We start from the raw sequence: 288,358 nt of genomic DNA on the forward strand, positions 1-288,358 counted from the left end.
CCAGGGAAGGATAAGAAAGAAGAGGAAGTTAAGGATTAAATAGAGACTAAATAGTAGATAATGTCCTCAAAAAAATCCAATAAATTGGTAGAGGTGTGATTTGGGGTAATGGGAGTAAGAGTGTGGCATATCAAGATATTAATGTTAGTATTTAATGTGCTGGAGATAGAGGTGTCCAGTGTTCTTAAATTAATTACATTCCAATTATATTTTGCAGAGGCTTTACCAAGCCCCGTTTACTAAAATTCAAAGACTTTGGTGTTCTTGATGGGGACCTTAAAAAACTTTATTCTTTACTATACAGTAGTTTAAAAAGAATAAATATATATGTAGTGATAAAAATAATGTCCTAGATGTACTTGAAAAACTAAAGTAAACAACAGTTAATACAGTATACTCCCTTGGGTGAAAAATAGTAGTGATATATGCTTATGTATTCATAAACTCACTCTGGAAAGATACAGAAAAATTGGTTATGTGTTGCCTCACTGGAAGGAATCTGGGGGATTAGAAGTCTGAGGAGAGAGAGAGAGAGAATAATTTTATTCCTTGCTCTGAAATTTACATTGTATGATACATAAATAACCACTCTAGCTTTTTTAAAAAAAATAGAGTTCACATAGTATAAAGTTTTAAAAAAGTATTTTTAAATTTATTGGGTTGACATGGTTTGCCAAACTATACATTTTTCAAGTGTACAATTCAATATAACACCATCTACCTTTTATCCATCCTTTTACTTCTAAACTATCTGTGTCTTCATATTTAAAGTAAGTTTCTTGTAGACAGGAAATAGTTGGGTGTTTCTTCCTTCACCAGTCTTTCAACATGGATTTTAAGTATTTAGCCATTGATGTTTAATATTATTGATATTTTTTCATTTAAATCTACCATCTTGATATTTATATTGTCTCAGTTTTTTCTTCTCCTTTTCCTTTTTCTGCCTTCTTTTGGACTAATTGGGCATATATATATATATATATATATATATATATATATATATATATATATTATTGTCTTATCTCCTCTTTGGATTATTAACTATAAGCCTTTGTTTCATAATATTTTATGTTTGCTTCAGGGTTTACATGTGATAAATACCGTGAACTGTGTATTTATGTATAGTTAATCCTCACCTGATAACGAGTATAAATATCCCTGTTTTACAGATGAAGAAAAAAATGTTTTGCTGAAATTATAAATTAATGTCTCAAAGTCAGAATTCAAACCCAGGTTTGAATTCTAAAACATACTTTGCAATATTAGGGAAATACTGGAATAACTTTTCAAACTTTAATATACTTAGAAGGCCATAAAAAGGACACATAGGCTAAAACTGAATTATTCTTACATTTTAAATTATTGAATATATATGTGGATATTGTAAAGGGATATAAGGCCTAAACATAACAAACTGCCAGAAATAAAGCAACAAATATAGTACAGTGGTACCTTGAGATACGAGCAGACCAACAAACAATTTTTTTAAGATACAAGCTGCGACTCGGTCTGTATTTTTGTTCGAGATCCGAGAGAAATTCCAAGATACAAGTCGTGATTCGGGAAGCTGCTGCTAGTTGGTGTGTTGGCGCACGGGTCCCGTATTGGCAGCACAACACCAGCATCTTGTTCTTTCTCATGTGTTAACTGCAGAATCAAGTTGAATCTCGTGTACTGTACTCATTCTTACATCATTTTTGCATTTTTTATTAACTTTTTTTGTGTGCTATCATGGGGCCAAAGAAAGTGAGTGTAAAGGACAGTGGTGAGAAGAAGAAGAGAATGATATCGATAGAAATAAAGCAAGAAATAATAGAAAAACATGAGCGTGGTGTACAAGTGATTGAACTGGCAAGGCTGTATGACCACAATACATCTACAATTTGTACCATCCTTAAACAAAATGATGCCTTCAAAAGTGCAAAATAGTGAAAGTAACTATAATTCAATTGAGAACAAATATACAAATATATGTGAAGAAATGGAGAAGCTTCTGCTGGTGTGGGTGAAAAGAAAGAGCTGGCAGGAGATAAAGTGATGGAGGCTGTAATATGCGAAAAGGCACATATTATTTATGGTGACTTGAAGAAGAAAGAACCACCAACCTCAAAAGAGGCAGCAGAAGATATATTTAAGGCCAGTCATGGCAGGTTTGAAAATTTCAAGAAGAGATCTGGCATCCACTCGGTGGTGAGGCATGGTGAAGCTGTGAGTGCTGACGTTAAAGCAGCTGAGGAGTACATCGCACGGTTTGCTGCGCTTATTGCAAAGAAAGGTACATCCCCCAACAAGTGTTCAACTGTAATGAAACAGGGTTGTTTTGGAAAAAAATGCTCTGGAGGACTTTCATCACCATCGAGGAGAAGAAGCTGCCAGGCCATAAACCCATGAAGGACCTTCTGACCCTTGCATTGTGTACAAATGCTAGTGGTGACTGTAAAGTAAAGACACTGCTAATGTATCATTCCGAAAATCCTCGAGCCTTTAAGACCCACAAGATTCTTAAAGAAAAATTGCAGGTTATGTGGCGTGCTAATGCTAGGGCATGGGTTACGTGGCAGTTTTTCATTAAATGCGTAAATCTCATCTTTAGTCCTGCGGTAAAGAGATATCTTCAAGAAAATAAACTCCCGATGTAAGCATTACTAATCCTTGATAATGCCCCAGCCCACCCACCTGGTCTTGATGATGACATTCTCAATGAGTTCAAATTCGTGAAAGTCCTCTACCTCCCACCAAATATGAATTTGATCTTGCAATCTATGGATCAGCAGGTCATTTCCAACTTTAAAAAGCTTTACACAAAGCACTTGTTCCGTCGCTGCTTTGAGGTGACTGAGAATACAATTCTAACCCTTCAAGAGTTTTGGAAAGATCACTACAACATAGTGATATGTTTACACATTATTGACTTGGCATGGCAAGAGGTTACAAGAAGAACCTTGAACTCAGCATAGAAAAAGTTATGGCCTGATGTTGTTGCAGACAGGGACTTCGAAGGATTCGAACCAGAAACCGAGGCTGAGGTAAAAGCATTGGAGGAGATTGTGTCCCTCAGAAAGTCGATGGGTCTGGAGGTAGATGAGTGTGATGTAAACAAGCTCGTTGCGGAACATGAGAAGGAACTCTCAATTGAGGAGTTGAAGGAGCTACAGATGCAACATACAGAGCTTCTGCAAGAGTTTAGCAGTGAGGAGGAGGTAGAGTCAGAGGAAGTGATTTCTACAAGTGAAACTAAAGACATGCTGGCAATGTGGGAGAAGCTTTCAAGTTTCATTGAAAAGAAACACCCAGAAAAAGTTTCAACAGGTCGTGCTTCAACACTTTTAATGACACTTGTTTGTCACATTTCCCTAACATTTTAAAAGGCAGGCAAAAGCAAACCTCTTTGGATAGATTTTTATTCAAAAGTCCTACAAGTGAAAGTGCCAGAAGTGCAGCCAAAAAGGCAAAAACGGGTGATGATTAAATAAAAAATATGTAATATTAAGCTTAGGTTAAGTTTAAAGTTAAGATAGTACATTTTTTTACAATTAAGGTTTTGTGATTTCATTTTAAGTAAAGAAAGTGCAGTTTTAGTTTTGTTTAAAGTAAAGAAAATGCAGTTTTAGTTTACATTTAGTGTTAAGAAAGTGCAGTTTTAGTTTACATGTCTACAGTGCCTGCATCTCTTCCTCCCTCCCTCCCTCCTCCTCCGCTGTTCTCCTCCATTAGCCACACTCATCTGTCTCCAAGGTAAGAATACAGTGCTAAATCACACATTTTTCGTTTATTTCATATATTTTGTGATGCATTGGTAAAGTATGCATGTGTGTTTCTTAATTAAAAACGTCTTTTTTTCATAATGTAGGGTGGTTTGGGGATGTTTCACGGGGCTGGAATGGCTTAAATCTATTTCAATTATTTTAAATGAGAGAAATTTGTTTGATATACGAGTTGACTGACTTACAAGCTCAGTTACAGACCGAATTAAACTCGTATCTCAAGGTACCACTGTACTGTTATCTTTGTCTGAAAAGGATCATAGCAATACAGAACAATGAAGAAATTAGCTATCCGCATAAGTAAAACCTTACATTTATGGCAAAAAAAATTATTTTTTATAGAATTTATTGAGATAGCATTAGTTAATAAAATTATACAGGTTTCAAGTGTATACTTCTATAATACATCATCTGTATATTGTATTGTGTGTTCACCACCCCAAGTCAAGTCTCCTTCCATCACCATCTCTCCCCCCTCTATCCTCTTCTACCTCCTCCAACCTCCCCTACCCTCTTGTATACCCCATTCTATTATCTCTGTCTATGAGTTTATTTTTCTTTGCTTAATCTTTTCACTTTTTCACCCAGTCCCTCAACCCCCATTCCCTCTGACATAAAATATATTGCCAATAATATTAGTGTATAATATAAATGTCCTTTAAGATATTTATAACTTACTAGTGCCTGATTGAAATCAATGCAGCATTTGAAAATATAAGTGCCACTAAAGTTAGTTTTGGATGATTTAGCTCCCCTATAATCTCTAATACTCCCCTAAAATAAACTCATAAGTTAAATAAGAGTGTGCTTAATATACAAATGCAATTTTAGCGCAAATACTCTTGCCTCCACTTTTAACTATATGGCCATTCCTAAAATACCTTTGATATGAAAATTCTAGACCTCCCATTGGGAAAAAAGAATGAAAAGAAAAGGATGGCTCAACAACGGGTATAGATTTACTAGTCTCTTCCAAATATATAAAAAAATACTCTTTTTGAGAGAAAATTAATAGAATGATACCATTAATCAGATAAAATCTGAATCCATCCTTACCAATAACTGTTTTATTAATTAAGATATTAATTGCATATACTAAATTTAATCAATTTTAAATATATTATTTGATGAATTTTGGAAATTGCATATGACTGTAGAACCATTGCTACTATCAAGATGTAGAACAGTTTCTTCACTTTTAAAAGTTTCCTCAAGGACTTCTGCCCTGATGACTTCTCCTCACCCCTGACCCCCAGAAATATGATCTGCTTTCGATCACTGGTAGCTATGCCTTTTCTAGAATTTCATTTAAATGGAACCACACGAAATGTAATATTTTGTGTTTGATTTCTTTCATTTAGCATGAAATTCATTCATGTTGCTGTGTGTATTTCTGAGCAGTATGCCATGTTATGAATTATACCATAATTTTTTATCCATTCACCAGTTAAGGAGATTTGTGTTGCTTTATGTTTTTAGTTATTATAATTAATGTTGCTATTACTATGAGCCTTCACATACATATATTTTTGCATGGAGCTTTGTATTTATTTATCTGATGTAAAAACTTAGGAGTGGCATTGCTGGGTCCTATGGTAAAGTATGCTTAACTTTATAAAGTACTTACAAGGAGAATGTATCATTTTTGTGTTCCTATTAGCAATGTTTGAGAGTTTTAGTTGCTCCATATCCTTGTCAACACTTAGTATTATCAGTGTTTGTAACATTAGCTATTCTAGTGGGTGTGTATCAGTATCTCATTGTGGTTTTATCAAGCAGTGTTTCAATAAAGAAATTGTATTTTTAGTTTGTTTTTCTCCTGTAGGCAAAAGATTATTTGACATATATACATTCTGGTTTATTAATGAGTCTTCTATGATGTTATGCAGCTTGCATCGATTCCCTTCAGTCAGATCTATACTAGATTAATGGTAAAGTTTGTGTGTGTTTTGTTGGGGTTTTTTTTAGAATCAGTAGAACTAAAGACTAGCTTCTATACTTTCCTGTACCTTCATCAGAGTATTGCCTACCTAAGACCTAGTCTAGAACAATGAGGTATCCTGCCTCCATTCTTCCTTCCTTATATTCTACTACTCACCCATTCTTCCAACTATCAATTGCTCTAATTACAGGGATATGCATTAATTTTGGAAAATTAAAATAATAAATAAAGGTATATATACAAAAGACAAAATCTGCCTGACCAGGCAGTGGCACAGTGCATAGAGCATCAGTCTGGGATGCTGAGGACCCAGGTTCGAAACCCCAAGGTTGCCAGCTTGAATGTGGGCTAATTCACTTGAGTGAGGGCTCACCAGCTTGAGTGCAAGGTTGCTGGCTTGAGCATGGGATCATAAACATGATTCCATGGTTGCTGGCTTGAGCCCAAGGTCATTGGCTTGATCAAGGGGTCACTGTCTCAGCTGGAGTTCCCCAGGTCAAGGCACATATGAGAAAGCAATCAATGAGCAACTAAAGTGCCACAAAGAAGAACTGATGCTTCTCATCTCTCCCCCTTTCTCTCTGTCTATCCCTGTCTGTCCTCTCTCACGAAAGAAAGAAAGAAAGAATTCCCACTGAAAAAAAACATTCAATTTTACCACCCAAAGCCTATACCATCAAAATGTTGATAATTTTTTCAGACATCTCTTCATAGTCTATATAAAATAACAATAGACTATGCTATTATAATGGACTATTTAGTTCTTACAATCCCTATGCATGATTGAACACATTTTAACCCCATTTTATAGATAATAAAATTAAAGAAAAGAAAATTTCAGTAAATTCTCTGAAATTACAAAGTTTAGTAAGTAGCAGTGCTGCCACTGAAATTGAGGGAGACTGACTCCAGAGTGCAAGTATTTAACTGTAATTGGTATTATCTTTCTCATATATATATTTATATGTATGTTCTTTGTATTTTAATATGAGCATATTTCATCTCATAGTTATATTTACATGCTAAAAACTATGCCATCCTCTATACTGTTTGCATAATCTTTTACTACATGTGTGTACAGTGATACATTTACTGTCAGGATATACCATGGTTCATTTATTTAACCAATTCTTACTTATTGATATTTAGCTTGTTTTTGTTTTTCAATATTACAAATAATACTACAAGGGACATTCTAGTATGTACATCTCTGTATTAATGTCCAGTAAGTTTTTAGAGATGTGAATGCTTAGTCAGAGTGTATGCACATTAAAGGTTTAATGTGTAGACCAAAATTACCCTCCAGAAAAGTTGTACCTACTTCAGCAACTGAGCGTGAGATTGTTTCTTTCCACCTGTTTTTTTGCCAACGTTGGTCTCTATACTCACCAATTTTTAGTTTGTTAAAATCTCTTTTGACCTGAGAATTAAAAAATAATATCAGAGTTATTTTATTTATTTATTAATGGGGCTAATTATTTGCTCTATTTAAATATAGAAGTAATGCACATATAGTCATCTAAAATAGTAAAGAAGTATATTAATGAAAAGAAGTTCCATCTCCTATTATTCTCATCAAAATGATCATTGTAATAGTTTAGTATATAACTTTGGAGGACTTTTAAGATGTACTTACTTATTTAACCATACATATGTTAATTTTTATTTTTATTTTTTGTATTTTTCTGAAGCTGGAAACGGGGAGGCAGTCAGACAGACACCCGCATGCGCCCGACCGGGATCCACCCAGCACACCCACCAGCCCGTGATGCTCTGCCCATCCCAGGCGTCGCTCTGTCCCGACCAGAGCCACTCTAGCGCCTGGGGCAGAGGCCAAGGAGCCATCCCCAGTGCCCCCCGGCCATCTTTTGCTCCAATGGAGCCTCGGCTGCAGGAGGGGAAGAGAGAGACAGAGAGGAAGGAGAGGGGGAGGGGTGGAGAAGCAGATGGGCGCCTCTCCTGTGTGCCCTGGCCGGGAATCAACCCGAGACTTCCGCACACCAGGCCGATGCTCTACCACTGAGCCAACCAGCCAGGGCGCATACCTATGTTTAATTTTTTTGAAACAAATGGAAACATCTTATACAGCTTGCAATTGGCTTTTTACATTTAAAAATGTCTTAAAGAATTTTTCTTTTTTTTTTTAGTTGTTACACACTGTTTCATTGTACAGTTACCATAATAGATTTAACCAGTTTCTGTTGATAAAATTTAGGTTAATTGCACATATTTTCCTCATTAAATACATATAAATTATTTTCTATATGCCAGGACTGTTCTAAATAACACAACATCTCTGTCCTGATGATATTCACATTTTGCAAATAATGCTGACGTGAACATGCTTGTACATTTTTGCAAATACATGAGTGGAAAATATTTCTCTAGGAAAAGGTATAAGTACTTACAATTTTGATAAGTAAATATATAACAAGCCATCAATACATATTAGTTGAGTAAAGAAAGAAAGCTGGCTCTCTAAAATCAAATTATAAAATTAAAAATAAGCAGAAATGTTTTATATATGGAATATACAGTAATTACAATTTTAAAAAATAGTTTCCAACATCAAAAAAAGAATGAACTAAAATGAAGATTTTTGTCATTTCTCAGAAAATCAGAAGATTTGGTAACATTTGATGCACATGTACACAGGGCAGCTAGAGCCAAGTATTGAGTGAGTAGTGGTTTGCCATTCCAAGTCACTTCTGTCAGTTTGTTACTTGCCTCACTCCTGTAACTTTGAATTTGCTGTTCTCCATGATGGAGCAAAGAAAATACACCTAAAAGAGACAGGATGAATCTCAAGCATTCAATGTTTAATGATGAACTCAAGTGATATGTTAATTAACATATTAACAATGTGCATCTTTCAGAAAAAGAGGAAGCTTGGAAGATTGGAAGCATAGGACAAGAAGATTCAGGAGTTAAAATATGGCAATGTCCTTCTCAAGATATCTTGGGTATAGGATATTTTAGCTAAAATAACAATCTGGACATTTCAGTGGCAGATATAGTACAATGGTTAAGAGCATCATAGACTTTAGAACTAGACTGCCTGGGTTTGAATTCTGGTTCTGCCACTTTCTAGCTCTGGAACTTTGGACAGAGCTATAGACTGAATTTTTATGTCACCCTGAAATTCATCTGTTGAAGCTCTACTCCATAATATGATGGTATTTGGAGGTGGGACTTTTGAGAGGTAATTAGGTCATGAGATTGTACCCTTGTGAATGAAATTAGTACTCTTATAAAAAGAGACTTTCTCTATAATATGAGGATAAAGCAATGTGTCCACCTGCAAACCAGGAAAGCTCTCACTGCAACCTGACCATGCTGGTTTCTGAACTTGGACTTCCTGGCCCCCAGAGCTGTAAGAAATCAATATGCCTGTGGTTTAAGCTACCCAAACTATTGCATTTTGTTAAAGCAGCCCAAACTAAGATAGTTAGATTATTTAATTTACTGTGTTCATTGCCCTCATCTACAAATGGGAATAACAATGTATCCTACTTCATAGATTTGTTGCAATGTTTAAATGAGCCACTATACATAAAACACTTCTAAAGTGCCTGGCCCAAATAAACTGCTGTTATTATTAATATAGGTGCATCAGAAACTCATATCTTGATGCCCTTAAATTTATGTTCCAAATAATTCCCGAATTCCCTAATTCCTTTTTCCTAAATCCTAACCAGGCTACCTTCTGATGGTTTCCTGTGTGACCTGACTTCAGTGACATGGCTGACTTGAGATGTAAACCCTTTCAACAACTCTGAAGAGTAGACAAACACCTGTGTCATTTTTATTTGATTATCTGAGTCTTTATCAATCAGTACATCATTGAAATGTGCTGTGGAGAAAAAAGAATTCAGAGCTCTCAACTTTTTATTATCAGCAACAGTGTCTGGCTATGGAGAGTTTCCCTTAAGTAAACTGGCAAGGGGTTGAGGTTTGTTTGTTTGTTTGCTTGTTTTTTGAGGCTGATTTTCAATTCACCTATTTTGTTGGCTCTACAAACTAATTCATACATCATTTATATGTATCAGTTTGAAATCTCAGGAAGTGAGCTCACAAACACCTTTGAAGTCTTGGGCAATCACTTCAACACCATATAAAAGGAATTACTTTATACTCTACTTATTGACATTGACTAGGCTATAATCACCTTTATACTATCTGTGCAGAACACTAAACATATAGGTGTCTTAGAACACTAAGTCAAGTTGTTTTTTTATTATTATTTTTGTTTTTAAATTTAGGCAAATTACTCAAGGGCAAATGAATATTGCTAGGTAAAGATAAGTTTTCCCTATTAACTTATGAATCTTCTTAAAAACACTTTGCCAGGATTTACTATGTTAAGGATTAGTATATTTGTTTGAAAGTAAATGAAACAGCCTGACCAGGCAGGGGTACAGTGAATAGAGCATTGGCCTGGGATGCTGAAGACCCAGGTTCCAATCCCAAGGTCCCCGACTTGAGCACAGGCTTATCTAGCTTAAGAGCAAGGTCACTGGCTTGAGCGCAGGATCATAAACATGACCCCACGGTCACTGGTTTGAGCCCAAAGATCACTGGCTTGAAGGCCAAGGTCACCAGCTTGAGTCCAAGGTTGCTGGATTGAGCAAGGGGTCACTTACTCTGCTGGACTCCCTGCCCCAGTCAAGGCACATATGAGAAAGTAGTCAATGAACAGCTAAGATGCCACAATGAAGAATTGATGCTTCTTATCTCTCTCCCTTCCAGCCTGTCTGTCCCCCTCTCTCTCTTGCTACAAAAAAAGAAAAAGAAAATTAAATAATTCCTTTACAAATACAGTACTGTTTATACCTGAGACTTTCATGAATACAGATTGAGTCTCCTTCAAATACTGTCATGTTGAACGAACTCTTCATTTGACATTTCTTACTCCAAGAGTGCACAATTTTAAACAAATAGTGCAAACATTCTCCTAATTATGTTATTTTGTGAATCATTCTGTCTTGATAGGGCCAGAAATGAGGTGACCCACGCAGATCCCCTTTCAAGCATACCTGTGGTAGGGCGCACAGCCAACTGACAGCTTCCAACTGCCACAATTTTGGACCCCCTGTGGAGTTAATGGCAGGCCATGCTTCCCCTGGGCTGTTCCCAGTCTCTGAATACAGTAGGGGCCCTAACTCAGCCTTTCCTGTGAGCACTAATTCAGCCCACCAGGAACTCTATGGGCACAGAATCCCATCGAGCAGAGCATTCAAAAGCAAATCTACTTTATAGAGAAGGTAGTATGGGCATGGGTCCGTGTTCCCAGGACCTGTCATATTATATATATACCATACTACTGACATGAAGCTGGCCTCACACACAGAGTACTGGAAAGGCTTACTGAGGTAAGAGCTAATTTGGCAGCTTGGAGAAAATAATTCGCAATGATGCTACACCATTCCTCTGGGTATAGTACAGGAACTGAATCAGAGACCTCTATATGGCACTGTGTCTAAGACGAAGGCTACATGGATCTGAGACCCAAGGGATGACAGTAAGAGTAGCCTCGTTTATAGTCACTGCCTATAACCCACTGGGGAACTCTGTGCTTCACCTACTATGATATGAGCTGAGCAGAGTTAGAGATCCTAGTCTTCAAAGGTTTTTTCTTTTGTTGTGGGCCACAGCAATCATCCATTAAACTACAAGCTATCTGGTAGTAGGGCACTTTTAACTCTTTGCATCCAGGGGCCAGCAAGCAGGGATAATGGACTCTGATTAGCAGGATGAGATGGGGCTGCTTTTTCATGGTAGAGGCAAGAAGGAAACCACGTGGAACCTAGGTAATCTACATGGGTACCTGTTAGTACAATATTTCCTTGCCCAATGGCAACTGTGAATGGAAACATGCAGAAACCCCAGAGTAAGAAGGGTATGATGGTCAAAGTCTAAGACCCCTTAGGAATGAATGTTTAGGCGATATGACCAGGTGAGTCAACAAGATCTGCGGAGGCCATAGCTGAGAGAGAGGGGACTATGGACTGCATAGTAGAGGACAGAATAAGTACCACAATAACCCCAAACAGACTGCAATGATGGGGACTATAGCTTGTCTCATTAATCTCCCCTTTCTAAGTTCACTCTTAGCAAGAGGGGTCCATAGAACTCATGAAGGAGCATTATTATGAACTGATCAATAGTTTCCAGCTGAAGCACTTTGGGATCCACTGCTGAGTTTGCACCAGGCCAGGCTTTTCCTGCACTGTCCCCAGACAATGACTGAGCACAGGACAAGTACTAGAACTCAGCTGTGCCTGTCCAATTTTGGATTCCTCTAATAACCCCAGCTCAGGACTCCCTGTTGGTCTCGTTGAGACCCTCAGAATTACACTGCAGCCTACAGATCTTTCCACTCGCTCTTCCTTTCTGGTCTGCTTTCCCAGATTCCAGTGTGAATTCTGATCTGAGTCTCCCATCCACTGAGGAGTGGGATTCCTCTCCCTTTATCCTTTAAAGTCATTTTCTCTAATCAATTTCTTGCACATCTAACCCTTTCTTGGGGTTTGCTTCTCCGAGGACTATAACCAACACAGTGTTGTTTTTCAATCTCAGCAAAACAAAATGACTCCCATACCCACATAAAGCAATTAGAATGGCCTAACAAAGATCCTCAATGGAAAAAGTTAGAATATAACCTAACCCTTAGTTTATCATAGTACTCATAGGGGTCAAGAATTGCTCTGATTTTATTCAGTCATCTAGTTTTAAAACTCCTTCCCAAATAAGTATGAATCTAAGAATAACTCTGGTGGCTGGGTTAAGACCAATTTGCTATATGCTAATTTCAGAACTGCAAGTACATCTATTAAGCTGGAATAGATTGAACCCATCACTTGTACTTTAACCCTGATGGTCCATTCAAGCACAGAGACTTTATTTGGTAACTCTGAGAGGAAGACATTAATAATGAGAGGAAATAGAAGCATTTTTAAGAAGACACAACACACTTTGTAATGTTACATTAGGCAACCAGAAAAATTCATTGAGTGACAAAATTCAAATAGAAAGCTTCAAAAAGGGGAGGAGAGATGGTGAGAAAATAATCGTTTCTGGGTGGGAGAGGGACTGGAGAAGAGCTGCTTAATAAAAAGGATGAGTCAGAGGGAGCAACACCATTAAGCCAAATACTGATGCCCTTGGAGAACAGTCTCAGCATGATTCCTAACATACAATTTAACTCTAGGATAAACACATGGTAGTATATTCATTTACTGAGAAAGTCTTAAAATAAAGCTTATAAAGCCTAGCTACCAGAGGGGGAAAAAAACACATCATAATCCTAGAGATGTTGTTTTAAGAAGAGAATCTTAGCATTTTCTCTCCTTATCCACTCTTGGCGAGTGGCAAGAAAAAGAGGAGGTTTTGGGGGTGTTCTAAATCTATTCATTGTAATCATGCACCATGTTAATTATTTCTAATGCATACAATCTCCTGAGAAATGATGGCTAACATAGTCAGAGTAAGCTTCGTCACATTGAAAAATCTCATTTTGGTTTTCTATGACCTTGAAAAACCTGGCAGCATCCCATCCATCCAATCTATCTTTCTCTCTCTTCAATACACCCTCACCACTTATCAGATTGGTCTTACTTCTGTGTAGGGGAGGAAAAATTCTCCTCTACCCTCTGAGGGTATCTAACTGGATGTAGGAATTAAACTGACATTAGACAGATTAACAAGCCAAAGCATGTAAATTTTATTAAAATTTCTTACACAAACATGGGAGCCTTCACAAGAGAATCAAGATCTCCTCCTCAAAAAAAAAAATATTAATGGTAGAACCTAAATGCTTGTATAGTAGGTTGAACAAAGAGAAGCAGTTGTGGAAAAGTAACTAAATTATGTGGAAAGGCTAAGAGTTATTTTAACAACTTCTGCCTGAACAGATTTCTTTCTGCCTCAATTCCCAGATTCTCTGTTTCTGGTGATAAGAACATCTTCTTTCTTCCAGGGAGAAGGAGGGCACCTTTTACATGGAAATTTTGTCTCCTGCTTTCAGGAACAAAAAGAAGGGTCAGAATGTTCTTCTTGTATCTGCTGTTTATCAAGTGACTGTAAGTTAAAATAATCAATATGCCAAAGCAGCAGGTTTTGAGGGGACATGCTGTGAATTCCTTCACATGTCTGTTGTCTTTATTTGTAAGGCCCACCTGTTTCTCCTATTCATTTCTTCCAACCTTTCAAATTTGATCCTTATTCTAGCATTTACCCTGGGGATTCACCTCTTGGGGAATCTAGCTATATGTATTACATCCTTGTTACTTTAAAAATATGCCCTTTTGCATTATAAATTTTTATTAAATATACATCTTATCTCCTCAACTACACTGCAAATTCCTTAAATACTTGACTCATTTGGTAAATATCAACCATAGCAGAATTTTAAAACTGCATCATTTTAGATGCTGAAACTGGTATGCAGACCGTCAGTCACTGCTCTAGTCACCCCATAACAAGAGTACTGGAGTTAATGAGAACATTATATAGTAGTATAATAAAATGGAATGCTTCCAATATACTAGGCTTAATTCTAGGTTCCTTATATATATATATTAATTTAATTCATGATACTTGCACCATCCTTTATAGATTTCTTTTTCTAAAGTCCCCTAATCCATTCTATTGGCTTTACTTTCAAAATAGAGCTGGAATCCTCCCACTTCTCACCAAATTCACTAATAAGATTTTGGTTCCAAGCCTCATCATTTGTCTCCTGTATTGTTGCCTCCTAATAGTTGTATTTTCAAGACAGGGCAATATAACTCTTTCAGTTTTAAGTCATATACCTCTGTTCAAACACCTCTGAAATGGCCACTCACTTCACTCAAAGTAGAAGATGGAGTCCTTTGTGGCCTCTAAGACCCTCTCTGGTCTTCCTGCTGTCTCCATTCCTGGAACCTCATCGCCCACTACTCTTGGCCTTGCTCACTCTGTGCTCCAGCCACACTGACTGGCCTTGTTCTTTCACAAAAACATAACGCATTGTGGGGTTCAGAATACATCACCCCCAGATACGCTCTGCGGTATGCAGATCATTTTGAGCTAAAGGCAACTGATGTCTTGTGGATTCAATAAAAGTTTCCTCCCAGTCCCCTTTACCTCCCAGAAAAATTTGAATTAAAGACCTTGCCCAAAAATGAGATTATCAGAGAGAACCCTTTTTGAACTATTTTATATGGCAAAGCTAACTACTAATTACTTAATGTTTGCTGTCCTAATTGCCCTAAAATGACTCTCTGAAGCCCCAAGGTGCCTTACCTCATCCTTAGCTCAGAATCTTTATTATATGCGGCTTAAGTGTCTGTTTGTCGCCAATAGCTTATTGGTTGCTTGCATAACTGTACTAGCCAATGGGATGAAGTTGCCACGGCTGAACGCGAATTGAGCGGGTCAGGGGGAAGGTGAACATTTGTTTGCATTGGCAATCATCTGCTTTTGAAACAATTTAAGGCTGAATGCAAATTGAGCATGTCAGGGGGAAGGTGAACATTTGTTTGCATTGGCAATCATCTGTTTTACATAAAACTACGTCTTAACGTAATTTCTTTTAAGAATGCCTCCTAGAAAATACAGCACTGAAGAGGAGAGAAAAGGAGCTAAAGCTGCACAAAAATGACTTTCTCAACAAAAAGAAACCACTGAGCAGAGAAAGACAAGGCTTGCTTCAGTCGCAGAGCAAATGCATCTTTCAATTGAGACGTAGACAATTTCCTGTAAAACTTGCCTTTGCTATGACCATCAATAAGTCTCAGGGCCGAATGCTTAAGCATGTTGGCATTTTTTTTACCTGAGCCTGCATTTGGACACGGTCAACTTTATGTTGCCTGTTCAAGAGTTCGTGAAAGAACGGACATAAAATTAAAAATAATTGATGGTCCTCTGCAAGGCGAGCTTAAAAATGATGGAAAGATCTACACAAGAAATGTTGTGTACAAAGAGATCTTTGACATGTGAATTAACATTTTATTATTTAAATCACCTTTATTTATTGAGCTAGCAGTGGCTCTTAAGAAATGTACCACCAGTGGTTTCCTTCATTGCACTCTACTTTAAGCAATTAAGCAAGTAGAAGGGGGAAACCCCGTGGGGCACTAAGCAAAGGGGCATCCTCGCCGCCTGCCCTGGGTAATTCAGTTTGAATTAGCAGACACCTTTGCACAAATCATTTTAATTACAATTTATAATATCTAGAACAATGGTCATTTTGTATGACCGCCGGGCTTTCTAGTGCTATATATACCTCAGTTTTCTTTGTCTCTGAACCTTTCATGGATGTGGGTCTCCAACTCTCTTATGGATATGGTGTTCCCATATGTAGGAATATAATTAAATTTATTTTCTTTTCTTAATATCTCACATAGATTTAATTACTAAACCCTAAAAAAAAATGGTCAGGGGTAAAGGAAAGTTTCTTCCTCTCCCACAGCACCTAGAGTCTTTGCTCTAGTTATTTTCTTCTATGTAGAGCACATGTCCACATTTACAAAGCTAATTCTGGTCCTTTAAGTTGGTCCAACTGTCACCTTATTAGTAAGTCCTACTTTGGTGTTCTATTTAATTCTTCAACTTGCCTTTCCTTCTTTTTCCTGATTCCTCACAGTCTCTCTCTTTTGTTAAATAGCTCTTGTTAAATAGCTCATACAACTTTTTAACATAATATATGTGGGGCAGCCGTGTTAGGCTTGCTGGCGGTTCTGCAAGCATGTTGCTTGATTCGAGTGTGAGCAGGTGGCAGAGGCACGGGTGCATAGTCTATACAAGGCGATAGGTGCTTGGCTGGGCAATGGGTCTCCCAGATTGCTCCCTGCCAGCTCGGAGTGCGGCTTTCCTTGCTCCCTTACCCTTACTGCAGATAGCAGATTTTCCTGTTTATTTGCTCACCTCTTTGTGAGCCTCCAATAAACGGGTATGGCCCAACACTTTCTGACTCCACAGCTACCATCTGCCCAAATCCACTGTGAACATGCCTGGCCTTGGCCAATAGCTGTATATTGTCTGCTCTCCCCACTTCCATATAAACTTCGTGAGGGGAGTGATCCTTGTTTTCTTCACGGATGTATCACAAGAGCCTAAAAACAGTGGCTGGAACATGAAAGGCACTGAGTATTTAGTAAAAGAATTTAGAAGCTAGATTTTTTTTTTGCAAGGCCGCTGCACTTTGGTGGTGGGCTTTAAATAGCTTCTCGACTTCCACATTACACCACAGGGAGTGAAAAATCACAGGGAGCCCCGAGGTCAAGGGGCTACCCTCAGATTTAGGTTTGTAAGACAAAGGAGAAAATAAGCTAAAAAACTTAAAGAGTGCACTTAGTTTTTTGCAGGGAGGGGAGGGGTGGTGGATGAGGAAGTAAGGGCAATCTTCCTTTCCCTTTGCTCATCTACAAGTGCTTCAACTCGCAGGATAAGTGACTGCACATCCTCATACCTAAACAAATCCAACGCCAGGGTGACTGGGCTCTGCCCTTTTCCTTCCACCTTCAGTGCCCTCACTTAGGTGGTCAGGCCGTGCCTAAACACCATATTTTCTGAGCGGAGATGTCGCTGCCACAGGGACAAGGCGCCAAGGTGCCATATCTACCCCTCGACCCCCACCCCCACCCGGGCTCAGCCAGGCGTGCCGCAGTGAGAAGTGGCGGGGGTGGGGGTGGGGGGCGCATAGCCCGTCCACAGACAGGCAGGGGGACGAACACCAGGCCGAGGCCCCGCGGCGCGTCAACGAGGTCGCGGCTGCGATGATGTCACTCGTCCACCGCACGCACGCGCACTGCGCCCAGCATGAGGGTCGCTGCTCTGATCAGGTAACGTGGCACCGGTGCCACCTTCTTCCTCTGCTGCCAACTGCAGTCCTTGTCTATTGATGAGAGGGAAGTGCCACTGCCGCTGCTCCGTCGCTGGCGGCGAAAAGAGGCCTGTGCAGGAGCCGCCTGTCGGGGTTTAGGGGCCCCTCCCGGCCAGAGGAAGGGGCGGAGCCTTCCGGCTCTGGCCCCGTGACTCCAAGATCGGGCTTGCGCCCCTCCTCTCCGCGGTCGCTGCTCCTCTAGTCTCCTGGCCCCCAAACTTGGATTCACATTGGATTCACCTGGGGAACTTTTAAGAACTCTTGATACTCACCGCCAGAGCGCTGGTTTAATTAGCTTGAGGCGGCCCGGAATCTGATTCTTAAGTCAGTGAAGTTTTGACAGCCACTGCCAAACTGTATTCCGTGCTATCTTCGTCCTATGTAGTTCCTTCAGCCTTTCCGTCTGGTACTCTGGGTCCTATCTTCCACCCTAGGTGGTATATATCCCCCGACCCTTCCTAGAGACGTCCACCTCTCCCTCACTTGTCCCCCTGTACCCCCACCCCCCGGCTGTGTCTGGATTGCTGATGGATATACACTGCTCACAAAAATTAGGGGATCAGGGAATATGCACATATTTTAGTACTTTGAGCCTTTTGTATAGTGCATTTTCACCAATGAAATAGTTGGTTTTGCATCTCATTTGCATAATTGAACTTTCTTTGACTTGTCCTTTGCTCTTCTGATGTTCTTTAATAAAAAAAAAATCAAATGCTTCTTTTTTTTTATTGCTTCATATTCATTTTGAAATATCCCCTAACTTTTTTGAGCAGTATATTTCCTTGGTGCTCGAGGACAGAGGTGGAACTGTACCAGTTTTATCCTAGATCTGGTTGCTGTTGTTTCAGACACATATTAGTTGCTTTTAAAGTGACCTATGGTAGCACTTCATATTCCAAAAGGAGTTTGAAATTTATGGTATCCCATCATATTTAGGTGTCTTAAGTCATGTAACAACCAAAGACAGGCCAGTTAAAATGTTTCCATACTCAGTCTGTAAACTGAAGCAAAAGGAAACACAATAACAAAGTTTGAAAGGGAATTTAAGGTATTCCAATTTTGTTTGGTGAGATTTGCATCTCTAGAGTGTCTGCACTGCATTGCAGCCATGCCATTTTTTTTTTTTCTAAACCCATTGACAATTTCATGTTCTTGTTCAGTAAGCTAGATAGTTACTACTGACCTATTAATAATATTAAGGTCTTGACATAACACTAACCCCTTCTGGAAACACTAGAATATTCCAGTTTCTTTTATTTCAGTGCCATTTCTAGGAGACTGTAATGTCACAATGTATTGTTATTCAGTAACTTTCTTCTGTAAAGTGACTAATTAAGCTTTGATTATTGTGGTCTCCATTTGGTCAGATAAGTATAAAAAGTAGCCCAGGAAATGAACAGTTCACATCCATATGCAGTTTGCTAAAAGTTTAACTGTTAAAAACACACCAACTAAAGACTCAGAAGTCTGGGGGCTCTGGGAGGGAAGGTGAGAAGATCAGTGCTGGACAGCTGTGTTAGGTAGGCTTGCTAGGGGTTTACCAGCTACAAGCACATAGCTTGATTAGTGCGTGCATGAGCACCTGGCAGAGGCACGTGTGCATAGCCTATATAAGGCTATGGGTGCTTGTGCTTGAGAGAGATGGGGGATTGTGGATGGTGGCTTGCCTGCCCGCCACTGTGAGGGGCTATTCTTGTTCGTTTGCTTGAGAGGTGGTTTCCCCTGCCTGTGTGCTTGTTTACCATTGTGAGATTTTATTAAATGAAATGGCCCAACCCTTTCTGACTCCTCAGTTTTTCTACCGTCTGCCCAAATCCAATGTGAACCTGCCTGGCCTTGGCCACCGGCATTACAATCAGTGTAATAATAACCCATTGCACTAAATATTCTATAATATTTATACAACATTACAGCAAACTACAATAAAAAAGCAAATTACAAAAGCCATTGATGGAAATTTGTTGCTAAACTCTAAGATCTGTATAAATGTTGGGAGACATACTGTAGGTATGAATACATAACTATATGTATATGAATATAAATACATATATAGTACCTATATGTGCATTTATGTGCACCTTTGCATGAATATATCTAGAGTTAAATACAGTCAATCTACTGTATTTTTTTTTTTTTTTCATTTTTCTGAAGCTGGAAACGGGGAGAGACAGTCAGACAGACTCCCGCATGCGCCCGACCGGGATCCACCCGGCACGCCCACCAGGGGCTACACTCTGCCCACCAGGGGGCGATGCTCTGCCCATCCTGGGCGTCGACATGTTGCGACCAGAGCCACTCTAGCGCCTGAGGCAAAGGCCACAGAGCCATCCCCAGTGCCCGGGCCATCTTTGCTCCAATGGAGCCTTGGCTACGGGAGGGGAAGAGAGAGACAGAGAGGAAAGCGCGGCGGAGGGGTGGAGAAGCAAATAGGCGCTTCTCCTGTGTGCCCTGGCCGGGAATCGAACCCGGGTCCTCCGCACGCTAGGCCGACGCTCTACCGCTGAGCCAACCGGCCAGGGCTAATCTACTGTATTTTCAATATATTGTGTGTGTGTGTGTGTGTGTACTAAAATGAGAGCTGGGATAGGTGTGTTTTAGGGAATAAGTGAAACCAAGATCATTATATATCTCTTGACCATAAAGAACATTATTTTCCTAATAAAAAAGATTGAATCATTGAATTTTATGGTTGAGTGACACCTTGAGGATTGGCAAGGCTATTTATTCTTCAATTTTATAATAAAGTATATAAACACAAACACGCTGAGTAATTTAACTTAGTATTCAGAGTTGTAAACTAAAATTCTGAAATGTTGAACTTCTCTTTTTTCTAACATACTTTGTGACATTTCAGGACATAAGATGCTTTGTATTCCCAAACTTATTTGACCTTGAAAATCATTGTTCTTAGAGTACTTGTTTTGGGACAACAAATTTTGGGAACTACTACTTTAAAACCATATTTGAAAACTTAGAATTTTAAAATAAATTAGAAGGCTAAGTTCTCATTACAGATGTATAACCTTTAATCGTTAATATTGTAAGGAGTTAGAATTGTGCAAGTATACCCTTTAATCTTAATTATTCTATATATTCTAAAGAATTAGGTCGTTTTGTCCTATGGCAGTGGTCGGCAAACTTAGTCAATAGAGCCAAATATCAACAGTACAATGATTAAAATTTTTTTTGAGAGCCAAATTTTTAAAACTATATACAGGTATTGATAAGCTTACGACCTGTGCAACTTACGATCATTCGACTTTAGGACCACAATCATTAGCCACGACTGCTCTGCGTCTGGCAGTGCAAGCGTTGCTCAGCTGGGAGTACGAGAGTGCTGGCCAATAAAATGTTTTGTACATGTTTATATATTTTGATATATTTTGCAATTGGGAAAATGTTTCCTATGGTATTTTTTACACCTGTATTTTGTATTTTTGTATGCACCAGTATTTTGTAATTTTGTATGTTTTGCAAATATTAAACCAGTTGTACTGGTAATGCAGTGTTTTACTTAAACCTGACGAATGTAAAAATAAAAAACAAAATGGTGTAGAGATGATACAAATGGCTCAAAATGAACAAAGAAAATTATGATATATAACAATAATGAAAGAAAATTATGATAAAATATGACTTAAAGATTTTTATAACATCATTTCACAGTACTGTACATATAGCCTACTCAACTTACGACCAAATCATGTTACGACCTGTCTGTCGGCACCAATCGTGGTTGTAAGTCGAGCACTAGCTGTAGATAGGTTCATTGTTATTATAACCTGCATGCCCGCACGTGGTATTTTGTGGAAGAGCCACACTCAAGGGGCCAAAGAGCTGTATGTGGCTCGCGAGCCGCACTTTGCCAACCACTGTCCTATGGACATACAGCAGTGAAGTTCAATAGGGGAAGTTGTGGAAGATGGATATATGAGAATATTAGAATCTGAGGAAGGGGAAATGATGTTTAACTTCACTTTGTCCTTTACAATCTCTCCCTTGAGAGTTCTGGAATGACAGTTGTTACTGATCAGAATGTGGTAGAGGCAGACAAATGTTGGGAACTAAAAAGGCAAAAGGCCAGCTTGTAGAATAAAAAGTCTCTTAGTTCCTTAGGCTATGATTAGGTCTAAACATTGCTTGAGGGTACATTTGCAGATCTATGGCAAAGACTAGAATAAAGGGAAACAAGAGAGCAAAAAAAGGGAAGAGAGGCAAAAGTAAAGGAAGAATGGTGTAGCGAGAAACTAGAGCATGAGACCCAAACAGCACAGAATTTGTCATTCAACCTTGTTAGAGTTGAAGTAACACTTGTCTTGACTAAGTGTTTTGCCTATACCTTAGGTTTGGTACCAGAATTAGAAGTTCTCTTTGCCTGACCTGTGGTGGCACAGTGGATAAAGCCTCGACCTGGAATGCTGAGGTCACTGGTTCAAAACCCTGGGCTTGCCTGGTCAAGGCACATAGGGGAGTTGATGCTTCCTGCTCCTCTCTCTCTCTCTCTCTCTCTCTCTCTCCTCTCTAAAATCAATCAATCAATAAATAAATAAGAAGTTCTCTTTAATCTGTTACTTAGATTTGTGCTCAAGCCTTATCATGTGATGGCTGGAAGCTGTAGTACTTATAGTACTGATGTTTAACTTTATTGGTGACACTCAGAGTTTGGCTTTCTACATCTGAAAAAATTGAACTCACCAAGTGTGTCATACTTTATCATTAGGTTGGATCTCAGATTTTTAATTTGATCTTTTAATTGTTGATGGAGGCCACTTGTTAGATTTCTTACTGTGGAACAGGTGTTTTTCTACTTTTTTCATAGCGAATTTCATCTAAAGAGTATATATAATAAGTTTCTAGCTCGAATATAAACTTAAATAATTTTATTTGCAAAGTACTTTGTATATTAAGTAAAGCTACTCTCACAAACCAAAGTTATATTTTGTTTAGAATGGTCTTTGGTATAATGGATATAATTTCTTAAGAGCTTGTGAGCAGCTACCTTAGAAATTCATATTTGCTCAGTTTGCTTAAGGCTATGGTAACTGTTTGTGCCTTGCATTCTAAATGTAAAGTAGTCCCTGAAATATCATGAGAAGCTGAATAAATCATGGGTTCTGTTTTGATAGCTAATGATTCTGTGTTGAATAATAGTAATCTGATATGTATCTCTGTTTTTTAGTGGTGGGAAGGACAGCTGTTACAATATGATGCAGTGTGTTGCTGCTGGGCATCAGATTGTTGCTTTAGCAAATCTAAGACCAGCTAAAAACCAAGGTAAGTGTATTCCTCTATTGCAAAGTCTCTCAATCAGTGGTTTTCAATCTTTTTGCATTAAGGGACCAATAACCTAGTTGGCCAGGAACGGAAACACTCACAAATAAAGTTTTATCTTACTGTGTATAATAGTATAATACAGTACAAGCTGGTGCTTGATTTTCAAACTCCACATGTATGATGCATTGACTACTACATACGTTTGTCCAAGTGCTTTTTATTAATTGCACATGATTTGTAAATGATCTGCACGGTGCAAAAGGTTGTCTGAAGGAGCCTACAAATTCCAAGGTTATCTAAGACAACCTCAGTAGTATTTTGATCAATGATACAGGAAAGTAGCAGTCACCTTGAACATAAGCACATTCAACTAAGCTCATTTGGTCTATAATATTTATACAACATCAGGATGGTTAACTCTTGTGGACTGGCACAAAATTTCTGCCTGACTGGTGGTTAAAATCCTGGCTCTAAATGACTGAAATTTCATTATTGTATTTTATTGTATACAATATTTAAAAACATAAAAGGAACTAATATATCTTTATCATGCTAAATTCAATGCTAAGTGTTTTCAATTACATACTCTTTCATCCTCACAAGAACTCCTAGAGAGTTCATGCAGCAGTGGTACTGAAGCTCAGAATTTTATAAATTTGTCCAAGATAAAAGAGCTAGAACAAACTTGCAGACCTGAGACTTGAACTCTCTTACTTCAGAATGCACTACTATTCCACCACAACACATTTCTGAGTGTTGCAGGGACTACACAGGTAAACAAGGTAGAGCCTCTAGGAGTTTGGGGCATATTATATCAATATAAGTAAGACATATATTGATAAATGATACTGCATGGATTTTATTACTAAAAGGATCTAGTTTAGCCATCTTAGATGTAAGCTAAATGTGTGAGACTTGATAGAAGTATAAATTAATATATTTTCACTTTTCACTTTTTTGGGGGGGAACAAAGACATCCATAACTAATCCACAGATCTCATTTTAGTGGCTTTTTTCAGATTATTCACCAATGAAATTTCCCCAGTTACAACATTTTTTTTCTTCTGTGTTCATGTTTGTCTAAATTTCCTGTTTTAATAAGTATACCATTTATATTGCATTAATGTTCTACTCTAATGACTACATCTTAACTAACTACATCTGCAATGATCATATATCCAACTAAGGTCACATTTTGAGGTACTGGATGTTACGACTTCAAAATAAGAATTTGGGAGTGTTACTTTCAACTCTCAACAATATCTTTTGTTAATTGAGATGTAATTGACATATTGTCTTAGTTTTTGGTATACAGCATAATGATTTAGCATATGTATGTATTGTGAAATGACAACCACAAGTTTAGTTAACATCCATCACCACACATAGTTACAATTTTTTTTCCAACTAGAACTATAAAAAATTTTTATACTCTTATTATATGCATGTAACTATAGATGTATGTTATTGTTTCTGGCATGAAGTAGGCATTCAGTAAATATAGTTTAATCTGAAGCTAGCTCTAAATCAATTAGTCTTCCTTCCCTCCCTCCCTGCCTCCCTCCCTCCCTTCCTCCCTTCTTCCCTTCCTCCCTTCCTCCCATCCTCTCTTCCTCCCTTTCTTCCTTCTTCAAGCTGCCAGTCTATTGAATTTTTGTTTTTATATCATTTTACAGTTGTTTTATATTTATGTTGTCTTTGCTTTTTATCCCCAAATAGATTGCCTGTGAGTTTCTTGAGAGGAGAGGTTATCTTTTCTGTGTTTTTAAAAATTTTTCCTCAGCACTTGGGACAGCTCTGTGCTTTTGGTATGCATTCACTCAGTTTATTGGTAGACAGATGAATAATGACATAACTAGGATTAGCCCTAGGATAGCCAGCAGTTATTTGTCAGATGTCTGAATTTTCTGTCCCAAGTACTGCTGACAGTGAAGTGGGAAGATGGAGATTAAAGATATTTTATAGGAGTAAATAGAACAGGTTTTATAGAGGGTTGGGGTATGCATACACTCTAGAATTTTGTACTGGGGTTCTGATGATGAATAATGATAGCTTTTTTAGAAGCTATCAATTTGTTTTGAAAATAATCTTTTATTTCTGTACTTTAAATAATAAAAAGAAACTCTGACTAAGGGTGAGTGGAAACCATACTTAAACTTCTATATTATAAAAAAAGAAGCAGATTTTTTTTTTCAGTCTGCACTGTTATGAAAGAAAAGAGACTTTTTTAGTCCTTGTGGTCAGTCAGGCAAGTGGGTTTTTTTAAACTGTCTATCTATGAGAGATTTGGGCATTAAAAAAAGTAGATATTTATATAACATAATACATACTCTGTGTAATCATAATTTCCCTCCCTGGAGTTTCTATCTAGTCTTCAGCTTTTCTATGTGAATTGTTATAGTTTACCTTGCCCTGAATCACTATTGTATAATCATCTGTGTTAATGGTTTGCAGGCAGGGTGGGTAAGATGACAAGCAAATTATATCTTTATACTTAACAATGGAATGGAGACATTTATTTAGAATATTGTTAGTGAGGGAAAAAATCCAATAGTAAATGGAATTGGAATATTATGAAGTAAAAGTTGGAAACAGCAACTAAAACTGTAATAATTGTAGCAGAAGAGAATAGATAGCGCGGTAGGTTAGGAGACAGTGGGTTTAGCTAATCTTTATTTAAAGTCAGCAGGAAGTTGGTGATTATTGAACAATTCGTTGATTGACTTCTGTTTTCACCCAAACATGTTGCTAAAGGAACTTTAATGAGGAATGACTGGTAGAGGTAACTCAGTGTAAAGTTGGTTAGAATGAATTCATGGTACTGCATTTTAAATAGGTTGCCTGGAAAGGAATTCATCTCCATCAGTGATGTTGTCATAAAATTCTTAAACCATCTCTTTAAACTTGTAGAAGAAACTTTTATGGCATGTTAATTGAGGTGCTTCAGGCAGCAGTGGAGCCTTTTGGTTTTATTTGATCTCATACCATTGTTACTATTTAGCTTCCATTAATAAAAGTTACAGTTTGGTTACGATGTAAATGGATCCTTAAAGGAAAATAGTCTTATAAATTTTTGTAGTAAGTAAAATGTTTTAATTATTGCGCTAACATTAGGAAATTTCTTGCTAAGCAGCTCAAATTTCTTTAGATATATTTACAGTATTAGATGGTATTGATATTTTTTAAAACTAATACATTTAAAGATTCAGTCTAAGTTTGAGATGAGGTTAGGCTGAAAAATTTTTAGATAACTTTGGCTCTCTCTACTAACTACTAGTGGGACTGGGGGCCGATGGATTTATAATGATATGAGTAGAAAGCCAGTCTGCTGTGTGGGTACAGAAGAAGATTGGTGAGCCAAACTGGGATGGCATTTGGTTGACGGTTTTCATTATTGGAGGGCCCCTTCCTCACAATATCATTTTTATGCCTTTTGATAGGATGCTTTCACATTCACTGGAAAGCCTGGACCTGCTTGGCATGCACACATACAAACACATATACATATGTATATGATAAACAAATCGTTTTGTATTCTTCTGTTTTTTAACTTAATGTGTTGTGAACATCTTCCATGTCATTAAGTATTATTCTACATACCATTTCCTAGATATCTTGTTTGGAATACAAGTACCACATGGAATGGATGTGTTCTGGAATAGATAAATTTGAGAGATAGTTCATACCTTGTCCCTTTTGTGGAGCAATTTAAACACAGTAGACTAGGAAGAATTGCAGCAAACATACCTATTTAATATGGTTTAACTCCATTTTTTTAAAATCTTGTTTGACCATGGAATCCTTTTTTTTTATCACTACCTTTTAATATCTTACGGTTTTTCTATTCCACACAATGTACTTTAGAAAATGCTCTTCAGATTATATTAATGATAATCCCTGGCCATATAGCTCGGTTGGTTAGCATTGTCCTGATACACAAAGGTTGCAGGTACGATCCCGAATGAGGGCTCATACAGGAACAGATCAATATTCCCATCTCTCTTTCTCCTTTCATCTCCGAAGTCAGTAAATAATTTTTTAAAATTATGCTAATGGCTACATGGTATTTAATGAATATACAAGAATTTCTTTTCATATAATCTTCGTGTTTATGCAAGATTCTTTTTTCAGAAAAGTAGAATTACGAGATCACAAAGTCTATTCCATTATAATCTAAGTTCATTTGTATCACCAAAGACTGCGATGTGACTCATCTGTTCTGAATATTTTACCTATATTGATGTTTGTGGAATCCATGGGAAATAGCGATTATGTTACTAATTAGCTTATGTTTCTGTACACGTTTATAACTTTTAAAAACATTGAATTTATATGTTTAAAAGTTTTGTTAAAGTGCTGAATATAAAATGTAGCAAGAACGTCTAAATTTGCCCCTTAGAAATATTTGTCACTTATTAACTAAGTAGGTATTTAATTAAGAAAGATTTTCTGCTACAACTCGATGACTTTGTGACTTACCATGAATTGATTTACAAAACATCTATGTAATAAAATCTATAATTGAATAATTAAAGTGTTTGGATAGATTTCTTTTTGAACATTCATCATATATAGTTTTAAAAATATATGTATAATTGTATTTATAATTAGCATTAAAGATGACTAGAGCTGATGGGAAATTGCTGTAGCTAAAGATAAATGTGCAGCTTCTTTTATTTCACTTCATGAATGCAGAGAGAGAGTGTAGTAGGCTTTTAAGTTTTATGTTAACTGTTCTCTAAGCAGTAAAACATAGATGGACATTCAAATCCACTTATTTTTTTTACCCTGTTTTACTGATTATTTCCACTTTAATTGTTACAGGGGAGTCAGATGAACTGGATAGCTACATGTATCAGACAGTGGGCCACCATGCCATTGATTTGTATGCAGAAGCAATGGCTCTTCCGCTCTACCGCCGTACCATAAGAGGAAGGAGTTTGGAGACAGGACGCTTGTATACCAAATGTGAAGGTGATGAGGTTGAAGATCTCTATGAGCTTTTGGAACTTGTTAAGGTATGCGGAGTGACCCACTATATTTACTGAATTTAATGTGTAATTTAGAAAATTACATTGACTTACTTAGTAATAAATAATTTGTAACTACTAGGAGCCCAATTAGTTTGTGAAAGGATATTTTATCTTTTTGAATAGAAAAGTGTTACTCTGCCTTTTTATTAAATAGTATTTTAAAATAAAACTTTCAATATAGTTTGTCAGCCAAGATTGTCCAATGATATTTACCTAAGTATTTTTTATTTTAGGATTTTGAAACTGACGAACTTTCAATCATTTTTTTTTAAGTAACTACATACTTTTTGAATACACTGTGCTTGTTAGATAGTTCTGGGAATTGGGGAATGGGGCAATGAACAGATCAGACAAAGTCTTTTTCTGCTGAAACTTACTTTCCGGGGGAAGGAGACAGACAATAAACTAACTAAATAAATAAATACCATGCGTGGGGGTGAAGAGCACTGTGAAGAGGAATGAAGCAGAGCGAGGTGACAGGAGTGATGGGACGGAGTGGTCAAGCAGGCCTTTCTGATAGGGTGAAGTGTAACTAGATCTAAAGAGAGGAAGCAGCTGAGCCTTGTTAAATCTAGTGGAAGAGGTATGAATTAGATACTTAAGGGCCTGCACATAAGAGTTTGGCAGCTGTTTTATATTCATTGTTAACTTCTCTAGGCAGACAATCTAAGACAGTGGTCCCCAACCCCCGGGCCACAGACCGGTACCAGTCCGTGGGCCATTTGGTACTGGTCCGCAGAGAAAGAATAAGTAACTTACATTATTTTCGTTTTATTTATATTTAAGTCTGAATGATGTTTTATTTTTTTTAAATGACCAGATTCTCTCTGTTACATCCGTCTAAGACTCACTCTTGATGCTTGTCTCGGTCACGTGATACATTTATCCATCCCACCCTAAAGGCCAGTCCATGAAAATGTTTTGTGACATTAAACCAGTCCGTGGCCCAATAAAGGTTGGGGACCACTGATCTAAGAGAGAAGGTGGGGCCCATTTATCTAGTGGTACTCTACTAAGGAAGTGTTAATTATTGGAGGTTATCTTTTCATTCTTTTGAGAGCCAAATATTTGAATACAGTTCAGTATTCTTCTTAAATATGAGTTTTATCCAGTCACATATAGTCAATTCAGAGAAGCATATCAAATGAAATGGAGAATAAAATGAGTATTTCCTGGATGACTTAACTTTTTAATTTTTCTTACAAAGGAAAAATAAGAAGATTTCTGTCTCTTCTTGTACCAAGGGACATTCCATTTCATTTTCTCAATCTCCAGAGAAGTTCACCTTTTCAGAAGTTAGTCATGAACCCGTGTCATGTAAATTTGCCAGTCACCTAATAACTACTTCACTGCTATACTTTAAACTTGATACTGGTCAAAGCTTAATATCAAGTAAGAATCTTGATTAAAAATATATATAAAGTATTTAAATTTCTTTAAAGTTTGCTTGACTGAAGTATTTATTTTGTATGTCACAACATTTTCATTTTTATTTATTCTTTAAAAAAATAAATTGATATGGGAAACTCTTAAAAAAATTCCATTATTTACTGCTTAGTTCTGGATAGCAAAAGAAGTAGATACTTTTCAGAGGAAATCACAGGGACCTGATTTCTTCCTCTTGGGAAGATACATGCTAATAAAACTATTTTGATTTTCAAATAAGGAAAAAAGCACACGAGTTCTACTATTAATAGTCTTCTCTCCATACAGGTAGCTAAGATCTTGACAGTGTTCACTTTGAGGTATGAAATACTGAATGCATATTTTACATTTTTAAAATGTCTTTCTCACCATATAAAGAAATTCAGGATTAAGTTAGCATAAACCAGTACTACAAAATGGTGGGACTCACGTGAGAAGTAATTGGATTGCTTAAAAATCTCTGAAAACTGGTAACTTTGGAGAAGCTCTGTGACAATAACAGCCTTCTAAGAAAGGGAAACATAATAAATTACTAATCAATTTAATTAAAAATGGTCAAATCAGTAGTAATTAAGAAGAAATTTCTCATTCAATCCATGCTGTCCTTAGAGAAATGCATTCTTTGCTATTTTCCTTTAAAACAGTCAGTTATGACATACATTAATGCCAATGTCAAATCCTGACAACTTCTGCTTTGGAAGTTTGTAGATGATAATTATAACTGTAGTTGAAAGAGGTGTTATCAAGTTGTCTGGGACAAAATAGTTTCTCTTTTTTTCCTGTATAGAAATATTAATTTTACTTTGGGATATTATAAGGACACAAATATCATAAGCATATTGTTTTTATCCAAGCGATTTTATAACCAGGCTATAATAGTTAAATCCATTTATGAAACACTGGTGCAGAGTCCAATAGAGGTCTTACATATTCTAAGGAGTAATTGAATAATGATGGAAAAATATGAATCTAGAAGACATAATTCTTCAAGTTAGTCTTTACTTGTTAGAAAATTATGGGAATTGCTTTTTTTTAATCCTTTGAATATTAATGGAGCACCTAAAGCATTATATTCATTTTAATTTTAAACATTTATTTATAACATTTTATTTCTGTGGATTTCACATATAAGTCAGTCTTTTGTTTTTGTAGCTCTTTTCTCTCCCAAATATTAGAGCTAGTTTTTGAGTCGAAGATGTTCCTTTTTGTAAAGAGTTTAATTGACCAATTACCAAAAGGAAGTAGGAAAGATTTGACAGAATTTAGAGTTAATAATTTCCTAACTTTTGTAGAAGGCATGAAAACTATTTGAAGTATAATAAGCCTTTATATCTCATTGATTAAGTGATCATAGTATATATATCCCAAGCTTTCTGTAAAATACCTGGTTTTCATATAGCTATTCTTTTATTCTTTATAATTTGTTTAATATTAAAAAGTCACTTCATTTCTCATATGGAATAATTTGGCTTACAGTGGGTCCTCGGATTATAACACAGTTCCATTCCTATAACAGTGATGTAACCCAAATTTTGGTGTAAGTCGAAACATACCCTAGCCTAAGTCACGTACCTATCTTAACACAGTTGTAAAATCATAATCTAGAACATAAAAACAACTAAGCCACAGAAAAAGGAAAAGGACATAAATGTATTGTACTGTATACTGTACCATAGTAACAGAAAAAATGACAAAAAATAACTGTAAAAGAATTTCTTACCTTTATTCCTGTGGTTGACTTGCACACAGGAAGGGGCATTGCAAGGTGGGAGAGAGGGAGCTATTGGGAGGAGGAAGCTGCAGAGGCAGGAGAACCTGCAGAAGGTGCTGGAGATACTGGGTCAGCTGAATCAGGATTGTCTAAGGAACATGCAGGAGATTCTGGACATGATTCTACCTGTACTGCAGGTGTTTCATCTCGAGACACAGCTGATGTAGAGGGTACAGGATCTGTTGCAGGGCTTTCTACCTTCTTAAAGGATTGTCCCAGGCTAGTCTGGAAGGTTGATGACTTCTCTTCCAAAACCTGCCTGTAGCATTGCAAGGCATCCATAACAGCTCTGTAGACCTTACTGAATCTGTCATTGCTGGGGTCCTCAGCCTGAAATTTTGCCAACCCATCCTCCACCATAGAAAACCCTTCTGCCAAACCCTTGGTAGTAAATCTCTCAGGTTCTGGTGTTTCTATCTCTTCCTCTTTTATCAGCTGCTTCTCCAGCTGAATGAAGTCCTCAGCGGACAGCTCCTCTCCATGTGCTGTCTTCTTGGTGATAGAGGTCCTGTTAGGCGTATGTTTCCAAAAAAGGCCTGTCTCGTCAATATTAAACAGTTGTTTAGCACAATCGTCCCCTTCTTTAATTAGTTGTTCACCGCTCACAAGTTAACTCATGTTTGCACTTGCATTAGCTATTTTAATTTTTGAAACTCAGGGTAATACAGGATTATTGTATTTGTGACTCTTCACCCTGAGGGTGGAAGTTTGACAAACAGCGCACCGTTCTATAATTCTATATTCTCATGCGGACTCCTTTTCTTCCCATTCCTTCAGGAGTGGGTACACAACAAAAACATGTTGTGTACCATCACATGTAGGTGATTACTATACAGTATACCACACCAAAAAAGAATTATTAAAATATATAATATGTATAAAATATAATATGTAGCAGATAACGTACAAAGTTTCATTTAAATTCATTATGTATAAATAAAGTATACTGAAGTTTATTTAGATTGTTTCACTTTCATACTCAATTACAAAAAAATAGCCAGTGACATGAGATAACTTCTGCGTAAAATTGCCATCAGCAATGTGTTAATTCAGGCAACCTATCAGGAAATTTGCTTGCTGCTTTCTCATCCCCACTAGCAACTTCACCCTGCACCTTAAGGTTATGCAGTTGCCCCGAGCTTTGAAACACATGAGCCAAGCCCTACTAGCCACAAACTCATCACTCCCTTCCCCCTTTTCACTTTTTATTGCCTCTAACAATCATTTAGCCTTGTCCTAAATCAACATTAGACTAACTGGTATATTCCGCTGATGCTGGCTTCCAGCCACAAAACTAGCAATCTTTCCATTTCAATCATTATGTCACTTCGCTGTTTAGTAATCACAATTGATTTCATGGGGGCTGATCCGTTTACATGCTCTGAGATATAGTCTATATCCTTGATAAATTGTTGCTACAGTACAGTGGCTAAGGCCTGGCACATGTTTGATGTTTGATCTCCTTATGCTGTCTAATTTCACTTCCATTTTGATGGCTTTCCTCTTCTTTGAAGCACTGCTATCTGAAGACTCTGAATTTTGTTTAGGAGTCATAGGGCCAAAACATCGCTAAGAAAAGCAACACAAATGAAACACTTGTAATTAAACAGTCCAAAATGGCATTGGTAAGCGTACTGGGGGACGCCAACTCCCTCATGCATATGCCACATTACTGTGTATTCTTTTGCTGCACGCAGTCAAACTAGTTCATCCACGTAGTTCGTAAGTATAACGCTAATGGTGTAAGCCAAAACACTCATGTCTCAATTTTTTAAAGTTTTGATGGGAGTGAGCATCGTAAACTTGAAACGTCGAATGTAGAGACTATTGTAACCCGAGGACACCCTGTAGAGATAACCTGTGTTACTTCCTGAAAATATAGTAATTTTCAAATTCTTATGTGTTTTTTTTAAGTCATATTAACAATGTAGTAGTTACTGAATGATACCTGTAAACATTTTATCTCTTTAGATAATATATTTAAGGATCAATATGTTCTTTCTTTCTCCACTGGTTTGGAGCCACTTCTTACCAGATCTGTGATCTTCCTTGGTTTAGTCTCTTATTTAAATGGTGTTCATCTGTAGGAAACTTCCTTAGAGAGGTACTTTCAAATCCATACATTTTGAAATGTTTCTATTCTGTCCTCATATTTAATACATTGGTTGAATTTAAAATTTTAGATTGAAAGTTATTCTTCCTCAAATTATTGAAGGCATTATTTCATGGTACTCTAGCATTTTGTTGATGAGAAATTTGCTCCTGATATGATTTTCTTCCTTTTTAGCTGACTCGTTTTTTCTCTCTGTTGATTTCTATGATTGTGTCTCGTGCTTGGTCTACTGAAATGTCAAGGCATTGGGCATTGAAGGTTGCTTCCCCTGCATCCCTTCTTCATCTAATGATTGAGTAGCAGCATATCCCTGTCCTCTTTTCCTTACTGTCAGTTCAAGGATGGCATTAATTCCTAGTGACAGCCAGTTATAACGTGGTATTCTCCTGGCCATAGTTAGTAGATCAGGGATGGTTTTGTTAGCCTACATTGTACCAAATAGAATGAAGCCTAAGATAATGGATAGATGGTTGGTAGAAGACAAAGAAGTGTTGATGTGGGTCCTATAACTGTATGGCCATTTTTTTCTCTTTGAGGGAAAAATACCTTTTGTGTCAAATATGACAAAAATGACAGAGCCAGTAGAATTGCAGTGTGAGGATGGCTCAGGGAAATGTTCCATTATTTGTTTGATAATTTGTTCCCCCTTGACTTTCTCTATCCTTTTTTCTGGTACTCTCACTGATCAAATGTTAGACTGCCTAGAGTGGAAACTTCATGTTTCTTGTCTTTTCTCAGATTTTACTTTAGCAATCATTTTTTTTTTTTCATTTTTCCGAAGCTGGAAACGGGGAGGCAGTCAGACAGATGACAGACTCCCGCATGTGCCCGACCGGGATTCACCCAGCATGCCCACCAGGGGGCGATGCTCTGCCCTTCTGGGTGTCACTCTGTTGCATCCAGAGCCATTCTAGTGCCTGAGGCAGAGGCCACAGAGCCATCCTCAGCACCCGGGCCATCTTTGCTCCAATGGAGCCTCGGCTGCGGGAGGGGAGGAGAGAGACAGAGAGGAAGGAGAGAGGGAGGGGTGGAGAAGCAGATGGGCACTTCTCCTGTGTGCCCTGTTCGGGAATCGAACCCAGAACTCCTGCACGCCAGGCCGACGCTCTACCACTGAGCCAAATGGCCAGGGCCAGCAATCATATTTTTAATAGCCAAGATCTTGACTTGTTTATAGATTGTTCCTTTTTAAAATAACAACCTGTTTTTACTTCTATTGTATAACATACAGATTAGAGATTTTAAACATTATCTTTCATTCCTTGAAATATTAATGTTTTCTTTGTGGTCTTTTTTTAATATTTTTGTTCTCTTTCATATGGTAAAATTTCTTAGTGTCTGACTCTAAACACTTTTGACTTTAGAATTTTTCCAGGCTCGTAGCTCATATTTCTTTTTTTTTTTGTTTTTTGTTTTTTGTTTTGTTTTTTTTTGTTTTTTTTCTTTCATTTTTCTGAAGCTGGAAACAGGGAGAGACAGTCAGACAGACTCCCGCATGCGCCCGACCGGGATCCACCCGGCACGCCCACTAGGGGCGACGCTCTGCCCACCAGGGGGCGATGCTCTGCCCATCCTGGGCGTCGCCATGTTGCGACCAGAGCCACTCTAGCGCCTGGGGCAGAGGCCACAGAGCCATCCCCAGCGCCCGGGCCATCTTTGCTCCAATGGAGCCTTGGCTGCGGGAGGGGACGAGAGAGACAGAGAGGAAAGCGCGGCGGAGGGGTGGAGAAGCAAATGGGCGCTTCTCCTGTGTGCCCTGGCCGGGAATCGAACCCGGGTCCTCCGCACGCTAGGCCGACGCTCTACCGCTGAGCCAACCGGCCAGGGCCAGCTCATATTTCTTATGCTTGGAGTTTAGGATAATGTGGCCTAGTTTGGTTCCTTTTTTAGCTTTTTTCTATTCCATGCAGACAGTAAGTTATAGCTTCCGCTATTGATTTATCAGTCATCATTCGTTCTTTATCTGCTTTCTGACTCAAGAAGTTAATTACAATTCTTTTTTCTTTTTGTAATTGTATCTCTCCTGTTCTCTTTTTTAAAAAATTTTTTTAGGTTATATCGTTGTTTACATTTAATGGAACCTCTTAATCCAGAAATCTGTGTTAATTTAATTATAATATAATTAATGTAATAATGTTTTTCCTTAAATTGAATATTCAATTTCAATTTCAGTCTTCTGGTTCTGATCTTTGGTACTTTTCTTCTTTCACATTCGTTCTCTCATTTGGTATCTTGGTCTTGAATTACTTGATGGACACTTGTGATTGGAATACAACAATAAATAACTGCCCTTTTAAATGGGTTATTTACTATTGATAGAAAAGTCTGTAAATAAATGACTGACTTTTTGAAGCATTTTAATTTAATATGTTTAGTAAACATCAATTGCCACTTTATATCCATTATCATTCTTTTGATTACTGGGAACAAAAAGTCATATTCAAGCTTGTTTAAATAAAATGAGAATTTCTTGACAATAACCTAAATAAGTTGACTTCATGCTGACTAGATATAGGACACAAATGATATAGTCACAGCTTCCCACCTTATCACTTCCCTATTTCTAATTCTTGCCTCTACTTTCTATTAATATTTATTTTCTTATCAGTCAGGACTCCTGTAATGCGAAGATGGCTCCCAGTTTCATTCTCGTAGGAAAAGCTCCCATCTTCTTGAATAGCTCAAAGGAAAATCTAGTTATGTTTCATTGTCACCCAGTGTCCTGACTTCTATCATCCATGAGCCCAGTCATTGTTGGGAGATGATTTCATTTGCCTCGGCAGGTCTAGATCATATATTATTCTTGGAGCAAGAGGTAGAGGCTCTTGGTTCTGGGTAAACAACAAAACCCACTGTGGGAGGGGTGAATCTGCAAATTATAAAGTAGGCTATCGCTGGAAGAAGGGTGAACTGTGGCAGGGCAGCAAAGGCAATAATTTTCCTGAAAATAAATGGATTCCAACTACTTACAAACTAGGGAACCTCATAGAGGGTTTTTCTTCCAGTATTTCCTTCCTCCCCTCCTTTCTTCCTCACCTCCTTCTCTCCTCCCCTTCTTTCATCTTTTCCTTCTTTTTTTCTTCTCTTCTGTCTTACTCCTTTTCAAAAATAGTTGACCACTGGGGCCACAACAGTTAGCTTATACTCTGGGACCTGTAGGTTCAGTTGCTTATGATTTCTTCACCTTAATATTATATAGGCATGATAAACTTAACAAGTTCAAAATGTATTTATAATTTTTTTTTGCACAAACTTGCTTCATTTCCTGTCTTTCCTTCTTAATTAAAAACATCGTCATGTATTCCATCACCTAAGTCTAACTGGGCCTCACAACTAGATTTCCACTTTTTATCAGTCCCCTGCCACACCATCAGAAATCTTTAGGACATGTTGATATTATTTCTGTGACTTCTGAAATCTGACCCTTTCACTTTATTTTCACTGTTACAGGTTTTTCATCTGTGCTGTTCAGGAGTGTCCTAACTAGTCAACTTGCCCTCAGTATTGCCCTGTGCTCTGTCTAGCCTTTCTACCACATTGTTATCTGCTGATTTGCACACAAATTTAAATAGCCCACTGTTAAGATAAAGTCCAAACACATTAGCCTGACCCAAGACTCTTTAAGAAGAGATCCTTGCAACTCTACCTACCTTTCTGATCCTACTGTTCCTGTATAAGCTTCTAGGTTTAAGTTATACTGAGCTATTCTGTTTCTAGGAGGTTCCTTTTTTTAATTTTAATTTTTAGTAAGGGGGGGAGGCAGAGACAGACTCCTGCATGTGCCCCGACTGGGATCCATCCAGAAAGCCCACTAGGGGCAATGATCTCTCCTTCTGGGGCCCTTGCTCCATTGCAACTGGAGCCATTTTTCTAGCACCTGAGGCAGAGGCCATGGAACCATCCTCAGTGCCCGGGGCCAACTTGCTCCAATTAAGCCATGGCTGCAGAAGGGGAGGAGAAGAGAGAGATAGAAAGAGAAAAGTGAGAGGGGGAGGGGTGGAGAAGCAGATGGGCGCATATCCTGTGTGCCCTAGCTGGGAATTGAACCCGGACATCCACACACCAGGCAGATGCTCTACCACTGAGCCAACTGGCCATAGCCTCTAGGAGATTGCTTTTTATATCTGTGCATTTGCCTGTGATTTTCTTTATAGTTATCTTTTTGTTTTCCTAGAAAACCTCTTCTTCTGTAATACCCTTCTATGAAACCAGCTCTAATTTAGCATCTCCTATCTTTTCCATGTCAGCTTGTCTATACTTCCATTGTACCTTGCAGGCCATTGCTATGATTGTTTATATGGTTGTATTTTGCTAAATTGCAAGACCCTCATAGACATGCTCAGTGCTCTATTTTTCTGTCACTATAGTCCAGCAGTGTTCCTGGCATATGGCCAGCTTCTAAAGGATTGTTGAACAAATTAGTCCAAAATTTAACAAATTATTTTTTATGTAATAATTTATCTAGTGCAGAGGAACCATAACATTCTTACAAAATATGATGTAAAACTATTGGTAAATTTATTCTATTTTTGTTTTTCCATTTACAAGTTTAAGTGGAATGGGCATTGTAGTGAAACTTTTCAAAATAAGGTATCCAATTAGACTTGGCAGTGTAACCACTCAGTGTACCAAGAATAATTTCCAGCTTCAGAATATTTTATAAAAGTGCTGAGCATATAGTTTTTCAAATCAGTTTTGGTATCTGCATGTTAGAAAACCTGCTTATTGTGGTGAAAAATTACTTTGTTGATTTTTTTTTTCACCTTGGATCTTGGAGGGAGTACATAGATCGTGGGTGGCTTGAGGCAAATCCAAAGGATTTGGAGTGGGAGGAACATATAAGGTGGCCTTAAGATTTGCAGAGAGGACCCAAATATAGTGCTAATTAAACAGGCACATAGCCCTGTACAGATTGCTCCTTGCTCCTCAGCATTGCACAGCTTGCCTCAAGCCCTGTCAGTTCCCAAGATTTTGGACACTAAACCTGGTCCCTTGGCACAAGAAATGCTCTGCTAGTATTGATTCTGGGAGATCTAAACAGGAAGAGTTGGAATTAGCACAGAGCATTGTCATTTTGACTCCCAGGTGTGGCTTTATTGAGGATGTGCCATCTCTGGCCCTTACAGATGATAAACCCAAGTGTGCATGAAAAAATACATGAAAGATCTGTCTGAAAAAATGTTGGATCATACTTGTCATTTATTACAGTTTTCAAACTTATCCTAAGTCTAGAGTCTTTATCAATACATTTTCCCCTAAAGTCTAAAAAATGTGACTCCCTCATTCTAGTCAAACTATCATTCTGTCTCCTCAACCTTGACCTTTTTTCACTTGGTATCAATGAGTGTGATTTTATATTACACATGCACATATATACTCTTTCTTTTTATCTTTTGCATGATTCAGTACCTCTAAATTCAACAACTGACTTATTTTTATGTCCTTGTATTCCTTTCTTCTATGAACTATAGATTTTTTTCTATCTTATTATCTACTCTATATATTTTAAAATGTGTTCCGTATGTTTGAATTGTCTTTCAAATTTCTTTCTATATGCATTTCAGTCTTTCATGTCCTATTGACATTTTTTCTTTTTCCCAGACTATGCTATGTATTTTTTCTAAGGGAGAAGAGAGGAGATAGAGAGACAGACTCCACATGCACCCAGACCAGGATCCACCCTGAAAACCCTGTCTGGGGTTGATGCTCGAATCAACCAAGCTATTTTTAGTGCTTAAGGCTATAAGGCTAATGCACTCGGACCAATTGAGCTATCCTTAGCACCTGAGGCCAATGCTCAAACCAATTGAAACACTAGCAAGAGAGGAAGAGAGAGAGAAGGAGGGGGAGAGAGAGAAGCAGAGAGTTGCTTCTCTTGTGTGCCCTGACCAGGGATTGAACCAAGATGTCCATACACTGAGCTGATGCTCTACCCATGGAGCCAACCAGTCAGGGCTGCTACTATGTATTTTTTTAAGAAATGTTTATTGGTATCTTCTTCTGTAGTTGTCTAAGATGCTAGATGTATGTTTCTGTCCTACTTTTCCTTCATTTCTAGATCTATAGTTTACCTTGTCTTTGTTATATTCTCTATTAAATGACATTATCAAGAACACATTATCAAGATAGTTAAGTATGAATTATTTTTCCTTTATTATTGTCCTTACATATTTTTGTTGTGCAAGACTATTGGCCACATAGCAATAGGCTAGATCTTGATCTTTTTACATTGACTTTCCCTTTTAAATTTGGAACATCTTCATTGTATAAATTTGATGTGCCTAAATCATAAAATAACTATAAAAAAGTGATAACAATAAATATTTAGAGTGGTTTTTTTAATTGGTAAGAGATGATTCAGTAGGGGCTTGTTCTGTGACATGATGATGTGAGAAAGCATTAAGTGAATCAAAAGGATACGTTACTTGACATTGACTTGTTAACTTCAATGTATACTGCTACCATTTAGAGACTTTTCTTATGTCTTTTATTCTGCAAATATTAATTGGATGTTTATAATATACCGGAACTGCAGAATAAAAAGATTGCTCTGCCTTCACATACCCTGAGGAAATAAGATGCATACACAAAGAAACTAACACAGGTAGAGTTGCCATTAGAATATACAATTGAGGTGTTATGGGATTCAGAGGAGAAAAAATTCTGCCATGTTAGGGGATTAGGAGAGGCCTTATGGGGGAAGTTACATTTGATATCCTTGAAGGTTGTTTGGATTTTGATGATGGCAGGTATGGGAGAATAGCCACAAGAATTTTGCAGATTAAGGGCACAGGTTAGTCAGCATTATGAAAGCAGGAAATCATGTGATATGTTAAGGAAATAGAGTGGTTCAATTTGGCTAAAGCTCAGAGTTTAAGGAGAAGTGGGAAGTAAGTCTGGAAAGGTTGATTAAAGCCAAAAAAAGTGCCTTACATTTTAGTCAAAGGACTGTTAGGGTAGTGGAGAACTCGTAAGGAAGTGTTATCCAAATTTAGTTTAATAGGTCCCAACCTTTTTAATGAAAGAAACTAGAATAAAATAGAAAATATCAAAATGCATTTTACATAGTGAGTTTATTATTTTGTATAAGTCTGTATGTGTGTGTATATGTATGTTATGTATATGTTAGGTTCTGTTACATGTTTTTCTTACTATTAAATTGTTATGGTCAAGTAAATTTGAATGTCATCACGTTGAATGATTTTGCAAAAGGAATTATATAAAATGGTAACACTGAAGGGAACTTAAAATCATTAGGTTGAACCATTACATTGTAAGAAATGGGTTAGGAAAGTGGAACTCTGGAAATGAGGAATTCAAATTGAAAATTGAGATACTAGGCTAGCTGAAAGATTCTGAGGCCTTGGAACTAGAGGAGTAGCAGTGGGAAAGGTGGAAAAGGGACATTAAAGGGTGGATTGATAGGCCTTGATAGTGGTATTGAAATAAAAAGTGACAGGGAGTCTATATAGGACACCTCATAAACTGACAGTTCCATGGCTAATTTATTCAGCTTTCACTGGGCAATGTTGAATCAGAGTGAATTATGATAGCTATATATTACAAATACAGGGTGGGGCAAAAGTTGGTTTATAGTTGTGAGTATACAAAAGTTTATTCTTTGTATATTTTTTTTTTCTGAAGCTGGAAATGGGGAGAGACAGTCAGACAGACTTCCGCATGCGCCCGACCGGGATCCACCTGGCACGCCCACCAGGGGCGACGCTCTGCCCACCAGGGGGCAATGCTCTGCCCCTCCGGGGCGTCACTCTGCCGTGACCAGAGCCACTCTAGCGCCTGGGGCAGAGGCCAAGGAGCCATCCCCAGCACCCGGGCCATCTTTGCTCCAATGGAGCCTTGGCTGCGGGAGGGGAAGAGAGAGACAGAGAGGAAGGGGCGGGTGGAGAAGCAAATGGGCACTTCTATGTGCCCTGGTCCCCTGCACACCAGGCCAACGCTCTACCGCTGAGCCAACTGGCCAGGGCCAAAAGTTTATTCTTGTATTATTATTTATTAATTACTGTGTTATATTCTGTATAAACAACTGTAAACCTACTTTTGCCCCCTTCTGTCCTGTGATTCTAAATTTTATAGCACTCTTTGTCATCTCCTTAATTGGCACTGAATGGTATAGATGTTTTATATCATTCTGTGTTCATTCAGTCAGGATTACCTCTTTTCCTTTTTTGTTTTAAGATTTTATTTATTGATTTTTTTAATGAGAGGAGGGAGAAAGGGGGTTGTGGAGGAGCAGGAAGCATCGACTTATGGTAGTTTCTTCCCGTATGTGCCTTGACCGGGCAGGCCCAGGGTCTCAAACTGGCGACTCAGCATTCATTCCAAGTTGAATGCTTTACCCACTGTGCCACAACAGGTCAGGCAAGATTAACTCTTAATAAATGTTAGTCTCAATGAGTCTTTTAATTTAACATTTAACATTTTCTTTATAGAGTTATATGTAATACACATCAACTAGAATATTTTATCCTATTTCTTCACTAAATAAAATACCTAGGAAGCAAATGTATGGTATTAGTGCTTTTAACATGTAGGTGGGATTTTAATTATTATAGTAATTACATTGAAAAGTTATTTACTGGTAATCAAGCAAAATATAAAGTTGTTTTAGCTTTATTGAGATATAATTGACATAGTATATAAGTTTAAGTTTATACACTTATATATTGCAAAATGATTATCACCATAGCATTAGTTAACACCTCCATTCTGCCAATTAATTATCATTTCTTTTTTATGGTGAGAACATTTAAGATCTGCTCTGTTAGTCACCATGCTGTACATGAGATCCCCAGAATTCATTAGTCTTAAAACTGAAAGTTTGTACCCTTTGATCATACCTTCTCATTTCCTCTGTGCCAGGCCACTCACCCACCACTCTACTGTGTTTCTCTGACTTTGGCTTATACAGATTCCACATATATGTGATACAATACAGTATTTGACTTTCTTTGTCCGACTTTATTTAATATAATGCCTTATTTTTATTTATGTTATTGTGTAAACAGCAGGATTTCTTCTTTCTCATGGCTTAATAATAATATTCAATGATCTATACTGCATATTCTTTATCTATTCATCTGTTTATGGATTAGGTTGTTTCTATATCTTGGTTAATATGGATAATGCTGCAACTATCTCTTCAAGATTCTGTTTTCATTTCCTTTGAATATATACTCAGAAATGAGATTACTGGGTCATATGTTAGTTCTATTTTTATTTTTTGAAGAATCTCCATACTTCTTTCCATGAACACTATACATTCCCATCAACAGTGCACAAGTGTTCCCTTTTCTCCACATCTTCACCAACATTTGGTATCTATTGTCTTTCTGAGAAAGTTATTCTAACAGGTGTGAGGTGATATCTTACTGTGGTTTTTATATATTTTCATTTCCCTGTTGATTAGTGATGTTGAGCTCCTTTTCACAGAACTGTTGATCTTTTGCATGTCTTCTCTGGAATAATGACTAGTCAGTTCCTCTGCCCATTTTTTAATTGAAGTGTTTGTTTGCTGTTAAATTGTATGAGTTCTTTTTTTATTTTTATTTTTATTTTTTTTGAGAGGAGGGGAGACAGAGAGACCGACTCTCGCATGCGCCCAGACTGGGATCCACCGGGCAAGCCCTCTCTAGGCCATGCTTGGCCTACTGTTGCTGGTTGCTGGGCAACTGAGCTATTTTTAGTGCCTGAGACAGAGGCTCTTGGGAGACATTGGGGAAGAGGAAGATTTGCTTGAACCAATGAAACCATGACTGCGTGAGGGGAAGAGGGGGGGGAAGGATGAAGAAGCAGATGGTCGCTTCTCCTGTGTACCCTGGCAAGGCATTAAACCCAGAACATCCATATGCCAGGCGATGCTCTACCACTGAGCCTACTGGCCAGGGCCGAGTACTTTTTAGATATTAACCCCTTGTCAGATACGTGATTTGCAGATATTATTTTATCCCACTTGTTTAGTTACCTTTTCATTTTGTTTATGGTGCTCTTTGCTCTCCAGAAGCTGTTTAGTTTGATGTACTCCCACTTATTTACAAAGTATAGTCTTAATAAGTTCTGTAGGCTCTAGGACACCATGTCAGATTAAACCTGGCTTCAGAACTATGAATTAATTGATGGCTTGTGTTCTTCTTAGGGTCTTTCTCCAGTCTCTCATTCTCTGTAATTTACCTTGTGAACTCCTGCCAGGGAAGTAGTCACATTTGTCTCCATGAATGTTTGTTGCTCACTATTGATCCATTAGGTGCTCTGTAGTATGACTTTTAACTTACTTTTCCTCTTTTCCCACCCAGTTTCTCCCTACATGGAATCTGTGTTCCACTCTAAACTGGGCTGTTATTCTCCCACATAGTCTCTGTCTCTCCTGCTTCGTGCTACATTTTAGTGAAAGACAACCTTTCTCTCTAGTTCCTTCTCCTCCTTCTTCTTTCTTCTTTTTTCCCCTCCCTCCCTCCTTCCCTCCCTTTCTCCCTTCTTTCTTTCCTTCTTTCTTCTTCCTCGTCCTCCTCCTCCTCCTCCTCTTTCTCCTCTTCCTCCTCTTCCTCTTTCTTCTTACTTTTTTGTTGTTGTTATGAGAAAGTCAGGGAGAGAGGGACAGGAACATCAATCTGCTCCTCTATGTGCCCCTGACTGAGGAATTGAACTGGTAACCTCTGTGTTCTGGGACAACTCCAGCCAGGGCTTTTAAAAAAATTTTTTTTTAGACAATTAATTTTAATAGGGTGACACTGGTCAACTAAAGTACATAGATTTAGAGAAAACATCTCTAGATCATTTTGACATTTGATATTGTATACCAATCACCCAAAGTCAAATCATCTTCAGTCACCTTTTATTTGGTTTTCTTTATGCCCCTCCCCTCACCCCACCCCCCACCCCCAGGTAACCGCTGCACTCTTATCTATGTCCTTGAGTCAATTTTGTGTCCCATCTATGTAAGGCATCTTACAGTTCTTAGTTTTTCTGATTTACTTATTTCACTCAGTATAATGTTATCAAGGTCCATCCATGTTGTCATAAATGATCCTATGTCATCATTTCTTCTGGCTGAGTAGTATTCCATAGTAATTATGTACCACATCTTCTTTATCCAATCATCTATTGAAGAACTTTTTGGTTGTTTCCCTATCTTGGCCACCGTAAACAATGCTGTGATGAACAGGGGGATGCATGTGTCTTTAAGTACCACTGTTTTTGAGTTTTGGGGATATATACCCAGTAGAGGGATTGCTGTGTCATATGGTAGTTCTATTCTTAATTTTTTGAGGAACCACCATACTTTCTTCCATAATGGTTGTACTAATTTACATTCCTACCAACAGTGGATGAGGGTTCCTTTTCCTCCACAGCCTCTCCAACACTTGTTATTACCTGTCTTGTTGATAAAAGCTAATCTAACAGGTGTGAGGTGGTATCTCATTGTAGTTTTTGTTGTTATTGTTTTGTGGGTTTTTTTGTTTTTTTTAAACAGACAGAGAGAGAGTCAAAGAGAAGGATAGATAGGGACAGACAGACAGAATGGAGAGAGATGAGAAGGATCAATCATTAGTTCTTTGTTACAGCAATTTAGTTGTTCATTGATTGCTTTCTCATATGTTCCTTGACCATGGGGCTATAGCAGACCAAGTGACTCCTTGCTCAAGCCAGCCTGCTTGGGCTCAAGCTGGTGAGCCTTGCTCAAACTAGATGAGCCCGCGCTCAAACTGGCAACCTCGGGGTCTCGAACCTGGGTCGTCTGCATCCCAGTCTCACGCTCTATCCATTGTGCCACTGCCTGGTCAGGCTCATTGTAGTTTTCATTTGCATTTCTCTAATAGCTATGAAGATGAGCAATTTTCATATATCTATTGGCCATTTCTATTTCTTCTTGAGAGAAGTGTCTGTTCATGTCCTCTTCCCATTTCTTTATTGGATTGTTTGCATGTTGAGATTTGTTAGTTCTTTGTATATTTTGGATATTAGGCCCTTATCTGAGCTGTTGTTTGAAAATATCTCCCATTTAGTTGGCTGGCTGTTTTGTTGTCAGTCTCTTTTGCTGTGCAGAAGCTTCTTAGGCTGCTGTAGTTCCATATATTTATCTTTGACTTTGCTTCCCTTGCCTTTGGAGTCAAATTCTTAAAATGTTCTCTACAGCCAAGGTCCATGAGTTTAGTACCTATGTTTTCTTCTATGTAATTTATTGTTTCAGATCTTATATTTAGGTCTTTGATCCATTTTGAGTTAGTTTTTGTACAAGCTGACAAACTGTAGTCATTTCATTATTTTGCATGTGGCTTTCCAATTTTCCCAGCACTAGTTATTGAAGAGGCTTTCTTTTCTCCATTGTATGTTTTTGGATCTTTTATCAAAGATGATTTGACCATATACATGTGGTTTTATTTGTGGGCTCTCTATTCTGTTCCATTGGCCTGTGTGTCTATTTTTCTGCCAATACCATGCTGTTTTTATTATTGTGGCTCTGTAGTATAATTTGAAGTCAGGTATTGTAATGCCCCCTGCTTTGTTGGGTTTTTTTTTTCCTTAATATTACTTTGGCTATTCAGGGTTTTTTATGATTCCATATAAACCTAATGATTTTTTGTTCCATTCTCTTAAGAAATGACTGGAATTTTGATGGGAATTGCATTAAATTTGTATATTGCTTTGGGTAATATGGCCATTTTAGCTATATTTATTCTTCCTATCCAAGAACAAGGAATATTTTTTTTCATTTCTTTGTGTCTTTTTTGATTTCCTTTAATAATCCTTTGTAGTTTTCATAATATAGGTCCTTTACATTTTTTGTTATGTTTATTCCTAGATATTTTTTTTGTTGTAACCATAAGAGAGATTATTTTTTGAGTTCATTTTCTGAAGTTTCATTATTGGCATACAAGAAAGTAATAGACTTCTTTATATTAATTTTGTACCCTGCCACCTTACTGTATTTGTTTATCATTTCTAATAGCCTTTCTGTGGAGTCTTTGGGGTTTTCTATATACAGGTAATGATATCATCTGCAAAAAGTGAAACCTTTACTTCTTCTTTCTCAATATGAATGCCTTTTATTTCTTTCTCTTGTCTGATTGCTCTGGCTAGAACTTCCAACACTATGTTAAATAGCGGAGAGAGTGGGCAGCCTTGTCTTGTTCCTGATTTTAGAGGAAAACTTTTCAGTTTTTTGCCATTTAATATAATATTAGCTGATGGTTTGTCATAAATGGCCATTATTATTTTGAGATATTTTCCTTCTATTCCCATTTTGTTGAGTGTCTTAAACATAAAATGATGTATTTTATCGAATGCCTTTTTTGCATCTGTTGATAGTATCATATAGTTTTTATTCTTTGTTTTGTTGATATGGTGTATTACATTAATTATTTTACATATGTTGAACCATCCTTGTGAATCTGGGATAAATCCCACTTGATCATGGTGAATTATTTTTTTAATGTGTTGTATTCAATTTGCTAAATTTTGTTTAGGATTTTTGCATCTGTATTTATTAGAAATGTTGGTTTGTACAATAGTTTTCTTTTTTTGTGTTGTCCTTGCCAGATTTTGGTATGAGGGTTCTGTTGGCCTCATAAAATGTGTTTGAAAATATTGCTGCTTCTTTAATTTTTTTGGAAGACTTTGAGAAGGATAGGAACCAAATCTTTAAATGTTTGATAGAATTCACTAGTATAGCCATCTGGCCCTGGACATTTATTTTTTGGGAGGTTTTTGATAGTTGTTTCTATTTCTTCCCTACTAATGGGTCTGTTTAGGTTTTCTACTTCATAGTTAAGTCTAGGAAGATTGTATTGTTCTAGGAATTTATCCATTTCTTCTAAATTGTTAAATGTGGTGGCATATAGTGTGGTGTTCATAGTATTGTACAATAATCCTTTGTATATTTATGATATCTGTGGTGATTTCTCCTCTTTCATTTTGGATTTTGTTTATATGAGTCCTTTTTCTTTTTTCCTTAGTGAGTCTTGCTAAGGGTTTGTCAATTTTGTTGATCTTCTCAAAGAACGTGCTCCTTGTTTTATTGATTTTTTTCTATAGTTTTCCTCTCCTCTATTTCATTTATCTCTGCTCTAATTTTTATTATACCCTTTCTTCTGCTGGTTTTGGTTTGCCTTTGTTTTTGTTTTTCTTGTTCCTTAAGATTTGATGTTAAGTTGTTTACTGGGCCTCTCTCTTTGTTCATACAAGTCTGTAATGATATGAACTTCTCTCTTGTTACTGCTTTTGCTTCATCCCAGAGATTCTGATAAGTCGTGTTGTAATTTTCATTTGTCTGTATATATCTTTTGATCTCTTTTATTTCTTCTTTGACCCCGTCATTTTTTAGAAGTATGTTGTTTAATTTCCACATTTTTATGGGTTTGTTTCTTTTTTGAAGTTGAATCCTAGTTTCAAAGCTTTATGGTCAGAGAATATGCTTGGTATAATTTCAGTCTTTCTGAATTTGTTGATGTTATTTTTGTGGCCCAGCATATGGTCAATTCTTGAGAATTTTCCATGTACACTGGAGAAAAATATATACTCTGATGTTTTGGGATGAAATGTCCTGTAGATGTCTATCATATCCAGTTGTTATAGTGTTTCATTTAAGGCCAATATTTCTTTATTGATTTTCTGTTTGGATGAGTGATCTAGAGCCGTCAGTGGTATACTGAGGTCTCCAAATATGATCACATATTTAGATCAATTAGTAGATGTCTTATATACTTTGGTGCTCCTTGGTTTGATGCATATATATTAAGAAGTGTTATGTCTTCTTGATTCAATGACCCCTTTATCATTATAAAATTACCATCTTTGTCTCTGATTACCTTTGTTGTCTTGTCAGCATTGTTAGATATAAGTATGGCTACACCTGCTTTTCTTTGGATATTATTTGCTTGGAGAATCATTTTCCAACCTTTCACTTTGAATCTGTTTTTATTCTTGCAGTTTAGATGTGTTTCTTGAAGGTAGCATACAGTTGGATTTTCTCTTTTGATCTACTCTGCTTCTCAGTGCCTTTTTATTGGTGAGTCCAATCCATTTACATTTAATGTAATTATTGGCACTTGAGGGTTTCCTCTTGCCATTTTATATATTGCTTTATGATAGCTCTGTTTCTTTTTTGACTTTTCTCTTTTGTTTTACTGCCATTTGTTTTTGTTTGGTTGTATTCTATACTTCTTTCTTCTGTTTCTTCTTTTTTTAAGCTATGTGTTTCAGTAGTGGTATTTTCAGCGGTGGTTACCATTAGGTAATTAAAAGAATATATATCATATTTATTTCAGTCCATTATTTCAAGAGTGCTTCTGTACTACATCCTCCTTTGCTACTGCTAATCTTTGTCCTCTCTCCTGTTATGTGTTTGTTGTCACAGATTAGTCTTGTTTTTATTGTGATCTTGTTGGAGCTTTTACTTGTGATACTGTTTTGTTTTGTTCTTTTTATCTGGTTAGATAACCCCCTTTAGTATTTCCTGAAGTAAGGGTTTTCTGGTGATAAATTCCATTATCTTCTCTATATCTGTGAATGTTTTTATTTCCCCTTCATATATGAAGGATAGCTTTGATGGATATAGTATTCTTGGCTGGAAGTTTCTCTCTTTCAGTACTGTAAATATTGGGGTCCACTCTCTTCTGGATTATAGGGTTTCTGCTGAGAAATCTGATGATAGCCTAATGGGCCTTCCTTTATATGTTGTATTATTCTTTTCCCTGGATGCCTTGAGGATTTTTCTTTGTCTTTGATTTGTGATAATTTCATTATGTTGTGCCTTGGAGTATGTCAGTTTAGGTTAAGGTAACTCGGTGTTCTGTTTGATTCTTGGATTCGAGGCTCTAATCTTTCCACAGACTTGGGAAGTTCTCATAGATTGTTTGAATATGTTCTCCACTCCTTTTTCTCTCTCTTCTCTTTTTGATAAACCCATTATTCTTATATTGCTCTTTCTGATGGGTCAGACAATTTTTGTAGGGTTTTCTCATTTTTTTTTAAATTTCTGAGTCTCTCTCCTCTTCTCTCTGTAGTATCTCTAGTTGCCTGTCTTCTGTGTCACTAATTCTCTCCTCTATCTGGCCTGTTCTATTAGCTAAGCTTGTTACCTCATTTTTCAGTTCATGTATTGAGTTTTTCATCTCTGTTTGGTTTCTTTTTATAGTTTCAATTTCCTTGGTGAAGTACTCTTTGTTCATTACATTGTTTTTTGAGCTAACTTCAATTTTGAATTCTCTGTCATTTAATTTCAAGGTTTCCACGTAATTGATTTTTTTTTTTTTTTGTATTTTTTCTGAAGCTGGAAACGGGGAGAGATAGTCAGACAGACTCCCGCATGTGCCCGACCGGGATCCACCTGGCACGCCTACCAGGGGTGACACTCTGCCCACCAGGGGGTGATGCTCTGCCCCTCCGGGGCATCGCTCTGCTGCGGCCAGAGCCACTCTAGCGCCTGGGGCAAAGGCCAAGGAGCCATCCCCAGTGCCCGGGCCATCTTTGCTCCAATGGAGCCTTGGCTGCGGGAGGGGAAGAGAGAGACAGAGAGGAAGGAGTGGGGGGTGGAGAAGCAGATGAGCGCTTCTCCTGTGTGCCCTGGCCGGGAATATAACCCAGGTCCCCCGCACGCCAGGCTGACGCTCTACCGCTGAGCCAACCATCCAGGGCAATTGATATTTTTTCTAGAGCTTTTTCATCACCTATCTGAGCTACATCTCTGTCTTTTGTATCCATGATATTTGATTTCTTTTTCCCTAATGGCATTTGAGAGTGGTATTGATAATAACACTGATAAGAGATAATTTTAAAAACATGAAAACATACAGTGAAAAATGAAAATTTTATAATAAGTGGAACAAAAACTACAGAGAATAAGGAGCAGGAACTGAGGAAAAATGAAAAAAAGGAAAAAATGAAGTAAAAATCAAGTAAAATGCCACAAAGAAATATATGAGTCCAAAATTTAATAATTTGATTATAAATGATGTTTGGATGAGAGGGGAAAAAATAGAAAGAAAGAAAGAAAGAAAGAAGAGAAAGAAGAGAAAAAATGAAAAAGAAAGAGTGAGAGAAAAAGAACAAAACAAACAAAAAAGAAGTAAAGGTTTCTGAAATGAAACCCTCACAAAAAATAGGAATGAAAAATGTAACAATTATGAATAATGAAGTTCAAAAGGAAAAAAAAAGGTGGGAAGAAAATGGAAAGAAGAAAAAATGACAAAAAGTGTTAAAAAACCAATTTTTTCCTGGTTTTGAGAGGTAACTTCTTTTTTTTCGGCTGGTGGCACTTACATGTTTTACCTCTGTGTGGCTCTGTGTGTCTGCTGGTGTGTCGCTGTGGTAATGACGTAGGCTTTGCCTCAGTCCAGTCGTTAGGCGGGGCTTATCAGGGCTATAAGGCTCTAACAATAGCAGTCTCAGTCCTCCAGGTGCCTCTCGCCACCACCATCCCACCGGAGTTAGCAGCCTTTGGACTTAACTGTGAGATTCACCTCAGCTACTGTTTGCAGAGAAGGGGAGCTATGCCTAGTCAGATCCGTCCTTTAGTACTGCTCAAAGCACAGTTCTGGGCAAGGCAGTGGCAATGAGAGCCACCAGCAAGAGCAGGCAGGGCTGGGGGCAGATCGCAGATCAAGCGCCTTCCTGCTACACTATTCTATGGGCGGGCGGGCAGATATAGCACACCTCAGTGCACTATGAGTCTGATCTCCACGTGCTTCTCTCACCCGTGCTGGTTGGTAGCCTCGGTAGGCCACATCTGTGTTCAGCTCCCAGACTCCAGCAATGCACACAGATGCTTGCAATGGCTGGCTCGGGCGCCCAGTGCCTGTGATTTCAGGCGGAGCCGGGAATACAGAGACGCTTGCATGCACTCAGCGCGGGCAGTCTCAGGCTAAGGATTTTGTCCTGTGCACGTGCCCAGCGCCAGTTATTGTGAAACCAGGAATGCTCAAAGATGCTTGCATCGGACCACGCAGGTGCCTAGCTTTGATTATCTTGAGCTAAGCAATCAGACCTGTGCGCACGCCTGGTGCCGGTGATACTAGCTGGAGCTGCTCGCACAGCACCACCAGAGATCATGGAGCCAGGAATGCACAGACAGTCCCACTGGCCCACGCTAGTACCTTGTGCTGTTAACTCTTGGTGGAGTCAGTTGCCCATGCGGGCACCCAGCCTCCCTGATCTCAGGCAGAGCTGGTGTGTTCTTTCTTTTGTTTGAGCACCTATCCTAACTCAGCTCCTTCCTTTCTATCTCAGTCTCTCCACTTTGCCTAGCTCCAAACAAAAGTGCCCCTTCCTCAGATCAGTGATGAAGTTAAATACCCCATTCTCCGTCTTATTTCCTTCTGAGTGAATTTTATTTTCAGCCACCTTTTCACCCAATCATGCCTTTGTCTAGTGGTGTATATTTCAGGTGCTCCTGAGATTTTTTTTCTCTGTGTTTAGTTGTTGAATTTGTTGAACTTTCAAGGGGAGAGATTGGGAGTATTCCTCATGCCGCCATTTCTCTCCTCATTCTTTTTTATTTTTTATTTTTGGAAGGGAGAGAGAGTGGAGGAGGAAGGGAAGCATTCATTTGTTGTGTCACTCAGTCATGCATTTATTGGTTGCTTTCCTTGTGTGCCCTGGCTGGGGATCAAACCCGCAACATTGTTATTTAGGGAGGACACTCCTAACTGACTGAGCTAACTGGCCAGGGACACTCCAGTTTGTTCTTTTACTTGGCATCTCCTTTTTGATATCTTCTTTGGTTTGCCCCCACTAAGTATAGTGTCTTCCTCTCTGGAACCTTCATAAGACATTTTATATCTTACAGTACTTAATTTGTCTTTACATACAGGACTACTTACTGGTTGTTGTTTTTATTTTTATTTTATATTGTGTGTGTGTGTGTGTATGTGTTTTAATGTTAGAAGTACCTTGAGGGGCAGGGATTGAATTTCATTCCCTTTTGGACTCCATACAACTCTTAGACTCTGAAGACATTGTATATGGTACTGCACTCCTATGGAATTGTTATCCATCTGTAAAATGCAGATATAGCTTTCTTGTTGTTTTGCTTATTTGTTGTGAGAATAAATGAGAAAACATGAGACCCTCTTTAGGTTTCTAGAAATACAGCTGCTGTATAAATTAGTTTTTCTTTTTTTCTTTGCTTGCCCATTTCATGGCAGTCTCAGGTCTCCTTTCTTCTTTAGTCCCTTGCTTCCAAAATAATCCAGTCAAGCTGAATAAAGTCATTTTTTGCAATTGCATACAAAGTTCCATTAGTATACTATTATTAAATAGTAACTGCAAGTTGGCATTGAGATGACTGTAATTCCTCTTGACTTTATTAGTATGTTAATGCAGAGAAGAAAAAGAATGATAATCGTTCAAATTGTGAAAGAGGTTTTAATGGGGGCAAATTTACACTGTATTATATACTGGATTGAATTTATTCTTCGGCATTTGTTGCCTATAATTTTGGGCTGTCCCGAGTCTCTTGTATGCTCTTTTAGTCAGTGATTCAGCATTCCAAGAAACATGAGGAATTACTTTTATCTAGTTTCCTACATGAGTAAACTGAGGCATGGGTTATTTCAAAAGCAGATAAAGAAATGAATTAAAAAATGGCAGAGTTCTTATTAGCAGATGTTTTCTTTCTATTAAAAATTATTTTTGACATGTTCTTTTAGGATTTAACTTATAATTAAAACAGCATATTTTCCATTAACTCATTTGTAAAAAGCCTCAAGCAAGGACTTCTATTGGAAGTTACATGAACTGAGTTTAGAGAATTTAGAATTTTGACAGTATATAAAAAACTAAGAGATTTAAAAAGTGGCTCTTTGACTGTCTAAAGGTAGTAGAATAATCTGCCTATCATGCTCACTCCTGTATGTAAGAACAGTTAGCTCTCAATGCCAGCAGATTATACCACACTTACCCATAGAATCTACAGTGCTGGGCCTGTGGGCACGTGATGTACTCACTTGCACACAGTGAGTGCTTAGAGAGCTGTTGTTACACTCACTGAACAAAGTTCAGCTTATCTAACCTTGATAAATTCTGCTGATATTGACCCTTAGAGATTTCTGTAAAAATAAGTTGACAAATGAGAAGCAGCAGCAACTATCTGTTAGACATTTATTATTTCTCTTGTGCAGAAATTTTTGCTACCTACCATAGGATTGGTTCTACAACAAGTGGAATGGTCTGTGGTCTAGTCTAAGACTGGTTCTCTTGTGGATTCTTTTCTACATATTAATTTTGCAGGGAGGTGAAGAGGAGAAGGCGAATCATCATTATTTGATAAATAACCCATGGTCTTCCCTTATAAACCTTTCACAATTTAGCTCCTTTAATAATATTTATTGGTTTTATAGTTATTTTTTGACTTCCTTAACCTTCACCTACTGATTTGAGTGGTCATAAAACCTGGACTCAATCACAGAAAGCTAATAAGAATCAGTGTAGTAGACTTTAATGCAGGATAATATGATACTTTAAGACAGTATTTCTTAATCTAGAGAGGAAAGGTGTTTTGAACTCTAAAATTTTATTCAAAAATTTTTTCTGGGGAGAGGTTCAATTTTTTATCATAATCTCAGTGGTCTGGTCTCTTAAGTAAGAACTATTATTTTACCTATCATTGCAGAAACCTTTGTAGCCTGGGGTATTCATGATTGCTCAAGCCAGGAATCAGTTGTCTTCTGAACCTATAATGCATACCCTGCTATGCACTGTGAGGTCAGAGGTGTTTCTGGTGTTGCTGGTGTTTCTAAAGGGTGAAGGAGAAGAGTAGCATGGAGGTAGCCCCTGAGTGCAGCTGGGATGCCATGCCCCTCTCAAAAAGGACATGAAGTTCTCAAAGATAATATAGCGCAAAGTAGCATCTTAAACTCACTTCTAAATTCACTTAAGAAGTGATGGGGACCAAAGAAAAAATAAGCTTGGACTCCTCTTTATGTATTCCGGCTGGTTCTTAATAGGCCTTCAGATTTTATGTTGAAGGAGAGAAGGATCGGGATGCAATAGAGATTGTTCCTGATTTTCTTAAGTGTAACTTTTTTTTTAAATTTCTTTTGCATTTAGTTACTCTTTTGGGTAGTTATTACATTATGCCTTGCTTTACACAATTATTTGTATAAAATATATCTCTCTTGTTAGTTTATAACCTTTAGAAAGCATGGACTATGTGTTTTCAACTTCGGATACTTTGTAGTGGCTATCATGGTGCCTTGTTCATATGAGGTGCTCAAAGTTTTTTTGTTTTATATTGTGTTAGGGAAGCTGTTGAGAATTTTCATCGTATCACACATTTAACTTTTTGATGATCCCAGGGTGAAATTTCAGGTCTTTGTCTTTGTAATGTTTTCCTTACTATAAATATTGGATAGTCTTTTTGTTGTTGTTCTTTGTTTTCAGTTTGTTTGGGGTTTTTTTGGTTCTTTGTATTTTTTTGGTGTGGACACTGTAAACCACGCAACTTACTATATTTGGTTTCTTCTTTATATTGATTGATAGCAAGGCAAGAGCCCTGTGAACTTTTCAAATATTTTTGTCTATTATAATAATAATTGCTATTGTTTATGTAGTACTACTTTTATATGCTCTATACAGTGTATTCTACAATAATTTGTCCTATATCAACTCAGTTTATTATTCCTATTTTGCAGATAAATAAGCTGAGATATAGAGAAGATAAGTAACTTGTCCAAGGTTGCACAGCTAGAAAGTGATAGAACAGGTACTTTTTTTGTTTGTTTGTTTTTATAGAGAGAGAGAGATAGAGAGAGGGATAGACAGGGACAAACAGGAAAGGAGAAAGAAGAGAAGCATCAACTCCTAGTTACAGCACCTTAGTTGTTCATTGACTGCTTTCTCATATGTGCCTTGACCTGGGGACTCTGGCCAAGCCAGTCACCCCTTGCTCAAGCCAGTGACCTTGGGCTCAAGGCAGCAACCGTGGGGTCATGCCTATGTTCTTGCACTCAAGCTGGTAAGCCTGCGCTCAAGCCGGCAACCTGGGTCCTCAGCATCCCAGGTGGTCTCTCTACCCACTGCACCACTGCCTGGTCAGGCAGAGCATGTACTTTTAATTACTACACTCTGCTACCTCCCAGCATTACATTTATGTTAATTCATACAGATATTACATATATATACATATATACACCAATAAGACATATGTGACTTAACAATGAGACAGAGGGGCAGGCATGTGTTTTGATAAGGAGACTGGGGTTATTAAGATGAAAGTGATGTATCTGTGTTTGATCTCATTTGAAAGCTCTCAGAATAATTTTAGATCATTGTTGCTCAAAGTGTGGTCTAGGGGCTGGTGTTGGTCCATGAAGTGTTTGTTATTGGTTCAAGGTCAGCTATTTATAGAAATTGAAACAAAGCTTTGAGAATCTTTTATACTTACTTGAGAATAATTTTATATTATGTGTTGAATCTAATAAAAATGTGGCCTTGCATTTTATATCTTTTAAAATTTTTTAATTTTTGTTAATTCATTTTAATTGTATTTTACATAGTTACAGTCTACAAAGGTTTAGAATTTTTTAAATATGGTTCTTAACATAGTTTGAGATGCACTGTTCTCAGTAACAGCTTTTCAAGTTTTGAAGCATTGTTTGTCTAAAAAAGAAAAGACATTATTTGCAGCTTGCAATTGTATTCTAATTTATACCTGTTTCTGAAGGTGAATTACAAATTACTATAGTATATTTAGTTACTTTGTCAGTTTCTTCTGTGAGAAGCAGTTATAAATTGAATGGATTTTTTGGGGTGGGGGATATTTTTAAATTTTTCTCATATACTCGGTAATTTTCTCCAGAATACTTGATCAAAGAGAGTAGTGTGAGGAACTTGTCAATCATCCATAATTACAGTCTCTTTCCTTGACATATAAAAATAGTTAATAAAGCATCTTGATTTTTTGTTTATTTAAATTTTTCCCTGGAATAATATAAAAGCAAAAAAGACAACAGCAGCAACAAAACATTGCTGGTGATACCAGCTTAGTGTAATAGAATTTCCTATTTAGGAAAGCAAAGGTAGCTTCAGTGAGATAATATTTATATTTGCAACACCAGTTCAGTTTTTAATTTTTCTTTTTTGGGTAGGTTGAGACATCCCTTCTGTAATATAATTGTTGTAAAATAGTTTCATGCAAAGTTACCCACCTTAATAGGGCCTTTCAATATCCATACAATCACTATCTCCTCTTTAAAATAATCAGGACATCATTTGATAAGTAATCCCTAGCAAATTTTTAGATGTTTAAAAGCTGGCTTCCAAATAAAGAAATGGGATAAGGATATGAACAGGTATTTCAAAGAAAAAGAAATCCATACAGCCAAAACAATTGCACTTAGCACTTTGGTAGGATCTAGAGATGCTATTGGTACAAGAAAAAATGGATACCCTCATATGCTGCCAGCAGCCCTGTAAACTGGTTCAGCCATTCTGAGGGGAATTTCACAGAACTCATCAGATACAAAAAATGCACTGTCTCTTTACCAAGCCGTTCCATTTTTGGGGAATATATTCTAAAGAAAAAACTAAAGATGTGCAACTCAGTTTAGAAATGATTGGCAAATTATGGTGTATCTAAACAATGGCATACTATGCTGCATCAAAAATAAAATTGCAGAAATATATCTGTATTTATTATTAAGAGAAGGAAATAAATTACCAAAACTCTACATTTTTGTAAGTGTATTTGTACAAATATATGTGTAGAAAATGTCTGAAGAATATATATATTAAATCTGTATGTGGAAATTATTGTGTATAACTTTTGCACATTTGAATGTTTACATTATTTTTCTTATAGCAAACATGCATTGCTTTTGAAACCTCTTTGTTGAATATTTGAACTCCATTTTGAAATGCACAGAATGGTATAGGAGGAAAGGAAACCTGATAATCAACAGGATGTCGCCATTCCCAAGGTCCTTTTCTGAAGGTTCACCAGGAGCCTGTTTTTCTTTCAGAGCTGGTTCTTGAAAGCTGTGTTTGAGTTTTTCTTCTCCTTTTTTTCCTGTGACAAATGCCTATCATTTTCTAAACAAGAAAGCCAATGTCCCAGTTAGGTGTGTGGAGTTCTTTTCATTCACTTGCAGCCCTGTTGTGTTAATACTGAATAAGCAGAGACAGCCTGACTGGTGGTGAAAGATGGTAAGCCAGCCTCAGGGCTTTTCTGGTCAGCCCCAAACCTCTGATTGCCACGTTTTCCTAATTTCCCATTTCCAGGGCATCACTAGCATGACCTTGCTTGCTGAATATGATGCTCTGACTCTCCAAGATTTTCACATGCATTTGGAAATGGGCGGTTGGACGATTGTTTACAGGACTCCAAATGAACTGTGCACTCACAGCAAGTTTGATAAACACACATTTCCTCCTTTTATCAGTGAGATGGCAGAATGTGAAGTATGAGTTTCCAGTTTTACTCATTCCCCTCAACCCTTTTCCTGTTTAAAAAGTTCGACATACTAATTGGATTCTGATCTGTCCCTGTTTTCTATTCTGCTTACTGGTATTTGACGGCTTATTTCAATACTTACCTAGGCAAGGTTTGGCAATCCTTCAAAAATAAACTTTCCATGTATTCAACTTAAAGGAGATTCATCCCAAGGAATGTAATGTGAGCACTAATTAACAGTAATGACTGTTAATCACTTTGCTTTTTATACTCCTTTAGGAGTACTGCTATTATCCAATGTAGTTAAGTAAAATGCTTATATATGAATCAACAATGCTGAATCCTTTTAGCAGCTATTGCTCACAATCAAGCTTTGCATAAATTAGAGTTAACTAAAATTGATTTTAATATGCTATGTTTCTTTTTATAATAGCAAACTAAAATATCAAGTTAAATATCCTGAATATTAAAAGGACATTACTTGATTTTGGGAGTTGGTTTTTTTTCTTTTTTGGACAGTCATCCTTATGGTAGATGAAAAGCAGTATTGCAAATACAATTTCTCCCAGTTCCAGACATATTCTCTTAGATTTCTTTGAAATTACATGTGACACTTCATACTCACAGCAGTGCTTCGATTCTATTGCAAGCATTTTATCAGCTCAGTGAAAAGCAATAGGCTTATGTTTAATTTTTCTGAATTTGTGCCTTTCCTTACTAAAGGATTTTACAGTTTCTTTAAATTACATAGCCCATTTATATAAACTTGGCTCATAAGATTGTGCATTCAGTGTTCATTAAAAAGGGTTGTTTTGTTATATTTAGTGTATTATTAGACTATTATAAAAGCTTTCTGTTTATTTACATGCATTCAACATACCTACAGACTGCCTTGCCTTGGGAGGAGGCTAAGCAAAACTCATAAATTAATAATTTAAGGGACTGACACTCGAGTAGCATTTTGGTTACGTTAATAAGTGAAGCCTTAGCATCAGTGCTAGCCACTTTAACAGTGCTTTACTTTTGACTTTTATTGGCTGAAAATAACTTGTTAAACTGGGGCCTTTGTAATAAAATGGAATCTACATACCATCTGAAGTCCCTTCCCCTGTTTTTGATTTATGAGTAGGTTGATATATTATTGAAGATTTTTTTAAAAACACTTTTACAGTTCTGCACTTTGATTTCAGAGGTGTTAATCTCTCCGGAAGTCTGGGAGTGGCAATGAGTTGTATACAGTTTTCCTAGGAAATTTGGGATTCCTTATTAGAGGCGTTAGGTTTCTGATGGCACCTGTATTAAAATTGATTTACCTAACTTGTGATGTGGTGCTCGTATTTCATGAGTATTAATAGACTATCCTGCTTTCTCATTTTACATATTATCTCTAGTTGCCATGATGTTGTAATTTTTATGGTTAAGATTAGTGTTTCTACAGAGGTACAGCAATTCAGAACATTATTTTTAAATTATCAAAATAGAATAATTTAATTTCCCTTTTACTTTTGTATTATTTGTAATGTCAATAACAAAATTTTCTGAATAATAAGTGGAAAAGTTTAATGGTAGCTGTCTAATAGGAAACATATTTTATATACTAGTCTTACATAATATATTGCAAGCATATTAATTTTTAAAAATCTTAGTCACAGTGCTTAATTGAATTGTTTGAAAAAATTTTAACAGGAATTCTGTGAAAAAATGGAAATATTTGGAAGCTTAATGAAATGCACTCCATATGTAATTATAAGATTCGTGAGTGTTGTTGTATGCATCTTACTTATTTCATATCCCAGTACTATTGCACAACAGCACAAATGCATGCTTATAAGGGAAAACTCGCTTTTTCTATTTTGCTTTGAGTTTTTACGTGTAATAAAATTACATTTAAAAATGGTGAGGATTTCAGTTTGATCCTTTTTTTGTTTTGTTTTTCTGTAGTGTGTTTACTTTCATGTGGGAGTGATTGATCTGTAGCTGTCATTTTACCCAAACAGGGGACAAATGGAATTGGCCTTTTAGACAAAAGTATGCAAACAGACTGCATTCTTTCTGTTGATAGAATTATGGAAGGACTGCATGAGGTGCCACATTTATTTTGCTATTGATTGTGAAGAGGATTCTGCACTGGGGTGCTGTTTCCATTGGATAAGGAGGTGCAATGATTAGTTACCTTTCTCATGAAAGCACTACAAAGGGAAATATAAAATGTGTGCAGTGCAGTGTTCTCAATTTGACAGTTGTTTTTGTTAAGTTTTTTTTTTGTCCCATTGAAGTCCAGCCTATTTTAGAAAAACATACATTTCGGGTTTTTTCCTTATATTAGGCTTAGTAGATTTCCATGCATTTGACCCTTTAAAGAAATTGCACATTACAGTTTTTCTAGGCTTCTATTGTAAAGCTTCAAAGCTGATGCAACAGTGCCCTCTATAGTCTTTTAGTGAATAGGAGGTGATTGTAGAGGATTTGGAATATTCAGGTAAGAAGCAGAATATTTAAATTTAATTTTTGCTCAGACAAGAGCCTCCTTTTTCTTAACTAGACATTCTTGTTTTTCACTAGAGGCTGTATTTTAAACAAAGGGAACAAAAGACCATTCTGAGTTTTCATGTAGAATTATTAGCTACCTCTTGTTACCCAGTGGTAAATCTCAAGTTTTATCAGGCATTCATCAGAGTAATTTGAGATAGAAGGAACCTTACAAGCTGTACTGTCTCTTCATGAAATATCTTTTTGAAGTTGAATTCCAATAGTGGTATTTAAAAAAAAAATTAGTTCCTTTGTACCCGTTTCTTCTATTTAATTAGAGCCTGAGTAGGCTGTCTAACTTTTAGTTGTTCCTGAATTGTGTAAACCAGGATTTACACTTGACATTATTTAAATTTAAACCAAAGGAGTTACACAATGACTAGAGTATTTATCACTCATTAGGATTGATTTAAATTTTAGATTTTCCTTCCTCCCTTTTTTTGGATACCTATTTGATTGTATATGTTGGTAGCTAAATTTTTCATTATAAACACAACTTTGTATGAAGTTATTAGATGATACACTCATGCATCATATTTAGCTATGTTTAGAAAAGGATAATTTCATGAGCTAAGTTTACTTTGCTTCTAAAAGTGTTTTAGTAAAATGAGTATGAGCCCAAATTCTAGCTTCTTCATGTATTCTCTTTGTAATATTACAAACATTTTTTACATTCTGAGCCTGCTTTCTCATCTGCAAAATGCAAGCTAAAAATAGCCCATCTTTTGAGGTTTTTGTGAGGAATTACACATATATTAATTATGCAAGTCATTAATTTGTGCTTAAATGGCAACTTTATTCCAAAAATCACAGTGTCAAGGTAAATGGTGTTGTTTTCTATGGAAAGTTTTAATATATAAACCTAGAACACATTCAATGCATTTTAGATTTAAAAAGAATTCCTGTGTCATAGCTTTTGATGATGTCTGTGAATCTGAGAGCTGGCATGGCATTCCGTGGTGATGTGGACTGACAAAGTGAGATGTGCATTAACTTTCAACACCCTGTAGACCTCATTTCCAAACTTCTTAAACAGCCATTTATAAACTTAACTTTAGTAGATATTTACCCGCAAACTAATATTTGGCAACATGTGAAACTGATAATAAATCAAACATACACAAAAGAAGTCTTTTGTTATTATTTATTTTTCTTTTGTGTATCTGGGAACACTTAGAATACTTTTCATTTATCAGTGTTCTTAATAGTAATTTAAAGCTCTTAATTCATATTTGCAAGGTAAGTGGCTTTTGCTTTCTCCACTCAGCTGCAAAACACTGATGACTGAAAATAGATCAGGCCCTGGCCAGTTGGCTTAGTGTAGAGCATCCGCCTGGCATATGGAAGTCCCAGGTTTGATCCCTGGTCAGGGCACAAAGGAGAAGCAATCATCTGCTTCTCTCCCTCTTTTCTCCCTTTTCCCTTCCCACAGCCCGTGGCTCAGTTGGTTCGAGCATTGGCCCTGGTGCTGAGAATAGCTGGGTTGATTCGAGCACTGGCCATAGACAGGGGTTTCTGGGTAGATCCGTCGGAGTACATGCGAGAGTCTGTCTGTCTCACTAGCTCCCCTCATCTCACTAAACATATAAGTAAATAAATAAATAAATATCAAAGTGGAACTTTTCTGGCAAAAGTGGAGGTAGGGGCCTAATGTTCCTCTCCTTCAAAGGAACATAGTTTAAAAACCTATGGACAAGTAGACACACACACACACACACTCCTTTTGTGCAAAGGCTTTGTTCTACTTTGGTTTAGATTCAAAGCACCTAATGCTATACTGGCACATACATATCAATTAATATGTCCTGAAATTAATGTTTTTTTAACATCAGTCTTTTTGATACATAAGATTTGAGATATCATGTGTATTAAAATGTACTGTTAATGTGACAATGTACTATTACAATAATTATTTCTCTGTGAACCACTTAAAACAAGCACACTTCCAGTGTAATTCATCAATTTGTTCTTTAAAAGTCCACCAGATTGTTGTAACTACAAATAATAATGAGGATTAAGTAAAAAAAATTTCAGAACTTGTCCTCAAGATGATTTAATTTAGCCCCTTGAGTAGTGAGGTTTTTATTAACCCTTTGAGTGAGGACATACATGGACATTTACTCAAAGGGTTAAAGCCATCATATTATATAATAATGGATTTAGCTCAAGTTTCAGATATTTGAAATGACCTGAGGATAAAGTGCACAGAGGACTTCTGAATTGAAAATTTCCACATTCAGTAAAGCACTGTTTCTTGCAAAGTTCTTGTTTGTGCTTCATATTGATTTTGAATAACCTTCAATTTAATATCATAATAAAGCACATACTGGTTTAAGTGTCTTGCTTGGATTAAAATTGAGAACTGCGAAAGTATTTTTTTTATCATTATAAAGAAGGAACCAATGGTATAAGCTGATAGAACGAAAATGAACCAGCTCTTAGTAAACCAAATGTGGTAGTTCTTTATAAAATAATGACCGCATGCAGTAAGAAACATATTTAAAATTAAATTGTGGTTTATAAGACTGACAAGATGCTGTCTCCCCCTAAAAAAAATGAATAAGGTATTTTTTCTTTGCAATGGAAGTACCAAATTAAGAATCTGCTTAATTAAAATAATGATAAATGTAGATTACATTACTGAAGACAGTGAAATACAGCTGCTCTGTCTAGTGAGAGCCTGCATAATTTACCAGGACTGTTCGAAGAAGCAATGGGGCAGCCACTGCAGACTGTCAGAGGAAATGTCCTGTTTATTCCACATACATTTCTTTTTTTAATTAAAATGTCAATGATAATTTTACTGCAGTCCTCAAAAAAAAAATTCTTCTTTAACTTTCTTTAAGGTAGTAGAAGATGGATCATCGCTGCTGCTGAATGCCACATATTAAACCTGAGAGAAAAAATAGCATATTTTAATTTTTTATTGTTTTTTATTATTATTATGAGTTGATATTGAAGTGTGTGATATATAATTTTAATGTGAGTTTTACATGAAAGAAATGTGGCAAAATCTTTGAATATACATTTTATTGAAAAACCTTTTGGAGTCACAATATTTGGGTAGAGCCATAGGTAGTATTATTTCCTACAAATGAAGATGTAGGTTTGTATACTATGGAATTCTCAAGGTGGGGCAGACAGCTCTGCGTGTATCAGGATTAGCTGGGTGGTACTTCCTCCCAACTCCATCACTGAGCTGTGATGAGCAATAATAGTTGCCTGTGTCAGTGACTAGAGACCAAAAAGAGGTTGAGAAACCTTTTTTTCCTGAGTATTTTCCTCTTTTATTTTAATGATGAACGGTGATAGCTTCATAATAACATATATTTAAGAAAGCCAGTTTTGTTTATCAAGAATTGTTGGACTGACCAGGCAGTGGCGCAGTGGATAGTGTGTTGAACTGGGATGCAGAGGACCCAGGTTCGAGACCCTGAGGTCGCCAGTTTGAGCACGAGCTCATCTGGCTTGAGCAAAAAGCTCACCAGTTGGGACCCAAGATTGCTGGCTCGAGCAAGGAGTTACTCAGTCTGCTGAAGGCCCGCAGTCAAGGCACATATGAGAAAGCAATCAATGAACAACTAAGGTGTCGCAACGAAAAACTAGGAATTGATGCTTCTCGTCTCTCTCCGTTTCTGTCTGTCTGTCCCTGTCTATCCCTCTCTCTGACTCTCTCTCTGTCCCTTTAAAAAAAAAAAAAAAAAAAAAAAAGAATTTTTGGTGGGTTTTTTGGTTGTTTCTTTGTTTTGCCTCCTAAAGATAAGCGGGGACTCTAAATTCAGACTTGTCTGTTTTCTAGGTTCTATCACATGAGAGCTGTGTAACCTTGGTTAACTTCTTCTCTACATGTGAGCTTTCACATTTGTAAATTGGGGATAGTGGTGGTACCTACATCTTAGGGTTGTCTTGAGCATTTAATGGCATAAGCCATGTAAGATAGATAATAAAGGAAGCCTCGATAAAAGTTAATTATATTATTATTATTATTATTAGTCACTAGGTATAACATTTCTTTTTTTGTTGGAGCAATAGAGCATTGTTCATACATAACTAACTTATTAAGGTTATTGTTATCTGTCATGGTGTACTCTGTTGATCTAGTTCTAGAGAAATTAACCATGTCCTTCTGTGTCAAGGTATATAGTAGATAGAAATTATATTGCCTTTATTTTGTCTTCAGCTGTCTTTTTCTCAGTAGTGCTTTTTGTATTAGTTTCTTTGGCATTGGTGAATATAATGTCAAAGTTTGTGTATTTCAATGTCTGTTTTGAACTTTGCCCTAGCTTGATACCAGAATTAATTGAATATTTTTCAGAGTTTAAGTTTTCTAAATGGTCTTTTAAATACACACTTACTAAAAACTTCTTAACTATGAAAGCTTTATAGGCAGAAAATGCACACATCATTAAGAATTTGAAAAGTTTATATGAGAAAGCAATATGAGGAGAAACTTCTTCAGATGATTTTACTCTATATATTTTTGGAATTTCAATAAAATGATGACTGCAAGAGACACAAAGATAAAGAATCACATACTGTATAACCATTATTCATGAAGTTTACACATGAGATGTGAGTTGCAGAATGTTAACCTTTTTTTCCCCCTTGTAATTTGTTTCAGGCTTTTTTCTGGTTGCTAGAGATGTAAATAACTAAGGCACAATGCCTGTCTCAAGCATTTTGAGGTTAAAGGGAGAAAATTACAGCTGTATAGTCATCAAAAGAATTTGTGATGAATTCTTTACTCTTTTAAAAATATTTTATTTTTTTAAGTGTACCTCTTTGTTCTATGTCTTGTTCTATTTATCCTTCCTTATCTGACCATTGTCACTGAGTTTCTCCTAAGAATCCTGAGGTTTTTAAGGGTGTGTATTATTTTTTCTGTGCCTATTTGGGAATTACACTTATACTTCTTGATTTAGCTAATAATTTTGATTAATACTTTAAAATAATTTATCAGTTATTCTTAACCAATTTAGTCTTAGAGTTTCTAGGTTCCTTCCCTGTCCTGGTCCTCTTCAATAAAGAGCAGATAATTTTATATTAATTTGGTTCTAAATGTTTCCACTGCGGTACTATTATAAGGTGTTTGTTGAAGTGAAGCTTGACTTCTCCTTTATGCTATTCTGCATATAGTTTCTTCTCAGACTGTTAAAACATGTATAAATTTTAGATAAAACTATGCTATATGTTAGGTTAAACTAATCTAGTTTGTGAAAGTTTACAGTTTTAAGATGCCAAATTTTAGCTGATGCTTTCTCCTTTATGATTAATTGATAATTACTGTTCCCTACTGTGTGTAAGATCACTGCATTCACTGAATTCCCTGTTTTGTATAACAAATTCAGTGTGAGTACTCTTTACCTCATTTTTCATTGACTTGGAATCAATTGATCAGTCAGGCAGTCTGAAATGGAAATGATTATGAAGCATTTACAAGAAAGCAAAGTTAAGGGAAAATACAGTAAATTACAACGTACTGTTACTAATCAATGTGGTAGCTAAAATATTTTATAAAAGTCATTTAGCTTGTGAATTACACAAATATTTGAGGATAGTTTTCATTATCTGGACAGTTTAAAGATGTGTTTTCACTGGGTTTGGAAAAGCAAAAATAATTTTAAAATGCAGCCATTTTAGCTATCAATTTTGTAGAAAACAAAATGAGAATCTATAAAATTAGTTTTGTTACAATTTGATAATAACTAGTTTCTTTCTTTATATTTAACCCAAGACTTGGGGTAGTCTTCAAAATAAGTGTTGCTATAATTTATTTTCATAACTTATTTACTGCAATTATTTGATACTTTGCACTGTAAAAATAACATTGGCATTGCTTTCTTCGTCTAGTTATTAGACTATAAAAGACCTGACTTTTCTTCATTCTTTTATTTTATTTTTAGTTGTTTTTATGCATAAGTATCTGTTTTCTTTATCTTCTAAATTTTTATCTGTCTTTTACCTCTCATATAGTCCTAAGAAAGAGTTTCTTTCTTTTGAGACTAAGGTACTTCAGACTCCTCTTGCAGACACATACAATTTCTTTATATATAAACTTGCAGGATTTTTATATTGTTCTATGTCTTTTTAAATCTAAATTATTATTTAATTTTCCTTGATACTTATAACAATTGTATTTTTAAATTAAAGAAAATACATAAATGTATAAAATACACCATCTTACTCAAAATTCAGTCAGAGTTAATATTTTGATATTTTTTATATATTTAATATTCATGAATAGACATACATACTTGTGTGTGCATGTGTGTATATAATCATTTGTGTATATAACTCTGTAGACAGATTTTTTTAAACTAAATATCAGGAACATTTTTCCATGCCATTAAAATCTCTTTATGAACATAATTTAAGGTTTACTTAATATTCTATCATGTCACTGTATAATTTCCTTAATGATTCCTAATTTTGTAAATTAGGTTGAATCTAAATTTTGTCTACATTTTAAAATATTAATTTTTTAGAATAGATTTCTAGATGTAAAATTAGTAGATAAAAGTAATTATTTTTAAGGCCATTGGTTCATATTACCTGGTGAATTTTTCATAAATAAAACACCTATTTATACATGCATTGTTTGTACTTTGAAACTCTTAAGTATCTTTGTTTAATGTATAAATATATTGAAACCTCAACTTGTAATTCTGTTTTTAGTTTCTGGCATTTGGTGAGTACAAGCTGGGAGTAGCATTCTGCCCATTTTTGACTACATTCATTTTTATGAAAAATACAGAGATGTGTTAGGGCAGCTCAGTTATGAAATGCAAGGCATAGGGTGATTTTCCCCCCATTATTGTGAGAAGTAAGCTTCCAGTGATTTAATGGGGCTACATGCAATAGATGACCAGCTGTAAAGTGGTCTGAATTTTAATATACTCTATAATAATAATTTACCATGTGCATAGACATAGTTATAGATACATGTTATTCCAGTTAAACAATTGTAGCTTTATGTTAATTGCAACTCTTTTTTTCTGATAGGTTCTATTTTCTGACTAACCATACTGTGTTCTCCACCTGGATATCAGTTAGTTTATTTTTATTTTATTTATTTATTTATTTATTTTTAAGTGAGAGGAGGGGAGATAGAAAGACTCCTACATGCATCCCTACCAGGATCCACCTGGTAGCCCCCATCAAGGGCCAATGCTCAAATCAACTGCTCAGTGCCAATGCTCAAACCAGTCGAGCCACTGGCTGCTAGAGGAGAAGAGAGAGAGAAGGGGGAGAAGGAAGGAAAGATAAGCAGATGGTCACTTATCACATGTGCGCTGACTGGGGATCAAACCCGGGATAGCCGTAGGCCAGGCTGACGCTCTAACCACTGAGCCCTGTTAGTTTATTTTCTATTGGCATCATTAAGCTTGAAAGTATTTCTGACTTTTGACCATCAAATAAATGATGATGGAGATCATAGTATAGTAATCATTTTGGCTATATGTTTTTAATATCAATTGTAATATTTTAGGTATATTTTAGACTTTATAAATTATAATGGTAAGTTTAAGCCACTACTTTATGTTCACTAACTACTCTGCAGAAAATACCTTATACTTCCCTTTTTTTAAAAAATGAACTTGTATTATTAATGTTGGTTATTTTTACTACATCGTTAAAACAAAACTATAGTTCTGCTATTTTGAATTTAGAGAACGTAGTAAAATAATAGCTATAATAATAGTAAGTTCATTTCTGAGAATAAAATAATGTTCATTTTATGATCATTTTTACTAAATGAGTATTTAGACTTCGGAAAAAGAATAATAGATACCCTTTTTAGTATTATAACTACATTTTTGCTTTTGGTTTCCTTACTTTCTCAAAACTAATTAAGGAATTGTGGCTTCTGTAACATTTGTTTTCTTATCGCTTTGTCTTTGGTAGCTCCTTATTAGTGATGTGGAAACCATCCTCACCATATTGGCTTGGGCATGTGTGTGGAAGGGAAAGTGTGTAGAGGTGCTGTTTCGAGGGAGTATTGCTGTTCTTCGAGCTGCTGAGATCTCATTTTGTTTCTTTTGCTCTCAGCTCTAAACACATCTGTATAAACACACTATGCACACTTTTATGGTTCCCTTCTCTCTTGATTTCTTTTCCTCATTCTCATTCTATCTTCACTTCTCTTTAATTTTGCACATGCATCTATCCTTGCACGTACACATACATATGAATATTCAGGTGTTAAAACAAAGATTGCAGGATCTAGATCTAATTTAATTGCTTACATTTTACTTATAGTCATTTTCTTTCTCTTTTATTCACTTTTCTAAAGATTTTATTTATTTATTTTAGAGAGGAGAGAGAGAGAAAAAGAAAGAGAGAGAGAGATAGAGTGGGGAGGAACAAGAAGCATCAACTCTCATACATGCCTTGACTGGGCAAGCCCAGGGTTTCAAATCAGTGACCTCAGCGTTCTAGGTTGACACTTTATCCACTGCACCACCGCAAGTCAGGCCCTCTTTTATTATTTAATTGTGGTCACCTGTAATATTTGTGTTTCTATCAGCACAGGCATTCTTTCCTTCACTGTTGTATGTCTCTAAATGAAGAATAAATGGTGGAACTAGAAGAACTCTTAGAACAGAGCTTCTGGAACTTTAGTATGCTTGAATCATCAGGGCATTTTATTAGAAATTCAAGTTCTGATTCAGTTGGTCAGGGTGGGGCCTGAGATTTTTTTAACATGTGCCCAGGGAGATGCCAGTGCTGCTGGTGGGGCCACACTTGAAGTGGTGAGGTATTAGATTCTGGGTTGCCTGCCTACAGAGAGTTTCATTTATTTTATAACAGAAATATGTTAGTTTAAAAGTCAGTTTCTTTACACAATAGCTATAGGAGTCTAATATCTATAAGGATGAAGGGGTTACATATTCTTTTAAAACATAATTTGCCCTGTTTCTATAATTTTCTATTTAGGCAGTTGAAAAGCACCATGATTTAAAAGATCCATGAGTCTTAGGTCTTCTGTGATGATCCCACGTACAACTCTCTAAATCTAGTTTGTGACTAATGTAGGCTGATGCCAATAGGCATCACGGTTTATCTTTGTTGATTAGATTTTATTGTGTATCATCTCCCATTGATAATTGAAAAACTTTTCTGCTGTGAGTTTTGGGAGTGTGGTGAGGGGTGGGGAATTGAGAATAGGGGTGGAGGCTGTAGTGTAAATGACAATTAGGTAATTGCAGAGAAATGCTTTTACTCTTTCTCATCCCTATGGTTAACACTAGGAGAATCATGGAATACTGGGTTGAAATGCATTACCTGTTGAAGGTGAGAAAATCCCCCAATGCATATTCATGAATTGTTCCTATTCTCTTAATAAGATTTTTTTTATATACTTTAAATAAAAAGATCCACACAGTTTCTTGTACAAAACAGACAGCTTCTAGCAATAGGATGTATCAGAACCTGCAGCAGAGTTATTAGTAGATGAGCTGGTGTTAGAAGAGAGATAATATGGCCAAGTTCTGCAGGTTGGCCTATTATTTGCAGCACAACAGTCAAGTGTGACCACTGTGAACACACCTGCATCTTTAAACCTGGCGATTGTAAAATATCTTTATTTACAGTACTGTTGAGAAAAAATGATTAAATTATCTAATGTGGTTGGTTCCTGAGATGACAGAAGCCACTTAACTCTGTTATAACTCAAAGAAATGTGGGAAGCCTTTCCCTTGCCAATAAGCATTATGCTTGATAATTAATTGTATTTTAATTTATGACAAAGAAAATTCTATCCTGCATAGATTTTACTTTTTCAAACCTTTTAAAACATTATTTTAGAACTAGTTACCACATTTAAGTTACATTTTCAACCTTATTTGTCTATGTACTTTCAATGAATATAGATTGCTTTTTCTTTAGTAACCTACATTTAAAAAGCTTGTTTTGCCATAATACAGTAGAATTATTTGCGGTAATGTTACACGTCTCTAAACTGCATGAATATTATCCTGCTGTTTTATTGTTTTATAATGTAAAAGTAAATGCAGGCATTAAGAAATGTGCAGTGCTGTCATGCTCCTTCAGAATTTAAGAAAATTGCCCCAACTATTGAAGAACTGAAATAGTCTTTCAGTTTGAAAAAAGCAGTTGCTATAATATTGCCTAGCATTTCGCTTTCTTTTTCCTCTAACCATGATGGTGATCTGAGTCAATTCTGAAGAAACTAAGATTTTTATTTGATTTCAACAAACTGCTATTGCCTTGTAAGAATTACATTTTAAATGGCATGGTTAAAAAATAGGAAGAGAATAGAGGACACATTTTAACTCTCCATGAGCCTGAATCATAAGTCTGTTTCTTGTAATAGTACAAATTTTACAGCCCAACTTTTAAATTCAATTTGTGAATTTGATATAATAGCACAAGTAGTATGTGTTAATCACAAACCTGTGAAGAAATTATGTTGTGCTGCAAGCTCTTCATAAAAATGAAACAATTGTATAGGCAAAATCTTAAAGCCATACCTTCCAGAAAAGTTCTCGTGAAGCATTTCAGAATTTTAAAATGTAAGGAAGATGTTCCTTGTGGTTTTAGCCTTTTGTCTCTATGTTTTAAAATATTTCCATTTAAATGCAGATTTTGATTTTCCATCTGGGACTAGGTAGAAGCCATTCTATTACACTACTAAAAGGATAATCCACTTTAACACAACATTTCTCCCTAAAGGGATGGTCTTTTCTATTTGTAAGGTATTATTTTTCTCAGAATGATATTAACATTCATGATGTAGCAATTTTATCTTGATTTGAAAGATGTTTTGTTCTGCCAGTAAAAGGGATTAGGGGAATGTCCTTTGTATCCTGTTGCTAAGAAAAATAGCTTTACCTTGCTTAAGATTAGGTATTAGTAATTTTCAAAGTGTTTTGGGGTGGGTGTATGATTTATATTTTTATAACATAAAATCTTTAAGTCCAGTGAAATATAAATTGCTAGTTTAATTTCATTGAATTCTTAATCAATGGGTTGTACAAATATGTTTTTTTAATAGATCAGGTAGCAAGTTTGAAAATTTCTTAACATCTTATCACATATTTTGTGTTCATTTTCTTTATGCCTTGTAAAGAAGCCTTTTGGGTATATGAGAAAATTGTTGGAACAACTAGTTAACTGCATTCAGTGGCATAGATGTGTTGATTTTGCCTCACCTACTAAATTTATTAAAACTTTAAGATAAAGAGGGATTACATTAATTAAATGGAATGTCTGAGACAGAAGAAAGGCTTTGAATGCCTCTCTGCTATTAGTGGGGCAGAGTCTTGGCGTGCAGGATGTAGCTATCCCAGGCTTAAAGCACGGTGGGACCCTGTGTGGGATGCCAGCGCCGTGCCCCTAGGCGCACTGTCATTCAGCCGACAGATTAATTAACCAGAGGCTGCAGAGCTTGTGCTTTCAGTCAGCCCGTTCTTGAGGCAGAAAATGCAAGGTTTTTAAAACTTGAACACTCAAAAATGTTTTTTTAAACAAAATCAGAGCGTGTTGTGACACTTTCTGGAAATACTTATGTGTTTACACATAAAATATATTTTAACTTTAAAATCCAACCCATATATGACATGTATAGCCCCCAGAGAGAAGGTTTTTCTAATGTCAGTGTACATCCTCTAAACTTCTTAATTAATGATTTATTAAATCACATGAATATTAAGGTCTTAATTATGATGAAGACTTATGAGGTTTCAACAGAATCAACTTTAAAAAAACACATTTATGTATCTCTGATCACAAATTTTGCTCATTCAAATTTTCATTAAGATCACTTTTTACTTCAGCACAGGCATTTCTATTCACATGGACATTGAGATGAATAAAAGTTTTCTTTACACTGCAGTGTTTAAACAACAGTTTTAAAAAATAACTTTTAGCATATATTTATAAATGAGAACTTTTTTAGACAGTTTAGCTTATTTTTGTAATTGTATTAAGCATTATTAACTTAATGTAAATTTTTAATAACCCCAATAATTTCTAACTATAGAGCAAAGTCTGTGTTGATAATGTTTTATTTGTGCTTTAAAATTAGGAAAGAACAAAGAGATAGCTAAATGCAAGAAGTAACATGTTTTCATTTTAATTTTTTAACAGTATAGAATATAGCATCCTCGTTCACCGCACTCCCCCAACCCTTTTCCCTGACACTGTCAATTTTTTAGCATTCTCACTGGGATTTATTTTGTTGTAGTAAATAAAAGACAAGTCATTATTAAACAGATTTTGCTGTTAATTCAATGTATGATTACCCCTTGCTATAGGTACTTTTAAGGGCTTTTATCTAAAATACGATTCATTAAAAATGCAATTAAAAATCTATTGTTAATGACTGCTTGAGTGACTGGCTCATAATTGGCTCATTACAATAAAAAAGCAACTGTTTAAAAATCTTGACAATGCGATACAGTACAGAGTGAACACTTCATTGTAAGGCCCTATACGATGACAGGATCCTGAAGGTGAAGCTGAGAAGCATGCACATCCGAGTGAGACTCCTGCACAACTTTTTCTTTTACACCCATATAGTGAGTTCAGGTCTTTTTTTTTTTTTTTAATTTTTTTTTTTTTTATATTTTATTTATTAATTTTTAGAGAGAGAGGAGAGAGAGAGAGAGAAGGGGAGGGAGGAGCAGGAAGCATCAACTCCCATATGTGCCTTGACCGGGCAAGCCCAAGGTTTCGAACCGGCAACCTCAGTGTTCCAGGTCGATGAGTTCAGGTCTTGACCTAGCATGGGCTGTGGAAGTAAGAGCTTCCCTTATTTATAGTGGCTGGCACTGAAGAGTAAACTTAGGTAACATATTCCACTTAAATGCTAGCACCCAGACTCCTCTTTGTTTCTTTTCTCCAGAAAGCTTTTCAGTTGACTTAGATTACAAAGTTGTAATCAGGAAAGCTTTAGTTCTGTTGGGGCTAAACTAACAAAGACAATATTGTCATACAAGCCATTATTATTACCTGCTCTTTGTTAATGCAGGAAAGTATATAAATAGCTCTTTTTTCAAGCTCCAGAATTTTTGTTTAAGCGTTCCTAGAGATTTGTTTTTATTCTAGTACTTTGGTGATTTAGTATTTGTATTGAATTATTTTTTATTAATTTTAATTAATTTCATTTTTGAGCCATTGATCCTAAGATAAAAATATAAATTTAGTGAAGCAGGAAGAAACATAGACCATACATGATAAGGTTTTCCTTAACACATGAAAGTTTTATTTCTCTTTTTGTGTCTTGAACTTGATATACTACTATAGTTTTAATGATGAGCTTTGTGATGTCAAACATCAGCTGTTCTCTGTAGAGTATTAAATTTTTAAATACTGACAAATATAAATAAGAATGGTCATTAAATCTCTGCGTAGGGTTCCACCTATGAGGCAGAAATCGTAAGTTCCAACAGTAGTTTAAAGGGCTTCTTTAATGAGCCTTGTATTTCCAAAATGCTTTTCCTGTGTGTAACTAAAAAAACAGTAAAAGTTTTAAAGACTGACGACTCCTGCTTTTGTTTAGTCTACAACAGCAATATTAATGTTGCTTTTGTGTTCTGGTGAGTGACTTAGGTGTAATTTTTCATCATATATATTAAAAGTTGAATCATCTTGAACTCTGAACTTTAGACCAGCCCATGTGTGAACCTTAACCTATAAGCAAGACAATAACTTCTGGATCAGAATACCTATAGATTACTCACATTATTAAATACAATCAAACAATGTTGATATTCAAATTATATAAATTAGGAGGAAAAACTTTCAGTGAGATACTCAACAGTTTCTAAAGAAATAAGGCACATTTTATTGACTTCATTGTAGTTTAAGTAACCAAACTGCTTGGGTATTTTGTCATTATTCTGCTCTGTGCTACTTGCATTTCTCTCATCACCTTATTTTATAACCTTTACATTTTTATTTTCTCAATAGAATTAAGAGGAAATGACTGCATAGGAAACATACTGGAAATCACATTGCCTTTTGGATGACTTTTTCTTTTAAGACTACTTAATGCAGCTTACCTTTTCTATTACAACAAAACTGAGCATTGCAGTTTCCCACACTGTGGTGCAGTGAGACAGCTTCAATCCACTTCACACTTGCTTTCCATTTGCCTATAAGCTGATCCCTTTGTGATTTATAAGTGTAATTTAATAAGCTATTTAGTAAATGCCATGGCTGTGTCATATACTACTGCCAAAATATTTTATATATCTAGGAACTAGCGTAGTAGGGAAAATCATTGAGACTAACAATTCAGTGTTTGTTTCATAGGGATGTTTTGTAATACTTATAATTTGATGGCTATTCATGATCGAGTCTTGTAGCTTGGATACAGGCCTAACATTTATGACCTTTTTTGTCTTCATGTATTTTATTATTTACTCAAAGATTGCTTGTGTAGATGGTAGAGTTCTTTGTTCACTGGTACTTCAAGAAAGAGTCTATACTTGTATTAATATTTAAACAAAAATAGTCTATGTTGCTCAGTTTTTAGGCATTTCATATGCAAATAATGATTAATCAAGTTTATGATATGTCCTATGATTTTTAATTTATCTTCCCATGGCCACAGCACATTGATTTTGAATATTAACAAAGAGCTACATCTATCCATTCATCAGATGTGTTCTGAGTGACTGCCCTATGCTAAGTATTGGATACAGATATCAAAAAGAGGGTTTCCCAGTTCTCTTAAGAGCTCACAGTCTAGATTACTAATGATAGTACAATATGATATTGTGATGATAGACTTATTTTATTTTTCTAAACAAATGTGGGAATATAGAAGGAGGAGAGAGAAATTAACCTTGATCTGGGGAAGAGATAGGATAAGCAGTTGGGAAAATACAGATTTTAATGGTTCATCAGGAAGACAAAATAAAGAATGACTTCCCAAACAGACATTCTTTATGGAGCATGGGATATGAAGAAATGTAGCATACTTTTCAAAGTTTGATTATTAGAAGATATGTATGAATAAGTGATGGCAGGAGTAAGAGTGAGAAGACAATTGGGAACAGGTTGAGAAGAGCCTTGTGTGCCTTGATGAAAAGTTTGAAGATCCAGTTCTGTAGTTAATAGAGAATCATTAAAGATTTTTAAGTTAAGAAGCAAAATGGGTAGATTCATATTTTGTAGTAGCGTAGAGGAAGCAAAGGGAGAAGAGAGATGGAAGCTAGGTCTTTCAAATAAATGGAGATTAAAGTATCTCAAAATAGGAAGAAGAGAAACTAAACAAAGAAATCAAGTCTGGATAAATTGATGATAGTGATTATCAGCATATAAATAATAATCAAAGTTTTTAAATATGTGTGTAAATATGATCACCATGGGGATGAAGTGTTGCATAGTACGAAAGAACTTGGGCTTGGGGACCTTTTCCAGCTCCCACTTACTAGCTATATGACTTTGGGCAAATTACTCTACCTTTCTATGCCTCAGTTTTCTTTTCCATAACACAAATAAAAACTGCCTACCTCAATCTAATTTCTAGGAGGACCGAATGATTTAATGAAGTGTTATTACTTTTGTTATGCTATTATTTAGAGTTAAGAGTAGGTTTTCTTCCCCTATGAAGTGTTTTGATAATGACTAAGAAATAACAAATCAATAGAAGAAAAGAGTTTTGTAAAAATGAGAAAATTGGGATATGTTTAGAAATTAAGAAAAAGTAGCCAATAGAAAAGAAGTTATTGAAGGTACACTTGATTGAATAAGATCCGGGAAGATATGGAAGTGATGATGTGAAGAGCACAGGTTGCTGGGTAAGCTGTGGACAGAAGAATATAGATATGTTTAAGAGGAGACAGCTATTTTTGTCTGTAATTTTAGAGACAAGATCATATACCTCAAATGTGTGGAGATGATGGAAGTAATTAAAGGATTTGAGAACAATTTTAAATATTTGGAATGATTTATTAGAAGGAAAAGGGGTTTGGAGATTCCCAAACTGCCTAGAGTCCATGTATGGCTGGAAATCAGAATTTGGAAAAAAAAAAAAGACAATCTTTAAAAATTAACTGCAGTTAAGTTGAAAAGAAAATTAGGGATGTTTGGTAGTAAGATCACTTTTTTTTTTAAGTAACTTATGTCAAAGGTAACAAATATGTTTTATTAAATATATAAATAATGCATTCCTGAAATCATCACAGACAACAATTACTAAATAAAGTTTCTGTGAGAATAACCTTCCATACTTCAGAGAGGAGAATACAACATTAATATGAACTTAAATGAATACAGCTGCTCAAAGTCTACATTTCTCGGCAACAAACAAAAGATAATAAAGTCACTTTATGGTGGTCACTGAACTATATATATCAGTGATAGAAAGAATCACACGCCAAGAAACAAATCATAGAATCAAATAATGGTGCTACCACTCTGCTATCAGTGATAAGTGTAATGCCAAGTATTCAATAGAAATAGGTGCCTACGTCGCCTACTTATATGAATTAAAAACAAAATGAGATATCCACAAGTAAGTTTAGCAGGTGTCCGCATAATGACATATTGTTACATTTTTTTCTGTATTATGTAAGTTACTTTCAGAGTTATTCCAATTAGCTTTTTTAATTTTCAAATATTCCCTTTTAAATGTCCTATATTTAATTTATAAGAGTTTTTTCATTTTATGAATTGAGAATACCTTTAAAATACTATCACTTAGTTTACATTAATTTATAAATTACAAAGAATTAATAAATAACCCAGTGTCACCTTCTTACTGTTATTTAACTTGAGAAATGGAGTACTTACAATTTGGGAGTCAAGAATAGAAAACAAAACTCTGAATGGAAGCTTATTTGTCTGTTGGGAAACAGTGGTTGGAAATAGTAATGTAGAGACGTAATATTTTGTTTTGTTCGTTCTGATAACAACCCAGAATCTCATTTAATGCTTCTTTTTTAACTTTTGATTTAAGAAAAATCTCCAGCATGTTTGAAAATGTAGAGACTAGCATTATGAAACCTCATGTAGCTATTTCCCAACTTCAGTAATTTTCAACTCATAGAATGCTTCATTTAAGTAGTGTGCAGATTCTTGTGATATCTTGATGCTAATATACTAATTAGCTATATCTTAATTATAAATAAATATAGGACAATCCAGAGCAGCACTTAAAAATAAGCATCAATTTGCATAAACAGGCTGAAGAAATACTCCTCTAATATTCTAAATGAGCATTTTAAAGCTACTGTTTTTATTGTTTTCCAGTTAGGAAAGTCAAAGCATCGTAACTCTAGGTTGTTTATCAAATGAGAGATTAAAGTTAAGATAAGAATATTTATCACCTGGGTGGTAGGACATGTACTTATTGTAAGGTATCCACCCCCACCCCACCCCCAAGAAAGAAAGAAGGGGCCAGAGCCACTAAGTGTGGAATAATGAAAGGTTTTATTGAGTACAGAGTGCTTCCCACCCCATGATTTTCCCTAGCCCCAGGACAGAGGCTAGGCAAATCTCAAGGGGTGACCTGCGTGAGATATTTAAAGGTTCCCTACCATGGTCGAGTTAATGTGATGTGGTGAAATCTCACTGGCTGACAAAGGTGTCGCTTTTTTCCAAAGAGCTCCTGGGAAGTTTCTTTTGGCAGGCTTGGTTGTGGGCGGTCCTAGCCAAAGTTTCCAGGAGGGCCTGAGTTCCCGCCATGACCATCCCCCATTATCCACCGACCTTACACTTATAAGGACATAACTTACTTTGGGAATACTAAACTTAAATTGGGTGAGTTAAATTGGGCTTGAGAGCATCTTTGACCATTTAGTAGTCCTTCTTATTCCAGTTAGGTAAATTGAGAACTATTTTAAAATACAGCCCACCCTTAAAAGAATATGAACAAAGTTAAAATCACACATTATAGTAACTTGAGTTTCTGAAGCTCTTTAAATGAAGGAAAAAAATATGATCAGAATTTTACTTCATGGTTAACTTTTCCAGAATGTAATTACTTGTTTTTTAAAAAATAAAGATACAACTGTGTTGACTTTTCAGTACTCAGATCAACTCAGTAGTTCCTAATTTTTTTCTCTGTGTAAACAGAAACTAGACTTTTGTTTTTCACCAGGAAGTTGAAGAAAGGTTGTAATATACAGCTAACTTTTCTATAGTTTCTATCCTTTATATGATATATGATGATGATTCCAGGAAAAGTTGTAGTTGTTAGAAATTGACCCATGTTAGCAGTTTAGAGTACTGATTGAGGTTTTGATTAAGCTAACAGGAAGGCTTCTGTAGAATTCATGACCATCATTTTGCTCGCAAATAAAAAATAAGATATTAGTAAGAGGCATGGTTTTCAACAGAAAGTGACATAAATGTGAAAGAAACTTCTAATGTTTTGCCATATCTTAGGTTATTATTATTATTGACTATCATATGGACTTAGAGGAAATACCTTTAGAAAAACAGTGTACAATGAGACAGAGATAAAAAAGGAAGAAATAAGTAGACAATGTTCTGATTACTATAGAAATTTCTGTAATGTATAATCAAATTATGCCCCGTTTTATTCAAAGCTAAAACCTATCGTGCAAAGAGAGTACATATTAAAAACTTAGGTTACAGTTTATCCCTAATAGAAACAAAATGCTAAAGGATATTGGTTTTTAATTGTTTTTATTTATGTATTGATTAAGGGGAGAGAGAGAAATATTGATTTGCTGTTCCACTTATTTATACATTCATTGATTGATTCTCATATGTGCCCTAACTAGTGATGAAACCTACAGTCTTGACGTATCCTGACAATGCTCTAACCAACTCAGTTACCCAGTCAGGGCAAAGATATCAGGTTTGACTGAGCTTGATTCCTTGCTCATTTTAGATACCCTAGTTATTTGGTCAATCAATCAATCAATCAACCCCAGTGAACAAAGCAGTAATAGTTTAGCCTTTATGGAACAAGTATATAGTAAAACAGCGATTTTCAACTGGTATGTTGCAAAAAGTTTTAAAAAATGTAATACCTGGCCTGACCAGGCGCAGTGGATAGAGTGTAGGATTGGGATGCAGAGGACCTAAGTTCAAGACCCCGAGGTTGCCAGCTTGAGCACAGGCTCATTTGGTTTGAGCAAAGCTCACCAGCTTTGGACCCAAAGTCACTGGCTCGAGCAAGGCGTTACTTAGTCTGCTGTAGCCCCACGGTCAAGGCACATATGAGAAAGCAATCAATTAACAACTAAGGTGTTGCAATGAAAAACTGATGATTGCCTGACCTGTGGTGGCGCAGTGGATAAAGCATTGACCTGGAAATGCTGAGGTTGCCGGTTCGAAACCCTGGGCTTGCCTGGTCAAGGCACATATGGGAGTTGATGCTTCCTGCTCCTCCCCCTTATCTCTCTCTGTCTCTCTCTCTCTCCTTTCTAAAATGAATAAATAAATAAATTTAAAAAGAAAAACTGATGATTGATGCTTCTCATCTCTCTCTGTTCCTGTCTGTCTGTCCCTATCTATCCCTCTCTCTGACTCTCTCTCTGTCTCTGTAAACAAAACAAAACAAAACAAAAAGCATGTAATACCTGGTTATTTAGTCAGGGGCACTGACCTCTTCGCTTAGATTGTCAAATTTTAAAAAATGACAACAAGCAACACAACAATAGCTATCCAATGTGAATGAATCAAAATTACACCATTTTTTTTTGTCAAGTTGGCACTATGGTGTGCTTCAGAATTTTAGTAATTAGTTTATGTGTACCATGAGATAAAAATAATGTAGAAAATCTCTGTAGTACAATAACCAACATTGCTTGCAGAATGATGGGTAGAGTTATTTAAATCATGACAAGGATTACCAAGGTCATATATATACTAATTTGTAAAAATTAGCCCTTACTCTCATTCTCCTTGATCACTAGATTGCATTGTTAACAGTTGCAGTTCTGAGAAAAGGTAGTGAATTATTAAATTAAATTTACTTGGGTCATATTGAGCTTCTTGTTAGTATGCTGAGAACATTTGCAAGGTGGAAAGCATAGCCATTGATGACTCATTCATTGATTTATAGAAGGTATAAGGTTTGGCTGAGAATGGGAAGCTTCTGATCAAGGGACAGCCCATCATTGTCTTCTCAGGGTACGATCCATCGGCATCATTCTGAGTGACTATGATCTGATTATGTTGTGGCATACACTGACATATTCATCACCCTGGAAAAATTGAGCATTTATTTAAAGGGTAGGACAACAGTTTTCCTCATACTTATGACAGGCACGAACCTAGAAAATATGACAAGTTTCTTAATGTTATCGGCTTCTCTTAGCAAGTTCTTGACCTCTCTGCACTGTGAAAAGCAAGCTACATTATTACAGTCTGTGACCTTGTTGACACCTAGAAGACTAAATGGTCCCTTTAGCAAGCTGGTTGTTGTGGGCATGTTATTGCCAGGAACCCCGTTTCTGTTGACAGTCCTGTGGCTGTTAGAGAGGAACTCCCTGAGTTAAATAAGAAGCTCAAGAGCATCACTGTCTGCACCTGTGCTTACCAGGCAGACCTGCCAAATATTGGCCAGAAAGTGATAGGCAGGTACCTGATAGACCTGTGAACCTGTGATCTCAGCTCCTGTGACTAGTATTTCCTTAATATAAAATACTTAAATAAGCTCTCTGTTAGTATGCCAGTGATTTTAGCCATGCAAGCCATGGTGTTGATATTAGAGTCTTGGAGCCTCTATCCCTATAGCAACAGCTAGAGGACCATCTCTCTGAATTCCTCTCTTCCTCCAAAACACACAATGGAAAAATTTCTATTTCACACCTATATCTTCTACCAGATAGGTTTTGTTAAGTGTGGGATAGAGTATAAAGATATTTCTGTATTGTGTGCCATTAATAAAATTTAAATTGGCCCAAATTTGATAGGTTGGGACATAGGAGATACAAACATCAGCCTGTACATTTGTAACAAAAAGGTAAGTTAAGTTTCATAACTATCAGAAAAAAAAGAGAAGAAAGAATGGGAGGGAGAAAGGAGAGTAAGGGGGAGGATCCTACCTTTGAATAAGGCTTTGAAAGTCCTGCCTTTTGTGCAGTCTTAAAGTAAGAGCCAAGGCCTGTAATTTAACAAATAAAAGCATAAAGCAACATACAAAATTACACACATACTTTGAAAACCACTATATAAAAACAAATACATGAATAGAGACTAAAGAATATAGCATAAATTATTTGATCTACTTACCTCGAGTGGTAAATTGTAATGGTAGATTTGGCATTGTGAAAAAAAATTACAACATATTAGGAAGTATATCTTTGCTACTATATAGTAATCATTTTAAGGATTATATTGTGACTAATCTCACAGTAGAATAGCCATTCCCATCAATAGTTAAGTATGTGTTTCCTACAGTGGCCATTTCTTAACTGGACTTCCTGGGAAGTGTGGAGATGTGGGATGGGGTAAGGGGAATGAGTGGAAGACTCCTGGATATCCTTAAGCTTATACTTTGATAACCACTTTATAACCTGTACAAAAACTTGTTTCTTACGTTAGTCAAGGAAAAATGGTTCTCTAATTCTCTACCAAAAAGTGATTTTATTTTTAAAACTGATAGGGTTGCCTTTTCTCCACACTCTTGCCAGCACTTGTTATGTGTTGTTTTGTTAATGAGCGCCATTCTGACAGGTGTGAGGTGGTATCTCATTTTGGTTTTAATTTGCATTTCTCTAATGATTAGTGATGTTGAGCATTTTTTCATATGCCTATTGACCATCTGTATGTCCTCTTTGGACAAGTGTGTAATCAGTTCTTTTGCCTAATTTTTGATCGGATTGTTTATTTTCTTGGTGTTGAGTTTTAGAAGTTCTTTATAGATTTTGGTTATTAACCCCTTATCAGACGTATTGGCAAATATGTTCTCCCACTGTGTGGGTAGTCTTTTTATTTTGTTCATGGTGTCTTTAGCTGTGCAAAAGCTTTTTACTTTGATATTGTCCCATTTGTTTATCCTGTCCTTTATTTCACTTGCCCGTGGAGATAAATCAGCAAATATATTGCTGCAAGAGATGTTGGAGAGCTTACTGCCTATGTTTTCTTCTAAGATGATCATGGTTTTATGACTTACATTCAAGTCCTCTATCCATTTTGAGTTTATTTTTGTGAATGGAGTAAGTTGGTGGTCTAGTTTCATTTTTTTGCATGTACTTGTCCAGTTTTCCCATCACCATTTGTTGAAGAGGCTGTCTTTACTCCATTGTATGCTCTTATCTCCTTTGTCAAATATCAATTGGCCATAAAGGTGTGGGTTTATTTTGGGTTCTTTGTTCCATTCCATTGATCTGTATGCCTGTTCTTATGCCAGTACCAAGCTATTTTGAGTACAGTGGCCTTGTAGTATGACTTGGTATCAGGAAGTGTGATACCCCCTGCTTTATTTTTATTTTTCAAGATTGCTGAGGCTATTTGTGTTCTTTTTTGGTTCCATATAAATTTTTGGAATATTTGTTCTGTATCTTTGAAGTATGACATTGGTATTTTAATAGGAATTGCATTGAATTTATAGATTGCTTTGAGTAGTATAGACATTTTAATGATGTTTATTTTCCTGCACTGCTGGTGGGAATGCAGACTGTTGCAGCCACTGTGGAAAACAATATGGGGATTCCTTGAAAAATTAAAAATGGAACTTCCTTCTGACCCAGCCATCCCACTTTTAGGAATATACCCCAGGAACACCACATCACTGATTCAAAAGAAGAAATGCACCCCCATGTTTACTGCAGCATTGTTTACAATAGCCAAGATCTGGAAACAGCCCAAGTGTCCGTCAGTAGAAAAGTGGATTAAAAAACTTTGATACAGCCTGACCAGGCGGTGGCGCAGTGGATAGAGCGTTGGACTGGGATGCAGAAGACCCAGGTTCGAGACCCCGAGGTCACCAGCTTGAACCCAAGGTCCCTGGCTCCAGCAAGGGGTTACTCGGTCTGCTGAAGGCCCACGGTCAAGGCACATATGAGAAAGCAATCAGTGAACAACTAAGGTGTTGCAACGTGCAATGAAAAACTAATGATTGATACTTCTCATCTCTCTCCGTTCCTGTCTATCCCTCTCTCTGACTCACTCTCTGTCTCTGTAAATAAATAAATTAATTAATTTAAAAAACTTTGATACATATGCACAATGAAATACTACAATGGCCATGAAAAAGAAGGAAATCTTAACCTTTTGCGACAACATGGATGGACCTGGAGTCTATTATACTAAATGAAATAAGCCAGACAGAGAAAGAAAAATATCATATGACTTCCTCATATGAGGAATCCAATGAACAATGTGAACTGAGGAACGGAAGAGATGCAGAGAAGGGGTCAAAGACTCCAGAGGGAAAGCAGGCAAAGGGAAAGGTGATGAGAGGAGAGGATCAAAGAAAGACATTAGTGAAAGTATATACACATAACACAGAAATAGAGAGCAGGATAGTAAATCATGGAAGGAAGAGGGGAAGGTGGGGGAAGAGGGGGTAAAGGAGGTATCAAGGAGAACACGGGGGGTAAGGGATGGAGATATACTCAAGGGAACACTTGTAACTATGTAAACGCAACAAATTAAAATCAATAAAAAACTGATAGGTAAGAAAGGGTGAATTAGGGAAAAGGAAGAGAGAAACTAGTATGCATATATCTCATAACTGTGCTGTTAAAAATGAGAAACCTGAGACTGATATGTTTTGGGTTTTTTTTGTTTTTTGTTTTTAAACATTTTATCATTCTAAATTTATTTGGATCAAGCCTCTCTGAGCAGTTGAAAACATCCAGAAGCATGAAAGAAAGACATTTGAGATAATATAAAAGGATGGATCTGTTAACTTATGAACTCAGGGGTGCCTCTACAGGGAGAAAGTACTATTAAAAATGTGATATTCTATTATACTGAGCTTACTGTTTTTGTGATGCTCAACCAGTAGAAAGTGAAGACGATGGTTTGCAGAGCAATAATACAGTGTTGCATAGGATTCTTTCTAGTGTTGAAAAAAGAATAACTTAACTCCATAACAGTCAACAATCACCATTTTAACCAATGGCATTCATTTGATGTTACCTTACAGTCTTATAGTATTTTGTGTTTTTAAACTTTTGTACTCATTAATTTTACACTATTGGGCAATGTTATTAGAATAACAATTTTTTTAAATACCTGATTCTTTCAGTAAGTGGTTTGGGAATGACCTTGGATAATGTTAACTAAAGAAGTCTGAATTAGATCTCTTTTGTGTTTTGGTGTTACTACTTTTAACTATGATTTTAAGTCATCCTTTTCTCTCCATTTTATTGAAGGGTGAATGAAATTTTGATATATTGAGAGGATTAGTACTGCTTTCCCCCCCCCCCCTCCTAGAATATGGAGAGTGGTCAAAAGAGATTTTCATTTGCTTGTTTTTAACTAGTTAACCTTGTTATGGAGTTCTTCCCTGTTAACTTCTAACTATGGATTTAGTTATAAGAAAGTGAGGAGTATCCTCTCTAGGGCAAGGAAACTTGCCATATGGAAAAGGAACACTTTTTAGAGAGCAGAGTCAATTCAAGATTCAAGTTCTTCTAGATAACTTTATCAATGACCATTTCCAAAATGTGTAAATAGTTGGAAATTTACTCTTGTGCAACAGCAAAAATTAAAATTTTAGTTAAGGAAAACTCACCAATAACCATTTCTTGTTTTCATGATATTATTTTATAATTTAATTTCATTATATTTCTTTAATTTTTTTTTATTTAACAAATACTCATTGAGAACTTATTGTGTGACAGGCCCTAGGCTCTCTGCTGTGAGTATAATGGTGAGCATCTGCTTAGAGTCTAGTAATTAATGTCTATGTTAATTACTTATTAATTACATAATTAGTTATTAATGTCTATACACATTAATCAAATAAACAATCTACAACATAAAACTTCAGCTATGACAGATACTACAGAGAAAGTAAAGGAGACCACAAGAAGGAATTTTAAACTGGTCAAGAATTAGAAAAGGCTTCTTAAAGTGAGGCTAGAGTATAAAAGTCTTCTCCAATTGGGTAGTATCTGAATAAGTGCTAGAAAGGAAGAGTGTTTCCATTCCAGAGGGAATTGGGAAAGGCTCCTAGCAGGCAGGATAGCTGCCTGGTGAGTAAGTATTAGGAGAGAAAAAGCCAGTGTGGTTATTGTGACCTAAATGGAAGTTAAGAGTGATATGTGAAGAAGATGGAGAAGTACTGTATTTCCCCATGTGTAAGATGCACCTCTTTTCAAAAAATTTGGGGTCTGAAAACTGGGTGCGTCTTATACAGTGGTTCTACAAGTGTGACATTTCAAATGCCAGTTGGAACTGAGGACGAGGCAATATATGAAGACAGTGATTCATCATCAGACACAGATGAGGACAAGCTAATGGATGGGAGTTTTGACAGTGATGAGGAGTTGTATGAATTTTACAATAAAACTCGAGTTCAATAACTTTTTGTTATACATTTTTTTTCAAATTTCAGGCCCAAAATTAAGGTGCGTCTTATACATGGGGAAATATGGTAGGTAGATTTGGGTAGGGGTTACATAGATTATTTTATTTGTAAGCATTTATCAATCTATCCTCTATGATACTTTTTATATGTATATTACACTTGAATAAAAAAAAAGTTTACTTAGAAAATCTTTGAGAGCGTGTCAGTGAATAGTTGAAGGCTGCAAAGTTTTATACAAAAGAGCACCTAGTGATTCGTTATATCCACTCCCAGTCACAGCTCTCCCTTTGAGAAAGGCAACCACTATCCTGGCTTCAATCATCATAGGTTATTTTTGTCTGTTCTTAAATATCATCTAATTGAAATCATAATATTTATGAGTTTACATCTGGCTCCTTTTGATCCATTTTATGCCTATGAAATTCTTCTGTGTTTTCACGTAGAAGTAATTTGAATACTTTTATTGAAGCATAGTATTCCAGTGTGTAAATATACCATGTTTTATTTATTTATTCTATTTGGGTTATTTTCAGTTTGGGACTATTATACAAAGTGCTGCTATGAATACTTCTGTATATATTTGGGAGTACATATGTATCCATTTCTGTTAGGAATATCTACAGTAGAGGCAGATTGCTAGGTTATATGGTATGCATATGTTCAGCTTTGCTAGGTACTGCCACATAGTGTTCCAAGATGGTTTTACCAGTTTATACCCCCACCATCAGTGTATGAGAGTTCCAGTTGCTCTACATCCTTGCTAGAACGTGGCATTGACAGTTTTTTTAAAATAAATAAATTTTAGTCATTCTGATAGTGTACAATTTTCTACATCATGGTTTTAATTTGCATTTCTCTGCTGAAATTGAAATTTTTTTATATTTTTATTTTGATATTTTGGGGGGGATAGTGCCTACTCATTTTGTTGTGCATTTTCATATTTGATTGTCTCTCATATTGATTTAGGAGTTCTTATCTTTTTGATACAAGTTATTTGTCACATAGGTGTATTGCATATACCTTTTATTTTGTGGTAGAAAAATAACTTGTACTCTTTTGATTAAAAGTTATTTGAATGATCAGTTTTTTCTTTATATTTAGAATACATATTTTTTATGCCTTGTTTAAGGAATCTTTATCCCAGAGTCATAAAGATATACTCCTATCATATCCTTTAGAAATTGTTGTTTACTTACACATTTAGATACACACTTAAAACTGATTTATGTATGGTATGAACTATGCATAAAGATTAATTTTTTTTCCAAAGTGAATATCCATTTGTTCCAATATTATATGATGATAGATCCTTACCATACATCATTGTCATTTTTGTCATAAATTAAGTTACTATATATGTGTGAATCTGTATTTGAATTCTCTGGTTCCACTGGCTCATTAGAACACTTTGTAAATTACTATAGCTTTGTGATGAGTCTTGCTGCCAGGTAGTATAATTTCTCCAACTTCATTTGTTAAGAGTGCCATGGCTGTTTTCAGCTATTTTAGAATCAAGTTGCCAGTTCCAATAAAAATAATCTGCGATTTTATTTTCTATATATTTTACTTTTTAAGTGAGAAGAGAGGAGATAGCGAGACAGATTCCTATATGCACCCCTACCAGGATCCACCTGGCAACCCCATCTGCAGCCAATGCTGGAATCAACTGATCTATTTTTAACCCTTGAGGCTGATGGGCTGGGGCCAACCCAACTATTCTCAGTGTGCGAGGCTGATGCTCAAACCAGTGGAGCCACTGGCTACAGGAGGGGAAGAGTGAGAGAAGGGGACAGGGAGGGGAAGAGAAGCTGATGGTTGCTTCTCTTGTATACCCTGAGAGGTTATCAAACCTGGAACATCCATATCCTGGACCAGTGCTCTATCCACTGAGCCAACCAGCCAGGGCCTCTGCTGGGATTTTGATTAGGATTACAGTTGTCACTCACCATATCATGGTTTACTTTTCGTGGTCTCACTGTACAGCGGATTGTTAAATTACATCTATCTAATTTTGTATCGTGGATATTTCGCTATATTGCAGGATTTTGTGGTATATAAGTATTTTTGTATATTTATTATTTTAATTATTTTCGCAGTAAAATAAGCATTTTCTAGCCTAAAAAATTGAAAGTGTTTATAAGAGTGTAGTAAAGGTTAATAACAGTATGGGAAAGGTTTATAAGAGTGTGGGTAGGGTTTATAAAGCCTTAAAATATGTATAAATAATAAAATAAATATGTTTGCTACTTCATGGATTTTCACCTATCGTGGGGGGTTCTGGAACCTAACTCCTATGATAGATGAGGGACCACTGTACACTGAAATTATGGGTCAGTGTGAGGAGTATTTGCATTATTACAATATTGTAGTCTCTACTCCATGAGTGAAGCACATCCCTCCATTTGTTTGGGTCTTCTTTAATTTCTCTCACTAATGTTCTGAAGTTTTCTGTATAGATGTCATACACATATTTACTTAGATTTATGCCTAGGTGTTTTATGTTGCTAGTGCCAATATGTATTAGTTTGCTAGAGCTGCCATAACAAAGTACTGTGGAGTGAGTGGCTTTTCTTTTTGTTTTTTTGTTTTTTTGTGACAGAGACAGAGAGAGGGACAGATAAGGACAGATAGGAAGGGAGAGATATGAGAAGCATCCATCCATTCTTCGTTGCAGCATCTTAGTTGTTTGTTGATTGCTTTCTCATATGTGCCTTGACCAGGGTGTTACAGCAGAGTGAGTAACCCCTTGCTCAAGCCAGCAAACTTGGGCTTCAAGCCACTGACCTTTGGGCTCAAGCTAGCGATCCTGCATTCAAGCTGGTGAACCCATGGTCAAGCTGGTGACCTCAGGGTTTCGAACCTGGGTCCTCTGCATCCCAGTCCAATGCTCTATCCACTGTGCCACTGCCAAGTCAGGCCAGAGTGGGTGGCTTAAAGAACAAAAATGTATTTCCTCAGTCTTGCAGGCTAGAAGTCCAAGATCAAGATGTCAATGAAGTTACTTTCATTCTGAGCCCTATCTCCTTAGTGGATAAATGACCCTCCTCAACATGTGTCTTTACATGGTCTTCCTTATATGTCTGCATGTATATCTGTGTCCTAATTTCCTCTTCTTATAAGGGCAGCAGTCATATTGGGTAGGGCCCATCCATACTGGATTAGACCTATTTTATTTTAATTACCTCTTCAGATACCCTATCTCCAAACACAGCCACATTCTGAAGTATTGTGGATTAAGACTTCCCCATAAGCCTGACCTGTGGTGGCGCAAGCATCAACCTGGAACACTGACGTCGCTGGTTCGAAACCCTGCACTTGTCTGGTCAAGGCACATATGGGAGTTGATGCTTTCTGCTCCTCCCCCTTCTCTCTCTCTCTCTCTCTCTCTCTCTCTCCTCTCACTCTCCTCTCTAAAATGAATAAATACATTAAAAAGAAGACTTCCCCATAAGAATTTTGGGAAGATGTTGTCAGAGTAATGGCAGCATGAGAGATACTCCTGATCTCTCCCTTTTAAATTTCAACAAATTGAAAAACTATAATTCAGGGAAGGAACTCCAGCTGGACTTGAAGGCACTCCTGAAAGATCTGTGCACCAAATGGACTAAAGGTGGAATGGGTTGAAAAGGGGGGCGGAAGATATAACTCATTTGCAGTCAGCTCTGGAGATTAGACAAACCTAGAGTGACTTTCCTCCTTTTTTTTTTACAGAACCAGGGGGGAGGAGGGAAGCTTGGGATGTCTGGGTTTTGTCTGAGGGGTATGAAGAGAGGAATCTGGATTGACTGGGTCTTTCTGCCAAGAAGAGCAAGGAGATAGAGGAAAGAGGGGGAGAAACTAAACTAAAGCAGCGGCAGAGCGCAGGGTCACAGCCAGTGTTCCTACGGTCTGCCTGCAGCTCGCACTTGGCAGAGACAGAGAAAATTAAAGTGCAGCCCTCAGCTCTCAGATCCTGCCTCATCTCACAAGAATAGACAGTGGCAGAGGCAAACCCCACAGCTAGCTCTCCAGAGCCACTCCTCTGAAGAGCAGAGGTGCTCCACATCTGATCCCCTGGACTGTTGAGACATGGGAAGGAGCGCCCAGAGGCCTCAGATTGCCATCGCTAGAGCTGTAAAGCCATAAAGCCAAAGCCAGAAAGCTGAAGGGTAACTCCCTCACAACACGTCCCACCCACCAACATGACTACTGCTCCGCCTACATCATTGCAACAGCAACATCACAGCAGAGGACAGCCCAGGAATTTCACAGAGTTAAAACTTGTAATACAGTGACACCTACTGGAAGAAAACAATAATCTTTAAAAACTGAAATTTATTTTTCCTTTTTTTCCCTTTTATTTCTTCTTACTTTTTTTTCTCTTTTTCTCATTTCAATTTCATTTTCTTTAATTTTTATATTTTTATTATTTTTTGCGGGTATTTTTCTTTTTGGTTTTTGATCTTTGTTTTCTGTGTTTTTACTATTTTACTTCTCATCCTTTTTAAAATTTTTATCCTTTTTATTTTACTTTTTTTCAGACTTATAAAAGATTTAATCCCACATGCACAAAGGAGTTTGAGAAATCAATAAAATGTTCAAAATAGGATTGTTATGAAAGTCAAGGCCCACCAAATATGTACAAACATTTTATACACACAAAAGGGACTACCCATAATGTCAAATATTATAAGCAGTGATACTCATGATTAGGTATTTCAGCTAAATAGAATTACTGATTTATAGATGAAATACAGTGCAGCCTAGGCATTCAAGAAATGCCACTACCAATGATCTTACATATAATCACATTTTTTAACCTATTCTAACATAATATTACATTTTAATTAGTATCATCCACCTGTACATCATTGTATCAGGTTTTTAACAATGGCCTTTTTTATCGTGCTTTTTTGTTTTATTTATAATTTTATTAATTTTAATGGAGTGACATTCATAAATCAGGGTACATATGTTCAAAGAAAACATCTCCAGATTATCTTGTCATTCAGTTATGTTTTTAACTTTTCATTTTTAGGTGGATTTTTTTTGTTGTTAGAGTTCTTAACAACACCACTCATAAAGGCCATTAAGGAAGAAGAAATTGAATACCATGGCTATGAAACACAGAGACATAGTTCAGAAAGAAAATGAAAAATATCCAGAAAAAAATCTCAATCACGTGGAAACCTTGGAGTTAAATGATAGAGAATTCAAAACTGAAGTTCTGAAAATACTCAATGAAATGTGAGAAAACACCAATAGGCAACTTAATGAGCTCACCAAGGAGATTGAAACTTTAAAAAAAGAGATGAAGAAGTCAATACATGAATTGAAAACTGAGGTAGCAACTTTAGCTAATAGAACATGCCAACTATAGGAAAGAATCAGTGACATCAAAGACAGGCAACTAGAAGTGTTACACAGAGAAGAGGAATGATACTCATGAATTTTAAAAAAATGAGAGCTCTACAAGAATTGTCTGACTCCCATCAGAAAGAGTAATATAATAATAAGACTAATGGGTATATCAGAAGCAGATGAAAGGGAGAAGTGAATGGAGAACCTATTCAAACAAATAATTGTTGAGAATTTCCTGAGCCTATGGAAAGAGTTAGAACCTCAAATCCAAGAAACAAACAGAACACTGAGTTACCTCAACCCAAACAAACTGACTCCAAAACACATTGTAAAAAAAATGTCAGAAATCAGTGGCAAAGAAAGAATCCTCAAGAAAGCTAGGGAAAAAAAAGAACATAACATACAAAGGAAAGCCCATTAGGTTATCATCAGACTTCTCAGCAGAAACTACAAACCAGAAGAGAGTGGACCCAAACATTCAAAGTATTGAAAGAAAGGAATTACCAGCCAAGAATACTATATATATCAAAAAGTTATTCTTCTAATATGAAGAAGAAATTAAAACTTTTGCAAACATAGAGAAGCTGAGGGAATTTATCATCAAAAAAATCCCCAGTCAGGAAATACTCAAGGGGATTATTCGACCAGACACAAAGAACAGAACAAATCAAAACTTCAAGTAAATGCTCAAACAAGGTCACAATAAAAACAAGGGTAATCTGTGACAACAATAACTTAGAAGAGGATAGGATAAAGATGTGTAGTAGCAATGGAGGACAGTGTGCACAAGCACTCATAAGATGAAGGACTCTTGTACATATGACAGTTTTTCTCTTAATAACCCAATTGTAAATACCCACGAAAAAGCCACTACTGAAACTCACAGCTTAAAAAAAGAAGAAACAAGAGAAAGTATGGAATACCACCAAACAAAAACAACTGACAGTCACAAAAAAGAACCAAACTAGACACAGAGCTACCAGAAAACAAAATGTAAAATGGCTATAGGAAATCCTCAAATGTTGATAATTACCGTAAATGTAAATGGACTTAATTCACCAATATAGAGGCACAGAGTAACAGATTGGATGAAAAAACCAAACCCAATCATATTCTGCCTTCAAGAGACACATCTAAGCTTCAAAGACGTAAGTAGATTCAAAGTGAAAGGTTGGAAAACAATTCTCCAAGCAAATAATATTTAAAGAATTGCAGGTATTACTATACCCATATCTGACAATGCGGACATCAAGACAACAAAGGGAACCAGAGATGAAGATGGACATTTCATAATGATAAAGGGGACATTGTACAAGAAGACATACACTTCTTAATATATATGCACCAAGCTGGGGAGCACCAAAATATGTAAGACATCTACTAACTGATCTAAAATAGAAGCCGACAAAAACATAATTATACTTGGAAGTCTCAACACACCATTGATGGCTTTAGATAGATCATCCAAACATAAAATCAATAAAGAAATATCAGCCTTAAACAACACACTAAACCAAATGGACATAATAGACATTTACAGGACATTTCATCCCATTCTTCTCCAGTATGCATGGAACATTCTCAGGGATAAACCATATGTTGGGCAACAAAACTAACATCAACAAATTCAGGAAGATTGAAATTATACAAAGCATAGTTTCTGGCCATAAGGCTTTGAAATTATAATTCAACTGCAAAAGGGAAATAAAATAACACACAAAAATGTGGAAATTAAACAACATACTTCTAAAAAATGAGTAATTCAAAAAAGAAATAAAAACAGATGAGAAGATATATACAAATGAAAATGACAACACATCACAATTTCTGGGATGCAGCAAAAGCAGTAATAAGACAGAAGTTAATATAATTAAAGGCTTATATCAAGAAACAAGAGAGATCCCAAGTAAACAACCTAACATCACATCCTAAGCAATTAGAAAAAGAAGAACAAAGGCAACCCAAAGTCAGGAGAAGAAAAGAAATAGTAAAAATTAAAGCAGAACTAAATGAAATAGAGAAAAAAAGCTATAGAAAAATTAATAAAACAAAGAGTTGGTTCTTTGAAAAAAATAAAATCAACAAACCCCTGCCTAGACTTCCTAAGAAAAAAAGAGAAAGGACTCATATAAACAAAACCTGAAATGAAAGAGGAGAAATTACCACAGACTTCATAGATATATGGGATCATAGTAGAATACTATTTAAGATTATGTGCCACCGAATTCAACAACCTAGAGGATATGGATAAATTCTTAGAACTATACAATCTTCCTAGACTGTGTCACAAAGATGTGGAAAACCTAAATAGACTTGTAAGCAGGGAGGAAATAGAAACAACTGTCATAAACTTCACCTAAAATAAAGCTTCAGAAACAGGTGGCTACACTAGTGAATTCTACCAAATATTCAAAGCACCTACCCTTCTCAAGGTCTTCCAAAAAATAGAAGCAACATCAGTATTCCCTAACACATTTTATGAGGCCAACATAACCCTGGTACCAAAACCTGACAAGGATAACACCAAAAAGAAAACTACAGACCTATATCTCTAATGAGTACAGATGGAAAAATCCTAAACAAAATACTAGCAAATTGAAAACAACAACACATTTAAAAAATAATACATCATGATCAAGTTGGATTCATTCCAGGAACACAAGGATGGTTAAGCATATGTAAATCCATCAATGTAATACACCACATCAACAAAACAAAGAACAAAAATCATATAATCTTATCAATAGATGCAGAAAAGGCATTGGATAAGATACAAAATCCCTTTATGTTTAAGTCAGAATAGAAGGAAAGTTACTCAACATAATAAAGGCCATATATGACAAACCTATCAGCTAATATCATACTAAACGGTGAAAAAAATGAAGGCTTTTCCTCTAAAATCAGGAACAAGACAAGGCTTTCCAGTCCCTCCACTCTTACTCAAAATAGTTCTAGAAGTTTTAGCCAGAGCAATCATGTAAGAAAAAGAAATAAGAGGCATTCATATCAGGAAAGAACAAGTAAAGTTACCACTTTTAACAGATGATATCCTGTATATAGAAAACCCCAAAGACTTCACCAAAAAATAATTAGAAACAGTAAACCAATACAGTAAAATTGCAGGATACAAAATCAATATACAGAGTCTATTGCTTTTCTATATGTCAAGAATGAAAACTTCAGAAAATGAACTCAAACAATTCCTTTTACAATTGCAACAACAACAAAAATACCTAGGAATAAACTTAAAGGGTGTGAAGGACCTATATACTGAAAACTACAAAGTATTATTGAAAGAAATGGAAAATGACACAATGAAATGGAAAAATAATCCATGTCCATGGATTGGAAGAATCAACATAGTGAAAATGGCCATATTACCCAAAGCAATATACAAATTTAATTCGATCTCCTTTAAAACCCCACTGTCATTTTTTGAAGAAAAAGAACAAAAAAATCACCAGGTTTGTATGGAACCATAAAAAAATCCTGAATAGCCAAAGCAATCCTGAGGAAAGAATGAATCCGGAGGTATCACACTACCTGACTTCAAATTATACTATAGAGTCACGATAAGCAAAACAGCATGGTCTTGATAGAAAAGCAAACGTACAGACCAATAGAACAGAATTGAGACCCCAGAAATAAAACCACATATATTTGGACGAATAATCTTTGACAAAGGGGCAAAAACACACAATGGAGAAAAGAAAGACTCTTCAATAAATGGTGTGAAAATTGGAAAGCATATGCAAATGAATGAAACGACTACAGTTTGTTCCCCTGCACAAAAATTAATTCAAAATGGATCAAAGACCTAAATATAAGATTTAAAAGAATTAATTACATAGAAGAAAACATAGGTAATAAAGTTATGGACCTTGGCCATAGAGAACAATATATGAATTTGACTCCAAAGGCAAGGGAAGTAAATGAATGGAACTAAACTAAAAGCTTATGCACAGCAAAAAAAAAAAAAACTGACAACAAAACAAAATAGGCAGCCAACAAAATGGAAATATTTGCAAACAACAGCTCCAATAAGGGGTTATTGTCCAAAATATATAATATAAAGAACTCACAAAGCTCAGCAATAAACAAGCAAATAATTTAATTTAAAAACAGGGAGAGCACATGAACAGACACTTCTCCCAAGAGGACATACATATGGCCAACAGATAAATGAAAAGATGCTCATCTTCACTAGCTATTTGCAAAATGCAAATCAAAAATACAATGAGATATCACCTCACACTTGTTAGATTGGCTATTATCAACAAGACAGGTAATAACGTGTTGGAGAGGCTGTGGAGAAAAAGGAACCCTCATTCAATGCTGTTGGGAATGTAAACTAGTACAACCATTACGGGAGAAAGTATGGTGGTTCCTCAAATACTAAGAATGAACTACCATATGACCCAGCAATCCCTCTACTGGGTGTTTGCCCCCAAAACTCAAAATCATTGGTACAGGAAGACACATGGCCCCCATTTTCATCACCCCATTATTCACAGTGACCAAGACATGAAACAACCAAAGTGTCCCTCAATAGATAATTGGATAAAGAAAAGGTGGTACATGTATTCAATGGAATACTTGTCAGCCATAAGAAATAATGACATATTGCCATTTATAACAACATGAATGGACCTTGACAACATTGTACTGAGTGAAATAAGTAAATCAGAAAAAGCTGAGAACTGTATGATTTCACACATAGGTGGGATACAAAACAGACTCATAGACATAGATAAAACTGAAGTGGTTACCAGGGAGAGGGTGATGTCGGGGGAGGGTTGGGGTTAAAGGTATAAAGAGGGACAAATAAACAGTGATGGAAAATGATTTGACTTCGGGTGATGGGTGTACAACATAATCAACAATTGAAATGCTATAGAAATATATACCTGAAACCTATGTACTTACTGATCAATGTAACCCTGTTAAATTTAATTCTCTAAATAAAATTTAAAATATATATAAAATAAAAATACAAAAAAAAGAATTTTGGAGAGAAACAATTCAGACCATCACACAGTGGTATCAAATTATTTATTGCTGACATTTAAAAATACACTTTTAATTTTGATAATTGACCTTTATCTAGTGACCTTACTAAATTCACCTATTAATTCTAAGAGTTTTTCTTTCTTTTTTTTTAAATTATTAATTGAAAGGCAGGAAGGCAGAGACAGACTCCTGCATGTGCCCAGACCTGGATCCACCTGGCAAGCTATCTACCGGCATGCTCTGCCCATCTGGGGCCATTGCACAATGTTGCTCAGCAACCGAACTATTTTAATACTTGAGGCGAGGCCATGGAGCCATCCTCAGCGATAGGGGCCAACCTTCTCAAACCATTCAAGCCATGGCTGTGGAAGGGGAATTGTGAAAGAGACAGAAAAGGGGAAGATGGAGGGGTGGAGAAGCAGAGGGTCACTTTTCCTGTGTGCTTTGACTGGGACTCAAACCCGGGACTTTATACACTGGGCCAACACTGTACTGCTGATCCAACCAGCCAGGGTCCTAACGGTTTTTCTGTTAATTTTTTTAGATTTTGTATGTAAAAAAATCATATCACCTGTGAATAATGACTGATCTCATAATAAAAGCATTTAGTATTTGTCTATTAGGTAAAATACTTTATTTTATATGGGCTTTTTGTTGATTATCTCTTTCTGTTGCTCATTTGTTAAAAGATTTTTGTAAATCATGAACTAACTTTGAGGCTCATAGACTATTTGTTAATGATTGCTATAATGGAGAAAAGTTGATAAGATTTACTGATGGTTAATTTTGGTATGGTAAATAGTGGAAGAATAGAATTTTTGGTTTATTGGAAATTGGAGCTTTGTGGTGTTTCCTGGTTTCTGTGAACTTTAAAAGGAATGATTTGGGGAAAATTACTTTGAAGGGTAGGTTTCACTGAAAAAGTTAAAAACTAAGCTAACTACTGTTGCTAAAACTTGAAATATTTATACTCAGAAGCACCTGAGTATTTTAACACAGTTTTTATTTCTTTAGTTTTTGCCAGATAGGTATCCAATGTTGTTATTCAATTTATTTTCAGTTAATAATAAAAATAACTACTGTGGTTTCTTTGCTATGGTATTTTGAATTTGGTTCTCCAAAATAATACATATGTGCATTATAAAAATTATGATAATTTGGAACTATCCAGAAATTATGAATTAGTCTATCAAAGACTTTACTTTGGGTCATTCAGATAACAAAGAATAGTCATAATGGTCATACTGATAATAGCAGTAAGAGTAATAATAACGGTAATATTTTTGAGCAATTCAAAATTTTGAGCAGCTACTATTTTAAGGGATTTACATGCATTAACACAATTGTTACAGTGCTCTCATAATACTGTTATATTCTTCCTTTTTTTTACTGATGAGATTGAGGCATAGAAAGATAAGTAACTTATTCCATCCAGGTCTCACACAGCTAATAAATAGTGGGATCATGATTTGAATCCAGACAACTAGCTTTGAGCTTTCCTCTAGAAAAAAGCTATCTATGTTATATTATGCTGGGATAAATATCTTTAATTTTAATTGAATTCCAAAACTGTTGCATAATAGTACATTTTAATCTCAGATTCAAATAACACAGCAGGAGAAACAAAAATGTTATTAAAATACTCCCATGTGAAATACAAGAGTTCTCCACATTATAACTTCACTGTTTGCCCCTGTGCATATGTTAGGTATCGATACATAGTTCCTCTCCCTCCTGTTATTCCAAAACCATTTAGTATAACCCTTGTCACTATACAGGGAGTCCTTGGGTTATGACACAGTTCTTCTGTTCTTATGACAATGACGTAACCTGAATTTTGGTGTAAGTCAAAACACACGCTAGCCTAAGTCACTTACCTATCCTAACACAGTTGTAAAATCATAATCTAGATAGAACATAAAAACATAACTAAGCCACAGAAAAAGAAAAAGGACATCAATATACTGTGCTGTACACAATACTGTAGTAACAGAAAAAATGAGTGTAAAATAAATTCTTTACCTTATTCCTGTGGCTGGCTTGCAAATGGGAAGGGACATTGTAAGGCGGGAGAGAGTGACTTACTGGGAGGAGGAAGCTGGAGAGGCAGGAGAACCTGCAGAAAGTGCTGGAGATACTGGGTCAGCTGAATCAGGACTGCCTAAGGAACAGGCAGGAGATGCTGGGATGATTCTACCTGTACTACAGGTGTTTCATCTCGAGAAGCAGCTGATGTAGAGGGTACAGGATCTGTTGCAGGGCTCTCTACCTTCTTGAAGGATTGTCCCAGGCTAGTCTGGAAGGTTGATGACTTCTCATCCAAAATCTGCCTATAGCATTGCGAGGCATCCATAACAGCTCTGTAGACCTTACTGAATCTGTCATCACTGAGGTCCTCAGCCTGAAATTTTGCCAAGCCTTCCTCTACCATAGAAAAACCTTCTGCCAAACCCTTGGTAGTAAATCTCTTGGGTTCTGGGGTTTCTATCTCTTCCTCTTTGATCAGCTGCTTCACCAGCTGAATGAGGGCCTCAGCAGACAGCTCCTCTCCAGGTGATGCCAGTAGCTCTGTGACATCCATCAAGATAGCTTTCCTCTTCTTTTGAAACACTTCCATCTGAAGACTCTGACTTTTGTTTAGAAACCATGATAAGTGCCAAAAAGTTGCCAAACAAAGAGACACAAATAGAACACTTGCACCTTTACCAGTCCAAAATGGCGTAGGTAAGCGTACTGGGGGACACCAACTTCCTCACTCATTTGTCACGTTACTGCGTATTTTTCTGCTGCATGCATCCAAACTAGTTCACCCTTGTACTCTTTTCTCCCAAACCGTTTCTCATGTTCTTGATAGAAAAAATTTATCCTGAAGTGAAATTAGAATAAAGAGTTATGGTCCTCGGTTTTCATGTGAATAAAACAGAGTTGAATTATTAAATCTCTAAAATTGTAGAATTGCTAAACCTAACTATCAAGACTTAAAAATGCCTGTAATGACCCTTCAAGAATCCCAGAATGTCTCTTGATACTTCCTGTTCTTTCTCCTATTAAACCTGTTTTCTTTGGGCATTATATACTGAGATAAAGCTTTTGTGTTGCTTTAAATCCATTTACTTTTGTTATTTTATTACTAAAATTTTAACTACTTGTATTGATTTCTACTCTTTTTCCTTAGAAGTGCATCTATAGGTATATTATCAATTTAGTAAGTTAGCCTGGAAATCTAACCATCATTTAAAATAGATTTGTGAAGCATAAATCTTTTGTGGTTTGATAATATGCATACATACTTCACACAACATACACACACTTGATATTTGTGCCTGTTTTATTTATTTAGAAGTAAAGAGTGAGCTGATTAGCTTTGTTTTATCTGTGACTATAGATTCAATTTCTAACCTAGTAGAACCATCTGAAAGAGGTTTTATTTTGATTATAGATGAGAGGATGCTGGTGAGTCAAAATGAATCCCTTACTCTTAAAGAACGTAAAAATTAATGGCCTTATGGCAGGAAGTACAACCATCTTTTTAATGTTAAAAATAGCACTAAAAGTCAGGTCAAAATAGTTTACACATTTGGATCTATGTGTGTAAAGTTCTGTCTTGTGTGTAGTAAACCAAAATAGTGGAATTCATTGTTTATTTCTATATCTTTGCTCTGCTATTTTAATGTGGTGGCTATAAGCCCAGACTCTGCAGCCAACTTACTATGTGGCTCAGTTCCTGGTGACTTATGTCGCTAGTGGTTGTGTGTCCTTCAGCCAGTTAATTAATTCCTTTGTACTTCACTTATTTATAAAATCAGGAAAGAACATACCTTAGGAAGTTATAGTGAAGATTAAGATAACACATGTAAAATTCTTAGCAGTGAGTATGTACTTAAATATAGCAACTCAGTGATTCTTAGCAATGCTCTCATACTTGAAAATCTCAGTCAGTGGTAGCCGGTGGAAATAATCTTTTTTGATAGTAAAATGTTGTTTTCTCTTAAGAAGTCTTGTTTAATTGATTACTATTACTGATAAAAAGGGAATAATTTTCATTTGTTAGGTAGCAAGTAGCCTTATGTCTGATAAAATCTTAAATAACATAATGGTGAATTAATTATCTTCACTTGCTTCACATTTGATGTTGACCATGGCAGACCAAATGATTCATTGACAATGCCGCTGAAAAACTGGTTACAGGGAGAACATGACAGAACTTGGTTTAGGATACTAATTTCAGTAACAGACTACTTTGTAGAAATATTTTCTTTATGAATTCAGGTGCCTCACTTTTGGCCAGGCCATGTAGTCAGCTAACCTTAATGTGTTCTTGTTCACTATGTGCCAGACAATATATGTAGATACCATTAATTTTCTGTTCCCTGGTGTTGTACAGTTTTATCTGTCTCCATTCTTCTAGTCTTTAAATATATATGTATCATTAAATTCCCAAAGCAAACTGAGATGGCACAGTATGTTTAAGCAATGTGGATTTTGTCAGACATCACATTCTTCCAGATATATTTTTCCAAATAGAAAGATGGCTCAACATTTTCTATTATTATTTTAGATGAAATGTTCTGCAATATGTTGTTGACATTGTACTGAAGTAAATACTGTATGCTCAAGTCTCTCAGGGACCCTCTTGAAAATGAGATGCATGTCCCAGGAGGCTATCTCAGAAAAGAGAAATTCTAAATAAAATAGCATGAATGTAGAGGCACACAAGAATTCATTATGAGAAAATATTCTTTTGTATAATACTGGACCTAAAGAAAATGAAATGTTGGCATAATAGATTGCTATCATGTGGTTCTGTGTGGTCTCACACATACATAAGACTTTAATTTTTTTTTCCTTTTGGGTCATATATGGTATTTTGTTTTATGGTGATAGAACATATTTTATTTATTAGCTATATTCCACATTCATTTGATCTACTACAAATCTCTCTTATTACTGACGACTCAGGCTATCTTTGCTTTTGTTCTTCTTTAAGAGAACAAAGGTGGAGCCATACAAATCTAAGACATTCTCTTATGTGAAATGCAAGTTAATCCAAGAATTGAGGTGTAGTTGAAAAAGGAGTGGTGAGCCTGTAAGAGACTTAGTTCCAGTTAGGAGATAAGAGCTCAGTCTTCTTTTAGTCTTGCCTGTTTTTTGTTTTTAACTTGGGTTCCCCTTCTGCTTAAGGGCATTCCTTCTGTGCTTAAGCATTTTCAGTAGCTTTGTCTAATTGTTTGCCAAAAATACTTTGATTCTTTTTTGTTACCTTTTAAAAGAAATCATTAGTAGGGTTTTATTTTTAATTTAGAAAAAATATTTTAAAACATTTTATAGTCCCATAACGTGTAACCCATAGCCCATTACATTTGTACAATAATCCCCAAACCCCCAAATCCCATATGCCCTATTTACACACAAAAAAGGTGCTTTGTAGGCAAATATAACTGCATATGAAGGTATAGAATTTGTTTTCCATCCTCCCAAAGCAAAACATCTAATAGTTTAGTATACTGCACCAGAAAAAAAAAACTAGTTTTAATAGTTAATATTTTATTATGTAGACAGAAGGGATTTTGTTCTATTTCCTCTGCTGTATTCTTCAGGGTGTTTTTTTTCCCCCTCCATTCATAAAATGTTAAGGAGATATTTCTAAATACTTGCTCTTAAGTAGATAGTTTTGATGACTATTCAGAGAAATTTAAACACAAGAACAGTATATATCCTTTTCTGTAATAGTTTAGAGAATAAGTTTTGGATGTAATTCTAGTTAATATTTATTAATATGAATAATATTACATAATGTATTAGTTGGGTCCCTGGTTATATGTGACAGAAACCAAGATTAAGATAGAAAGAAACTCTTTTAAGAACAAAAAGTAATCTCATAAACCAGGACTAGGGATTGCAGCAGTGTCAAAACTCTTAATTTTTCCTCATTTCTGCTTCTCTTATCTACTCTATTTTATCTGAGTAGACTGATTATCTCAGGTCCCAGATCATGAGGTAGAAAACATGGCTGTTCATAGTTTCCAAGTTTATAATTCTCTTTTTAATAGTCCACCTTATCCTGATACTTAAATCATTTAGTTCCAATTTCAAATTTCTGAGAAACAAACTGTTTCCCAGCATGGAGTTCCCACTGTTGAGCCAATTCGTTATTGTTGTGAGGACAAAATAATCTTGTAAAAAATAGCTGAGGTTGCCGCATAGATAGCAGGTGGGCATTTTGCAGAAAAGAGATGCTGGACAGACAACTAAGTTTGTGTTTATTACATTCATTGGCTGAAATTACAAGTTTCAAGGGGATATTGTTGCTGATGGAAATGATGTTCTTTTATGGAGTCAGAGAAAAATCATTCTACAGGACTCCTGTGAAGGAAATAAGGCTTTCATAGTAAGATTTATTCAGGGTTGAAATAGCAGGCTTCCCATAGGTTTCCAGTATCTCATTTCTATCTGTCCCAATGTGGAAAAAATATAATCTTGTCTTCATGAAGCCTAGTACAAAGACCAAAGTCCAAATATTCTGTTCCATGGTTGTTGGGCAGATAAAATATATTATGCTCACTTTGTTAAAGATGATGCTGCCCATGTGAGGCCATCGCCCAGGTGATATTAATGTGTGTTAGGGATAGTTGTAGCCTGGGGGGGGCTTGGTTTTGGGATTAAGCCTTTCTCACTATTTTTGATGTGTGGCGGTACAATCCAATCATGCCTCAGAGAAGTGACCTTGTATTAGAGACTTTCCTATTTTGTATATTAGATTAAAGGTTTGGATTTCTACACTATAAAATAGGGGCAGAACAGGAGCTTGCTCTCTTGGTTCCTGGGATGATTAGCATGAGAGCAGAGGGAGCAGAGCAGAGAGCAGAAAGAGGTCATGTGGCCAGGAGAAGCAGCCAAGATGGCGGAGTGCTGAGTGAGAAGAGAGTTGGTGCAGAGTTTGTACAGGGAGAAGGAAGGAGATGGGGAGCAGAGGTGAATAAGGCTGGTGAGCTAGAAACCTTTGATTCTAGGAAACTCGGATAAGTCAGTAGCTTTGTGAGCACTGAATGTGAGTGGGTTTTGGAGCCCAGTGTGTGTTTTTACTTGCCCGCCGGGTGCAAGCTAGGATTAAAGACTATGGCCCACCAGTTTGTGGCTCCGTTGTTTCTTTACCGATTGTCCGAATCCAATGCAAACCTGCATGGGCCGGGCTGCTTTGATAGTGGCAGCCGTGATGGTGGCCGTGGATACTGGCTTTACAATGGTCAATTCAATATATCCTCATCCAGCTAGCATACTCTGTGTTCCTGGCTGTGCCCTCGTTGGTTTTGTGTCCAATCTTGAAGTCCACTTGGCTGCTGGCAGCTAGCTGGTTTGTGTGGCTTTTTAGGAGTATATGGCTGCTTGGAAAGCTCATGAATGAATGGGATGAGCATGTGTTTTCAAGTAAGAGAAGATAGAGCTTTCTTTGTTAAGCCTGATGTAAGGCCAGTAGTCGCCACCATCATGACCATGCACATGCATGTTCACACTGGATTTGGACACAAGGTAAAGAAACAGTGGAGTCAAAAACTGGTGGGCCATTCTTTTACTAAAATTTTGCACTGGCCGACGACCAAACACACACAGAGAAAACACTTCCTTTCACTCAAGGCTCCCAAAGCCACTGACACATTCTCCAGTTCCACAACCAGGAGAATCTTCTCCTGTTTCTCCTAGAATCAAAGGCCTCACCAGTCTCAGTGGAGCTTGCAAAAGCCCCTCATCTCTGGTTCTCCATCTGCACACCTCGCTCTCTGCACAAACTGGCTTCTTCCTCAGCACTCTGCATTTTCTCTGCTCTTATTCTGCAAACATGGCTTCTCTCTGCCTCTTCTCCATCTTCTCTCTCCTTTTTAAAACTTTCTGGCAGGAAAACCTCTCCTCCAGCAAACATTAGCAAAACAATAGCCCTTCCCAAGCAGGAATCCAATCCACAATTTGCAATCAACTTCCGGGCTCTGAGGGCAAGCACACATGTGGCTGTCCAGTGCCATTTTCTAATAATAAAAGTGAGCAAACTCAAAAAATACAAATTTTACAAACTCATTTGCCCAACACCTGTGTTTATAGTTTCCTGCTGGGAAGGACTAGCTTTTCTTTAAGCTATCAATCAGTTTATTCAAATTTTGTGGGCTTGACTTGGTTCCTCCCACTAACCAATCAGATCCTTCTTTTAGGCTAGATTGACAGGCCTCTATGGCTGCCATTCTGACTTCTACTGCAGGTCTCAAGGAGGAAGCACGGAACCACCTTCTCCATAGTCCGGTGCAGGACCAGTTGTAACCTGGGGAGCTGGAAAAACTGGTTCTTCCCTGGGCTTCATGGTGAAGGGTGAAGGGAAGGAATGTTAATCTCTGGGGTGTCCAGAATTGCAAATACTGTAGCTTCCTAGTAAATGGAATGCTATGACTTCCTACTGAAGTGGGCTTTCCAGTTTTATTCAATTTAATGTCTGATTCCCTTTGCTCTCCCTTTCCTTATTAAGATTTAACTACCAACATTAACAATTTTATAGCTTGCTATGCACAAAGTTACAGTATCAATCTTGTACTTTTAGGGAATTTAGTAAAATTCAAGTGTAGTTATTTTTGAATTACAGTGTCTGTGGTCCTCAACCAGATTTCTTAATTTCATTTTCCTGATTATAATTTTCTTTCCCATTATTTTTTCTTTTTCTTTATTTAAAAATTTTTGGGGTTTTTTTGTTTGCTTGTTTTTTTCTCATTATTTAAAAATCTCTTTTATAGCCACAGGGTACTTTATTTTACATAATATACAGTTTATTTCCTTTTTTTCCTTTCAAATTGATATCTAATTACTTAAACTAGCAAATAATTCATAGTCTCCTAAACTCCAGAACCATTTGGAGAAGAGCAGTGCTTAATGGGATGGTTTCTAGATTCAGAAGCAGGAGTTAGTTTTGAACAAATTGCAAACTAATCATCAGTACTACAGTAAACAGTCAAATTTATCACAAATTCATTATGAGAAGGATCAAGTAAGATAATATATATGAAATTACTTAATAAATTTAGAAGTATTCTATTCAAGTTATTATTAGTTTTACATTTGACATTATTATTATACATCTAACTTTGATACAGAGATTGAAGCATGGGAAAAGAAAATCTCACCTTTTTAACTGATCAGGGACTGATGAAGGCATGTGATTTGGTGGAAGAACAAAAGAATTAAAAGGGAAAGCTGGCCATATTTATAGTATAAATGAAAAATTACATTAGCTGTGAAAGACTGCTTATATCTGAAGTTAATCCATGCTGTTTTGAGCAGAGGGTGAACCATAGAATAAACTTGTCTTTGTAACGACTTGAACTTGTAACTGGGTTGACAAAGGAGATTAAGACCATTTCTTTATTTTGACATAGTAATATATCCTAACACAGGAATTGTGTAGTAATGATTTAAACATTAAAGTAAGGCATGACAACACAAAAAATCTGAATTCCCTTCACAAAGAATTTTTAATTCTAAACTTTTGATGTTCCCATGTGCCATCCAGTCCTTTCCCCCTCTCTGCCACTACCTGTGGAACTTTTTTGGCTCTATTACTTACTAGCTATGTTACTTTGGACAAATTATTTAAACTCTCTGTGCCTCAGTTTTTTCATCTTTAAAATTTAGGTAATAACACCTACCTCCAAGGATTGTTGTGAAAACTAAATTACATTAATACAAGTAAGTGTTTAGAACAGTGTCTGGTATATGGTAAGTAGTCAATAAATGTTAAAGTAACCATTTCATTGATTTTTCATTTAGTGACATTTTTGTTATTTTGCTACTATGTACAAACTTATGAAATGTTGTTAAACATAAATGCTTCCTTGCTTTTATATTTGCAATAGTACTGTCTCTTTTTTGAACTTTTTATTATGAAATATTTTAAACATATATAAAAGGAATAGTGTAACTAACACAAGTAGCCATCACCTACTACATTTAACAAACCCTGCTATGGCCTCCAAATATCTCTGCTTCCTGGAGTCCATTCCATGGCCTTTTGTAATCTTCTCTCCTTGCATATGGGCTGGACCTAATGACTTCTAACTAGCTGACTACAGCAAAAGTCAGCTAGTGATGGGCTGCCATTCCAATATTAGGTTACAAAAAAACTGTTTTTTGTTTGTTTGTTTTTATCTTGTGTGCTTTTTTTCTGCCTTTTGCTCAACTACTGTGACGTTAGCTGCCATATTCTGAAGTCCATGGGGCAAGGAACTGAGGAAGGCCATTAGTCTAACAGTCCACAAGGAACTCAATTCCTCCAATAACCATGTAGATGGATCTCACCCCAATTGAGTCTTCAGATGAAATCACAGTCCAAGCTGGCAGCATGACTGCAACTTCATGAGAGACCATACACCAGAAATGTCCAGCTAAGCTGCATTTGGATTCCTGAAGCACAAAATCTGTGAAATAATTTTTTTCGTTTTAAGCGAATATTTGGGAGTAATAAATTTTAAGCCAGTAAGTTTTTCTTATACAGCAGTTGATAATATAGTCGGCTTTAAAAATTCTCATATTACCTCAAGATATGTTTCATCTGTATCTTCCTACCTCTTATTCCTCATTGATTATGTTTTTGTAGCTTTTTTTAAGTATAAATGCAGCATGCTACAATATTCACTCATTGCAAGTATAAATTCAATGATTTTAGTAAATTTACAGACTGATACAGTCATTGCTGCAGTTCAGCTTTAGAAGATTTCAACCCCAACTAGTTTCCCTGTGCCATTTGCAGTCATTCCTTGTTCCCAAACCTCCACTCCAGGTGACCATTTTCTGTCTCTATATAAATGAAATCATCTAATATGTAGTCTTCTGTATATGGTTTTTTTCACTTAGCCTAATGATGATTTTAGCTTTATCTATGTTGTGCATACATCAATAATTCATTCCATTTTATTGCTGAATAGTATTTCATTATATAGATATGTCACATTTTGCTTATCCATTCACCAATAAATAGAAAATTGATACAAAAGTATATATATATTGATTGATACAAAATATCAATAGTATATATAATTTGCTATGAACATTCACATACAAGGTAGAACAAAAGTAAGTTTACAGTTGGGAGTACATGAAGCACTAAATTTATTCTTATTAATTATTGTATTGTTTTCCATACAAACAGCTGTAAACTTTTTTTGTTTGTTTGTATTTTTCTGAAGCTGGAAACGGGGAGGCAAACACACTCCTGCATGCGCCCAACCGGGATCCACCCGGCACGCCCACCAGGGGGTGATGCTGCCCATCACGGTGTCGCTCTGTCACCACCAGAGCCACTCTAGCGCCTGGGGCAGAGGCCAAGGAGCCATCCCCAGCACCCGGGCCATCTTTTGCTCCAATGGAGCCTCGCTATGGGAGGGGAAGAGAGAGACAGAGAGGAAGGAGAGGGGGAGGGGTGGAGAAGCAGATGGGCGCCTCTCCTGTGTGCCCTGGCCGGGAATCAAACTCGGGACTTCCGCACGCCAGGCCGACACTCTACCGCTGTGCGAACCGGCCAGGGCCAGCTGTAAACTGTCTTACCCCACCTGGTATAAATGTGTGTCCATATGTTTTTACACTCCTTCTCATGCATAGACACCAGGAATGGAATTACTGGGTCATATAGTGAATTTATGCTTAACTTTTTTAAGAAACTGCCAACTGTTTGCAAACATGACCAGCACCATTTTAAATTCCCACCTGCAGGGAGTGAGGGTTTCATTTCCTCCACATTCTTGCCACCACTTGTGATTTTCTATCTTTTTGTTGATATGCTAGTGAGTATGTATTGGAATCTCATTGTGGTTTTTTATTTTTTATTTTGTTTTGTATTTTTCCGAAGTTAAAAGCAGGGAGGCAGTCAGACTCCCGCATGCGCCCGATTGGGGTCCACCTGGCATGCCCACCAGGGGGCGATGCTTTGCCCTTCTGGGGTGTTGCTCTGTTGCATCCAGAGCCATTCTAGCGCCTGAGGCAGAGGCCATGGAGCCATCCGCAGTGCCCGGGCCAACCTTGCTCCAATGGAGCCTTGGCTGTGGGAGGGGAAGAGAGAGAAGGAGAAAGGAGAGGGGGAAGGGAGAAGAAGCAGATGGGCATTTCTCCTGTGTGCCCTGACTAGGAATTGAACCAGGGACTTCCACACGCCAGGCCAATGCTTCATTATGGTTTTAATTTGCATTTCTCTAATGACTGAAAATGCTGAGACTCTTTTCATTTGCTTATTTCTTATTTATATGTCTTATTTGGTAGAATATTAAAAACTTTTGCTCACTCTTTAGTAAAAAATTTCATTCAGTTGTAGAAGTTCTTTATATATTCTGTATACAGATCTTTTACCAGATAGCGATTTGCAAATATTTTCTGTCAGTCCATGACTTGTCTTGTCATCTTCTTTTTTTTTGTATTTATTCTGAAGCTGGAAACGGGGAGAGACAGTCAGACAGACTCCCGCATGCACCCGACCAGGATCCGCCCTGCACGCCCACCAGGGGCGAGCTCTGCCCACCAGGGGGCGATGCTCTGCCGCGACCAGAGCCACTCTAGCGCCTGGGCAGAGGCCAAGGAGCCATCCCCAGCGCCCGGGCCATCTTTGCTCCAATGGAGCCTCGGCTGCAGGAGGGGAAGAGAGAGACAGAGAGGAAGGGGGGGGTGGAGAAGCAAATGGACGCTTCTCTATGTGCCCTGGCCGGGAATCAAACCCGGGTCCCCCACATGCCAGGCCGACGCTCTACCGCTGAGCCAACTGGCCAGGGCCTCTTTTCATCTTCTTAATGAGATTGTATGAAGTGTAAAATTTTTAAATATGAAGATGTCTAATTTGTAAGCCATGTTTCTTTAATTAACTGTGCTTCTTGTGTTGTTTTTATGCTAATGCCATTCAGATTTTTTCCTGTGTTTTTTTTTTAAGTATTTTATAGTATTGCTCGTACCTTTAAGTTTGTAATATAATGTATTCTTATTTTTTGTGTGTATGTTGTGAGGTAAGGTTCCAAATGAATAATTTTGCATATGGAAATTTAATTATTTCAGTACTATTTATTGAAAATATTAAATTGCCTTGGAAAAGTTGTCAAAATCAATTGATAATTAAATATAAAGGTTTATTTCTAGACTCTCAGTTTTGTTTCACTGACCTGTACCTGTTATTACTCCAATACTGTTATCTTCATTACTTAGCTTTTATAGTAAATTTAGAGTATTTCATAATCAGATAGTGCTCCCTCTTGTGTCCTAGCTTCACAGCTTTACCATCAGCCAGGACTATGTAGCTAGCTAGCTTGGACTATCTGTGGTGTCTACTGCACATATGTGTGTAGAGCTTACCAATTAGCTCTATTCAGTATCATTTTTAAAAAATATTTTATTTATTCATTTGGTGGTGGAGGAGGAGGAGGAGGAAGAGGAGGAGAAGGAGAAGAAGAAGAAAGAGAGTGAGAGAGAGAGAAGTTGGGGAGGACCAGGAATTATCAACTCTCATATGTGCCTTGACCAGGAAAGCCTGGGGTTTTGAACCGGCGACCTCAGCATTCCAAGTCGACACTTTATCCACTGTGCCACCACACGTCAGGCTATTCTCCTCATTTTTGGGTATCCCTGTTAGTATCTGGTTAGTCTGAAAGTCCATTGTGTAACCCAGCCAGGATTGTAGCCCCAGGCTGTCTGAGTCACTGGTCTTTTCACTTAATTTGCCAAGAATACCACAGTTGTTACAATGCTTCTGAATGTGGGAATTTTTGTATGTCCCACTTCAAATCTAGTCACCTTGCTCTGCCAATAAAACATGTTTTTCACAGCTTGCCCTGCCTTGGTATGGGGGCAGCCCCCAGCAAGAACGGCACAGACTCCCAAAGTCCAGTAGTTTTTTTTTATATATATAACCATTTCTTAATTTGGTTTATATATCTTTGTTCAATTTGTCCAGGTTTCTCATTACTTTTGAGGGCACAAGATTTGTTAATAGTCCATCTACTAGAAGGTCATCTTTCTATTTTTAACCTTTTATTATTTATGTTTTCTTTTAAAAAAATTTTTAAACAAAAGCAGATAAAGTAGTATAATGACCTTCCCATGTACCTGTTACACAGGATGAAGAACAATTAAACCATAATCCATCTTGTTTCATTTAATACCAGACATTATATATGCCATTTGTAAGTATTTCAGCATCTATCTCTGAGAGATAAGGTTTTCTTTTTAAATATAATGTCAATACCATATACATACATGAAAACAATTCATAATTTTTCTTTTAATTTGTTACATATTCTCTCAATGTCCAAATTTCCAGTTGTTTTATAAATCTTTAAATTTTGTTTTGTTTTTATGGTTGTTTTGTTTAAATTGAGATAAAAATTATTTTTATGCCACTGTAATTGGTGATAATATCTTTTAAGTCTCTTTTAATCTATGTTTTCCCTTTCTGTCTTTTAAATTGTTGACTAAACTTGGTCACACTGTCCAATAGTTTCCCACAGACCAAAAAAATCCCCAGAGTGTAGCATAATGTTTCTATGTTACCTATGATTTCCTATAAATATCAATTTATAGGAATCTGAAATTTATAGGATCTAAAGCCGTGCTGTCCAATATGATACCTACTGGCTACATGTCATTATATAAATTTAAGTTTTAATTAATTAAGACAGTAAAATTTAAAGATTACTCTCTCAGTCTCATTAGCCACATTTCTTTCTCTTTTTAATTAAATGTATTGGGGTAACATTGGTTAATAAGATTCAAGTGTACACATCTATAATACATGATCTGCATATGGCATTGTGTGCCCAACACCCAAAGACAAATCATCTTCTGTCACCACATATTTGACCCCCTTTATCCTTTACTGCTCTGCACTCCCCTTTACCACTGGTAACCACATACTGTTGTCTGTCTCTATGAGTTTTGGGGTTTTTTTTTCTTGTTTGTTCAATTATTGCTTTCAGTTTTATATCCCACATATGAGTGAAACCATGGTTCTTAATTTTTTGTCTGACTTATTTTGCTTAGCACAATATTCTCAAGGTTCATCCATGTTGTCCCAAATGGCAGTATTCACCTTTTCTTATGGCTGAGTAGTATTCTGTTGTATAAATGTATCACATCTTCTTTATCCAATCCTCTATCAAAGGACACTGGTTGTTTCCATGTCTTGGCCACTATGAATAATCCTGCAATGAACATAAGAGTGCATGCAACTTTACAACTAAATGTTTTCAAATTTTTCAGATAGGTACTCAAAAGAAGGTTTGTTGTGTTATATGGTAGCACTATTTTTAATTTTTTCAGGAAACTCCATACTGTTTTCCACAGTGGCTATACCAGCTTACATGCCCACAAGCAGTGAATGAGGGTTCCTTTTTCTCCACAACCTCTTGTTATTACTTGTTTTGTTGATAATAGTCATTCTAACAGGTGTGAAGTGATATCTCATCATTTTGATTTACATTTCCCTAACAGCTAGTAAAGTTGAGCATCTTTTTTATATATCTGTTGGCCATTAGTATGTATTCTTGGGAGGAGTGTCTATTCAGACCCTCTGCCCATGTTTTAATTATATTGTTTGTAGTGGTGGAATTCAGCCGGTTTGCACCAGTTTGGTAGAACTCATACTTAACTTTTAGTTGAGTGTAGCAAACTGGTTGTTAAAATGGCACTTGTAATCAGGGCTACCTCTATGGGGGGCACCTGTGGAAATCACAAATTTACATTCTTTACTCTTTTTTTGACATTCATCTACACAATAGTGTATACTAAGTGCCTGTAGTAATGTTCATTCTGTCCATAGGTGAAAAAAATTGCAAGTGAGGATGCCAATCAAGAGGCAATATGGAAATATCTTAAAGAGTTTTATTGTTTTTGTCAGGTATTATTTAATATTTTCTGTTAATATCTTAAAACTCTGTCTTGTGGCCTGACCAGGCAGTGGCGCAGTGGATAGAGCATCTGACTGGGATGCGGAAGGACCCAGGTTCGGGACCCCGGGGTTGCCAGCTTGAGTGAGGGCTCATCTGGCTTGAGCAAAAAGCTCACTAGCATGGACCCAAGGTCACTGGCTCGAGCAGAGGTTTACTCAGTCTACTGAAGGCCCGCGGTCATGGCACATATGAGAAAGCAACCAATGAACAACTACGATGTTGCAACGAAAAACTGATGATTGATGCTTCTCATCTCTCTCCGTTCCTGTCTGTCTGTCTATATCTATCCCTCTATCTGACTCTCTCTCTGTCCCTGTAAAAAAAAAAACCAAAAACAAAAAAAACAAAAAAAAACCCCAACTCTGTCTTGTACCATAATCTAATTGTGTGTAACTCTTTTATTCTTATTTAAGTATTAAATGCATAAATGATAAACTACTTTTTGTTATATCATTTTTTATACTTAAAACAGCCATTATGAGGGCAGAGAACCTGTTGTTGAATTATTTAAATCCCACCACTGATTGTTTGAAATTGAGTTGTATGACTTCTTTATGTATTTTGGATATTAACTCCTTGTCTAGAGTTGTTGTTTGCAAATATCTTCTCTCATTCAGTTGGTTGTTTTTTTGTTTTGTTGGCAGTTTCTTTTGTTGTGCAGAAGCTTTTTAGTTTGCTATATAGTCTCACTCATTTATTTTTGTCTTTATTTCCCTTGCCTTTGGGGTCAAATTCATAAAGTGCTCTCTATAGCCAAGGGACCTAAGTACCTGTGTTTCCTTCTATGTAATTTATTGTTTCAGGTCTTATATTTAGTTCTTTCATCCATTTTGAGTTAATTTTTCAGTACTAAGTAGGGTTAGTAGTTGCCATATTAGACAGTTCTGATTCTCAGCGTTGCTGAAAGCTTTATGGGAAAGTACTGATCTAGAAGTTTTATCAAATTTAGGTTGATTTTTTTTTTATTTGTAAGAATAACTCACAAATGATTTTATATTATTCCATGTAAAGACATGTAATGTCTTTCTCTCTGTTTATGTGATGTTAGCAACTATTGATGATTGTTGCTTAAACCTATTATTTAAAAGGAGGTTACAAAATAGTGATATTAATGATACTATTATTCCTGCTTCACTTATTAGTTGGAATAGTCTATATAGAGAGACTTTTCTTGATTTATTATTTTGTCACTCAGTAATTCATATTATATAAGAATAACAGGACAAATTCTTAATTCTTACCTTATTTGAAAATATTTTCTTAAAGATAATGTACAATTTTAAATATAAGGTAGTTCAAATTCTCTTGTTAAAGTTAGATATTAGTATGCTACTATGCAAAATATGATAGTGCTTTTTGAAAAGATTAAACATTTCATTTAAGGATAAAACCCTGACCTGTGGTAGTGCATGGATAAAGTGTTGACCTGGAAGCGAAGGTTACTGGTTTGAAACCATGGGCTTGCCCGATCAAGGCACATACGGGAAGTAAGTACTATGAGTTGAAGCTTCCCTCTTCTACCCACCTCCTCTATCTAAAAATCAATAAGTAAAATTTTTTAAAAAGGATAAAAATATTAAACTACTATAGTTTTACAAGCTTATGTAAAAATGCCACAAATATATTTGTATTTACATAGTTGATCTGAGGTAGAAACCCAAATAGCCTTTAAATATAATTGTTTTGGTTGTTTGTTGGCACCTCATCATTGCAGAGTAATTTTAGTTTATTAAATCCTAGGAAGCTTCTTTATGCCAAATTCAGTTTTTACTATGCCATGATCAGGTCTCTCATGGAGATCACCTTTACATAGGATTTCCTGAAGGAATTGTCTATTTGGCAAACCTAATAAATATTTGAGCTTTTAAAGTGAGAAACTTTAAAAACTTTTTTAAAAAACTTTATTTTGTCATGTCAGAAAATGTTAATAGCCATATGTTTTACTCATATGTGGGATGTAAAACTGAGACTCATAGACACAGAAAACAGTATGATGGTTACCAGAGGGAATGGGGTTGGGGATGTGGAAAGGTAAAGGGGACAAATATTTGATGACAGAGTATTTAACTTTAGGTGGTGGGCACACAATGCAATATACAGATCATGTATCATAGAATTACACACTTAAAACCTATATAATCTTGTGAACCAATGTCACTCCAATAAATTTAATAAAAATAAATTAAAAAGTAAAGTGAGAAACCACAAAATGCATATGTATTTGGGTACAAATAATTTATCAGATATTTGATTTTTTAGTTCCTTTTTTACTGAATTTATCAGGGTGATGTTGATAAACAAAATTATACAGGTTTCAAGTGCACAGTTCCACAAGACATCATCGGTACACTGTACTGTGTGTTCATCACATAAGACTCCTTTCATCACCATTTATTCCCCCTCCACCCTCCTCCACAGCCCCTCACTTGTCTATATCTATGAGTTGGGTTTTTTTTTTCTTATTTTCCCTTTTTGCTCAGTGGCTTCATCATTCCCCCCAAAAGGCCTGCCAATTTCCCCCGCCCAATAGCTGTCAGCCTGCTCTCTATCTATGAGTCTGTGTCTATTTTGCTTATTATATAGTTCATTTGTTCATTAGAGTTCACATATGAGTGAAATCATATGGTACTTGCCTTGCTCCAATTTGGTTTATTTCATTCAGCATAATGCTCTCCAGTTTCATCCATGCTGTTGCAAAGGGTAAGATTTTCTTCTTTTTTATGGTGAGTACTATTCCATTGTGTAAATATACCACAGCTTTTTTATTCACTCATCTACAGATGGGCACTTGGGCTGCTTCCAAATCTTGGTTATTATAAATAGAGGCATATATTCTTTAGAATTAGTGTTTTAGATTTTATGTGTGTGTGTGTGTCAGAGACAGAGAGATAGATAAGGACAGACAGACATGAAGGGAGAGATGAGAAGAATCAATTCCTCATTGTGGCATCTTAGTTGTTTATTTTTTCTTAATGGGGTGCATTGATAAATCACGGTACATATGTTCATTGAAAACATCTCTAGGTTATTTTAAATTTGATTATGTTGCATACCCATCACCCAAAGTCAAATTGTCTTCCGTCACCTTCTATCTGGTTTTCTTTGTGTACCTCCACTCCCCTGTTATCCACCCCCCACTAACCACCACCCTCTTCTCCATGTTTCTGAGTCTCATTTTTCTGTCCCACCTATGTATGGAATCATATAGTTCTTAGTTTTTTCTGATTTACTTATTTTACTCAATATAATGTTATCAAAGTCCATCCATGTTGTTTTTAAATGATCCAATGTCATCATTTCTTATGGCTGAGTAGTATTCCATAGTATATATGTACCAAAGCTTTTTAATCCACTCGTCCACTGATGGACACTTGGGCTGTTTCCAGATCTTTGCTATTGTGAACAATGCAGCCATAAACATGGGGGTGCATTTCTCCTTTTGAAACACTGCTATGGTGTTCTTGGGGTATATTCCTAACAGTGGTATAGCTGGGTCAAAAGGCAGTTCAATTTTTAATTGGTATTGCATTGAATTTATAAATTGCTTTGGGTAATATAGACATTTTAATAATGTTTATTTTTCCTAACCATGAGCATGGTATATGCTTCCACTTGTTTGTATCTTCCTTAATTTATTTTATTAATTTTTAATAATTTTCCAAGTACAAGTCTTTAATCTCCTTGGTTAAATTTACTCCTAGATACTTTATTTCTTTGGTTGTAGTAGTGAAGGGGATAGTTTCCTTAATTTCTGTTTCTGACAGTTCATTGTTGGTGTATAAAAATTCCTCTGATTTCTGAGTACTAATTTTATATCTTGCCACCTTGCTGAATTCATTTATCACGTCCAGTAGTGTTTTGACTAAGACTATAGGGTTTTCTATATACAATATCATATCATCTGCAAATAATGATAGTTTTACTTCTTCTTTTTCAATTTGAATGCCTTTTATTTCTTCTTCTTGTCTGATTGCTGTGGCTAGGACTTCAGAAATATGTTAAATAATAGTGGTGAAATGGGGCACCCCTGCCTTGCTCCTGATCTTGAGGGGATTGCTTTTCATTTTTGCCCATTGAGTATTATATTGGCTGTGGGTTTGTCATAGATGGCCTTTATCATGTTGAGGTATGTTCCCTGTATTCCCACTTTGCTGAGAGTTTTGATCATGAATGGGTGCTAGATTTTATCAAATGCTTTTTCTGCATCTATTGAAATCATCATGTGGTTTTTCTCCTTCCTTTTGTTTATATGATGAACCACATTAATTGATTTGCGAATATTGTACCAGCCTTACCTCCCCAGAATAAATCCCACTTGACCATAATGTATGATTTTTTCATATATTGCTGGATTCAATTTGCTAATATTTTGTTGAGGATTTTAGCATCTAAATTCATCAGGGATATTGGCCTATAATTTTCTTTATTTGTGTTGTCTTTGCCTAGTTTTGGAAACAGAATTATGCTCGCCTCAAAAAAGGAGCTTGGAAGTCTTCCTTGAATTTTTTGAAATACCTTGAGAAGGATAGGAGTTGGTTCTTCTTTGAATATTTGGTAGAATTCACTTGTGAAGCCATCAGACCCAGAAATTTTCTTAGTTGGGAGTTTTTTGATAACTGTTTTGAACTCATTTGTTATAATCGGTCTGTTTAGGTTTTCTGATTCTTCCAGATTAATTTTTGGAAGATTATATCTTTCAAGGAATTTGTCCATTTCATCTAGGTTATCTAACTTTTTGGCATACAGTTCTTCATAATATTTTCTTACTATAGTTTGTATTTCTGTTGTGTCAGTTGTTATTTCTCCACTCTCATTTCTAATTTTATTTATTTGAATCCTCTCTCTTTTTTTCTTGGTGAGTCTAATTAAAGGTTCATTGATCTTGTTTACTTTTTTAAAGAATCAGCTCCTGGTTTCATTGATCCTCTATATTGTTTCTTTAGCCTCTATGTCATTTATTTCTGCTCTGATCTTTATTATTTCCTTCCTTCTATTTCCTCTGGGCTTTACTTGCTTTTCTTTTTCTAGTTCTTTTAGGTGTAGGGTCAAGTTGTTTGAGCTTTTTCTAGCTTCTTAAGGTATGCCTGTAATGCTATGAACTTCCCTCTCAGGACTGCTTTTGCTGTGTCCCATATATTTTGAGTTGTTGTATGCTCATTATCATTCGTTTCTAGGAATTTTTTTTATTTCTTCTTTGATCTCAATGTTAACCCATTCGTTATTTAATAACATGATATTTAGTTTCCAAGTGTTTGAATATTTTTCAGTTTTTCTGTTGTGGTTGATTTCTAGTTTCATGCCATTGTGATCAGAAAAAGTGCTCGATATGATTTTAATCTTCTTAAATTTATTGAGACCACTTTTGTGCCCTAACATGTGGTCTATCCTAGAGAATGTGCCATGAACACTTGACAAGAATGTATATTCTGCTGCTTTAGGGTGAAAGGTTCTGGAGATATCTATTAAGTCCTGTTGATCTAGTGTGACCTTTAAGTCTGCTGTTTCTTTGTTAATTTTCTTTCACGAGGATCTATCTAGTGATGTGAGTGGGGTATTGAAATCCCCTACTATTATAGTATTACTGTTCTCGCTCTTTATATCCATTAAAGTCTGCTTTATATATTTAGGTGTTTCTATATTAGGTGTGTAGATATTTATAATGGTTATATCTTCCTGTTGGATTGCTCCCTTTATCATTATGTAGTGACCTTCTTTATCTTTTAATATAGCCTTTGTTTTAAAGTCCATTTTGTCTGATATAAGTATTGCTACCCCAGCTTTTTTTTTCATTTCCATTTGCATGAAATATTCTTTTCCATCCTTTTACCTTCAGTCTATGTGCATCTTCTGTTTTAAGATGTATCTCTTGTAGACAGAATATATATGGGTCCTGTTTTCTTATTCACACAGCTACCTTATGTCTTTTGATTGGATCATTTACTCCATTTACATTTAAGGTTATTATTGATACGTAGTTTTTTATTGCCAGTTTATTCTTTAAAACTATTTCTCTTTTGCTATATTCTTTTTCCCCTTTGATCTGTTTACAACAAACCCCTTAGCATTTCTTGCAGCATTGGTTCAGTTGTAGTGAATTCCTTGAGTTGTTTTGTTTTTTTTTTCTGGGAAGCTTTTCATTTCTCCTTTAATTTTAAATGATAACCTTGCTGGATAAAGTAGTCTTGGTTGTAGGTTCTTGTTCTGCATTACTTTGAATATTTCTTGCCATTCCCTTCTGGCCTCAAGTGTTTCTGTTGAGAAGTTGGATGTCATCCTTATGGGGGCTCCTTTGTAGGTGATAGCCTTTTTTTATATAGCAGCTTTTAATATTTTCTCTTTATTACTTAGCTTTGGTATTTTAATTTTGATGTGTCTTGGTGTCAATTTCTTTGGGTTTCTCTTTAATGGAGTTCTCTGTGCTTCTTGAACTTGGAGACTTTTTCCTGCGTTAATTTAGGGGAGTTTTCAGCTATGATATGATTGAACAAAGTCTCTATCCTTTGTTCTTTCTCCTCTTCTTCAGGAACCCCTATGATATGTATGTTATTTCTCTTCATGTTGTAACAGAGCTCTCAGAGTTTTCTCAGACTTTTTGAGTCTTCTGTTTTCTGCTCTGTTTCCATGCCTTCATTTACCTTGTTTTCTAACTCGCTGATTTGATCCTCAGCTTCATCCATCCTACTTTTAATTTGTTCCATTATGGTCTTCATTTCTGATATTGTATTTGTCATTTCTGACTGATACTTTTTTATTATTTCAATGTCCTTTTTTATATTTGCTATGTCTTTATTTAGGTGTTCGTAATGACCATCTGTTGTTGTTCTAAGATGTTTGAGTGTCCTAACAATTGTTATTTTAAACTCTGTATCCGGTAATTTGGTTTTATCTGACTCATTCAGGTCCTTTTCTAGGGATTGCTCTTGATTCATTTGTGTTGCATTTCTCTGCCTTCCTATTTTGTCTGTGTATAAGAAGGTTTTGGCCACTGGAGTCCAATTGGTGTGGCCTCTGTGTTCCCTAGGTGTGGTCTGTTTGCAGGTCCACCACCCCCTCTGCTGCTGCTTCCTAGGGTGTTTGGGTATGAGTGTTGCCATTGCCAGCCCGCTTGGGCTGTCACTGTGGTTTCTGCCTCTCCTCCACCAGAGGGGCTGTGATAACGTGCCCCAGTCTACAAGCCTGGGAGGCCTCGGCTTTCACCCTGCCACCACAAGTTGGGTTATGCAGTGTGCCCAGGCTGCAAGCCTTGGCACCGCAGGATGGGGTGAGCACCTTTCCTCAGCTGTGGGTCTCACCTGTTTCTGGGCTTTCCCCCCAACCACGGGAGCAGCCTGCTCTGTTCAGTTACAAGCCTCCAATCCGTGGACTGGGCAGGGCTGCGCACCTGTGCTCAGTCATGGGTCTCCACCTTTGTTGGGCTTTTGCCCCACCCTCATCGGAGGAGCCGGCTCTCATGTCGGACCACAAGCCTCGGATCTGTGGGCTGGGCGAGGCTGTGCACCCCTGCGCCATTGCTCAGCGGCTGATCTCTGCCCCTTCCGGGGCTCCAGCCCTTCTGGATAACAGGTGAGCTGGATTACAGGCGAGCCCGCAGCTGGGTCTGACCACTTTCATGTGTCCCCTCCGCCCCCACCCACCAAGACTGAGCTCACACCCCTGCCTCAGTCATGGATGGCCGGCTTCTGCCCTTGCTGACGGAACCGTGCTTCCACATACCACTGCAGACCACCCTCTGGCGAGCCCTCAGCCATGTGGGTGGGGGCACTGCAGCTCCGACCCTAACACTCCATACTGTAGTCCCAAAAGCTCCCTCCTTCTAAGCGACTCTGCTCTGAGTGCCGCGGGAGGGCTTGTTTGGCTGGTGTCCTGCTTCCCTTTGCTGGTATTGCTGTTTCCAGGGGAAAGATTCTCTTCAGATTTGGGAAGTGACTCAGCCTAGGGGTTAGGGTTGATGTCCCTCAAAATGTTTCTCCCTGTGCCTCCTAGATTACACTCTCTTCCCACTGTTCAGGTCCTCTCCTCTCTCCCGTCCCCTAGAGCCCCGGGTGAGTGGTTGTGAAAGAGGTTTCCTGTGCAGTCCCTTTAAGAAAAATCCTGGGTCTGAGAAATCTGTCTCTTTCTCACAAACAGTATCCTGACTTGTTTCACAGCTACATGCTGTCTGTACACCTCTTTTAGGCTCTGGGGCTGCAGGCTGGGGCTTTGTTCCTGGGGCTCAGGACCCTCCCCTCTCTGCTAAACTCATTCCCGCCCCGCAATTCTCTCCTGGCTGCCATTTGTTCCTGGGAGCTGGGCAGCCCTTTCCTCGTTTCCGCTTTTCCTACCAGTCTCGTGTGGCTTCTTCAGTGTTCCTTGGTTAAAGAGTCCTCTTAGTTTAGTCCAAAGTTGGTTTTTCCAGATGATGGTTCTTAAAATTAAGTTGTAATCCACTTTGGTTCTGGGAGGTAGAAGTTGGTACATCTGCCTATTCCATCGCCATCTTGCCACCAGCCTTAGTTGTTCATTGATTGCTTTCTCATATGTGCCTTGACCGGGAGGCTACAGCAGACCAAGTGACCCTTGCCCAAGTCAGTATCCTTGGGCTCAAGCTGATGAGCACTCAAGCCAGAGACCTCAGGGTCTTGAACCTGGGTCTTCCGTTTCCCAGTGTGATGCTCTATCCACTGTGCCACCTTCTGATCAAATTGGGTTTCTTTGGTGTTTTTTTTACCCTGTCTTCCAAATTGCTAAATCAGTCCTCTGTTTCATTCAACCTAGTGTTTATTCCTTCTAGTGTACCCTTCAGTTCAGATATTCTATTGTTCATTTCTGACTGTTCCTTTTTATGGTTTTTATGTTCTCTTTCATGCTTTTGATCATTTTTATAACCATTGCTTTGAACTCTGTATCTGATAAATTACTTGCTTCCATTTCATTTAGCTCTTTTTCTGAGACATTTTCTGTTCTTTCATTTGATTCATGTTTCTTTGGCTTTCCATTTTGGCTGCCTCTTTCTATTTGTTTCTATGTGTTAGATAGATCTGCTATGACTGCCAGTCTTGGTTAGGTGGCCTTATATAGAAGGTGTCCTGTGAGGTCCAGTGGTGTGATCTCGTTGATACCTGACCTGGGTGCTCCAGGAATGTCCCTTGCATGGGTTATATGGGCCTTCCTGTTATAATTGATTCTTGATTGCTATTGGTCCATTCTTGTGTGGGATTGACACTCAGGCTGGCTAACTGTGAAGCTCAACTCTGACCACTACATGCGAACTGTTGTACAGGTGTTGACCACATGAAGTGGCATTTGTCTCAGCAGTCTGGTGCCTGCAGTGATCTCCCTTTGGATATGCCACTTATGAAGCTTATTGGATTTTGCTCAGATGTTGTCTGAACCTGGCCACAGGGTGTGTTGGTTCTGGGCCTCTTGGGAGGGACTCTTGTGCAGGCCAATGTAAGATGCTTCTTATAACTGGCCCTTGGCAACCTACTTGGTGCCACAAGCAGTCCACACTTTGTGGCTGCCTCTGCTGGACCTGGGTGCACATGAAAAGAATCAAGCTGCACACCAAGGTGGGATTTTACCAGCACCAGACCTGGAGCAGTCAGCAATAGCCCCAACATACCCTGAGATCCACCTCTGCTTGCTTCTGCCTGCTGGCTGCCTGATAGGTTTAGCCACTGAAGGAGCCTCTGCCTATACTTGAGTTGCACGAGGTAGATTTATAGTGTGTCACCAGGTAGGGGCAAGTGATGTTCACCAGATTGACACAGGTTCAAACTCTGTGTCAGTGCTGGATCACAGGGCATTCAGCAAATGTCCTGAGGTATACCAATTAGCTGCCACCTGCCAGGTACTCTCACACCTTTGTGTTGAAATGAAGTTTAAGAAAGTTATCAGAGTCCTGGGTGATTGGCTCAGTGGTAGAGCATTGGCCCAGCATGTGGATGTTCTGAGTTCGATTCTCAGTCAGGGCACACAGGAGAAGCGCCCATATGTTTCTGCACCCCTCCCCCTCTCACTTCTCTCTCGCTCTTGCTCACTCTCTTCCCGTCCTGTAGCCATAACTCGATTGGAGCAAGTAGGCCCTGGGTGCTGAAGATGGCTCCATGGCCTCCACCTCAGGAGCTAAGAAGAGGTCAGTTGCTGAGCAATGGAGTGGTGCCCCAGATGGGCAGAGCATCACCCCTTAGTGGGCTTGCCAGGTGGATCCCAGTTGGAGTGAATGTGGGAGTCTGTCTCTGCCTCCTCTCATCTCACTGGATTTAAAAAAAAAAAGTCATCAGGATGAGGCCAGAAGAGTTTATCAGTCCCAAACAGCTCAAGACTTGGCTGTATGAAGGAAACCTTTTGAGGGGAAAATGGCTCCTGTTCTAGAGCCACACACACAGCTCAGTGTGTCCCAGATTCTTCCAGAAGGAGACAGAGCTCAGTAAGGTGGGGCTGCCAGGAGTCAGGAGGATGGGAGTAGAGGATTTCCTGTGAGTGAGAGATGTGGTCAGGTTTGGGAAGATATGAGTGTGGCCCCTGCCTCATAGCCATACCACTCAGTCTGTTTCAGATTTTTCCCAGACCTTGACAGTGTGGATCCACTAGGAGTTGGGTCCGCGGAGTTCTCCAGAGCCTGGAGGGTGGCTTTGTTGGAGGCCAGAAGGGTGTTTTTAATGGATCTCCTGTGAGGGGGGAGCTCTAATCAGGTCCATGGGAAAGTTGGGGGAATGCCCCCCATTCCAAAGCCACACAACTCAGTCACTGACATCCCCCTGAATCTGCCCAGAATCTCTACACTCTGTCCAAGGCACGTGACTCCTCTGCAGGCCATAAGCTTTGCAGAGTGCGGCAAGAGGAAGTCTGGCAGATGAGGCTATTGCTTTCCCCCAAGCTGATGCCACATGGAAGGAAGTGCTTCACCCAAGAAAGATTGTGTCTGTAGTACAGGAGAATGACTTAGCACAAGGATCCTGGTAACTGTCTCTTCACTTCTCAGAGCCACAACCCTCAGGCTGTCCTCACATGACTCTAGTCTGCTTTACCCTCCCTTTGCTGGAGCCCAGGGTGAGTGGCTGCAAACAAGATTTTGTGCATTGTCCTTTTAAGTGGGTGTCTGTGTCTTTAGCAGACTGCTGCCTCTCCCTGACAGAAAGCCCTGCTACTTTTCACAGCGAGGTATTGTGTGGGTGCCTCTCCCAGGCTCTGGTGCTCCAGGCTAGGGAGCCTGGCCTAGGGCTCAGACCCCACCTATCTCAGGGGGAATCCCCCCAGCAGCTGAGTTACCCCTCTGGAACTTCAGCTGTCGTCTGTGGGAGCAAGGCCAGCCCTTTTTGTATCTCCATCCTCCCTACCAGTCTTGATGTGGCTTCTTCTGTAGCTCCTTGGTTATTCACCTAGTCTTCAGTTGGTTATTCAGGATTGCTCTATAAGGTAGTTGTAATTACAGCAAACTGTAATTACAGTTTACTATTGTAAACTGGGAAAAGGTCCTGGGAAGAGGTGAGTGTAGTTTCCATCTACTCCACTCTGTCTTAGATCTCCCCTAACTAATGTTATAAAGTCTTCTTGTTGACTTAAAACCACCCCAGGAGCAAAATTAGGTTTTTACTGTATTATAAAAAAATTATTCAAGATTAACTTAAGGCCCTGGCCGGTTGGCTCAGCGGTAGAGTGTTGGCCTGGCGTGCAGGGGACCGGGGTTTGATTCCCTGCCAGGGCACATAGGAGAAGCGCCCATTTTTTGCTTCTCCACCCTCCCCCTCCTTCCTCTCTGTCTCTCTCTTCCCCTCCCGCAGCGAGGCTCCATTGGAGCAAAGATGGCCCGGGTGCTGGGGATGGCTCCTTGGCCTCTGCCCCAGACGCTAGAGTGGCTCTGGTCGCGGCAGAGCAACGCCCCAGAGGGGCAGAGCATCGCCCCCTGGTGGGCAGAACGTCACCCCTGGTGGGCATGCCGGGTGGATCCCAGTCGGGCGCATGCGGGAGTCTGTCTGACTGTCTCTCCCCATTTCCAGCTTCAGAAAAATACAAAAAAAAAAGATTAACTTCATTTTGTTTTCAAAGTTTAATATGATTTACATCAGTGATCACATGCCAAAATAAATTTTATTAGTAAAGCAATTTTATAAATAGTAACATTTTCACTATCCAGGAAAATACATTTGAAAATATAGTAAATTGCATTTATAATCCAGTAATACATACATTATTTCAATAAATAACATTATTCTTATTTGCCTTTTAGTTACTTTTAGAGGAAGGACATAGTGTTGTAATTAAAGAGCCTCAAGTAAAGTAATAATTTTCTTTTCAATTAGAATTTTATGTCTTATAATCATGCTTTTTATTTAAACAGGTTGTTAACACTTGTGCATAGATTTGAGGAGTGGAAGCATTTCGAGTGACAGTGTTGTGACCAATTAAATGAGACATGCAGAGGTCAAAAGGAGCATGCATTAAGGAACCCTGTAGTATGAGACAGACGAGAAAACTCCAGGAATTCCTAGAAACAGCTAAATTAAATCACCTCTTGCTGACCAGTTTGAATTTCATCTTGTGACCTTAAGATAATTTTTTCAGCTGCTGTTTGATGAACTCTAATATGTGTAAAAGTCTTGGAGAAGCATTAACCTAAGAGTTAACACTGCATTTTAAGCTGTTAGTCCTTGATCAGCTCCCATTGTCGAAGCATTTCCTGAAAGGTATACATTGCTGCCTATAGCTGTTAGAAAAGCAAAAACTACTTTCTCTGTACTTCAGGTTAATCCTTAACTAAAGCAGTGACTTCCCAGGGTCTTGTTCTGTGTGGGAGATACAGTACAGAGATGCAATTACTCACAGATGGATTTTATGAAGAAATTTTTTATGATCCATAATAATAAAAATAATCAAAGCAAAATCAAAAGGAGTTTTAACTCATGTGACTTAAAGAAGAATAAAGGAAAAGCTTAGTATAATCAATACAACAAACCATAAGCTACACATCTTCACCAGACAGAGAAACATGAGCCTGGACTCTAGAGTCGTACAATAGCTACATAAAGCAACAGACTAAAAAGAAAGAGGATTATCAGTATACACAAATCTCACCAAACCGGGGAGGAGCACGTCATCAGACCGGGAAGCCTCAGCCTGGGCTCCAAAGTCAGCCACCCACCTTGCGCATCAAGGAGAAGTTCTCTAGAGCAGTGGTCCCCAACCCCCGGGCCGCAGACCGGAACTGCTTCGTGGGCCATTTGGTACTGGTCCGCAGAGAAAGAATAAATAACTTATATTATTTCTGTTTTATTTATATTTAAGTCTGAACAATGTTTTATTTTTTAAAAATGACCAGATTCCCTCTGTTACATCCCTCTAAGACTCACTCTTGACGCTTGTCTCGTAAGTTTGACAATTATATTTTAAAATACCACAGTTTTTACGCTGGTCGCATAATTTTATTTTGTGCATTTATCCGTCCCACCCTAAAGGCTGGTCCGTGAAAATATTTTCTGACATTAAACTGGTCCGTGGCCCAAAAAAGGTTGGGGACCACTGCTCTAGAGCTTCCAGGCCGTCTGGGACCTTACCCATTTTATGGGAAAATTTTGGCTGGAAGCCATTGCACAGAGCCCTTCATGCATAGACTCTAAGAACAAAGAAAGGTCACCACATTTGGGCACCGTGAATAGTGAACTAGGCCCACAGTCGGGTGATAAGGACACCCTGTCCCTACCTCCCTGGTTTCAGGGGAAACTGCACACCTGAGCAGCCTCGGGGAAGGCAGAATGTCTTCCTCCACTCTGAGTAACTAACTCAGTCATTCCTGTAACCAATTCTTGTGACCTTTATTGTTCATGTTCAGTTGAGTTCAAATTTATATAAAGTATGTTTTGTTCCTCCACAGGTATGTATTAAGCTTTTCAATGTATTAAGAGTCAACACTTTAAGACATGATGATGCTATTTCCTGATATCTGTTGTAAGTTTGGAATTCTGTTGGAAAACCTTTATTTGTGTGGGTCTCTGATATTTAGCAGTTTATCATTTTATATTTGTATATAAAATCAGCCTGATTCTATTCTTGTCCCAAGTGTACTTACTGAAAAGTTGCAATGGATAAAGAGGAATGAGAATCTTGTAGTAGTTGAATACATTATCTGATCATAGTAGAAATGGAAGAATAAAGAAGATAGGGCATTAATTTGAAATTTTCTTTGTCAGAGGTTTTGGGACTCCTGTTCTGCTTTATAAATGGATTTTTTATAGCTTCTGTCCATTACGTCTTTCAAAGATAATTTTCTATTATTTTTGGATGTAGTTTCTTACGGTTGTTACTGACACATCAGTTTATAAGATAGCCTTTTTCTATAGTTAAAGCAATCTTAATTAGGAATCTGAGAATGCTTTGAAAATTATAATATGCTCTGAAAGTTAAAGACTTTGCCAGCCTCTATCTAACAATAGTAGGACCTTATAAATCCTCTTACTAAAATAGACCCCTGATAATATATATTGTTTTAATTGGTAATAATGCAAATAAATGATTGTTGGTGCTCAGTGTTACAGGTTAAAATGATTGCTTTCTTAATTAATTTAGAATCTAGCTATAGTTTTAGACTCCCCCCCATTTGTTTTTTAAATATTGGTGAAATTCAATTGTTTTAGGCAGTAGATAAAACTGTGTGGACAAATGATCTTGAATTCATCTTCACATTTCCTTAACAAACCATTAACTATTTGATTTATTTGGTATAAATTTTGAAGTATCCTAGAAGTAATGTTTAATAAGCTGTTTTTAATATAATATCTAAGTATCTAGTTTTATGAATGCCATTTCCCTAATCCACTGTATGTTTTTATTATCTTTCTGTAGGTCTGTTTATATGTGTAGCTGTGTATTTGTATGCATGTATGGGTAAAATATCCCTAGACTTTTCTCTGAATATCCTTTTTTTATTCTTTAAAATTTTTAAGTAATTTGAATGTTGAGTCTAGTATTTCTTTTCAGCCAGACATTGTTAGAGTGGCAAGCGTTCTATTTAGTTATAGGCTTATCAGTAACCTTTACACATAATGTGATATTGTCTGAATGTCTTATTTTGTTCAGCTTTCCCTGGCACTGATGAAGCCTAAGGCTGCTGTTTCTTTGAGTTACTGATAATTTTTTATCTGATTAACTGACACATTTAGTTGAAATCAGACACAGCCCTTGGGCTGGGCATGGATTTAATTTAAAAAGTATCAAAGGTTTGCTCTGTGTGCTATTTAATCATCATGTTTATCAGGCAAAGAAAAATTACCGGAAGGACCATAGGGAGAGGGTTATCTTAAGGAGCAGTAGCTTGGGAAATTGATAATAGCTACAAGGTAATTTACTGCTAACTTTTACATTCATTAATATAACATTTCCCACTAATAATTACAGTGCATGTAATATACTAATTAAATTGAAAGCATTATCACTAATTTTCTTTTTGCTGAATCTTAAGATGGCTAGATAAGAAGTGAGAATGTGAAATTGAAGAAAACCCATGTAGACACACCAATTTAAACAATTGGTTAGTTGGGCAGTTAAAACATTTCAGAGATAGAAAAAATGAAACTATATGCTTGTTCAGAAAAACTCACTTTAAGCTGTGACCGGAAATGAAATTTCTAATGAATGAGATCAGTATGTACTGTAATTGTATAAAATATTACACTGGTCTGACCTGTAAAAGTAATACATCTGCTAGGAACTAATGCATCACTACCATCCGTGTGTATGATGGCACCCCTCGAATGAATGAATATGCTGGGCTGATGGAGTACCCAGATGCTGTGGGACCTCTGCAGTACCCTTGTTTGTTATATATCTCTTAACACTTCATAATATGATTAATTTTATTCCTTGGAAAAATATTTCATACTGTGTAACAAAGCACAGTAACTCTACGTTACTGTTTAACAAAAGACCTACCCTCTATGATCTCTTAACAAACAACAAAAAATCTTGAAAAGAATTTGTTTAAATTTTTATGTAATTTAGACAATAAATGTTATACATTGTTATGTAGTTATTGTATAATTGTATATTTTAATCTAGCAGTAAGCCTCTAGGGTTTTTCCCCCCACTTTTATTAATGATATGCATAGAGTATAACAAAAACTGAAATAGTATAATCATTTCAGCTTATATGAAAAATAAAACTCATAATTAAGAAGTCTTATGTTTGTAGTTATAATAAAGTATTATGCCACTTCTAAATGTCTTTTGTCACAATCCATAGTGTATTTGTTTGTATTTTGTTTGGTGTGGTTTGGCTTTTGCACGTCTCATGTTGTGTTCATTCTTAGAACAGAGTTTAATGGTTTCAATGGAAAGAAAATATAAAAATTGAAAAGCTTTAATAACTGGAAATCTTGATATTCTTTTGCAAACTAGATTTTGTATATTATTTTCTTAACACTTAGTGTTCTATGAGTGTTCTACAATGAATTTTTTGAACATTAAGTAAATGCATTGGGATTTCTATGAAATACACATTGTTACTGGCAAGTGTAGGTCAACCTAAAGTCAGTATTTCTTGTACTTGATTAATCATAGGACCTTGTTTTCAAGAAATTTCACCTCTAAATAAGGAAATATCTTGCAATTTTGTAATTGCGAAGTTGTGTGTGTGTGTGTGTGTGTGTGTGTGTGTGTGTGACAGAGAGAGGGAGATAGAGGGACAGATAAAGGCAAACAGGAGGTGAGAGAGATGAGAAGCATCAGTTCTTGGTTGCGGCACTTTAGTTGTCCATTGATTGCTTTCTCATATGTGCCTTCACTGTGGGCCTTCAGCAGACCAAGTGACCCCTTGCTCAAGCCAGTGACTTTGGGCTCAAGCTAGTGAGCCTTGCTCAAACCAGATGAGCCTGCGCTCAAGCTGGTGACCTCAGGGTTTCAAACCTGGGTCCTTCGAGTGCCAGTCCGACACTATCCACTGCGCCACTGCCTAGTCAGGCTGTAATTGCAAAGTTTTAGTGTAATTTTCTTTTCATCTATATATTCAATAACATCTGTATTTTTAGTGTAGTAACAATAAACTAAAATCATCAAATAGAAAAGGCAGAATCTTTGTGCTTCTGTGTGGACTTTTAGAAAAATTTAGATTTTTAAATTGTGTTTAAAAAACAGTATTATATATTTTTTAATTTCAGGATTATAGATCATTCCTTTCTTTGATATACTAATAACCTCCTTTAGAAAAGCAACGCTGTTTCATTTATTTGATTGAACTCAGCAAGATAGAATCACAGTGTGCCCTCTCAGATCATCTGCTATTCCATCATACTTTCAGTGTGACCATATTTATTCATCTCAACAGCTCATATCAGAAGAGTATAGAAAGGGAGAAGACTAAAGCTCATATTTACCAGGGAGGGAACTGAGATCCAGAAAAGTTAGAAATCTCGGCTGAAGACCCACAGTTAGTGATTATCAGAAAAACATACCCTATAAGAAACTATTTCTATCATGGGAACTCAATCAGTTAGGAATATTTATCACTTTTATAAATCATCTAATGGTTTCTATTATTTAAAACAGCTATATATTTTAAGCTTTTAAAAAATTTTAATAAGCCTTCTTTTGTCCTAAATTTTTCATTTCCTTTGTACCCTTTGTAGCCACTTATAGCAATGTTTTAATGGTTTCTTTTATAAAAATTTATTTCATTCTTTTTATTTACTGTTTTGTATTATTAATTCTCTATTCATATATCTTTTATCCAGCTACATGAAAGCTTCTTGAGGGAAGAGACTGAGGCTCATATTGCTTTTTAATATTCTTCTCATTTTTTTTTCATTTATGTAATTATTGCTATTATTTTTTTTGTTCTGCCACTTTTGTCCTCTTCTTGACTGTCATTTCTATCTGGTACTTTTTTACATTAACTTCAGGTTCCTCAGGTGCTTTATATCTAGGAATTAATGATATTAAAATGTTAGCAGTCTTCAATAAATTCTTTTTAAAGGAAAAATAAATAAATAAAATGTTAATATAACTCTGGCAAAATATAAAATTCTTCAAAGCAATGTTGAAATTCCATGTTTCTTTAGCAACTGCATCAGAAAAGTTTGATTTTCTGTATTTGATCACAGACTATCAAAGGCTTGTCCTAAGAAACATGTGATTCAACTTAATCAATCTGTCCCCAATAACACTGCTGCTGTCTCTTTCATTGCAGTCGAATGTTATCTTAGTCAACGCTTAGTCTAGAAAGACCTTGGCAAGTTTAGAAAATTGGCTCCGGTTGGTTTCTCCAGTTTTATGACTTCTGAGGGTCTTTGATTGCTGGGAAAATTCAGAGAAACTAAACATTGATATCTATAGCTTCTGAAGCCATTACTGATCTTTTGGTTTATTTCTAGAAATGCCCTAGAGCTGATATATGACCCTGAATCTAGAAAATTACACCAGCAATCTCTGAGGCGTGTGTGCAATTTGTTATGTAAATAAGACCTGTAAAGGATCGTCTCCATGTTTTGCTCAACTCTCACTGGTCATCTGTCTCTATCCTATACAATATTTAATGTTGGCAGCTAGGACCAGGGTAACTGTGCATTTATAGTAAATATACTCTACTCTTTCTGTTGATGCTGTGCTTCATTATACAGATGCTGGGTGAAGCCTGAGGAGAGAGAAAATCAAGGATGGTGGTTTTAAGCTTTCTATCAGTTCTCCCAAGTGTGGTAGTTTGCAGTTAGCATGAGGGCCAGTATTCTGATTACTCCCCTCATAGATTTTGACCTTTATGTCACAACTTTTGATATCACTAATCTTCTGAATAAAGATATTTCATGCAGTTACTGCTTCTCAGTGTAAGTATGGAACAGATATTAATTAATTAATGCTGGCTTATTGATGACTAATAATAAATATTAAATTTTTCTTTATTTTAATTCTGTATATTTACATAATATTCCAATATGGTTTGAAAGAAACACTCTTTGGCTGGTGGTAAGCATTATTTTTTCTTGGGAATGCTGAAATGAAAAACTAAAAGATGATCTACCAAGAAAAATTGGCAAATAGATCTGTGTTTTGACTTAACTAGCCTAACCATGTGCAGGCCATCAGCAGATTAACCTAGAAAGAATTCTCTGCCTTGAAACTTTGATTTTATAGCTTTGGGTATTTTTTTTTTTAGTTTATCAAGGGCAAAGAAGAGTTAGAACTGGTACTTGGCATTTGCTTCTCCTTTATACAATTCCATATGTTTATGTGGCCATGTTTTGCTAGACTTTTCAACTTAGTGAATATAGCTGTAACAGCACTTCAGGCAATAAGATGTAGATCAGGACTAATTGGAATTTTACCCTTAAATTTTTCTCTTAGAGAGAAGGGGAAAAAATTAACTTGGTTTTTAAATCAGTTTCCTGCCAAATTTCCAGGATTTAGAGGACTTTGCTATTGATGTTGCTATTCATTTTATTTTTCCTGGTTCAAAATTTAAAATGTTCAAAATGTTAATGGAGACATCTGATTTGTAGCCAAAGTTGGATATAAGTTGAGGTAACTGCAGACCTACTGGTTGCAATTGGTGGTCTTGTGGGACTAAGCCATTAACCTGTGGGATCTGATGCTATCTCAAGGTAGTGTCAGAATTAGCTTGTAGAACCCCTAGCTGATGTGGGCATTACCCCCCACATACACACACACACACACACACACAGATGTCAGAAGTGTTGTGAATGTGGTAATAGTGTGAGAATAAAGATGAGACACAGAAGAAAATGGGACTTTCCTGACACCGTGATTATGTTATTGCTGATTTAAGATTTTATTATTATAAAAACCTCAGGGTTTTGAACCTGAATCTTCAGCATCCCAGGTTAACACTATATCTACTTTTTTCTTCTAAAAATCTTTTTAAATGATTATATACCATTAAAGTCATTGTACTGGTCCTGGGCCTCTTTGCCTTCATATCCATTTGTTGCCCCTTTTAGGCACTGTTTTACCAAGGAGGCTTGATAGGCTTAGATTCCCTTGCTCCTGTTAGCTGGCTCTCCCTTGGGTTTAGCCAGAGGGAGACCCTGGGGAGGCTGAAAATCAGAAGGAAAGACAGAAAGCTTAGCTCTTTTCTTTCTCTCTGCCTGAATGGAGTCTCCACTGTGGCTGGCTTACCACTTTCTTCAGCTCCTGTTGGAAAGGTCCACTGAAGCTCCAGCTTCTGCCTGGGTACTTAACTCTGGGCTCTGGAAACCTCTTTTGTCCCTTCAGCTCATCAGCTGAAGGGTAGTAACTGCTTTCTGCCATTGCTGGCCCCTGGGTTACCTCAGTGTTCTACGTTGGGCTTCTCAGTTCTGTCATCTGTGAACTTAATTCCGTGTACTATTCTTTAATGTCTTACAGTAGTTTCTGTTTTTTCTTGTTTGATTCTGGCTAATAAAGTCATTGAAGTCCTAATCCTACAAAGTATACCTTTAATATTGCTAAATAACAAAATACCCATCCCTTTACGTTTATTATTGTAGGATGCATAGAAATCAGTGAGTTCTACTCAGGCACTTGTGATGATTGACTGTAAGATACTATACTGGCTGCTATTTGGATGCTAACAGAATCTGCCAGAACTTACAACACACATGCACACACACATAATACGTATATGTAATAACATGTGTAGAGTACTTCAAGAAATATACACAGAGTAAAAGGTGTAAAGTATTTAGAAGAAGAGCCTAACCAGGCAGTAGCACAGTGGATTGAGCATTGGACTGGGATGCAGAGGACCCAGGTTCAAACCCTGAAGTCTCTGGCTTGAGCATGGGCTCATCCGGCTTGAGCGTGGGCTCACCAGCTTGTGGGGTCACTGGCTTGAATGTGGGATCATAGACATGACCCTGTGGTCGCTGACTTGAGCCCAAGGTTGCTGGCTTGAGCAAGAGGTCTCTGGTTCAGCTGGAGCCCCCTGGTCAAGGCACATATGAGAAATCAATCAATGAACAACTAAGGCACCGCAATGAAGAATTGATGCTTCTCATCTCTCTCCCTTCCTGTCTGTCTGTTCCTATCTGTCTCTGTCTCTTGTCAAAAAGAAGAAGAAGAAGAAGAAGGATTTAGAAGAAGAGAAAGATCAGTTCTAGTCAGAGGGTTAGGTGTGACTGTGGGTTGTGAACAATGGATAGGACTCTACTTGGTGCAGATTGGGTCCAGAGGGTGGAGTGAAAATTGCAAATGTAAAGAACACTAAGAACAAAGGTGTGGAGGTGGAAATTAGTGTATTCAGCCTAAATAGAAGATAATTGTGTAAAGAATTTATGGAAGCAAACATAGATTAAAAAGAGAAACTTAGTTGGCAGATGGGGAAGTATGAAGAGATTTACTTGAGGAAAATAAAATTGTTAGTTGGGTCAGTTGGAGGGAGAAGAAATTAGAGGTGAAAAGAGCAGTGATAGTTTCATATTTTTTTAGGTAGAGCGGAGAGGATCCAAACTGGGAGTACTATAGGGAAATGCCTAATTTGACCTACAGAATAACTGGGCATGGGGAATATCTCAACATCTAGCTGGTTCCAGGTAAGTACCCACAGAAAGTGGGAAGCCCCATGTTACTTTTAAGTTTTGAGCTTGAGTGAAGTTAGTGATAAAAATAGAAAAATGACAAAGTAAAAGAGGTTAATGAGGTATAAGTAGTAGTTGTATTACCCTTTGTGATTACTTGAGCACTTTCTCATGTTATACTAGTTTCCTCATCCAAACCTGTGAACTAAATATTATCATTTGTAGTTTATGAAGGAACTGTACTTATGAGATTAAAAGATTTGTACAAGATTTTTGTATTGTTTGGTTGTAAAGCTGAGAGTATGTTAACTCAGGTCGTCCCTTTCTGTTTTTTTGTTTGTTTGTTTTAATTCACTTTATTTATTCAAAATTATGTACTATTTTGACCATAAGTCAGTTTCTGAAGTAATTACAATAAGTTTAACTTTAGACATATTTTTAAGAGAAAGTTATAAACTTTTAAAAATGTTTTTCTTCTGAGGGTACAATTATTGTTTAATTGAGGTAAAGGGTAGGGATTTTGTCTTGTTTTGTTTTGGTGGATACTCATACTTTAAGAGATTATAAAGTTTGTCACATTTTTCTCACGACTATGTCATTCTTGAACTGGATAATGGTTCAGTGTGTTAGTATAAGTAAGATTGACTTCTTACTTACCAACATGTTTTGTGAATTTGTAGTACTAAACATGATATGTTCCCCCTTGACACTATGTTTCCTCTAGCAATTGTACTCTTTCTTCACTACAAATCTTTGCAGAATGTTTATTTATATTTCTTTTCTTTCTCATTGCCTATTCTCCTATCCTGCTTCATTATGTTTCCCGTCAACACCAGTTCACTGAAACTTCTCTTGTTAAGGTTAATAACAACCAATTCTATTGACACGTTCTATTCTCTTTGTACCCTGATCTTTTCTTAACCTCTTTGAGACATTTGGCACTGTAGATTCTCCTTCTTTTTAAAACCTCTTTGAAAAAATAAAATAAAGCCTCTTTAACTGTGGCTTCTATGATGTCCTTTCCTCCCAGTTTTTTATTTATTTCTCTCTCTTTGATTTTCTTTCAAGACCCTTCTTTCTCTGCCCACTTTACAAATGTTATGGTTCCTCAGAGCTTTAATCATCACCTTCTTTCAGTCTATATTTTTTTGCTGTTTGATCTCATCTCTTATGACTTCAGCTACAACAGATGCACACATTTATATTACCCAATTATGTCTTTTTTTAGATACATTCCCAATTATGTACAAGAAGCTTTCATTGAATGCTCAAAGACCCATGAGGCTCACTGTTCAAAATAGTACTTGTCAACCTGACCAGGCAGTGACGCAGTGGATAGAGCATTGGACTGGGACACAAAGGACCCAAACCTCGATGTCGCCAGCTGGAGCATGGGCTCATTTGGTTTGAGCAAGGCTCACCAGCTTGAGCCCAACGTCGCTGGCTCTAATAAGGGGTTACTCAATCTGCTGTAGCCCCTCGGTCAAGGCACATGTGAAAAAGCAATCAATGAACAACAAAGGTGCCGCAACAAAGAATTGAGGCTTCTCATCTCTCTCCCTTCCTGTCTGTCCCTCTCTCTGATTTTCTTTATCTCTGTCACACACACACAAAAAAATAGTGCTCATCATATTCCTCCCCAAATTTATGCATTTCTTATAAAATCAGTGCTATTGCTCTCCATCAAGTGGCCAAGCCAAAAACTTGACGGCATTCTGGATTCCTTTCTCAGCCACCTGCCACCAAAATGTATTGATTGTTCCTTATGTCACAGGTCTGTTTTCTTCTTGTCATCATCATAACTACTGCCTATTTGTAGGTCTTCATCATTTCTTACTTAGATTTCTTTAGGGTCTGCAAGTAATTGTTCGGTTTCTAACCTTCTGGTCGATACTCTACATAATCTTTTAAAATACAAATTCAGTTCAACAATGTTAATATATAGGATGGGGCAAAAGTAGGTTTATAGTTTGTATGAAAATAATGCAGTAATTAATAAATAATACGAGAACAAACTCAGTGTTTTTTATACTTAAAACTGTAAACCCACTTTTGCATCACCCTGTATTTAACATTCCATGCCTATTGATTGCAAGAATTAATGTTAAAGTGTCCATATGACCCAAAACAATTTATAGATTCAATACAATCCTGTCAAAATTCCAATGGCAATTTCCTTAGAAGTAGAAGTAAAAATTCTAAAGTATCTGTGGAACCATAGAAGACCCAGAATAACAAAGTCAGTTTTGAGAAAGAACAACAAAGCAGGAAGCATCACATTTTCTCATTTTAACTATATTACAAAGTTGTAGTAATCAAAACAGTGTGGTAATCAAAACTGCAAGGTAAAAACAGAGACATAGATTCATGGAATAGAATAGAGAGCCCAGAAATAAAACCATGCATATATGGTAAAGTAATTTTTGACAAAGGAGCAAAGACAATAGGGAAAAGATAATATCTTCAATAAATGGCATAGGAAAACTATACTGCTCACAAAAGTTAGGGGATATTTCAAAATGAATATGAAGTGATAAAAAAAGAATATCTTTTATTTTATTAAACAAGCACATCAGAAAAGTGACAATTCAAAGAAAGTTCAATTTTGCAAATGAGATGCAAAACCAACTTTTATTTCATTGGTGAAAATGCACTATGCAAAAGGCTGAAAGTACTGGAGTATGTGCATGATCCCATATACCCTAATTTTTGTGAGCCATGTAGTTAGCCACATGCAAAACAATGAAACTGAACCCCGTACTTCGATCATACAGAAAAGTCAACTCAGAGCTGGTTAAAGAATTTAATGTAAGATCTGAAACTATAAAAGTCCTAGAAGAAGAAGTCACGGAAATGGCGCCGTGAGCAGCGCGTCCGACAGCTCTCCCCTAAATCACAACAAATTTATCAACTAGAAACAGAAAAATTTATCCTCGGAGCATTCCGGAGTTCCACACAAACTGATAGCGAAAGGACTGTTATCACTTGAATCTGAGAGATGAGGGTGTGGAGGAATCTACCGCAGCGACGTTCATTCAAGCTGCGAGGAAGTGCGCCTGTGGTGAGTCAGCCCACATTTGGGAGCCGCGAGCCGCCGCGCGCGCGCCCGGTCCGGTTGGGCACCGCTAACGTTCCCAGCGGCCCGCACACAGCGAGTGAGAGCCGCCAGCCACCGGTGCCCGGAGCACCCCATTCGCGCGCGTGCCCTGGGCATTCCACACGCCCAGAGCGCCCTACTGGCCCGCACACCCAGGTGCTCCATTATCCTGCACCTGGTGCGATCCAGCCGCCAGCGGCAGGGCGAGCGGGAGAGGCTTGGGAGATTCTCTCCGTGGGCGGGGCACCTCACCCAGCCATTCAAGCTAACAATCAAGCGTTGGGGGAGGGGCGCGCGCAGGCAGCCTAAAATACCTTCGGAAGCACAGCTGCGACCCAATCACTGAAATTAGCTTAACCCATGAAATCTGCGCACCCTCGGTTCTAATTGATAAGATCTCTCTCAGTTCAGCGATCCAAGACAAGAGGCGTGATATTTTTTAGTGCCTCTCGCTAAAGGGGCGGGGGCAACTTCTGATTGATAGAGCCTCCATATTCAGGGATAAACGCTAACAAGAAGGACTTGGCAGATAATAAGATCTATACTACACTAGTCGCAAGCAGAGACTAGTGCCTCTTCTTCCCTGCAAAAACAGGCTACAAAGTGTGGAAAGCCTGGGTTGAGAGGTCCAACTAAATGATAGGCGCTGAACAGTCACCTTGACAACAATTGACTCCCACCCCCGCCTGATTAAACTGGAGGCCCTGACTGTCAGAGCCTTTCCCAAAGCCTTGCACTGAGTGGGGATAGAGTGGGGATTTCCCAGCTCTTTGAACCTCTTACTCCCCAGGCAGAAGCAGTTGCAGCCTTATAGCTGGATCACCAGGCTGCTAATTCAGAAAGGGGGGACTAGGAGAGAGAATCCAGGAAAGCAAACTCTCTCATCGTTGGACCCTGCAAACGCCAACAAGCCGTGACTACCAGCAAGACTAAAGCCAATTATATGACATTGCCATAGAATCCCATCAACTGCAATCCCTACCTAAGTGTGACACAGGGGCAGAGCCGGGGGTACAGAGTCACCGACCAGGAAGAGGGAGAGAAAAGAAAAAGGAAGAAGTTAACCTCTCAAAATCAAGAAAAATCTACAGACTTTACAACTTGATCCACTAATTTTTTTGTTGTTGTTGTTTGTTTCTTCTGTCTTATTGCCTTTATTTCCTCCACATCGGTCCTTCTATTCTCTGCCCATCTTATGCTTCCCCTTTCTTGAACTACACGACCCATGAGTGTTGCATTTTATTTCTCTTCTTCATCCTCACCCTCCTTTAAGGTTATACTCCAAAACACTTAACTCTCACTCTCTCCTCTTTTGTTTTTTGTTTTTTTTTGTCTTGCTTTATTTTGTTTTTTTCTCTTCCTATTTTATTTCTTCCTTCGTTTTTCTCTTTTTCTTATTTTTTCCTTTCTATTTGTTTTTTCTTTTCTCATTTTACTTTCCTCCCATATAATCCTCAATCACGAACAAATTAGTTAATTTGGGACTCAAGGCTTTTTTTTGGCTTTATTTCTCTTTTTTGCTTTTGTTTTTATTTTTTTTCTCTCTTGTTTGTTTATTTTTGTGGCATTTTGGGTCCTCCCAACCCAAGGTCTCCATTGTATTTAATCTTCGCTCCACTTAATACAACAGATTTTTACTTATTATTTTTATTTTTTTCTTCTTTATTATTCTTTTTTGTTCCTTTTTTCTGGTTCCCTCTTATCCCTCTCATTATTTCTCTTAGTTGACCATCACTTACAAGCAAATCATCTTATGCTTGTCTAAGATTTTCTTCCTTTTTTTTTTTTTGCATTTAGTAGGTCCCTACTCCCTTTTTTTGCCCCTTGAACTCTTCACCCCAAATCAGGCCCTCCATTATAGGCACGATATTTCCCTGAGGAGGGAAGAGGAGGGAAAGAGAAGAAAGAAAAAAGGGGGAAATAATAAATTATTACTGTTTTTTTGGGGAGGGTGTTTCACCTTTTTTTTTTTCTTTTTTTTTTTCTTTTTATTTTTTTTTACTTTTTACTCATTATTAATTCTAATTAGTGCTATCAACAAGACCACCCTCAGATGCCGATAAGAAAGAGGAAATCGAATATTATGGATACAAAAGAAAGAGAGGTAACACAAATAGATGTGGAAAAATCTATGGAGAAAAGACTTAACATATTGGAAGCCTTGGAGCTAAATGACAGAGAATTTAAAATAGAAATCTTAAAAATACTCAGAGATATACAAGAAAACACAGAAAGGCAATATAGGGAGATCAGAAAACAACTCAATGAACACAAAGAATATATTACCAAGGAAATTGAAACTATAAAAACAAATCAAACAGAAATGAAAAACTCAATTCACGAGCTGAAAAACGAGGTAACAAGCTTAGCTAACAGAACAGCCCAGATTGAAGATAGGATTAGTGAAATAGAAGAGAAACAACTTGAGGCACAACAGAGAGAAGAAGAAAGAGACTCAAAAATAATAAAAAACGAGAAAGCCCTACAGGAATTGTCTGACTCCATCAGAAAGAATAACATAAGAATAATAGGTATATCAGAGGGAGAAGAGAAAGAAAATGGAATGGAGAATATACTCAAACAAATAATAGACGAGAACTTCCCAAGCCTGTGGAAGGAACTAAAGCCTCAAATTCAAGAAGCAAACAGAACGCCAAGTTTTCTTAACCCCAACAAACCCACTCAAGTCTCCTTCCATCATCATTTACCCCCTTCTACCCTCTTCTGCCTGCTCCCACAGCCCTTACTTACCCTTTGGTAATCACCATACTGTTATCTGTATCTGTTAGATTTTTTTAATCCCTTCACCTTTTTCACCCAGTCCCCCAACTTTCTCCCCTCTGACAGCTGTCAGTCTGTTCTCTGTATCTATGAATCTGTTTCTATTTTGTTTGTTAGTTTATTTTGTTCAGTAGAGTCCACATATAAGTGAAATGACATGGCACTTGTCTATCCCTGACTGGCTTATTTCAATTAGCATAATGCTCTCCAGGTCAAATTTGCTCTAGGATGATCAGCAATGTCTAAGTTTCTCCATTGAGATTAGGACATACTATGTAGCAAACAGCTGATTTACTCAAAACTGGGAGGATCTTACTGTGGCAACTAAGGAATACTTTTAAAAAAAGAATACATTGTTAGTTTTAATCAGAAAGAAATAATATGATCATGATTTTCTGCAATTTGTCATTTAATTTTAGCCTTACCAAATTTTTTCCCAATTTAAGAAGAGCTCACAAAGGGAGACAATAATGTTACAAATTAGTGACCTAATCCTCTACCGTGTTCACAGTTTGATGGAAGAACTCCAGATGAAAATCATTTTCCATTTTAAAAATGTTTTATATTAGTGATGCTTTAAAAAAAAAGCCTTTTTAACAAGTCAGAAAAATTTTAGGCAGATGCCTGAATATATGGAAATTCTGGTGTCACTTTCAGTATTATATCATATAAAATAGTATTTATTTCTGTCATTTTTATTAACCTGGATTTGTATAACTTCTGAAGAATGCCTTCCAACTTTATCAATGTTATGTAAATGAAAGGATTTGTTTTTCTTTTTTTTTTTTTTTTTAAGGAAAAAGCATTTAGTACTTTATGGGCCATATAAATTTTTTGTTTTGTTATCCAGGCCCTAGAACATCATTGGCATTCACAAATGTTTCTTAGTTAATAATGTCATGTTGCCAGAAGTCCAAATATCGCCACTCAGAGCTATATAATGCAAGTGTGCTTCTTTAATGGATGGTTCATATTATAAATGTTAAAATGCCTTTCAGATGAAAAACACTTTAAATTCAGCAGATCATTTTTTTTTCTCAACAGGCAAGAACTCATTAATGGAATAATTCTGGTAACTGAGGCATTTTTCAAAGAAAATAATATTCCCGATAAATGCAAGCTGCATATCTTCTCATCTTTAGAATAAGTAGGTCTAGATTTCATTTGTTTAAAAAAGGGGGGGGGACAACTTTTCAATTTATCTAGTTGGATTTGTGAGCCGACTTCTCAGTATGGAAACAAATGAGTATTGAGTGAACAAATCTAATTTAGTTCTAGATTTCCACCTTTAAACTCTCATTCTAAACTATTCTAAACTATCACTATTGTCATATGGCAGAATGCTTTCGTCATCCCTTTCTCTGTTTTGGGAGCCTTGTAGCTGTGATATGGTAGCGCTTTGCATGTGAATGAAAACATCACATCATGTACATTTCATTGTAGCCATCCATTTCTATCCTCCTGTCTATGCTGCTGGTACTTTAGGGTACTGATTTTAAGAGTAGTTATTTTAAGGCTTTAGGACTAGGTCATAAAATCATATGGACAGGTCTATTTTATGTTTCTTGTGATTATAACAAAATTAATGGCATATTAGGCCCTTATTTATTGTTTATTTAATATAGAAATTTCAATCACATAATCATATACCAAATGGAGATAGAGGATTAGGATTGTATAGACTTGTTAGCTAATAAAATTGTGTGTGTGTGTGTGTGTGTGTAATTTCTTTCCTAATGCCTGAGATGGAAACAAGCTTAAATGTTTGAGGAATAACAGTAAGTCCAGTGTGCATCATTAGTGTGAACTGGGAAGCTAGTAGAAGATATAGTGTCAGAGAAGCTGGCATGGTCCAGGTCTTTTAGAACCTTATATATTATCCACAAGGAGCTTGACTATTACTCTGAAGTAGTATGAGAAGCTACTGGAGGATTTTTAGTCAGAGAGCTACATATTCTGATTTATATTTTGAAAGATCATTGCTTAATCTGTGGAGATAAACTGTAGTAGAGTTAACTCAGGAGGCCAGATAGGCAACTATTGCAGTAGTCTAACTAAAAAGTGATGGTGCCTGACCAGGCATGAAGCAGTGGATGGAGCGTTGACTAGGATGCAAAGGACCCAGGTTAAAAACCCTGAGGTTGCTGGCTTGAGTGCAGGCTCATCCAGCTTGAGTGAGGGCTCACCAGCTTGAGCACGAGGTCACTTACTTGAGCCCAAGGTCACTGTCTTGAGCAAGGGATCACTCGCTCTGCTGTAGCCCCCTGGTCAAAAGCACATATGAGAAAGCAATCAATGAACAACTAAGGTGCTACAACAAAGACTTGATGCTTGTCATCTCTCTCCCTTCCTGTCTGTCCGTATCTGTCTGTCTCTCTCTCTCTCACAAGAAAAAGAAAAAAGAAAAGTGATGGTGATTAGGACAAGAGTGATAATGGTGGAGAAGATGAGAAATGATTGGATTCTATATATTTTTGGAAGATGAGGCTAATAAAACTACTGTTTGATTAGATGTAGTTTATAAGAGAAAGAGAAATCATGGATGACTCTTAAGATTTTTGGCCTGAATAATAATATATACCACATTTCCCCATGTAAAAGACACACCGTAATTTTGGGGCCCAAAATGTGAAAAAAAATGTATTACATAAAGTTATTGAACTCAAGTTTTATGCATCATAAAATTCATACAACTCCTCATCACTGTCAAAAAAGTGGGAAATGCAAGTAAATCTGCAACCACTGTATAAGACGCACCCAGTTTTTAGACCTCAAATTTTTTGGGAAACAGTGCATCTTATACATGGGGAAATATGTTATGCAATGCCATTTTCTAAGGTGAAGAGCCATGTGGAAGGATTGCTGGGTGAGATGGGTGAGTGAATGTGCCGGAATCAAGAGGGTTTTTTTGTTTTTTAATCTGTTCAAGTTTGGGATACTTAGTAGACACCCAGATGAACATTTGAGAAGACATTTGGATTCTTGATCTCAGGGATGTGCAGGGGATATTAACTTATTGATAATATTTAGAACCATATATCCAGATGAAACACAGAGGAATGAATGTAGCTAGAGAAGGAAAGAGATTTAAGACTGAGTTCTGGGTACTTTAACATTTCTAGGTCAGGACTAGGAGCCAGTTTGGGAAAAGGAGGAATAACCATTAAGATGGGGGAAGAAATCAATTAAGATAAGGACAGAGAAGTGACCACTGAATATGGCCAAGCTTAGTGGTCACTGGTTGATGTATGAGAGGTTTTAGTAGACTAATGGGAACCCAAGATTGTCTGGAGTGAGTTTAAAAGAGAATAGGTCATAAGGAAGTGGAAAAAATATCTGAACTCTTGGAGAGTTTTACTTTGATTGAGAGAAATCCTGGTACTGAAAGAGGACATGAGTTTTCAGCAGCTGTTACAGCGTATTCTGTAATAATGAACATGAAATGGGAGTAAAAATTGATGGTTCAAAAAAAAAAAAAAACAGTCCTGATAGACACTTAGGCAGGGTCAGTTTACTCATTTTCATAGGAGGCAGCAAAGTCGAGGGGTACAGGTGTTGATTGATAGATAGGGTTCATAATCCTTAGTGAAATCTTTCAGGCTTTTGTTTTCTTTCTTTTCTAAATGTTTTGCATGGTTTCCCCAATAGAGAGTATTTATTCACCTTTGTATTCTGGGTGATTATGCTTTTATTTATTTATTTTTGTATTTTGTATTATTTTTGTATTTTTGTATCCTGGAACTAAAGATATAAATTTCCGTCATTCTAAGCAGTTAGTAAGTTGTTCAATATCATTTTTATGTAATTGTTTCCCATCAATTTTCACTGTCAACTTCATCATACATCACATTCCTATAAACTAGTGGTTCTCAAACTTTTTGAAGTCGGGGAGCCTTTAAAATCCTACAATAATTGTAGACTCAATATATACAAATTTCTGAGAAATATGTTATAATAGTTAAGTCAAATATTAAAGAAAAATATATAAATTCCAAGTGTGCTTTTATTGTAATTAAATGAAATAAATATGACAAAATTAAATTTATTCTGACATTAAAAAACATTTATGTTACATTTTTTGAGTTATGCTTTTTAGAATTCATAAAAAAGAGGGGTTAAAAAATTAAAAAATGACAAAGTTATCTTTTTATATATATAGATACATTCTTAGTTAGATTTAGTAAATTCGGCAGGTCCCGGTGCAAATGTGTTAAATTTTTTCATTCTTGTGTTTATGAGAAACATGAGCCTGATGTGTCCTAGTGATTTCTTTATGTTTGGGCATATATTTGAAAGGCAAACTCTCATTTCCTCATCAATACATTGAAGAATTCCTCTCCTTTTTACTCTTGTGTTGAGTGCAGAAAACCCCCACCATACATACATATCATCTTAACTTTACACCAAAGGATAGAAGAAACTTGCCTCCCGTCTTTCCAGGGAACATGGGGAGTAGTGTAAACAATCCAGCACCACAGCTTAACAGCCTTTTACAACCTAATCAGGCAAGTGAGGTGGGAGTTGGGCAGACTGTCAGCTTACAGCCAATTCCCCACACCTCTGTCCCCCCAAAATCTAAACTCCAAAAACCCTGTTGTTTTTTTAGTCCCCAAAAGGCACATATTTCTCTGGAATACCATAGGGCACACCTGGAAATATTCTAGGGTGCACCAATGCCCTGGTGCACACTTTGAGAACCACTGCTATACACACTTAGGTCTTCTATGCACATTCTGTTCTATTGCATTGATTTGACTATTCCTGGGTCAGCACCACACTGTTTTAATTATAGCATTTTCAAAATATGTTTAAATACCTGTTAGTGCATGTCTAATCCTTATTTTTTCAATTTGGGAGATAATGGTGATCTTCTTAGAATATTCTGCATTTATGTTACAAATCTACACTGACTTTTAAGGCAGAAGTTTGTAGTTTGACTCTCAGTCTTTCCTTTTGATGCAAACTATATTGTGTTTTGGCAATTGTTCTTTATAATTTGTCATATAGGCTCCTCTCTAAGTTCAATGTAAGTGAGAATTTATTACTTCTTTTTAGGTTTATTGTCTCTCCCCCTTATTCACATGGTTTCAGAAAAAGAGGGTTTGTGAACATAGATATTTATATTTCCTAGGGTTAGTTTTTATTTTTCTCAAAAATGCAGTCTTTGGCAGCTTATATCTAAGGATTGGTTCTTCTCTGTTAATTTTGCTAGTTTTCCATCAAGATTCAGGTCTGTCTTCTAGTCACATTTTCACCTAAGATAGCTTGATTACTTACTGTATTTCATTTGTTCTTTGTTCTTCTGTAGCAGCATTAATTACAATTATTGGATTTCTGCTCTTCCTTATCTTTTAGTTTATTACTTTGTACAAAATTCCATCTTTTTTGTTTCTTCTGTTATCTGAGCAAGCAATTGTATCTTTCACCTTGCAGTTTTTTTCTGTTTTACAAATGTTGAATATTTACCACCTTTTCATGCCAAAGTAATTTTTGTGATTGTGGTTTCCTTTACAGTCTTTAAAAAAAGTCTAATTCTCTTTTAAACTATTTGCATCTCCTTTTATTTCAATCGTTTCTTTAAATTCTGTTTTCTACACATGATATTTCTGAAATGTTACTTTTTTCTTGTGATAAATTTTTTCCAAAATTGTATATATTGAGTCCTCTCTTTGCCCTTTCCTCACTAATGCAGCAGCATTTGGTAGGAACAGTGTGGTGGGTTTTCTTTTCTTTTTTTTTTTCTGCTTACTCAAACTGGTATAGTGGAGCTGTACATAGGTTTTGGGTTTGACAGACAGTAGCATCTGTCCAAGAAAAGATACTGATACTTTCCAGAGCTATTCTCAAACTTCTGGCTTGAAATTTTCTTACAGTTCCTGCCCTCTTCTCCAGAAACATATTAACTAAAGTGTTTTGTTGTTGTTTTGTTTGGTTGGTTGGTTGGTTTGGGAGGTTTTTTGTTTGTTTCGGTTTTTTTGTATTTTTCTGAAGTTAGAAGCAGGGAGGCAGTCAGACAGACTCTCGCATGCGTCTGACAAGGATCCACCTGGCATGCCCACCAGGGGCTGATGCTCTGCCCATCTGGGGCTTTGCTCAGTTTCCACCTGAGCCATTCTAGCACCTGAGGCAGAGGCCATGGAGCCGTCCCCAGCACCCAGGCCAACTTTGCTCTAATGGAGCCTTAGCTGCGAGAGGGGAAGAGAGAGAGAGAGAGGAAGGAGAGGGGGAAGGTGGAAAAGCAGATGTATGCCCTGGCCAGGAATCAAACCCAGGACTTCACATGCCAGGCCAATGCTCTACTGCCGAGCCAATCAGCCAGGGCCTTAGCTAAAGTGTTTTTTATCTTTGTTTTTCTGCTGTAACCTAACTCAGAATTCAAAAGTATTTTACCAATGATATTTAAGTGCTAGAATTTTGTAGAATAAATAAAGCTGTGTAGAACTGAATAATTTGTTGAAGAATATTAACCGTTCTTCCCTTTTTCAATGTAAATTTTAAAAAGATTTTTATTATATTGATATATTCTTGGTAAAAAAAAAATAATCAAGAAAAATAAGGCTTTAGAAAGTAAAAAAAGTTTAAGTCCCTTTACCTATTTCTTTTTCTTCACTCAATCCTGCTTTCTAGAGTAAGTCTTTACTATTAGCAGTATACTATGCATTTTCTTAGAAAGAAGGTTTGGTCTTTTATTCCTTAAGGGGGGAAAAACTCATCAGATCTAAATTGCTTGCATTTTCTTTAAAAGGACAAAGGCTTGGCTTTACTTATACATGTTTAGCATGTGCATGCATATAAACATTTCTAGTTTTTAATAAATCAGCTGTTTTTTACATAGTGCATTTCAGTCTCAATGGGGAAACTTATAGATTGCTGAGATTCTTCCACATTAACAATTAAAATGTATTCTAAGAAGCATGATTTATCTTCTGTATTTAGACCTTGAATTCTTAAACAGAGTGTTGATATATTGGTTCTTTCTGAATAAATCCTTAATATGGTTATCATTTTGCATATAAGTAGGTATAGAAATCGTGATAATAATGAAGTTCTGTTTTTACCAGTTTGTGAGTGTGTGTGCACTTTTGCAAGTGCCTTCTATATTGTTAAGATTGTCTATTGTAGGTCAAATAGCTGCTAGGACTAGCTTCTCATCAGACTTGCAGGTGCATTGTACGTTGACAGAGATTGGGGGAGAAGATGGTCTAAGCTACAAATAGACCTGTGATGTCTGCTTGGCTAATCTGATCATAGCTGACTTTATAAAGTCTCTTAGCATTTTTTGTTTATAAAACAAAAAGAATATAATAATAAACTACCTTGGAGCACTGAGAACAGTAACATAAATGTTTAATGAAATTAAGCACTGTTGTTTCTAATGCTGAGTGATACTACTGCTGACTCTATTATTACCTGAATTGAATTTATATATCCATATTGATAGTGATAATGACCTAAGTTAAATAGTTTCCACTGTATCTGAGAGCCCCTGTGACTGAGCAATGTGCCAGACTATATAGGGTCCAGTCTTGGTCTCTAACTTCTCTATTGCTAACATTATTATTATTTTTATTAATTTTAATGGGGTGACATTGATAAATCAGGGTACATATGTTAAGAGAAAACATCTCCAGGTTATTTTTATATTGATTATGTTGTATACCCATCACCCAAAGTCAAATTGTCTTCGGTCACCTACTATCTGGTTTACTTTGTGCCCCTTCCCTCCCCCCAACCCCTCCCACCTCTCCTCACCCCGCCCCCTGTAACCACCACACTCTTGTCCATGTCTCTGAGTCTCTTTTTTATGTCCTACCTATGTATATAGTTCTTAGTTTTTTCTGATTTACTTATTTCACTCAGTATAATGTTATCAATGTCCATTCATGTTGTTGTAAATGATCCAATGTCATCATTCCTTATGGCTGGGTAGTATTCCCTAGTATATATATACCACATCTTCTTTACCCAGTCATCCATTGAAGGGCTTTTTGGTTGTTTCCATGTCTTGGCCACTGTGAACAATGCTGCAATAAACATGGGGCTGCATGTGTCTTTACATAGCAATGTTTTTGAGTTTTGGGGTATGTACCCAGTAGAGGGATTGTTGGGTCATATGGTAGCTCTATTTTTAATTTTTTGAGGAACCATCGTACTTTCTTCCCTAATGGTTATACTACTTTACATTCCCACCAATGGTGGATGATGGTTCCTTTTTCTCCACAGCCTCTCTATCTTAAGGAACTAGAAAAAGAAGAACAAAGGCAACCCAAAACCAGCAGAAGAAAGGAAATAATAAAAATCAGAGCAGAAATAAACAAAATAGAGAACAGAAAAACTATAGAAAAAATTAATAAAACAAGGAGCTGGTTCTTTGAAAAGATCAACAAAATTGACAAACCCTTGGCAAGACTCACTAAGGAAAAAAGAGAAAGGACTCAAATAAACAAAGTCCAAAATGAAAGAGGAGAAATCATCACAGATATCATAGATATACAAAGAATTATTGATATACATAGAATATTAAAAACTCTGTGCCACCAAATTTAACAATCGAGAAGAAATGGATAAATTTCTAGAACAATACAATCTTCCTAAACTGAATCATGATGGAGCAGAAAGCCTAAACAGACCCATAAGCAGGGAGGAAATAGAAACAACCATCAAAAACCTCCCCAAAAATAAAAGTTCAGGACCAGATGGCTATACTAGTGAATTGTATCAAACATTCAAAGAAGACTTGGTTCCTATTCTACTCAAAGTCTTCCAAAAAATTGAAGAAGAAGCAATACTTTCAAACACATTCTATGAGGCCAACATAACCCTCATACCAAAATCTGGCAAGGACAACAGAAAAAGAGAAAACTACAGACCAATATCTCTAATTAATACAGATGCTAAAATACGAAACAAAATACTAGCAAATCGAATACAACAACACATTAAAAAAATAATACATCATGATCAAGTGGGATTCATCTCAGAATCACAAGGATGGTTCAACATATGTAAAACGGTTAACGTAATACACCATATCAGCAAAACAAAGGACAAAAACCATATGATCCTATCAATAGATGCAGAAAAGGCATTCAATAAAATACAACACAATTTTATGTTTAAAACACTCAACAAAATGGGTATAGAAGAAAAATATATCAACATAATAAAGGCCATTTATGATAAACCATCAGCTAACATCATATTAAATGGCATAAAACTTAGGACTTTTCTCCTAAAATCAGAACAAGACAAGGTTGTCCATTCTCTTCACTTTTATTCAGCGTAGTGCTGGAAGTTCTAGCCAGAGCAATCAGACAAGAAAAAGAAATAAAAGGCATTCATATTGGAAAAGAAGAAGTAAAGGTTTCAGTTTTTGCAGATGATACGATCCTATACATCGAAAATCCCAAAGACTCCACAAAAAGACTACTAGAAACAATAAACCAATACAGTAAGGTCACAGGATACAAAATTAATATACAAAAGGCCATTGCCTTCCTATATGCCAACAATGAAACAGCAGAAAATGAACTCAAAAAAACAATCCCCTTCATGGTTGCAACAAAAAAAATAAAATACCTAGGAATAAACATAACAAAGAATGTAAAGTACCTATATAATGAAACTTACAAAGCATTGTTAAGGGAAATCAAAAAAGATGAAATGAAATTGAAAAATATTCCTTGTTCCTGGATAGGAAGAATAAATATAGTCAAAATGACTATATTACCCAAAGCAATTTACAAATTTAATGCAATTTCCATCAAAATTCCAATGTCATTTTTTAAAGAAATGGAACAAAAATCATCAGATTTATATGGAACTACAAAAAACCCCAAATAGCCAAAGCAATCCTAAGCAAAAAGAATGAAGCTGGGGGCATTACAATACCTGACTTCAAATTATATATATTATAGAGCCACGACAATCAAAACAGCATGGTATTGGCAGAAAAATAGACACTCAGACCAATGGAACAGAATAACATTATTATTTTTTATTTTTCTACTTTTGGTCTTAACTACTTGATTGCCTTTTGGCCAACTTGATCACAAAAATGTAGTTTAATATGTATTCAGCTCTTTAAGTTTTCTGAATTGTGTTGAATTTAATCATATTTATTATACCAAGGATCTGAAATTTATTTTCTTAAAGAATTTGGCAATGGTATGTGTCATGTTTTGTTCTTGCAACTTTCTCCTCAGTGGTCATAACTGACAGTATTATATATGTAGTCTTACAACAAAGTAAGTTAAAATTCAATCATAAGGAAGAAAAAGTCTATTTTTAGTACTGTACTTATTCATTGGAAAAAATTACATATAAGTAGATTCATGCAGTTCAAACCCATGTTGTTCAAGGAAATACAGGTAAGTACACGTATTTACTTTCTTAGCTTAAACTATCTAGTCTCTTAAACTAGAATCATTAGTCCCACCCTTTATGTATATATGCTTTTTATCTCTGTTCAGTTGGTTCCCAAGTCCTTTTAGTTGCTTTTGGAATTTAGCTTTTTATTCTATGTTTAAATTTGTTCAGACTAGACTTTTGCTTCTCTTTCTCTGCTCTCTAATCAATTTACCATACTTTCATCAGACTTATCTCTTTTCTTGTAAATATGATCATATTTTCTTAAAATCATTAGTGACTCAAGAGAAATGAAAACAACACTCACACAGAGGCATGTAGGATAATTTATAACCGCTTTATTCACAAGAACCCAATACTGGAAGCATCCCAAATATCCATCAAAAATGAATGGATAAACAAAAACGGTATATCCATATAACAGATCCAAATGGAATACAAAGGAATGAACTATGGGTGTACATAGTATGGGGTCAGTCTCAAAATTATTATGCTGAGTGAAAGAAGTTAGAATAAAAGGATACATATTGTATGATACTATGTATATAAAATAACAGTAAAAAATGCAAACTAATGTATAATAACATAAAACAGATCAGTAGTTGCCTGAGCCAGGAAAGAAGAGAGGATTGGGCTGCAAAGAGGCAGAAAATATCTATTGGGTGTAATTGGGTGGCAGTTTCACTAGTGTATACATTTGTCAAAACTCATTGAATTGTGCACTTCAAATGAACGCAGTTTATTGTATGCAAATTGTATTCAGAGTTGATTTTTTTTTTTTAATCCTACATGGATAGGTTCTCAATTGCCTTCAGGATACAGGGCGTGATTCTGAATATTTTGATCTCAACTTTCTAGCCTTTTCCTTTTCCATTTCTTGATATGTGCCCTTCAACTATCCCAAACTTCTGGCAATCCCTTATGTGCCGAGCCCCTTATTTTGTTGCTTTGGCTCATATTCTTCACTCTGTCTAAATTTTATTAGGGTTCTCCATAGAAATGGAACTAATGGAATATATGGAGATATATAGAAGGAGATTTATTATGAAGGATTGACACATCTGATTATGGAGTCTGTGTCCCATGATCTGCCATTTGCAAGCTGAGCTGAAGACCCAAGAACAATGGTGGTATAGTTCTAGTCCAGACCCTCAAGTCTGAGAAACGGAGCCAATGAAGTAAATCCCAATCCTAGTCCAAAGGCCCAAGAACTGGGAGTGCCAGTGTCTGGGGGCTGGAGAAGATGGATTTCCCAGCTCAAGCACAGAGCAAATTTGCCCTTCTGCCTTTTTGTTCTATACAGACCCTCAACCATTTGGATGATGCTACCCCCATTAATTAAGGCTGCCCATTTATATCCTAATCTTTGCCAGAAACATTCTCATAGAAATAACATTTTATCAGATAACTGGATATCTCTTAGCTCAATGAAGTTGGCATACAAAATTAACCAACACAGGTTAGTAGGTTAGTGGTGAGAAGTGATCACGAGCAAGTCTAGCACCCAGGAATGAAGGGCTTTGACTGTAAAGTTAGGCCTTATTCCATAGCACTAATGGCAGTGCCTTGGGATTCAGTAGTAGTTAACTGTAGAAGTAGTAAGAGAAGTAATTATAGAAGTAATTGTAATAATGAAGATTATGATAATGATAGAAGAAAATATTCACTGCTTGCTTACTATGGCGGACACTTATTTATCTATATTATTTTACTCATTCTTTTAAACCTAGAAAAAAGGAACTATTATTATTCTCACTTTATAGCTAAGGAAAATGAAACACAGGAGAAGTTACATAATTTATTCAAAATCACATAGTTTGTCAGTGGTAGGGATGTATTTCTAATGGGTAATAGTCATCATGATTGTTGAACAAATCATTAGTTGGCTCCTGGGTAAATTCTTGGCTGTCCTAACATCAAATCTGCCTTACACCGTAGTTATTTAGTATTCTCAGTTATTTAGCATTTCATTAGGCACAATGAAAGGCTAAAACACTTTAACTTAACTGGTTTTTCTAAGTTATTTTGTAGATTTTTCAGTAGCAAAACCAAATGGGATCTTTAGCTTTACCCCTGTTTTTTGTAAGGGAAAAGCCTGTCTACAATTGGATACATTTTGGTTTTTTTCTTATTGAGAATTTTAACCTCTTTTGTGCTATTGCTTCAGTTTTGTAAACATACTTTTTTTTTAACTTTTCAGGTCAGATGTTTTAAATCTGCCTTTATTTTTTAAAGAAGTCTCATTTTAAAAAGTTAATGATCTATATATAGGCCTATTTTTGAAGAACAGTCAGAATTCAGTTGGGTATATAATTCTAGAGCTCATTTTTTAGGTGTTATCTAGTAGACAATAAAAGAGATGAAAGTGGAAGAGGATTTCAGAGAATTCATGTGGACTAAGAATTAAATTATTATTTAGAGTTGAGGTGAACATTAAGTGAGAACCATAGAATGTTAGCATATTTTAAATGAATAACAAATGCCAATTATTATTTTATTTAACTGTGGGTTGACTTAAAGGAAAACAAATAGCTCTTGTCTTTGTTTCCATGATCTAGAGCAGGGGTAGCAACCTTTTTATACACCGCCCACTTTTGTATCTTTGTTAGTAGTAAACTTTTCTAACTGCCCACCAGTTCCACAGTAATGGTGATTTATAAAGTAGGGAAGTAACTTTACTTTATAAAATATATAAAACAGTTACAGCAAGTTAAAGTATATAATAATTACTTACCAAGTACTTTATGTCGGATTTTCGCTAAGTTTGGCAGAATAAATCTTTATTAAACAACTTACTATAGTTAAATCTATCTTTTTATTTATACCTTGGTTGCTCTGCTACTGCCCACCATGAAAGCTGGAATGCCTACTAGTGGGCGGTAGGGACCAGGTTTACTACCACTGATCTAGAGGTGAATATAAACGCGCACATACACAATATTTAGTACTTTATATTTTTTACTACAGAACTGAAATTTTGATCTCTCAGTTGCTCTGTTTACTACTCTGTCATCTATGCCATATTTGCTTTTAATGAGGAGCACTATGCCTTGACTTTCTCAAATGACTACAATGACTTTTATGAAAAGAAAATTGCTAGAAAGGTTAGAAAAAGGTTATAAGCAAATGTTCTCACAAAGATGCTGAAATAGAAAAGTAAAGGAATTAGCTCTTTTCCTGGAAACTGTATCTAATAAAAAGAGTCATTTTATTTTGGGGAGGTTTGGCTGATAGTTCTCTATCATTTTGGAGGGGAAATTTTAAATTGGCATTATCTCTAAAGACATGAGAGATTTTTTTTTTTAATTATTATTATAATTTTATTTTTTTAATGGGGTGACATCAATAAATCAGGATACATATATTCAAAGATAACAAGTCCAGGTTATCTTGTCGTTCAATTATGTTGCATACCCACCACCCAAAGTCAGATTGTCCTCTGTCACCTTCTATCTTGTTTTCTTTGTGCCCCTCCCCACCCCCTATCCCTCTCCCATTCCCCCCTCCCCCCCGTAACCACCACACTCTTGTCAATGTCTCTTAGTTTCAGTATTATGTCCCACCTACGTATGGAATAATACAGTTCCTGGTTTTTTCTGATTAACTTATTTCGCTTCGTATCATGTTATCAAGATCCCACCATTTTGCTGTAAATGTTCCGATGTCATCATTTCTTATGGCTGAGTAGTATTCCATAGTGTATATGTGCCACATCTTCTTTATCCAGTCATCTATTGATGGGCTTTTTGGTTGTTTCCATGTCCTGGCCACTGTGAACAATGCTGCAATAAACATGGGGCTGCATGTGTCTTTACGTATCAATGTTTCTGAGTTTTGGGGATATATACCCAGTAGAGGGATTGCTGGGTCATAAGGTAGTTCTATTTGCAGTTTTTTGAGGAACCACCATACTTTCTTCCATAATGGTTGTACTACTTTACATTCCCACCAACAGTGTATGAGGGTTCCTTTTTCTCCACAGCCTCTCCAACATTTGCTATTACCTGTCTTGCTAATAACAGCTAATCAAACAGGTGTGAGGTGGTATCTCATTGCCGTTTTGATTTGCATTTCTCTAATAGCTAAAGAAGATGAGCATCTTTTCATATATCTGTTGGCCATTTGTATTTCTTCCTGGGAGAAGTGTCTATTCATATCCTCTTCCCATTTTTTTATTGGATTGTTTGTTTGTTTGTTGTTGAGTTTTATGAGTTCTTTGTATATTTTGGATATTAGGCCCTTATCTGAGCTGTTGTTTGAAAATATCATTTCCCATTTAGTTGGCTTTCTGTTTATTTTGTTATCAGTTTCTCTTGCTGAGCAAAAACTTCTTAGTCTGATGTAGTCCCATTCATTAATTTTTGCCTTTACTTCTCTTGCCATTGGAGTCAAATTCATAAAATGCTCTTTAAAACCCAGGTCCATGAGTTGAGTACCTATGTCTTCTTCTATGTACTTAATTGTTTCAGGTCTTATGTTTAGATCTTTGATCCATTTTGAGTTAATTTTTGTACAGGGAGAGAGACTGTAGTCCAGTTTCATTCTTTTGCATGTGGCTTTCCAGTTTTCCCAGCACCATTTATTGAAGAGGCTTTCTTTTCTCCATTGTGTGTTGTTGGCCCCTTTATCAAAAATTATTTGACTATATATATGTGGTTTTATTTCTGGACTTTCTATTCTGTTCCATTGGTCTGAGTGTCTATTTTTCTGCCAATACCATGCTGTTTTGATTGTCGTGGCCCTATAATAGAGTTTGAAGTCAGGTATTGTTATGCCCCCAGCTTCATTCTTTTTCTTTAGGATTGCTTTGGCTATTCGGGGTTTTTTATAGTTCCATATAAATCTGATGATTTTTTGCTCTATTTCTTTAAAAAACGTCATTGGAAGTTTGATGGGAATTGCATTAAATTTGTATATTGCTTTGGGTAATATAGCCATCTTGATTATATTTATTCTTCCTAGCCAAGAACAAGGTATATTCTTCCATCTCATTATATCTTTTTCGATTTCCCTTAACAATGGTTTATAGTTTTCATTATATAAGTCCTTTACATTCTTTGTTATGTTTATTCCTAAGTATTTTATTTTTTTTGTTGCAATCGTGAAGGGGATTATTCTTTTGAGTTCCTTCTCAGTTGTTTCATTGTTGGCATATAGAAAGGCTATTGACTTCTGTATGTTAATTTTGTATCCTGCGACCTTACTGTATTGGCTTATTGTTTCTAGTAGTCTTTTTGTGGATTCTTTGGGGTTTTCGATGTATAGGATCATATCATCTGCAAAAAGTGATACCTTTACTTCTTCTTTTCCGATATGGATGCCTTTTATTTCTTTGTCTTGTCTGATTGCTGTGGCGAGAACCTCTAGTACCATATTAAATAAGAATGGAGAGAGTGGACAACCCTGTCTTGTTCCTGATTTAAGGGGGAAAGCCTTCAGTTTAGTGCCATTTAATATGATGTTAGCTGATGGTTTATCATATATGGCCTTTATCATGTTGAGATATTTTCCTTCTATACCCATTTTGTTGAGAGTCTTAAACATAAAATTGTGTTGTATTTTATCGAAAGCCTTTTCTGCATCTGTTGATAAGATCATGTGGTTTTTGTTCTTTGTTTTGTTGATATGGTGTATTACGTTAACCGTTTTACGTATGTTGAACCATCCTTGAGATTCTGGGATGAATCCCACTTGATCATGATGTATTATTTTTTTAATATGTTGTTGTATTCGATTTGCTAGTATTTTGTTTAGTATTTTAGCATCTGTATTCATTAGAGATATTGGTCTGTAGTTTTCTTTTTTTGTGCCATCCTTGCCTGGTTTTGGGATGAGGGTTATGTTGGCCTCATAAAATGTGTTTGGAAGTATTGCTTCTTCTTCAATTTTTTGGAAGACTTTGAGTAGAATAGGAACCAAGTCTTCTTTGAATGTTTGATAAAATTCGCTGGTATAGCCGTCAGGGCCTGGACTTTTATTTTTGGGGAGGTTTTTAATGGTTTTTTCTATTTCTTCTCTACTGATAGGTCTGTTTAGGCTTTCTGCTTCTTCTTGACTCAGTCTAGGAAGGTTGTATTTTTCTAGGAATTTATCCATTTCTTCTAGGTTGTTGAATTTAGTGGCATAAAGTTTTTCATAGTATTCTACAATAATTCTTTGTATATCTACGGTGTCCGTGGTGATTTCTCCTCTTTCATTTTGGATTTTGTTTATATGAGTTCTTTCTCTTTTTTCCTTGGTAAGTCTTGCCAAGGGTTTGTCAATTTTGTTGATCTTTTCAAAGAACCAGCTCCTTGTTCTATTAATTTTTTCTATAGTTTTTCTGTTCTCTAATTCATTTATTTCTGCTCTGATTTTTATTATTTCCTTTCTTCGGCTGGTTTTGGGTTGTCTTTGTTCTTCTTTTTCTAGTTCCTTAAGGTGTGAAGTTAAGTGTTTCACTTGGGCTCTCTCTTGTTTGTTCATATATGCCTGAAGCGATATGAACTTCCCTCTTATCACTGCTTTTGCTGCATCCCATAGATTCTGATATGTCGTATTGTCATTTTCATTTGTCTGTATATATCTTTTGATCTCTGCACTTATTTCTTCTTTGACCCATTCATTTTTTAAAAGTATGTTGTTTAGTTTCCACATTTTTGTGGGATTTTTTTCCTCTTTTTTGCAGTTGAATTCTAGTTTCAAGGCTTTATGATCAGAAAATATGCTTGGTACAACTTCAATTTTTCTGAATTTGCTGATGTTGGTTTTGTGGCCCAACATATGGTCAATTCTTGAGAATGATCCATGTACACTGGAGAAAAATGTATACTCAGTCACTTTGGGATGAAATGTCCTGTAGATGTCTATCATATCCAGGTGCTCTAGTGTTTTGTTTAAGGCCACTATGTCTTTGTTGATTCTCTGTTTGGATGACCGATCTAGAGCCGTCAGCGGTGTATTGAGGTCTCCAAGTATGATTGTATTTTTGTCAGTTTTTGTTTTAAGATCAATAAGTAGCTGTCTTATATATTTTGGTGCTCCTTGGTTTGGTGCATATATATTAAGAATTGTTATGTCTTCTTGATTCAGTGTCCCCTTAGCCATTATGAAATGGCCATTTTTGTCTCTGAGTACTTTTCCTGTCTTATAGTCAGCATTATCCGATATGAGTATTGCTACACCTGCTTTTTTTTGGATGTTATTTGCTTGGAGTATTGTTTTCCAGCCTTTCACTTTGAATTTGTTTTTATCCTTGTTACTTAGATGAGTTTCCTGTAGGCAGCATACAGTTGGCTTTTCTTTTTTAATCCATTCTGCTACTCTGTGCCTTTTTATTGGTGAGTTTAATCCGTTTACATTTAGTGTAATTATTGATACTTGTGAGTTCCCTATTGCCATTTTATATCTTGCTTTCTGTTAGTTTTGTGTCTTGTTTGATCCTTCTCTTTCGTTTTTCTATCTTTTGTTTTTATTTGGTTGTATTCCATACATCTTTCCTCTGTTGCTATCTTTTTTATCTCATGTGCTTCTGTGGTGGTTTTTTCAATGGTGGTTACCTTTGAGTAATGAAAAGGGTCCCTACCCTGTTCATTGTAGCGAACTATTTTGTGAGTACTTTTGCTCTCCATCGTCCTTTGCTACTGTTAATCTCCGTCTTCTCCCCCTCTTTCTTTTTGTTGTTGTCACAGTTTAAATTTGGTTTTATTTGGAGCTTTTACTTGTGGCTCTGTTTTTTTTTTGTTCTTTGTATCTGATTGGAGAACCCCCTTTAGTATTTCCTGGAGTGGGGGTTTTCTCATGATAAATTCCCTCATCTTTTCTGTATCTGTGAATGTTTTTATTTCTCCTTCGTATTTGAAGGATAGCTTTGATGGGTATAGTATTCGTGGCTGAAAGTTCCTCTCTTTCAGGACTTTAATATTGGGGTCCACTCTCTTCTAGCTTGTAGAGTTTCTGCTGAGAAATCTGATGATAATCTAATGGGCCTTCCTTTATATGTTGTATTCTTCTTTTCCCTGGCTGCCTTGAGAATTTTTTCTTTGCTGTTGGTTTGTGTCAATTTCATTATGATATGCCTTGGAGTAGGTTTGTTGGGGTTAAGAAAACTCGGAGTTCTGTTTGCTTCTTGAACTTGAGGCTTTAGTTCTTTCCACAGGCTTGGGAAGTTCTCATCTATTATTTGTTTGAGTATGTTCTCCATTCCATTTTCTCTCTCTTCTCCCTCTGATATACCTATTATTCTTATGTTATTCTTTTTGATGGAGTCAGATAATTCTTGTAGGGCTATCTCATTTTTTTTAATTTTTGAGTCTCTTTCTTCTTCTCCATGAGAGATTCTTATTGTACATTTTTGTTTATTTACTATGCATCCTTTTAGGACACACTGAGTTATTTCAGTATGTTTCAAATATTACATTTGTTTTTATGTGAAACACTTATTTTTGTAGGTTCCAAGTTTGGGAAGACTAAAGTATTAATAATGAAGTCATGTCTCTGAAGTAGTTTCTCCTGTATTTCGTATGCTAGGATGGATTTCATTTTATGCCTATTCAGAGAATTTCTATTCAATATGTTATTACTAATTACCCCCTAGTCACTTTCTTCATATTTATTTTCTAGTATCAGTTCCCTAGTTTATACCTGCATTGTATATTATTCTTACCTAAGTGTATTATGTTACCCTTCTTTACATTAAATCTCATCTTAGACCTGTCCTTCCACATCCCCGGTTGTCCATATCCATCCATGTACTTGACTAATACTGCTTTTTTTTTCTGTTACCTTCATCCTAGGTTTGTATCATCTGCAAACTTAATCATACTGGAATTTACATTCTCCTCTAGGTCATTAATGAGCATTCTGGATAGACTAGTACTCTTCCCTTTAGGGTGCTGCTGGATATACTACTGAATGTTCTTCATTATAATTCTGTTGATATTAATTCATTGCTTTTTTTCCATCATACATTTTTTTTTAATTCACTGTACCATACTGTTTGTTATTCAGGCAATAGCTCTGTGCTTCCTGGGTGCTATTCTTTTTTGGAAATCAACTTTTTTTTTTAAAGATACAAATAAAAAGCATTACGTTCCCTGATCTACTTAAGCCATTGCTTAGTTTAAAAAAAAAAATGGTAATCTAAGAAAATATTGTCCTTAAATAGATATTCCTCAAAATTTTTCATCAAACATCACTGAGTCTTTACAAGTATGCTAAGTGAGAAAACATTTTGGAAGCGCAGCCTAAGTCTTGCCTTTTCCACAGAAGATGGTCTCCAGTTATTTGGATTTTAAGTTAAAAGAATAACTAATTTTTCTTCAGCTAAGAGGAGGACTTAAATATATGTATTGTTTTTTCTGATGGTTATTTAGATGAGACAGTTTATTTATAATTTTCAGAGTATGGTGTAGCATCACATGTTTGTTTATTTATATTTTATATTTTTTTCTTTGTTTTCAGGAAAAAGAAGAAGTGGAAGGGATATCAGTAGGTGCTATACTTTCTGACTACCAGCACGTTCGAGTAGAAAATGTGTAAGAGAACATTATTTGTCCTATATTTAAATATACATGTATTTTAAGAGTGTGAATAAATAAAAAATATGATTGTATTCAAGTAATAAATAGATAGGATATTCTACATGCTCCATGAAATTAACTGTATGTATTTACCTAAGTAACAAAAGTTAAAGTTTTATTTTTGTTCTTTTCTTATATCATACATGGAGAAAACACTAACTTATTATAAGGAAAACACATTATTTATAATAAAAAATTAAGGCAAAGATTTTTTAAGTCACAAGTATTATTTTTAATTTTTTTCTTACTTGAATTAGTATACCCATTCACTCTCTTTTAATTCATCTTTTGTAATAAAAATCTGGAGCTTATAGAAGGAATGCAGTAATGTAGAAATATCATAAAGTTATAAAAAAAGGAATTAAGGAATTATCCGTTCTCTGATCCTTAGGAGTTAGTTCTTGGTCAAAAATATTCACAATTGAAATACTTATATATAAAGTCATTGATCTCTCAATGAATTTTTAGGTTGTTGCTCCCTACTCTTCCCCCTCCCCTAAGAGATGTAGACTAGTAAATCCTTCTCTGTGCCTACAAATATCAAAACAGTTCATTTCATCGATCTATTAAAAAATCATAAGGATAGTCAAATGATACTATTGATTATTTAATGTTAGTTTGGAAAAACAACATAAATGAGTTCATTTTTTATTTTTATTTGGATAAGTAAAATATTGTGTAGAGGCTTTCTTCACAATTATATTAGCAAAAAAATGTGGACTGTAGTATTAATCTTAAGCAAAACTTAACCTCTAATTATGCTATTCAAAGAATAAACAGAAATAAGGTAAAGCTTTACTTATGTAATGTTATGTATTCTTGACAAAGAAACTTTCATATTGACTATCTTATTAAAAACTTGCATATTAATATAGACTTGAACCCTTAAATTTAAATTTTTATCTTATTTGTTTTCTCTTAATACCATAGTGAATTTAAGGCTGTTAAAAATATAGATTTTAAAAAGTCAGTGACTGAAATGCAAGGCAAAGCATAATTATGTGAAAGGGAATATGAATCATATTTGGGGGTATGTTGGAATCTCTGAAGAATGGATATGGAAAAGGGAGTGTTTTTAAATGTTTTCTTTACATTCTGCCTGCCTCCATTTAAGAACAACTGAACTATAGATGAGATAGATTTTATATCCCTTACCCCATGCATTAGAAACAATATTATTCTCACCAGTCTTTAGGTTATTGTCTCTGAGAATTATTTTGTTTATAAATTTCTGTTTTGGAATAAGTGCAAACCCACAGGGTTTAGTGGATAGCCAAACTGTAGATAGGACTGATATATATTGATGAAAGTTAAAAAATTAAGTGGAAATGTGCTGTTGATTAGGAGGCTCTATAGAAGAAGGACCCATATATAGCATACTAATGGATGAGGCAAGCTTTTTCTCTAGTCCCAGGTACACTTTCATACAGGGTTAAAATGCCCAGATTTTATACCATATAGTGTATCTGCAATAATTTTATTCTTGAAAATTTTAAAGCAGTGTTACTGGGAATCCATTGGTCTTCAAACTCAGTTTTGAATTAGCTTATCTTCAATTTGTGGTTTGTGTTGCATTATTCTGTTTGCAAGATATAATGCATTTAGTAAATGTCACAAGCTCAAATGCAACAGTAATTTACAGAGGAATGTATTTCAGGCATGATATTTTGATCTGTTAAAATATTTAAGTAGGTAAAGAAGTTTGACTTAAATTTAAAAATAGTCAACAGATTGTAGATATCAAAGCAAACAGTCAAGAATTTTGCAATAAGAACAGAAAGTAATGAAGGTTTTAATTTTAAAAACTCTCAACTATAGACAATAGAGACTAGTTTGATTCGCAGGCATTAAACATTGGTTAGATGACAGCAAGAGCTGTAATGCTTGTGTTAACATCGGTTATCATTCTTCTGTTAATTGCCTCAAAATTGCTCTATAAACTCTGGGACATTTTACAAACAAAAACTATACAAAACAGTCAGCAATAAGAAAGGTTTTTGTTTCTTTGAAAGTCAGGGCATACATACATGAAAAAATAGTGATATTTTTAAGGCCACAGATAAGTAAATTACCAAACATTTACGTTTATTAAGTTTAGGATTTTCTCAGAGAAAGAGAGGTCAGTGTGGGCTGGAGTAGTCAGCCAGCTAACCGAACAGACATTAGGGATGATGAGGTTTAGAGCTATTTTCTTGTTTGAAATCTGATCTCATCCACTTACTGTGTGACATGGGTAAGTCACTTGGCTTTGACTTCTAGTTTTTGAATACTTATTTTATCTGGACTTTGTACTACATTCTTTATATTACTTTTTGTCCATCATAGACTTCCTTGAGAAAGAAACATTTACACAAAGGCACAAAACAAGTAAAGAAGGTAGGAAGTATGGCTAGTATTAGGCAAGAGTGAGCAGGGTGGGGGTGGCTGTTGGACAGCGGGAGAATAGGAGGAGGTAAGCTGTGAGAGCTAACCAGCCAGAGATCCATGTAGGTCTGTTGTGTGAACTTTTACTGAGAGTGATGAAGAGGGTTTTTTGCAGAGGAATCCCATGATTTGGTTTTTCTTTTAAAAGGATCACACTGGCTGCTGAATGGAAAACTGATTTTTTTTGACAGAGACAGAGAGAGAGACAGACAGGAAGGGAGAGATGAGAAGCACCCATTCTTCATTGTGGCTCCTTAGTTGTTCATTGATTGCTTTCTCATACTTGCCTTGATGTGGGGGGCTACAGCTGAGCCAGTGACCCCTTGCTCAAGTCAGCGACCTTGAGCTAAAACCAGCGACCTTGGGCTTTAAGCCAGTGACCTTTGGGCTCAAGCCAGCCACCATGGGGTCATGTCTATGATCACAGGCTCAAGCCTTAGACCCCGTGCTCAAGCTCGCAACCTCGGGGCTTCAGACCTGGGTCCTCTGCATACCAATCCCTGTCCACTGCGCCACCACCTACTCAGGCAAAACCCTGACTTTATTTATTCATTCATGCATTCATTCATTTCTTTATTCATTTATTCACTCTTTTGAAAGCTGAATTTAAAAAGGCAAGGATAGAAACAGAATGAAATTAGAAGGATATTGACATAAGATAGAATGGTGCAACAGACCAGGTATTAGTGGTATTGGTGAGAAGTGGTTATATTCTGCATTGTGGTATATTGAATAAGGAATGTAAAGAAAAAAGGAGTAAAGGATGATTCCACTTTCTAATCTCTTCATCTTCGCTGTTTGGTTGCTCCACTACCACCCACCATGAAAGCTGGAACGCCCACTAGTGGGGGGTAGGGACCAGGTTGACCAGCACTGCAAAAGTAGGTGGTTTTTATAAAAAGGTTTACCATCAAGGACCTAAAGCTTAGTTTTGACTTGCCGAAGTCACATAGCCAGTGAGTTCAGAAGTAGGTTTCATACCCAGATTTGTCCAGATTCCAAAACCCGTATCTTTTCTACTGCACCATAATGTAAACATGTAGTACAATGCCTGCCACATATTAGGTGCTCAGTATATTGTACTTTTGTTCTTATTTGCTTTTCACTAAGTCTGTTTATTTTTAATTTTAGTTAGTAGGTAAAAATAGTTCATGTAACCATAGGTATTATAAATTTAATCAACATATGATCATTTTATTAGGCTAAATTTATTTGCCTGTTTTGCATATGCTTCATAATTTTGATACCTGAGAAAGTTCTAAAAACAAGAATAATTATCCATTGGTATTTGGAAGCTTTTGTGCATAGATTTCTAAATTTACAAAGAGTCTTACTAAAATTAATACTTGTAATTTATCTGGAAATTTCACTTTTGCCTGTTTGTGCATAGCCTTTGGAAATTAAATATGTTAATGTTGTGTATATGAACTTTATAATACAAAACATGTTTTTAAAAACATTTTAAATGCTAAAGTCTTTGAGAGAAACATTAAGTTTAAAATCAAAATAATTGCTATGGTTCCAAGTATAGAACATTAAGATATCATCTGATCTTTTTATTTTTATTTTATAGGTGTAAAAGGCTGAATCTTCAGCTGTTAGCTTACCTTTGGCAGAGAAACCAAGAAGATTTGCTCCGAGAGATGATATCATCTAACATTCAGGCAATCATCATCAAAGTAGCAGCTTTGGGTATGCAGCCAGACGTTTAAGGGAGCTGTCTGTTACCACACAGATAATGAGTTCATTAATAAGCAGTTATAACAAAAAAGGAAGAATTATTTAGCATATAAAAATGTGGAGTCATGCCCTGGCAGGGTAGCTCAGTTGGCTGGCATGTTGTCCTAAAGTGCAGAAGCTGCCAGTTGAACCCTGGTCAGGGAACATACTGGAACAGATCAGTGCTCCCCTCTCTCTCTCTCCCTTCCTCTCTCACTAAAATCAATGAAACATTTTTTAAAAATGTAGAGTCACAAGCTGAAGAAATTGAGTAGGGGGAAATTTTAAAATAGGCTTCTGACTATTTACCAAAGTGATTAATACTGAATCTTAATTCTATATATATATATAAATTTTATATAAATATATATAAAACCTGCCTCTAATACTAGTATTGTATTATGGTCCTTTCAGGTCTTCTTTGTTCTGAAATGCAGGTTCTTAGGAAACAGGAAATACAGATTGAATTTTTAATCTGTTTAAAAGCTATATTTGGTACAACAGATGATATTTTTATTGCATTTTCTAACATTTTCAATAATACTAAAGTAGAATGATTGACTTTGTGGTGTCAGAGATAAGCAGAGTAATGGGTTTTTGTTGGGGATGGTGAGAAAGTCACATTTGAGAGAATGTCATTTGATCAGTCAGCATAGATAGAATGTTGTAGGCAGGTGGTAATCTGATTCAAATGTGGATATTACATACAAACACATTAACTTGTTTTCCATTTTTATAATTATATTCATTTTCAAGAAGCCATAGGGTTTGAACCTACAACATCTATTTCATGAACCTATTTGAGGAAATGCCCTGGAGCCTCAGGGGTCTCAAAATCTAAATATGTACCTCATTTAGGAGTGTTTACTTTTGTGATCTCTGAAATAACAAGGTTTAAAGCTGTGGAGTATTTTATAAATTCACATTTTAAACAGCATTAAAAGAAATATCTGGAGTGACGTCACGGAAATGGCACCGTGAGAAGCGCGTCCGACAGCTCTCCCCTAAATCACAACAAATTTATCAACTAGAAACAGAAAAATTTATCCTCGGAGCATTCCGGAGTTCCACACAAACTGAAAGCAAAAGGACTGTTATCACTTGAATCTGAGAGACGAGGGTGTGGAGGAAGCTACCGCAGCGACGCTCATTCAAGCCGCCAGGGAGTGCGCCCGCGGTGAGTCAGCCCATATACTTGGGAACCGCAAGCCGCCGCTCGCGGCCGCGAGCCCGCGAGCTGCCGTGAACCCCCGCGAACCGCCACCGCGAGCTGCCGCGAGCCCCCGCGGAACCGCCACCGGGAGCGGCCGCCACGAGCCGCTGCGCGCGCGCCCGGTCCAGTTGAGCACTGCTGACGTTCCTAGCGGCCCGCACACTGCGAGTGGGGGTCACCGGCCACCGGTGCCCTGAGCGCCCCATTCGCGCGCGTGCCTTGGGCATTCCACGCGCCCAGGGCGCCCTACTGGCCCGCACACCCAGGTGCTCCATTATCCTGCGCCTGGTGCGGTCCAGCCGCCAGCGGCAGGGCGAGCGGGAGAGGCTTGGGAGATTCTCTCCGTGGGCGGGGCACCTCACCCAGCCATTCAAGCTAACAATCAAGCGTTGGGGGAGGGGTGCGCGCAGGCAGCCTAAAATACCTTCTGAAACACAGCTGCGACCCAATCACTGAAATTAGCTTAACCCATAAAATCTGCGCACCCTCGGTTCTAATTGATAAGATCTCTCTCAGTTCAGCGATCCAAGACAAGAGGCGTGATATTTTCTAGTGCCTCTCGCTAAAGGGGCGGGGGCAACTTCTGATGGATAGAGCCTCCATATTCAGGGATAAACGCTAACAAGAAGGACTTGGCAGATAATAAGGTCTATACTACACTAGTCGTAAGCAGAGACTAGTGCCTCTTCTTCCCTGCAAAAACAGGCTACAAAGTGTGGAAAGCCTGGGTTGAGAGGTCCAACTAAATGATAGGCGCTGAACAGTCACCTTGACAACAATTGACTCCCACCCCCGCCTGATTACACTGGAGGCCCTGACTGTCAGAGCCTTTCCCAAAGCCTTGCACTGAGTGGGGATAGAGTGGGGATTTCCCAGCTCTTTGAGCCTCTTACTCCCCAGGCAGAAGCAGTTGCAGCCTTATAGCTGGATCACCAGGCTGCTAATTCAGAAAGGGGGGACTAGGAGAGAGAATCCAGGAAAGCAAACTCTCTCATCCTTGGACCCTGCAAACGCCAACAAGCCTTTACTTCCAGCAAGACTAAAGCCAATTATATGACATTGCCATAGAATCCCATCAACTGCAAATCCCTAACTCAGAGTGACACAGGGCCAGAGCCTGGGGTACAGAGTCACCGACTAGGAAGAGGGAGAGAAAAGAAAAAGGAAGAAGTTAACCTCTCAAAATCAAGAAAAACCCACAGACTTTACAACTTGATCCACTAATTTTTTTTTTGTTGTTGTTGTTGTTGTTGCTTGTTTCTTCTATCTTTTTGCCTTTATTTCCTCCACCTCGGTCCTTCTATTCTCTGCCCATCTTATGCTTCCCCTTTCTTGAACTACACTACCCATGAGTGTTGCATTTTATTTTTCTTCTTCATCCTCACCCTCCTTTAAGGTAATACTCCAAAACACTTAACTCTCACTCTCTCCTCTTTTGTTTTTTTTTTGTCTTGCTTTATTTTGTTTTTTTCTCCTATTTTATTTCTTCCTTCGTTTTTCTCTTTTTCCTATTTTTTCCTTTCTATTCGTTTTTTCTTTTCTCATTTTACTTTCCTCCCATATAATCCTCAATCACGAACAAATTAGTTAATTTGAAACTCAAGGCTTTTTTTTGGTTTTATTTCTCTTTTTTGCTTTTGTTTTTATTTTTTTTCTCTCTTGTTTGTTTATTTTTGTGGCATTTTGGGTCCTCCCAACCCAAGGTCTCCAGTGTATTTAGTCTTCACTCCACTTAATACAACAGATTTTTACTTATTATTTTTATTTTTTCTTCTTTATTATTCTTTTTTGGTCCTTTTTTCTGATTCCCTCTTATCCCTCTCATTATATCTCTTAGTTGACCATCACTTACAAGCAAATCATCTTATGCTTGTCTAAGATTTTCTTCCTTTTTTTTTTTTTTTTTTTTGCATTTAGTAGGTCCCTACTCCCTTTTTTTGCCCCTTGAACTCTTCACCCCAAATCAGGCCCTCCATTATAGGCACGATATTTCCCTGAGGAGGGGAGAGGAGGGAAAGAGAAGAGAGAAAAAAGGGGGAAATAATAAATTATTACTGTTTTTTTTTGTGGGGTGTTTTACCCTTTTTTTTTTTTTTTTTTCTTTTTACTCTTTATTAATTCTAATTAGTGCTATCAATAAGACCACCCTCAGATGCCGATAAGAAAGAGGAAATCGAATATTATGGATACAAAAGAAAGAGAGGTAACACAAATAGATGTGGAAAAATCTATGGAGAAAAGACTTAACATATTGGAAGCCTTGGAGCTAAATGACAGAGAATTTAAAATAGAAATCTTAAAAATACTCAGAGATATACAAGAAAACACAGAAAGGCAATATAGGGAGATCAGAAAACAACTCAATGAACACAAAGAATATATTACCAAGGAAATTGAAACTATAAAAACAAATCAAACAGAAATGAAAAACTCAATTCATGAGCTGAAAAACGAGGTAACAAGCTTAGCTAACAGAACAGCCCAGATTGAAGATAGGATTAGTGAAATAGAAGAGAAACAACTTGAGGCACAACAGAGAGAAGAAGAAAGAGACTCAAAAATAATAAAAAACGAGAAAGCCCTACAGGAATTGTCTGACTCCATCAGAAAGAATAACATAAGAATAATAGGTATATCAGAGGGAGAAGAGAAAGAAAATGGAATGGAGAATATACTCAAACAAATAATAGACGAGAACTTCCCAAGCCTGTGGAAGGAACTAAAGCCTCAAATTCAAGAAGCAAACAGAACACCAAGTTTTTTTAACCCCAACAAACCCACTCCAAGGCACATCATAATAAAGATGACACAAACCAATGACAAAGAAAAAATTCTCAAGGCAGCCAGGGAAAAGAAGAGTACAACATATAAAGGAAGGCCTATTAGATTATCATCAGATTTCTCAGCAGAAACTCTACAAGCTAGAAGAGAGTGGACCCCAATATTTAAAGCCCTGAAAGAGAGGAACTTTCAGCCAAGAATACTATACCCATCAAAGCTATCCTTCAAGTATGAAGGAGATATAAAAACATTCACAAATACAGAAAAGATGAGAGAATTTATCAACAGAAAGCCCCCACTCCAGGAAATACTAAGGGGGGTTTTCCAACCAGATTCAAAGAACAAAAGAAAACAACACCACAAGTAACAGCTCCACCAAGAACACAATAAAACCAAACTTAAACTGTGACAACAAAGGAAAAAAAGGGGGGAGAGGATGGAGATTAACAGTAGCAAAGGATGATGAAGTGCAGAAATACTTATAAGATAGGGTACTACAATGAATATGGTAGGTACCCTTTTCATTACTTAATGGTAACCACCCTTAAAAAAACCACCACAAAAACACTTGACTTAAAAAAGGTAGCAACAGAGGAAAAAAGTATGGAACACAAACAAACAAAAACAAATGATAGAGAAACAAAAGAGAAGAATCAAACTAGATACAAAACTAACAGAAAGCAATTTATAAAATGGCAGTAGGGAACCCACAAGTGTCAATAATTACACTAAATGTAAATGGATTAAACTTACCAATAAAAAGACACAGAGTAGCAGAATGGATTAAAAAAGAAAATTCAACTATATGCTGCCTACAAGAAACACATCTAAGCAACAAGGATAAAAACAAATTCAAAGTGAAAGGCTGGAAAACAATACTCCAAGCAAACAACACCCAAAAAAAAGCAGGTGTAGCAATACTCATATCTAATAATGCTGACTACAAGACAGAAAAAGTACTCAGAGACAAAAATGGTCATTTCATAATGATTAAGGGGAAGTTGAATCAAGAAGACATAACAATCCTTAATATATATGCACCAAACCAAGGAGCACCAAAATATATAAGACAGCTACTTATTGACCTTAAAACAGAAACTAACAAAAATACAATCATACTTGGAGACCTCAATACACCGCTGACGGCTCTCGATCGGTCATCCAAACAGAGAATCAATAAAGATATAGTGGCCTTAAACGAAATACTAGAACACCTGGATATGATAGACATCTACAGGACACTTCATCCCAAAGCGACAGAGTATACATTTTTCTCTAGTGTACATGGAACATTCTCAAGAATTGACCATATGTTGGGCCACAAAGACAATATCAGCAAATTTAGAAAAATTGAAATTGTTCCAAGCATATTTTCTGATCATAAAGCCCTGAAACTAGAATTCAACTGCAAAAAAGAGGGGGAAAAACCCACAAAAATGTGGAAACTAAACAACATACTTCTAAAAAATGAATGGGTCAAAGAAGAAATAAGCGCAGAAATCAAAAGATATATACAGACAAATGAAAATGAAAATACGACATATCAGAATCTCTGGGATGCAGCAAAAGCAGTAATAAGAGGAAAGTTCATATCACTTCAGACCTATATGAACAAACAAGAGAGAGCCGAAGTAAACCACTTAACTTCACACCTTAAGGAACTAGAAAAAGAAGAACAAAGACAACCCAAAACCAGCCGAAGAAAGGAGATAATAAAAATCAGAGCAGAAATAAATGAAATAGAGAACAGAAAAACTATAGAAAAAATCAATAAAACAAGGAGCTGGTTCTTTGAAAAGATCAACAAAATTGACAAACCCTTGGCAAGACTCACCAAGGAAAAAAGGCACAGGACTCAAATAAATAAAATCCAAAATGAAAGAGGAGAGATCACCACAGACATCATAGAAATACAAAGAATTATTGTAGAATACTATGAAAAATTATATGCCACCAAATACAACAACCTAGAAGAAATGGATAAATTCCTAGAACAATACAACCTTCCTAGACTGAGTCATGAAGAAGCAGAAAGCCTAAACAGACCAATCAGCAGGGAGGAAATAGAAAAAACTATTAAAAATCTCCCCAAAAATAAAAGTCCAGGCCCAGACGGTTATACTAGTGAATTCTATCAAACATTCAAAGAAGACTTGGTTCCTATTCTACTCAAAGTCTTCCAAAAAATTGAAGAAGAAGCAATACTTCCAAACACATTTTATGAGGCCAACATAACCCTCATACCAAAACCTGGCAAGGATGGCACAAAGAAAGAAAACTACAGACCAATATCTCTAATGAATACAGATGCTAAAATACTAAACAAAATACTGGCAAACCGAATACAACAGCATTTTAAAAAAATAATACATCATGATCAAGTGGGATTCATCCCAGAATCTCAAGGATGGTTCAACATACGCAAAACGGTTAACGTAATACACCATATCAACAAAACAAAGAACAAAAACCACATGATCTTATCAATAGATGCAGAAAAGGCTTTTGATAAAATACAACACAATTTTATGTTTAAGACTCTCAACAAAATGGGTATAGAAGGAAAATATCTCAACATGATAAAGGCCATATATGATAAACCATCAGCCAACATCCTATTAAACGGCATAAAACTGAGGACTTTCTACCTTAAATCAGGAACAAGACAGGGTTGTCCACTCTCTCCACTCTTATTCAACGTGGTGCTAGAAGTTCTGGCCAGAGCAATCAGACAAGACAAAGAAATAAAAGGCATCCATATCGGAAAAGAAGAAGTAAAACTATCACTTTTTGATGATGATATGATCCTATACATCGAAAACCCGAAGGACTCCACAAAAAGATTATTAGAAACAATAAACCAATACAGTAAGGTCGCAGGATACAAAATTAACATACAAAAGTCCATAGCCTTTCTATATGCCAACAATGAAATATTAGAAAACGAACTCAAAAAAATAATCCCCTTCACGATTGCAACAAAAAAAATAAAATACCTAGGAATAAACATAACAAAGAACGTAAAGGACCTATATAATGAAAATTACAAAGCATTGTTAAGGGAAATCGAAAAAGATACAATGAGATGGAAAAATATTCCTTGTTCTTGGATAGGAAGAATAAATATAATCAAAATGGCCATATTACCCAAAGCAATATACAAATTTAATGCAATTCCCATCAAAATCCCTATGAGATTTTTTAAAGAAATGGAACAAAAAATCATCAGATTTATATGGAACTATAAAAAACCCCGAATAGCCAAAACAATCCTAAGGAAAAAGAATGAAGCTGGGGGCATTACAATACCTGACTTTAAACTATATTATAGGGCCACGATAATTAAAACAGCATGGTATTGGCAGAAAAATAGACACTCAGACCAATGGAACAGAATAGAAAGCCCAGAAATAAAACCACATATATATGGTCAAATAATCTTTGATAAAGGGGCCAACAACACACAATGGAGAAAAGAAAGCCTCTTCAACAAATGGTGTTGGGAAAACTGGAAAGCCACATGCAAAAGAATGAAACTCGACTACAGCCTGTCCCCGTGTACTAAAATTAATTCAAAATGGATCAAAGACCTAAATATAAGACCTGAAACAATAAAGTACATAGAAGAAGACATAGGTACTAAAATCATGGACCTGGGTTTTAAAGAACATTTTATGAACTTGACTCCAATGGCAAGAGAAGTGAAGGCAAAGATAAATGAATGGGACTACATCAGAATTAAAAGTTTTTGCTCAGCAAGAGAAACTGATATCAAAATAAACAGACAGCCAACTATATGGGAACTGATATTTTCAAACGACAGCTCAGATAAGGGCCTAATATCCAAAATTTACAAAGAACTCATAAAACTCAACAACAAACAAACAAGCAATCCAATAAAAAAATGGGAAGAGGACATGAACAGACACTTCTCCCAGGAAGAGATACAAATGGCCAACAGATATATGAAAAGATGCTCAGCTTCATTAGTTATTAGAGAAATGCAAATCAAAACTACAATGAGATACCACCTCACCCCTGTTAGATTAGCTATTATCAACAAGACGGGTAATAGCAAATGTTGGAGAGGCTGTGGAGAAAAAGGAACCCTCATTCACTGTTGGTGGGACTGTAAAGTAGTACAACCATTATGGAGGAAAGTATGGTGGTTCCTCAAAAAACTGCAAATAGAACTACCTTATGACCCAGCAATCCCTCTACTGGGTATATACCCCAAAACCTCAGAAACATTGATACGTGAAGACACATGTAGCCCCATGTTCATTGCAGCACTGTTCACAGTGGCCAAGACATGGAAACAACCAAAAAGCCCTTCAATAGAAGACTGGATAAAGAAGATGTGGCACATATACACTATGGAATACTACTCAGCCATAAGAAATGATGACATCAGATCATTTACAGCAAAATGGTGGGATCTTGATAACATTATAAGGAGTGAAATAAGCAAATCAGAAAAAAACAAGAACTACATGATTCCATACATTGGTGGAACATAAAAATGAGACTAAGAGACATGGACAAGAGTGTGGTGGTTACCAAGGGTGGGGGGGGAGGGAGGACATGGGAGGGAGGGAGGGAGAGTTAGGGGGAGGGGGTGGGGCACAGAGAACTAGATAGAGGGTGATGGAGGACAATCTGACTTTGGGCGAGGGGTTTGCAACATAATTTGATGACAAAATAACCTAGACATGTTTTCTTTGAATATATGTACCCTGATTTATTAATGTCATCCCATTACCATTAATAAAAATTTATTAAAAAAAAAAAAAAGAAATATCTTATAGTATTTCTCCTTGGTCAACACCAACCTCCTCTCTTTTTGTTGAAGTTAAGGTGTTCTTTAGTAGAAAGTCTTATTTAGGGAACCTGCAGTTGATAAAAAGAGAATGGTTGAAGTGGTGTTGTGTTCTTATTTTAGAGAAAAGGTTGCTGAGCAACTCTTATGATTGAAGTTCTCACTATAGACATATCTGTATCCTCCAGCCCCCAGGAACTACCAGTGTCACATGGAAAAACTGCTCGAAACAAACTGTTGTCATGAGAAGAGGGAGAGGCAGTCAAGAGAGACTGACCTCTCAAGTCTCCTTCTCCCGGAACTTTTATTGATCGGAAGCAAAAACTTTTTTTACAAGAAACAAAGGCTGCAGGCGTGCAGGAGAGGGAGATCAGGTGACAAGGGGGAAGAATGATTGATGAACTTCTTGCTGATATGGAAAAAGGGCTAGTTTCGGTCAGTAAGTTTTTTTTCTTTGAGGAACTAACTAGCACAAAGGAAGGGGCAATCTATAAACCTATAGGCTAATTTTCTAAAGCCTGTTCACAGGCATTCCTTTGTGTTTGCACAAAAGTCACTCATTCACACAGTTTCTTGGTGTTTGCATCCGAGAAACCTACTTCCCTGTGTTTGCAGCAGGGAATTACATTCACATCACCATTCAGACTCAGGGCTTTTTAACTATAAAGTTCCTTAATCTAAGTTATAAAGGGTCCAAGGTCAGATGGGTGATTCCCTACATCTCTCATATAATTTTCTATATGAATCTATATAGAGCATGTTATTGCCCTCTTTTGGATTTTCTAAGATTGTCTAGTTCGATAATGAATTTTATGTGATATCTCACTGGACAGTACACATTCAATCCCTTTTACTACTAGAGGATGGAATAGATTAGAAGCCAGAGAGAACCTGCCTCATTAGAAATAAAAAGCCATAGACTATAACCTTACTGCCACTTTTATTATAATATATAACTAATATTGTGAGTCTTTTTACTTGTGTGTATGGGTGTGTCTGTGCCTCTATGTAGGGGTCAGAGATGGTGATAAGTTATATTGAACTTGTGGGTAAAGTATAAAATTGAACTACTTTTTCCTTGGCCTCTCAGTGACAAAGGTATAGATGTGATTTTAACATTTACAGTACATATATAGTTTCTGCTGATTACCTTTTGGTATGAAAAAATGAAAGATTCTGGAGAACAGTATTAAAGAAAGGTTTATTGAGTAACACATTCTTTTTAAAGATACAGGAAAATATAAATGATGTAATATAGGCTTCCAGTCTTTTTTCACTTCTTTTAAAGTTTCTAGAAAAGGTTTTAAGCAAAAAATAGGACAAATAGGATGTTTCCTTGGGAAGAAGGATCCAGCAAACTTTTGTGGCCCTTTAGATTGTAGGATTGTTCTAGAGAAGGGTTGGTTCTACCTGGATATATAAAAATATATTTCTAGTACGTATTTATGTTGCATAACCTTGTTGTCTGCAGGTTTAGTGAACTCATGAAATTTTCACGTAACAGTTTAGTATTTTAAAAGTTTCTGGTTTTTAGACATTTTGAGAATCATTTGCACATTACATTTAAGAGCAATACTGCCATTTATAAATATTTATTTTTAATTTTATGAGTATTACATAAAAACATCTTTCTGTATAATGTTACATTTTCATAGATTAAGAAGAGCTCCCAGTATTTTCTAGCCTCTCCTCTCCCACCAAGTACCTAATTTCCCAGGGATACACACCAGCGTGATGGCTGTCATCTTTCTAGATCAATTGCTTTATGATATGTGTAGAGATATTATGATTGTTTTATAGGTTTTTGGGGGGTTTTTTTTAGATTTTATTTATTCATTTCTAGAGAGGAGAGAGAGAGAGAGAGAGAGAGAAGAGGGGAGGAGCAGGAAGTATCAACTCCCCTATGTGCCTTGACCAGGCAAGCCCAGGGATTCGAACCAGCAACCTCAGTGTTCCAGGTTGACTTTATCCACTGTGCCATCACAGGTCAGGCTATAAGTTTTAAATATTACACGAATGGTATCTTAGTCTGTGTATTGATTGGGAACTTGCCTTTTTTTATTCAACATTATATCTTGGAGATTTGTTCCATGTCAATAAATATGGATCTGCCTCATGTTTTGTTTTTAGGTTATCTTTTATTGAAGTGTGGCATAAATGGCATAAATGCACAAATTCTTAGTGCATAAATTCTAAGAAGTGATTAATTTGATGAAATTTCAAATTAATTCTGGCTTCTTTGACTCAACATTATGTGTATGAGATTTATCCACATTATTGAATAAAGCAATAATTTTTTACTTTCTTTTTTCAATTATTTTTATTAAGTGAGAGGGATGGAGGCAGACAGACAGACTCCCACATACACCCCAACTGATATCCACCCAACAAGTCCCCTACCAGGTAATGCTCTGCCCATCTGGGGCTGCTGCTCTGTTGCTTGGCAACCAAGCTATTTTAGTGCCTGAGGCAGGCCATGCAGCCATCCTCAGTGCCCAGGGCCAACTTGCTCAAACCATTTGAGCCATAGCTACATGAAGGAAAGACAGAGACAGAAAGAGAGAGAGAGAGAGAGAGAGAGAGAATGGGGAAGGATAGAGAAGCAGATGATCACTTCTCCTTTGTACCCTGACTGGGAATCAAACCTGAAACTTCCTTTGTACCCTGACTGGGAATCAAACCTGAGACCTCCACACACCAGGCCAACGCTCTACCACTGAGCCAACTGGCCAGGGCCTATTGATTTCTCATTATAGTGTGGAGGTTCATTGTAGGAATGCACCCCAATTTAATTGTCCATTTTATCATTGATGACATTTAGGTAGTTTCTAGTGTGGTGCTATTACAGTGGTGCACTGTGTAACATATTTTGGTTAACCTCGGGCCACATATTCAGTGTTGCTCCACTTAAGAATACAATAGACCCTGACCAGGCTGTGGCACAGTGGATAGAGTGTTGGTCTGGGATAGTGAGGACCCAGCTTTGAAACCCTGACGTTGCTGGCTTGAGTGCAGTCTCCTCTGGCTTGAGTACTCATTCACGAGCTTGAGCTTTAGTGTGAGATCGTAGACATGACCCCATGGTTCTTGACTTGAGCCCAAAGGTTGCTGACTTGAAGCCCAAGATCACTGGCTTGAGTCCAAGGTTGCTGGCTTGAGCAAGGGGTCACTGGCTCAACTGGAAACTTCTGGTCAAGGCACATATGAGAAAGCAATCAATGAACAACTAAGGCGCTGCAACCACAAGTTGATGCTTCTCATCTCTCCCTTCCTATGTGTCTGTCCTTCTCTCTTTCTCTCTCACTTAAAAAACAAACATATAAACAAAAAAGAATATAATAGAGCTGAAAAATTCCTATTACCAAGTGACAGTGTAGCCACCCCAATGTCATAGCACAGTGCGTTTTCTGTGTCTGCGGTAGTGCTCGTGTCAACCCACCACATTGTCAATCATATAAAAGTATTATGTACAGTACATAATACTTGGTAATGATAATAAGTGACTGCTATTGGTTTATACATTTACTATACTCTTTATTTATTTTAGAGTTTACCCTTTCTACTTATAAGTAAAATGTTTGCTTCTAGCAGCAGCCCTGTACATCTCATGCTTCCCATGTCAATTTACTGCCTAATTTTCTCTTCTGCTTGATTTAATCTCATATTTTGTACAGTACGCTATATAGGCTTGTAGCCTAGAAACAATAGGCTATGCCATACGGCCTAAGTGTATAGGCTATACCATTTAGGTCTGTGTAAGTACACTCTATAATGTTCGCACGATGATGAAATATATACTATAATGATGCATTTCTCAGAACATATCCATGTTGTTAAGTGGTACGTGACTGTATAATTAGTGCTATGAACATATGAGGTCGTCTTGTACATTTTCTGTCTGAGACCTGATTTCTAGTTTCCATTTCTTCAAAATGTCTGGATTTTTAATGGGATTTTATGTATATATACCTCATGAGCTCATATTTTGAAATCAAATCGGGGCTATCTAAGAATGATAATTCTGTATTCTATCTGTACTTTCTTTCACAGTGAAACATCTCTGTCTCAAAGACCCAGAATATATTATTTATTAGAAAATTCCATAATTATTGAGAAAAAAAGAAAATAGCAAGTCTACAATATATTCTCCCTAGTAATTGGGATAAACTCCCTAAAAAGAGAGAAAGAAGGGCCCATATAACCTTATAAACATCAACTACAGACCTCATGGTAAAAACAAACAACACATAGTCACTAATGTTATTTACTATCTGGGAAGAATTCTTGTGTTTGGACTGCTTTTAGGAGGTGTCTGTTTGCTGTGATTGATTTTGGTAAACAAATCTGGAAACTTTGGGTTTGGGGCATGGCTTCCTATAACATGTCTTGTAAGGTGTGTAACTATCTGAATATGAAATAGAAGTGGTTTGCGACTGAGGTAGCTATCTTGTATCTTAAGTGATATAAACTACATGCTTAGAGACCTTACATATTCTGACCCACAGATATATAAGACATTCTTTGGCAAAAGAGAAAATAGAAAATCATAATGAGGACTTAGCTATTGGTAGCAATCCTGGTAAAAACAGGACTCTTTAAAATAAAGATAGTAGTTGGAGAAAAACCATATTTAATCATTTCTGGAAAACCTGCTTCTTGTTATATTTGCTCACAAAATAGCTAAATTGATCATTAGAAAAAAACATAAGGGTAGTTGGAGACCAATATCAGGTGGCTACTGAATGCTAAGAGTATTCTGTTTAATAGTTAAGGCTTTTATAGAGAATACCATAAAAATATTGGGGAATAATTATTCATGAATTATTAGAATTAACAATTAGGAGGTTATATCTGTATTCTAGACACTGTTGAGTGCAAAAGATTATTTGGGTTGAACAAATGAATGGTATGAGAGTTTCCTCTATGCTTCTGAATGTTATGACAACTAACCTGCTATAGTGGGTGAAGGCTGGAATTTGGCAATTTTACCCGAAAGGATTAAGTGCCTTACTCGTTCCTTGAACTACATATGAAATTATTTTTAAATGGGAATAGGAATGATCTGAGTACAAGTAGCCCTGTATAACAATACCTTAAAAGGATCATACACCACTATCAAGTGGAATTCACTCCAAAGTTATGATGGTTTAACATTTGCAAATCAATCAACATGCTAAAGGATATTCATTTTTAAAAAAAAGGATAAGAATTATATGGTCATCTCAGAGAATACAGAGAAAGCATTTGATAAGATATAACATTAATTTATGATTTAAAAAAAATTAAATAAGATAAGTATAGAAGAAAAATACCGTCACATAATAAAGACCACATATGACAAACCCACAGCTAACATCATATTCAATGGTTAAAAACTGAAAACTTTTCTTGTAAGATAGGAACAAGACAAGGTTGCCCTCTCTCACCACTTTTATTGAGCATAGCATTAGAAGTACTAGCCAGAGCAATTAGGCAAGCAAAAGAAATAAAAGGCATCCAAATTGGAAAGGAAGGAGTAAAACTGGCACTATTAGCAGATGGCATGATTTCATATATTTAGAAAACCCTAAAGACTCTACCAAAAAATTATTAGAAATAATAAACAATTGCAGTAAAGTTGCAGGATAGAACATCAATATACAAAAACCTGTTGCATTTTTTAAGAAATTGTGTAAGCTTTTAAAAATCTATTCTCATTTTTTCACAGATATCATTTCTCCATTTTATACTGATACATTTATCCCTCTAGGGAAACCAGTAGAGCTCAGAAAGTGCTCTCATTTGGAATGACAGGGGAGACATGGCCCTTCCAGTGGCAGCCACCTCCTCAAGGAGTTATCCAAAGTCTTTCCACCACTTACTTGTTAGGCAACATAGATATGGACTCATAGAGAAATGTCGGACAGAAGATCAGGGTCCCTGTTGATCTCCACAGCACATTTCAGAGCCAGGGACTACTAGTAGTGTTTGTGGAGCAACCGTCATTTATGCAGAGACAGAAATACGAAATACTGCCTCAGTGAACTTCCCTTTTCTTCCCAAAGAACTGAGAATCCAGGGCCCAGCAGACCACACAGCATGGTACTTCATTGCATTTTTATATACTAACAATGAGCTAACAGAAAGAGAAGTGAGGAAAATGATAACACTTATAATTGCAACAAGAATTAAATACCTAGGAATCAACAAAGGAGATGAAAGACCTGTGCTACAAGTCATTGTTGAAAGAAATTGAATACACAAAGAAATGGACAGATATTCCATGTTTATGGAATAGAATAATTAACATTTTTAAAACCTAAAATAATACACAGAATCAATGCAATCCCTATCAATCCCAATGACATTTTTCATGGAAATAAAACAAAAAATTCTCAAGTTTGTATGTAAACATAAAAGATCCCAAGTAGCAAAAGCAATCCTCAGAAAAAAAGAACAAAGCTGGAGGTATCTCACTTCGTGATTTCAAACTCTAGTGCAAAGCCATAGTAATCACAGCAGTATGGAATTGGCAGAAAAACAGACAGACCAATGGAACAGGATTAAGAGCCCAGAGATAACTCCACACATATGGACAACTAACTAATGCCACACAAGCCAAGAATATACAGTGGACAAAGGGCCGTCTTCAATAAACAATGATAGGAAAACTAAGCTATGTACAAAAGAATTAAAGTAGACCACTATTTATACCACAAATAAAAGTTGACTCAAAATGGTTTAGAGACTTAATATAGGACCTGAAACAATAAAATATATAGAAGGAAACATAAGTTCTAAGCTTCTGGACATCAGGTTCGTTAGGGTTTTTTTTATTACTATTTTTTAATGATTTTACTCATTTGCGAGAGGAAAGAGAGGGTGGGGGGAACGGTACTCATCAACTTCTGTTTGCACCTTGACCAGGCAAGTCAAAAGTTTTGAACTGCCGACCTCAGCATTTCAGGTCACGGCTTTATCCACTGCACCACCACAGTTCGGTTTGTGTGAATTTGACTCCAAAGCCAAGGGAAACAAAAACAGAAATAGACAAATGGCAGAGTATTTGAATAGACAATTTTTTAAGAAAGACATACAGATGGCAGCCAACAGACATATAAAAAGATGTTCAACATTACTAATTATTAGGGCAATGTAAATCAAAACTATAGAAGATATCACCTCATACCTATTAGAATGGGTGTTATCAGAGACAAGAAATAACAAGTGTTGGAGAGAATATGGAGATAAGGGAATGATGGTTGATGGGAATGTAAATGTGTGCAGCTGCTATGGACAACAGTATGGAGGTTCCTCAAGAAACTAAAAATAGAACTAGCATGATCTAGCAATTATTCTTCTGGATATTATCTGAAGAATAAAAAGCACAAATTCAAAAAGATATAGGTACCTGCAGCATTATTTACAATAGCCAAGATATGGAAGCAACCTAAATGTCCGTCAATGGGTGAATGGATAAAGAAATCACATACATTCATACACAGTGGAATACTTCTCTTCCATGAAAGAGAAGAAATGTTGTCATTTGTTACAACATGGATAGATCTAAAGAGTATTGTGCTAAGTGAAATAAGCCAAATGGAAAAGGATAAAAACCATATGATTTCACTCATGTGGAATAAAAAAAAAAAAAGTAAAGAACAAACTCAGATTTGGACAACAGATTGGTAGATACCAGAAGGGAATGGGGTTGGGAGAAAGTCAAAACGATAAAGTCAAATATATGGTCACTGTTGAAAACTAGACTTTTGGTGTTGAGTACACAATAGAGTATACAGATATTTAATTATAATGTACACCTGAAGTTTATATTATGCTATTAATCAATGCTACATCAATAAAAGTAAACATATAAATGTTAAAAACAAGCAGCAAAGCTAACAATATGTTGCTAAGACATCTACCTAGGTATAATGGAAAACAGATTTCTACTGCCTACTGTAACTTGATTTTGTTTTTCAAATACAGAGTATATAAATGTAAATGTAATTTGTTTAAGGAAATTGAAACACCACCCTTGAAGTAGATGGATTTGGGAGGGATATAATGAGTGGATCAACATTGCTGATAGTTCCTCTCTGAAATAATGCAAAGTACATTTATGGAAAGCCAATAATAACAGAGCTGTATTTGGTATACTAATTGACACTCTCGTGGGACTTACATTATTTTAGTGCACAAACCACCATCCTAAGTTTCACAAATACTACTAATGTACCATGATAATAACCCATCTTCTGGGTTACTAAGGCAAAAGCCTCTGTTGTGCTAGCTCTTTTGTAGGGATGTTGGTGCTGGTCTTGGAGTACTACCCAAATAATGTTCCTGAAAGCTCACCATGATGAAAAGATTGGCTAGTCCAAACAGAGACGCTAGAGGGAGCTCCCTTTTAGTAGACTGGCTGCATCTAGAAATGGCCCTGGAGGAACAGAGGTTTAATTAACCCTTTGAGTAGTGAGTTTTTTTCATTCTGGCTGATCCGTGTGAGTTTTTTGTGTTTTTTTTTAATGAAATTAGTTCCAGTTCCAGTTTTATTAACCTAAAATCATGTTTGTTTTTTAACCAATTTATGGAAACAAGAAGAATGTACATTTGCCTTTTTTTTAATGTTGCCTTACACATTTTTAAACTAAATTGATTGTACTCTGGGTGGTCAGGAGGCATGAGGACGTACATGAACATTCATACTACTCAAAGGGTTAAATACCTGGACTGATAGATTTAATATTAGTCAGCAGTGCAGGAAGAGGGCCTATGTCCTTACCCAAGAAAGACTATTGAGTTTGATTTGACAATCTAATCTTTTGGTTTAACTCAATTTCTCATTTGTTTTGTATCACATTATATATGCAGGATTGTAAAGAAAATGTTTATGTTTCTGCAGTTACAGCTTTCTGAGCAAATTTTACAAAACTTTGGGATCTAGGCTGAAAGACAAGCTTTAGGATTTAATGTATGACTGGATATATAGCGAGAACTCCACAGAGTGATTTACTTCTCCGGAGGTATGTGTTTACATTTCTAGAATGGAAAAATGAGACCAGGACCTTGGAGACATCTTCTGGGTTGTAAAGCTGGAGACGCTGGTTTTATTGCCCACCCCACACCAAGACTATATATTTTTTGCTTTCCAAAGTGTGAAGACACAAGTCCTTTACTTTACCAGGGCTTGGGGGTGGGGAACAACTTTCTGTTGTTGTTGTTTTCCCCTAAGTAAACATTCAACTTTATTTTTTCAGTATTCCTTACCTACAGTAGATGTAATTAAGTGAGAGATCATATCTCCTTCTCATCACACTGCTCTTGCGGTACGAGCTGGATCAGAGAAGAGCCAGACTGTAATTATCTACTTGCTAGGTGTAAGTAGTAATAGTAATATGTTCTGCTCTAGGAGACTCTGTTAGCATATCAGTTTTAACAATATATGGAACAATTTCCAAATAGCAGTGCTAATACCACCAGCACCAATATGGTTGATGAGACCACTTAAAAATAAATTTTTATATATGCTTTCCCAAATATCTCCTCCCATTTTTAAGAATTTCATATCTGTTTTGTCTGAGCATTTAGCAATTATATTATTACATACTATTTTTGAAACAATTTTATGGAGATATAATTAACATACTATGCAATTCACCCATGTAAGTGTACAATTCATTGGGGTTTTTAGTAAACTTACAAGGTTGTCCAATCATCACAATCAAATTTTAGAACATTTTTGTACCTTCAGAAAGAAACCTATACTCATTAGCAGTCATTCTCCACTTTTCCCCAATCTTCTATGCCCTATGAAATTGTTTTGTCTTTTTTTATTTTATCTTGAAAGACTTAACTATTCTGGACATTTCATATGAATGGAATTCTACAATATGTAGTCTTTTGTGACCAGCTGCTTTCATTTGAAATATTGTTTTTAAGGTTCATCTATATTATAGCATGGATCAGTGTTTGATTTATTTTATTGCCATATAATATTCCGTGAGGAATTGTCCTTTATCTGCACTGCTTGATTTAATTTTCTGTTTAGGAATTTTGCATATATGTTCATAACAAGGGATTGACCTATAATTTTCTTTCCTAGTAATGACAGGTATGGGTAATAAGGTCACCTGGGCCTCATAAAGGTTTGGAGTATTTCCTTTTCTTCTATCGTTTGAAAGATTTTTTTCTAAGATGGTATTAATTTTTTCTGTAGTGTTCTGAAGTACTTTTGCGTATGCCTTCTGAACATGGAGATTTCTTTTTGAAAAAGGTTTTAATTAGAAATTCAATTGCTTTGTTAGATTTTCATTTCTGATTTTAATGAAATAAATTGTTTTCTCTGGATTTATTCATTTATTCTAAATTTTGAATATTATAAAGGAGTTCCTAATGTTTTCTTACTGTCTTTTTATCATCCATAGAATTGGTAGTGATGCCATCTTTTTCATTTCAGTTGGTGATTGTTTTTTCTCTTGCTTTTTTTCAGTCTTGTACAAGCTCATTGATTTTAATCATTGGATTTTGTTGATTTTCAGTATTATATGTTGGGGTTTTCTATTTCATTAATTTCTGCTGTTGTCTTTATTATTTCTTTATACTTTCTCTTTTAGAAAAACTGAGTTAAGTCTTTCTGAATATAGAAAACCCCCATTCTTTCCTATTCTTTATTTCTTTCCTGTGTCTTCTTTACTCCTCATACGAAACAGTTCATGTCTGGTCACCAGATGTGTGGAAGTTTTTCCCGACAGCAAACGATTCTCCCTGACACCACCTGGGTGGCCTATAATTCAACTCAATTCTGACAGTGTCTGTCCGAACACAGCATTAGATTCAAGTAAAAGGGCTCAGTCCCATAAACCACCCTCTACTTCAGAAGCGAATCGTAAACTCATGATATGCCCTGCTTCTGACCAGCAGGTTTCAAGGACTGCCCCCCCCGCCCGCCCCCCACTTGACTTCACATGCCAGTTCAAGTCCAGGTTGTTACCTGTACTTAGAGCTGACTGGCTGTAAATCTGAGGTTCTTATGACCCCCTCCCCCTATGGATTCAATTAATTAAAGTAAGAGAATTCAGAGAAACATTTACTCACATTTCCCAGTTTATTATGAAAGGATATGGTAAAAGATACAGATGAACATCACAAAGTTGGTTCTCCTGGCAAGGAGCCACCATCCTTAAGCTAGGTCCAAAAGTCGCCTCATCAACGTAACAAAAGACACATTTATAACTCTGATCACTTAGGTTAAAAGTCCATGGGTTTTAGGAGCCCTTTGCCAGAAATGGATTAAGACCAAATATTTCTTAATATAAATGACAGTATCCCATTACATCAAAATGTTCATCCTCATTATATTCCATTCTTTTGGGTATTTATTTCTCTAATTCTTATAACAAAATTGTTGTTCCAAAAAGATAATCTTGGCTATTGTTGCCTGTGACACATTGCTGTTTTTACACCTTAGTTTAAGGAGCACTTTTTTATTTTACTATGGCTTAACTTGATCTTTAAGAAAGAATATTGGACTTCAAATCAAACTATGCCATTTAGTGCCTGATTTTATCACCTCTTAGCCTTGCAACCTAGAGAATTCACTTAGACCCAGAAACTCCATGTTTATAGCCTCCATTAACTAATTTTTTACTATTTGTCCTACTAAACATTTACTACTAAAATGGGCAGTATGTGTGAAAGTTTTTGAGCAGTTTAACATGTTATACACATTATTATCACTACTTCATAAGTATAGGGGTAATTATGAGCAACTTTTGATATACTGTAATGTACACGAACAAATAAGTTAGTTGGTAAGCTTTCCTTACAAATTTCATTTGCTGCTTCATTTACCTGTTTAGCAAAAAAAAAAAAAAAACCAAAAACACTTGGGTGTTGTCTAGTGTTTATGTCTAGTCAGTACTACAACATAAATCCAATACACTTCTTTCTTTTCTTCACCTCTGAAAGTCATTGGAAATTTCCCATGCAACAATGGAATAAAGGCAAGACAGTTAGGCCAGTGGTGTTCAGTGGTAATGGTGCTAGGAAATTTAGTTTTCTTTTTCTTGAAAAGTTCAGAAAAGTTGGATCTAAACTGTAGTTAAATCTTGGAACTTTTAGGCTTTCTCTGCTATACTTATTAATCTCACATTTTTATTTCCTTTGTTAAAGATATTTCAGAACAGATATAGTTATATTTTGAAAACTGGAACAGTATTACAGTTTCTAAATAAGAATGTTTTTAAATGACTATGAAATGTTTAATTTAATAGAAGAAATTAATTCATAGTTGACATTGATGATGGCTTACACTAATTTTTTTAGGTGGAAATGTTGGTATGAAGCAGTTAAAAACATAATCATAATGGTTTTTGCACAAAGGTTTTTGCACAGGTTTATAAGGGCTTAAAGAGCAAATAAATTCTACAAATAATGTTAGATAGTAATCAGATTCCAAATCACTGATTTTGCTTCATTTTATTTTTTGGCTACTGGATAAAGAATGCTCTTACAAGAATAAATTTCTCATCTGCCTCAAACAGAAGTAATTAGATATAAGTGAATTCACTGGAGCCTGTGTACTCTGGGGCCATTCAGCCATGCTTCAATAATTGCATAGTTTTCCAAAGTATGAAGGTTGTTTAACATATCAAGTGGCAAAAAAGTTTAGAAGTTATCTGTTTACCTTTTAAATAACTATATGTACTTTATAAACAAAATGGTATTGAAGGCTTTAGCAAATAATGGACTCCAGTCAGAAGTGAATGCAGTTGATAGTATGCAATTATTCTGTGTCTCGAATTCATAAGCACTGCCAGTGCTTCGGACCCTTTCTGTCCTGTGTTCTCCTTTATTCTGTTTCCTTTCACCCAAGTTCAGGTTTCACTTAACATATATTTAAACAAGTATTATATTGTGATAATTTCTTTTTTTATGTAATCTTTCCAAATTTACAAGGTTGACTCTGTTCCAAGACCCAAATCCACACTAACAAATTAATATTTTCCTCTAAATATATCCTTTTTCCCACAGACTAGGTTTAGCTATTCTGTCCACAGTCCCCTAGGATCTAGTTGCCATTAAGTCAGTTTTGATTTTGCCACTTCTAACTCATAAAAACTGTACCCCAATATATAGTTAGGATAAAATAATATTACCAGCCTGACCAGGTAGTGGTACAGTGGATAGAGCATCAACCTGGAGTGCTGAAGACCCAGGTTCGAAACCCCAAGGTTGCCGGCTTGACTGTGGGCTCACCAGCTTGAGCGTAGGTTTGCTGGCTTGAGCACAGGATCATAGACATGACCCCAAGGTCGCTGGCTTGAGCCCAAAGGTCACTAACTTGAACAAGGGGTCACCGGCTCAGCTGGAGCCCCCCAGTCAAGGCATATGTGAGAAGCAATCAGTGAACAACTAAGGTGCTGCAACAAGTTGATGCTTCTCATCTCTCTCCCTGTCTGTTTGCCCCTGCCTGTCCCCTCCCCTCCAAAATAATAATAATAATAATAATAATATACCAAAATATTGTCCCTATTAGGGATAGATTTTTTTCTTTACAGGTAAAACTTGCTGTCCTGAATTCTGTTGAAATTTAAAATGTGATTACTTTACTTATAGTTTTTGAAAGACAATCTCTACATAAAAGCAGCAGATCTTATGTGTACAAGAACTGTGTATGTATTATAAGTCTACAAAGAAGGAATTCATAGAAAAAAAGCCTGAAAATAAAAATGGCAATGGATTAGCAGCAGATATCTTCAGAAAGTGTTAATATGAAAATTTTAGGCCCTGGCCAGTTGGTTCAGTGGTAGAGCATCGGCCTGATGTGCAGGAGTCCCGGGTTTGATTCCCGGCCAAGGCACACAGGAGAAGCGCCCATCTGCTTCTCCACCCCTCCCCCTCTCCTTCCTCTCTGTCTCTTTCTTCCCCTCCCACAGCCAAGGCTCCATTGGAGCAGGGTTGGCCCGGGCACTGAGGATGGCTCTGTGGCCTCTGCCTCGGGCGCTAGAATGGCTCTGGTTGCAACAGAGTGACGCCCCAGATGGTCAGAGCATCGCATCGCCCCTTGGTGGGCGTGCCAGGTGGATCCCGGTCGGACACATGCGGGAGTCTGTCTGACTGCCTCCCAGTTTCTGGCTTCGGAAAAATACCAAAAAAAAATTTAATTTTTCTTTTTTATGTTTTCTTTACTTCCTATAATGAATAGAAATTGCCCTTTTAAACAAGGGAAAAGATTGAATGAAAATGAGACACAGAAACAACTATAATGCAGTGAGCAGAGAATGACTAGAACAAAGGACAAGCACTGGTACTAAGGAGGGCCATTTAAAGCAACTATAATATATATTGAGCCTGAAGTGAAGGCAGCAGATTACTGGGCCACAGAGAACAGAAATTTTTATAGCATTCTACAGTATTTGAAATACTGCTGCTTTCACATACTTTCTGTGGCTTCATAGCACAGTTCTGAGTCATTGGAAGTTACATAGTGTACTGGGCCTTGATTTGGTATTAGAACTTTCTAACATTTGGATGTCTCAAATAGTGGCATAGGAGGCTACTTCAGACCCCTGTGTGGATTTCTTAAAGCCTCTACTGGATGGCCCTTGCTCTTTTCTATATAATACTCTCCTTCATGCTGAGACAGGAGAGCTAAGCAGAGGTTATAGAATTGGGCTAGCTAAGATTGCTTCCATCCTCTTGTAATAGCTTCTGGCTCTATTCTTGAAGGATGGAAATTGGCACCATTGGATAATTTCAGAACAATATGCCACTGGCTCTGCAGGCAGTTCTATAGACGGCATTTTAGAAAGGGCTTGATTAAAGGCAAATAAATATAGTTTTGGAATGAGTATTTAGTGTCCAAAGGTGACTACTTTGAAGGCAACAGCCCTCATTTGAACACATAAAAATCAGTCTCACTTCTTTATTACTTATTAGTTTTTATTAAAATCTGATGCTTACACAGAGCACAATGATGAGAAACTTAAATTCAGTGTGGCTTTCAGATTCCATTTGATAAGTAAAGTTTTGTTACGTGCTTACCTGCTCCGGTTTTTGTCTTATTTGGGAGCATGTCTTTCTTCCCTACGATAACTCTGCATCTTGTCTATAGTGAAATTTTGTTTGTTTGTTTGTTTGTTTTTCATTTGAAGCTGATCTGTACTACAGTAAGAGGTAACCCAGTATTAGGGAAGAAAAGAGAAATTGTCCCTGGAACTTTATTTTCATTACTTAGCAAGTTTTGCAGTTAATGACAGAAGTTTCTCTTGTGGCCTCTCCTCCCAAAGACTGTGCTTATTTATTTTCCCCAGTAGTCTCATGTGACCTTGTTAAAAGCTTCATTTACTGGTTTACTTCTATTTGGTATTTTATTGACATTTCCAGATAAGTTTAATAGGTTGGAGAGAAACAGTGTTCTCTTTATAGACTCAGTAGTGATTTGACCTTAGCAGGTTAACCTTATCCTGATGTTCAAGGAAGCTGTTCTTAATTAGACTCTATTACTTTCTCCATTATCACCAAGAGACACTGGTCCATAACTTTATAAATCTTCATTTTTTTTTCTTTCCCTGGGAAAAGATACCATATTAGCAAATTCACAATATTAGGAAACAGTTGCTGGTTTTCCAGATACATCTCATATCCTTCTCTGTATCTCAGCCATTTCACACTTTATTTCCTTCAGAAACTCTCAGTTGAATACCATCTGGTCATGGTGATTTATTGCTGTGGAGTTTCTCAGGTTGCTCTATTGTTTCCTCCTAGGAGATTGCTCTCTGCTACTGCCCCACTGATTTCCTCAGAAAGTGCCCTTGGAATAGTCGTTTCCCCAGGATCCCGCACAGCAGAGGTCAATGCTGAATAAAACTGATTCAACTTCTGCGCTGCTTCTCGTTCTCTAATGTCTGTCCCCTGTGCGAGTCCTCACTGTGGGAGGCACTCAGCAGTCAGTCCAGCCACTCGGGTTGGCTCTCTAGTCCTTATGTTACTTTTTGTCTTTTTATTTTTCACATTTATCGTTTCCTGGACAATATATTTTTGGTATTTAATTCAGAAAAAAAAATGTTGTGTTAAAAAATGTTCTAAATACTTTCAGCATGTTCATAAATGTCTGTATGGAATTGTTTACAGTTTAAAAAAAAACTACGCACAGATTTCTCTTCTGACCTTTCAAATAACCACACATATATGTCTCATTGCCTATGTCCTCATCTGTCTTCCAAGCAGCCTGGATGGTTTTTAGACTCTCTCCTTGCCTCTTAAAGGGCTGCTAAGCATTTTTGGTTTTCTTCAGGTTTTTTACATACTGTATTTTTTTTGAAGTCTTATTTTTTGGGTTAACATTAAGAGATGCTCATACTAATCAGAACACAAGCTTTAATTCTACAGTCTTTCTAATAGCTGAGTTCCACTCCTATACATGCTCACTTGTGGTAATTCCTATATGTTACATTAAAAAGTTCACTTAATGTGCATTCAAATACAGTTAATTGCTATAACAAGTATATTTACCTTTATACACAGTACAGACTTTTTAAACTTATAACTCAAGTATTGAAACACCAAAAGTTAGGGCTTCTAACATTTCCCAAATGTGTTGTAAATTACTATTTTAAATTGGGAGGAGGATCAAGGTTGAAATGTCAAATTTCAAGTGTATGTGATATATTTTTTCTTAGGATTTAAATACAAATACTACCTGTCCCACAGCAGCCTATTTCTGAGTAGAGTGCCTTTGGCTCTGTCTGTAAAGAGGACTAACAGATTATAACAGCAGAGGAGATAAATACTGATTTTGTTCATTTTATTGCTAATGCTCCTTTTCCTTTACTAGATAAGGCAGGTTGTTTAAAAACAAGTCAGGCCTATACCTATTTGATGATGGAGTAGCTATGTTCTTTGAATTTTTTTAATAGATTAAGATTCTATGTTTTCCAGAGCTACTTGTGTATGTGTCTGTGTGTATAAAATACTATATATTGCCTTCCAAGATATATGTACTACAGTGTTACAACCTGCCTTTCTACCTTCATATCAACCAAATAGCTCCAATTCCCTCTATTCCCTAAAAACCAAAAATAGACAAAATACATTATTCACAAATAAAGATCTTATTTAAACACATACTGTTATTAAAGCCATCTGTAGTAATATCCGTGGCTATGCCAGACAGCTTACACTAACAACTTTCCAATAACATGTAACGAAAGAAAGGTATATCCATGAGTCTTTTCTATTTATCTATTTAGTAATAAGACTATTCAATAATTATACTGTCCAAATAAATATTTATGTTAAGTGCCTTACTACCAACATAACTTCATATTTGTCATTGTTGGAAAGTGAAACTGTCCTATCTTAGCTGAGGGCTAACATTTATTTATTTAAACTGCTTAGAACAAGGATATGTTATAGCAGGGGTCCCCAAACTACGGCCCGTGGGCCTCATGTGGCCCCCTGAGGCCATTTATCCGGCCCCCGCTGCACTTCTGGAAGGGGCACCTCTTTCATTGGTGGTCGTGAGAGGAGCATAGTTCCCATTGAAATACTGGTCAGTTTGTTGATTTAAATTTACTTGTTCTTTATTTTAAATATTGTATTTGTTTCCATTTTGTTTTTTTACTTTAAAATAAGATATGTGTAGTGTGCATAGGGATTTGTTCATAGTTTTTTTTTATAGTCTGGCCCTCCAACGGTCTGAGGGACAGTGAACTGGCCCCTGTGTAAAAAGTTTGGGGACCCCTGTGTTATAGAGTTTGTAAGGCTTGTCCTCTAATGAATTATCTTTCAGATAGGTACTATTTTTTAAACATTTTTAATTGATTGATATTAGAGAGGGAAAGAAGGGAGGGAACAGGAAGTACCAACTCATAGTAGTTACTTCTCATGTGTGCCTTGACTGGCCAGGCTCGGGGTTTCGATCCAGCAACCTTAGCATTCCAGGTCAACGCTTTATCTACTGCACCACCACAAATCTGTATTGAGGGTATGTAGGTCACAGTCAGTGTTAACTTATGGAGGAACCAGGTGAGCTGTTTGTTGCATCACAGTGCTCCGGCATACCCGCTCCTGTGGTGTGGGTTATAATCAGTACTTGCCAGTCTTTATTCCTTTTTTTCTGGGAAATTATTCTTTCACTAGAAAAGTCTTAAGACAGACTTTCTTCTGAATTTGATTTTATCTTTACTCAAGAATTTAGGTCAGGTTCTGGGTAGTTTCATTCTTGGTATTTTCCCCTTCCTTTGTTCATCACTCTTTTCAGTGGAGTTTGGGATGGAGAGGAAATGTATTAGTTAGTGTTCCTCAGGGAAACGCAACCGATAGGATATAAAAGAGATGTATTATGAGGAATTGGCTTACATGATGATGGCAGCCAAGGAGTCCCACAATCTACCATTTGCAACTTTGTGACTCTAGAAAGCCAGTGGTATGATTCAGTCCAAGTTCAAAGATCTGGAAACTAGAGGAGCAAATGATGTAAATCTCAGTGTGAAGGTAGAAGATAGATGAGCTGTTGCAGTTCAATTGCTGAGGCAGAAAAGGGGGGGCCTATTTCTTTTTCCTTTGCCCTTGTTCTATTCAGGCCCTTATTGGATGGTGTCCACCACACTGGGAAGGGCAGCCTACCTCACTGAGACCACCGATTCAGAGGCCAGTCTCATCCAGAAACATTCTCACAGATGCACACAGAAACCATGTGTAATCTGGGTACTCCATGGCCCACTCTAGTTGACACATAAAATTAACCATCACAGAAGAAAAGATTTAGATGCTAGTGCTCATATAACTGTTCCTCCCAGAAGTATGATTGAAGGATTTTAAACAAAAATGACCAGATCAGACTTGCATTTTGGACAGCTGACCACAGTGCCCATTGAAGTTTGGTATTCATCAAAGCTCCTTCCTGTATTCTCTCACTTTACATATTCTTGAGTAATTTCATCCCATAGCTTCTATTTCTGTATTAGTATCTCCAGCCCAGAACTCTCTGTTGAGCTCCAACTCCATATACCTAATTGCCAATTAGATGTCTCTTCTCGGGTGATTCACTAGAACCTACTACACATGTCTAAAATTGAATCTGTCCTTTACATTCCTTCCCAAGCTCTCTTCTGCTTTTTCTATATCTGAAATAAATGGTGTTTGGTGCCACTCTCTTTTGATTTAGTCAGAGTCAGAAACCTGAGAATTGTCTTATTTTTTCTCTTTCCTGTATTCTCCATACCCAGTTCATCAGCAAGTACTGCATATCCTAATGACTGGATGTTGCTCTCCAGTCTGTCCTCTTTCTTCTGTATCTATTGCCTTTTCTGTTACATCTTCTGTCACTATTGCAACAGCCCCTTTATTTGCCTTCTTACTTCCTGCCAAGGAGTGATCTTTCCAAAAGTCAAAATGGATTGTGTCATTCTGCTGTTTAGAGCTACTCTGTCTTCTCTGTGACCTTACTTTCAAGTATAAACTTTTTAAGGTTCTGTAGGGTCTGGATTTTGTCACTTTTTTAACCTCAGCTTTCACTGCTTTAGACGCTCCAGACCAGCAAGATTCTTTCAGTTTTCAGTACTTACCATGTTGAAAGCTAATATGAAAGATTTGGAAGATATTTCTAAAATAAATATATCAAATTCCCCTTTTAAAAAATTTGTTTGGGCCTTGGCCAGTTGGCTCAGCGGTAGAGCATTGGCCCGGCGTGTGTAAGTCCTGAGTTTGATTCCCAGCCAGGAAACACAGGAGAAGCACCCATCTGCTTCTCTACCCTGCAGCCAAGGCTTCATTGGAGCAAAGCTGGCCCGGGCACTGAGGATGGCTCCATGGCCTCCACCTCAGGCACTAGAATGGCTCCCGTTGCAATGGAGCAATGTCCCAGATGGGCAGAGCATTGCCCCCTGGTGGGCATGCCAGGTGGATCCCAGTCGGGTGCATGTGGGAGTCTATCTGCCGCCCCCCACTTCTCACTTTGGAAAAATATATATATATATGTAAATAAAATTTGTTTGAAACATATCTTTTACTTTTTATTCATTTTTTCCATGTTAAAACTGTATAGTATTTTTAAAAATAGAAAAGGGACAATTGGGGCTATCACTAGCAAGTATTGATTATCATTAACTGCATAATTTTACTTACTATGATTTATTGGTTGTTCATTTTATGGGTGCCATACATCTTAAAAGTGAGTTGGTAAAGTACCCATATTTCCTTTATTACTTACACTGAAGTGAAATACCAGTTCATAGATTTCAGAAACCAGTTATAGGTTGAGATGAGTCCTAACACAACCTCTAAGATAGGTAAGCATTTTGTGGTCTAGTTGTAGAAATGAAAAATATGCAAATTGAAATTAAAATGGTCCTTAAATAGACAACTTTGCAAATACGTGAGCTTGGTTTTTTTTAGAGATTACATAGTAGTCTTCCTTATCTGTTATTTTTAACACAAATTTGGTCATTTTATTTCTTAAGTGTTCAATTATAAAATAGTATTATACTCCATGAGAGTTGAGGTGGGGGGAAGTTATATTTACCAATAAATAACCCATTAGAGCTTTATAAATGGCATCTTGTTCTTGTGGCCAGTAAACCTGGTAGAAGTAAGAAGAGATTATTAAGTCTGTGTGTGTGCGTGTGTAACTTTCAAAGATACATGGGTTGTTCCATTTCTGTCTTCATTGAATTTATCAAGAATTATAGGCAGACAAGGAAATTACTTTCTAGAGTGATTATACCTTTTCTCATATTACCTACTGATTTTACAGTAAAAGTCTAGCCTACAAAAGTTGACATGAGAACACAATACATTTTACTTGACTCTGTTAAAAACAGCATAATCAAACGTTTTGTGATGTTTTTCTCATATCATATATTGAGCTATCCTGAAGAATTAAACCTCCACTCACTTTTATGACAGTAGATAATAAATTGACTGATATAATTCAGTTGAGAAGTTGAAAAATGCATTGAAAATAATGGGGCATAACATTGTAGGGCTAACAGTTATTCATAGATGATGCAATTAAATAAAACACGCATTAACTTCAAGGTCAGTCAGTAAAGTAATAAAATTGAATATTTTAATTGAATTGTAATCGCTTCCCATTGATACATGCAAGTAAAGTAAAATAGATGTCAGCTCTGCAAATTATGGTTCTTTCTTCTAATTAATTTCTTAATTCTGCATGGGGTTATCCAGTACCTAGATCTTGTTGTAGGTTTAGTCATCCACCTCGCTTCCATCAAGTAATGTCTATAAGATATGATTAAATGGTTAGGTGTCAGGATTTATAGTAAATTTTTTCTGTACTTAGGAGAAAAATTTGTTAGTAATAAAGTAACATATATTAGAGTTAAAATGTCTAAATATAACATCATCCTGGGTCCTATGGATTGTAATCATCTTTATTAATATTGATATTTCTTGATATTTATAGCAACATTAATAAATGTAATTATCTCAGTGATTACAAAGGCTTTCATAAAAAGAGATAGATGCATCAAGACTCACATTCCCTAGCTGACTGATTCAGGAAGGAAATGGAAAACTACTAGGTTTTGGCAAAGCACAATTTGTGTCCATTCTTGACCCAGGCTTCACTAGAAAAGAGACACCTGCATTGAATGAAACTCAGAACAAATCATCTTTTTTTAGCACAAGAATAAATTGAAGTTCTTAGATAAAGTTAAGTTTCATTGAAAAATCCTATGGACCATTGTGGCTCTTTCCTAAAGTTTTTACAATTCCTCAAAGAGTTTTAATGTAAATATAGTTTTGTGTAAAATAAAAGGGTAACGATTACAAGGATTAGGAGAGAGATTTTCAAATTATATTGAAATTGTATTGCATCTAGATACTAGGGCTTGTTTGTTTTGTTTTGTTTTTGAGAAAGAGAAACAGGCAGTTAGGAAAGGAGAGAGATGAGAAACTTCAGTTCTTTTGAGGGCACCTTAGTTGTCCATTGATTACTTTCTCACATGTGCCTTGACTGTGGAGCTCCAGCTGAGCCAGTTACCTCTTGCTCAAGCCAGAGACCTGTGGCTCAAGCCAGCGACCATAGAATCATGTCTATGGTCCCACACTCAAGCTGGTGACCCTGTGCTCAAGCTGGTGGGCCCGTAGTCAAACTGAATGAGCCTGCACTCATGGCCAGCAACCTTGGGGTTTCAAACCTGGGCCCTCAGTATCCCAGGCCCATGCTCTATCTACTGTGACACCGTTTGGTCAGGCAATACTACAGTGTATTTAAAGAAAGAGGAGATTGTGCATTTTGAACTAGCTCCATTTCCAAGTTAATTGGCTAATGCTTCAAAATTGAATGACTGTATAAGATGGATTTAAAATTTACTGAGGTATGTTTATATTTTTTATACTGAAAGCAACTATATTAGTATATTATCATTATTTCTTTTCCTTTTTGTTAAATTTATTGGGATGACCCTGGTTAACAAAATTATACTGGTTTCAGGTGCACAATTCCACTACGTATTATCTATACACCATATTGTGTGTTTATCTGTCCAAGTCAAGCCTCCTTCCATCACTGTTTATCCCCCATACCCTCCTCCACCTACTCCCACCCCTTACCCCCACAGTAACCACACTGTTGTCCAAGTCCATGAGTTTTGTCTTTATTTTCTTTTTTGTTCGGTCTCCCTTCCCTACCCCTATACATCCAACTTTAGCATCAGTCTTTAGTCATGCTCAGAAATATAAATGGATTTCTGTTAGTTAAACAATAGTAAATTAAAGAGAGAAGGTATATTGTATAAGCTTTGTATTAAATCTTAACTCAAACATTGACTTTGTTATTTAAAATGTTAGTGTCTAAACAATTTAAAGCATAAATATTTAAAAATAATTCCAATGGTAAATATATCTTATTGATGCTAATCTTACCTTGACCTTTCATTCATAATTATAAAGAATCTTGGATTGACCTTTCATTCATAATTATGAAGAATCTTGGATCAGAATTCTCTATGCATATCAAATAGTTAGAAAATACCAAAACTAATATGCATGAGATGAAAAACTAACATCTTTGAACTTCATAATTATAGATTAATCAACAATGTTTTTTCTTGTTAAAGTGATCTGTTTCTCCAGATCCTTGTTTTAAAATCATTTTAATATTATATCGTTCCATTTAGAGAAAGTAAGTATTATAAAGACTGTGCATGCAATGCTGTTTCCAAATGAGGAAACTAGTGAAAAAAATACATATGGGTGTAAGAAAATTAAATATTCAGTCATTCATTATATTTATAAAAATAAGTTAGAGTTTTATTTGCATATAATTTAATATTTATGTAATCATTAGTGTTCTAAGCAATAAAGAATTTCTTGAGAAAAGGTTCATATTTAAATAAAATCTGGGATAGGTTGAATAGTCTTCCTACCACATCCCTGACTAATATCCCACGTATACTAGTGTCAACTGATTTAGAAGGGATCTCAAGACATCAGTCAGGATGGGTTCAGGCCATTGATTTTTTAAGAACAATAGCTTGAATTGCTAAGGATCTCTGGATCCTATCCAAGAAAATAGAGTGGGGAAAAATAGGTTTACAGTTGTTTGCATGGAAAATAATATAATAATTAATAATAATACAAGAATAAATTCTGTGTTTTGCATACTCACAGCTATAAACCTACTTTTGCTTCACCTTGTATTTTATAAAAACAATCTAAAATGCATGTCATCTGGGCAGTTATTATGAGGTCCCCAGTGACTCATCATTTTTACAAAGGTGTACTGGTATAATGATCACAGAGTCATGTGGTGAACTATGCCCAGTGTGGCTTATGTTTACATATTTTACTGGCTCTCTTATCTAAAGGCAAGTCAACTTTCTTTATCCATCATGGAATACAGCCATCTCTGCAATGACCTGTAATAGCTATTTCTCTACCTTAACAGTTCAGAACTGGGATTTGATGATTCTACAGTGAATTAAAAGGCTGTAGAAAAGTGGGAAGATCATCAGTGTGATCTTCCAGTGCCCACCTAAATAAAATGTAGGTCTTAAATTCCCTTTCGTGCTTTTTAGACAGGTTTTTATTTACCCCCGATCCTAATCGAGAATGCAAAACATTAATTCTTAAATTCAATCATAAAAGATTTTGTAAGTGATTTTAATGATGTGTAACCTAGTGCCTGAATGCTGAGTGTGGTATGTGTGTGTTGTGTGACTGATATGTATATGAGAACCAAGGAATTGGGAGGGAGACCAAAAAGTGACATCTAACTATGCTAGCCTTGTACTTTCATGGTTTGAGTGTTTCAAATTTCCAGCCCAAACCCATGATGGTAATAGGTGAATACATGAAAAATAAGCATGAAAGACATAGCTGTGCTGGAAAACACAATCATCTCTGTGAACTAGAAACTAAAAGATGTACTAAATAGCAAGCAGGACTAAAGCTGTGAGCTGTGATACAAAGTATTAGGAAGCAGATAGAATACTTGGGAGATTATAATCCTGTATGGAAAGAGACCAAAAGTACGCATATGTAGAAGAACCTCAAAGAGATAAAGAAAAACATGACACCCATTATAGAAAAGTCAATCAGTTAGAAAAATAAATCACCCAGAATGAAACAGCAACAGTGATGTGAAAAGTAACTAATTACAAATTTTGGAAATGAAACACAGTCACTTGAAAACCTCAGAAGGGCAGAATAAACTCTGCAGGAGCCAAGTCAGAATGAGTGAGGTGAAAAAAGTAATTCACCCAGAAGCTAACATAGAGATACAGAGGGGAAAAAAAAATGAAAGCACAGTTTAAAAGTATGGATGATATTGGAAAATTACAATATTTGTGTATTCAGTGTTTTAGGAAAAAAAGGAGAAAAGGCAGAAAAACAGTCTTTACAGATATAGTTGAAAATGTTCTAGCTTTGAAGAAAGATAGGAGTTTTGCAATTGAATGTATTAGGCACTGTGCAGTATAAATAAAAATAAACATGCTTAGACAAATTGTATTAAAATTACAGAATGTTACAGGTAAACTGAAAATTGTACAATCTAGCACAGAGAAAGTAAAGATTCTTCATGTGGAAACCACTATTAGACTGACAGCATAGATCTCATTAGGAACAACTAATGCCTGAATAACTAATATTTTATAACTAAACTGTTATATAATGTTGAGAGTGAAATAGGACATCAGACATGACAAAACTAGGAGAGTTTACCACTCATAGATCTTCAGTGAAAAATAATGGACTTCAGATGAGAAATAGATTGAATCGCAAGAGAAATGAATGAGAATGTTGAGCACAGACATTGTGAATTATGTTATTAAGCCTAATTTTTCTTGCACAAATTGAAGTAACTAATATTTAACACAATAATAACAAATAAAATTGTGAAGCTCATTTAGTGTCTAATTAAAAAATGGTAATTTATTTTGGTCAAAGGGATGCTGAACATAAATTTTAGCTTTATATTCTAAAATGCATAAAATTTTGAATAATACATTTAGACTAAAATTCTGTGGTTTTGAATGTATGTTAAAAATTACAACTGCTTACTGAGAGAGTAGAAACACAAACTATAACTTTCTGGTCAGCAGAGAAAACAGACAAAAATGCTCTTCAATCCAATGTGAGGCAAAAAAAATAGCAAAGGAAATAATATATATACAACTTAACATATAGAAAATCAACTTGACCTGTGGTGGCACAGTGGATAAAGCATCGACCTGGAATACTGAGATCACTGGTTCAAAACCCTGGCCTTGCTTGCTCAAGGTACATATGAGAAACAACTACAAGTTGATGCTTCCCACTCCTCCTCACCCCTTTCTCTCTCATGTCTATAAAATCAATAAATAAAACCTCTTTAAAAATGTACAGAAACTCTCTATAAGATAATAGAAACAGGTCGAGACATATAATGTAAAATGTAAAAAATATAAAATAGTTCATCTCAATTCTTTAGAATTGTATTTATAAGACAGGATAATTTTTTTATTTCAATTATATGTAGTTTAAAAGAGGCATCTAAAACAAATAGACACAGAGAACTTGAGAATAAATGATGGAAAAAATTAACAAAAGAAAGCTGGTGTTATAATGTTGATGAATAGAAATAAGGTAAAAATCACATACGGAGATGAAGGGTCACCACTTTTTTTTCTTTTTTTGTGACAGAGACAGAAAGAGAGACAGGGAGAGGGACAGATAGGGACAGATAGGAAGAGAGAGAGATGAGAAGCATCAATTCTTTGTTGTGGTACCTTAGTTGTTCACTGATTGCTTTCTCATGTGTGCAGCCAGCGTATCCAGCCAAGCCAGTGACCCCTTACTCAAGACAGCGACCTTGGGCCCAAGCCATTGACTTTAGGTCTCAAGCCAGTGACCTTGAGAGTCATGTCTATGATCCCATGCTCAAGCCAGCAATCCTGCACTCAAGCTGGTGAGCCCATGCTCAAGCCGGTGACCTCAGGGTTTTGAACTTGGGTCTTCTGCATCCCAGGCTTACGCTCTATCTACTGTGCCAATGCCTGGTCAGGCACCACTTCTTGATAAAAGGAATAATCCCATCAAGAAGTAATATAAATTATGAAGTTATGGTATATACTCATAATCCTATAACTGTCAAATAAAGTAAAACTGACAGAATTAGAAGAAATTATTAAAACTAAAATCATAATGGAAGATTTTACCACTCTTTTTTAGAAACTGATGATTTATGGAAACCAAATATTGATAAGGCCATAGAAAATTTGAAAAGCAAATTTAAACATTGTGATCCTGGTTTGTGTGCTTGAGTACAGAATTTTTCATTCAATAGATAAAGAACACACTTTTCAAGCACAAATGAAACATTCATAAAATTTGATCATGTTCTAAATCACAAAGGAACTTGACCAAATTTTGCAGAATTAACATCACAAAGACTCCAGTGGTGACCACAATGCATTCAAATTAGAAAAAAAAATAGTGAAAATAAACATGTTTTGACACAAAAGTAATCCTAAATAACTCAGTAAAAATGGCAAAATATTGAAAACTGAATGACAAGAAAAGTTCCCCTTTTTCAATCTGGGCTGCAGCTAAATTGGGACTTAAATTTTTCTATTTAACAAATAAGAAATATGTAAATATAAATGACTGAAGAAACTAGAAGTAAAAAATTTATTGAATGAACACAAAGCAGGGGGAAGGAAATTAGAAAAGTAAGAATATTTATGATATTAAAATATTTATGAAATATTTATGAAAATATATGAAATTGAAAAGGGAGAAAACTTTTCATCAACTTGTTTTGATGACATTCCCCAGATTGCCAAATATCTCACAAGATCTACTAAGAATAAAAGACCAATCACCAATAAAGTATTCCACAATAAACAAATTCATAAAACAAATGGCAAACCCTAGGGGGAAAAAAACAGTTGCTAAGCACAGGACTAGTGGCCTTGCTTTAGAAGTATTTCATTATTATTTTTAAAAAGGACCAGTAGTTTATTAGAAAAAAATGGTCAAACAATATGAATAATTTACAGTTAAAAAAAGCATTATAAATCTGCCCATAAATGTCTGAAGAACATGTTCAACTTTAATCATACAAAAGTAAAGTTATACAAATAAAAATACCAATGAGAAAAAATATCAATTTTTATCAGAATGGCAAAAGTTTTAAATTTAGTAAGATTTAATATTGGTGAAGATGTAGGGGAACACATCGAAGTAGATATGGATAAAGTATAAAATTTGGTGTTTGTTCATGCTCTAAGAAGCAGATTTAACCAGTATGATCATAAAAACAATGAACAAACCTTACCAAATGAGTTATACATGGAAACATTCTTAACTCAGCATAGAAAACAGCATAGTATTACAGTTGAACTCCACAGCCAGGCTGCCTGGGTTTGAATCCTGATTTTATCTCTGGGTAGTGGGTGACCTTAGAGAGTCACTGAACTTCTCTGTGCTTCAGTTTACTCATGTTAAATGAGGACCTTAATAGTACCTACTCATTGGGTTGTTTTGAGAATTCGGTTATGTAATGTGTGTAGGGTACTTATAACAGTGCCTTGCATATAATCCTATATTACTTGTTTTTTAAATAAATTTCACACAAAAAAATTCTAACAGCCACTAGGTTAATTAGCAAACTTTATCTTGCTGATCTATGATAAAGATAATGAGAAGTTGTAGCCTCTGGAATTATGGGTTCTGATTAAAGTCTGTTTTTGGCCAACTAACCATCTCTCATGTAGATTAAGAGAGACTCATATATTGCACTGGTGATGCTGAAGTAGTTTAAATTGTGACATGACGTAAACTTACATATGTATAGGAACTGCGTGGCAGAAGTGGCATGTGCATCAGTGTATCAGTAGAGAAGGGATTCCATAAACAGTAGTTATTATTCATAAATGAGAGAAATATTTATAATACTCCATGTGTGATAGCTGAAAGTAATTTCTACATGGATTGAAGATAGAAATGTGAACAGCAAAACTTTAAAACTGAAAATATAAAAGATTAACATTATGATCGTGGATAGGGAAAGGTTTATTATAATACAAAGGGAGCAAATATCAAATAGCAGTACTTTTGACTACTATAGAATAAAATGCTGATGTTTATTAAAAGCCCCTCCCCCAATTTTTAAAAAAATGGGTGATGAGAACCCAATGGTTAGAAAGGTATTTATAATGCTTGTAATGATGAAGGATTAGCATTCAGAATATATTAAGGACTAGGAATCATCAAATAAAAGATAAAACATTAAAAATGGGCAAATGATTTAATTAAGCAATTCACAGAAGTGAAAACCTGAATGGATGAACAATAAAATATGAACAAATGCTTACTTTTAACAGTAATCAGAAAATGAATATTAAAAGAAGTATCTATAGATCTGTACACACATTTATAATACACTGGTATAGTATATACATATATACAGATGTAATGCATAGAATGTGTATGCATATCTATGTGTATATACATGCATATGTGTATCTCAGATTACAAAAATGTAAACATTTGACAACACTGAGTTATTTTTGCATATGTGAAATGGGAATTCTAATCCTATGATAGTGGAAGTACAAATTGGTAATAACTGCTTTGGAGAGCAACTTAACAATATCTAATAGACTTGAAGTAATTTCACCTAAAAGCATATTCACTGCAGCATTGGAACTAGTGGCAAGATAGAACTTAGAAATAATCCAGTGCCCACTGGAGAGAGAGGACAACTAAATCCTGATACACACATATAATGGAATATAATACAACAGCAAACATGGATGGACCAGAGGCACAGTAATCAGAGTAAGTAAGTCTCACTAACACTGTGAATTGAAGAAAACAAGTTAAAAATCATATCATTCATGAAAAACTAATATGCACAAACATTCCCAAATATTGTTTTGGATTTATACATGTGTAGTAAAATTTTAGAAGCATAGTTGGGGAGTAATTCACCAACTTCAGAAGAATGGGTTATCCATGTAGAAAGCAGTAGGGGTAATGAATTGATTAAAGATAGATATACTGTGAAATATTCTATTGTTTGTGGTGTTTATTTTTTAAGCAATGGTTGAGGAAATATGGCTAGATAATATTTGTTAAATGTGGTTGGTAACATGTATGTTTGTTTGAAAGTATTTTATTTACTTCATTTTGAACATTGAATTGAAAAGTAGTTGGTGGGGAATAGGGTTATTGTCCAATAGAGTTATTGGACAAAGTTAAAAATTCATCTATGTGTTCACGAAGCTAATTGGAATTTAATGGGCTGTGATGGAAGTTGATTCATTATCTGCCTAGTGTTTCTAGTCTCATATGTTTGCTTTTTGGCTTTGTCATAACTTAATATTCAATGGCAAGAAGAGTCTTTAATTTTTACCCAACTTTCCTTTTATTACTCTGATATATAATCATAACAAATATCATGTTACCCAAAAAGGTGTTCAACTGGAAGCAGATCATCATTAATCAATTTGTATGATTAATAAGCTAAAATGTTTAAACCAGTAATAAATAAGAATAAATTATTTAAATGAAGCTAAGCCAGTATATGTATTACAGATATAAATATCTAAAGTGAGTTTTTTCATTTTAAAGCCAATGTGAGGCATGTGATTTATTTTCCTGGAAGTTTTGGTTTATAGGAAGAGTTCTTATTGCCCATACCATCCACCTATACCCTATCACCTACATAAACTCTAATATTATTTGTCATATGATTCAACATTTTTTTTTTTTTTGTATTTTTTCTGAAGCTGGAAACGGGGAGAGACAGTCAGACAGACGCCCGCATGCGCCCAACCGGGATCCACCCGGCACGCCCACCAGGGGCGGTGCTCTGCCCCTCCTGGGCATCGCTCTGCCGCGACCAGAGCCACTCTAGCGCTTGGGGCAGAGGCCAAGGAGCCATCCCCAGCGCCCGGGCCATCTTTGCTCCAATGGAGCCTTGGCTGCGGGAGGGGAAGAGAGAGACAGAGAGGAAGGAGGGGAGGGGATGAAGAAGCAAATGGGCGCTTCTCCTATATGCCCTGGCTGGGAATCGAACCCGGGTCCCCTGCACGTCAGGCCGACGCTCTACCGCTGAGCCAACCGGCCAGGGCTTGATTCAACATTTTTATCAGTGATTATGCACATGCTGTTAGTATGTAATTTTTCAGAGTTGTTTCTGTCTTTACTTGGAAAATACATTGTTTCAGAAGTGGTTATCAAAGTGCAATACAGGGGATCCTTGGGTTATGACACAGTTTCATTCCTACAACAGTGACATAACCCGAATTTTGTTATAAGTCGAAAAACACCCTAGCCTAAGTCAGTTACCTATTCTGACATGGTTGTAAAATCATAATCTAGAACATAAAAACTAAGCCACAGAAAAAGGAAAAGGACAGAAATACACTGTACTGTGCACTGTACTGCATATATTTACACCATGCGCAACCAAACTAGTTTGCCCACATAGTCCATAAGTACGATGTTAATGGTGTAAGCTGAAACACATCTCAATTTTTTAAGTTTTTATGGGAGTGAGCATTGTAAACTTGGAACATCGTGTGTTGAAACTGTCATAACCCAAAGACCACTGTATTTAATTTGATGATACAACTATTTGTGTCTGTATGCTACTGTATAGGCCCATCAGTGTACTGCTCTTCTATTTTCTAATTTTTTTTTTTTTTTTACAGAGACAGAGAGTCAGAGAGAGGGATAGATAGGGACAGACAGACAGGAACAGAGAGAGATGAGAAGCAGCAATCATCAGTTTGTCGTTGCGACACCTTAGTTATTCATTGATTTCTTTCTCTTATGTGCCCTGACTGCAGGCCTTCAGCAGACCGAGTAACCCCTTGCTCGAGCCAGCGACCTTTGGTTCAAGCTGGTGAGCCTTGCTCAAACCAGATGAGCCCACGCTCAAGCTGGCGACCTCAGGGTCTCGAACCAGGTCCTTCCGCATCCCAGTCCTATGCTTTATCCACTGCACCACCGCCTGGTCAGGCTTCTATTTTCTAATCTTTAAGTAAGGTATTTGAAGTTTAGGTAAAATAGGTACAAATCAGAAAATTCTCACTGTTGTCCATGAGTTAAAAAAAAATTAAAATGCCAAGAATTTAAATTTTATATCTCTGAAATGATACTTGCTTTTTTCTATTGTTAGTTCCTCAAAAAAGGAAAAACGAATGGGAATAATTGACAAAACACAATTGAATTTAACTGGTAGAAAACATTTCTCTATACTACCCCAGGAGAGTAGGAAAATAAATATTGGCAAAGTACATTTTATTTTAGGATCAAAGTAATTTAAAATACACACATACTGATTTCCTAGGTGAGGCAAGGCCATGGGAAGGCGAATGTGTCTTTAAACTTTTAATCAAAATATTTATTTCAAAATTTTAAACTTTCTTGGCAGGTTTAAGTCCAGATAAGCATCTTGGAAAAACCCTGGATCAAATGGAGCCTTATCTCTTAGAGGTAATAATTTATACTATTTGTTTTTCAAAATAAAGGCATCTAAAGGGTGGAAAAATAGTTCCATGTTATAATTATGAAACCAATTTTATTGTAGAAAAAGTCAGATACATTCATGATATATTTTTATGAAAAACTTAAACTTCTAATGAGCATGAAAATATCTCATGTCAATGATAAAAATTATTACCAGCTTGTTGACATGTACAAAAAAGTAAGCTATAACTAAAAGAAAGTTCTATCAGAAAGTGTACTTTTATTTTTTCATCAGAAATGTAAGTAATAACTTCCTTTAGAGAATATCTAATTTAACCTCTTTTCTTTTACCAATTAGATAATTATTTTGCAGATTAGCAAAGAAATTGTCCTAATATTTCAAGTTACAATTGTTAGCTATTTATTATTGTTAAATCCTTAATGTGTTCTAAACATTAAAGAAAGATTTAGTTATTTTCACTCTTTTTTATTAACTGTACTATACAGAGGTAGGCAAAGGTGCATGGGTACATGATATACAGTTTATTTTGAATTATTTATTAATTATTATATTATTTATTTGTGTTACAATAAACTTACTTATGCCCACCCTGTATTTTACGAGTTTGGGGGCAAATACTATGAATAGTATGGCAGTGTTCCATGAACTAGAATAGTGTAATTATTAGTTTTTTATTCCATACTCATGATGGAAGAAAGAAAATCACCTGACTTTTATGAAAGTGAGTTATCATTTTCCCCATGTAAGCTCTTAATTCATGAGCACTTTTAACATTATTGCTATGATGGGAACTGTCAGCAGTTACACTCTTCACTAACTTCATGGCTTTCACATTTTCCTTGAGTTATTTGTATTTGATTATTTTTGTGGTTTATCAATATGTATCAAATGCTTAGAAATCCCTAAAATGGTAATTTATACCTTCTTTCATTAAGCATTATGAAGCACCTAATAGTGTACCAAATAGGAAAGATTAAAATAAAATGAAATGATTATATAATTATGACAAATTATATTTGATTTCTAGACAATTTGGTGTCATCTATTTAAGTCTGTATAATGGACCTGATTACTTTGCATGCCCCTCTGATTGGACTCCTTTTATAGCATTTGTTCTATGGCCAGCATTATACTTATGCTCACATCTTTAAACAATCACTAGGCAATCCTAAAACAGTGATCAAGTATATTATCTCTTGGTTTCTCAATACCAACAACACTCTTCAGGCCCCGTCTTTCTAGATTTCTCGGAAAGAGTGCATGCCTTCTTGAAACTGTCATCCATTGGTTTCTATACTACCACTCACTCCTGAAACCTTTCTAAGGACTTTCTTAGCTACTTTTGGGGCTTGCCATATATAATATATTCCACCCCTTACATGTTGTGATTGCATCCATCCCCCTCCTCCTGTGGTGATGTTAAATACCCCCATGACTTTAGCTACCAATTTTATTCTTATGACAGTTAAGCCTGCTCTTCCGTCTTTGTATGCTCCAAACATGGGTGTTCAGCTGCTACTGGACACTCTGCTTTCTTAGATATCCTCAGGCACCTCAGCTTTAACTGAACATATTTTTCCTGACAGTGAAGGGTCCCATTGTCTAGTCAGTTGTTCAAGCCAGAATAAGTAAATTGTTTTCAATTATTTCATATATTCCATTATTCATGAATAAGGCCCCATGTACTTTTAATTCTGTCTTTTTAATATCTTATTATCTTTTCCTTTTATTTATTTTTTTTATTAAATAATTTTATTTTTTTAATGGGGCGACAACAATAAATCACGATACATATATTCAAAGATAACAAGTCCAGGTTATTTTGTCGTTCAATTATGTTGCATACCCATCACCCAAAGTCAGATTGTCCTCTGTCACCTTCTATCTAGTTTTCTTTGTGCCCCTCCCCCTCCCCCTTTCCCTCTCCCTTTCTCCCCTCCCCCCTATCTTTTCCTTTTAATCCTATTGTCACTGCATTAAGGTCTGCCCTAGTTAACTGCAGCAATCTTTGTTTTGTTTTTTTGCTTTTTTTAATTTTTACTTTTTTGCTACATTTATTGGAGTGACATTGGTTAATAAAATTGAATAGGTTTCAGGTGTACAGCTCTATAATACATCATTTGTGTATTGTATTGTGTGTTCACCACCCCAACTCTCCTTTCATCACAATTCATTCCCCTATACCCTCTTCCACCTCCTCTATCCTCCTTTTTCTCTAGTAATCACCATACTGTTGTCCATGTATATGAGTTTAGTTGTTTGTTTATTTGTTTTGCTTTAAGCCTTTACCTTTTTCACCCAGCCCCATAACCCCCCTCTTCTCTGACAGCTGTCAGTATTTTTTCTATCTATGAGTCTGTTTCTATTTTTTTTGTTGTTGTTAGTTTATTTTGCTCATTAGATTTCTCATATGAGTGAAATCATATGATACTTGCAGCATTTTTTACTATAGCCAAGATTTGGAAGCAGCCCAAGTGTCCATCAGTAGATGAGTGGATAAAAAAGCTGTGGTACATATATACAATGGAATAGTACTCAGCCTTAAAAATGGATATCTTAACCTTTGCACCAGCATGACTAGACCTGGAGGTTATTATTCTAAGTGAAATAAGCCAGTCAGAGAAAGACAAGTACCATATAGCCACAATCTTATAGCTCAAGTCTTCCTCCCTGTCTTACCTGTTGTCAATCTATTGTCCACAGTACTGCTATCATAATATATACTAAATATAAATTTGATCATATAACCTTTTCTTATAAACTTTTGAGTCATTCCACATTGCCTTAAAATAAAATTTAAACTCCTTAACATGGCACCATCTGTACTTGGGGAAAATGAGGCTTGTCAGATACCCAGTCTCCTACATCTTCCTTCTCTTCATCAACTTAGAACTATTCATGGTCTCCCTAGAGTGAGTATCCCCTTACACTTCCACGTTCCACTTCTCTTCTCTGTATGCATGACCTCTTGTTCACCTGACTAAATCCAATCTGACCTCAAAGTCTAAATTCAGAGATTGACACTGTGACATTTTCTGGCCTAAGCTAGTATGTAACACTTCTCATGTTATATTTTGTTCTTCTCTTAAAGAATGTTCATTATAAAATTCAGCAATGTAATTTGTAAAAAATGAATTCAAACACTATAAAATAATGAAAAACCTTCCACTGAATCTAAGCCCAAGTTTTTCTGTCCTTTCTCAGATCAACCACTCTCCTGTATTCTAATATGTCTTCAAAAATATTTTTGCAAAGGTAAATATATAAATATATTTACTCTTTTTTACCTAAATTGGAACATAATATGTACATTATTTTATGTCTTGCTGTTACAAATACAGGGGGTCTTCTGGTTACAACACAGTTCCATTCCTACAACAGTAACATAACCCAAATTTTGGTGTAAGTCAAAACACACCCTAGCCTAAATCACTTACCTATCCTAACACAATTGTAAAGTCATAATCTAGAACATAAAAACACAACTAATACCAGAAAAAGGAAAAGGATATAAATATACTGTACTGTATGCTGTACTGTAGTAACAGAAAAAAATAACAAAAAATGAGTTTAGAAAAAGGTATGGTGCTAATGGCATAAGCTGAAACATTCATGTCTCAATTTTTTTTTTAAGTTTTATAGGAGTGAATGTCGTAAACTCGAAACATCATATGTCAAGACTGTCGTAACCTGAGGATCCCCTGTAATACTACATAAATGTTATTATACACATGTTTTGGGGCATGTATCAGTTTTTCTATAGGATAAGATCCTAGAATGGAAATGCTGGCTCAGAGGGAATGTATCTTTTTAACTTTAATAGATATTGAACGTACCCATTTTCAGCTTTGATGGAATAATTTTCATCAGACAAACTCCATACAAACTAAAAAAGTTGTATGAAATAAAACAAAAATATATTGGAAGGGATTAAAGAATTATAAAACCTGAGATAATTTGTTTTACCAGAATGCCAGAAAGAATGAAAGCCCTGAGCATTGTCTCTGTTCTCCTCAAGGCACTTTCTAATTAAAAAATAGCACAGGGATGCCTAGAAGTTGAGGAAAATTTCTGCTGAGAAGTTGAGTAGGGCTTTCAACAGCTTAAAAGGGCTGTGGAGACTAATGTCAAAATTCAGGGTAAACCAAAGTGGAGTGGACCTGGCTAATGCTCCAGGTTTTCAGCTGGTCTCTTGATGGGATATACCTTAAGAATAAAGGCAAACTGGAATAGTCCAGTCCTTGCAAATACTTACATCTAACTGGGACTCATATTAATCCTGGACTGAACTGAAGAAATCTGATCCTGCTCTTACTGCCTAGTTCTCTCTTGAGAAAGATAAGGTCGTTCAAAGCCTCAAATTATCTCTAAAATGTTTCACATAGAATTTTCAGCAATCAAAAATTACCAAGCATATCAGGTGTGAAACTGAAAGAAAAACACAATAGAAACAGTCTCAGAAGATATTCATATAATCCAGTTATCCTGTTTAGACTTTAAAATGGCCATGGCATTGGATGAGACTATGAACTACTTCTAAGGGGGATTTGGAATTTATATAAAAGAATCTAACAGTATCCTAGAAGTTAAAAACACGATACATGAAATTAAGAATGCAACACATGAGTTTACCACTAGATTTGATACAGTTGTGTAGATAAAGAACTGGAAGATAGGGTAATATAAAATATGAAGACTGAAGCACAGAGAATGCAGGATGGAAATTAGAGAAAAGATTATAAAAGATGTAAGGGAGAGAAGTTTATCATACATATAATTAGAGGTGGAGGAGTGGAGAAGAGAGAGGAAAGAATGGAAGCTGTGTTGAAAGAAACTTTACTGTAGACCCAATCTGCTTATTTTTGATGATCTTTACAAGTATCTTCTCAGAAGGGTAAACATTTCTCCAAAGGAGATAGATGAACATTGATGGATAATTGACATTTTGAATAGGAAACTTTTTCCAATAGTTATAAGAAATTATCAAAGGAATCTGAGTGTCTTTTTCTCTGATTTCTTCATAGTCTAATCTGTGTGTCAATGACCTCTTCTTCATAAAGTGAGTGCTGAATAAGTTTTTACCCAATTAGCAATTTGTTTCTCATCTCTTTCACAACAGTTATCGGACACAACCCAGATTTTAATTCAGAATACCCATTTTTGGCCCTCTTCTTTTTTTCCTTTCATTTTTACTTAAGAGACTCAATCAATTGCCTGATATACCAAGAGAACAATGATTCTAATATAAAAGCAAGTCAATCATCAGTCAAACACAGTCTTCTTTCTGCAGTTAGAGAGTATTTTTTTAACTTTTTATCTTGAGTTCTATCTTCTGCATTATTGCCTATGACAGATCACATTTTAAGGAATGCCTGTATCTCCTTCTTTATGAATAATGGTATTAATCTCATTAAGTGAGATAACAGATCAACCACATAGTCATTTTTCAATTTGTTGACACAATTCTCCTTAATGGTCAAGGATTCCAAAAGAAGAAGGGTAGAAAACAGACAACCCGTGGGCTTGTTTTGTTAGGGGTAGGAGAGAAAGAGGTTAGGTACAGGGGCCCATTTTGTTCAACTACCTCAACTCTGCTGAGCCAACTCTCATGTACCCATTATGTAATGTGGATCAACATGACTTTTTAATATAGTAAGTCAATTTAGCTAATGTAGTAACCCTTTAATATATTATATCAAAGAGTTAATATTTTTAGTTAAGAGAATTTTTGCATATTAAAATGATTTCCATGCAAAAATGAATATTTAATTGTGATAATTACAGAGGTTGGTGGAAAGAAAGTGATACCTTTAGGCAAGAAAATTTTTCATAGTTCATTCTGACCCTATGGTCTCAGATACAAGTTACCTCTGTACCCAGGAGCCCAGGTCTAAATACTGACTCTACTGTTTACCTGAAACTTGAACCTAGTTTCCCATGTATAAAATGGAAGTGATAACAATGAAATGATATGTAAGATGCTTAGCTAAGTATCTGGCACATTCTAAGTGTTCAATAAATGTTAGCAATGTTTACTCTTATGAATAAAATTTGCCATTACTGAAGAATAATTATGAAACTTTTCAGCTTTATAAAATATGTAGAAAACTGGTAGACACTATATTGGAATAATATTTAAGATCTCGAGAAATTGTTAACTGGTATGTATCGAAATGTAAGATGGCAGTCCTACCAGAAAAATGGCAAAGGCTATGGAAAACCACTATACAGAAAAGAACATCTCAAAACCTAAAAAGAATATGAGGAGATTCTCAAACTGATTCAATAATCAGAGAAATACAAATTAAAGCAACAGTGAGTGAGATGTTACTTTGTACTAGTTTGGCACAAATGAGAATGCTGGACAAGCCAATTGTATACAGGTGGGGACATTTAGAATATCTAAGAATGTAGATTGGTACTACCATTGTGGAGGGCAGTATTGCGATACCTAGATTAAATATCTATATCTTCCTTGAAGGAGTAATTCTATCAGTCCATAAGAGGCCATTAGTGAGAATATAGCCTTTGCAGGATTGTTTTTGATGGTGTTAAGTTTGTTGGAGGCAATATGATGTCTATTCCTGGAAGATCCAATAGTTAAAAAATGATAAGTACCCATTATGAAGGACAAGTCTACAGTTAGAAAAATATATTCAATGTGCATATATAACAGCAAAGTGCTGAATAAATAAAATCAACATTGAAACAAATTAAAAACATAAGCACACACAAAATAATAATACATCTGTAAGGGCATAGATAGAAGATGCACATTAAATACTTTTAAATGTTTACCTATACAAGGAAAAAATGGGAATAAAGAATAGAGATAAATGGCACCTTTTTAAAAAATAACATAAAAATACCTGTCTGTTGCTGAGAATTTGAGAATTAAAAAGTATACAAAAGTAAATTAAAAATCATAATTCTTTTGCCCTTTGATGCACACTGCTAACATTTTGCTGCATTCTGCAATGGATTATTTCCTGAGAGTTTCTTGTTCTTCAAGCTCACAGAGTTAAACCCTTTACATATTTTATTTACATAATTAGGTTTAACTATACATACAATTCATCTCTTTTTCCCTAACATTATGCCATGTTTATTTTTCCACATAACTAAATCTACTTTGAAAATGTATTAAGGGCTATGTAGATTCCATCATATTCATATTCTACATATAAACATATCATGACAAATTTAACAAATTATTTCTTGTTGGAAACATTTGTTATTTCCAAATTACTTTAAGTAATGTTATTTATTTTTAAATTGATATAAATAATGATGTGATTATATGATTATCATCTTTCCTAATAAATCTTTATATATATTTCTGATTATCATTTCCTTTAGATAAATTCCTAGGAATGTAATTTCTTGGTAAAAAAATACTACAACTTTAAAGCTTGTACATTTATTAATTTAAATTAACTGTGGAATAATTTAAGCCACTGCTTCTTTTATATATATATATAAATACATATATATGTGTATATATATATATATTTGGCCATTGCTTCTTAAACTGCTGCAGGTTTCTAAAATTATCTGATATATGAACAATGGATTCTATTTATCATTTCTGTTTTTTCCTCCTTGGATTATTTTCTCATTGTTAAAAAAAGATGAATTTTAATTTAAAAGTTGCATCAAATTTTAAAGGTTTAGAACTGTTTCGTTAAATGTTTAAGAGCATTTCTATTTTTGTGATATTTTACAATTTTGTCACAGTTCATACTCTCAAATAGTTCTTCAAATTTTGCTGCAGAGACAACCTCTGAGTCTTTGCCTCCTCCCATTAAACCGTCAGATTTCCATCTCTTAAAACTGATTGTTTTGATTTTACCTCCATATCTCTAAATTACATTTGTATTAGTACTTCCTGATTTCCCTTAATTTCACCTGCTTGCTGACTTCCCACCTAGAATATGCAGATTGAGCTGTCTGTCCTCCCTTTGCCTCCATCACATACGTGTACCTTTCCCTCCTTCCATCTTCCCATTTGATTATATTGCAATTCTAGTTGGGCTACATACCAATAGTCAGTGTTTACATACCATAATTATGAAAACCCAATTCACAGATGAATTAGGTAATAAAGTCTGGTAATAAACCTTTTCTGTACAACTTTTTATTTTTTCTCTTAAACTAATAATTGTCTTTTTTTTCATTTATTTAGTACTCTGTGTACTTTTCTCTAATTCAGTGCTATATTCATTGCCAGTTTCTAAACTCTTATCCAGATGTTCAGATATATTAAGTACTTTGTCAGTTTCCAAGCCCCCCCACACACACCCAGAAACCTTTTCCAGAACCTTCTGACAGGTGTAATCTGGATCATTTTCCTTCTATGCCTATAACGAGGCTATCATCCTCACATCTCTCCATAGTTCTGGTGATCTCTTTACCTTCCTTCTGTGTTGAGCTCTTGTTTCCTGGATCCAGTGGCCATCTTTTCTTTGTTTATTCTTATTTTTATAAAGCACATTATCTAGAAGATTTTTAAGAATGGGTTCGTGTAAAACGTTGAGACTCTCTGCATAGCTATAAATGTCTATATTCTGTTTTCACATTTGAATGGTTCTTCAGTAGGTCATAGAATTCTATTTTTGAATATTTTCCTTATGAATCTTGATAGTATTATTTTATTTCCTGACAGATTGATATGCTGTTGAGAAGCCCAAAGTCATTCTCCTTTTTTTAATTTTTATTAAGTGAGACGTGTGGAGGCAGAGTGACAGGTTGGAAAGCAGAGACAGACACCCTGACCAGGATTGATCTGGAAAGTCTCCCACCAAGCGATGCTCTGCCTGTCTGGGCTACTGCTCCATTGCTTGGCAACCAAGCTATTTTAGCGCCTGAAGCCCGGCCATGTCACCATTCTCAGTGCCCAGGGCCAACTTTGCTTGAACCATTGGAGCCATGACTATGGGAGAGGAAGAGAGAGAGAGAGAGAGAGAGAAAGAGAGAGAGAGATGGGGGGGGTAGAGAAGCAGATGGTCACTTCTCATGTGTGCTCTGACCGGGAATCAAACCTGGGACTTCCACACACCAGGCCAACACTCTTACAACTGAGCCCACCAGCCAGGGCTGCCCAAAGTCATTCTCATTGTAACTGTTCATACATGACCTTAATTATTTCTCTCTCCATCTCCTCTCTGAGAATATGTAAGCTATTTCTTTTGCCCCTATAATTATAAAACCTTACGTGCTATAACTTGAGTATGTATATTTTTGTTCATTGTCCTGGGATAAGGAGAGTTTTCATTTTGAAATGTTCAGTTCTGGGGAATATTTTTTAATTCCCTTGTACTTATTTCCTCTCTGTTTTTGTTTTGTGGGATTCCTATTAATTAGATATTCCTTTAATTTCTCACTTTTCTCTGCTAACTTTTATCTAATTCATATTTGCCCTTTGGGGGAGAATTTTTTAATTTTACCTTCAACCTTTCAATTGAGTTTTCTTTCATATATGTAATTTTAATTTCAAAAAGCTAAGTTTTGTTCTCTGAATTTTTTTAACCTACAAAACTCTATCCTTATTATAATGTAATTTCTTTTTTTTCCCATATTTTGTTTTGTTTTGTTTTTTAATTTTTTTTCTACTCTACATGCCTGTTTCTTACCTTGTTTGTTTTAGTCTGTAGCTTTCATTTTACAGATGTTTTTGCTAATCTTTGGTATTCTCATATTTAAGAATAGAGCCTAATATTTTTATATTAAGTACAAAGAATATGGATGGGGCTTTGTGACCTTGAGTTTCACCATAGGGAAGTAAAGCTGGTTCATTTAATTTGAGCTGATTATGTTCCCAAAAAAAGGATTCTCCTGTCTCTTGTCTTGAAGTGAAGGCATGTTGTACTTTTTTTCTAGGAGTTGAGCAGGAAAATGGGTAGAATTGACAAAATCTTGTGTGCAAACATTAACTGAATCCCATTTTTTTACTGTAGTCTAGTGCCACTGCCCTCAGCTGTTTCATCTTTCTCAGGACACTGCTACAGAGAGTAAACCTCCATGTTCTGCCAGGTGGAAGGGGGCAGTGCCATTCAAGAAGGAAGGTATCTAGGGATCTTGTTATACAGACTGGCAATCCATCCTTCTTTTTTGGTGCCCTCTTCTTTTCCCCTTCACCTGTATAGGTACCTCATATCACCAATTCCTCCCCCTGTTGTTTTAGAGGAAGGAGTTGTTCTGCTGTGTCAGTTACGTTGGTTCTCTGCATTCTCCACTGTGGCCTAGGACTCTGCACCTGTTCTGATAAATTGGTCGATTCGATCTATCTTTCTTTCTTTCTTTCTTTCTTTCTCTCTCTCTCTCTCTCTCTCTCTCTCTCTCTCTCTCTTTCTTTCTTTCTTTCTTTCTTCTGTTCTCTATATTTGTAAGTTTATACCTTTTTATGACATAGTTTCCAGTAAAATTTTAGGAAGGACTGAGAGTAGATGCATGAATTCAGTCTACCATCTTTACCAGCAGCAGCTACTCTTTAAGCAAGAGATTTCCTAAGATCCTCTAAGTAAATATGCTAGATGGAAAAATGAAGCCATATTATATAAAATATTATGAATATGTAGATTTAGTTGCTTTTCCAGGTCTGTTCACCTTGAATTGAGGAATCTGACTTCTAACCTGAGTCCATTGTAAGCAGATGGGTAGTGACTGCTTACGGAGTATACCACTTTGCTGGGTGCTATAAGAGCTAAACCAAGACGAGTGTAAGATTTCAAGCTTAAATTTGTTTGAAGCTCTGTACTATATGAGTTAATTTGTCTTCCTTATGGTTTGGCAAATGCACAATTTGCAATCCCAGCTACCTATTACTTAAACAAAAAGCAAAAGAGAAAGCAAATTTTACCAAAGTTGATTTGATGTGGTAGGTGAGAAATACAGATTTTAAGCCTTGTTTTCTATAATTCCAACTTTATGGAAAGGAACATACTTAATTGACTGAGAGTTAAAAGGAGGGAGAACATCTTTGTTGGATATTTTGAATTTTTAACATAACTCAGTTGAAAGATTATATAAAACTTTATAGTTGAGCTGTCCAATAACTATTATAAATATAAATTACAAGTTATATTAAAATGTACTCTAAGAAAAGCAAAAAATATGTGCCATAGAACTTCAAAGAAAAAAACATACATGTTGTTGAGAGAATGCTGAGTAATTTTAGAGATAAATTGACAGCCATACTTCACTTAAAAGACGGATAGGATTTTTAACTGGCTGGATTGTTTGCAATGTATTTTGAGAACTGGCAGAGGGAGCTGAGAAAAGAGGTTTAAGCCAAATAGTGAAAGACTTTGACTACTGAAGAGAGGATTTAATTAACTAAATAATAAAGAAAATTGGAAGGTTTTAGAGAGAGGGAATAAAATTCATAAAAGTATACTTTAAGGAATTTGGGCTGCAGTGGTGTCCACTGATTGTTGTCATCAAAGCGAGGGAGAGGGGATAGTTAATGGCTGTTGCAATATATGATTTTGAACATGTCCCTCACATTTTCCAGAATGTGTTGTAGATGAACTCTTAATTGCCAGTGTCATGTGGTACTACTTGAATAAAATGATAAATATTTATAAGCACTTCTTATGTGCCCAGTTCTATGGTAATTGGTATAAGGCATATAAAATAAGCCAAAGATTTGGAATTTTTCATAGAATGGAAAGAATAGCAAGTGGGGGGAAGGTGCAAGATGGCCACATGACCTGGAGTAGCTAAAGATGGTGTCGTGGAAAGGTTAGCACTTAAACTGGTGTAAGGATTGGGTGAAATTTACATGGGTTATTACAGCAAAATGAATCAATATGAATGAAGATCTTTTGGCTGGAAGACTCGCAGGGATAATGAGGAACTTGGTTTAAATGAAACTAAGAGCTGGTGTTAGTAGATTAATAAGAAACACATAAGGTGGGGATTTAGAACCTGATCATTATGAGCCTCTAGAGATGGGCCAGGCTATTTGGGGTAAGAAATAAGATATAGTATGTTTACCAGTAGAGATTTATATTATTAAAATAAATCTCAGGAAATTTAGTCTGGCATCAGTATTTATGGGTTTGGGAGTAGAAGAAATTGGAAATGAAAAAGAGTATAAGATGCTGTTATAGGAAATAGGTGTGAGGGCTTACAGTATGAAGTCGCTGAGTAGGGATGAAGAAGACAACTAAAAGAAAGATTTTGATGGAAGAATGAAAAAGAAATTAACACCAAATTTCTAGAAACTGGAAACAGAAGAATCAAAAATTAGTCAACACATAATAACCAGAGAGATTAGAAGCACATATTTTTGTAGAGGAGAACAGGATGAGAACGTCAAAATGAGCTTGTTTTAAACATACTGAGTTTTAAATAATGTAAGCCAAAGGCATATGTGGTTGTTTTAAATTTTTTTGTTTTTTTTAAGTGAGAGAAGAGGAGATAATAAATCATACTCCCGCATGTGCCCCCAGTGGGATCCACCCAGCAACCCTATCCAGCTGATGCATGAATCAGCCAAGCTATTTTTAGCAACTGAGGCTGACCTGCCTGAACTAACCAAGCTATCCTAAGAGCCTGGGGCCCATTCTTGAACCAATGGAGCCACTGGCTATGGAAGAGGAAGAGGGGCGAGGAGAGAAGTAGATGGTTGCTTCTCCTTTGTGCCCTGGCTGGGGATCAAACCCAGGATGTCCATATACCGGGCTGATGCTCACACTAAGCCACCAGCTAGGGCCAAGGCATTTGTTTTTAAACTATGAGAATGAAGCACTATTGAGATGCTACATATTAAGGTTTATTATTTATTATCATTCTGTAGAACAGGGGTCGGGAATCTTTTTGGCTGAAAGAGCCATGAACACCACATATTTTAAAATGTAATTCTGTGAGAGCCATACAACGACCCATGTACATTATGCATTATCCAATAAAAATCTGGTGTTGTCCCGGAGGACAGCTGTGATTGGCTCCAGCCACCCGCAACCATGAACATGAGTGGTAGGAAATGAATGGATTGTAATACATGAGAATGTTTTATATTTTTAACGTTATTATTTTTTTTATTAAAGGTTTGTCTGCAAGCTAGATGCAGCCATCAAGAGAGCCACATCTGGCTCACGAGCCATAGGTTCCCGACCCCTGCTGTAGTGTCAAGACAGGACTTTAAATTATGCTTTTGTTTAGCTCTAAGTTATGTAACTTTTCAAAGCCAATCTAGTTCACCCTTCTGGAAAGGGGAAGAATAAAATTAGTAGCTATTTTATTATTTATTATGTGCTGGATAGTACATTAGACTTTCCTATGAGGTAGATCCTGCATCATTTCCATTTTACAGATCAGCAATCTGAGGCTCAGAGAGCTGTGTGGCCTAAGAGCACACAGCAGGACAGAGCTAGGATTTAAACCAATGACTGTCTACCTCCAAAACTACTGCTCCTAATCAATTATGCAATGTTGCTTTCACTGTGCCTCACTACATATGTTCCTTACCTATTTTTAAAATTAAGCTGTGTATTTGCAAAGTGCGTACTAAGTGCCATATTCTGCTCTAAGTGCTTTTTATGCATTATTTTACTTAATCATTTAACAAACCTGTGAGGTTGCTATAATTAATGTTTATATTTTATAGACAATGAATCACTTGAAGGGTAAGTTACTTTTCCATAGTCACATCGCTAGGAAGTAGCAAACTGGAATTTATTATTTAAACCTACCTGATTTCAGGTAGGTTTTTTTATTATTAAAAGCTGTTTTAAGGATCATTTTCTTAACTTTATGGCATAAAGCACATAGTCTTTAATTAACAGTGATAGTATTAATATTAGTAACAGCAGAATGGCATAAAAGTGATGCTAGAAGCCCTGGAGTGCATGAACTATCTGATGGAACAGATTCAGAGAGAACATTTTTTTTTTTTGAGAGAACATTTTAGAGAGAGAATTTTGAAGGATATTTATAATGTAGGAGCAGTGGGAGGGAAAGGAGTCAGAGAAGCATAACAATAGCATAGAAAATGTAGTATCATGGAAGCCTGAAGAAAGTAATCACAAAGACCTGAGACATCGGTGCTATCACATGTCACATAAAATTTGAAAAGGATAAGATCATTGGACTCTCCCAACAAACTGCTACTCAGGCTGAAATATCAGTAGATGGAACCAACATTTATCCAGTTTCCCATTGCAGAAAGTTGAGAATTTGTCTTCCTATTTTTTTATTTTATTTTATTTTTTAACTTTTCTCATTCTATTCAATTAATCATTATTTCAACTTAAAAATCTCTCTCAAAATATCTTCCCTTTCCTCTCCATCCTCACTGCTACCTCCCCAGTTCAGGAAATCTGTACCTCCTGCATGGATTCCTCCAACAACTTCTCGGTTCTTTCTGCTTCTTGACCTAGTCCCTCACCAGCCCATTCTCCATTGTACAGACAGACTGTTTCCAAAAGTAAAGACAAGCAGGTCAGTTTTCTGCTTAAAAACCAATATATAGGTTCTCATTGACCTCAGGATAATGACTTACCATGGCATGGAGCCCCATAGACTTGTCCTTTTTCTAGTTGTTTGTTTGTTTTTTTTTGCCTCATCTCACTATTACCCTTTTAGTTATGTTCCAGCTATGCCAAATTTATTTCCATCTCTAGTATCCATTGTGTGCTTTGGGACTTAGCATATACTGTTCTTTCTGGAACAGTTTTTCTTTTTCTCTTTTCTTCTCTCTCTTTCCCTCTCTCTCTGCCTCTCTCTCCTTCTATCCTTTCCTGATTCCTCACCTTTCAGATCTCAGTTTCAGTTTTAGTAACTTTGAGAAGCCTTTGGTTCCTTCCACAGTATCTCATGCATCCCTCAAAGCCATCACTACGCTTACTGTAATTGCTTGTTCCACTTTCTGTTTTGCACATAATTTATGTCTGCTCCCATTCTTATCCCCAGACATAAAACAATGCCAAACCTATAGTAGATATCCAATAAATACATCTTGAAACAGTACTATGAATGAATATATGCAGCCTGAAATTATTTTGTATGTTAAGCATATCATTTATACACCTCATAGTTTTCTCCAGGGTGGGGGGCAGGATGAGGGTGAAATGCAGTCTCATTAGCCTTTTTTTCAATTTTAAAATGACTAACAGGTAATTGAGGCTGGTTTAAAAGAAGAAAAATCTTGATTTAATTAGAAATTCTCACAGTTTTGATTGTTAAAATGTTTTAAAGGGGTAAAAAATTAAACATGGAATTTATGATGCTTTTAACTTTTTCAGTTCAATAGTCAGTAGCATCCAAGTGGAGTTATTATGACTAGGAATATTTATCTATATAAATAAGTCTGTGAGAAAAATAAGAATCACATAAGTTGTTTCCTTTTCATTTACTAGGAATTTACTTTTTACATGCTCAGACTCCCAGACATCTTATAAGCCATGAAATGACCCAAATCATTGACATCTGTTCAAAATGCTTTTTTAAAAAGCTTATCTTAGCAGTCGTTACATGGAAAACCAATGTTCCTATTATCTGCTCCCATAAGAACCAACTGCCATAATTCTGCCTTGTTGATTCTCTACTTCATGACCTAACACGGTGAAAATGTACAGTAGCTACTTACTTGCCTCTTGTGAGCTCAGAAGTTTTCTTTTCCTCGCCTTTCTTGCTTTTTAGCTTTACAGTGTCATTCACATTACTACTGACCCTTGGAAAAAGCAGTAGAATTCTTGTAGGTTCATGCTCTCAGTCCCTTAAGGCACAGTCAGTAACTGAAATGTGATGGATTCAGAATGGTAGCACAATCACAAAAGTAGCCAAATAACTAAATGCCTACATGTGCAGGTGGAACTGAGACTTAGGCCACAGTCCCAGCACTGGCAGTAACAGAGAACATCCGTGGACTCGGTCTTCCTCTGGGCACTCGGGACTTTGGCTTAGGGAGGCTATAAGCAGGGGAAGCTGTGAAGTTCAGAATGAAGGTGGATCAATGGCATAAAGCCTGGACCGGGAGCAGAAGGATTGAGAAGCATCTGGTGAGCATGCTCCCCAGCACTAACTCCAGCTCTGTGCCGGCCAGCTACGGGGTTCCTATATTGTCAGGGTCAGGGTCATTTCAATAATATAGCTTACAGTTAATAAAAAATCACAAGGGGTTTGTTTCTTTACTTGCTTGTTTGTGTTTTTAATTTCAGGTTTAATTAGATGGCATTATAATTTCAGATTTAATTAGATTCCATCCTTTCTTGGAGTTAGACTTCCCTAAAGCTTGTGTGCAGCTCTGCAACTTCATAAGTTCTCACTGCCCTTGAAACTTTGCTACTAATAATAACCTTAAGCATGAAAACTTTCATTCTCAAATCTAAGGAAAGGCTTTAGATTGCTTTTTTAATCTCTGAAAAAAAGCTGTAAACACAACATTTTTTCCCTTTCATATATAGGTCAGAGGGCAGGAGAAGCACAATTGGGCTGGAAATATTCTCATTTACTACATCAAGACTTAGTACATGTCCTTCTCAGCCTCCCTTTCAATCGAAAGCTAGTCTAGTCCTCAAATTTATAGGATTCTTTAAGTTTTCTCATACATAAAAATGTCGGTTGCTTACACCTTTTGTAAGGGTTTTGGGATTATTAAAAATCCATTGCTTTATAATAACATTTTTCAAATGGCTTTAAATATTTGGTTTAAGCAGAAATATAGTTATATTCCTGTAGCTTGCAGTCTATTTTGGAATAAAGTTTCTTACATGGATATTTTTAGGACCAAATAATATGTTAATTGAGAATTGTTGCTATCTAATTTTAAGTTTACTGTTTTTTCTTATTTTCACTTTCAGCTTTCTAAGAAATATGGAGTCCATGTTTGTGGAGAAGGTGGAGAGTATGAAACATTCACTTTGGATTGCCCTCTATTTAAGAAGAAAATAATTGTGTAAGATATCATATCATCATTTTCTTCCCTTTCCTTAAATTTAAGTGGTGGAAGCAACTTAACATTAAGCTCGAGGCAACTTTTGTTGGGAGAAATAGAACATGTCCTCTAAGTTCACAAACACTCAATTTGTTTCATACCAGTGAAGTCGTCTGAATACCTAAATCAATACCTGACAAGACGAGGCCTTCATAGAAAGCTGTAAACTTTTTAGACATCGCACTTTCGTTTACTTGCTGATTATGGCCTGCAGTAAAACTGGTACCTGCACACTGACACTTTTATCCTTTCATGAAGTGTGAATTGCCTGTATTATTTATCTTTCATTACAGCTACATTTGATAAACTGCCACATCAGTAGCCTGTGGGTTCCATTAACTCCATCCTCTTTTTCCTTTTCCTTGGCTATAACAACATAGCATGGTAACACTAAACATGTCTCTTCAATTATTTGGGGTGATTTTTACAAATAAACTTTGTTTTTAAGTGAATTCGGTTTATGGTTAGTAGTGTGATTTCTTTGCCATAAATTGTTAAAATTAGTGTAATGAAAACCAGGAATGATCTCCAGTTTTGTTACATCATTATCCATACTCTAATTTATGTTGCTCTTCTCATATGCTAAAAGAGCACTTTATGCGCTTTTCCTGAGCTCCTCTGCTTCTTGGAACAGACTGTCAGGATTATACTTGATTTCAGAAACCTCATCTGATGAAAGACTGAAATTCTATACTGAACACAGCTGCAATATTTTCAACACTAAGAGGTGACTTCTTTGTACATAATAATAATGAGGGAAGGAGTGATCCAAAAAAAATTAAGATAACTTTTGGTGAATTTTCTAAAGATACATTTATCTTATGAAACATGATAATGTCTGGTGAACCAGCCATTTTTATTAATGTTGCAATATTCACTTACTCTTGCTGCTTTCATATTCTCCAACCTTTTTTCCCATTAATAATCATCAACATAACAATAATTTATTTGGCAAATATTTATCAAGTACCTATTATTCCAGAGTTTTCTTCTGGGCACCATTGATATTCAAACAGTTCCTACCTCCAAAGAGTGGGAGGAAGACACATCTCTATATATTACGATACAAGATAGTAATGGGTAACACTCATAAGAATAAGTTTGTAAAGGGAAGATATTTTCAGACTATGATGATCACAAAACAATTTGTGAATGAACTGTTCATTAGGTATTATTTCTATGTAATACTATTTATTTAAGTAAAGCATTGCATGCTAGGGTGAAATTATAGTATGATTGGAATCTTGCAATATACTTACGTATTAATATGGGTCTAACCAAATTAGGGGAAAAAACAAAATAGGAGAAAAAATGCCAAAGTACTGCTTTTCCTACTAACTTGACTAATTAAGGTTCCAGAGCACCCAGAAAACTGTGTGGTCAGCCTAAGTTTATAAGACATGTGCTTCTTTACACGACATTACCAGAAGACCCATTTATCTTTAGACCTGAAAAATGAATCTTTTTTCACCTCCTCCTTTGTAGACAAGGTAACATAACTAACAATGACATGAGGGGAATTAGACATGCTATTAGAGGGAGATGGCAGAGGAGATGTATTAGAACTCTCTAGTGCCCCCATGAGCTGTTCAAGTCACCTGAATGATCAGTGACTCAAGTGATTTATGTGGGTGAGACTCTGCAAGATGCCACCCTGATCTGTAGGAGTCCTTGCTGTAAGAATGGTCAGGCAAGTCAACAGTAAGTGCTAGCGTACAACTGTGTACCTTTTTTTTTTTTTTTTTTTTTTTGTATTTTTCTGAAGCTGGAAACGGGGAGGCAGTCAGACTCCCGCATACGCCCAACCGGGATCAACCCTGCACGCCCACCAGGGGGCGATGCTCTGCCCATCTGGGGCATCGCTCTGTCGCGACCAGAGCCACTCTAGCGCCTGGGGCAGAGGCCAAGGAGCCATACCCAGCGCCCAGACCATCTTTTGCTGCAATGGAGCCTTGGCTGCGGGAGGGGAAGAGGGAAGAGAGAGACAGAGAGGAAGGAGAGAGGGAGGGGTGGAGAAGTAGATGGGTGCCTTTCCTGTCTACCCTGGCCGGGAATCCAACCCGGGACTTCCACACGCCAGGCCGATGCTCTAACACTGTGTACCTTAAGAACACAAGAACTCAAGCACTGTCTTTTCATTCCTACTCATTTGTCAGTAAATCGCTATTTCTAATGCTTAAGCATCTATATTTTCTTCACAGGCTCTGCCACACCTCGGCTTTCTTTCTGGATTCCTTTTGCGTAGATAGCCTTCCCAATGTCTCCCCACTTTGCTAAAACCTTGTGTCTGAAGGCTCTGGCTGCCACTGCCTCAGTGCTTGCTCTCTTACCTGAGCTCTCACATACACCTTCGGCACTAACAAATGTTTGTTGAGTGTTGTTGGATTAACTTGTCATTTCTTGTTGTTTATCTTTATATATACTGTTTTACTTACTTGTATGCATTTCTTTTTTAGGATATATCTAGAGGTTTAGGTTGAGACATAACCTAGTTTAAAAATAAAAAGAATGCCATCTACTATATACAAAACCTTTGCTTCTCTTTAAAATAGAAATGTCTTTATATACCAACTGATATATATGTGATGATGTGAGTGAATATGCATTGCACATTCTAAAACTGTATGGAAATGAAAGTTATTTTATTTAGAGATAATTATCCATATGATACAATAAAAAGATTTAAGGTTAATCTCTGTAACTAAATATTTGTTAACAGTTGACCATTAATAATTCTGGATCCTGTAACTCAGAATTCAATTTTGGGACAATCTGACAAATTGTCCTGTTATAGTTGATGTAATATAATTAGCATACAACTAATTGACTATTGGGAATCTCATATTAAATCTGATTCTTTTTTTTTTACAAAAAGGGGAAGATGACCTATTAGAAAATAAAAATGCTTTAACATTCAAAACTGATTTGATTATAATTAGGGATTATTTTATAACACAGATTGACTTTGTATAATGAAGAAATTTAGAGAAATCTAAATTTTTTTGTGGTTGTAGCCATTTATTATAAGATATATTTTGCCCCAAAGTCCAACTAGAACAATTTGTAATTCACTTTTCATGTCAATTAATATGTGATTACTCACCTTTAGATACAATGTTTTTTATCATAAAATAAGTTTTTTTCTGAGGAGGCTTAATGCAAAGAATTACAGCCTAGCCTTTAAGAGAAGTAAACAAATGTAAGTCTTCAAATAACCTGCTTCCTTATTACTTCTTACTTTAAATATATATGTATAGCATATCAGAAGAACTAAAATCCTAGTGTTGTATTAATAAAAATGATACTTTTCTTCTCTGTTAATGAGCACTTAGTTTTTTTTTGTGGGGTTTTGTTTTGTTTTGTTTTGTTTTTGTATTTTTTCTGAAGTTGGAAATGGGGAGGCAGTCAGACAGACTCCCACATGCGCCCAACCAGGATCCACCCAGCACGCCCACCAGGGGGCGATGCTCTGCCCATCTGGGGCGTTGCTCTGTCACAACCAGAGCCATTCTAGCACCTGAGGCAGAGGCCACAGAGCCTTCCTCAGCACCCAGGCCAACTTTGCTCCAATGGAGCCTTGGCTGCCGGGAAGAGAGAGACAGAGAGGAAGGAGAGGGGGAGGGGTGGAGAAGCAGATGGGTGCTTCTCCTGTGTGCCCTGGCCGGGAATCGAACCCGGGACTCCTGCACGCCAGGCTGACACTCTACCACTGAGCCCACCAGCCAGGGCCATGAACACTTAGTTTTAATGCCAGTATTTGATACAACCACATACTTCCATTTGAGTTATTAATATTACTATACTACTGCTACAAAGTTGCTACATATAGGATGGAGGGATGTATGAAGAAGGAAGGAGGGAAGAAAGGAAGGGAAAGAGGGAGAGAAGGAAAGGAGGGAGGACTAAATTCTATATTAAAAGACTGTATTCGTTTTTCCCACCTACTATTTTCTACCCATTCAAGACATAACTCAGCACCAAACATAGTAATGGAGCACGTAGTGGTGAGGATGCGTCAAATACTTTTCCTACTGCCTTCTCACATCTATTCTTTATCATCTGGGAATTTATTTAAATTTATGAAATATTTTTCTTGTATTTAAGTTGTTTTTATTATGGTGAAGGTTCTACATTGTGGGGCAAAAGTAGGTGTACAGATGTGTGTACACAAAATACAGCATTTACTTTTGTATAATTATTATTTATTAATGTATTTCCCATATGAACAACTGTAAACCTACTTTTGCCCATCCCTGTATATGGTGTTACGGTATAAATGTGTAGTTATAAACATGTGCATGTTATACATGCATTAAACATATAGGAAAAAGTATGTGTTCATGTGAATACAAGTCATTGAAAAACCAATGTAGGTTTGTGATAGTTTCAATAAATAGTATATAAACGTGAAGATACTTAACAAAGTTTAACTATACATTTGTTTGTCTATTTAACAAAGGTCTGATTAATACCAGGCGATGTACTCTAGTGAGTTGGTAGAAGAGATGGGGGGAGGAAGGCAGGCAAAGATGAACAAAACTTGGTCCCTTTCTAGGAAAGAAGACAGTACACAAAGACTTAATTATGATAGAGTAGATGTGTTGTTAAAGAACTACAAATATTTCACAGAAGCTCATAAAGGACAGAACTAGCACTGTCTGAGGATGCCAGGAACGGCTTCACAGAAATGACGCTGCTGGTGTCTGTGATGGTGAATCCACAGGGAATATCTGTGTATAGCTGTCTCTTAGAGAAAAAGGTGGGAATCAAGACCATGGTTCTCCAGAGATGATAATCAATTTTTGTTTGTTTGTTTGTTTTGGAGTGAGGGGGTAGAAGCTAACCTCACCTCTCGGGAGCATAGCATCAGAGAAGAAAGGTTCTGACCTGACTCAGCTGCCCTTTGGAAGTTTTAGCTTAGGGGTCAGCCTAATGCGTTGGTGAAAGAAAACATATAGGTCAGCTCTTGGCTACAGAGAAGCCTCGGTTGTAGAAAAGATGATGGACACACTTGTTACTTGCATTAATAGGGAAAAGGGAGGAGGGTAGCCAACTGAAAACATTTTTGTTGTGGCATAATTGGTATTAATTTTCTGGGTTACTGTGAGGATATTCTAGCAGATTCTGCTCTAAGTTTCAAGAAAATCCATGAAGAGACAGAAACCAGAGATCCTTGAAAGTTGAGCTCCAGAAGATAGTTCATGGAAGAAAAGAGAGCAATAGTAACAGTATTCTGTTTAAAAATAAAAACTGTTCATTTGAGATCTAGCCTCTTCCAGTTGACTCTGGCTTTGTATGAGTGAAATGATGTTGATCTGTTAGAGATTATGGATTTAACAGAATCCATTAAAATCTTATTTCTTTTCATTTAGTGTTCAGAATGTTATATATTTTCTGTGAATAACATAGTGGTTCAGAATGGGTCACTTACATCAAGTAGGTGAGCTAGTTGTAATCAACCTTCTGTTTCTAGTGAAGGTACCTGGCATGAGAAGGAAAGGCCTAAAACCCTTTCTACTGACATAGCCTTGGTTTTATTAATTTTAGTTTTGGTATACTTCATTATCAAGGATATTAAAACCAAGCTGCCTAACATAGGCATAATTAAGGCTCAGGGCCAGTTTCCAAGGCTGGGATCAGGAACAGAAGGATTGAAATTTAATGTAAGAGTGAGATCTGAGATTGTACACAGGAATTGGAATTTGAGTCTAATTGATGAGCCAAGATAAGACCAAGACAGACAACTCTGGAGTAAATGGCCAGTAAACTCTCAGTAACACTAGGCCCAGCAAACCAAGAGCGGTCAAGCAAGAAAAGCAGGTAGGTAGTAGAATGCAAGATGTCCTTCACTCCTTCACTTTATTTTCTCTCTCTCTTCCTGCACATTGTACCTGGAGGTAACTTTTGGTTGATGTAGCCTATGAAGTCAGTATCCTGACTCTTTAATGATTCTATTTCTATTATAAGTTATTTACCTTTTAATATCATGGAAGACCTTTTTATTTTTATTTTCCTAAGCACTAACAAGATGCATATTTGATACTAAAGATTCGTGAATGACAGTTGACTTTTTTATTACCATAAACATTTTTTCTTTATCTCTGATCTTTCAATGGGAAAGTAAACACATTTTGCTCATGAAAATTTAGTATTTGAAGCCAGATATTTTGAGGGATTTTTTTCTATCGCCACTAAATAACTTTGCATTTCACAAGTTGATTCAAAAAATATCTTAAATTGGTGAGAAAGAATCAATTAAAGTAAGAATTTTTTTTGCTGTATTACAGTGGTTAAAATGTTAACAGTGTGTTAATATAAACAATGAAACTACTTCCCAAAGTATTTAAGAAATATGAAGAATTCCATTTTTAAATTTCAATTGAAATGCAAAATGCTATTGCTTTTTAATAAATAACAATAAAAAATAATTAGTTTTTAGAACTTCATGCATAATCTTAGTTATTCATACGTGCTTTACAGGGTATCTTTGATAAAAGTTGAGTTAATTTACATGTATCCATATGGTGCCAGCAAGCAGCTCATACCATTTTACCTGAATGTGTAATTACTATGTCAGGCAATCAATTTTAATAGCAATGATACTGCAGTGTGAAGAGTTCATATAGAGCTTAAAATCATCAGCAGTACTACTTTTGTGAAGGATAATTGAGATTTTGTGTGAAACAGTGAATGAATTACCTCTTGAAAATGAAAAGAATAATGAAGATAAAGCACTATTGTTTAATGCTTAGCTCACACCAAGCAAGTTTTTGAAAATGAAATTAAGAGTTTTAAGTCTCAAAACTGTTCAGAGAGCTTTGAGTGAACCTGAAAGTTGAACTGTGTGTCTTCATAAAGATGAAAAGTTCTTGTACTTTTCCTTGAAAGTTGAATATCCTTGATCCTTTTCCCAGTTTGATGTTGGATTATTAAAAAATAGATGTTAAATACTAAATATTGTATACTAATGGAATAAATACAAAGTAAGCTATTTTGTTGTTGTTGTTGTTCTCTTGTCCCTAGCAGGAGTGATTTGACAGAATTTATGTAATAAATAAATGCATAATAAAATTTTTGTATTTCAGAGATTCATCAGAAATAGTCATACATTCAGCTGATGCATTTGCACCTGTGGCATATCTACGATTTTTAGAATTGCACTTGGAGGACAAGGCAAGTAAACTTAAAATTCACAGTGATTTCAAGAGACAGTTGAGATAAGTTCACTGGCTCTATAAATATAATATGATTATAGCAGATGACAGGGTAAAAAATGATTTTATCCTTAGTGATTTTTTTTTAGGATACTCTGGTGAATAAGAATTTTGCAAATGTTAATAGTTTTAAGAGCTCTATATGCTACAAAAGATAATGTATTTCTGAAGAGTTTGTAGTTTGGTTGAAAAAGGAATCAACAGTCAAATGCTATAGAAATGTTTACCTGAAACCTGTGTACTCTTATTGATCAGTCACCCTGTTAAATTTAATTTTCTAAATAAAATTTTTTTAAAAAGTGAATCATATATACATTATCATGGAGAAGACAATATAATATGTAACCAAATATCAAATTATCTAATAAGATAAGAAATAGATAGTTATATGCATAAGTCTTAGAGGAAAGGTTTTAGGATGAATTGGGATTTTTATCATGCGAAGTTAAAGAGAGAAGAAAAGATGAAATAAAAGTTTCCCAGAACTATCCAACGGAACAGAAGTACAAGTAAAAGATGGAAAGTGAGACAGTGTGATAGTTTTTTTTAAATACACTGATTGTCAAGAAACAGCAGAATGTCAATTTAAAGATGTATTGAGGAATAGGTAAAGACCTGCCTTAGACCCTTGGATTAAAAGGTCTGCTCCTTGCGATGTAGAGAACTGGGAAAAGTCTTCTGCATCTTTATCATTCTGTCACCAAGTCTTGAGACGTGCCCATGATTCCATATATATATATATTATGATAGGGAATCTGAAGAATCAGGAGGGTTAATGAGGATTGGCAAAGGAAGGAAAAAAATGGCAGCCCTAGAAATCTCAGCATGAGAGTTTCCAAAAGTGGAGAAAAGTTATTAGTGTCATTTCTCCAGAAAAAAATAGGATAAACAGAATTGAAAATTGACTATTGAATTGGGCCAGAAGATGACTATCAGTGTGACCTTTTACCAAAAAATTGGTAACTCTCAAGAGAATAAAGCTATACTATCCAAACATCCTTCAGACCTTACTTCTAGGTCTCTGATACTTTTGCTGCCATGTGCTCACTACAGAAAATCAGAATCACTGAGTTCTTGCTTAGACATGTTGGCCATTATATGTTCTCCTCTCCTCAAACACCGTTGTTTTTGGTGTTTCATTGGTGTTCAGTTCCATTTTCTCTCTTGCAAAAAAGAATGTTACTTCTTTAACATGGGATATTAACTGATACTGAATAAATATGGTGCATTTCCTTTTTGTTTTTTTCTTTTAGGTGTCCCCAGTGCCTGACAACTACAGAACACCTCATTACATACATAATTCTTAAAAAGCATATTTGACCATTGTTTACTAAGCTGTCATTTTTATATGAAAAAAGTATATAGCATTTCCTCAATTATTATGTTCAGGTTTTTTTTCATTATATTGTTATCATCAGAAAAAAGTTAATAGAATCATTGATTAATTGGGGAAATGTGAATGCCTTCTTCATTATATTTTCAAGTTATTTAGGATTCACTCTGACTTTTGTTAACACATCTTATTCATATCCTCTATATGTAACTTTTTTTTTTTTACTTTTGCTTCATATACAACCCTCACATCTGTGCTATTTTTTGCTTTTATCACACTAGTTTATTTTCCTTGTTGTCTCTTTCTTGCTCTCATCTTCTAGAGGCATTTGAAAATGAGATGAAAAGGCAATCACTTTATTTAGCCAATCAAGTTTATTCTATTGGGTGTCACCAAAGTGCTGTATCACTTCTGTTTTCAATATATTCATAGTTTCAATATTATTGGACAATTGGGAAGACTACCATTTACTCTTACTGGTTATTTTATAGCTGATATTTAAAAAGCAAATTTTCACTGTTATCTGTGCTATTTTTAGGCAATGTTTTAAAAAATAGACTTTATTTTTAGAGCAGTTATGGGTTCACTGCAAAATGGAGCAAAACATGGCAGTTCCCGTATATACTCTGCCCTGACCCAAGCATAGTCTCCCCATAATCAAGGTCCCCCACCAGAGTTGTACATTTGCTACAATAGATAAACCTACTTTGACATAGCAGAATCACCCAAAGTTTATAGTTTATTATATGATTCACTCTTGATGTTTTTTACATTGCACAGATACATAATAACATGTCTCCATCATTTTGTATTGTACAGAATATTCTCACTGCCCTAAAAATCTTCCATGCTCCACCTATTTTTTGCTTACACCCACCCCAACTTCTGGCAACCCTCACTGTCTCCATAGTTTTGCTTTTTCTAGAATGTTACATAGTAAGGATAATATAATACCATATGTTGGCATTTTATATTGGCTTCTTTTACTTAGTAATATGCATTTTTAAGGTTCTTCGTTGTCTTTTCTATTAGTTTCTAAGTGCTGAATAATATTCCATTGTCGAGATATATGTATGTTTGTTTATTTACTCTTGATTGCTTCCAAGTTTCTGCAATTATGAATAAAGCTGCTATAAAATATCCGGGTGCAAGTTTTTGTGTGGACATAGTTTTTTGTTGTTGCTGTTTTGTTTGTTTGTTTTCAACTCTTTGGGGGTAAATACCTAGGAGCACAGTAGCTGAATTATATGATAAGAATGGTTACTTTCACAAGAAGCCACCAACTGTCTTCCAAAGTAGCTGTACCATTTTGTGTTCCCACCAGAAACGAATGAGAGTTCTTGTTCCACATCCTCACCAGCATTTGGTGCTGTCAGTGTTTTGTTTTGCCATTTTAATAGGTATGTAGTGGTATCTCGTCATTTTAATTTGCATTTCTCTGATGACATATGATGTGGGGCATCTTTTCATATGCTTATTTTCTATATCTGCTTTGATAAGATGTCTGTTTAGATCATTTACCCATTTTTTATTAAACTTTATTTTCTTATTGAGTTTTTAGAATTACTCATGTATTTCAGAAAATAGTAGTTTATCAAAATAGTGTATTTTGCAAATATTTTCTCCAGTCTGCAGCTTGTCTTCTCATTTTCTTTGCAGTGTCTTTCACAAAGAAGTTTTTAATTTTAATGAAGTTCAGTTTATCAGTTATTTCTTTCATGGATCATGGCTTTGGTGTTGTATCTACAATGTCATCGCCAAACACAAAATCATCTAAATTTTTTCCAATGTTGTCTTCTAGCCATTTAATAGTTCTGTATTTTATATTTGTGTCTGTGATTCATTTTAAGTTAATTTTTGTAAAGGGGCATAAGAGCTGTGCCTAGATTCCATTTTTAAATAATGTGGATAATAAGCAGTTCTAGCATACTTTATTGAAAAGACTATCTTTCTCCATGATATTGCCTTACTTTTTTGTCAAAGGTCAATTGATGGTCCTGGCCGGTTTGCTCAGTGGATAGAGCATCAGCCCAGTGTATGGATGTCCCTAGGTTCGATTCCCAGTCAGGGCACACAAGAGAAGCAACCATCTGCTTCTCTTCCTTTTCTTTTTCTCCTTCTCTCCCTTTCTCCTCCCACAACCAGTGGCTCCATCAAGCATCGACCCTGGACACTAAAAATAGCTGGATTGATTCAAGCATTCAAGGTGGGGTTGCCTGGTGGATCCGGTCAGGGCACATACAGGAATCTATCTCACTATCTTCCCCTCCTCTCACATTTTAAAAAAAAAAAGGTCAACTGACATATTTGTATGGACCAATTTCAGGGGTTCTCTATTTTGTTCCATTGATACTTTCGTCTATTTTTTTCACCAGTACCACAATATCTTGATTACTGTTGCTTTGTAGTATGTATTGAAGTCAGGTAATGTCAGTGTTCTGACTTTGTTCTTCTCCTTCAATATTGTATTAACTATTATAGATTTTTTTACCTTTCCATATAAACATTAGAATCAAACTGTTTATGTTCAGAAAGTTACTTGCTTATGTTCAGGAAGTTACTTACTGTTTATGTTCAGAGAGTTTGATTGAGATCACATTGAACCTATAGGTCAAGGTGGAAAGAACTAACATTTTTATTCTTTCTACCCATGATCATAGACTGTCTCTCCATTTATTTGGTTCTTCTTTGATTTCTGTCATCAGACTTATGCCTAGACATGTTTTCCATCTTCATTGTTATAACTTTATATGTTAAATGATGCCTCCTTCAGGACTTACGTAATATTGCAAATATATAAGTGGCATTCTTACTGTGGATCCAGAGAGAATTAGAGTTCCTTTCCCAGAAATCCCACCTCAGTGGTCTGAGTATAGCTTTGCCCAAGTCACGAGTTTTATTCCTGAGCCAACCCAGATAGTAGAGAAGGGAATTCTCTAGAGGGAGAACAAAATATAATAAAAGAAAGATAAATGAGTGATAGAGGGCAAAAATGGCAGATACTCTTCTACACGTTTTATCAAATGTCATTGCAAACTCATATTAATAAGTTAGCACTCTACCTCAAATAAAATAGTGAGACCTTGAATACTACTCTGAAAATCTGTTCCCTAAATTCCTTTAATTTTCACTCACTCTGTAACATACTTGCTGTCTAGGTTGGCCTCAGTTACTTTCATGAACGACCTTTAGTCTTTTATCAGTCTTCATAATTCTTAATTTTTTTTCCTTGATACTATTAGCCACTGTATCTTTGAAAATTTCCCCCATAATGGTTATATTTCATTTTATCATTCTGACTTTACTTCTCTCTCAAGATTTATTTTACCTGTTGCAGTGGCTTTCCTGCAACATGTATGTATGCCTTACGTTCTCTTTATGGCTTCATTCTTTTTCACTATTTTCTTTTTCTGGGATTTTTTCTTTCCCCACAAGTTTATTTTCATTTCTGAACAGATTATTTTCAATTCCTTTTCTTTCTGGTCATTCTACTAATATCTACATTTTTCTTAACTCATAATCCTTATTTCTGACTATGTATAAACCTTGAACTCATTTTCCCCTCCAAGTATACTTTTTCCTTGTTTTTGTTATTTAACACAGCTGTTTTCCCCCTAGTAACTTAGTCATGGAATATTGGCATCATATCTTACAAATGTCCCTTCACTACTATGAACATTCACGTGGTAATCTAGTCCTTTATATGTTAGTTCTAATGTGTCCCTTATACCACTCCCTCTCCATGCCCATCTCTCTAGTTAAAGTCGTATCTTGAACAAACTGGAGAAAATACAGAACTTCTTTAAGGGAACTCCTTGCTTTCATTCCCCCCATATTCTATTTCAGTGCCATATTGATTTTCCTTTCCAGTTTTTGTTTCTTCATTAAAAATCTATAACAGTGCTATATTGTTTTCTAAACAAAGAAGATGCTTAGCCAATGATTGAGGACTGTCTGGCATGTTTCTATAACATTTTTTTTTAGTCTTGCTCCCAGGACTTCCCTACACGTGTCCTTTTCTCTGGTAATATAAAACCATTGGATACTCTCTGACAATGTCTCTGCTTCTCTCCTCCCTTGCCTTAGCTTATTCTTTCTTCTCTTTTTTCTTCCATGTTTGACTGTTTACTTTTTGCCCATGATGCCAGATTGAACTCAAGTATTCATACACATAGCCACACCAGATGGCCTGCCCTAACACTTTGTTTCTTACGTTCTTGTGACAAGTAACCTAATCAGCTTCATGTTGTAGTTGCTTAAGGACTTATTATGTCTATGAGGTTGTAAATTTCTTGAAGACTGTTTTTTTATCTTCATACCCTCTGTTATAGCTATTAGTTCTGCCATAAGAATATTTTAACTTAAATGATTATTTTCACACTTCATTTTTTTCTTCCTTCAGAATTCTTGTCTTGAATTTATTGTGGTAACATTGGTTGATAAAATTATATAGGTTTCAGGTGCACAATTCTATAATACATAATCTGTATATTGTATTGTATGTTCACCACCCCAAGTCAAGTCTCCTTCCATCACCAATTTATAGACATGTGCTTCCATATTATGTTGCATACCATTTAATAAGTCATTTTCTTCTCTATTTTTCTTATGTCTTGTTAGAGATAAATGCCCCAAGCACACTGAAATGTGAAATACAACCTTTAGAGACATTTTTACTGTAAATTTAAGTTATCACTAAGATTTTTTGCTTTATATATGATGACCCTTAAACTTTCCTTCTGAATAATTAATCTAGTTAAATTTTTCCTTAAGTTAAAATCTTAAATTATTTATGTGAGTGTATCAAGTATAACAACTAAACATGGGATCCCATACAAAATAACTGAAAAATGGTTAGCTCCAGGTTAAAAATGAGGAAATATATTAAAATTTCTTTTGGGGCCTTGACTTTATTGCTCATGGCAAACTTGATGCTAAAATGTACCATACATCACTATAGTGACAGGCTTGAGAAAATGAAAAATACAAAGCTTTACATAAATCAGCCAAAAGATCATATTAAAATGCATAACCTTTACAGAAGAATCAAGACTTTTACTTTTAACTATTCAGAAGCACTTTCGTCCTTATGTAGTAGTTGTTTTAGATCTTTCAAACAGTTTTATGGGAAATAATATTTCAAATTAATTGTTGGCAAAGCTATCACATTTATAAAGAGACAAGGTTCACAGAAATTTAGAACCAATTTTACTAATGTACCCTGTTATCACTGGGCACTTAATTTTGTTTTTTATTGAAATAATTCCATTATATATGTTATTTAATTATACAAGCTCACATTCCTAGAAGTTGTAAATTTTAAGAACACCATACTCTCATAGCCCATTTTTGGCTTTCATTAAATTTTACTTTATTTTGGAAATATCAAATATATTGAAAAATTATAACATTATACCCTCTGTATTTCTCTTTTTCTCTTCAATTCTACAAAAACTTATATGCACCTATTCTGTTTAAAAAACTGTTAGGCCTATATGCAATTCATTATAAATACAGGCAAGTTACAGCATAATTATGATCATAACTTAAAATTGAAGTTATTACAGGTAATCATTATTCCCAGCATTATGATTACAGTGACAGATATCACTAGTTCAACTAATATAAACTGAAGTTATGACCATAATGTTGATTCAAAGTGAAGAGTGATGTGTAAGATATGCTCGTTTTTCTGAAAAATACTGGTAGAGGCAGGGAGCTTATATATTTACTTATATTTGAGTAAGGATACTAAGTGGTGAGCATACAATATCAAACTGACAGTGTTGGTTTCTTTGGGGGAAGTGAGCACAAAGGGGGAAAATACAGAGAAGTTTAATTCTTTATAAATTCTGACTTCTTAAAATGGACATATAATTTTAAATTTAAACATTTTTGATTAAGAAAATTAATTAAAGTAAGGGGACTGGTATAGTGAGTTCCAGTAATAAATGTTTAAATGTTATTCTGTAACATGTTAGTAGTCTAGGTAGAAAGAGATACACTAGAGCCCTTTAGAACACAAGTTTAAAGATATATAATTATATATATATAAGTATTTGAATGGCAGATATCTTGAGTATGTTGTGCACAGGCATTTGCTCTCACCACTCTTAGCAACTTGTATAAGCTTGAAGACCCCTCCATGGAGATATACTGCCACTGTCTTCATGCCACATCAAAAATACATTTTCTTACAGAGGAGACAAAGGAAAAAGGAAAATAAAAGATGATTTTTATTTACCAACATTTTGTTTAGCACAACTTTCCTACCCCACGCACTCTTTCTTCATCTTTGCCCTCAGTCTAAAGAGAGAAAACTGGTTTGGTAAAAGGGATCAAGGCATTTAGCAGGTTTTAAAACCTAATTCCATAAAACTCAATGATATAATTTGGGAGTCAGCTGGATTTTGGCCTTAGATGACACTGATTTACTGCTGCTACAAATGAGCATTAGAGCAGATTAATAAATCATGTATCAGGTTCACCTAAATACAGATACCTTCTTGACTAATTTCTGTACCAAATGCATGGGTTTCAGTGGTAGCAACAGTGTGTACCTCTGTGTCAGTGAGTCAGGAATTAAATCTGGACAGTGAAAGAGTGTTTTTGAACCCGAAATCTTTGGTAGACTTATTGGTTTGGAGAAGAATAATAAAAATACCCAGTTAATTCATGTCCCTCTCTGCTTTCAAATCTGATTATCTTTTTCTTTAATATTTACTTAGTTGTTATGCTGTAGAATATTGTTGTTTTATAAAAATAAAGTTTTTGAATGGTGTTTTTATCCAGTTTCATTTTGGTGATTTCTTATAAAAGAGAAGTGGTGCACTATTAATTCATTTAACATATTGAGTGTTTATATGCCTGGCACTCTATACAATGGGGATACAGTAGTTAATTGAACATCCAAAAATTATTTTCTTCATAGAGCTTCTATTTTATGGAATGAGACAGAGAAATTAATCAAATATATAAAATAGAGGGGTAGTGGGAAAGTTGCCTCACTGCCCAGAGAAATGAGATTTGGATTTTATGGAATAAGAATGATCTGAGAATCCTGGGCTTCAGTGGTAACAGATTTAAACCTAGGCTAAGGGTAAGAAGAATACTCTTTGGTCATGGTGGAAGATAGTGGCAGTGAGCTGTGGTGTTTGGAATAGGGTACAGAAGGAGTAAGGCTCTTGCTAGAAACATGTAAGTATAGTTATTCAGCAAATTGAAAAAGACATCAAACAAAAATATTCAGAATGAAATGAGGGGGGATGAAAATAGAAAATATACATTAGGAGTTAAGAGAAATAGAAACAGTGTGAGAAAGGCTTAAAATACCTGTAATTAGAGTACCAAAAAGAGAGGAGAGGGATGATGGGAAGTTTAGTGCATATTTGAAAAGATACTGGCTGAGGATTTTCCAAAATTGAAGAAACACACCAAAGCACTGATTCAAGAAGTCTTATGAACCACAAACACAATGAAAAGATAGGCCCTGGAAGGTTTGTTCAATGGATAGAGTGTCGGCCTGATATGGATATCCCAGGTCAATTCCTGGTCAAGGCACAAAAGAGAAGTGAACATCTGCTTCTCTCTGCCTCCTTGTCCCCCTTTTATCCCTCTTCCCTTCCCACAGCCAGTGGCTCAGTTGGTTCAAACATGGGCCCTATGCATTGAGGATAACTCAGTTGGTTTGAGTGCATCAGCCTCAGGAGCTAAAAATAGCTTGGTTAATTCAAGCATTTGCCCAAGACAGGTTGCTGGATGGATCCCAGTCAGGGCACATGCAGGAGTCTGACTTAACTATCTTTCCTCCTTACACCTAAAAATAAATAAGATATATAAATAAAAATAAAAGGATAACTATATTTAAGCATATGATGGTAAAACTGTTGGAAACAAAAGGCAAATATTACTGAAAACTGCCAAAGTGTATTAAAAACAGGTTATTTCAAAGAAGCAGCTGTTAGAATAAAACCTAATTTTTCAAGAGCAAAGAAAGAAGCCAGAAAAACAAGATTGTGTTTTTAGTAGTGGTATATGAAAACTGTTATCCTACAATTCTGTATCCAGTGAAAATATCTTTCAAAAATAAAATGAGGAAACTTTTAGGATAATAATGTATTTGTCAAATCTCACTGATGGTGTATTTTTGGTTTGTCCATTTCACTGCAATATTTGTCCTCAAGAAATAAATATGTAACTCTAGTTAATAACATTCACATTATGACTTTAATATCCTTTAGCATCCTTTGGTATGGATCTGCTAATACTAATTGTTTGTTTGTTTTAGGTTTTTTATTTTTGGAAAGTTTCTTAAAATCATTTTTTTTACCACAGCGTTGTATTTAGCTAAATTTTAAACATGCAAAAGGGTGAAAAGAAGGAGAAATAAAGACCTCAGATAAACAAAAACTGAAGGAGTTTACCGCCAAGTGACTTGCCTTCCTTAAATATTTTGCTAAAGGTAGTTGTTCAAGTTGAGGGGGGAGGGGTAAGGACACTAGGTAGAAGTACTAAAGCATGCAAAAATATTAAATTCTGATAAGGATAAATATATACACAAAACTCGGATAAAGATAAATATATACACATATACACAATCTTGTGAAACTGTAATGATGGTGTGGAAATTATGTATAATTGTGTAGAATTTTACAAATAAAATTATTAAAAACTATAAGACTATTAAAGGATTCAAAATATACAAAGATATAACATGACATCTATAACAAAGTAAAGGAGGGGGAGAGTGTGAAGGAATAGAGTTTTATGTTTGATCAATGTTAAGTTGCTTTCAGATTTATTTTATTAATTGCTTCTCACACGTGTCTTGACCAGGGAGCTCAAGCCAAGCCAGTGACCCCTTGCTTAAGCCAGCGACCTTGGTCTTCAAGTCAGCAACCTTGGGCTCAAGTTGATCAGCCCATGTTCTAGCTGATGACCTTGAGGTTTTTAACCCAAGCTCTGAGTGACTGGGTCGATGCTCTATCTACTGGCCACCCCTAGTCAGGCTAAGTTATTAGTTTAAAATGGATTGTTATCAGATATTTCATGTAATCCCAATGATAACCACAACCATACACTTATAAAAATGCACAAAATAAAATTAGGAATCAAAACATCACTGCAAAAAATCAAAAGAGAAGACAGCTGCATAATAGGAAAAAGTGACAAAATAACTAGAAGCCATAAAGAAACAACAAAATAACAATAGCAAGCCTTTCTTTACTAGTAATTACTTTAAATATAAACAGGTTAAACTCCACAATCAAGAGACATACAGTGGCTGAATTGATTTTTTTTTAAATCTAAGGTACAATTTCATGCACAAGAGATTCACTTCAAATATAAGGACATAACATAAGCTGAACATGGAAGGGTAGAAAAACATATTCCATGAAGATGGTAACCAAAAGACAGTATAGGTGGCAATACTTGTATAAGGTACATAGACTCTAAGTCAAAAAATTTCACAAAGGACACAAAGGATATTACATAATGATAAAAGAGTTAATTCACAAGAAAGATGCAACAACTATAAATACATATGCACCTAACAGAGCAACCAAATATATAAAGCAGACACTGACAGAACTGAAGTGAGAAATAGATGGTAACAATAATGATATTTCAGTATGCTGCCTTCAATAATGTACAGATCAGCCAAAGCAAAGATCAATAGGGAAACAATACTGTAGACTATTTGGACCTAATAGACAAATAACACTTCACCTAAAAGCAGAAGAATACACGTTCTCAAACACACAAGAAACACTGTCCAGGATAGAACACTTGTTAGACCACAAAGCAATCTTAATTTTAAAAAATTGAAATCGTACCAAATGTCTTTCCCAACCATATGTAATGTAATAAATAATAAAAGGAAAACTTGAAAATTCACAAATATGTTGAAATTAAACACACTTGAAAAACTAATGGGTCAAAGAAAAAAATCACAAGAGAAGTTAGAAAATACCTGATGACAAATGAAAATTAATACAAAACATACCAAAATATGAGATGCAACAAAAGACATATTAAGAGGGTAATGTATAGCAGTAAACGCAAACATTTAAAAAAAGGAGTAAAAATAGCCCTGGCCAGCTAGCTTAGCAGTAGAGTGTCAGCCCAGCATGTGGAAGTCCCGGGTTCAATTCCCAGCCAGGGCACACAGGATAAGCACCCATTTGATTGTCCACCCTAACCCTCTCCTTCCTCTCTGTATCTTTCTTCCCCTCCCACAGCCAAGGCTCCATTGGAGCAAAGTTGGCCCAGGGGCTGAGGAAGGTTTCATGGCCTCAGCCTCAGGAACTAAAATGGCTCCAGTTGTAATGGAGCAATGCCCCAGATGAGCAGAGCATTGCCCCCTGGTGGGCATGCCGAGTGGATCCGGGTCGGACCCATGCAGGAATCTATTTCTCTGCCTCCCTGCTTCTCACCAGAAAAATACAAAAAAAAAAAAAAAAAGTAAAAGAATCAACCTAGTTAAAATGTCTTTATTATTCAAAGCAATATACAAATTTAATGCAATCTCCATCAAAATTTTAATGGCATTTTTAAAGAAAAAGGACCCAAAAATATCAGATTTGTGTGGAACTACAAAAGACCATAAATAGCCAAAGCAATCTTGGGGGTGGGAAACAAAGCTGAACATATCACTCTTCCTACCTTCAAATTATATTACAAAACAACAATAAATAAAACAGCATGATATTGGCAGAAAAACAGCCACACAGACCAATGGAGCAGAATCGAGAGCCCAGTAGTAAACCCACACATATATGGGCAGATCATTTTTGACAAAGGAGCCAAAAACACACAGTAGAGAAAAGAAAGCCTCTTCAATAAATGGTGCTAGGAAAATTGTAAAATCACATGCAAAAGAATGAAACCAGACTACTGTTTGTCCCCATATACAAAAATCAACTGAAAATGGATCAAAAACTTAACTATAATATCTGAAATGATAAATTACATAGAAGAAAACATAGGTACTAAACTTAGGGACCTTGGTCTTAGGGTTTTATGAATTTGACCCCAAAGGCAACAAAAGTAAAGGCAAAAATAAATGAATGGGACTATATTAATCTAAAAAGCTTCTATACAGCAAAAGAAACCACCAACAAAACAAAAAGGCCACCAACTGAATGGGAGAAGGTATTTGTAAACAATGGCTCTGACAAGGGGTTGATAGTCAAAATATATAAAGAAGTCATACAACTCAACACCGAACAATTCAATTAAAAAATGGGCAGAGGACCTGAACAGATACCTGCCCCAAGAAGATATATAATGGCCAACAGATATATGAAAAGATATTCAACTTTACCTAGCTTTTGGGAAAGTGCAAATCAAAACTATGAGTTACCACTCAACATGACAGGTAATAACAAATATTGAAGAGGTTGTGGAGAAAGGGAACCCTCATTCATTATTCGTGGTAAAGTAAACTAGTACAGTCACTATGTAAAACAGTATGGAGGTTCCCCCCAAAATTAAAAATAGAGTTACCTTTTGAACCAGCAAATTCCTCGTTTGGATATCTTTCTGAAAATTTTGAAAACATTTGTTTGCAAAGATATATGTATCACGCCTGACCCGGCGGTGACGCAGTGCATGGAGCATCGAACTGGAATGTAAAGGACCCAGGTTCAAGACCCCAAGGTCGCTGGCTTGAGCACGGGCTCATCTGGTTTGAGCAAAGCTCACCAGCTTGGACCCAGGGTCGCTGGCTTGAGCAAGGGGTTACTCAGTCTGCTGAAGGCCCGTGGTCAAGGCACATATGAGAAAGCAATCAATGAACAACTAAGGTGTCACAACAAAAAACTGATGATTGATGCTTCTTATCTCTCTCCATTCCTGTCTATCTGTCCCTATCCCTCTCTCTGACTCTCTCTCTCTCTGTCTCTATAAAAAAAAAAAGATATATGTATTACTAAATTCATTACAACATTATTCACAGTAGCCAAGACATGGAAACAACTGAAGTGTCCTGCAGACACTTTATCATAGATGATTGGATAAAGAAGGTATGATACACACACACACACACACACACACACACACAATGGAATACTACTCAGCCATAAAAAAAATATGAAATACCTGTACTACTATTTGAGACAACCTGGATGGATTTTGAAAATATCATGCTAAGCAAAATAAATCGAGTAGAAAAAGTCAAGAACCATATGATTTCACTCATATGTGGGATATAAACCTGAAAGGAACAAGTGAACAAAGAAGAAAAAACAATTTCCAAGAGACACAGACAACATTATGGTGATTACCAGAGGGAAGGTGGGTGGAGAGTAGCTGAGGATAAATGGGGTCATAATACAGGTGCAATATACAGATGGCATACCATAGAATATTACAATTGATTCATATAATTTTATTGACCAATACTATCCCAATAAACTTAATTTTTAAAAATTAAGATTATGTAGATAAGAAAGCAAATTTTAAATGCTGAATTTCATCATTATATTGTTTATTTTACATAAGGTACATAATATCTATATATGGAGAGAGAGAGAACAGTTCAATTGAGGAAAACAGTATAATTTTAGTCAACTTTTACAAAAGCATTGTTGTCCTTTTCACTTCTGTAATCACATACATCATTAAAAATTTGGTAGTCAACTCACACAACTAAATAAAAAGTTTAAAAAAGAAAACCAAGAGAGAGACCTCAAATCCACTATAACTTTACATTTCAAGGAACTAGAAAAAGAACACACTAAACCAAAAGTTAACAAAAGGAAGGAAATAACAGAGATTATAGCAGAAATAGCAAATTATAGAATGAAGAAACAATAAAAAATATATAAAACTAAGAGTTGGCCATTGAAAGCCTCAACAAAATTGGCAATTCTTTATCTAGACCAGGAGTAGTCAAACTTTTTATACCTACTGCCCACTTTTGTATCTCTGTTAGTAGTAAAATTTTCTAACCGCTTACCGGTTCCACAGTAATGGTGATTTATAAAGTAGGGAAGTAACTTTACTTTATAAAATTTATAAAGCAGAGTTACAGCAAGTTAAAGCATATAATGATAATAACTTACCAAGTACTTTATGTCGGAATTTTGCTAAGTTTGGCAGAATAAATCTTTATAAAACAACTTACTATAGTTAAATCTAACTTTTTATTTATACTTTGGTTGCTCTGCTACCACCCACCATGAAAGCTGGAATGCCCACTAGTGGGCGGTAGGGACCAGGCTGACTAGCACTGATCTAGACTAAGAAAAATAGAAGACTAGCCTGACCAGGCGATGGCACAGTGGGTAGAGCATCATACTGGGATGCAGAAGACCTAGGGTTGAAACCCCAAGGTTGCTGGCTTGAGTGCAGGCTCATCTGGTTTGAGCAAGGCTCACCAGCTTGAACCCAAAGTCACTGGTTTGAGCAAGGGGTCATTCAGTCTGCTGTAGCCCCACCCCCCCATCAAGGCATATATGAGAAATCAATCAATGAACAACTAAAGTGCTACAATGAAGAATTGATGCTTCTCATCTCTCTCCCTTCCTGTATCTCTGTCCCTATCTGTCCATCTCTCTACCTCTCTCTGTCTTTGTCACACCACAAAAAAGAGAAAAGACTAAATTACAAAAAGAAAACAGAAAACTCAGCAACTGGTGTCACAGAAATAAAATGGATCATAAGAGACTACTAAGAACAGTTATATGCAAAAAATAAAAAAGATAATCTACAAGGAATGATTCAACTTTTAGAACTGTAGAATCTACCAAGACTGAATCATAAAAAATATAAAATCTGAGCAGACCTATAATTAGTAAGGAGATTGATGCTGTAAAAAAAAAAAAAAAAAAAATTCTCAACTGAGAAAATCAGAGTACCAGATGGTTTCACTGCAGAACTACAGACTTCTATTAAACATTTAAAGAATTAATACCAGTTCTTCTCAAACTGTTCCATTAAAGTGAGGAGGAGAGAGCACTTCAAAATTTATTTTATGAGATCTACATTACCCTGATACCAAATCAGACAAAAAGACTGCAAGAAAAAAGAACTACAGTCCAATAACTGATAAATTTTCATATGAAAACCCTCTACAAAATGCAAGCAAACAGAACTCAACAATATATTAAAAGAATTATACACCATGACCAACTGAGATTTGTTCATGGAATGCAGTGATGGTTCAGCATATAAAAATAACCAGTATTATATACCACACGAATATCTCAATTTATGTAGAAAAAGTATTTAACAGAACTTAACATGTTTTCAAGGTGAAAACACTCAACAAACTAAGAATAGAAAGAAATTACCTTAACATAATAAAAACCATAGATGAAAGACAATAGCTATTATTATACATAATGGTGAAAAACTGACAGCTTTCCACCTAAGAGTAGGAACAATTAAAGAATTCCCTATTTCACTGCTTCTATGCAATATGATACTAAATGTCCTAGTGAGAACATTTAGACAAGAAGAAAAAATAAAAGGCATCAAAATAAGAAAGGGAAAAGTAAAATTTTTATTAGTAGATGACATGATTCTATATGCAGAAAACTTTAAGGATTACACACACACACACACACACACACACAAATTGGTACAACTAATGAACAAATTTAGCAGTTTTAAGATACAAAATCAACACACAAAAACCAGTTGCATTCCTCTACACTTAAACAAGCTGAAAAGGAAACAAAGAAAAGAGTGCCATTTACATTAATCTCAAAATAAGCAAAATACTTAGGAATAAATGTAACCAAGGAGATGAAAGACTTATACACTGAGAACTACAAAACATTGCTGAAAAACAAAGACATGAATGAAAAGACAAAGTACTGTATAGAGTTTCAGTTTTGCAAGATAAAAAGTTAAGAGAGATTTGTTCTACAAGGTTTAAAAAATTAACACTACTGTACTGTACATTTAAAAATGGTTAAGATGGTAAATTTTGTTACAAAAACCACATTAAAAAAGATAAGCTAGAAAAATCTTCAAATATACAAAAATTAAACAATGAATTTCTAAATAACCCATGGCACAAAGAATAAACTCCAAGGGAAATTAATAATTTTTGAACAAGTTGCTAATGAAAAAAATTTGATATATCAAAATTGTGAAACAACATTAAATCAGACTTTCCAATGAAATTTGTAGCCTCAAACTTATATACAGAAAATGGCTGAAAATCAATTAGTCAATTAATTATTATAAGAAGTTAAACAATAGTCATTTAACTCAAAGAAAAAAGGAAGAAAGAATAAAAGTTACAAAAGAAATTAAACAGAATACAAATATATAACAGAGAGGTTACCAAAGCCAATAGTTGGTTGTTGGAAATAATTAAATTTGAGCAGTCCCTGGCAATACATATTGTGATAAAATAGAGGAGGCACAGAAAATCAATACCAGAAATCTTAGAAAGAAAACATTATTTTGATTCCTCATATGTTAAAAGATAAAAGTAGGTATTGCCAAACACTTTGTACTACTAAACTTGAAAATCTCAATAAAATGGAAAAATTCCTAAAAAAACACTTTGACACCAGAAAAAAATATGGCAAATCTGAATAGTCCTATACATAGTAAAGAAATTAAATTTATTACTAAAAACATTCACACACTTCCAGGTTTAAATGCTTTACATGTAAAATTTACCAAGCAATTAAGGAGGAAATTGCCAATTTTACAGAAATGTATGAAAACAGAAGAGGGGACTCATTTTACGATGTTAGTATAATCTAGAATCTGTTAAGCATAACCAACATTTCTGTAGAAAACATTTTGGAAAGGATGACTGGGTGCATATTCTTTCAGTGTTATTCTGGAATATTGTTGAATAAGCCCACTTATGATATATTTATTATTCAGGAAATGAACTTATTTCCCATTCTGTTTACTTATTAAGACCTTGACTCTGTAAAGTTACTAATTAATATATAGATTTTTATCAGATAGGGATGTGAATTATTTCTTTGAAATAGAAAAGATAACATCAAAAGTTATCATTTTATTTCCCTGTAGGATATTAACCAGTTTTGTATGTCTTCTGTTCCAGAGTTCTTTTATTATATGTGTGTCTTGTGTCAGATTCTTTTGGACCAGCTTTACTCAGTGGATTAAATCAGTGTACTGATCTTTGATACACATTCAACATATATCTGCATTAGACTCATAAGTGAAATTGATTAAAATTATACTGAGAAATAATAAAATCTGATAATGACATTAAGAAATAAGAACATTGTAAATCAATCTCATTCATAAATACAGGTTTAAAATTTCTTCACAAAATATTATCAAATTAAACGTAGGATATGTAAAATGAATACTACTATATCATGACCATGTTGGGTTATGCCAGGGATGCAAGGCTGATTTAACATCTGAAATAAGACAATGAAGTCACCATATTAACAGAATAACAAAGACAAAAACATAAGATTATCTTCATCATCCTTGAGATGAAATAATAAAATTTTTTTATTTGAGTTTTAGGACATGGTTAAGGGTGCCTCAGATTATTACTTCAGTTCCACCATTGAGGAAAGCAAGCAAAATAAATAAATGCAAAAAAATTAAAAATCAAAACTATTATTATTTGTAGATTATAACTGCATAAATAAAACATGTAAAACAAATCTCCAAACAAATTCTTAGAAGACTGAGTTTTGTAAGATTTCTAGATAAAAAGTTAATTTAGAGAAAGTTTTATTTATATGTACCAAAAACCAGCAAACAAACCAGGTTGCCTTCCACTTTCATGTTGAGTGACCTTATGCAAACTATTTGATCTCTCATCTTAATTTCTTCTATAAGTATGATAATACTGTGTTTACTGATTCTAAAAAACATTTTTCCTGTATTTTGACATCTTTGATATTATGATGTGTCTTACAGTAGATATTGACTTAGATTTAATATGGTAGCACCTCATAAGGTAGTTGTGAAAATTAAATAAATACAATAAAGTGAAAGTATTTACAACAGTACCATTTGTACATGTTAACTCTAATTATGATTTTCTTTCATTATGTTTTATAACATGCTATTGTTTGCATAAAGAAAGCTTCTGACTTTTTTATAAATTCATTTCATAGAACTGGCTTGCAAAGGTTTTATATTTCTAGTTTGTTTTAGTTGATTCTCTTGATTTCTCAAGAATATATATGTATCAATTCTATTTGAATATTTTTATATCTCATTTTATAAATTTTAGATTTTTGCCAGTACTTTAGGAATGAATTTTAGTAATAATAGCAATAATAACAGTAATAATACTGACAATAAAGAAAGCCAACACTAACATAGAACTTACTGTGTACCATGTACTCTTCTAAGCATTTTAAATATGATATGAATGCCCAGTTTCTGTTGATTCTTTTCTATCTGTGTGTGTACAAGTTCATGGATCGTTAATACAATTCAAACATGTAAAAAAAACATTTTCTCATAGTGGCTCTTTTTTTCTAATAGTTTACTAATGGCAAAAAATTAAAGTGACTGTAAAAAATATTCATCACTGTTTTAAAGTTAATTCCCCTGATTTAGGTCCTAAGGTAGTTCGAATTCAGTTCGAAATAAGGTAGGAACTGGTATCTGTTTATGTTCTTGCATGTTCTCTAACTGTGACATAATACATAAATAAAGAATCTTCCATCTTTGTAACTGAATAAAGTTCAGAACAAAATTATGGATTCCAGTCACCTACTTTTTATTTTGTTTATAATTTGAACCATTGTCCCCACATAGGAAAATAGTATGAAATATATTATATCATATACCATTTAATTGCTTCTTTTTAGTTATTCAGCTTCATATCTATCATTTTTTGCCAAAATAAGTGAATGTCTAATAAGAGAATATAATATCTTTTGGGAATCTAGCATTTTTTAGTTTCCTTTTAAGCCTCTACTGAATTATGTTTCTTAAACAAATGGGGGGTAGTAATTGAGTCTCCTGAGAACTTTCTAATGTACAGCTTTCACTTAACTGAAGACTTTCTTTCCTTATTCAGGGCAAGTATTTATGTATATTTTGAATTTCTGGTTTAGATTTTGACCCAACCTTAATTATAAGCTAAGGTTCATTTCCACTGTATATATAATGGGGCTTTCAGCTTGGAACAAATACTTTTCTAAAACATAGAGGACATTTTAAAATGGATTTAGGACTGGCAATTTACATTTTCTGTTTGAATTTTGCCTATGTTCTTTCCAATTCTTTTTCTTTCTAGTCTGGCTTCTCCATATCATCAGTGGTAATCATAAACTTTAAAAAAAGAAAGAGAGAGAAAGAAAGAAAAGAAAAGAAAGAGAGAAAGAAAGAAAGAAAGAAAGAAAGAAAGAAAGAAAGAAAGAAAGAGGCTATCTCATAATAAAACAGACTTGATGTTTCAAACTTAGTTATTTCAGGCTTAATTATAAAACCTGCTTTAAACACAGCCAACTGTTATTAAATAAGAAAAGTAATGAATATCTTGTAGGAAAAAAAAACAAAGTTAATCATTTTTGTCTCATTGATGTTACTTGAGTGGCCTTCTATATGTAAAGCTTTCTGCCTCTCATTTTTTTCATAATAAAATCATATTTTGATGTGTGAAATAAATGTTGTTTAGAGATTATTTTAAGTATCACATTTCCTAATTTTAGAAATAAATTACATGGGCATGCTTTGGTGTATTTTTATAGTTTTTCTACTAGACTAGATTATAAGCTTGATGAGACCGCGATCATGTTTCTAACTGATAACAAACACAGTACATATAACACCCTGGAGCCCAACCTTTAGTAGAAACTCTGTAAGGAATCACCTATCTAACCTTGAACCCTCTGACTTGGATTGGGGAATTTTAGTTAAAAAGTCCTGAGTAAATGTCTCTTGGATGCAAACACCTAGAAACTGTGAGTGAGTGACCTTTGTCCTGACACAAAGAAATGCATGTGAACAGGCTTTTAAAAAATTAGCCTAAAGAGTCCTAGATTGTCCCTTCCTTTATGCTTGTTAATTAGCAAAAGAAAAGAATTTACTGACCTAAATTAGCCCTTCTCCAAATCAGGAAGAGGTATATTAGTCATGGTTTCCCCTTATCACCTGCTTTCCCTACCCTATAATCCTGTTACCTTTGTTCTGCTTCTGATCAATAAAAGCTGAAGGAGAGGAAGATTCAGGAGATTTTTGTCTCTCTTGGTGCCTCTCCTTCCTCTTGACATCAGTTTGTGTCTGGAGCAGTTATTTTTCCATGTAACACTGGTAGTTTCCAGTGCGCTGGAAGGCTACAGCACTCAATGAATATTTGTTGAATTAAGTTGAGATGAATTTGCTAACTCTTTAAATTTGTAAAAGGGTGCATAATTGATTTAAAAGCCATGTTTTAAATTAGTCTAGAGCCCTACCTTTTCATTGCTAACATACACAAAATAGTTGTTGGAACATGAGACAGTTTATGATAGAAAATGAGGCAGCAGTACAACTTAAAAGACATCAAAGACTTTTGTGCAGTTTGCATAGAAATAGCATCATCTATTGATAGTTTTAGTTTGTGTGTATGTGTAAACAGAAGGCAAGTTGATTATTCACAGGAAAAACTGAACACATTGGAGATAACTCATTGGTGAATATTGAATCTTAAAAGTCAAATCTTTCTGTATTGCTTAATAGAGATTTTAAGTTGTAAGGCCAGTATCCACGGCCACCATCATAGCCACCCAGCCCATGCAGGTTCGCATTGGATTTGGACAGTCGGTAAAGAAAAAACGAAGCCAAAAACTGGTGGGCCATCATCTTTAATCCTAGCTTGCACTCTGCGGGCAAGTAAAACACACACTGGGCTCCAAAACCCACTCATTCAGTGCTCACAAAGTTACTGACTTATCTGAGTTTCCTAGAATCACAGGTTTCTAGCTCACCAGACTTATTCACCTCTGTTTCCCATCTGGGTTCTTCTTCAACACTCTGCCATCTTGGCTGCTTCTCCTGGCCTCCTCCACATGGCTTCTCTCTTCTCTTCTCTCTGCTCTCTCCTCTCTAATGCTAATCTCAGGAGAGTGAGCAAGCTCCCGGTATTATAGTGCAGAAATCAAAACCTTTAATCCAATATACAAAATAGGGAAGTCTCTAATACAAAGTCTTATCTGAGGAATGATGGGATTGCACCACCCCACATCAAAAAAGGATGAGAAAGGCTTAGTCCTAAAACCAAGCCCCAGGCTACAAGGATCCTGCCTGCCCACAGCCCAGCCCCAACACACATTAATATCACCTGGGTGACAGCTTCCACGTGGGCAGCACCATCTTTAAAAAAGTGAGCATAATATCTTTTATCTTCCCAACATAAGTTAAATAATTTCAGATATTTAAGAACTTTGCCTGATTAAAATTCATATAAAAACAACATTGAATTAATTACTGTTGGTCAAATAAGTTTGTAAATATTATATATATGTTTGCTCACTTATAGTTTGCATTGGGTGTGGGGGACAGGCTGTACACAGGCAGGGTCATTATAGCCTAAGGCTTAGTTTGAAGACTAAGCCTTTCTCACCCTGGAGGTGGTGCACTTTTTATGAGAAATCCCATTATGCATCAGATAAGTGACTTTTTATCAGAGACTTCCTTGTTTGTATATTGGATTAAAGGTTTTGATTTCTACACTATAAAGGAGAGCAGAGAAAGGCCACGTGGAGGAGAGGAGAAGCAGCCAAGATGGAAGAGTGCTGAAGGAGAAGCTAGTTTATGCAGAGTTTGTGCAGAGAGAAGGTGTAAAGCCAGTAGCCACGGTCACCATCACAGCTGCCTGGCCCATGCAGGTTCACATTTGATTCGGACAGACAGTAATGAAACAACAGAGCCAAGAACTGGTGGACCATTGCCTTTAATTCTATCTTGCACCCAGCAGGCAAGAAATACACACAGTGGGAAAACACTTCCCTTTCCATTCAGGGCTCCCAAAGCCACTGACTTATCCGAGTTTCCTAGAATAAAAGAGTTCTACCTCACTAGCCTTATTCACCTTTCTTCCCCATCTCCTTCTCTCTGCACAACCTCTGCACAAACTGGCTTTTCCTTCAGCACTCCGCCATCTTGGCTGCTTCTCCTCTCCTCCACGTGGCCTTTCGCTGCTTTCCCTCTCCTCTAGCATGGGCTCCTCTGCCCCATTTTATAGTGTATGTTAGAATCCATGGGAGTCCGAAAGACCAGAGTAACAGGCTTTATTGAAAGAAAGAAACCCTGCCGGGCACTTCCGGGGAGAAGAGCACCAGTACAAGCTAGGGGGACAAATTATATAGAATAAGGAAGAATTTCAAGCATGTAAGTGTTGAATTAAAAGTCCTGGTATGTCCGGAATGCTTCTCCTTGGGGCGGCTTGTCAGCTTCTTGGAATTCCTCTGGATGGTCCAGTAAGGGTGAGGTCTGACAGATAAGTGGAACGTCAGGAGGTCAGTTTGGAATTTACATATCTATCATTTCTCAACTCTGTGGTCACATATAAAGAAAGGCAGTTATTAATTTTATAATATACGGTGAGGGGTGACAAGGAGAAAGAGGAGAAAAAATTGGAAAATTGTTGCTTCTTCTGGAGAAAACTCAAGAGAGAACCTTGCCAAGCCAAGTCCCCCATCCAGTTAAGGAGGTTGTCAATTTCCATGCTGTGAGGTCTGAACCAGGTGATGTCTTCAAAAATCTGAGTGAGGAAGTAAAAAAAATTTTGCGAGGTAATAATTGTGAATTGCTTGCTGCGAGTGCCGAGTGGACAGGGTGACATGGTGATGCATGGTCTCCTGGATGAGCCTCATGTGACATGCTGGTCTGGTTCCTCTCGAATAGGAGGACATGTGGAGATTTTTAGAGACAGGGAACCTGTTGGTGTAAGTTTTTAGAAGAACTGAATATGTGTGGTTTAAAAGGAAAGGGGTTTGGAGTATATTCAGGAGGGAACTTCTCAGGTTGAGGGGTGGCTTCTTCCTGCTGTCACCCCTACCTATTTGATATTTCCCTTGTTAAGTTCTCCTTGGGGTATTGGGGAATAGGACTGTAGGAGCATTTGATTGTAGGTAATTATAAAGCCAGAAGCCAAGGCCAGGGCCACCATCAGAGCAGCCCAGCCCATGCAGGTTCGCATTGGATTCGGATAGTTGGTAAAGAAACAGCAGAGCCAAAAACTGATGGGCCATAGTCTTTAATTATAGCTTGCACCCGGCGGGCAAGTAAAAACATACACACTAGGCTCCAAAACCCAGTCACATTCAGTGCTCACAAAGCTACTGACTTATCCGAGTTTCCTAGAATCAAAGGTTTCTAGCTCACCAGACTTATTCACCTCTGTTCCCCATCTCCTTCCTTATCCCAGATACAAACTCTACACAAACTGGCATCTCACTCAGCACTCCGCCATCTTGGCTGCTTCTCCTGGCCTCCTCCATGTGGCCTTCTTCTGCTCTCTGCTCTGCTCTCTCCTCTAATGATCCCAGGAACCAAGAGCACAAACTCTCATTCCATCCCCATTTTATAGTGTAGAAATCCAAACCCTTAATCCAATATACAAAATAGGGAAGTCTCTAATACAAAGTCACTTCTCTGAGGCATGATAGGATTGTACCGCCCTACATCAGAAAGGGTAGGAAAGGCTTAATCCCAAAACCAAGCCCCAGGCTACAAGGATTCTGCCTGCCTTTAGCCCACCCCAACACACATTAATATCACCTGAGTGACGCCTCCTCGTGTTATCTTTAACAAAGTGAGCATAATACATTTTATCTGCCCAACAGTAATACTAGAGATTTCTCTCATCCAGGCCTATAGGAACTTGATAAAGAAGGGAGCAAGTGCCTGACCTGTGGTGGCGCAGTGGATAAAGCGTCAACCTGGAAATGCTGAGGTCGCCGGTTCGAAACCCTGGGCTTGCCTGGTCAAGGCACATATGGGAGTTGATGCTTCCAGCTCCTCCCCCCGTTTCTCTCTCTCCTCTCTAAAAATGAATAAAGAAAAAAAAATTCTCTTTAAAAAAAAAAAGATTTAAAAAAAAAAAAAAAGAAGGGAGCAAGTATTTGGAGATTAGGAATGCAGAGATAAGAAAGGTTGTATAGTGGGGGTAAAAGTTCTTCCATGGTAAAATTAGAGATATTCTTTCATGGCAGCCTTAAAGAGAGCAGTTAGCTTGAGCTAAAAGAAATGTTTCATGTCCGTTTGTAGGCTCTTCTTCAGCCAAGAAGACCCAGCGATCTTGTCCCCTTACTATGTGTAAAGCCAGTACCCACAGCCACTACCACAGCCGCCTGGCCCATGCAGGTTCGCATTGGATTCGGACAGTTGGTAAAGAAACAACGGAGCCAAAAACTGGTGGGCTATCATCTTTAATCCTAGTTTTCACCCGGCGGGCAAGTAAAAACACACACTGGACTCCAAAACCCACTCACATTCAGTGCTCACAAAGCTACTGACTTATCCGAGTTTCCTAGAATCAAAGGTTTCTAGCTCACCAGCCTTATTCACCTCTGTTCCCCATCTCCTTCCTTCTCCCTGCACAAACTCTGCACAAACTGGCTTCTCACTCAACACTGCATCATCTTGGCTGCTTCTCCTGACCTCCTCCACGTGACCTTTCCCTGCTCTCCTCTAATGATAATCTCAGGAACCAAGAGAGCAAGCTCCCATTCTGCTCCCATTTTAAAGTGTAGGAATCAAAACCTTTAATCCAATATACAAAATAAGGAAGTCTCTAATACAAAGTCACTTATATGAGGCATAATGGGATTTCTCATGACAGTGCACCATCCAACATCATGCAACAGTCAAAGGTGTGGGGAAAAGCTTAGTCTTAAAACTAAGCCTTGGGCTATAATGACCCTGCCTGCTTACAGCCTGTCCCTCACACCCAATGCAAACTATAAGCAAGCAAACATATATATAATAATTACAAACTTATTTGACCAACAGAAGGAGATGGGGAACAGAGATGAATAAGGCTGGTGAAGTACAAACCTTTGATCTTAGGAAAACTCGGATAAGTCAGTGGCTTTGGGAGCCTTGAATGGAAAGGGAAGTGTTTTCCCACTGTGTGTATTTCTTGCCCGCTGGGTGCAAGCTAGGATTAAAGGTAATGGCTCACCAGTTCTTGGCTCTGTTGTTTCATTACCGTCTGTTCAAATCAAATGTGAACCTGCATAGTCCAGGCAGCTGTGATGGTGGCCATGGCTACTGGCTTTACTTTTGGTGTAGTCTGTGGCAGGATTTGATACAGATCAGTATGGAGCAACCACCACCTTTGAGCGGTGGAGTAGAGGACTGGCTGCTTTTATGGTTCCCAATGGCTGTCTATGCATGAGGAAACTGAGAGCTCTGTGGAAGAGGCTGCCTGGGACCTGCAAACTGAACAGTGGAAGGTAATGGAGCAAATGTGAGAGAAAGAGATACCAACCCAGGAGGTGGAGCAAGCACTGGAGGAGGCCAACTAGGTTCGTGAAATTTGCTTGGAAATGGAGCATCCACTGGAGAAGGAATCACAGGTTCGTGAGTTGCAGATTGCCTTGGATGTTGTGGAGAGCCAGCAGCAGCTGGAGGCCAGGGCTGAGGCCAGGGTTGAGGCCTGGCCTGGGGCTGCAAGGCTGGCAGCTGGAGCTGATGTTTTCAGTTCTTTGGAGGATGAGGAGAATTGGGCTGGAGTTGTAATCTGCAGTCTCTCAAAGATGAGAGCCCAGCAGCAACGAGTACCTACTATGCCCCTGGTAGGTCTGCAATTTTGGGACATAGGGGTAGATGCCATCATGCTCTCCAGAGCAGATATGAAAATTCTGACTACCATTGCCACATTCTCCTCTTTAGGACAGTGTAAGACCTGCCAAGACTGCAGGGATGTAGGGGGTGGCTGAGGCCCTATGTGCTTGAACTGATTCCTGGACTATGACCAGAGTGAGCACTGGCTCTTTTGTTGGATGGACTTATGGATTTTGGACAATGTGAAATACCCTGATGGGGGTGGGGGCGGCTTTGCTGGAAGCACTCCCCTGCCCTGGGAAGCTTTTCCTGTGGCTAGAAAGAAGTCAAAGGACATTTTGCGCTTTTGGCAAAGTACTCAGAGACTGGTGAAGTGTATCTTTGTAATTGTTGAAATTGTATGATTTGTCATGTTGTAATTTGTGTAATGTGCCTAATTTCCTTGTGCAGGAATACCTGTACTTTAGATTATGAAGTGAGCTAAAGGGATGGAATGGGCCCTGGCCAGTTGGCTCAGTGGTAGAGCATTGGTGTGCAGGAGTCCTGGGTTCGATTCCCAGCCAGGGCACACAGGAGAAGTGCCCATCTGCTTCTCCACCTCTCCCCCTCTCCTTCCTCTCTGTCTCTCTCTTCCTCTCCCACAGCCAAGGTTCCATTGGAGCAAAGTTGGCCCGGGCACTGAGGCTGGCTCTGTGGCCTCTGCCTCAGGCACTAGAATGGCTCTGGTCACCACAGAGCGACACCCCGGATGGGCAGAGCATCGCCCCCTGATGGGCGTGCTGGGTGGATCCTAGTCAGGCGCATGTGGGTGTCTGTCTGACTGCCTCCCCGTTTCTGGCTTCAGAAAAATCCAAAAATAAATAAATAAATAAAGGGGTGGAATGTTGGTCAAATTAGTTTGTAAATATGATATATATGTTTGCTCACTTATAGTTTGCATTGGGTGTCAGGGGCAGACTGTAAGCAGGCAGTATCCTTATAGCCCAAGGCTTAGTTTTAAGACTAAGCTTTTCCCCACACCCTTGACTGATTGCATGATGTGGGGTGGTGCACTCTCATGAGGAATCCCATTATGCCTCAGATAAGTGGCTTTGTATCAGAAACTTCCTTGTTTGTATATTGGATTAAAGATTTTGGCCCACCCATTCTTGGCTCCATTGTTTTATTACTGTCTGTCTGAATCAAATGCGAACCTGCACAGGCCAGGTGGCTTTGGTGGTGGTCATGGCTACTGGTCATACATCATCTTTGACTTTTCTAATATTTATTGGTTAGTTTTACAGAAACATTTTTTTCTCAGGTTCATATTGTGAAAACCCATATAATAACACTGTTCTAGTGTAAAAACAGTTTTAAAAACCACTTGCAAACCACTTTGAAAAACTGTGGATGGGTTATAGTCAGTCTAATTTATAAATATGATATATATGTTTGCTCGCTTATAGTTTGCATTGCGTGTGGGAGACAGGCTGTAAGCCAGCAAAGTCATTATAGCCTAAGGCTTAGTTTTAAGACTAAGCCTTTTCTGCCCTTTTAATACTAAGATATTTTCAAAACTAAGCTTTTCCCCATACCCTTGACTGTTGCATGATGTGGGGTGGTGCACTCTTATGAGGAATCCCAATTATGCTTCAGTTAAGTGGCTTTGTATCAGAGACTTCCTTATTTGTATATTGGCTTAAAGGCTTTAATTTCTACTCTATAAAATGGGACAGATCAAAGTTTGCGCTCTCTCGGTTTCTGAATTAGCATTGGGGAGGAGATCAGAGGAAAGCCACGCGGGAGAGAGGAGAAGCAGACAAGATGGCAGAGTGCTGAAGGAGAAGCCAGTTTGTGCAGAGAGAAGGAGATGGGGAACAGAGGTGAATAAGGCTGGTGAGGTAGAAACCTTTGATTCTAGGAAACTTGGGTAAGTCAGTGGCTTTGGGAGCCCTGAATGGAAAGGGAAATGTTTTCCCACTGTGTGTATTTCTCGCCCACTGGGTGCAAGCTAAAGTTTAAAGTAATGGCCCACCAGTTCTTGGCCCTATTGTTTCGTTACCATCTGTCCGAATCAAATTCAAACTTGCATGGGCCAGGCAGCCGTGATGGTGGCCGTGGCTACTGGCCTTACAGTTGTACTTTATATTTTATTGTGATATACAAATCCTTACCTTCAAGCTGTACTTTTTGCATCTCTACTTTTTTTTAAAAATTTATTTATTAAATTTAATGCAGTGACATTGATAAATCAGGGTACATATGTTGAGAGAAAACATCTCTAGATTATTTTGACATTTGATTTGATTGTGCTGTATACCCCTCCCCCAAAGTTAAATTGTCTTCTGTCACCTTCTATCTGGTTTTCTTTGTGCCCCTCCCCTCCCTCAACCCCTCTCTCCTTCTTCGCCCCATTTTTATGTCCCTTCTATGTATGGATTCATATAGTTCTTAGTTTTTTTTCTGATTTACTTATCTCTACTTTTTTTGTGACAGAGACAGAGGGACAGAGAGAGGGACATATAGGGACAGACAGGAAGGGAAAGAAATGAGAAGCATCTATTTTTTGTTACAGCTCCCTAGTTCTTTATTGATTTCTTTCTCATATGTGCCTGACTGGAGGGCTACAGCAGAGTGAGTGACCCCTTGTTCAAGCCAGCGACATTGGGCTCAAGCCAGCGACCTTGGGCTTCAAGCCAGTGACCTTTGGGCTCAAGCCTGTCCGAATCAAATTCGAACCTGCATGGGCCAGGCAGCTGTGATAGTGGGGGTTATGTCTATGATCCCATGCTCAAGCCAGCAACCCCGCGCTAAAACTGGTGAGCCCATGCTCAAGCCAGAGAATCCTGCACTCAAGCCCACAACCTTGGGTTTTAGAACCTGAGTCTTCTGTGTCCCAGTCCAATGCTCTATCACTGCACCACTGCCTGGTCAGGCTTAAACAAACTTTATTAGAAACTCAATAGTCCATTGAGATTAATTAATAAAAGTTGTTCTTTAAGGTAACCTTAGACATTTTTCATCTTTAAAGAAACTATTTCTTTTGAAGCTGAAATGACAGAATTTCACTTAAGTATCCTATCCTAGTATACTTTTAAATTCAAAATTAGAGAACTTTGAAGAATTAAAAATGGATATCTAGAGCCTATTTGGTGCCCGCTGATCCCTACAGTAATTCAGACCCACTGTACCAATGTGCAATAACAAATATACCTCAGACTGAACATAAATTTGATTCTTACTGGTATGCCCAGTGCTTAAAGTTTATTCATTCATTACTTTGTTCTACTTTAGACAATTTTATTAGTTAATGATTTATTATTATTATTTTTAATGGTGCTAACATGTGACTAACTATGCTGGTCAGCAACTGCATGACCAACATATTTTCCTATTGAGATTTTTTAATTGGTGCTTTTTTACTTTGTCTTTTCCACCTTTAAGGGGTATATGATATTTTTCCCTTTCCTTTGAGCAATCCACATCCTATTACAGGGTAACACTTTTGTCATTGACCACATTGTGTCACCACCATCAACTTGTCTGCCATTCTCAGATATTAATTCTCCTATTAATAGATAAACTTCTTGCATTTCCTTTTGGTTTTATCTTAAGCAAATGTATATTGCCCTTACTATCCAATTTGAGCCATTTTTTTAGCTTCCTGATTCATCATTTCTTATTCTACTCACTAACTTTTTTTCTTAGCATTTTGCATCCTCACACAAGCTGTTTATGGGTAACTGCTCACATGAGGGGGCTTGTCATGAGGACAACTTCCTCACTGGAACAGAGGAAGAAGGCCAAAGTGAAACTCCACCTCCCATCTGGAAATCATTGACTCCCCTTCTACAATACTGAGTTTCTATTTTGCTTAGTTATATACTTGTTTCTCTTTTATTGCTTTGTAGTATAATTGCTTATGAATACACACATAATTATAAACTTGCTGTTGGGACTCTACCTCCTAATTTTTGCAGAATTTTAACAATTATAATCACTAATGTTACTGAGCAATTATGAGGTGGATACCTTTCTGAGGGCTTCATATGTGTTATACAATTTAATCCTAAAGTATCAATTACTGAATATATTACTAAGTACTGTCATTTTCACCATTTTGCACCTCGGTTAAGTTGCAGAGTGGGAATTCAGACATAGGCATCTGACCCCAAGGCCTGGGCCATTTTAACCACGATGATATATGGCCCTTTAAAAAATACAATTAAGACAATGTGTTTGTTCATGATGACAAAATAACCAGTTGAAAAATGTGAAATTAATTCAAACCAGATTGTTCTTTATTGAGATGGGAAAAAAATAAAACTGATCGAATTATGTTATTTTCTATTTAAATAGCTTTGTAGTAGAGACACAATGTGAGAATTAGTTGTCATAAATAATTATTTAAATAATTGTTTTTCTTTCTCTCTTTTATCAATGGCTTCTTCCCTTTTTCTTTAAACTTTATTGTTTTCCTAATTTAAACATTAATTTCTTCTGAAAGTACACACCAAAGAAATGTTAATTGAAAAGAAATTGAATTAGTTATATAAACACAGTATTTTTATAAATAAGATTTTTTAGATTATTTTAAATTTAAGAATAATAATGTATTTTAAAATGCAAGAACTTTAGACTTATGAAGAGTCTTGCTAATTTCCATCCTGTGGACTGATTCAAAGTCATGTGCTGATGATTTTCTTAGGTGGCCTGGCATGTGAGGCACAGGGTTTTGGTGCCTCCGTCACACACTGTTGCCCCACTTCTGATCCCAGCAACAACAGTTGGAACCATTCTGGGCACACTGACAAAGTTCTATCTTAAATTCAGGCTACACATTTCTCCATTCTTCTGCCTCAGGGTTTTCAGGGGAGCTTACTCAGCCCTTGTATCAGGGAAACCTGCAAGGGTGAAGGAGTTATTGCAACTTGCAGCAACGCTAACTAATGGAAGACAGGCTACTGTGAAGGAATGCACCAGTCTGACATCCTAAAGATGAGCAATTCTGAGGTACCTTCCACAGAGTTCTCAGAGAATCCCCGTAGTACTGATCCTTCCTGCCCAGATCATTAACCAGCTCATGGTGTAACTGGCTTTTGCTCCCCTGCCACACTCCCCGTGCCTCCTCAGTCTGCCTCCTGGGGTTCTCCTCCCAAAGAAATTATCCACATCCAAGTTCTTATTCTAAACTCTTTTTTGGGACAACCTAAACTAAGACAGAAATTTAGAATTGAATGCTCAGATAAGTTGAAGAACCTAATATTCTTTTTAATCTTGCATTTTAATTTCAATTTTTTATTTTTTTTTTTCATTTTTCTGAAGCTGGAAACAGGGAGAGACAGTCAGACAGACTCCTGCATGCGCCCGACCGGGATCCACCCAGCACGCCCACCAGGGGCGATGCTCTGCCCATCCTGGGCGTCGCCATGTTGCGACCAGAGCCACTCTAGTGCCTGGGGCAGAGGCCACAGAGCCATCCTCAGCGCCCGGGCCATCTTTGCTCCAATGGAGCCTTGGCTGCGGGAGGGGAAGAGAGAGACAGAGAGGGAAAGCGCGGCGGAGGGGTGGAGAAGAAAATGGGCGCTTCTCCTGTGTGCCCTGGCCGGGAATCGAACCTGGGTCCTCCACACGCTAGGCCGACGCTCTACCACTGAGCCAACCGGCCAGGGCTTAATTTCAAATTTTTAATGCTACTTAAAAAGAATATTTTTTAGCCCTGGGTACTTGTTACATATTTGCATGAATTATCTGTTTCAAGGATACTATATTTATGCATACCTGCAATGTATATCTTAATTCTTCAAGTATGTAAGAGCAAAAACTTTTAAAATCATTTGAAAAATATATGCTGCTATATGTTGACCTCCTCTATGCATAGTTCACTTGTTAAAACCCAATAGAAAAGGAAAGAACGTGTTTCTTTAACTTCTCATTTTATTCTACAGGATGTTATTTTTTTCCAGGAATTCTGTTTTATGGGACTATTTAGGGAAAGTGTTGATTTGGCATCTGTCATTATAGGTTTCATTTACTGTTTTCTTTCTCTCCCCCCCCTTCCCCCCCCCCCCCCCCGTCTTTCTTTTTAAGGTCAAAACTCCGCGCGCTCAGGATACTCACCACTGGTCACCAGTGGGTTAGCGGCATCACCACCATCCCTTTTCCTCATTCAGAGGAGAAAATGTTATCAGTGCAGCTCTCGAGCCTTGTTTTCTCTCCAAGGTGCTAATTTAGTTAGTACTTAGTAAGCAAACTGCTTTAAAATTTATAAGATTAATTAGCACGTTTATTTATTTTTATTCTAAGCTTCCCCCAAATCTGAATCTCTGAATATCTAATATTACAAGACTATTAATCCAGAAAATCAACTGCCTGATGACAATTTATTTAGAAATTCATAAATATCATAGTAGTCAAGAGAAAAAGTAAAACCTGTAGATTCAAATGATCTCTGAAATGTATTCTAAGCTTTATTCAAATCACCACGGCTCCTCGCGATAGTCATGTCTCTTAGATGCATGTGTGCATGTGTGCCGGGTGTGTGCTCTGCTTCCTAAAGTGCTTTTGTTAACACCATAATTTTAAATTAAGTTTTCCAGAAAGCTGTTCCTGCTGTACGTTTTGGCATCTAAGATTAGGTCAGTGGCCATAAATCTCATTTATGTACTTAATGCAAAGGAGAAACTGCTGTCCGGGGAACCATGTGAGCCAGATTCCTTACTCTGCCCCTCTTACAAGATATTGACATATAAAATAAAATGCTCCCATTTTGTTTTGCATCTTTCTTCGTTTAAAACTTTAAATAAAGAATGTTTATGCAAGGTTCTTTTTCATTCATAAAAATGGAAACCTGCCTTTGTGTCTGCACGAGGAGACGTGTATTCTTGTTCACGAACCCGAGTGATCGATGGCCCCATAAAATCTTTACGTTTGGCTTGTGCAGCTGAGTTCATGACTGAATACAGAATGATAAAGAAGCTTTAGCATTTTGTGGAAAGAAAAGAAATCATGCCTTCTAGATGGCCTTTAAGCCAGCTTTTCACAGCCTGGAAATCAGCTAGAAATGTGTAATCAAAGTTGCCATGAAAGGCACAGTGTTTAGTGTAAATCTTTGGGGGCATAATCTGTAAATTAATGCAAAGGGATTCTTTAACATTATTTGGTTTTCATTATATTTGCATGGAAGTCTGCCAATCCACACATATATGTACACACACACACACACACACACACACATACACTTTATTTTACCTTTCTATCCATTAGAAGTTAAAATAGAAATGATGGATGGTGTCACTGGCTAGTCCAGCAGCCTATTTCTTTCAACACATCACAGTGTATTTACTGTTTTAGCTATATTGTTTTCCATTTCTGGCAAAATAGTCAGTTTTTGATCCTGGGTAGAAAATGTCAGTGCTCACATTTCCTGTGGGGTTTTGGCCTTTTTGTGAAAAGGTAGGGGAGAGCTAAATGAATTATGATGCTGTCATCTGAAGAAACCACAGTGTATTTCTTTGCCAAATTTTGGCAGGAAGAGAGCCGATCACCTGCTAGTGTGAGTCTTCCTGGAGCCCTGCCGCCGTGCACTCAGGCTCTGCCTGCTCTCCTTCGTGCTGTGAGAACAGAGCCTACAGGAATCCTTTTAACCTGCCCTTTGCAAGGTTAATTGTTTTAATAACTCCCAAAGAAGATAAATTTTGCAAGAGTAATTTAGAAATCTAAATTTAGGAAATTTAAAATTTCACAGCTGAGTTTACGTAACATTAAAGTTAAGTCACTTCCTAAGGTAAGTAGTTTATGGAGATTGCATTCACCTTATATTAATTTTTTGAAATATGACACGTTTATATCCTTCACAACTTTATTTCTTTATATTTTATAGAATAACAAATATTACCAGATAGTATTTGTGCATTTTAATCTTTGAAATCAATACATTCTGAATATGAATATGGCAATTGCACATTATAATTATCTGATACTATATACTATACTTTTATTTGGTGCAGATTTCACATTTCTATTGTCTTTTATTGCTTTCCTGTGACCGGTCAAAAGTGCACCAAGACTTTACAGACACACTGTATTTGCCATGCTGAAGTGCTCCTCAAGAACCATTAATATATATTTTCTTTTTTTTTTTTTTTTTTTTTTGTGTGTGTGTGGCAGAGATAGAGAGACTCAGAGAGAGGGACAGATATGGACAGGCAGGAAGGGAGAGAGATGAGAAGCATCAGTTCTTCTTTGTGGTTCCTTTGTTGTTAATTGATTGCTTTCTCATATGTGCCTTGACCAGGGGCTAGAGCAGATCGAGTGACCCCTTGCTTGAGCTAGCGACCTTGGGCTCAAGCTGGTGAGCCTTGCTCAAACCAGATGAGCCCGTGCTTATGCTGGCGACCTCAGGGTCTCGAACCTGGGTTCTCTACATCCCAGTTCGACGCTCTATCCACTCTGCCACTGCCTGGTCAGGCTAATATATATTTTCTAATGATTTTATTGACCCACAGTATACTTGCTTGAACTACATTTGTTTCTTCTGACCTATGTGGAACAATTCAAAAAATACTGAAATATATGTGGATTCCTCAGTTTAATTTTTAGCAATCATTTTGTATCTGTTTTCAAATGATTTTTTAAGACTTAACTTTGATTTATATTTTTTTGATAAACAGTTTTAAGTCTTTGTTTCCTCTTATCACCTCTTTTCTCACCCTTTCTTCTTGTGGTCAGCTGCATCCTAGGATTTCTTCTTTCTATAACATGTATTTAGCAAACACATACCTGGTACTTATTCAGTACGAAGTACTGTCCTAGATGTTGGGTTTTCTGCAAGGAAAAAAAAACTTATCTTCTGCACTCACAAGATTTAGAATCTAGTGGAAATAATGTCCATACTTATGCAAAAATAAGAGAGAAGAATGCACCCAATCTAGGGGTGTGTCTGTGTGTGTGTCTGTGTGTGTGTGTGTGTATTCCAGGTATCTAGAGAGTTACCAGGTTACCAGGTGAAGATAGGAGAAAATTGTTGCCTGTCAGAAGCAATAAATAGCACTTTGAGGCCTAAAAGCAAAAGAGAGTATGAAGCCACAGAGGATTTGAAAATAGTGGCAGAAAAAAATCACTATTGTAAGTCAACCTACAAGCATATATTGAGAGTGTATTTTGTATGGTAGTTATGTAATGTCATTAGGATACGAAAACAACTAAGGAAAAGATTTTAACCTCAAAGAGCTTATATAAAATTACTGGCAACTCTGTATTCAATTTGTATTAAAGAATTAAAATGGCTTGACCAGGCAGTGATGCAGTGAATAGAGCATTGACCTGGAACACAGAAGACCCAGATTTGAAACCCTGAAGTCACCAGCTTAAGCATGAGCTCATCCAGCTTCAGCATGGGGTCACCAGTTTAAGCGTGGTATCATAGACATGACCCCAAGCTCACTGGCTTGAGCCCAAGGTTGCTGGCTTGAGCAACGGGTCACTGGCTTGGCTGGAGCCCCTGTCAAAGACGCATATGAGAAAGCAATCAATGAACAATCTAAAGGGCTACAACTATGAGTTGATGCTTCTCATCTCTCTCCCTTCTTGTCTGTCTGGCTGGCCTTATTTGTTCCTCTCTTTCTGTCTCTCAAAAGAAGAATTAAGATGTAGAGGGGTTTTTTTTGTTTTGTTTTGTTTTTGCAGGAAAAATAAGCTCTGTACACTGTTCAGGAAACAGCACTTTTGGTCCATGAGGACTTTTTCAGACACCTTACCTGCTGTAGCTGCATACAAGGCAGCTGTTTGCAAACTGTCCTGGGTGTGCTTCTGTCCAGGTGTGTCAGGCTCTGCCTTTTCACAGTGAGGAAATAGGCAGCTCATTCTCATTGTTTCACATGTATGTTTCCCAGTTTTCATCCCAGTGGGTGGCAGTTTTGATGGTTCATTTTACAGTGAAGATGAATGAATCGGAGCAATCTCCTAAATTGTAAGAGGGTTTAAATAAACAAGGCCTACTGCTGGTAGGGTCCATAAAAGTTGTTTGGACAGAGGTCATGCAGCTAACTAAGGAGTGAAGTGGTGCATGTATAAGGTAGTAAGTTTTGGTGTTTACAAAACATGGACTTAAGACCTCTGAATCAAATGGCATGTCTCATTTCATACATGAGGAAACTACAGTCTGAAAAAGATAGAGCCCAAAGTCTCACAGCAAGTTGACCGCAGAGATGGGACGTCTTCCGACTTTCAGTTCAGTGACTCTCAAAATTGTTTGCAGAAACTTTTCTAGAGATTGTAATCAGAACTTTTGGGGAAGTGAGATTATAATTGATTTCAGAGAGTCAATTTAAGAAAATTTCTAAAATTTTCTACATCTTTTTACTACAAAGTAACTAGATGATAACCACTAAGAAGAATATAAGGCTTCAAAAACTTGCAGCATCTGAAATTGCAGTACAAAATAAATGTGTAACCAGAAAATATTTGAATAAGGACAGCTTCCTTCTATGGCATTTAAGGACATTTTAAATGGCCTTTGCACTTGGAAGTGAGCCTACCTAGAACATTCTTCTCCCAGATATGGTCATGGTTCACCCGGGGCCATCCTTCTCAGGGAGGCCTTCCTTGGCCTCTCATCTATACCTGTCATGCAGCCATTCTAATGCTTGATCTACTGCATCCTCGTCTGCTCAAATGTCTCGTTAACACTCAGCCCTGCTAACATGGGTTATATTTTACTTCTTTTGCTTTGTTTACTTCTATGTTACACAGCTAAAATGTAGGTCTTTGTTCAATGAGGGAGGGAATGGGAAAGATTCTAACACCCTGAAGGTACTTAATAAATATTTATTGAATACTTAAAAAAATCTTCACTTATATGATCACAAAGCAATTAAAAGTAAAATATGATTTAGAAATTATGTATGAAGTTTAGTATTCCCATACATATAATTTCTAAAAGCGTTATTGTTAGCTTTAATAGGTGGTTATATTTTATATTTGATAAATAGGAATAGGGGTTTTTGCCTGTTTTCACAAGTAAGGGTAAAATGTTTAAGCTATTAAATATCTGAATTAAATGCCTAAAATGTAATGTGTTGTCCCATTTGTATACTTAGATATGAAAAAAAATGTAGTGTTACAGAGGGTACACAGTCAAAAAGATGAGAGGTAGTATAAATGCATGCATGTTTAATCTTAGAAGATACTGACAAGGATCTAAAGTAGTCGTGTCAGTTTCCACTAACACCTGCAGTGGGTTATTGTTTTTGCTCCACTTCCTTTCTTTGTCAGCACTTGGCACTATGGGTCTTTTCTTTCTTTCTTTTTTTTGGGGGGGGCAGAGACAGAGAGAGAGTCAGAGAGAGGGATAGATAGGGACAGACAGACAGGAAGGGAGAGAGATGAGAAGCATCAATCATTAGTTTTTCGTTGAGACACTTTAGTTGTTCATTGATTGCTTTCTCATATGTGCCTTGACCGTGGGGCTACAGCAGACCAAGAGTAACCCCTTGCTCAATCCAGCGACCTCCAAGCTGGTGAGCTTTTTGCTCCAACCAGATGAGCCCGCGCTCAAGTTGGAGACCTCGGGGTCTCGAACCTTGGTCCTCCACATCCCAGTCCGACGCTCTATCCACTGCACCACTGCCTGGTCAGGTGGTACTATGGGTCTTTTCAATTTTGTCTATTCTAGTGGGTATGTGGCAGTACCTTATTGTGGTTTTAATTTGCATTTATCTAATTGCTAATGAGATTGAATAAATTTTTACTTTTTTTTTTTTTTTTCATTTTTCCGAAGCTGGAAACAGGGAGGCAGTCAGACAGACTCCCACATGCACCCGACCAGGATCCACCTGGCACGCCCACCAGGGGGCGATGCTCTGCCCCTTTGGGGTGTCGCTCTGATCATCTTATAAGATACCTGTTTAAGTGTCTTGCCTAGTTTTGTATTGAGCTATCTGTTCTTTTTATTGTTATATAAGAGTTCTTTATATATTCTAGATATGAGAATTTTGTCAAATATCTCTGCTGTAAATACCTTCTTCCATTCTGTACCTTGCCTTTTCACTCTCTTAATGGTATCTTTCTTGAACAGAATTTATTAATTTAGTATAGTGCAATATATCATTTTTCCTTTATGATTAATACTCTCAATGTTCTACTTTAAAGAACATTTTCAAGCCCAAGGCCATGAAGAAACTTTATCTTACCTTCTAGGGGTTTTATTGTTTACCTTTCACATTTAGATCTACAGTCTCCCCAGAAGTGATTTTTGTGAATGGAGTAAGGTAAGAAGATTGTGTGTTTTTCATAATGATATAGAATTGAACCGTCACCATTGATTGAAATGACAATTTTTTCAGTGCTCTGTAGAATTACCTTTCCATAAATTAAGAATTTATATACCTGTGTCCTTGTTTGCAAATTATTTTCATTGTTGTTGGTTGATTTGTCTATCTTTATGCTACTACCACACTGTCTGAATTATAGTAACCTCTAAGTATGTCTTGATATCCAGTAGAATAAATCCTCCAGCTTTGTTCTTCAAAATTGTCTCAGCTCTTCTTAGACTTTTGTGTTTCCATGAGCATTTTAGAATCAGTGTGTCAATTTTAATGAAAAATAATATTGGAATTAAGATCAGGAAAATATTAAACATATAAACTGATTAGGGAAGAATTGAGATTTCTTCAATACTAGAACTAATTCATGAACTATGTGTATAACTCATACAATGGGTTTTTAGTTGTTTAATTTACCTGGGAATTTTGGCAATATATAAAGCCTATAGCATGATATTTGTAAATCAAAGATTAGAGGCAGGGCTATACAGGGAAGGATAGACTCTGGCTGGCTGAGCAATTATTTAATTTCAGGTGGTAGAAAAATTCCATCAGTGCTTTGCTATCAAAACAGCTTAAACTGCCATCTAAACCCAGGCCAAAGCCACAAGTATGTGCATCTAATGCTAATGGAGAGATTCTCAGAGATGGATTTGGTGCAGATAAGTGACCTACATGAACTAGCCTAGGGACATGGCTAGAGCTGATATAACAATAGCCTCTTCTCAGAAACAAGAAAGAAAGATCATCACTTGGACTAGGGACATATATTACAGCCAGCAATAATTATGAATCTAGATGCTCATCCACAAGCATAAACTGATAACTGAGAATCACCAGAAATGTTGGGCAATCCAGCATAGGCTCAGGAGACAGACATCACATTCAACACACAAATATAATACAACCATTTAGGACTATGAGTTCACATGAGGAACAAAAGAACTATTATCACTAGTATTCAAAAAAGTAGGGAAGATGTAGCTGAAAGGCTGCTATGAAAGTGAATCAATTATCAGGTTAAATAAAACAAAATCTTAGTTTTGGGATTAAAAAAAACAGGCCTAAAGATCAGGTTAGTGAGCTGGAAGGATAAGCTGAGAAATTTTTACATAACCCAGTGCAAAATTACAAAGATATGAAAAAGTATAGGAGCTTGTTACATTTGGTGCCCTTTATTTTTCTTGTTAGGGTTTACAGAGTCCTCTGCTTCATGTGATTGTTGTATATGTTCAGTCTTCAGGAGATAGGACATAGGAAATGTTTGAAGTCATAAAGGGAACTGCTAGAAAGCACTGAGAATAATAGAAATAAAATGCACTCAGTGCAAGGAAGAAATGGTCTATATTTAACTAACTTATGCACTTGCCTTTATTATAGTCTTCATTCTATTTTTATTTATTGGGTCTAAGGGGAAAAGGGAATCTATTTTTTCCTCCCATTCTCCTTGCTCCTATGATTAGCAATTTCTATTTATAGGTCTTTTAGAAGATGACTTATAACTTCATATGATACACTTCTATCTCTACTAATTTAGCATCTTCAAACATTCTTTATTATCTCCTCACTATTACAAGCGAGGATTTAGCTAAATTTTATTAAGTATTTACTATATAATGGACTCTGTATTAACTCATTTATCTTTACAACAATCCTTAGAGTTAGGTACTGTTGTCATCCTCATTTCACAGATAATGAAACTGAAGTACCTGGAAATGAACTAGGCCAAGTTTAAGTAGGGAGTGGTTGGATGTACCTATGCACACTGGGTCTTAAGATTCTGGTTTTAACCACTATGCTATAGGCCTCTCCATAGGTCAGCGATACACCTATGTTGCAGGTCTGTTATTGAAGGATTATATAAAATGAAGGTACTTTTCTCAAGCTACTTAGCTATGAAATTTTAAGTGAGAAATTGAAGTGTAAAAATGTGTCATGTTATAAAATTAATTGCTTCCAATAAAATACTAATCGCAATGGTTTCACTACGAAGCAAAGCAAATACTAGATGGATTCTGGTACTGCGTTGGGTTTTTAATTAGGGACTGAAAATAATTTCTCAGTGTTGTTAATGCAGTTTGCTAGTGGGAAAACGTTACACCCATTAATCTTTACTTATAAATAAAGTCACCTTGGGGAACAATACATTAAAATGAAATAATACTGCTTAAGAAGAACAATAGGATTTTGTTAACATGTCTAAATATAGCAGCAACTAAAGAGGTCAGAGGTACTGCACTGCTTTGGAAAGCTACCAACTTTAGGAACAAAGTAACACTGACAGAGTCACCTTTACTGCTCAGGTCTGGAAGCTTGATGGCAATCTATGTTCACTCTGTAAACAGAAATATCCCCCCCCCAAAAAAAAAGGAAACAAAATATTTTTCCCTCCTTCCCCAAATGGACCATTTTCTTGGCTATTGTCCTACAAATATGTTCATGGAAACAAAAAAACCCAAAAAATGTTTAAAGCCAGACATAAAATTAAAATTCTCTGTAAGAAAGCTGATTGAAAGGCTTTCATAGGAAAATGACATGATTAAGCATGTTATATTTTAAAAACATCATCCTTAAATAAAATGTTTGTTTAAATGCCATATTCAGAACTTGAACTTAACTTTTTAAAAATCCAATTTAATTACTTTATGTCTGTAGTATGTAAGTTGAAGAAGGGGAGTTTAAGGTTCTTCTCAAACTCATTTAGGAGCATTGTCTTCATTCTTTTTCCTTTATTCTTTCACTATGTTTTAATTACATAGTATTTCAATTAAAAAAAATTAAAATTAAGTGAAAATACAAATGTTTCCAAAGACATTGATAAGTTCATTCAGAATAGCATTTGGATTGCTTCAATTAAGTATATGTAACCTGAGAGATGAATATGATGTGGAGAGGTGTATATTAACAATATACTTCATGCCTGACCTGTGGTGGCGCAGTGGATAAAGCGTCGACCTGGAAATGCTGGGGTCGCCGGTTCGAAACCCTGGGCTTGCCTGGTCAAGGCACATATGGGAGTTGATGCTTCCAGCTCCTCCCCCTCTTCTCTCTGTCTCTCCTCTTTCTCTCTCTGTCTCTCCTTCTCCTCTCTTAAAAAATGAATAAAAAAAAAATTAAAAAAAAAATATATACTTCAAAACAAAGGAACGAGTTAATAATCTAATCATTTCCTACAAGTAAAGTGTATGTCCTACAATATAAAACAGTTTGGAAAATATGAGAAAGAGATACCAAGATGGCAGCAGAGTAGGCAGATGCACAGACTCCCAGTTCACACCACCAAACTGGATTACAAATTAATTTAGGAACAATCATCATGAAAAACCTACTCTGGACTAAAAGAGCAGCTCTCAAAAACCAAGGAGCAAAGAAGCAGCCACACCAAGCCTGGTAGGGAGCGCCAAGGCGTAGTGGGTCTCCCCTGCTTCCAGGAATGAAGGGGGTTGAGGCTGAGAGAAGAGAAGGGCTCTCATTCCAAGGAGAAGAGCAGAAAATATTGCTCACAGCCACATGCCTGGAGATCTGGGAATGAGGTGTGTTGAGAGGGCTGGTTTGTCTTCCAAAAGGAAAGTGGGGAGAGAGAGACAGAAGGTTGGAGCAGAGAAATGCATGGGACAACCTGAGAAGCTGATTCGTCCAGTGTGGAGGTGGCCATAGCTGGGGGAGGGGTTGATCCTTCCACACAGCACAAACCTAAAGTGGTTCTGGGCAACCCATATCCAGAAATCTCTCCAGCTCCAATCAGTGTAAAAAGACACAGCTGAAAACAGGAAGTGTGGAGGAGGGTCAGATCCATGGAGATCTGAGATACACCACCCCTACTGATGTGGGAGAAAGCATCCCCCCCCCCGGAGAGTAGCTGGAAGATTAGGCCTTCAGAGTCTCAGGTTACACCCATGGCATTCCTGGATACAGTTTAAATAAGGTCCCTGCTGAGATCAGTAAACAAGACTACCACTGAGTTAAGAAAACTGAGAAGAAAACAAAAAAATCAACACTTCAAAGCCACTCTACTAGAAAAACCAACTCCGAGAGTAGATTACAAACAACAGCTGATGCCCATCCAAGAAGACCTAGATATATAACAACTGAAAATAGAAGGCAGACAAAACCAACCCTAGACTCAACCAGCTCTAGAAACAACACATCCAAACACACAGACATAATGGGAATACAGAGAAGTGCAATCCAAATGAATCAACAAGAGAAACCTCCAGAAAATGAACTGAGTGATATGGAAATAACCAAAGTACCAGATGCAGTTTAAAATAAGAATTATTAGAATGCTGAAAGATCTTAGAACAACAATGAATGGACACAATGAGCACATAAATAAAAAGATTACAAATATCCAAAAGGTCATTGAAATAATAAAGAAGAACACGTTGGAAATGACAAATACAATATTAGAAATGAAGACTACACTAGAAGCAATTAATAGCAGGCTGGATGAAGCAAAGGATCAAATCACCGATTTAGAAGACAAGATAAACAAAAACACAGAAGCAGAGCAGCAAAAAGAAAAGAGGCTGAAAAAATCTGAGAAAACTCTAAGAGAGCTCTGTGACTACCTAAAAAGAAACAACATCCACATCATAGGGGTTCCTAAAGAAGAAGAGAAAGAACAAGGGATAGAGGCCTTGTTCAATTAAATTATATCTAAAAACTTCTGTAAATTTATGCAGAAAAAAGTCAAACAAGTTCAAGAAGCACAGAGAACTCCATTAAAGAGAAACCCAAAGAAATCTACACCAAGACACATCATAATTAAAATACCAAAGCTAAGAGATAAAGAGAAAATATTAAAAGCTGCAAGAGAAAAAAGGGTTATTACCTACAAAGGAACCCCCATAAGGATGACAACTGACTTCTCAACAGAAACACTTCAGGCCAGAAGGGAATGGCAAGAAATTCAAAGTAATGCAGAACAAGAGCCTACAACCAAGACTTCTTTATCCAGCAAGGTTATCATTTAAAATTAAAGGAGAAATGAAAAGCTTCCTAGACAAAAAAAAAAAAAATTCATTACAACCAAACCAATGCTGCAAGAAATGTTAAGGGGCCTGTTGTAAACAGAACAAAAAGGGAAAAGAATATAGTAAAAGAGGAATGAAAGCTTTAAAGAATAAAATGGCAATAAACACCTACATGCCGATAATAACCTTAAATGTAAATGGATTAAATGATCCAATCAAAAGTCATAGGGTAGTTGCATGGATAGGAAAACAGGACCCATACATATGCTATCTATAAGAGACACACCTCAAAACAAAAGATACACATAGACTGAAGGTAAAAGGATGGAAAAAAATATTTCAAGCAAATGGAAATGGAAAAAAAACTAGGGTAGCAATACTTATATCAGACAAAATGGACTTTAAAACAAAGGGTATATTAAAAGATAAAGTCACTACATAATGATAAAGGGAGCAATCCAACAGGAAGATATAACCCTTATAAATATCTACACACCTAATATAGAAGCACCTAAATATATAAAGCAGACTTTGATGGATATAAAGGGCAAAATCAACAGCAATATTCTAATAGTGGAGGATTTCAATACCCCACTAACATCACTAGAAAGATCCTCAAGAAAGATAATTAACAAAGAAAGAGCAGACTTAAAGGACACACTAGATCAACTGGATTTAATAGATATCTTCAGAACCTTCACCCTAAAGCAGCAGAATATACATTCTTTTCCAGTGCTTATGGTACATTCTCTAGGATAGACCACATGTTAGGGCACAAAAGCAGTCTCAACAAATTTAAGAAGATTTAAATCATATCAAACACTTTCTCTGATCATAATGGCATGAAACTAGAAATCAACCACAACAGAAAAACTGAATAATTCTCAAACACATGGAAACTAAATAGCATGTTATTAAATAACAAATGAATTAAGAAAGAGATCAAAGAAGAAATAAAAAATTCCTAGAAACAAATAATAATGAGCATACAACAACTCAAAATTTATGGGACACAGCAAAAGCAGTACTGAGTGGGAAGTTCATAGCACTACAGACATACTTTAAGAAGCTAGAAAAAGCTCAAATAAATAACTTAACCTTGCATGTAAAAGAACTAGAAAAAGAACAGCAAGTAAAGCTCAGAGATAGCAGAAGGAAGGAAATAATAAAGATCAGAGCGGAAATAAATGAATAGAGGCTAAAGAAACAATACAGAGAATCAATGAAACCAAGAGCTGATTCTTTGAAAAGGTAAACAAGATCAATGAACCCTTAACCAGACTCACCAAGAAAAAAAGAGAGGACTCAAATAAATAGAACTAGAAATCAGAGTGGAGAAATAACAACTGACACAACAGAAGTACAAAATATTGTAAGAAAATACTATGAAGAACTGTATGCCAAAAAATTGGACAACCTAGGTGAAATGGACAAATTCCTTGAAACATTTAATCTTCCAAAATTCAATCTGGAAGATTCAGAAAACCTAAACAGATCGATTACAACAAATGAGATCAAAACAGTTATCAAAATCCTCCCAAAAAACAAAAGCCCTGGGCCGGATGGCTTCACAGGGGAATTCTACCAAATATTCAAAGAACTAACTTCTATCCTTCTCAAGCCATTTCAAAAAATTCAAGAGGAAGAAAGACTTCCAAACTCCTTTTATGAGGTGAGCATAATTCTAATTCCAAAACCAGGCAAAAACAACACAAAGAAAGAAAATTATAGGCCAATATTCCTGATGAACTTAGATGCTAAAATCCTCAAGAAAGTGTTAGCAAACTGGATCCAGCAATACATAAAAAAAATCATACATCATGATCAAGTGGAATTCATTCTGGGGAGATAAGGCTGGTACAATATTCGTAAATCAATCAATGTGATTCATCGCATAAACAAAAGGAAGGAGAAAAATCACATGATAATTTCAATAGATGCAGAAAAAGCATTTGATAAAATCCAGCACCCACTTATGATCAAAACTCTCAGCAAAGTGAGAATAGAGGGAACACACCTTAACATGATAAAGCTCATCTATGACAAACCCACTGCCAACATCATAATCAATGGTCAAAAATTAAAAGCAATCCTCTTAAGATCAGGAACAAGACAAGGGTGCCTCCTTTCACCACTCTTGTTCAACATAGTACTGGAAGTCCTAGCTACAGAAATCAGACAAGAAGAAGAAATAAAAGGCATCTACATTGGAAAAGAAGAAGTGAAATTATTATTATTTACAGATGATATTATACTGTATATAGAAAACCGTAACGTCACAGTCAAAAAACTTCTGGATCTAATAAATGAATTCATCAAAGTCTCAGGGTATAAGATTAATACACAGAAATCAGAGGCATTTTTATACAACAACAATGAACTGCCAGAAAGAGAAATTAAGGAAACAATCACCTTCACTACTGCAACAACAACAAAAACTACCTAGGAGTAAATTTAACCAAGGAGGTTAAAGACTTACACTTGGAAAATTATAAAACATTAATAAAAGAATCAAGGAAGATACAAACAAGTGGAAGCATATATACTGTGTTCATGGTTAGGAAGAATAAACGTCATTAAAATGTTTATATTACCCAAAGCAACTTATAAATTCAATGCAATACCAATTAAAATGCCAATGACATATTTTAGATATATAGAACACATATTCCAAAAATTTATATGGAACCAAAAAAGAACACGAATAGCATCAGCAATCTTGAAAGAGTAGAATAAAGTGGGAGGTATCACACTTCCTGATGTTAAGTTATACTACAAGGCCATTGTACTCAAAACAGCTTGGTACTGGCATAAGAACAGGCATATAGGTCAATAAAACAGAACAGAGAACCCAGAAACAAACCCACACTTTTATGTACAATTGATATTTGACAAAGGAGGTAAGAGCATACAATGGAGTAAAGACAGTCTCTTTAACAAATGGTGTTGGGAAAATTGGACAGCTACCTGCATAAAAATAAAACAAGACTACCAACTTACACCATTCACAAAAATAAACTCAAAATGGATAAAAGACTTAAATGTAAGTTGTGAAACCATAAGCATCTTAGAAGAAAACATAGGCAGTAAGCTCACTGACATCTCTCACAGCAATATATTTGCTGATTTATCTCCATGGCAAGTAAAATAAAAGACAAATAAAAAAATGTGACTATATCAAACTAAAAGGCTTTTGTACAGCTAAAGACAATATAAACAGAATAAAAAGACAAACTACACAATGGGAGAATATATGTGTCAAATCATCTGATAAGGGGTTAATAACCAAAATTTATAAAGAACTTGTAAAACTCAACACCAGGAAGGTAAACAATCTAATCAACAAATAGGCATAAGAAATGAATAGACATTTTCTAAAGAGGACATACAGATAGCCAATAAGAATATTAAAAAATGTTCAACATTGCTAATCATTAGAGAAATGCAAATTAAAACCACAATGAGATTTCACCTCACACCTTTCAGAATGGCGCTCATTAACAACACATAATAAGTGCTCGCGAGGATGTGAAGAAAATGGAACCCTCCTGCACTGCTGGTGGGAATGCAGACTGGTGCAGCCAGTGTGGAAAACAGTATGGAGATTCCTCAAAAAATTAAAGATGGAACTGCCTTTTGTCCCAGCTATCCCACTTTTAGGAATATACCCCAAGAAAACCATAGCACCGATTGAAAAAAAGAATAGCACCTCCATGTTTATGGCAGCATTGTTTACAATAGCAAAAATCTTGAAACAGCCCACATGTTTGTCAGTGGACAAGTGGGTTAAAAAGCAGTGGTACATATATACCATGGAATACTATGAGGCCATGAAAAAGAAGGAAATATTACCTTTTGCAACAACATGGATGAACCTGGCAACCATTATGTTGCGTGAAATAAGCCAGGCAGAGAAAGAAAATATCATATGATCTCACTCATTTGAGGAATTCAAGGAACAGTGAGAACTGAGGAACAGAATTGAGACAGAGGAGGGATCAAAGGGAACAGAGGAAAAAAGGACAGAGGGAAAGGGGATGATAGGATCCTAAAGGGAAGAGGGGAGGGCGCTGTAGGGAGGGAGGCAAGGGAGATGTTGAGGGGAATATGGGGGTGGGGGGATGCATTCGAGGCAACCCTAGAATCTGTAAACACAATTAATTAAATAAGAAAAAGAAAATATGGGAGAAAAAATTGAGATATGGAAGAAAATTCTGGAAGCCACACTATGAAATAAACAGGATAGGAGTAGGTGATGGAGGAGAGATAATATTTGAAAAGAGAAGAAAGTTGTTTTTAGTATAAAATGACAAATCATGCAAATTAAAAGCCCCATGCAAAATGATCTTTGATGCTATCAGAGTTACATTTTACCACTCCAAGGAAAAACAGAAATGCAGTAATACGGGTATGGTAGTGAGAGGAAATGTTAAATAATACAGGTGTCATGTGACCAAACATATTAGGAGATGGTGGCAATGAAAATGGAGAAGCAGGAAGAAATGTGTGTATTCAGATGTGTCTCTGAATGAATGAAATGATACTGAGAGGATCAATTTTAGGAAATTCATGCTGCTGGCATGGTTACCTTCTCTTTTTCTTACCTTCACATTGAAGATTTAACACACAGAGAAAATAGCAAGTAGAATATACAGATTCATGAATTTTTACAAAGGGATCTTACCTGTGTAACTGCTATCCAGGTCAAGAAATCAAACACTGTGAAGACTGCAGAAGTCCTCTCTTGGCTTTGTGCCCTTTCCTGCCCAGTCACCATTCCTTCCTGCTTCCTAAGGGCAGCTTCTGCTCTCCCAATTAACTCTCCATATATGAAAAAATGTAGTATTTATTCTTCTGTGTTGTGTTGCACCTGGCTTCTTTCACTTTATTTCACGCAACAATAATGACCTTTGACTCAAATACACATGCATTTTTGAGTGCAATTGCTATTTTTTAAGTAGTTAAAACAATTTGCACTCCCACCACAGTGTAAATAGAATGCCATTTGCTCCATAGTCTCCAATACTTTGTCTTTTATTCATCTTTTTAGTATTTATCATCCTTGTGAGTATACAGTGTATCTCACTGTATTTCTAGTTTGTATTTCTCTGGTCCTGTTTTCTAGCCTGGACATCTTTTGTAAAGTGCTTGTTTGTCTCTTGTACATTTTCCTACGGGATTATCTGTTGTAGTTTTTAATTTATTGATCCGAGTTCTTTTACTATTCTAGAAGTTAGCACTTTATCAGATGTATGTGTTGCAATTTGATTTTCTATATTATGGTGTCCATTTCACTCTCTTAATGGTGTCTTGATGAACAACTCATTCCTTTTCTTGTCTTTTAAAATGAATGCTTCCTATGTCTCAATTAAGAAAAACCTTCCTCTATTTCAAGGTCAAGGAGACCATGTTATCTCCCAGAAGCTGTATTGTTTTATCTTTCACATTTCAAATATAACCCATGAACATTTTGTTAAATTGCTGTTTAAGAAGTTTTCACCAATTTATATGCCTACTAAAATGAGCATGAGCATTGCAGCTTCCTCACACATTTGCCAAAGCTTGCTCAAACGGGCTATTATTAGTTTCTTATTTTTAACAATATGGTGACATATAGCTTTTTATTACTACTAAAATGTATTACCATTTGAGACATACAAAAATGATTAAAAATATTATATATTTTAAAAAATACATATCCATAACCCAGATTTTTCTTTTTAAGTATAGGTTAGTCTTCTAAACTCTTTGAGTTATGGTCAATTATCTCTCTCTTTTTTTTTTTTTTTTTGGCATTTTTCCGAAGCTAGAAATGGGGAGGCAGTCAGACAGACTCCCGCATGCGCCAGACCAGGATCCACCTGGCATGCCCACCAGGGGGCGATGCTCTGCCCCTCTGGGGCGTCACTCTGTTGCATCCAGAGCCATTCTAGTGCCTGAGGCAGAGGCCACAGAGCCTTCCTCAGCGCCCGGGCCATCTTTGCTCCAATGGAGCCTTGGCTGCGGGAGGGGAAGAGAGAGACAGAGAGGAAGGAGAGGGGGAGGGGTGGAGAAGCAGATGGGCGCCTCTCCTGTGTGCCCTGGCCGGGAATCGAACCCGGGACTCCTGCATGCCAGGCCGATGCTCTACTGCTGAGCCAACCGGCCAGGGCCTCAATTCTCTCTTATTTTTAAAGTTAATGTGATAACAAATTCTAACAAGGTTATTGGCAAAGTAAATGTTCACAAGTGGCTGTCTCAAATCATTCTGGGGATGAGAAGTGTACATATGCATGAGTAAATAAAATTTCTTTTGTGAATTAGTTTCTAAAATGAAAATTGTGTTTCTTGGTAGAAATGTCTCAGTTTAAAACTTTTGGCATTAAAGTATCGTAAACCTAGATAGTCCAATGAAATAATGGGAAGGATAATCTCCAAAAAATTAAAAAGCAACAGATGGCATCTTGATGGCCCCCAAATAGCATTCTTAGGCACACCTGCTCAGTGTAGACTTGCTCAGAAAAAAAGATTGGCCATAGTTTTCTTTCTTTTGAATAGGTGACCACCTAATTCACTCTTTCAATGTTTATTGTTGAATGACTTCCAGCTTCAGGAAAGCTATGGATAATAGTGGACCTTTCAGCCCATCTATTATTTACTATTGTTTAGGGGTAGCTGCAGGGAAGCAAGACACATAGTATTCCCCGCATGGCAGTGCAAATACTTTAGTGTCTCCAGAACATAGGAATGGAGGCAGCTCCATCCTAAGTGTTTTCTGGTAGGCAAGCCGTGACCCTTATAACCTGCCCTTTTTCCTCTAGAAATAAGTAGCTTTGGGTTGAAAACCCCAAGTCCCAAAAGTAGATACATTTTGTACAACATGAATTTCAATTCAAGATCTCTCTTCAGCTATTACACACTATCAGATGCGAGAAAGTTTTAAATTCTCTGCTAATTTACTAGGAGAAGTTGTTAAAAAGATTTTGACATGGGTGTTTTAAATACCTTGTAACTTAGTGGTATCCTATGTCTCCTAGGTATAAATGCTGTTGGGGGTCTAATTTATCAAAGGATCATCAAGCAGAAAGGAACAGCAAGAGCCATCTAAGCAAATCTCTAGTCTTCAGAATTTACTTGAATTCAGAAAAATAGCAGTCTATTTTTCTTTGAAATATATAAGGAATGAAACTCAAAATCTTTACTTTATAATTATAAAATACTTTATAATTCTTGAAGCAAGAAATTCTTTATAAGTGGGGTTTTTAAGTATTTTAAGAACGTTGAGTAAGTGATTTCGGTGGCCCCCAAAAGAAATGGAGCTGACATTTCAAGAATGGCTATCATTGGCACTAGGCAAATTGGTTATTATATTTGACTTAATTTTTCTGTTTGAAAGAAGAAAATATTAATTTTACAAGCAGCTTAAGATTATTAGATGGATCTCCTGTATAACTCTTTCCCAGCTCTTATTAAGAGTATTAATGTAGCCTGACCTGTGGTGGCGCAGTGGGATAAAGCACCGACCTGGAACACTGAGGTTCCCGGTTCGAAACCTTGGGCTTGCCTGGTCAAGGCACATATGGGAGTTGATGCTTCCTGCTCCTCCCCCTTCTCTCTCTCTCTCTCTCTAAAAATCAATAAATAAAATATTTAAAAAAAAAAAAATGCCCTGGCCGGTTGGCTCAGCGGTAGAGTGTCCACCTAGCGTGCGGAGGACCCGGGTTCGATTCCGGCCAGGGCACACAGGAGAAGCGCCCATTTGCTTCTCCACCCCTCCGCCGCGCTTTCCTCTCTGTCTCTCTCCTCCCCTCCCGCAGCCAAGGCTCCATTGGAGCAAAGATGGCCCGGGCGCTGGGGATGGCTCTGTGGCCTCTGCCTCAGGCGCTAGAGTGGCTCTGGTCGCAACATGGCGACGCCCAGGATGGGCAGAGCATCGCCCCCTGGTGGGCAGAGCGTCGCCCCTGGTGGGCGTGCCGGGTGGATCCCGGTCGGGCGCATGCGGGAGTCTGTCTGACTGTCTCTCCCTGTTTCCAGCTTCAGAAAAATGAAAAAAAAAAAAAAAGAGTATTAATGTATATATATTAAATTCTATTTCTTTTATCTTGTTTATTGATGATTAGCTGTTCAGTTATCTTGTAAGCATTCTTTGTCTGAAAGTATCAGTTCTAAATTGAACACCCTTAAAAAGAGATACTTATGCTCAAGTTCCTTAACAATTAAGTCCTAGAAAGTCAATGAGCATCCCAAGATTATGTTCATCTCAAGAATTTTACTGCCCCCCCCCTTTTTTTGCTTGCTTGTTTTATTTGTAATGTTTAGTCTCCTCAGATGTGACTTTAGCTTCTTGCTCTTTTTTTTCTTTTTTTAATGTTAAATCCTCTTGGTTTTATTTTTAAAATTTTTTTTATTAATTTTTTTTTTTTTTTGTATTTTTTCTGAAGCTGGAAATGGGGAGAGACAGACAGACTCCCGCATGCGCCCGACCGGATCCACCTGGCACGCCCACCAGGGGCCACGCTCTGCCCACCAGGGGGCGACACTCTGCCCCTCCGGGGCGTCACTCTGCTGCGACCAGAGCCACTCTAGCGCCTGGGGCAGAGGTCAAGGAGCCATCCCCAGCGCCCGGGCCATCTTTGCTCCAATGGAGCCTTGGCTGCGGGAGGGGAAGAGAGAGACAGAGAGGAAGGAGGGGGGCGGTGGAGAAGCAAATGGGCCCTTCTCCTATGTGCCCTGGCCGGGAATCGAACCCAGGTCCCCCGCACGCCAGGCCGACGCTCTACCGCTGAGCCAACCGGCTAGGGCCTATTAATTTTAATTTATTGTGTTAACATGGATTCAAGTGTCCCACTCAGTATAACTCCCACCCCAGTACTTCCCATTACACCCACTCTGCCCCATCCCTAATTTACATCTCCCTTCCCTCTGGGATTTGCTGTCATGTTATCTGTATCTCTGTGTTATGCATATATAGTTTCACTAATCCCTTCACCTTCTCTGATCCCATCCCCTCATTCCCCTTCCATCTGACAGCTGTCCCTCTGCTCCCTGTGACCCCACCACTGCCTCTATTCTGTTCCTCAGTTCACTGTGTTCATTAGATTCCACATATAAGTGAGATCATATGATATTTGTCTTTCTCTGACTGGCTTATTTTACTTAGCATAATAATCTCCAGGTACACCCATGCCACCGCCAAAGGTAAGATTTCCTTCTTTTTCAAGGCTATGTGGTAATCCATTGTGTATATGTACCACTGCCTTTTTTTTTTTTTTTTACAGAGACAGAGTCAGAGAGAGGGATAGATAGGGACAGATAGACAGAAACAGAGAGAGATGAGAAGCATCAATCACCAGTTTTTCGTTGCGACTCCTTAGTTGTTCATTGATTGCTTTCTCATATGTGCCTTGACCGTAGGTCTTCAGCAGACCGAGTAACCCCTTGCTCGAGTCAGTGACCTTGGATCCAAGCTGGTGAGCTTTGCTCAAACCAGATGAGCCCACACTCAAGCTGCCGACCTCGGGGTCTCGAACCTGGGTCCTCCACATCCCAGTCCGACACTCTATCCACTGCACCACCACCTGGTCAGGCTGTACCACTGCTTTTTAATCCACTCATCCACTGATGGACACTTGGGCTGTTTCCAGATCTTGGGTATTGTAAACAATGCTGCAATAAACATGGAAATGCATATTTTCTTTTGAATCAGTGATTTGGTATTCTTAGGATATATTCCTAAAAGTGGAATAGCTGGGTCAAAAAACAGCTTCATTCTTAATTTTTTGAGGAAACTCCATACTGTTTTCCACAGTGGCTGCACCAGTCTGCATTCCCACCAGCTGTGCTGGAGGGTTCCCATTTCTCCACATCCTCACCAGCACTTATTATGTGTTGATTTGTTAATGAGCGCCATTCTGACTGGTGTGAGGTGGTATCTCATTGTGGTTTTAATTTGCATCTCTCTGATGATTAATGACATTGAACATTTTTTCATATGCTTATTGGCCATTTGTATGTCCTCTTTGGAGAAGTGTCTATTCAGTTCTTTTGTCCATTTTTTATTTTTACTTATTTATTTATTTCTGCTCATCTGGGGCGTTGCCCCATTGTGGCTGGAGCCATTCTAGTGCCTGAGGTGGAGGCCATGGAGCAGTCCTCAGCACCCAGGCCAACTTTGCTCCAATGGAGCCCTGGCTGCAGGAGAGGAAGAGAGACAGAGAGGAAGGAGAGGAGGAAAGGTGGAGAAGCAGATGAGCACTTCTCCTGTATGCATTGACCAGGAATTGAAACTGGAACTTCCACATGCTGGGCCAATGCTCTACTACTGAACCAACAGGCCAGGGCCTTTTGCCCGTTTTTTAATTGGATTGTTTACCTTCTGGTGTTGAGTTTTAGAACTTCTTTATAAATTTTGGTTATTAACCCCTTATCAGATGTATTGGTGAATATGTTCTCCTATTGTGTGGGTTGCCTTTTTATTTTGTTCATGGTGTCTTTTGCTATGCAAAAGCTTTTTAGTTTGATATAGTCCCACTTGTTTATTTTTTTCTTTATTTAACTTGCCTGTGGAGATAAATCGGCAAATACATTGTTATGAGAGATATCGAAGAGTTTACTGCTTATATTTTCTTCCAAGATGTTTATGGTTTCATGACTTACATTTAAGTTGTTTATTCATTTTCAGTTTATTTTTGTGAATGGTGTAAGTTGGTGGTTTAGTTTCATTTAATTGGACAGGTTCATACCTGTCCAATTTTTCCAACACCATTTATTAAAGGGAATGTCTTTACTCCACTGTATGCTCTTATCTCCTTTGTCAAATATCAATTGATCATAAAAGCGTGGGTTTATTTCTGGGTTCTTTGTTCTGTTCTATTGATCTGTAAGCCTGTACTTATGCCAGTACTAAGCTGTTTCAATTACTATGGCCTTGTAGTATAATCTGATATCAGGAAGTGTGATACCTCCCACTTTTCAATCCTCTCGATTTCATTTTTCCATGAAGATTTATTTTATTATTTTCTAGAACTTTGGAGAAAGAAAGGTATAACAACATAAGAAAACAATAATCTTTAAGAAAATGTTATTTATCTTAACTATTTAGTATTTACAATGTATCATCTAAAGTGGATCTAATTGAGAAGTGTCCAAATCTTAGATCTAGTGTAGAGAACATTATAAGCAATATCAGAGGTCAAAAATTAGATCAATTTGTTTTAATTGAAATTTGGGTAATGGTTTCTTCCCTTACTCTGGCTATTACTTTTCAAGGATAAGGTATTGAAATCATTGTTATGACTCATTAGATGTATTAATTGTATAACAAATCCAGTGGACTGTTTTTTCCATCAGGCAACATATTAAAGTATATCCACTGATTAATCTTTTTGTATGTGTGTGTGACAGAGACAGAAAGATACAGAGAGAGGGACAGACAGACAGGAAGGGAGAGAGATGAGAAGCATAAATTCTTCACTGTAGCACGTTAGTTGTTCACTGACTGCTTTTTCATATGTCCTTTGACCGGGGGGCAACAGCAGCGGGTGACCCCTTGCACAAGCCAGTGAACTTGGGCTTCAAACCAGTGACCTTGAGCTTCAAGCCAGTGACCTTTGGGCTCAAGCCAGCAACCATGGGGTCATATCTATGATCCCATGCTCAAGTCAGCGATCCATGCTCAAGCTGGTGAGCCTTTTCTCAAGCCAGATGAGCCCGTGCTCAAGCCCTCAACCTCTGGGTTTTAAACCTGGGTCTTCTGTATCCCAGTCTGATCTGTGTCACCCCCTGATCTGACTGATTTAATCTTATTAACATGAAGTTTATAAAATAAAATTTAAAAAACCCTTGATGAGTTTCAGTTGCTTTATTTCATAAAACCTAAAGTTTAAAGTCACACTTCATTTTTTTATACAAGGCAAAATCACAATAGCTATAAAGCCTATAGAGTCAATAAACTGAAGCCACAGACCAAAGTCAACTTGCTGCCATTTTGGTTGTGCCCACAAACTAAGAAGAAATTTTCCAAATGAACATTTGCAACCGTTTTGATGTCAGGAAATACTAAATATGAACCCTTATTAAGTGGAAAATTATCCTTAAAGAAAAAGAAAGAACATTCTTCTCCTTAGACATGTATTTTCTTAAGTGTTCTCAGTTATTGTATTTTCGAACTGGCAACCTCAGCGTTCCAGGTCAACGCTTTATCCACTGTGCCACCACAGGTCAGAGTTATTGTATTTTGAATTTTGTTGATAAAAACAATTTGTTTTCTACATTTTGTTAAATCTTTCTATAATTTGTTATGTTCTATATAATATCTTCAATTTTGCTACCTGGCCTGCAAAGCCTAAAATATTTACTATCTGGTTCTTCACAGAAAACATTTGCCAGCTGTAGCATTATTTCATCACCAAATGCTATCATCATACCAATATGTTATCAAAAATATAAATATAAATAGAATGTATTTTGTGTAAAGGCTACTCAATATATCACTAATAATTTTCTTAGCAGAATTATAATTTTCCTATACTAAAGAATATATCTTTTCTTCTGCAGTTACTATTAAATCTAAGAGATTAAAATTGAAAGATATTGTTTTGGTCCATACCTATCTGAAAAACATGAGAGACTTCTCAACTATGAACTCAACATATAAGACCATGTTCAAGCTCTGCTACCTGCACGGTATGTAACTATTACTGTCACATGAAAGGAAAATTTCCTGAATGTCTGATACCAGACACTTTTCTGGTTAACATTTGTAACCCTCACTCAAAGTTCATGCTCTGCTAACCCTGGCTCTTGAACCTGCTCTTTCTCCAGCTTTCTCCATTGGTATAGTGGTCGCATTGTTTTTCCAACCATGTAGCCTGCATTTTCCCTAAGATTGTTAATATCCCTGGTTTCTTTTTATTTCCCTCTCTTATTTGCCCATTCTTACTATTTCTTGATAATTGTCAATAATTTGCAAATGAAGACCACATTTGTGGTAAAGCTTGAGAAGTAAAGTGATTCTGGGCTGTAAGAAGAGGAAAATTACCACTGGAGAGTGGTGCTGCTGGCAGTGAGGTGAAGAAGGAATCTCCGTGGAACAAGAGCGTTCCTCCTCTCACCCCTTCCACACACCCCTACACCTGCAATCTACAGTTATTCTCAAATGCTCTAATTTGGCCTTGTTTTCCTTATTTTTAAAATAAATAGTTTCAGCCTGACCAGGCAGTGGCGCAGTGGATAGAGCGTTGGACTGGGATGCGGAAAACCCAGATTCGAGACCCTGAGGTCGCCAACTTGAGCGCGAGCTCATCTGGTTTCAGCAAAGCTCACCAGCTTGAACCCAAGGTCACTGGCTCGAGCAAGGAGTTACTCGGTCTGCTGTAGTCTCACGGTCAAGGCACATATAGGAAAGCAATCAATGAACAACTAAAGTGCCACAACGAAAAACTGATGATTGATGCTTCTCATCTCTCTCTGTTCCTGTCTGTCTGTCCGTCCCTATCTATCCCTCTCTCTGACCCTCTCTGTCTCTGTAAAAAATAAAATAAAAATAGTTTCATACATAATCTTCAATAACCCAAAACCAGATGTTTTGTTGTTTTGTCTACACAAGGCTAACCAAGAAAACTTACTAGTATTTAAATATCTTTTCCAATTGCTTTGAAATATAGAACCTTTAAATTAAAAAGTGAAAGAAGAAAAGGAAAATGATTCTGTTTAAAGAGCAATCCAGTAGTTGAACAGACAATTTTTATAGAAAGTTTTCTAGCAATAGTTATTCATTTAATTTTTATGTAGAAAACTATACTAAGGGAGAAATCAATTTTAAAAATAAATAAAGCACCTGACCAGGCGGTGGCACAGTGGATAGAGCATCGGACTGGGATGCAAAGGACCCAGGTTCGAGACCCCGAGGTCACCAGCTTGAGCATGGGCTGATCAGTTTTGAGCAGGGCTCACCAGCTTGAGCCCAAGGTCGCTGGCTCAAGCAAGGGGTCACTTAGTCTGCTGTTGACCCCCCTCCGTACAAGGCACATATGAGAAATCAATCAATGAACAACTAAGGAACCGAAATAAAGAATTGATGTTTCTCATCTCTCTCCCTTCCTGTCTGTCTGCCCCTATCTGTCCCTCTCTCTGACTCTCTCTGTCTCTGCCACAATAAATAAATAAATAAATAAATAAATAAATAAATAAATAAAGCAAGAAGACATTTTTCTTAACTAGCTTACAGAAAAAAATAATTCTATGAAACAATTCAAGCCCATCATAAGTAAATAGCAGAAAATGATTTACTAATAAGAGAATGTTTTGATATTCAATAGGCAAAAAGAATGGTCAGAGTACTGAGGCACTAAGCAGGAAAACTGCTACTTTCTCCAGGATCTCTGCCTTGCCCTGGGCCTATTCCAGGTGACCACAGTGAGCAGCATCAGGCATAGCCACCTACACCATCTGCCTCCAGAACCAGTGGAAGACAGTGACCTAGGATATGAGAAGCCCTTACCCATTAGACAGAGGAGACCAGAAACACTCATTTTGTTTCTTTACATTTAAGGGCTCAAGCACCTGACATCTGCCAGACATTGCACTGTGTAGGCAACACCAAAATTATAATTCCACTCACAGACCTCAGTGCCTCTCAAACTCGATGTTGTTTCTACCTTGTTCCCCAACTGACTGATGAACTGCATCTTCCAGTTTGTATTGCTTTCAGCCTGTGTTCTCAAACTTTTTCCTGTTTTCCATCTTTTCTTCCAAGTTCTGGTGAATTTCAAGAAAATTTTTAAAAATCTCTGATAGCAATCCTGCAGATTATACTCCTTATTTTAGAACCTCCCCCACTATATGACTCCTTTTAGACTAGGAAGGAATCAGTCAAGACACATGAAGAAGACCAAATTCAAATAGGATCATGAAAGTCTAGGGAAGTTAGCTTCAGAGAGTGAGTCAAGGTTCAGTAGTGTCCGTTGCTGCAGCAAAGAATAAGAAAAGAACATAAGCTTTGCCATATGAAGTCCTCAGCATTATTTTCCATTCTTCCCATTTCTTTTTTTTTTAATTTTTATTGATCTTAATTTATTATGTTTACATAGATTCAAGTGTTTCACCAAATATACTTTCCCCCACCCCCGTGTTCCCCTCAACACTTCCTGTGTTCCTTCCCCCCAAAGCCTTCCCCCTTACCTCCAGGGTTTGCTGTTCTGCTCCCTGTAATGCTGTGTTATGTATATATAACTTCACTAATCTCTGATTCCACCCTCTCATCCTCTTTCCCTCTGACCACTTTTCCTCTGGTCCCTTTGATCCTGCCTCTGCCTCTATTCCATTCCTCGGTTCACATTGTTCATTAGATTCCTCAAATGAGTGAGGTCATATATTTTTCTTTCTCTGCCTGACTTATTTCACTTAACATAATAGTTTCTAGGTCCATCCATGTTGTCATAAAAGGTAAGATTTCCTTCTTTTTTGTGGCTGTGTACTATTCCATATTGTATATGTACCACTGCTTTTTAATCCACTCATCCACTGACAAACGTGGGCTGTTCCAAGATCTTGTTTATTGTGAACAATGCTGCAGTAAACATAGGGGTGCATTTCTTCTTTTAAATCAGTGATTTGGTGTTCTTGGGGTATATTCCTAAAAGTGGGATAGCTGGGACAAAAGGCAGTTCCATTTTTAATTTTTGGAGGAATCTCCATACTGTTTTCCACACTGGCTGCACCAGTCTGCATTCCCACCAACAGTGCAGGAGGGTTCCATTTTCTCCACATCCTCGCCAGCACTTATTATGTGTTGTTAGTGAGTGCCATTCTGAAAGGTGTGAGGTGAAATCTCATTGTGGTTTTAATTTGCATTTCTCTAATGATTAGCGATGTTGAACATTTTTTAATATGCTTATTGGCCATCTGTATGTCCTCTTTAGAAAATGTCTATTCATTTCTTTTGCGCATTTGTTGATTAGATTGTTTACCTTCCCGGTGTTCAGTTTTACAAGTTCTTTATAAATTTTGGTTATTAACCCCTTATCAGATCCAATATGTTCTCCCATTGAGTGGTTTGTCTTTTTACTTTGTTCATATTGTCTTCTGCTGTGCAGAAGCTTTTTATTTTGATATAGTCCCATTTATTCATCCACTCCTTTATTTCAGTTGCCCATGGAGATAAATCAGCAAATATATTGCTGCAAGAGATGTTGGATAGCTTATTGTTTATGTTTTCTTCCAAGATGATTATGGTTTCATGACTTATGTTTAAGTCTTTTATCCATTTTGAGTTTATTTTTGTGAATGGTGTAAACTGGTGGTCTAGTTTCATTTTTTTGCAAGTAGCTGTCCAATTTTCCCAACACCATTTGTTAAAGAGATTGTCTTTACTCCATTTTATACTCTTACCTCCTTTGTCAAATATCAATTTCCATTAAGTTGTGGGTTTATTTCTGGGTTCTCTGTTCTGTTCCATTGATCTGTATGCCTGTTCTTATGCCAGTACTAAGCTGTTTTGAATACAATGGCCTTGTAATATAACTTGATATCAGGAAATGTGATACCACCCATTTTATTTTTATTTTTCAAGATTGCTGAGGCTATTTGTGTTCTTTTTTTGGTTCCATATAAATTTTTGGAATATATTTTCTATATCTTTGAAGTATGCTATTGGTATTTTAATAGTAATTGCATTGAATTAATAGATTGCTTTGGGTAATGTAGACATTTTAATCATGTTTATTCTTCCTATCCATGAACACAGTATATGCTTCTACTTGCTTGAATCTTTGTTGATTTCTCTTATCAATGATTTATAATTTTCCAAGTGTAAGTCTTTAACCTCCTTGGTTAAATTTACTCCTAGGTACTTTTATTGTTGTTGTTGCAGTAGTAAAGGGAATTGTT

At 36.4% G+C, this 288,358-nt stretch overlaps 1 protein-coding gene across 3 annotated transcripts; it reads left to right on the forward strand.

Moving 5' to 3' along the window:
• Positions 1–17,446: 17,446 nt before the first annotated feature.
• DPH6 (diphthamine biosynthesis 6) lies at positions 17,447–230,655 on the forward strand. Of its 3 annotated transcripts, none has more exons than XM_066277189.1 (9): positions 17,447–17,531; positions 22,752–22,846; positions 27,671–27,864; positions 159,016–159,089; positions 163,132–163,250; positions 203,973–204,034; positions 220,835–220,929; positions 228,054–228,141; positions 229,436–230,655. In XM_066277189.1, the coding sequence occupies exons 1-9, from the start codon at positions 17,509–17,511 to the stop codon at positions 229,487–229,489; spliced, it is 804 nt and encodes a 267-aa protein (XP_066133286.1). In that variant the 5' UTR covers positions 17,447–17,508; the 3' UTR covers positions 229,490–230,655. The 3 variants fall into 3 exon arrangements, with proteins under 3 accessions (XP_066133286.1, XP_066133289.1, XP_066133287.1); XM_066277190.1 differs by lacking the exon at positions 17,447–17,531 and adding an exon at positions 21,973–21,995; XM_066277192.1 differs by lacking the exons at positions 159,016–159,089; positions 163,132–163,250; positions 203,973–204,034; ... (1 more) ...; positions 228,054–228,141; positions 229,436–230,655 and adding an exon at positions 57,420–57,605.
• The last annotated feature ends 57,703 nt before the right edge of the window (positions 230,656–288,358 follow it).

Source organism: Saccopteryx bilineata, chromosome 4, assembly GCF_036850765.1.
Source record: "Saccopteryx bilineata isolate mSacBil1 chromosome 4, mSacBil1_pri_phased_curated, whole genome shotgun sequence".
NCBI lineage: Eukaryota > Metazoa > Chordata > Mammalia > Chiroptera > Emballonuridae > Saccopteryx > Saccopteryx bilineata.

Bases quoted from the DNA above. Each gene is read 5' to 3' on its own strand.
- DPH6 (XM_066277189.1), top strand. From the start codon at position 17,509: ATGAGGGTCGCTGCTCTGATCAG. The intron at 17,532-22,751 runs GTAACGTGGCAC...TCTGTTTTTTAG, and splicing joins AGGGTCGCTGCTCTGATCAG to TGGTGGGAAGGACAGCTGTT. The intron at 204,035-220,834 runs GTAATAATTTAT...TTTCACTTTCAG, and splicing joins TGGAGCCTTATCTCTTAGAG to CTTTCTAAGAAATATGGAGT.